Source organism: Diplotaxodon limnothrissa, linkage group LG18 (genome assembly GCF_057381915.1).
Source record: "Diplotaxodon limnothrissa isolate DT_005_m linkage group LG18, D_limnothrissa_male_GT1.1, whole genome shotgun sequence".
Lineage (NCBI taxonomy): Eukaryota > Metazoa > Chordata > Actinopteri > Cichliformes > Cichlidae > Diplotaxodon > Diplotaxodon limnothrissa.
In genome coordinates this window covers 25,927,709-26,216,066 of record NC_140613.1, presented here as the reverse complement: position 1 = coordinate 26,216,066, position 288,358 = coordinate 25,927,709, and the positions used below count along the sequence as shown (strand labels likewise).

The 288,358-nt window shown below is 41.1% G+C and overlaps 15 protein-coding genes across 22 annotated transcripts in view; 6 read left to right on the top strand and 9 right to left on the bottom strand.

Annotated features, from left to right (window-relative positions):
- Positions 1 to 1,688, top strand: part of LOC146613804 (protein zyg-11 homolog) — an 8,755-nt gene extending 7,067 nt beyond the window's left edge. Inside the window, exons 13-14 of the mRNA XM_085378719.1 lie at positions 375 to 472; positions 668 to 1,688. Coding sequence (XP_085234845.1) covers positions 375 to 472; positions 668 to 849 — 280 coding nt within the window. The 3' untranslated portion in view covers positions 850 to 1,688. The remainder of the gene's footprint in view (positions 1 to 374; positions 473 to 667) is intronic.
- An 11,865-nt stretch (positions 1,689 to 13,553) lies between these two features.
- Positions 13,554 to 21,335, bottom strand: LOC146613803 (leucine-rich repeat-containing protein 52-like). Its single transcript, XM_085378729.1, has 2 exons — positions 20,687 to 21,335; positions 13,554 to 13,882 (listed from the first exon to the last, which is right to left on the bottom strand). The coding sequence occupies exons 1-2, from the start codon at positions 21,333 to 21,335 to the stop codon at positions 13,554 to 13,556; spliced, it is 978 nt and encodes a 325-aa protein (XP_085234855.1).
- A 4,349-nt stretch (positions 21,336 to 25,684) lies between these two features.
- On the top strand, positions 25,685 to 27,450 carry mgst3a (microsomal glutathione S-transferase 3a). The gene is made up of 6 exons (XM_085378733.1): positions 25,685 to 25,825; positions 26,131 to 26,257; positions 26,341 to 26,414; positions 26,526 to 26,583; positions 26,743 to 26,815; positions 26,908 to 27,450. The coding sequence occupies exons 2-6, from the start codon at positions 26,141 to 26,143 to the stop codon at positions 27,036 to 27,038; spliced, it is 453 nt and encodes a 150-aa protein (XP_085234859.1). The 5' UTR covers positions 25,685 to 25,825; positions 26,131 to 26,140; the 3' UTR covers positions 27,039 to 27,450.
- Positions 27,276 to 35,752, bottom strand: LOC146613801 (uncharacterized). 2 transcript variants are annotated; one of them, XM_085378731.1, is made up of 6 exons: positions 35,615 to 35,752; positions 35,308 to 35,488; positions 32,491 to 32,781; positions 30,702 to 30,977; positions 30,416 to 30,576; positions 27,276 to 28,785 (listed from the first exon to the last, which is right to left on the bottom strand). In XM_085378731.1, exons 2-6 carry the CDS (start codon positions 35,372 to 35,374, stop codon positions 28,741 to 28,743), a joined length of 840 nt encoding a protein of 279 aa, XP_085234857.1. In that variant the 5' UTR covers positions 35,375 to 35,488; positions 35,615 to 35,752; the 3' UTR covers positions 27,276 to 28,740. The 2 variants fall into 2 exon arrangements, with proteins under 2 accessions (XP_085234857.1, XP_085234856.1); XM_085378730.1 differs by having other exon boundaries at positions 35,308 to 35,752.
- Positions 35,589 to 49,993, top strand: LOC146613800 (importin-13-like). Its single transcript, XM_085378718.1, has 21 exons — positions 35,589 to 36,209; positions 36,687 to 36,812; positions 36,942 to 37,582; positions 37,664 to 37,804; positions 37,919 to 38,060; positions 38,149 to 38,315; positions 38,442 to 38,562; positions 42,603 to 42,750; positions 42,962 to 43,143; positions 43,224 to 43,250; positions 43,397 to 43,531; positions 45,481 to 45,627; positions 45,784 to 45,864; positions 45,948 to 46,085; positions 46,193 to 46,289; positions 46,361 to 46,413; positions 46,495 to 46,561; positions 46,671 to 46,729; positions 46,823 to 46,912; positions 47,037 to 47,218; positions 48,339 to 49,993. The coding sequence occupies exons 1-21, from the start codon at positions 36,141 to 36,143 to the stop codon at positions 48,430 to 48,432; spliced, it is 2,907 nt and encodes a 968-aa protein (XP_085234844.1). The 5' UTR covers positions 35,589 to 36,140; the 3' UTR covers positions 48,433 to 49,993.
- fzr1b (fizzy/cell division cycle 20 related 1b) lies at positions 48,211 to 55,347 on the bottom strand. The gene is made up of 14 exons (XM_085378727.1): positions 55,238 to 55,347; positions 54,706 to 54,886; positions 54,483 to 54,584; positions 54,335 to 54,398; positions 54,091 to 54,218; positions 53,798 to 53,880; positions 53,513 to 53,696; positions 53,364 to 53,429; positions 53,174 to 53,276; positions 52,808 to 52,989; positions 52,169 to 52,402; positions 50,921 to 51,025; positions 49,447 to 49,539; positions 48,211 to 49,340 (listed from the first exon to the last, which is right to left on the bottom strand). The coding sequence occupies exons 2-14, from the start codon at positions 54,781 to 54,783 to the stop codon at positions 49,299 to 49,301; spliced, it is 1,464 nt and encodes a 487-aa protein (XP_085234853.1). The 5' UTR covers positions 54,784 to 54,886; positions 55,238 to 55,347; the 3' UTR covers positions 48,211 to 49,298.
- A 9,324-nt stretch (positions 55,348 to 64,671) lies between these two features.
- Positions 64,672 to 107,133, bottom strand: LOC146613798 (3',5'-cyclic-AMP phosphodiesterase 4B-like). The gene is made up of 18 exons (XM_085378735.1): positions 107,073 to 107,133; positions 105,913 to 105,981; positions 99,120 to 99,261; positions 94,043 to 94,290; positions 89,125 to 89,319; positions 88,987 to 89,023; positions 88,389 to 88,459; positions 87,603 to 87,652; positions 77,000 to 77,112; positions 70,779 to 70,872; positions 69,222 to 69,436; positions 69,032 to 69,130; positions 68,454 to 68,618; positions 68,085 to 68,184; positions 67,793 to 67,947; positions 67,562 to 67,684; positions 67,273 to 67,455; positions 64,672 to 67,178 (listed from the first exon to the last, which is right to left on the bottom strand). The coding sequence occupies exons 3-18, from the start codon at positions 99,159 to 99,161 to the stop codon at positions 66,807 to 66,809; spliced, it is 2,262 nt and encodes a 753-aa protein (XP_085234861.1). The 5' UTR covers positions 99,162 to 99,261; positions 105,913 to 105,981; positions 107,073 to 107,133; the 3' UTR covers positions 64,672 to 66,806.
- A 4,438-nt stretch (positions 107,134 to 111,571) lies between these two features.
- leprot (leptin receptor overlapping transcript) lies at positions 111,572 to 113,058 on the bottom strand. The gene is made up of 4 exons (XM_085378734.1): positions 112,865 to 113,058; positions 112,463 to 112,538; positions 111,841 to 112,024; positions 111,572 to 111,709 (listed from the first exon to the last, which is right to left on the bottom strand). The coding sequence occupies exons 1-4, from the start codon at positions 112,878 to 112,880 to the stop codon at positions 111,593 to 111,595; spliced, it is 393 nt and encodes a 130-aa protein (XP_085234860.1). The 5' UTR covers positions 112,881 to 113,058; the 3' UTR covers positions 111,572 to 111,592.
- Positions 113,059 to 115,924: 2,866 nt separating this feature from the next.
- On the bottom strand, positions 115,925 to 125,579 carry LOC146613796 (phosphoglucomutase-1-like). 6 transcript variants are annotated; one of them, XM_085378720.1, is made up of 14 exons: positions 125,520 to 125,579; positions 124,352 to 124,555; positions 124,095 to 124,226; positions 120,761 to 120,978; positions 119,471 to 119,633; positions 119,040 to 119,186; positions 118,695 to 118,820; positions 118,061 to 118,251; positions 117,767 to 117,921; positions 117,572 to 117,687; positions 117,324 to 117,459; positions 116,667 to 116,850; positions 116,379 to 116,507; positions 115,925 to 116,169 (listed from the first exon to the last, which is right to left on the bottom strand). In XM_085378720.1, the coding sequence occupies exons 2-14, from the start codon at positions 124,437 to 124,439 to the stop codon at positions 116,080 to 116,082; spliced, it is 1,875 nt and encodes a 624-aa protein (XP_085234846.1). In that variant the 5' UTR covers positions 124,440 to 124,555; positions 125,520 to 125,579; the 3' UTR covers positions 115,925 to 116,079. The 6 variants fall into 6 exon arrangements, with proteins under 6 accessions (XP_085234846.1, XP_085234848.1, XP_085234849.1 ...); XM_085378722.1 differs by lacking the exons at positions 124,352 to 124,555; positions 125,520 to 125,579 and adding an exon at positions 123,795 to 123,928 and having other exon boundaries at positions 124,095 to 124,128; XM_085378723.1 differs by lacking the exon at positions 125,520 to 125,579 and having other exon boundaries at positions 124,095 to 124,391.
- A 26-nt stretch (positions 125,580 to 125,605) lies between these two features.
- Positions 125,606 to 127,327, bottom strand: LOC146613795 (angiopoietin-related protein 3-like). The gene is made up of 3 exons (XM_085378732.1): positions 126,790 to 127,327; positions 126,418 to 126,528; positions 125,606 to 125,668 (listed from the first exon to the last, which is right to left on the bottom strand). The coding sequence occupies exons 1-3, from the start codon at positions 127,294 to 127,296 to the stop codon at positions 125,630 to 125,632; spliced, it is 657 nt and encodes a 218-aa protein (XP_085234858.1). The 5' UTR covers positions 127,297 to 127,327; the 3' UTR covers positions 125,606 to 125,629.
- A 14,238-nt stretch (positions 127,328 to 141,565) lies between these two features.
- Positions 141,566 to 159,513, top strand: LOC146613794 (KN motif and ankyrin repeat domain-containing protein 4-like). 2 transcript variants are annotated; one of them, XM_085377606.1, is made up of 10 exons: positions 141,566 to 141,770; positions 146,837 to 146,915; positions 147,003 to 148,466; positions 149,511 to 149,586; positions 151,182 to 151,505; positions 151,682 to 151,766; positions 155,982 to 156,201; positions 156,290 to 156,432; positions 156,954 to 157,154; positions 157,929 to 159,513. In XM_085377606.1, the coding sequence occupies exons 2-10, from the start codon at positions 146,897 to 146,899 to the stop codon at positions 158,019 to 158,021; spliced, it is 2,625 nt and encodes an 874-aa protein (XP_085233732.1). In that variant the 5' UTR covers positions 141,566 to 141,770; positions 146,837 to 146,896; the 3' UTR covers positions 158,022 to 159,513. The 2 variants fall into 2 exon arrangements, with proteins under 2 accessions (XP_085233732.1, XP_085233731.1); XM_085377605.1 differs by lacking the exon at positions 157,929 to 159,513 and having other exon boundaries at positions 156,954 to 157,690.
- Positions 159,514 to 163,908: 4,395 nt separating this feature from the next.
- LOC146613792 (low-density lipoprotein receptor-related protein 8-like) lies at positions 163,909 to 246,996 on the bottom strand. The gene is made up of 18 exons (XM_085378889.1): positions 246,930 to 246,996; positions 246,214 to 246,330; positions 217,553 to 217,675; positions 206,255 to 206,383; positions 197,721 to 198,110; positions 193,791 to 193,913; positions 187,994 to 188,116; positions 181,401 to 181,520; positions 180,751 to 180,876; positions 177,186 to 177,357; positions 175,287 to 175,514; positions 173,454 to 173,572; positions 172,865 to 173,004; positions 170,015 to 170,156; positions 169,111 to 169,263; positions 167,669 to 167,941; positions 166,724 to 166,792; positions 163,909 to 164,249 (listed from the first exon to the last, which is right to left on the bottom strand). The coding sequence occupies exons 1-18, from the start codon at positions 246,994 to 246,996 to the stop codon at positions 163,909 to 163,911; spliced, it is 2,955 nt and encodes a 984-aa protein (XP_085235015.1).
- Positions 189,164 to 191,036, top strand: LOC146613793 (uncharacterized). Its single transcript, XM_085378890.1, has 3 exons — positions 189,164 to 189,384; positions 189,472 to 190,700; positions 190,976 to 191,036. The coding sequence occupies exons 2-3, from the start codon at positions 189,523 to 189,525 to the stop codon at positions 191,034 to 191,036; spliced, it is 1,239 nt and encodes a 412-aa protein (XP_085235016.1). The 5' UTR covers positions 189,164 to 189,384; positions 189,472 to 189,522.
- An 11,764-nt stretch (positions 246,997 to 258,760) lies between the features above and the next one.
- Positions 258,761 to 259,682, top strand: tmem125b (transmembrane protein 125b). Its single transcript, XM_085378770.1, has 2 exons — positions 258,761 to 258,809; positions 258,949 to 259,682. Exons 1-2 carry the CDS (start codon positions 258,761 to 258,763, stop codon positions 259,680 to 259,682), a joined length of 783 nt encoding a protein of 260 aa, XP_085234896.1.
- Positions 259,683 to 270,025: 10,343 nt separating this feature from the next.
- On the bottom strand, positions 270,026 to 271,125 carry LOC146613790 (protein shisa-like-2A). Its single transcript, XM_085378802.1, has 3 exons — positions 270,944 to 271,125; positions 270,382 to 270,521; positions 270,026 to 270,207 (listed from the first exon to the last, which is right to left on the bottom strand). Exons 1-3 carry the CDS (start codon positions 271,123 to 271,125, stop codon positions 270,026 to 270,028), a joined length of 504 nt encoding a protein of 167 aa, XP_085234928.1.
- Between the last annotated feature and the right edge of the window lie 17,233 nt (positions 271,126 to 288,358).

Below are 288,358 nucleotides of genomic sequence, written 5' to 3'. Positions count from 1 at the left end.
TTCATGCATTGTTTTCTCAATGGTGCAGCTATACCAGCGCCACTGTTTCAGCGTTTTAGATAAAATGACTTTTCCCCATTTGGCATTCATTAAATTTTCTTAGTGATAATAACCCTTCTGCTGTAGCTGTATGAATTTTCCAGCCAGGGCACAATTTGATAGCTGAAGTCTTAAAAGATGACCTGGTAATTATGTGTTATAAAACTTGTCTTTCCACTAGAATTCTACCACAATTGCTACAGAAAGCTCAGACATCACAAGAAAACGTCCTAAATGTGATTGAGAATCATTTTCTGCATCACCTTAGCTCACATACTCAGCTGGATTGCATCTGGGACAAACAAAAACTGGGTTATTTGATGTCCATGTTTCAGGTCGTTCCATCCTTTTTGCCCTCTGCTTCAAACTTGTCAGCCCGCAGGCGTGCAGCTGTGGGCAGTCTGGGCCATACATCTGGTCTGCACTCAAAACAGTAAGACACACACACAAACACAGCTGTGGGGATCCAAGGGCGGTTACACTATCGGCGTGATGGGTTGATCTGAAACAATTGTTTTATTCATGCAAAAATATGATCATATTTTATAGGCCGTTTGGTTTATTAATAGTCTTGAGCTCTATCCCTCTTTCATCTTTTTATCGCTTCTCCTCTCCTCAATCCATCCAGCTTCACACTACAGCAGCATGCTGGAGAAGGAAGGCCTGACTGAACTTCTGAAAGCTTTGGCTGCACATCCCAGCACACACAGTGACATTAAAGGACTATCAGACAGCGTCTTGAGCATGGTTGAGCAACATCAGATTCATGCGGGAGCGTTCAACAATCAGACGGCACCTCAACGCTCTTGACAGAAGTGTTAAAAAAAGAATTTTACTTGATTTGCTATCTTTGAGCTATATCTGAAATACGCTAGATATATAGTTGCAGAGAAAGCAGAGGCAGTATCAAGGTGCAGACACTTAATACTAATCATCTGGAAACATATTTAATAGAATAAACCACGTAATGCATAATATTTATTTCATATGGACAGTGTATTTGCTTGATGTAAAAAGTTATTTGTGTTATCTATTTTTTAAACTGTTTACTTACTTTGAAACCAGAGTTGCTGTTTACAGAGCGAATGTTCTACTTTGACATGTGCACTGTTTTTAGTCTACATTGATAATGGGCTGAACAGCATAGAAGCTTAATAAAATGAACTGCAGCTAAAAATGGATTGACTTAAGGTTTTAATTTCAAAACCTGTCACTAGGGGGTGCTTTAGTACTGTATTTTTTGGACTGTTTTGCCCTTAATGTGTATTTGTGTAAATTATTTAGGCACTAAATGTACAGATTCCAGGTCATCGTGTGATAAGTGGCTAGGTACCAGCAGGCTTAACCTGCTGTTTATCTGTTTTTCTCTCCTCTTCTTATTTTTCTGTTCTCTCGCACACTGTCGCTCTCTGGCTCTCTGAATTCATTATGTTTTATGTAATACAGCCGGAAGACAGAACTGCTTGTAGGCATCGAGAGTGTCTATTATAAATTGTTCTATTAATAATTCCTTTTGAGAAGTGAATTTAAAAAGCTCACGTGAATATTTGACTATTACCAGGCTGCTCAACTTTTTAAGTGTCAATTTGCTTCGATTCACCTGTTTAAAAAAGAAAATCCCAGCAGGCATTTAAAAGTATTTATTAAAAAATAAAATAATGTTGCATGTTGTGATTCAGCCAGGTTTCTCATTTCCTTGGAAGTGGTGGGTTATTCTGTACGCTTGAAAACGGGAACCAGATCTGATCCAGAGGCAGCATTTAACACAGACTCGCCTTCTAAACTTTAAACTCACAGTGGCAGCCCTGTGTTAAAAGTTTAAGTGCTAACAGCCAGAGAGGTGTGAAGTTCAAGTCATGAGAAGGGTGGAAAAACAGCACTTCCTTCGAGGGTTTTTATTACAGTTGTGCTGTTACTCGATAGCGTAGAACTCCACTTCCACACAGGAAAAGACGGCGTGTGATGAGTTAAAGTGACTGGAGAGAACCGAGCCAAAGGACAACAGCGCTGTGCACTGTTACAGGTCTAAAGTTTCCTTCTGTTGCTCGAGGAACCTATCAATATTTAAGTGACACGAGGAAGAAGCAGACAGAAGGATATCAAACGGACAAAAGCAAGGGGGAAAACATGGAAATGGTTTGTAAAAAAGAAGAAGAAAAAAAGCTGAGAAAGGGCCAACGAAAGTCTAATTTGGTTAATTAACAAGAAGTCAGTAAGAGGATTATTTATAAAGAGAGCTTCCTAAAGTGACTGATTATCTTTACTATTTGTAAGAAGTAAAGACGGAAAGGGGTTCATGATTCTTTTAAAAAGAAATTAACAGAAGTCAAATCCACAATTGAATGACTGTATTCACTGGGCTGACTGAATTAAAAATGGACGTGATTCTGTCAGGCAAAATTAGTGTATGTGATATATCACTGATGGTAGACTATAGTGTTTGCTAGATGTCAAGTGTTGAAATACAGAAATTCTGGAGTTTCAAAATTGACCCAGGTGTCTCCGAAGATTCGAGCCCAAGATTCTTCATTCAGGTGTCAAAGTTATGGAGCTAATACTGATTCAACTTGAAGACTATTAACTGTTTACTGTGAAAGTACAGGGACACAGTACCTTTTGGGCATGCCAACCTTGACCCTCACTTGATCCCTGAAACTCCTTCCCTGTGTCTCTCAGTTGCTTTCACCTCCAGCCTCATAATGTGCCTGGACTCCTATCCTTGAGTGTAAGGCAAGGCAAGGCAAGGCAAGTTTATTTGTATAGCACAATTCAACAACAAGGTGATTCAAAGTGCTTTACAGAGACATTAGAAACAAAAACAAATAAAAAGCATGATTTAAAATTGATTAAAACAAGCAAACAAACAAACTAATTAACAAACAAACAAAACAGTATATAAAATCAAAACAGATAAAATCAGAACAATAGATAAAATCAGTAGTTAAATGTAAGTTTTGAAATTTAAGCTTAAAAGTGTGGATTTGGTGCTTTATTCAAATGCAGCTGAGAATAGGTGAGTCTTCAACCTGGATTTAAATAAACTGAGTGTTTCAGCTGATCTGAGGCTTTCTGGGAGTTTGTTCCAGATATAAGGAGCATAAAAGCTGAATGCAGCTGTATTGTGCAAAGATGTCCAAGAGGTGTTTTTTGATGTGAAAATGCATACACATACAGTGCAAGCAATCCTGAAGGTCACTACATTATTTCATTTGCTCCAAAAATTGAAGTATTAAAGCAAAAATTTGCAAGACTATCAGTGCTAGAAGCAGTTAATGTACAGCATATGAATTAGATATGAAGCTTTTTTGTATTAAGCTAAGCTTAACTCATTGTTGGTATTTATCAGACAGCAAGAAAGTATTCTGTTCAGAGAAAGAGAGAAGGGTGGAGATTGGCAAAAAGCTAGAAATAGGCACGTCAATAGGGAAAATGGCAGGTGCAGATATTTCTGGCCATATGGCCAAAATATTTAAGAGACAAATACAGCAAGGGAGGGATAAAGTGACATTTAAGAGATAAGAGGAACAGAGCCAGTCAAATGAAAATTAAAGTCCCTTTCATGCCAGTTGTATGTGCAAAAAATACCACAGACCAGTTTGCAAAGTGCCTGTCTCAGTCTGAAATACCATTGTGCTGCTTTTGAGTTGGAGCTTAGTGTGAGTAAGCATCTCGTTATCTCACTTGTGCAGCCAGCTCCGTTGGATTAAAACAACTGTGCACTGGCCTGGGTGCCCAGAATACACTAATGTAAAATGCAACACATCTCCAGCTGCGAATGTCTGTGTGCCTATTAACTTGTGTGCGACGGTCTCTGCAGTGCATATGTGCCTATTGGCTTTACAGGTTTTTGACTTGGAAGCTAATTAGACACCGGCTAGCCTTCTACATACCCACAGAGCAAGAGCGGAAGAAAACACGTTTCAAGAAAAGAAGAGGAGGAGAGGAGACGTCTAAGAAGGCGAAACAAAAAAAAGAAGAAAAAAACACTTCTCCAGGCAGAACTGTGACGCACAAAAGGACACACCATCTCCTCTCCAATGACCTTTTATTGCTGGGGAAGGATACAGAGTTGGCAGGCCCCTGAGCCTGTGTGGAAATACAGTGTGTAACAGCAGCAGGACCATCCTCCTCTTTGCCAAGTGAAGGCAATCAATCAATAGCCTCTTTCCAAGGAAGGGATAAGTAGAAGTTGTCAATATTGAGTCCAATAGAATATATACTGCAATAAAATATATACTATATACTGCATGTGACAGAAATCAAATCAAACAGTAATGTTATTTTGCAACAAATCCCACGACACAAATAATTTGCTTTGAGAATGTACTGAGATCACAATGGAGGAAATGAGGGAAGCAAAACTGGTGGAAAACCAGTGTTTGCAGATCCTGATCCTTCTGTGGTCAGAAAGTAACTCGGAGTATAAAACAAGAACCCTCCTTAGCCTTCGTGTGTTCACAAATGCATGCAAAAGAAATGCATTTCAGTATACGTTAAAGTATTTTCTTTACAGGCGTACAGCATGTATCGCAGATTTGTCTCAGCTAACATTAATTTGGGTCTGATTAATGATGAAATTCTCACATAACAGCTGTAACACTGACACCAGATTTCCACCCTTCCGTGGAAATATCCCCCTCATCTCCAAGTTCAGTTTAAGTCATTCCACTATTCCATGACTAAAGGATTATTTTCCAATTTGATGTGTGTGTGTGCATGACTGTGTGTAAGTGAGCATGTTTGTAAGTAGATGTGTCAGAGGGCTATTACGGTCGGTTAGAGCCAGTCTTACTTCATGTCACATCTCCCATCTGCAGGCATTTTTACATTGGCCCGTTTGCCTCCAGCTCAGTGGGTGCACACAATGGTGCAAAAATATGAGCAGGAAGCAGGGCTGCAGGAGCTTCTGCGTCCAGTAGCTGTGTGCATTTCCTTGTCTATTTACTGAACTGGCTCGCAGTCACAGCTGTAATGTGACCATATCCAGTTGGGCGCATCTCTGTCCTGGAGCACATCCTGACCACTGCCTCAGCTTGGCTTTTGAATGATGGGATATGAAAATGAAAACAAACATCCATTCGCAAGCACCACAGCTGCCTTAAGTACTGCTATTATTTCAAAGCCACAGTTCAACATCTTGGGAAATGTGCTCTTACTACTTGCTAACTTGCCAATGGTCAGATCAAATGATTGTTGCCCCTCAGGTTTGTATGTTAATGTGATGCTGTAGCCAGTTGCTGCTGAACTTAGATTAACGTGGAACCAGAAGGAAACAGCGACCCTAACCCAACCTGCCAAATGAATGTTACGTTTTTGTTTAAAGGAGCACTGCAGTCCTATATAAAATAAAAAATGGCAGCTTTTAAATCCTTTTGTGGTTCTGTGAATAGAAAGAATCGCTTCTCTTACATTACCACTCTGCCCTTTGAACACCTGTTCTGGTGCTATGTAGCTGCAGTTGTAGTTGGTGTGTAACCATCATACACTAAAAAACTGCTGGTCTTCAAAGTTAACTAATCAACTCATCTAGCACTTTTTAAACCCACTTAAATTTTTACCTTTGTGTTATGCCAGCTTAGTTTCCTTCCAAGAGCTAAGCTAGTTGTCTTCCCCTATTTTTATGCTATGTTAATAACCTGCTGGCTTTTCATCAGATAGACAAGAGAAAGCTTTCTACTTTATTTTACCATCAGAAAGAAAGCAAATTATATCAATTTTGTTTGATTTGATTGATTGGTAATTTATTTCAACATGTGAACAATATACAAGTACATTTAGAAAAGAAATGAGAGAAAAAAAATATACTATACAAATTACATACAAAAAAACATTCTGATTAATTTACATGTTGAAAGGGAGTGGGAAGAAGTATACACTTATTTAATCCCACCCCTGTCCCATAAATTATCAGTGAATATTTAGTCAGCTTCCTTACTGATATAATTTGTAATAAAAATAGTGAACAGATTTCTGATATACTATATACTATAATATCACATCATGAATTTTTTGTTTGTTTGTTTTTAAATAGAGACATTCACTTAATTTAAATATTTTCCTTTTCTTTATAGATCGAGAAGATCATATTTTTATAACTCTTTTTGAACAGTTTTATGTTTGGACATTGCTTTAATTCCATATTCAGTTTGTTCCATAGTTTCACTCCTTGAACAGAAACACAAAAGCCTTTTCTTGTAGTACGTACCTTCATTGTTTTGAAGTTACAAAAACCCCTTAAATTATAACTTCCTTCTTTCAAAAAAAACATACTCTGAATATTACCTGGCAGTTCTTTATTTTTTGCTTTGAATAGAATTTGTGCTGTTTGGAATTTCACTATATCGTCAATTTTCAATATTTCAGACTGCAAAAATAGTGAGTTTGTATGTTCCCTATAACCTGCATTGTGGATGATTCGAATTGCTTTCTTTTGAAGAGTAAAAAGTGAATGTAATGTGGTTTTATAGTTATTGCCCCAGACCGCTGCACAATAGCTTAAGTATGGTGAAACCAGTGAACAGTAGAGAATATGAAGTGATGTTCTGTCGAATACCTGTTTTGCCTTGTTTAGTACTGCAATGCTTCGTGATACTTTGGAATGAATATATCTTACGTGAGCTCTCCAGTTAAGTTTTTCATCTATTATTACCCCCAGAAATTTATTTTCACTGACTCTTTCAATATCAACACCATTTATTTGAATCTTTGCATTAGTATTTAAACTACTATTTCCAAATAACATAAGTTTAGATTTATTCAAATTTAATGATAATTTGTTTTTATCAAGCCAGAACTTCACTTTACTTATTTCATTAGTCATATCCTCCAATAAATTCTGCAGATCATCACCAGAGCAAAAAATGTTTGTATCGTCAGCAAAGAGAACCATTTTTAATACTTTGGACACTTTACAGATGTCGTTAATGTACAAGTTGAAGAATTTTGGACCCAAAACTGACCCTTGGGGTACACCACAAGCAATGTCCATACATAAGGAGCAACCACCATTTATTTTCACAAACTGCTTTCTGTCACTTAAATAACTCCGGACCCAATCTAAAACTACCCCTCTGACACCATAACGTTCCAGTTTTCTTATTAATATATCATGATCTATAGTGTCAAATGCCTTTGTCAAGTCTATGAATAACCCAGCCACATATTGCTTTTTGTCTATGGAATTTGTGATGTATTCTATTGAATCTAATAGTGCCGATGATGTTGATCTGCTTGATCTGAATCCGTACTGACTCTCAGTGAGTAGTTTATGTTTATCTATAAATTTTTCCAGTCTGTTTTTAAACAGTTTTTCAAGAACTTTTGAGAATTGAGGTAGTAAAGAGACAGGCCTGTAGTTTGTGAAATGGTGTTTGTTTCCAGATTTGTATAGAGGTATAACTTTTGCTATTTTCATTCTGTCTGGAAATCGACCAGTTTGAAATGATAAATTACAGATGTATGTAAATGGTTTTATAATAGCCTCAATGACTCTTTTAACCACTATCATATCAATATCATTACAATCCAAAGATTTGTGATTTTTACATTTTTTGACAATTTCAAGAACTTCATTTTCATCAACGGCTGTGAGAAACATAGAATATGGATTTCTGTCAATCAGTGTATCGGGTTTTTCCTGTGCTTTCCCAGGATGAGTGATTGTTCTTGCTAAATTTGGTCCAGCAGTTACAAAGAATTCATTGAGACTATTTGCCACAACATCCATATTGTATTCTTCATGGTCATTACAAATGAAATACTTGGGATAGTTCTTTTGTCCAGTCCCACATTTTATAACACTGTTCAGGATTTCCCATAATCTTTTATTATTATTTCTATTTATATCTAATTGCTTCTTATAGTATTCCTTTTTACTAAATCTAAGTATATTAGTTAACCTATTTTTATATCTTTTGTATCTGATTTCAGCATCTTTAGTTCTCGTTCTTAAGAACTCTCTGTATAGAGCATTTTTCTTTATACATGCATTTTGCAGACCTTTTGTTATCCATGGACAGTCCATATATTTCTGTTTCCTACTATATTGCTTTATTGGACAGTTGGTATTGTACAGTAATGTAAATATTCTAAGGAATTTATTATAAGCACTATTAACGTCCTGTTCCTGATATACTTCACCCCAGTTTTCCTTCAATAAATCTTTTTTAAATGCATTCATTCTTTCTTCTGTTCTTACTCGTCTGTACTCTTTTTTACTGTCCATTTTATTGATCTTGTAATTCCTATCATAGATTGTAAAAATTGGAAGATGGTCACTTATGTCGTTAATCAGGAGTCCACTTACAGTCTTATTTTCAATGTCATTTGCAAAAATGTTGAGAGTTGCACAATGTGATGTAATCCTGGTAGGTCTAGTAATTTTAGGGAATAGATTCATACAGTGCATTGTGTTTATAAATTCCTCAGTGGTTTTATGTTTATTTGGGTTTAGCAAATCAATATTGAAGTCTCCACAAATGAAAACTTTTTTGCGAGCTATTTCAATAAATGTTTCTTCTATCCAGTCTTTAAATGTCTCAATACTACTACCTGGAGCTCTGTATATACAGCTAATGATTACATTTTTACTTTTTTCTTTACAAATTTCAACTGTAATACATTCTAGTACATTATCAATCACCATCGTCATCTTTTCCACCACATTAAATTTCAAGGATTTGTCCACATACAAGGCCACTCCTCCTCCTCCTTTGTTTCGCCTAGTTATAAATGTGAATTCATAACCCTCCAGTTCAAAGTCTGTTCCTTTTTCCATATTGATCCAAGTTTCTGATAAGGCAATGACACTAAATGGATGTGAAAACTGGTTAAGATATTCTTTGATATGACTAAAATTAGCATAGAGACTTCTACAGTTAAAGTGGATAATTGATAATTTATTCTCAGTTTTAATCCTCTGATTGTAGTCTTTATTTGTATAGTAGCAGCAATTGTTATTGTTAGATGAGAAAAAGTTGTTGTCTGGATCTATTTCATATTCCAAGTCGTGTGTATTGTGATCCATATAGTTAAATGTTTTCAGTTCCAATTGATCATATTCTGCAACTGTCTGACTGATGCAGCTGATTCTTCCAGATGTATCTGAGTTCTTCCTTCCAGTGTGTGTCATAAGTGAGTGTGTGGTTGTCTGTTACCTTGTTTGCCGTCCAGATCGTGTTGCTCACTGATATTTTTCGAGATCCGCCATATTTTTAATGGTCAGAACTTTGGCTTCCTTTTGTGATGCGAAACAATACTATTGTACTCGCTGTCAGAATCAGTGTTAATAAGAGTCTTTCTACCCCAAGGGGAAATTAGAGGCAGAACCAAGGCTTCTGTCTCTGTGTGTTTAAGCATACGTGTGCCTAAGTATGGGTTGACCATGAAGCACGGGGGTGTAACAAGTGCAAAATGTTCCATTTTACTTCATCCACTTAAATATTGAAATTCAGCTCATTCACGTGCTATGCAACAGGAAGCTGTTATTACTCAAAACCAAGCTTTGCAAACCTTCACCTTGTGTAAACGAACAGAGAGGGAGACGTGGGTTTTCCTTGTCATTTCATGTGTGTCACTGTGCTGACATGAATTGGGGCAATCAGCTATCCTATTTCCAGTCTGCACCCTCACCCTTGCCTGTGGCATCGCATGGCCTAATCAGTAAGCTGCAGCAGAAACTAACACAGGCTCACAGTCAAAATGATCGAGTTTATGTATGTATGTGTATACATGAGAGTTTAGTATGGAGACCTGAATAGACCTGCACATTAAGCAATGCATTACTGACAGAACCCATGCAAATATTCCACCCAAAGCCATAGAAGCAATCAGGAGCACAGGACTGAAGGCATCTCAGCATACTGCTGAAGTAACAGTATATATAATTATGCATGTACCAATCAAAACATCGGTACATGCATAATTATATATACTGTTATGAGTCAGCATTAATTCCAATCATCTCTCTCTCTCTCTCAAGAGAAAACAAGCAACAAAAAATTTGAATTATTTTCTGACTGTCTTATGTTTGTGGTTTATATTTGCTTTCTTCTTTTAATAGCTCTTAAGGATGCAACAAGAAAACCTTTGTACATCAAACGCTGCCATGTGTTTGCCGCGTGAAAGGCCTGTGGTGACCAAAAATAAAATACCTGTGACACCACCTCTGACACATCCATAAATACTGTGTTTATAATATGCTATTATTGTGCATTCATTTCATCACATAAAATATAAAACCCTACCTTTTTTTTTCTTTTTGGACAATTCACAAGAATATGTGACTGGAAGTGCCAGTAAATGTGTGAAGAAAGGTTTCTCACTATTAGATGTAGATCACATTACAGAAAGGCATCAGTTTGTGCAGTTGCAGTTCAAAAAACCTTCACATGTTTCGGCACACAAATCCTGCCACATTCAGTCGACCTTGACATTATCAGAATAGCAAATTAAACCCAAAGCCATGGAAACAAAGTATTGTATAGCTAAATATATTTTGGCTCTCGTTAATTTGATTTAATGTGTGTGTGTCTCAAAATGTCTTCAGTAAAGTATTTCTTTTCTGCTTTGCTTTCAATTCTGCGATATGTTATACTTGGATACATCTAAACATTTGACTTCAAACACAGGAAAAAAGTATCTGATCTAATCCTTCGCATGTCTGTCATAGCTTTTTTTTTTTCTTTAATCAAATGAATAATTCTGAGACAGGAACAGTACACATACAAAAGGCAGACTGATGTCTCGGTTGAAGCAAGTTGATACTAAAGTCAGGGTCAATGGAGAGCAATTCCAGATAAGTATTAAAAGCATGGAAGGTTTGTGACATGGAAACCTGAAGCACAGCAAGTGTTCATGTTTGCTATTTTGGGCATAAATAATGTTTGTCTTTGCACAGTAACTCAGTCACCAAAAAAATACAAAGAATTGTTTTTTTTAAGCATTTTGAAATGATCACAAATAGGATGTTTTCGTATGTTACAGGAAATCCTATTTCATTCTTTAATGAACGTATACACACCTTGTAAGGCTTTTTGGTGCATTAACAGTGCATGCAGAAGTAGATAGGACACTGCACTCCAACCCAACAGAGTAGAAATCACTTATCACATTGTCCTGTTTGCTCGCCATCCAGCAGGGCCCACTGCCAAAACAGATCTCAGCAGCTGGCATTTGTGGGCTCTCTCCACTTCACAACAACTGTAGAACCTTAACACAAATACGGCCACAGCAGTTTGTTTCTGGGCTAATGATTAAGGGAAAGATGGATTACAGTACAAAATCATGCCCCAGCAGTGCACGGACTGACACTCTCACTGTGCAGAGTCACACATAAAGCTACATCGTACACTCTGTCACATACACGGGGATAAATGCACTCCTTAAAAGGAGTTCCTCCTCTCCTTCCTGTCATACCTGTGGGTGGAGCGACAACAAGACATTTATAATGTTACACAGAGGAGCTCGAGCTGTGTCACAATTGTATTGCTTTGGTTAGTGCCATCATGGAGGTCCTTGAGAAAACTGTCAGTGTAAACAAAACAATTCTATATAAGATGGCTGTATGGTTTAACCAAATAGTGTTTGTGCATTTTATAATACTAGGAAAATGTTTTGTATATTTGAACTGGGTCTATAGTTACTACAGAAGATTTGGCAAACATTTCTAGTTTCCTTCTATTGGATTTTTTAGCGAATGCTGTAAACCAGACATGTAAAAAATGATGGTAACACAAGATTAATTCTTTTTTCTTTGAGTGAGAGGCATATTTGTATCCATCCACTAAATATAAAGCCAGTACATGGTTAGCCTAGCTTGGTATTAAGACAATGGAACGCAAACAGCAACATTTTTTCTTTGATGGTTGATTTTACCTCATAGATTTAGAACTAATCTAGCTGTAGGTGCGAATGTGAGCCATTGTCTGTCTCTCTGTGCCAGTCCAACCTCTCACCCTATGACAGCTGGATGCATGGATACATGGATATTTTGACTATGGCTTAGATATAATTGTCCGACTTAGATGTCTAAACTTATCCACACACATTTGTTTAGCTCTTAAATGTCTTAAGTGGGATTATTTTTGCTATAATTTCCTTATAAGTTTAAACCTCTGAATGTATTCAGCATTGCTGCTCAAAGATGGATGTAGCTTCTGTTCCTAAAAGGTGAAGCTAATGTGAAAGTGCCTTAAACCTGATTCTTTCTCGTGGCCAGCAGGGGGCGACTACACGGTTTCCAAACAGGAGTTCAGCAGTTTAATAATTTATGGCAAAAACCGCCCTTCAACTCCCGCTGTCTTTGACTTCATTAAGAGTTTGTTTTTGTTTTTTAAAAATAATAGCTATATGGTCTCAGATGCTAGTTTCAATTCTTACTGAATATAGCATGATGTTTAGTTTGTAAACCATGATCCCCTTTAGAGATGGCTTATGGTTGATAAATCATTACTGTATGAGTGTGCAGTGTCCCTCCATTTCTCACTCAGATCCACCACTTTCTTGTCACATCTGGTTTCAACATCAGCAAATGTCTGTCTTTTAATAAAAAAAAAAAGTCTGTGTTGTTCATTTTTCACAGTGGTCAAGATCTTCTGTGCCCAAAACATATTTTTTCCTATAAACGTTATCAATGAGTTTTATTTTTATGATATCAGTGCAGTGAAACAGCTATGGGCCAATAGCTGTAGACAGTAGGTGAAGGTCTTTTTTGGAGGAAAATACTTTTGTGCTCCTTCACTGAGCTACAAATCCAGTTAGAGCTCTGTTTCTGTCAAGCAAGCCGTCAACATCTTTAGTTCTGGTATCCAGCTTTCCTCAGTACATCCATAAGATAACCATAATAAAGCATCTTAGAGGAATATTCAGTGAAAAATGTACCAATAAAAAAGACAAACTGATCTGGAGAAAAAAAACTACAACTACAGTCACAAAAACACACTTTTCCTACTCAGTGTTAACAATATCATCAGCAAAGCACAAACTGTAAGCCACGTTTTCCGTCTTTATTTCAACTGGTGTTACTATAGTGCAGGTCGCAGTTCACAGGTAACCTGGGGGTAGGTTACTTTTAGCTTAAGATTCTATCTTTGCCTTGTCTTGACTTTTTTTTTTTACTTTTAAACTTTAAAATTTCGAAAAGCTGATTTTAAACTGATGTGAAGATCAGTCAGAAATATCTCTGTGAAAACATATTCAGAGTTTTTCTGAGATATGTTGTTTTTGAGTTTTTTTAATGCTAACTTTGCACATAAAGTAACAAAATATGTGGTCATATATTTGCATACATAGTCTATGTATTACCCAAGGACTGGAGACCTCCACTATGGCGACTACAGTGTGTGTAACAACACCTGGAAGCCCACTAAAAATGATAGAAACACATTCCTTGTTCCATTCATTAACAGATCTGAGCCTGATAAACGGACCCAGTTTCATGAGACTTCTCAGACAGTCGTGGAAGTTGAAAGGAGGCACTGTGGGGAATCCATGGCGAGAGGGGTGGGATTTTTGTTTTAAACAGTATGTGAAGTTTTTAAATTCCCATTGTCATGGCCACTCCTGGTGCTCGCAGCACGGCCTGTCTCAATGCTTTCTTCCTCGTCGTCCATCTCGAGCTGCTCGTCTTTCTTCTTGATGTAGCGCTCATAGAGCACCATGATGACACCCATCACCCAGGCCGACACGGTGCCAGCAGCGAAGATGACAAAGCCGATGACAACAAAGAAAAGGTAGTCCCAGGAGCCGAGTGTTTGATGACATAACGTCCGTAGCTGGATGCCCACCTCCCCCAGTCGACGGCCCTGAGTATCAGCAGGTGAACCGCACACCGTCTGGCCCTCATCTGTCACACAAAAGTACACCAAGGAGGAACGGTGAGGATTAATCATGGGACAAAGTAACATATCAGCATTTTTCTATTGTTAGAACTCAATCCTTTTTTTTCTTCTTTCTTTCATAATATCAAAGAAACGCACCACAGACAGTTCACAGCTGTCCTAGAGTGGCACCGCTCGAGCGATGTTGTTACTGTTAAGTGACATTTTTAAGACACAAGGCAAGTGAAAGTTCATCAGATCTTTTTCTATAAAAATATTGTTTTCTTTATGATTATTAATTTAACTTTTTATTAATACATCATAAGGTGGTTAACTCTCTAAAGCCTGAACCATTAATTTTTTTTGTTTGTTTGTTTTAAACTGGAGAATTCATTACACCTTCTAACAAATTTTAAAAAGTATAATAGTATAATATAAGTTTCAATTTGTATCGCTTTTGATACATCTGGCATTTTTTGTGCAATTTATTGCTCACAGTTCATCTTAAACAAACCACACTGATGACATAGATGTCTGGAAAACACATGTATTAAATATGAGACACTTGGTGTCAGAGGGCTAAAGCTGCTTTAAAATCAAGATTTCTCTATAGGACTAATTACAGCAGAGCTGTTCAAGCTCCTCAGCCTCAGCATCACACGGTCTCCTTCTGTTTTACTTCCAGGCGACTCGCTGACTGTAAACAAACACCTCACAACTTTTATCGTAATAGCTTGAACCATAAACAAATAAACAAACAAAAAAAAAAACCAGGTAAAAATGATCAATAAATCAGTGGTTCAACTTTCTAACAGATCGTACAAGTTCAGAAAAAAAAACTTCACCAAATAATAAAAGCAAAAACTTACAAAATAGTAGAAAATGTGACAGGACACATATAACTCCTGTTATCCCCTCCACTGTACTATATCATTCATCCCTCCGATCTCTTCCAATTATCTTTATCAGAGTCGCAGGGAGGCTGGACCTTATCCCAGCTGCCACAGGGTGAGAGGCGGGTTCCCCCCAGGACAGGTCGCCAGTCTGTCACAGAGCTCTTTCTCTCTCACACGTTCTTCATCCAGTACTTTTACTTATGTACAGCAGATGTGTGTAAAACCTTTGCATCTAATTAGCATATGATCTATGAGATCCTTTGCTGTGAGAGTTGTAACATAATGCAAAGTACGATATCATACATATGGCATTAAAGAGAGCAGCCTTTTGAATAATTCAAGCATGTTTGTACTTGTTTTCCTCAACATTTGTAAATGGCAGCATCCTGAGACGAGGATATCCAAAACTCATTCACATTCATACTTCTAAATAAATAAATAACCAAAAGGCATCAAATTGCATCATAATAATGTTGCTGTTTCTTTCAGAAAACTACAAAAGCTTTAAGAGCTTCCTGCGCTTCACAGTCTGCTGTTGATGCAGCATTATGTTAACAAAAAAGAAAAAATCATGGATGAAATATTCAAATTCCTTTTCCCTGCACAGGATTAGTGAGTGACTTGAGCCTTTGTGTCTGCTTGAAACCACAGATAATAAGGGTTCTCATCATCAGGGACTGGATATGACTTCACTACAGTACTGAGACCTTGCTGAAATCCACATATTCTAACAAAATATTGAGTTCATTCGCTTTCGGAAAACTGCATGAACTATAATTTTAAAGCCCTCTGAATGAAAATTAAACACACCACATTATAGGTGTTGAGCCCTGCAGCAGCTCACCAGAGAGGCCTTTTTTTTAAGATAACAATCCTGAAAGCTGGTTGAGTCTTTTGTTATTGTGAGCAAAAAAGTGCAACACAGCAGAGTGTGGCATCTCCACGCGGCCACTGTTTTTAATTGGCTTCTGTTTTTTCAGAGCTTTTGTGCTAGGAGAAATTCCCACTGGGAGAGATGAAAAGACTTGGAAGTTTCTGCACAGGGAACAGTTTCCTGTAGCCCCATTTTCATACCAGCATGCTTAAAATACCCTGACTCTTTTTGCTGTGAGATGCATGCCATGGAATTGTAACATTCACACAACCCTAACAAACAGAGGAAAACCGAGACATGACCATCAGAGAATAACTGTAAACTTACTGCACAACACTTACATAAACATCTCATTAATATTGAACAGAGTGATCTCGTCGCACAAACCGCTGATAAATAACAAAACATTCATAAATCTTTTTTTTTACTATGAAAAATGACAATGAAAACGTTTACTCATGTATTACCCTATAATTTTGTAGCTTTATGTCGTATGTAGTTGGTCACCCAGCTGCCAATAGTTTGCTGTATTGGACAAATTGATAAGAATTCAAATAGACTGAGAATGATGAATGTGATCTTGCCCAGTTTGGGTGAAGATCCATTAGGTGGTCATTGTGTGCAAATTCAGATCATTGTAGCAGAGATCATTGGTCTTTCAGCAAGGTAAGCTTTGACTTTATGAACATTTTACTGTATTCTGTGTTATTTCAGCTGACAATTTTAGATGACAATAAACAATAATAATAATAATAATGACCGTCAAAACATTTTATATACAGTACTGTGAAAAAGTCCCTCATTTATTTCTGTTTTAATAGAAAAGTAGGAAATAAGTACAGCTTACATTTATGGTATGTTTACACTTATACAGGAATATTAGACATAAGTAAAGTTTGTCTGAGCCAATCCATGACCATCACATTTAACTTTACAATATTTTGGTATACAGACGAGTTCATGGTCGACGCAGTGACTGAAGGTTGCCCTGGTCATCACCCCTCCACCACCGGGCTTTACAGCTTTTGTGCTGATGTGCTGTTTTGGTCCAAATGTGGCACTGTGAATTATCGCCAGATATCGCCATTGTTGCAGAAGTCTTGTAGTTTGTTCGGATGCAGCTTTTTAACCTAAGCTGTCCTGACATGTTCTTTGTAGAGATAATAAACTTTCTCCTGGCAACCTTTCCAAACTGTTTGTCAAATTGTACTGTCATGAACTTTAACATTGAACATGCTAGTTGAGGCCTTCAGAGTCCGAGATCTAGCTCCTGTTTTTTTTACAGGTTCTGTAAACATTGCACAGTTTGAACTTCAGGTAAATATGCTGCGACTTCCACTCCTGGGAACAACTGTCTTGAATGTTTTCCACTTGTGAGTAATTTTTCCCGCTGTAGAATGACGGACTTCGAATGGTTTAGACATGGCTGCACAAACCTTCCCAGACTGCTGGCTGCAGCAGCAATCGCTTCTTTAAGAACTGATGATCAGTGCATTGCAATTAAGTGCATTTCATTATCGGCACCTAGCTGCATTCTGCATTTTAGCTTAATTTTTGTTAAACAAATAATGACATTGTGTAATATGTCACATCCTAATCTGAGGTTATGTTTCCCAAATTTTAATACCTGCTAAGGACCAAATCATTTTTATTATGTCTTGACATGAAAAAAAACCCTAGAATTTAAATCATCTACACTTCCTTTTCCAAGTATTGGCTTTTTATGAAACTACTTTAAGAGACACATACGATTTTGAAATATTGGGCTGATGCCAATCCTGATGTTTGAAGTAACAGTTTGGCTAATAACCAGTTTGGTTTTCTTTAATTCCCAATTTCTGCCAAAAACAAAGAAGAAAGAAAGTTGTTATTATAACAGATAACTGTACTGTTTTCTTTCAGTTCTTTATGTGTTTGTGATTAATGAAGATCGGCCACGTCCATATTCACTGATGACCTCACATGAATCAACAAGGCCATTAAATGCAGGTGTTTAGCCGTTATTGTTGCACCCTTAATTGCTCCAAGTCAACTCCAAGTCAACTCCAAGTCAACAGCATTTTTACTTGCTTATTGTTATAGTTCAGCTGAATTTGTTTACTTCTTTCTGCATTTAACCTGCACATTCAGTCTTTTAGACTAATTCACCTATTTGTTAATCGCTTTTCTTTCATTTTTATATCAACTGTTTAGTTAATATTTTACCTAATTGTTTTCAAATGTTCACACTCAATTACTTTTAGCTGTTTAAACCTATTCCGCTTGCTCACTGGCAACACATATAAAAACAGGCTCAGGTTGGTGGGAGGTGTGATTTGACAGAGGGTGACAGGGATCATACCGTCGCTTTCAATCAAACTACTCGACAATTCCATCTCAATGAAATGTATGCTTCCCCTAATATATTATTCACTGTGCGCTGAAATCTCTGCTTTTATGCTCAGAGAAGCTCTTATGTGTCTCAAAGATTAAAAAATGAGCATGCAGCTGAAGAACACGAGGAGGCTCTGCTCCTCTAAGCTTAATAGCAGGGAAAATTCAAAGTCTGCTCTGATCCTCTCAGAAGCTTCTGCTGCTGCTCACTGTTCACACAATATGCTGCTCAAATTCCGACAGCCCTCCATGCAGACACAAATACGTACAGTGTGCATTCCCACTTAATGCACTGTACATGCATGTGTCTGCATGAGATTTAAGTTTCCAATCTGAATCTGCAAATGGTTGTGGATGCACATGTCCGCGTGTGTGTGTTTGCATATGCAGGTGTGTGTGTGAGGGGAGGCCTGGCAGCTAGGAAGGAAACCCTTATGGCTTCACCCCCTATACCCCTACAGGGACTGACATCAAAGGACAGGGCTTTCCCTCTCTCCTTCCCCCATCCACACTGCTCTATTTCTAGACGCTTTCCTTATATAACAGCTGAGAGAGTGCTAATCTAGCCAGGAAGGCGAGACAGAGGAGAATCTGTTGGTTCCTTCCTGAGGCTTTATTTCTTTCGCTCCCTCTCTCCCTGTCTCTCGCTTGGTCTCGATGCATTTCCTAAACCGAGGAGACAAGGCGAGCCATGTTGCATGAGCCAGGTGAGACCCAGGCAAGCGATAACAAGGCTTGGGAGCCGGAGCTTGCAGCTGAAAAACAACCGTCTCTAAAATGTTTTTCTACGCCCCCCCCCAGAAACCCCCTCCCCACCCCCCAGCTACACAAGTATGCTTTGTCTGTGTTTAAACGTCTCAGTGCACAAATCAGTCAGTGTGTAAAATCTGCGCCTGTGAGGGTGTGTATGTGTGTGAGTTTCTATAGTGTTTACCAAAGGCTGCGTGTAGATGTAGAGAATGTTTGTATCCATGTGTCCGCCTTCTCCCTCGCTGGCAGCTGTCACTGGAAGAGACTCAACTCCAAATTAAGCTAGACAAAAGGCAACGAGAGGCAGGAAAATGGGACAGCTCTTGCAGGACTCCTTTTGGACTCAGTCTGAGCTTCACAGGGAGCATGATGAACTATAGTGTGTGTGTATGTGTGCGTGTGTGTGAGAGGGAAAAGAGCAGGGGATGCCTTTTTAGTGAGCGTGGCAGTTGTATTATAGCTGTGGTGTTAGAATTATGGCTGGCTTCTTGCTCAGTAAATCACACTATAAATAGCAGCTGCCCTTTTGCATAGTGACACATCCACACCATTATCCACGAGCATAATAACTCAAAGTAAGAACGATGATGGAATACCGGACACATTTATCAGCTTGACAGCAACAAAACAAAGGGGATCAATATTTGATGGTGGAGCCATGATCCATTTATCACGCCTGCAACGCAGGAGCCTGATAGCAGATTGATTAGTCATTCTCAGATTTAAAAAACAAAACAAAAAAGAAACGCCTTGTTTCCTTCATCACTGCAGAGAGCAGAACAGAATTTATGAGTAAAGTCGCCAGAAGACAAATCAAGTGGGTCCCTGCCTACGATCTTCTTTCACCCTCTTTGTCATTTGATAGTCTGATTGCTGCCACGCTCCACTGCTGTCACCTGCGTCTCATCCCACTGAAAGATGAGAGAGGAGTGAAGTTACATCAAACTAACAGCACATTGCAGAGTTGTGGTGTACATGGATACCACATGGCATGTGTGTGTGTGTGTGTGTGTGTGTGTGTGTGTGTGTGTGTGTGTGTGTGTGTGTGTGTGTGTGTGTGTGTGTGTGTGTGTGTATTGAGATGCAGACATGACAGGGAGTGACATGGTGTGAGGGAAATCCAGTAGTTAAGCCTCTGCATGTATTCAGAAAGACACAGAGTCATTCTTTCCTTGAGGGAGTCAAAAGGAAGAGCTTTGCTGCCATTTTGCCATCATGTTTGAACATCTTTTCTGTCTTATACGAAGAATTTTAATTATGTAAGGTGTGAAAAAACAAAAAATATCACAGTTAAAGGACTGTCACTTTGTAGGAGGACACCAATCTCGATTACCAACCAACAAGGCAAAAGTTTCAGGGCCCCTGAAGCTCTAATGTATATGTGCATATGACTAAGACCCAGATAAATTAAACGAAATCAAATGACCTTCAAACTATATTCCACAGAAGATGGGACAAAAGGGGTTCAATAGCTGATTTTGAATCAGTGCCTTGTGGTTAAACTGTGCAGACGTGGGGATTTCAATTCAGTGATTTCAAATAATAGCAAAAAAATTCTGCACATTAAACAGAAGTAATTCCAGCTTATAAACAATGACTTAGCCTCTAGATTCACCATAATTTTTTAGCTATTAAAGTAGCCCTTTGTCTGTTTACTTCTAAAGTGCTTCTTCATATAAGTTGTTGCTTATCGACATACAACACAGCTGGATTTATGAAAGGTGCTGCGCGGGCACTTTGTTGATCTTATTAGTGGATGCTGTTCTGTTACTGAAAGAACCTCCATCGGGAGGCCAGTTTATGTAACTGAGAATTATCTAACAATTAAATGGAGTAACAATGTTTGTGTATGACTGGCTCTCTGGGGCCTCTCACCAAAGCAAATGTAAGTGATGTTCTTTGTTGATAGAAAAAATAGAGTAGATAACTGACAAGACCTTGGAACTTGAAGCCCTCCAGATGGACCCACAAGGACAGGTCCTCGTTGTCGCATTCGCAGCTCCACGGGTTCCCGCTGAGCCCCACTGAGCGCAGGGCGGGCAGCGCGATCAGGGAGGTGATGTTGAAGACCGTCAGGTTGTTTCGGCTCACATCGAGTACCTGAAGGGCCGCGTTCTCCACAAAAGCGTCCGGGTGAATTTCGGAGAGCCCCGGATTGTCTGTCATCCTCAGCATCACCAAGCTCGCCAAGGGGCCGAACGTCCTGTCCTCGATCCGGGTCAGAGTGTTGAAGGAGAGGTCCAAGTAGGCCAGCTTGCGTAGATTCCCAAAAGTGGACTCTGAGATCTCCGTCAGAGAGTTGTTGCTGCAGTCCAGGTACACCAGGTCAGAGAGGTAGTTGAGCGCGAGAGGCGGTAGCTCCGCGATACGGTTGTTTGAGATGATGAGCTGCCGCGTGGCCAGCGGAAGGTTGACCGGGAAGGTGGTCAGATGCTGCCCAGCGCACTGGACCACAAGTTGGTCGTCACACACGCACCTGTCCGGGCAGCCAGTGGAGATTACCGGGGATGAGGGGACCGCTTTCGCGAGGAGGAGCAGAACTAGAAGCCGCAGGGGTTGCGCGCTTGGCTGCGGGGCAAGACGCATGACACCGCCGAGGGCTTCATCAACCCTGTTTGGACAGAGTCGGTCGCAGTGACATTCTTCATTGATACATCATCACCGTGCGAGCCGCTTGTCCCAAGAAACGATCTCCGCCGAGGTCAAGCCCAAACGTGCCCGTGGCAACCTCTCGCGCGTAATGTCTCAGTTCATCCTGTCTGTTGGTTCTGGATCCGACGCGCATCCGCTGTGCTGGACTTGACGGTCGGCTGCCTTGGTGCTGTTTCGAATTTCATGAATTTATTGAGTGTATTCTGCTGACAGCTGTTCGCACGTCGTAAAAAAGCCGACGTCCTTTGATGCTTCGCTGCTGCTTGCAGTCAGTTGTTCCGTTACATGTTTGCCATCCTCTCGCTTTCCGAAACTGAATCCAAATAAAGGGGGCGCACTGAAAGGGAGAGGGGGGGGGGGGGGGGGCTGCGGAGTGATCTCACGCTCGGGAGTGAGATGGAGCGTGGGGAGTGGAAGGGTCTGGGCAGTGGAGGTAATGTAAGGCTGACATTAAATATTAAAGCCCGCGCACAGTTGACACCTAGTGTAAGGTGACCTGTGATGCTTTAGCTGCCAGCACGGGCGCTGTGATTACATCTTCAAACACTACTGGAGGGTCTGTGGGTAAAAGCTGCGTGGATGTAAGAATGTGTATGTAAAGATCTGTTTGTGGGGATGATAGCGTGCACACTTTTCATCAGCCTGTCTCAGGAGTAGGATCAGGTGTACCTGGATGTGCATCTCGTGGGTTTTCTCTGTATGTGACTGACTGTCACAGAGGCAGCCAGCCCACCCACTTGAAACTTTCCCTGATGTATACAGCCAGCAGATGATGGGCTGAGATGAGATGGTACTAGGTGGTCTCAGGCTGCAGTTGTTTTTCCTCCTCTTTCCAGTCTCAGTGTGAGCCCTGTCTCTATTCTTGGTTCTCTGTGTAGGTGTTGAAGTGCTGAATCAGACTCGGCGTGATGGAGGAGGAGGAGGAGGAGGAGGAGGACAGATGTGCCGCTGACAGTCCGTGAAAGGCGCTACCCCGAGTCGACAGCCAGCAACCTGCTGAACGCTGACCGCTCGCGCACGTCAACAAAACCAGGCGGAAGCCTTTTACCCTGCGATGGTGTGTCAGAACAGTGGGCCTGTGTATAACCTAATGCTTTTTTCACGCTTTCGATCCATGTGGACTGAACTTAATCCACACAGCTGTTTTGCGTCAAGGATATTTAGTGACTTTATGGGGACATCTAGTGACGAAAACTTGGTAATGTTACACAGAAACAGCAACCATGTAATGGTCTTTGTGTAACTATTTTTATATAGTTTTAAGCTATTGCACAAGGATTTTTTTAAATAGATGTCTAAATTTATCTGCTCTCTTTTTATGATCATACAGGAAGCAAAACTGTATAAACCAAACATAAGCCATAACTCAGCAAGTTCAGTCCAGCATTGTGCAAAGCCAAAGCTGATTTTTTGACAAAATCCCCAAATTTCCAAATATAGATGTTGGGGAATGTGCATAAAATGACAAATGACAAATATGAGGGAATGCTGCAGGCATAAAAACATAAAATCTGGAGGCTTAAATATCTAGATGTGATATTTACAGAAAGGGTAGAAGAAGATACTTTTAAAACATTAAGAACATTGAGAATTTTTTTAAAAAAAAATTTAAAATCTAATCATCTCATATATACTTTGAGGAACCATTATTTTGAAAGCGCATAGCAGGACCAGTTCTTGTTTGATTGGCAAGCAGACTTCAAAATACAGGCTTTGCATTATTCCTGACAACGTCTAACCTCTGCTATTTGTTTTCTTGGAATCTCCAGCAGGTACAGTCATGCACAGGCACATCTGTCTTACTCTCTGTTTTCCCTAAAATATTCATCATTATATTTAACCGTCTAGAATGGCATGGCAGAAAAATGCAAAACACTGGAAGAAAGAGCTGCAGCCGAAAGGTGTTTTTGTAATCCTTTAAATCTAGTGTTGTAAGAAGAATCCCCCTATTTATCCTATTTAATCTGCAGACATACAAATTTCTTCCGTTATAACAGCTGGTGTGAAGGTTATGCTGCTTTGAGTGTTCCTGTATTACAAGTCACACAAAGTAATAAAAAAAAAAGAAATATATTCACGAAAGCATCCAATCACTGTTAAACTGGCAACACATCCTCACATCAGTATCTACAAGGATTTTACAAATTCAGGTCCTTCCCAAATACCAGGCTCTGAGCTGGGACCTTTTCTTTTCACAGTTTGCGTGCCCCTCGTGGTCAGACTATCTGCCACCATGGGCTGAGCTTCCACTGCCATCCTGATGATACACAGCTGTATCTCAGCACCAAACCCTCTAGTCAGTTCACTTCTCTGTCTCTCATTAAGTCCCTGGATGCCATCTAAATCTGGATGTAATCCAGCTTTATCATATTGAAAAACAATACAACTGAACTCTTGTGTCAAGTCACGACTCCTGAAAGGGGCTGACCTTCACCTTAACATGGGTAAAGGTCATTAATTTTCAGGGGTTCTCAATCTGGGTGCCATCCTGGAGCCCAGGCTCTAATTCTCATCATATATCAGATCCATCTCTAGAAGTTCTTTCTACGACCTAAAGAACACCTCTAGAGTCTTACCTCATCTCTCAGAGTCCTCAGCTGAAACCCTCATCCATGCCTTCATCACCTCCTGCCTGGATTATTGCAGTGATATCCCGTTAGCTCTGCACAAGCTCAGAACTCACAGTTCTTACCTGCAACAAGTCCTGGCCTTACATCACCCCCACCTAACCTACAAACCACCACATGCTCTTTCTCTCCTGTACTTGTTCAGTCTTATCCTCCCTTCCCTACACCCCACACTGCATTCCCCAGTTAAAGGCTTACTTGCCATCCCCCTCACCAGGCCAGGGTCTTTTAAAGGACAGAGCCTTCGGTGCTGCAGCCCCCCACTCTCTGGAATGTGCTCTCCTCTAAAACACTCTGTCTTTGAAAATTTTCAAAAAGCAGTTGAAATGTTACTTATTCACAGAGGCCTTTGACCTTTGACTTTTTTGTGTAAAGGTGCTATATAAACTATTAAATGTCACTGAACCAATGACACCTCTAACAGTGGTGCGCATACCTCAACTTGACCTGATATTTGATACAAGAAACCCTGGCATGTCAGATCCCTGTTCCCCTCATCACAGGGCACAATAATGTGGCTGCACTCCAGCCAAGAAAATCTGCGCTCTGCACCAGGTGTTGTGAGCTGGCTCACTGACATGGCTAATATAAGTCACTTCAAAAGAATGGGGCCATCGTTAATGACACTGGGTTCCCACTTTTGTCTGGCACGCCAAGTCAGAAAGGGATTAACTCTGCAGTAAACGTTGCCACATAAATCGTGTCCGGGTAGCGTAAACTCTGATTTTCAAGAGGAGCAGACTACCCTCATGTTATCAAATTATGTTTTGTTTTTTTTTTATTTCAAATGGGCTTTTTTCTTTTCTAAGATTATGTCCTTTAAGAAATCCGTGCTTCTGGGCAGTTAGGCTCGACTTTATGCTGTACCCCAAATATTTTTGGCTTGCGGACAATAACAATAAAAAGAAAAGTGAAAAAAGAAAAACAATGGCTAACAAAATAATAATAATAATAATAATAAAAATAAAAATTCCAGCTTGTGTACACAATCAGTAAATTAATAACCATCATCCAATCATCAAAGGTCAGTTGGAGTACATTCACTTTCAATACTTCAGGGATCCTTTTACTTAAGTAGAAAGATTGTGTTGTTACTTATTTAAAAAGCCCCAAACTATTGTTTTTGACGCTTTGCAAATCACAGCAATCCATTTTAACTTCTGGTTACACATCCTCATTTCCGGCACCTCCTCCCCCTGTGTTGTCCTTTGTTCCTCCTTGCACCGCCCACTTAAAAAATCATGAACTCCCCTACTTCAAAAAATAAAAAACAAATACAAAAACGTACAACTTTAGTAACACCGGAGGTGAAGTTAACTGCAAGTTACTGGTAGCACAGTCCATTCACGCTGGTCAGTCCTGTTGGGGAGCAGGTTTGCATGTAAGATAGGCGGAACTAATCAGGAAATGTGGAGCAGTGCTATGATAAGATAACTTGGATCGCTGACATTTAGCACATATACGCGCACGTATATAATGAGTCGGTGTTAGTATTTGCCTACAGGGTTGTGGTCAATGTGAAGCCTGTGTGGCGTGAGGAGTCTTTACTTCCGCAATGATGTGCTTATTTAAAAAAAAAAAGGCTTCGGTCTATCCTTACGAGTCTTACAGCTAACCTTTAACACGCATTAGCTATAAAACTGAATTGAAACGTAGATATCCCAGTAGTGGGCTGTTAGCCACGCCCCCCCGTGAATGTTACGTAAGCCGCACGCATGCAGATATATTCAGACGGAAACTTCACGGTGGTCGGTGTTTTCCAGGGTTGTATCTGTGAACTTTGGTTGCTTCGTCAAGGTGAGTGTGTTCATGTTTATTGTAATTCGTGCGCTTTCAAAGCAGCCCTGACGAGTCATGGTGCTGCTGGTGTTTCTCGTTTGACCTTTCGTTTGTGAGACGTCCTTTATCTGCGCCGGTAGCTGCACGGCTAATTTTCTCCTCAGGTGTTCGAGGTAATTGTGTTGTTAGAGGGTCCGAAAATGGACACTTTGTTTTATGTGTTAGCCGGGGGAGGAAACGCTTGCGTTGCCTTTCTTACCAAAATAAAAGTGTAATGAGTACTTTCGATATGAGCCACAATATATTTCTAATTCATTTTCCAGGTCTGTCAGGATGGTTGTGCTTTCCAAAGACTATGGATATGTGGTGCTGACTGGCATGGCTAGTATGGTCATGGTTACACATCTGGCCATTAAAGTTGGCAAAGCCAGGAAGAAGTACAATGTGCACGTGAGTATTCAAATATGGAGCACAGTGGAGGCTACCTGTTGAAAGGTGCTGTCCTGTACGAATGAACTTGTCACGCCTTGCAGTATCCTCAGATGTACAGCAACGACCCAGAAACTGGGAACATTTTCAACTGCATCCAGCGGGCACACCAAAACACGTAAGTATAGTAAGGTAATGTAATCCATGTCAGCAGCATTATGTCATGTTCTTTCATCGACAACAAAGAAGCAGGTTGATGTTAACGTCGCTCTTGTGACCTCCTCACCAGCCTGGAATCCTACCCTGCCTTCCTCTTCTGCCTGGCTGTTGGCGGTTTTCATTCACCTGTAAGTTTATTTTCGTTGTATCTGCACCATAATCATACAAATTATTTTTGTCAACTTTGTCACAACGTTTTGGCTAAAAATGTTCACAACTTGTTGCATGCAATGGGTAGCCGTTCTGTCAAGTCCTGTTGCATCTGATTGTTTGTGTGGCTGTTGCAGCGTCTGGTCAGTGGACTTGGAGTCGTGTGGATTATCAGCAGAGAGGTTTATGCACACGGTTACTCTACAGGAGGTAAGAAACCGTTCAGCAGTTCACATCGATTTCTATTCTTCTTATATCATAAAACATGGTCAGAATGTATGTCTGTCTCTCATCTTAATTAGATCCTAAAAAAAGAATGAGGGGAGCTTTTGGAAATCTGGCTTTACTTGGGATGATGCTGGCCACACTGAACTTCGGAGGCTCTCTGCTGGGCTGGAGGGGGAGCTCACGTATGAGCCGTTTTGGTGTTTGATCCAATATGTAATGAAAATTTACGCCTGGGCCAATTCAGTCATCATCGCTATGGTGTAACTCATACACTTGCACTGTGCTCATCTTTAAGTGGTTAAGTCAGGTGTGTTAGCTGATCTGACTAGTTCTTCAAGAACTGTATGGCCTGATTTAGAATAATGCAGACTAGCACTCTTGTAACATACATGAGTTATCAGTTTCTTATAATGTTAACAGCAATCTATGAATTGGGTCTAAACTCTTAATATCATCTACAGTCGTGCATTTATTAATGAATAAAAAGAAGTAATGATGAAGAAATTCCTTGTTTATTGTGCTGAAAAGGAACTTTGTACACTGAGTGACTAAAGATGGTTATTCAACTGTCCTGCTTTTGTAATTAAAATCCTCCATAACTTCTATTCTCCTGTTTGTCATAAAACTGACACCTTCTCATACCAGCTGTTTAATTTCTTTGCCTGAATGTGGTTAACAATGGCCTGTGTGTGGAGGGAGTGGCTCTTTCTGGAGTAATGTTCAAAGTGCACCTACCTTGTCTGGACAGGCAGGAACCAACGCTGCTGAAGTCTTAAGCGAATCATAGTTGACAATAGAAACTGTCGTTCACACAGTGACTCTGCATAATGCCTGAGAGCTTACCCACCTATTATTGCGTTTGCCACACCCCACATAGATTCGATATATTTATTTTCATTAAACAGGAAAGTCATTCTTGCATTTCATCATACATCACTGCAGGCAGTAAAGTAACCAAGTTAAAACATAAGAGCTTCGTTCCACTGTATTTGCAGTGCATTCCAACCAGTCCAGATGGAGGACCCTTAAAATGATTCCAATGCTGCTCTCAAACCTCCACTGTGTGCGAACAACAATTTTACTAAGTGAGTTTTACAATTTACAGATATCTAAGTATTTGGCTTAGCAGGGTATCTCCTCAGTAAACACTGGCAGACAAAACATTTAAAGAAAAGCAATCACTATATTCAAGATTTCCATGACTTTGTGAACATAACTGCATGTTTAACAGCTGCAACAGTAAGTAATCTGCATTTGTAATTCAGGCTAAATTACAATTTGGAAAAATAAAGTGGTTTCCACTGTTGGAGACCTGGCGTGTCTGTGTCCACATCTCCAAAGATGTGGCTTTTCAATTGTAAAATCTGTTTAATTTTTTGTCAACTTTCTGCAAGACCTTAGCTTCACATGATGCAGATTGGGCAATTGGATTTGAAAATGCACTTCACTAACATTTGGTCACCCAAGGGATTGTGATTGTTTTGAGCAGCTTTCCCATGAGCCTTCATTCTGCCTTACTGGCTATTCTTACAATTACGGAGGACTTCATGCGACCTTGATCCACATTACCTCAGATCACCCCTAGAGGGCAGTGTAACCGTTTGTGTCATATTAAAGTGCTGTGCAGGAGTCAGTCAGGGGCGCAGAGTCATCTTAATTTCCATCGGGGTGGGGAGTTCTCAGCACACTGAATGTCTCCAAAACTTTAAAAGGAATGTGGAAGAAACTTCCCGCTTAAAACATTAACAGTCCTTGGTTAAATGTGTTTTAACTTTTTCTTAATCGCTAACAGTAGGTTCTCAGTGCCAAAGAGAGGTTTTGCTCACATCCAAACTGGTCTTCCTTTGGTGTTAGATTTGCTTCGGTCCTCTGAGTGATGGAAGTGACTGACAGAACAGGATCTTCTGTCAGTAGGTGTACCTGGACAGTGGCGTGTCCTCCATCAAATCATCCTAAATAAGGTGATTTTAAAAAACATTATCAGTACTCCACAGAGCATAATTCAAAATATGCGCTCACTTGCCACTTCATTAGGTATACCTCCTGTTGGAGAAATATCTAATGACCTAATCACAGTGCAGAGACTCGGTGCATTTAGGGCAGGGGTGTCGAACTCCAGGCCTCAAGGGCCGGTGTCCTGCAGGTTTTAGATCTCACCCTGGGTCAACACACCTGAATCAAATGATTAGTTCATTACCAGGCCTCTGGAGAACTTCAGGACATGTTGGGGAGGTCATTTAGCCATTTTAATCAGCTGTGTTTGATCAAGGACACATCTAAAACCTGCAGCACACCGGCCCTTGAGGCCTGGAGTTCGACACCTGTGATTTAAGAAACTGTGACTGTGGCATGGTTGTTGGCACCAGATGGGGTGGGCTGACCTTCAGAAACGGCTTATTTACTGAAATTTTCCCACACACGCATCTCTATAGTTCACAGAGAATGGTCCAAAAAGGAAAAAAAAATCCAGTTAGTGGCAGTTCATTGTGTGATATCTTGTTGATGTCAGAGGAGACTGCCCAGGCTGCTTGAGTCATACAGAAGGGCAACATTAACTGTAATAACTCTAATAAAAACTATAATAAACCACTTGTTACAACCCAGGTGTGCAGAAGAGTACCCTGTGGGTTAAGACATGGAAACTGAGGCTACAATTCATACAGGTTTACCAAAGTTGGACAATAGAAAATGTGGAGACATGTTGCCTGGCCTGATAAATCTATATCTGCTGCAACATTTTGGATGGTAGGGTCAGAAATGGTCGAAAACAACACGAGGGATCCATTGTGCGTTATATCAATGTTTCAGGCTGCTGCTGGTGGCGTTATGGTGTTGGGGGTGTTTTCTTGGCACAATGTCACAGACTATCTGAATACTGTTGTTGACCATATCTATCCCTTTATGATCAGAGCATATTCATCTTCTGATGGCTGCTTCACACAACACATCATGTCACAAAGCTCAAATCCTTTCAAACTGGTATCTTGGCAATGAGTTGTCTGTACTCGGATGACCTTTACAGTCATCAGATGTCAGTCCAATCAAGCACCTTTGGGATGTGGTGAAACTGGAGATTCACATCATGGATGCACAGCTGATAAAGCAGCAGGTTTATCAGTTGTCGTGACAATATGGACCAAGATCTCTGAGGCATGTTTCCAGGAATGTTTTGTTGACTCTAGACAACAAAGAATAAAAGCAGTTCTGAAGGCCACAGGGGTCCAGCCAACCACTAGCAAGGTGTAAATAATGAAGTGGCTAGTGAGGATCTAATAAAATATATGAAAATAATTTTCAGTTTCTCTTACCTAAGCTCTCGAATATTTTTAATCAGCTAAACCACATCTCAAGAGTAACCCCTGATCAAGAAATAAGCTAGCGGCCAAGTCACGTTCCAATATGTCATCTCTGCTTGCAGTTAATATTCTAATACCCAAGTTCATCTTGACAGTGAAGGGTGCTTAATAAAAGATGCAGTTATTTGGTATTTGACTTTCATAAAGTTTGGGGACTTCTAAGATGGAGATTGTTTAAAAAAAAGTGGTGAAAATGGTAATGCAAAGGTACTAGACTGTATCTTACCATGGGCAGGTCCTGCAGACGATGGAACTCCGGGTGGTTAGTGCGCTGGCGGAACTTGAGGAAGAGGACGACAAAGACGATAGCTGTGGTGACAATAAACACTGACAGCAGACCAGCCAGCAGAGGGTCTAGAGGGGAGCTGGAACGGTGACCGGACCTCTCTACACGATAAAGAATTTGATATGATATGAAGAAAATAAAATAGGTCATGGTAAAGGCAAAACAACTCAATGGGAGAAGCTTAAGGCAACACCTCATCACACTTAGCACCTGCCAGTCACCTTACCTTCACCGCCAAATTTATTTACAGACTGGACCTCCTTGTACACCGACCCAGCAGGGGCTCCACCTGGAGATGCGGTAGCTGTGTTCAGAGATTCAGAGTGTGGCCATGTGGTGAAGGTGGGTGCTGTGGAGCTTGTGTGGTGCACTGCTGGGGCTGGCTGAGATGAAAAGGTAGAGAGGGAATGGTTGGTCAGAGGGGTTTTGCCTTCTGTAGCTGCAGGGTGCAGAGGGGTGGTGCTCTGAACAGTCGGCGCGGATGAAAGGCTCTCTGCGGCAGCTGAAAGGGGGGATGTGAGCGCAGTGCTGTATCAATTCAAAACAGTACAGATTCTTCAAACGAAATGAAATGCATTCACAACAGCCAGAGGTAACGCTGCACTGCCCTGCTGACGTTAAAGCTGCCGCGATTGTGTTTGTGCAGCATGTGTGGCTCACGCCGTGACAAAAATCTGTGCAAATTACAGAAAACCTTTGTCAGTATATCAGAACGCTGTGAATCCCAATGGCCTGCGCTTTCAAGCATCACTGCTCACACAGAGGTACTCTTGAATCAGATAAATCCACAGTCTTTTCTCCAAGAGCTTTGGACTCTGAGGTCTCAGCTTAAAGCCACAGAACTACATTAAATAAGTAGCTACTGTTTGCTTAAGAATTTAAATATATCCCAGCGATTCCAAACAGTTGCTGCAGATTTGTCACGTGCACACCATTATGTGAATCTCCTGTTCTACCACATCCCAAAGGTGCTCTACTAGACTGAGATCAGGTGTCTGTGGAGGCCTTTTTTCACAACATAGTGGGTACGCACTGCTCATAAAGAGATGGACATGGTCAGCAACAATACTCAGGTAGGCTGTGGTGTACATGGCTCATCTGGTGCTAAAGGCCCAAAGTCTGCCAAGAAATCCGATGCTTGTTTTCACCTTAAGCAGGTCAACTTGACTGTGTCTGCATGCCTAAATCCACTGAGCTGCTGCCATGTGATTGACTGATTAGCTTTAATGAGCAGTTGAACAGGTGTAACGAAATAAAGTGGCTGATGATTGTTTATGCGTAGAACAATAACTTTCTCTCGGTGTGGGTGTATTTCATTTCACCTCATGCGCATGTGCCTGCACTGACAGTTTGGTGGGGGCTGAGAATGTGGTGCACATGGTGTGATTGACAGCCGGACTACATTCCTGCAGCAGAACGGACAGACTGTCAAAGTACTGTGCGGTGTCAACAAAATACACAAACCACAAAAATGTTTGTTTTCTAATTGGATTATAGTGAGAATATTTTCGAGTGAGAATATTTTCAGCTTTCAAAGCGAGAAGCCACACACAGCCTGCACGTTATTCTGCAGGGACGGGGCAACAACAAAGGGTCAAAAAGGGACAAGTGAGAGGGATCTGTCATATTGTTATTTCTGTGCTTCTCAAAGCGGTAACACAGCATCAGCTGAGTGGGTTATATTTATATAATCTATAAAAGGAATCTTTTAAACAAGGTTGCGACACACATTCTTATTCTCAGTCCAGTCAAGCGGGGGTCAGGTCAGGCGAGGAGTGTGTTGCACGAACATTGCTGGCAAAAGGGACTGTGCCCAAGAAGAGCCTGTATTTGCAAACAGGCAGTGTTTAAGTGTGTGGGAAGTTTTATTTTAAAGTTCCAGTCTGGTCAATCTAAACAGACCGGACTTGAAAATTATAGATGGACAATTATAGAATTATGATATAATCACATAATCGCACGTTCCTAATTATAAAGATGCAGCTTTTTAAGACAAGTCATATGAGGCTGATTACCTGAAGGAGTTAGAGTACCGAGGTCTGCGTGCTGAGATGTAAGTGCTGCGGGGATTGCTGTGAACAAGTGGGTTTTAAGTGCTGCATCTGTCAGAGTCTCTGCACGGACTGTTCCTTCTGTCTCGCTGAGGGTTGTGGTTTCACCCGCGGATTCATCCCTGCCTGCAGGAATACGTGCATGCTCTGGGGACTCATTCCCAGGATACTCTGTCAGGTTAGAAGATGCTGAGCTTCCAGGATGATTCAGGAAGACGGCCGGTGTGAAGACATTGGGCAGAGCACTGCTTTGACCTGTAATTTGATAAAGAGAACTCCTGTTAAAGAGACTTTGACTTTAGGACCGTTTTCCAGACTAGTGATGACTTTGTCACGTTTAGATTAACATAAAGGTATTTTAATTACTTATCAAGTGAGTGTTAAAATAGCAAAATAGCAGAGGTGGGACCAAGTCATTGTTTTGCAAGTCTCAAGTAAGTCTCAAGTCTTTATCCTCAAGTCTCAAGTCAAGTCTCAAGTAATGTCAGGCAAGTCAGAGTCGAGTCTCAAGTCACTGGTGTAAAAGTCCGAGTCAAGTCACAAGTCTGAAACTTTGAATTTCAAGTCCTTTCGAGTCTTTAAAAAAAAAAAACGAAAAAAGAATGTTGCAGTTATGCTAAATGTAAATATTAGACCATGTAATTTTAAAATCTGTGTTTTTCTCAACACATGACAAAATAGTGAACTTAGAAAATATACACAAATTGTGAAATTGCACCTCTTTAAAATGCAGCTCAATTAAACTTAGCTCCAAGAATAATTTTCACCGACAGTTCTGAGATAAGCTGCATGTTATTCTTGGATGCGGTTGTAGGACCGGCTTTAAAATCGCATGACAAAAATATCATACATATTAAAAAAAACTGAATCACCAACGTAGCCTGGAAAACATTTGCTAGTTAGATGAAGTCAGCTATCTCATCGTAGCATATTTATATGCATATTTATAATCATACGGTTCTTGGAGTGAGTGCATACACTCATGAAGTTTAGTAACTTCCGGTCACTGCAACAAGCCCAGGTACAGTTTACCGACGGATGGGTACAGGACCTTGAAATGCACCGTGTAGAACGAAAGACCATCGTACGTATCATAAGTTTACCAGTCTCACAAATTGTCGTCATAAATACACATTCGTTAACCGTTTATTAATAGGACCTTTGAGCTCAACGGTAATTAATTAGTAGTGGAAATAATTTCTGGTAGCATCACAGAAATGTAGCAGTGACAATAATATTGTATGCTGTAATCGTACTGGACAATTAGTGATACAAAAAACCTGTTTTATCCTGTGAATAAAAGTATATGTTTTTGTCAGTGTACCATAATAACAGAAGCGAAACGCAATATTGTGTCAGGACAATTCACTATTTATGCACAATAAACAAAGGAGCATAGCGCGACAATTTCTGTTCAGCGCCAGACTTGCTTGTAACCTATATCACCAATTATGTTATGAAAATGACGCATTAACTACAACAGCAGACTGACCTTCGTGTAAATGCTTGGAGCAGACTAACCTGTGAGCTGGAGTGTTCTGGGACGTTATATTTGATCTTTGAATGGCTGCAATCCAGACCATCCTTCGTGTCTTTGTTACTTTGGAAACATGGCTTGAACAATTTCTCTTCAACGACGTAATCCGATAACAACCGATCTCTTTACCCGTCGGCTTCCCGTGGCTATCATGCGACCGGCTATTGCAGTTAATAATACAACGGCTTCTTGACATTTTTGTGTTTCTTTTTATCGCTGTGTGACTGATTTCAATTGAAAGCCTGCGTGCGCTAGTACCGCTTGCCACGAGTTCCCAGAATCCTTTGCGGTTCTACCCGTGAATGACGTCACATTTTCAATCTCTATATAATATGCATGTTAGATTTTATATTTGGGGTAAAATATCAAGTCTTTTCAAGTAAACCGGTTCAAGTCCAATTCAAGTCCCAAGTCATTGGTGTAAAAGTCCAAGTCAAGTCACAAGTCTTACAACATTTTTTCAAGTCAAGTCTAAAGTCATAAAATTAATGACTCGAGTCTGACTCGAGTCCAAGTCATGTGACTCGAGTCCACACCTCTGCAAAATAGTGTAAAAATATAACTTTCAATTTGAAGTTCATTATCAGTCCTGTCTCTTTCCCCTCACCTCCAAACAGTGAGGCTGGATCTGCTGGAGGTCTCTTCCTGTTTAAAGGGAGTTTTTCCTTCCCACTGTCACCAAATGCTTGCTCACTGGGGTCAGCTGACTGTTGGGATTTTTCTCTCTATAATTTTAGGGTCTTTACCTTACAATCTAAGGTGACCTGAGGTGACAGTTGACTGAATTGATTTGTTTGGGTTCCTAAAAAGGAAAGGGTGAAAACTTTTTGCTTTATATTTGCTTTTGCGTGTGTTCTCGAGGTAAACGACTCTAATTTGACATTTCATCGACTAACACATTGACGTCCCCTTCAATTTCAAGTTTTAATCTACTTTAGGTGCTATTTTGCATCATGACAGATTCATTATGGCGAATTACGAGTAAGCCAAGAGAGATGAGAGGAAACTCTAAAAATAAAAAAACAAAACAAAAGGAAAGGAAAGGAAAGTTAACAAACATCGTTTAACGAAGATGAAATGCAACCAAGAACCTGCAGCAACATGATCTCCGTCATCGCCTCAATCACACCAATAAATAGTCGCGTGCGGACTCGATTACGAGCCCGACTCACATCAGCGGGATGTCAGAAGTGTTCGCATCAAACACAAAGACACATAGAGAGAGAGAGAGAATGGCAGCTTACCTCTTGTCCGCGTTGTGCCGGACAGCACAATCAACACGCAAAACACCAAATGAATTTCAGTTTTCATCTCAGCGGCGGCAGGCTTCCCCCTTTAGATTACACAGCAGCTCTCCTCTGTGGCTCTCTGGGGTTGTTTCCGTTACGCGATTTGACAGGGCACATCATGGGCTCTAAAAATATCCTGAGGGAGTCAGGCAGAAGAGAAGTAGGGGTGGGGCTGGATGCGGGCGGTGTTGGTGGGTGGCACCACTAAGAAATAGATTCTAATGAGTAAAACAAGCTTCCCCGATAACCACCGCAAACTCACGCGTGGCCTCTCGTCTCGGTGTTTGTCCTTTCGGAGCCAATCATCTCTACATGGAAGTGTCCACAACGCGTCACTTTGCAGTCGCTGTTGCTCTGCTGCACCAATCACACATCAGTGTGTCAGAGGCGCAGTTGCGTGCGTCAGGAGCGCCCGTTCGAAGCGCCGTGACACCGAAGTGAACGCGCTCTTTGACAAGTTTTACTGCGCTGTTTATCACTGTGAAAACTAGTCTGCAGTATCAAACAGCTGAATGTGTGTCAGTGTCTTGCTGTGGCTCACAGCAAGGTGGTTGGCTCAGCCACCTCTCAGTTCCCACTGAGGTCAGCGTGTCGTCACGGCTGAGCGCACTGCCCACCTGTGTGCCGCACGGACAGCTGAATGACCCGCTGCGTCCTCTCTCGGCGTTGTCTTGACACACTTTAGAAGACGCCGAATTTTCCTTTAATTTTTTTCCTTAAAAAATCAGGCTTTGAGCTGTAAAGGATATCCAGACGCAACAGTAAAAGAAACCTTCACCCTGTCCCAGATGGAGCCTCCAGGCAACCCGGGAGGCACCCCGGTGGAGCTGGAGTTAACGCTGGAGAATGTGGAGTCGGTAAGTTAGGATATTAGTCAAAACTCGTGCATTTAACTGGGAAGTTTGAGTTATGGAATGGAAACAGCAGCATGTTTTCCCAGGAAGAAAAAGAACTGCAGCACATTCTGCTGATATAAATATGATTTCATACCAAATTAGTGAAACGATTTTTTTTATCATGTAAATAACTGTAGTTTGCTCATCATAGAGAGACTGGGCAAAGTGTAGCATTTGTAATATGATGCCAGTTAGAAGCACCTGCTGTACTAATAATAACTAACACATGTGCTTTGGATTAGTTGCTGTGACAACACATTTTTCAGTAAATTCAAACATTTGGCCATCCAGCATTATTAATGATTATTAGTGGTTGTTGTACATGTTGCCCTGCAAATTTAAAGCCAGTTTTATGTGCTAAAATATTCTCGGCATATCCCTTTGACTTCTTACATCGCTTACTTTGTTCTCTGCACTGGTATGTGTTTCTCCATCCAGGCTCTCTACCAGCTGTACTTTGATCCAGACATGGAGCATAAGAATGTAGCCCAGAAGTGGCTGACCCAGGCCCAGGCCTCTGCACAGGCTTGGCACTTCTGCTGGGCCCTGCTCAGCCCTGACAAGGTCTGTAGTTTTTCCCCTCTTTACCCCCACGCTTCACTTTTCTGTAACAAACATTAGGCACCATAACTTAATACAGCCTGGTTGAATGTGAAACTAAGAGCAGCCGTGTGTGAATGTGTCGCTTTGCAGATCCCAGAGGTTCAGTTCTTCGGTGCCAGCACCCTGCACACCAAGATCTCCCGTCACTGGAGTGACCTCGCTGCAGACCAGCACGAGAGCCTGAGGACGCAACTGCTCAGCCATATCTTGCAGTTCTCTTCTGGGCCTAAAATGGTGCTGACTCGTTTGTGTGTAGCACTGGCCTCTTTGGCTCTTAACGTAATTCCCCAGGCCTGGTCTCAGCCGGTGGCGGACATGGTGAGGGCTTTCCAACCGCACAAACCTGATCCTGAAGATGGCTCTGGAGCAAAGGCCTCTCAGGACCCCCACACACATTGTCTCACTCTGCTAGAGCTTCTCACCGTGCTTCCAGAGGAGTTCCAGAGCAGCCGCTTGGCTCAAGCTCGGCGAGGCCAGCTGAGGGAGGCTCTTGCCGGAGAGTGGGCAGTGGTGTGTCCTCTGCTGCGACAGCTCATGCAGAGCCAGGACTCATCGAGTCAGGTGAAAGAGAAGGTGCTCAAATGCTTGTCTAGCTGGGTGGCGCTAGATGTGCCTTTGGGGGAAATCCAGGAACTGCTCCATGACTGCTTCACCGCGTTGTCCGACCCAGAGCTGTTTGACGCAGCTGTGGAGACGGTAGTTAACGCCATCTCACAGCCCGACTGCCAAAGGTGAGAAGCACAGCTGGATGATTAGGTGATGATGAGTGACATGCAGCATATGGGTGGATGACTCCAAACATTTGTGTGCAGGTACATTAATGCTCTACTGAGCCTGATGCCTCTGGTGCTGGGCCTCTATGACCAACTGAAGACAGCAGCTCAGGATGGGGACATGGAAACCTCACATGGTATCTGTCGAATTGCAGTTGCTTTAGGGGAAACACACTCCAGGTACACAGAGTAGCACACACCTACACACACACTCTACCCTGTACCTGGGCTCCACCATTTGTCTTTTATGTCTGAAATGTTCTTTTATTTCTTACATTTCTTTCCCTGTGACAGAGTTCTGTTGGAACAGGTGGACCACTGGCAAGAATACCTAGCTCTGGTTAACATGATTCTCTTCTGCACCGGCATCCCTGGACACTACCCAGTTAATGAGACCACAAGTTCTCTTACGCTCACCTTCTGGTACACTCTGCAGGTATGGAGAGTGAAGTATTAACGTGTTGTCCATTAGGACAAAAGATTTATACTTCCTTTTTACAAAATCAGCTTGTTATCATTTTTAGGATGACATTTTGTCATTTGAGGAGGAGAAGCAGTCTGTTTACCTGCAGGTTTACAGGCCAGTTTACTTCCAACTGGTGGACGTGCTGCTTCATAAATCCCACTATCCCTCCCAGGAAGAGTACACCTCCTGGTCCTCTGATGACAAAGAGCAGTTTCGTATTTACAGGTGGGTCTGGTGTTAATATTTTTTCTGTTTGATTGAAATTTGGAGGCTGACTTTAATAATCTACACTGATAATCTTTCTTCAACGCCCAAGACCAACTTTACAAATATGTTTTCCTGACTTTGTAGGGTCGACATCTCGGACACTTTGATGTACGTGTATGAAATGTTGGGGGCAGAGCTGCTCAGTAACCTCTATGAGAGGCTTGGCAGACTACTGATGGACCCCCAGCAGTCAGCAGTATGGCAGGTAATGCCCTGAATAACTCCTATTCAGCCGCTTAAAATGAAATTGTATTAACTGAATTTTCATACAATGAGCTTTTGATTTACTTGTAAAAACCACACAACCTTAAAAAAGTAAGTAAGCATTACTCAAGTGATTCAGGTGCTTCAGAAAGCCATTGAGATAAATGGCAAAGAGGTTGCATTCCTCTAAAAACATCACATACATACATATAATACATGCGTATAATAAATAAAGGCAAAAATACAGTTCAGATATTCGTACTTTATTTTTCTCCTTCTAAAGCAGCTGAGACTGCTCATCTGAAAAGTTAATTTACACAAGTGGAGGCAGCAGTTTGAGCTTTTTGTATTTTTCCCTAGATTGTGATCTATCTTGTATACAAGGACCGAGGGGCAGAAAACAGGTCACAAAGCATCGCTTAGTTCCACTTGTGATTATATAAAACCATGTGTGCAGAGACTTGTTTAGTTACATTTAAAATCTAAAGGCTTCTTATTCTGAAAGTTTGCAGATTTTTTGGGAGGGTCTTTTTCCTGTTGCATGCAACCCATCGGTCTTTGAAAGATGAATGACTTTGTCATGGCTTTAAAGTAGTCCAGGTGTAAGACATTAACCACCCAAACAAGAGGCAAAGTAATTGAAGTCACTCATAAAAAGAGTAAACTATTATTTTCACAGTGCAATGAACATCTACTTAATAAAAAAAAACGCATAAATAATAAAAGCATAAATTCTTTAATTACATAAATGAGTTACTCATTTGTGTAAGTCAGGAAAGCTACTGGAATTTACAGAGCAGTAATAAACCAGCTTGTCCCAGAGCTGTGCAGGAGAACTGATCAAATCAGCTCAGCTAAACAGCTGCTTCTGTTTTTCCAGCTTCTCACCCTACTCATGAGATTTTATATATTATATATATATATAAATTCCTCGCTTGCCCCTGCAGGCGGTCTATCCTTCAAGCTCGGGTCCTCTACCAGAGGCCTGGGAGCTTGAGGGTCCTGCGCAGCATCTTAGCCGTTCCCAGGACTGCGCTCTTCTGGACAGAGATCTCCGATGTTATTCCCGGGATCTGCTGGAGCCACTTGCCTAGTTTGGGAGTCACCGCACCTAGTGCTCCGATTACCACGGGGACCACCGTTACCTTCACCCTCCACATTTTCTCGAGCTCTTCTCTGAGCCCTTGGTATTTCTGTTCCTTCTTCCTGATGTTGCTGTCATTCGGAACCGCTACATCGATCACTACGGCCGTCTGCTTCTGTTTGTCTACCACCACTATGTCCGGTTGGTTAGCCACCACCATTTTGTCCGTCTGTATCTGGAAGTCCCACAGGATCTTAGCTCGGTCATTCTCCACCACCCTTGGGGGCATCTCCCATTTTGACCTCGGGACTTCCAGGTTATACTCGGCACAGATGTTCCTGTACACTATGCCGGCCACTTGGTTATGGCGTTCCATGTATGCCTTGCCTGCTAGCATCTTGCACCCTGCTGTTATGTGCTGGATTGTCTCTGGGGCATCTTTACACAGCCTGCACCTGGGGTCTTGCCTGGTGTGATAGACCCCAGCCTCTATGGATCTTGTACTCAGAGCTTGTTCTTGTGCTGCCATGATTAGTGCCTCTGTGCTGTCTTTCAGTCCAGCTTTGTCCAGCCACTGGTAGGATTTCTGGATATCAGCCACCTCCTCTATTTGCCGGTGGTACATACCGTGCAGGGGCCTGTCCTTCCATGATGGTTCCTCGTCTCCCTCCTCTTTCTTGGGTTTCTGCTGCCTGAGGTATTCACTGAGCACGCGGTCAGTTGGGGCCATCTTTGTGATGTATTCGTGGATGTTCGTTGTCTCATCCTGGACTGTGGTGCTGACACTCACCAGTCCCCGGCCTCCTTGCTTCCGCTTAGTAAACAGCTTCAGGGTGCTGGACTTGGGGTGAAACCCTCCATGCATGGTAAGGAGTTTTCTTGTCTTTATGTCAGTGGCTTCTATCTCCTCCTTTGGCCAGCCTATTACCCCAGCAGGGTACCTGATCACGGGCAGGGCGTAGGTGTTGATAGCCCGGATCTTGTTCTTACCGTTCAGCTGACTCCTCAGGACTTGCCTGACCCTCTGCAGGTACTTGGTGGTTGCAGCTTTTCTAGCGGCCTCTTCATGGTTCCCATTCGCCTGCGGGATCCCCAGGTACTTGTAACTGTCCTCTATGTCTGCAATGTTGCCTTCTGGTAGTTTGATCCCCTCCGTTCTGACTACCTTCCCTCTCTTTGTTACCATCCGACTACACTTCTCCAGTCCCAATGACATCCCGCTGTCATTGCTGTATAGCCTGGTAGTGTGGATCAGTGAATCGATGTCTCGTTCACTCTTGGCATACAGCTTGATGTCATCCATGTACAGGAGGTGGCTGACAACTGCTCCATTCTGTTGTCGGTATCTTTAGCCAGTCTTGTCAATGATCTCACTGAGGGGGTTCAGGCCTATGCAGAACAGCAGTGGGGACAGAGCATCTCCTTGGTAGATCCCGCACTTGATGGTGACTTGTGCTATGGGCTTGGAGTTGGCCTCTAGTGTTGTACGCCACATCCCCATTGAGTTCCTGATGAAGGCTCTTAGGGTCCTGTTGATCTTCTATAGTTCTAGGCATTCCAGGATCCATGTGTGGGGCATTGAGTCATAGGCCTTCTTGTAATCCATCCATCCATTCATTCACTTCCGCTTATCCTTTTCAGGGTTGCGGGGGGTGCTGGAGCCTATCCCAGCTGTCATAGGGCGAGAGGCGGGGTACACCCTGGACAGGTCGCCAGTCTGTTGCAGGGCTAACACACAGGGACAGGCCCTTCTTGTAATCATTCCAGGCAATACATATATATATATATACACACATATATATTAGGATTATCTATGAACTAAGCTAAAACTGCAAATTAATCTTTGATGACTGATAAGACTGTAAAAGTTGTTTCACCTGTAGTAATGAACCTGCAGTTATTGCATATGTGTGTTAACTAAATTGTAAATTAGTTCACAAATAGATTTGGTTGTTTCAGTCTGTCCTTCTATAAAACTGTGATGACATGGTGCCGGCCGCTTTAGTGACCCATTCTTGGTGCTTGCTTCTTAGAACAAAAAATAAGATCTTCCAGGTGTCCATCAGGGGCCGATATTAGTCTTTCTTTGACTGAACAAAAGATTTGTGCTCAGCTGAGCCACCTATAGAGAAAGTGACTGACACTGAAAGGTAGCATTGTTAATGTTGCAGAAGAAAGGACAGCCTCCTTGCTCTCTCCTAGAGCCCACACTTGTTATCTTGAGTGTTCAAGCACTTCAAAGCAGTATTCAGAGCTAACTATAGCACAATTCACCATGATTCACTCCTACTTCATTAAGCATTAGGAATAGAGAACTGAAGTAAATAGCATGTTTCACTGAGTATTAGGGATATTGTTATTGTTTTAATTATTCAGTTGTACTTATGATTTAGAGGAATAAGTCTGCACCTTTACAACTGCTGTGAGTCAGACCATTCAAAATAATCTCATCTTTTGAGCCTTATAGTCAATAGTTGCTTTTACATAACTTGTTTTAACAGATCTATTAAACATATTACAGCTCCTGAATGTGTGGCTTGTTATCTGACTGTGTGTGTAACAGACTGTTTGTTTCTATCATCTCAGCTTAGTTGTGTTTAAGAGCTTTTACAAACATCGTGTTTTACCAGTTGTTGAAGTAAATTCTTACTTTATTTTCATTTTTTTATTTTGATTGCTGTGTGTCTTTTTTTTTTCAAATTACAAGTTTTATTGTGATATGCACAGTAAAGAGACATCCTTTACTGTCCACAACAGATGCCAAACAGAAAAATCCACATATAAAATAAATGAATACAATAAATTATCATTAAAAAAACAATTATAAAAACAGCAAGAAAGTTTAATTATACAAATAAAATAAAAGAATCTGAGCTGCTAAGCTAGTTCTATATATATGCAATTTGGAATGCTTCATGTCGTCTCTAACACCAGACTTTGTTTATTTCCATCTCCAGGACACTGAGGCGCTGTTGTTTGGCTTCCAGTCCATAGCTGAGACCATAGACGTGAACTACTCTGATGTTATTCCCGGTCTGATTGGTCTGATCCCCAGAATCAACATCAGCAACATTTTGCTAGCCGACACTGTGATGTACACAATAGGTACAGTGTATGTTCAGACACCTGCATGATATTGTCCTTGTTCATAGTAAGAAGTTATGCCTATTTTAAAAGAAAATTCTTATTTTCTCTTTTTCTTGCTTAGTCTGTGGTAACAGATCTTTGGTTGCTCGGCTCTCTTTTACGATCGTAGATTTGTGATTGTGATTTGTGTTTATGCTCAAATGGAAATTTAACATCCCTCGTCGAACAGGCTCACTTGCTGAGTGGCTGGCTGACCACCCGGTGATGCTGGGTGGCATATTGCCTATGGTGCTTCAGGGCCTTGCAAAGCCAGAGCTGTCTGTGTCTAGTGTATCTACACTGAAGAGGATCTGCAGGGAGTGCCGGTATGACCTCGGCCCCTACGCTCAGGACATCCTGACGGTGTCACAGGTCAGACACAGAGAAATACACAGCAACACGTAATCAGGGTTTTTAAACCATGCGGTGATTTGTTTACTGTGTTTTTGTAGGATGTACTGGTTAAAGAAGTCCACAAGGTGAGTTCTTAACCTTAAACAGTCACAGTTACTTTGAAACACAGACCATATCACCTCCCTGTCTGAGGGTGGAATTTATTATGTGTGTGTGTGTGTGTGTGTGTGTGTGTGTGTGTGTGTGTGTGTGTGTGTGTGTGTGTGTGCAGAGCAGCCAGTGCATGTGGCTGATGCAGGGTTTGGGTTTCCTGCTGTCTGCCCTGCCATCAGAGGAGATTTTAGGGAGACTGCACTCACTCATCACGCCTCACATCCAGCAGCTGGATACACTGGCCCAGCAGGAGGTAAATGTAAAAATAATAATAATTATATGCTTTAGTAAATTGATGTTTAAAAAAAATACAGGAAATGCTATAGTTTACAATTCTTTGTAAATCCAGTTGAATATAGAACATCCTGAAGCCTTTGAGAAAAAGTAAGAGCAGCAGTATTTGTATATTTTCTACAGAATATTAGTGTCTGGTTTATTTTGAGTGTGTTTGTATATGTGTAAATGTGGGCGGGTGGGGGTGGGGTAGTATTGTAATAGTCTGTAATGGTTTATTCCAGTGTTTTCTGTATAGGGTGACCAGTCTTAATAACACATAGCAGACAAAACACCATCACTTACCTATTAGTATAAATTCTCAATGTTCAATCCACGTTTCAGCTACAAACCGTCATCAGTGCAATTTGAGTGAAACCATATCGATATGCAGTCATGTGAAAAACTAAGTCCATCCTTAATACAACCACAGGAATTAAAGTGACAGGTACTGCTAAGTGCTGCTAATCACATCATCGTGTGATTAGCTGATCATCAGCAAGTGTGAGCACCTCTATAAAAGCAGCAGGTTTGGCAGTTTGCTGCTCTGAAACATTCAGGTGTGTGCTAACACAACGGCAAACACGAAAGCAGCCAGCAATAATCTTAGAGAAGCAATTATAGCTGCCCATCAAGACTATTTCCAAACAATCTGACGTCCGTCATTAAACAGTGAGAACGATTATTCACAATCTGAAAAAATTGAATTTAACAAACCAATGAAATTCTAGAACAATGTCCTAATTCAAACAAACAATGTTTGGCCATAGAGCACATCATCATGTTTGTCAAAAAACAAACACAGTATATCAGCACAAATACCTCATACCAGCGCTAAAGCACGGTGATGGAGTGATGATTTAGGCATGTTTCACACCTACAGGACCATGCAGAAGTCAATGAGTCGACCATGAACTCGTAGGCATACCAAAGTATTCCAGAGACAAATGTGAGGCCATCTGCCTGACAGCTAAAGCTTGGCCCAACCTGTGTCATGCAACAGGACAATGATCCCAAACACAGCAGCAAATCTAAAACAGATTAACTGCAAAAGGAAAGAATCAAGGTGCTTCAGTGTCTGTGGACACTGAAGCACCTTGATTCTTTCCTTATCTCTGCATTGCACGATAGATACAGATACATACAGTTGTACTGATAATTATACTGGTAAGCTTCTATTATATAAAGCATAGTACTGTATTTTTTTGGCAAGTCTCGTCCTTTATTTTAACAGTGAAAATTCTTACATTGTAACTGATACAAATGTGATACTGAATCAACAATTACAGAAGAGGTGCTGGTGCCTACGAATTGTTTGGGTGACCTTGCTGTTTTTTTAATGCTGGTGACAATTTGGTCTGAAGTAAAAGAGATATTAGTGTGATTAGTTTGATTAGTTCATCATTTACTTCATGAGAGAAAAAAGAAGAACTTTCTGTTTTTCTGAAGCAGCTCTGCGTCTGAGTGTTTTTTTAAATTCAAACTGATGGGGGCAACCCCACAGCTGTCATCACATTTTGATTGCACTGTTGCACAATCCTGCGTGAATGTGACATCAGCGTTTTTCCACTCACGTCCTCCCTCCAGTTTAAAGCACTGACAAACAAGTGAAAACAGCGATGAAAGTGCACAAACAGTCATTTGTTATATAACATATCCACATTTAGAAAGAGTAACAATGCTTCCTTTGCAAATAGAGCACAGCATGTAATCCAGAGTTGTTAGAGTACAGATAAAATGCATTTCGATGCGCAGTTTGTCAGTTAAGATGTTAAAAACATCTTTTCACACTCAGATTCTTAACACAGCTTTTACAGTAACAGCAGCGGCTTCACTCTGACACTTGACAGTTACTTGTCCTTTATTTTTTAAGCTTTTCAAGCTTTGTGCTGTACATATCAGACCCATGTACCTTCTCTCTCCCCACAGCTGAATCCCACTAATAAACAGAGCATCATCCACATTGTGGGGATGCTGGCCAGTCTCTTTACCACTCTGGACATCAATCGGCAGGCAGACTGCTTAGAGGGAGCAGCCAGCTCCAGACTCCCAGTCCCCCAGAGCACGCAAAACCCAGTAAGTTCAGAGGAAAAACAACAGCTTGATTAGCAGAGAACAGTTAGAAAACCCCACTATGCCTGTGGGTACAAAGTGTTAAAGTTCATATATAGAACTTCTTATGCTAATATTTTTTAATTAAAAACTATTCTTTTCTTTTTTTCGTAAACTTAGGTGGTCGTTGTGCTACAACAAGTCTTCACTTTGATCCAGACCATCCTCAGCAAATGGCTCCATGACTCGGAGGTGGTAGAGGTAGGAGGGTTTTCACCTCTTGCATAAACGTGTGTATGTGTGTTTCATGACTCACACATGCCCACTGCGCCCCCCTCTACCAGGCAGTGTGTGGGGTTTTTGATAAATCAGTTCGAACCCTCCTACATGATTTTGGACCCATGGTTCCTCAGCTGGGAGAGATGCTGGGGGAGATCTATAGCGCCTTCCCACAAGCCTCGGCTTTGGACCTGGCTCGGCAGGTACACCTCCGCATACACAGGCCAGAGTTAAAGTATTACTCCTCTGACTCTGACACAGACTCTCGCAGGCTCAGATGTCAGTCTCTTTGTTTCTGTATGTTTTAAAGATGGTTCACATATTTGCTGGAGAGGAGCATCACATCCCTCACATCAGAAGCCTCACTGAAGTGTTAACATCCACCACGCTCACTATATTTCAGCAAGGTAAAAAGAGGCTGCGTGGAAATGCACCTGTTTTGAATCAGGGCTTTTCTTACCGTGTGCTTGCTCGGCAGGTCCGAGAGATCATCCTGACATTGCTGAATCGTTTATGGACCTTCACGCCCAGGTTGGTGGAAGCCGTGCGAGTTTAGGAGCGTCTAAGAAATTCATTGTTTGACTACAACACCCATGTCTTCTCGTCTGTTAGATTCTTAAAAGGAAGCCTGATTTGTATCTGTCTGAGCAGTTCGATGTGAAAGCACTGTTTTACTGTGGTGAGTATCACCGCATGCTCATGAAAAGAAAATTTTACATTGTTTTTACAGTTCCTGCAAAAGTGCCTTTGTGTGAGTCACTCGCTGAATCAGTCATGTTTGTCTGCAGGGATTCTGTCACTCAAGTTTCCAGAGACACCCACAGTAAAAGCTGCCAGCCAGTTCTTTGTAAGCTGAGGCAAAAAATGTGCAGACTTTCATATAACATCATGTTTCTTGTCAGAACTGAATTTCTCACCTTTTCTACCCTATTCCTGGCAGACAGAGTTCCTGAGTCGCTGTAAAGACATGCCCTCATTTGGTGATGTGCTGCAGAGGGATGGAAAGCTCCTGACAGAGACCGTTCTGCAGGTAAACTAGTGACAGTATCGGAGCGTCCACCTCAATTCGTTAAACCCATGGGTTTCTTTTTTCATTCTGGCACTGAATTTGTCTTTTAATGCTAACATATTGTACATTTTTCCTCCTCTCTCAGGCGGTTGGAGGTGAGTCTCCCAGCAGTCTGACGGAGCACTTCTCTGAGGTGCTGCTCAATCTAAGCAGGCACTGCCCGGCCCTGCTGTCTCAGTGGCTCAAAGAAACACTGCAGACCCCAGGGTTCCCCTGTGCCCAGCTCACTGCAGAGCAGAAACACACCTTCAGTCAGCAGCTTCTAAGGTAAAGTACAGCACCAAGTGGTAGAGAAGTATTACCTATTCGATTAATGGACAAGTTGTTTATTGTTTTGTAGTTTTTCCTCTGTTCTCCACCACCGTGGTTTCTAAATCAGTCAAGATATGACTTAAGAGCAGAGGTTCAGCTTTAATTCGAGGGTTTAACACATTTTGAATGTAACCAGTGGTTTGCGCCTTGTTGTAAATCCTCTGCATTTCCACTCATGAAAGTGTGTCTTGATTGTAGACATTGAGAATGCTGTCGAGTCGTTTTTCCTGACCATGAAAGTATTTAGTCATCATGTGGTCTTCTGGTGTCGGTTAGCTGTCCAGTGCATTCCTCTGCTTTTTAAAAATAAACCATACAGTAGATTTTACACCTCTCAAAGTTGTTCTCTCTCTGATAGGTTTATTTAAGCTTTTCAGCCTAATGGTGTCCTCACCAACTTGCACAGACTTCTTGTGCTTCATATTTAAAATTACAGTCAAAAGATATAAAATACAAAGTCAACTTCAGATAATCTGTCTGCTTCACTTGTCATGAAATAACAATGAAACAAGCCTCACCTGACCAGGATACTGCTGTCAGTCAGTTTCCAATCTCTCTTTGAGCCTCTAAAAATGGCTGTAATTAATAAAGAGTGAATGCAAAACGTTTATAAGACCCCTCGAATTAAAGCTGAAAGTCTGCCTTTTAATCACATTTAAAAGGCACATTTAAAATCCACTGTGCTGGCATTCAGAGGCAAAACTGCAAAAGCTGTATCGTCCAAGAGATCATGGACCTAAGTGTAATGTTCATCGATGGCAAAATGGAACAAAACAGACTTGGTGTTTGTATACATTAAAAATAATTGTTAATAACAAAAACTTTTTAAATGTGTTGTCTGTAGTTTTGCTGTGTTACAAACTTGTTTCATTCCACGATAAAGACACAAAAGTATCGGCATGTAATGTGAACGCATTCGAAACATTACTGATGCCAAATTAGGATGTGAGACATGACTTTATGATATTTGGCCCATTTATAAAATGACATTTTATGATCAATGAGCTTTGGAGATGATTTCAAATACAAATCTGTCCAACAGCAAAATCTGTTCTCTTTTTTTTCCCTCTCTAAGGGAACAAACCAACAAGCGTCGCGTTAAGGAGATTGTGAAGGAGTTCGCTTTGCTCTGCCGAGGTCCGCAGGGCTCTGGATACTCAGATTACTAGTCGGAGCTGCCAGCGTTGCATCCGACTTCCTCACCGGGTCTTTGAGAAAGGCCCACGGCTCATCCTCGTTTTCAGAAACGCTTTGGTTCTAAATGAGACTTAAGAAAGCACGACTGGAAAACAAGACGCTCCCACAGACACACTGAGTGGACACTTATAAGATAATCGATTCTCTGTGCGACATATTTTTTAATAAAATATCCAAAGCAGGATAAAATGAGATAAGAGTCAGGGTGGCATTTTCGTATCTATAGGCAGGAATGCGCAAGGTTCCAAACCTGTGCTTCGTGTCTATGAACACTGACAAAACAACAATAAACACATGAAACTCTGCTGCAGCCACCTGAGCAACCGGTCGTGTTTGTTCACTTATTTGTGGTTCCCTCTTCTGTTGCATACTGCTGTAGATCATATTCACACATTATCTAATGAAAGAAAACCACCCAGGTCAGGCTTTATCTTCTCTCTGTTACAAAGGAGCGCCTCTTAAAAACATCTTACATTACATTATTTAGCTTAGAACTCTTGCACAGGTGTACTTCTGCTGATAGATAAGAAAACGACTTGATCACTTTTCACAACGGGAAAAAACAACAACAAAAAAAGAACGAGATCAACTTGATAAGCAGACAACAAATTGTGACAAAAGACTGCTGTTTCTGTGTGTGTGTTATTTTTTTCTGGAATCGGTGACATCACTGTGAGGGATGGCAGTTGTCCGTCGAAGTTTTGCCTCCATCCTTTTGTAGAAAAGGATGAGAGTTTGTGCGGCGAGGCTAGTCTGAGTGTCGTTGTTTGACTCTGTGTATTACAGCCACACCCCGGCAGGCTCCTCCAGAGGACCGTCCCGACCCCCGGGCCGTTTACTATCGTATTCTCGTGAAGAGGTTAAGTACTGACTTTGATTCCTGGGAAGAGAAATGCATCAAAACAGTGTGAAGCACATTGAAATGCATCAAGTTTTACTCATTTTCAGAAATTAAGAATATAAAGTTCTCGGATAATTTACTCTACCTTGGTACAGCGCGTCTTACTGAAGACGTTCCAGAATCGTAGTGTCTCGTCTCCCGCTCCTGTAACGATGGCCTCCCCGTCTGGTGACACAGCCTGAGAGCGCAGAAAAAATGTGGCATGTGAGAGATTTAACAGGACAGTTACAAAGACAGTTTTGAGATCCTTTAATATTCTCAAAATGTTTTTGATTTACATGCACTGAATGCAGTAAGAACAACAGCACAGGCATGAGCTTTAACTGGTGCGAAGACATACTATAAAATCAGCTTCTTTACTTATATAATACCACAAATTACCTCTTTATTACTGTGAAAAATAATGCAACAGTGAAGTGTGGAATTCACTAATGGAAGCAGACCGCAGGATTTAAGTGCATCCCTAGTTTAATGTCCATTAAATGTAACACAGAGTGATTCTTGCACAGTTTTACTTCGGCATGTTGCTACTAGGGATGGGTATCGTTTAGGTTTTATCCGATACCGGTGCCAAACCGGTACTTTTGAAACGGTGCCGGTGCTCAAACGGTGCTCAAACCGGTGCTTAATGAATGGAGAACACAAACTTTGTCCAAAAACCTCTCATGTTCAGCTGTTTTCCACTTTTTCTTTGGTCATTTTAGCCTTTTTGGCCAGGGTGAAGGGAGTATCTGCCATCAAACAAGAAGACAGCCGCATGTAACTACGACGGTGTTTGCTAGTTCACCTTACATGCATTAATGTAATAACGTGGTTAGCCTACTCAACGTAAATTACACTCGAACAACATGAAGTTACTCAAGCAGAGAAGAACGGCTGCTGCCATCATCATCCTCATCATTTCTGCTACACTGGGAGGGCTAGGGGCCAGGACTCTATTCTTCGGGTTTTTGGGGGATGTTGCTCCGGGTCCGATAACAGGCAACCCACCCGCAGTAGATGTGCACGGAGTGAGGTCTCGCAGCAAGCTATCAAATATGGCGCATTTCTCGGCTTTTAAAAACAACGCTATGCGTCGCCAGGTGTTTCATCAGATTCGGGGTGTTACCTCCTTTGACAGTATCACAGTATCAGCTTAAAGCACTTGTTGCAGGCTGTTGAGTTTGCATCTTTTGCTGTGAAGTACAGCCAGACTTTGACCGCTTTGCCTTGGGCATTTTTAATCTGTAGCTCTGTTCTAACAGAACGTACGTACCTGGGCCCGCCTACTATCCTCGGAAATGTAAAATGATTGGCTAGAATCTAAAGTGTATCACAGCACAGGAAAAAAAGCACCGAAATAAAGCACCGAAATGTGCGCTGCTTTTCGGTCTGGTTACTACCGTTTATGTCAGAACCGGTGCCATCATGGCACCGGACACCGGTACCCATCCCTAGTTGCTACACACTGAATTAAAATGTATTCCAACGCTAGAAGTGTGTAAGTTATCAAAGTGCAACTATCTAGTTACATCAGTGCTGAACATGCACAGTGATTCATTTAGAACGTGTAATCATACCAGATACAGGACTCTGTAGGAGTGTCCCGTCAACTTGGCCACCTGTGTCAGCGATGGATACTTCCACACCAGAATCTGGTTCTGAGAGTAGCCGTGTGTGCTCACCTGCAAACAAAGAGCAGCATTGCAGTTACCACTTTGCAGTTGGATGCTTCTGCCAAGCACTCAAGGGGGAGCTTCCAACCATGTCCCATCCTGATTTATTGTATAATAAATATATAAATTGATGATTTTGTAAAAAAAAAAAAATGTAATAAGCAAACAACACAGATCGTCATCAGTTTAGCGTCTGATGCGGTACTGATGTTCCTGAGTGGAACGGTACTTAAACATAAGCAGTGTATGAATTCTTGATTTTTTTTTATGCAGACATAGTGATCTTTGAACAGCAAAAGTAAAAAAGGAAGTTAAACACCACTTTTATTGGAGATTATGTATCGGAATTTCAGGGGCAGGACCACGCCTCCAAACACGAGGTTCCCCTAGTTCTGCAAGCTGATCATTCTCGTTTACGTGCCCCACCCTCCCTCCCTCCTTGTTCTCCATTCTTCAACTTCTTCACTTCTATTTAGTGCATAGGGATCTGCCAGGCCCGGGAGCCATCGCCAGTCCCCTTCGATTCCTTCCCCAAACCGCAGCTCAATTCATGTCAAAGCTTTCACTTTTTCCTGCTAAAACGCTGTCAAACATAAATGAGGACGTGGGCCCAGCTAGTGAAATGAAATTTCAGACCACATTTGGATGGTTATGCTCTTTCCAAGAAAACACCAGTGTAAGACGATAATATTGGAATTTAATAACATACTGCAGAAGTCTTTATTAGTTTGAAACACCTTCAACATACTGCTCACTTCAATTTGCAACCATCTCTGGACGTCGAGCGTAACTAAGCTGTTTTAATTCAGGGTTTTGTCATGTGTGCACAGTAGAAACGCCTTTCAAGTATCATGTAATTCAATACAAAACCAACACCGGCTAGTATGAAAACTGACCATGACTCAGCACATCAGGGGTCGCAGTTCCAGCTAAACCGAACGCTGCATTACACAACACAGGTGCAATGTGCGCATTAGTAACTGGCTCTATATTAAGCTGTCCAAACGGGATCTGTTTTGCTAATTTAATGTTTGAGCTACTGTTTTCACAAAGTGGGTCTAACTAGCTTGATGAAATCATCTATAGCCAGACGCTGCTGTGCTGACGTCACGTCTTAAGAGTGTTGGGCAGTGCGTGTCTGCGTCTCCTCACCAGTTCGTTGGCGTGTTTGGACCAGGCCAGGTTGCAGACCTGGGAGCCGGTGTCTGTGCTCTGCAGAGCCTGACCCGTCAGCGTGTTCCAGAAACGCAGGCAGCGGTCGGCCGTGCCTCCGCCTGACGCCAGCAGCCCGTGTTGGTGCGGAGACCAGGCGATGGCTTTCACTGCTGCCAGGTGGTCACTGTACTGCTGCACAGGGAGAAGGCTGGAGCTGTTCCACACCAGTAACTGTTCAAAAGGCAGGAAGAGGTCAGTAAGGAGAGCTTTGAGTTTAACTCTTTCTTCCATAAAGACCCTTAATGAAAAGTTTTGACACCTCAGTTTATGCCAATAAAAACATGCTGTGACAGCCATTAGAATCATTTCCATGGGTAACTCCATGGGCAGAGACCACCCTCGATATTTTCTAGTGTAAACCCAGTCAATTTGTTTTATAAGGAGGCAGAAATATAAAAGAGACCACTCAGTTCAGAACAAAAATTCAAGGGCTACTCCTAGAAGAGGCTAAAGAGGTACGAACAGCTGCTTTAAAATATATCGATATCAATACAGCTTGAATTTGCTTATTTTGAACCTTTACCTAGATTCTAACCTAAAACTTTCCTTAAGTATGTGCTGTTTTAGTCGCCTCACCTTGTTGTCGTTGCCTCCAGATGCAAGGTGCTGGTGATCGGGGGACCATTTGAGACCGCACACTTCCTGTCTGTGACCTTGCAGCCTTCTCTCAGCAGAAGGCGGCGTTCTGACGTCCCGCTGTAGGATCACTCGGTCTCGACTGCCAGAAGACAACTGCTCCCCATTCCACGCCAGGGCACCTTGGGCACACAGGGTAGGTTCTCTTACTCTCATGCCCCAGATAAAGAGAGCTGAGCATGAGCTTAAAGGCTCAGAGCGACGGTAGTTCCTGAAACCACTACCAGCAGCAGGATAAACGGCTTCTCAGCGAGAGATGCACAAATCACATTTGACTGAATTCACTTCGCTCCTGCTCGGACTGACCTACTCTGGCTGAGTGGCCCTCCAAACTGGTCAGCTTCCTCCCTCCTGCTGCATCCCACACCTGAACGTAACCTTTGTGCGTCCCGACGGCGACCAGGCTCCCCTAAAACACGAGCAACCCAAACATTATTGTTCTCCTGTCTGTACTCTCCTCTCTCATGCCACACACAAGCAGCAGTCGCTTGCTCACCCTCTCGTTCCAGCACACTGACGTAACAGAGTCTCCGTCCACTGAAAGGTCACACAGCCTCGTCACCTGTTTAAACACAAAAATAAGCACTTCCAGAACTCCTTATCTGCAGCGCACCTCTTTAAAATCTAACCCACACCCCCACTTACCTGGCTAGTGCAGGCACTCCACAGGTAGACGCAGGCTCCCAAACCAACACTCAGCAGGTTGCCTGCTGACCAGTCCACCAGGTTGAGGTAGAAGTCATCCTGCAGCTCCGGAGCATCGAGCACTTTGAAGGGGATCTTGGAGATCTTTCGGGCTGGTTTGCGGGGAGAGCGGAGCAGCTTGTGACTACAAGAAACAAAACATGGAGACGTTAAACCCCTCCTCCTGAAAAAAGCACGGCTCAAACACCTGATGAGTGAGCAGCATGTGTGTGAGACATTTCATACCTTTTGTTACTAAGTGGAGAAAGAGAGTATGGTGAGACTTCACTGTCATTATCAAAAGGCACTCTCTTAGTGTGGACAGTGTACTGCAGAGAGGAAACAGAACCACAGTTACAAACTGCCACCCGGTTTTGGTACGGACGTTGTCTCTTATGGCCAACTTGAGTCAAAAATAACAGCATAATACATGCGTGAAATGTTTATGACAGCCGCATGTAAATATCACACTGACAGCCCACGGGAGGAGTCGCTTTAAATTCACTTTAATGGCCACCCACACCCCCGTTGTCATTTACCCTAAAAAGACTGTGAGAGTCCTGCGAGAGGACTGCATGCCGCCGGTCTTCCGTGTGAGGGTCTGGCACCGTCTCGATCCCGGCCCCCAGCAACTCATTCCTCAACAGGGCAGCATAGGCCACAGCATCTGGAGGGGCGGCAGTGAGAGCGGTGATGAAAATGCTCGTGTTAGAGGTGCAGATCTGGACTTTAAATGATTGTTATAACACATTTGCATAACAAATAATAATAAAGACTTCTGACCTTTGCTTGAGTCTGAAGTGGCGTCCTTTGCTTTATGGTTCTGACTGGGAGAGCGACAGTTCTCCTGTCAAGAAAGTGAAAGGTATGTCACCACTGGCCTGGATTACTGAGCTGTCACTGTTAGTTTAACCAAACGAACACCTCTCACATTGGCATAGTGGAAGTTGATGCTCCAGTTGCTTCCAGCTCGAGTAGGGATGAAGCGGTCCCCTGACTTCACACTGACAGGACTGCAGGTAGCACTCAAACACTAGGATGAACGTAAGAGATAAGCAGTCCACTAAAGATCAGTGCTAATAAAAAACAGCACACTCACACGAGAAGACTGCAGCCGTGCTGAAACGTGTTAACTATCGCTCTCTATTCCTCACCTTGGTCAGGCGGGCCTCTGCGGGCAGGTTCTGGTGGTTGATTTGCCTCAGCAGCCGTCTCTCGTACTCTTGGTCCATTTCTTCGGGGATAACGAGCAGCAAGCCCCCTCTGCTGCTCTCCCCGCCCCCCTTTAAACCTCCGCTCCCTCCCGGTAAGGAAATCCGCAGTGTATCCCCATGTCTGTGTAAGAAACGGCTCAGCTTATTTCACAGCAGAACCCATCCAGAACACAATGTGCGCTATCCAAAGACACGCGCACACACGCACACACACAAGTAGCTTATTCGGCTAACAAACCAAACGGCCTGGTTAGCCTGGCGTCATCGTCTAAGCTCAGCTGGTTTAAACATACACGACTGAAAAGCCAATTCCGCTTACGGCGTTCAAAACTAGCTTAAAGCGGGTAGATATGAAGCTAAAATAAAATGCTTCAGGGTGTGCTAATGACAGCCGCACCGTTGTCATGGTATCATGGTCGCGCACACAACAACCAATTTACAAGCAACGCACATCAGCTGACGACTGTCATACCGACTGACACGGCGGCTCAGGTGACCACATCAAACATCATCTCTGTTTGAAAGGATCGGCGCTGAGGCCGGAAGACTTGTTGTTTTCTTCCAAAATCAAAAAAGTAAAAAAAAAAAAAGAAAAAGAAAAATAGCGGTACACCCAAACGCTAACGGGACTCGGTGGTGTTGTTTATGTTCTGGAGCAAGATGGCGACAGCTGTGGAAGAAATTCTTTGGTTGACTTCTGCTGTCTGTGCAGTCAACGCAGTGTGACTCAACAGCGACGCCCGCTGGCGACAGATGTTCACTGCATCGTTGAAGCGTAGCCTGTGATTCCTCGTAAGGACACAAGATGTCGCTGTTGCACTGTAAAATAAAATTACCCGACTCTTTGAATTCCCAATTTCTTTGTTGTTCTGTTGTTGTTGTTATTGTTTGGGGGTTTGTTGTTGTTTTGGTTTTTTTCCTTTTTAAAATAGATTATATGAAAGATTTAAGCGAGAGTAGTAGGGAAAACATAAAAAAAAAGAATATTGATTAAATGAGTAAAACCTAATTCCAAGAGAAACAACACCTTTAACTTTATTTTATGTGTTTTACACATTTAATCATTAGTCATTGTTAATCTGTCTCCCCCTCTTTCACCTGAGCTCGGTTATCCCAGAGGAGTCTTCCTATTCTTCCTGTTTTTTCTTCCCACCGTCACCAAGTGCATCAGTTAAATTTAATTTTAAAAACATTTTCTTTATTCTATTTATATTTGTTTTAACTGTCACTTACTTAAACGTGCACATATTAAGAAGGAAAATGCAAATTCTTATCTCACACTGGTGTGTAGACACCAGAGAGCTATGTATGAGAGTAATTCTACAGATCTCAATTTTAACCAGTTTTTAAAGCATACGTCTCATATTCTCCAGCTGCATGGCCATCAAAAGTTTTTGGGTCAGGCTGTCAGAGTATTGATAGCATATGCTTGGCTAGGGGCCCCTCTGTGAAACTTCAAAGTGAAGTAATCTTACTTTTTCTTTTTTTTTACATCAATGGGGGTGGCCACTTTGCAAACTAAAAAGGCAGACAAAGGTCTATTCTCTGGCCTCTTTCATATAATATTTCTGAGCCAAACTGATAAAACAGAGAAAGGAAAACAGCCTTACTATTATGTTGGGGTTTTAATTAGAGTGACTGACATGGTAGAGTGGAGTCGAGGCATTGGCATCTTTGGTTGCACCCTGAGCTGCACGTAGGCTGTCTGCCAAGCTGTTCTCTGACATACTTCGAGACACTCGGTCTTCATTTACATGTCAGCAGATCTGGTGTGGGCCACACAGGCACTGTTTATAGATTGTGTCTAAGTTCCTTTTTGTGTTTCTCTGAATTCTGAAGGGCTTAAACGTCACTTTCGTGTCTCCTTTTCACTGTACTTTTTGTTTCAAATCTCACACCTCTACGCTGTGTAACAGTCTCAAACACGGAGTAAGAATGATGGTAATAAATTACGTCTTTGTGCTTTGCTTAAAAACTACCCTTATGATCTACAACACTTATTTGACAATGTCCTGTGGACAGAAGAGGCAAAAGTTGACCTTGAGCCAAAGGTGGTGCACAGTAACATCCAAACCTCATCACGGTGTGGACTGATTTGTTACCTTGGTAACACAGTAGGATGTCAGCATGTCTGAATTGGAAAATGCAACATTTCTTTACAACACGTCAATAAACTAACCTGAAAACAAGACAGTCAGGTAAAGTGCAAGAACTTCAAAACTGTAGTTAAACTCATTCTTTGCAGTATTTCAGGAAAGAGCCAGAGCTGGTCGGTGCCTCTACACAGGATTTTTCTCCAGTGAGTGAGAGGGTTGCTTCGCTCCTTGGGTCAAGAACGGGCCCTCACTGTTATTAACATTTATGTGCCAATGGCTCAGAGTACCCGGCCTTCTCAGAGTCCCAGAAAAGGGTGCTGGAAAATCCTTGATCTGAGACCTCGTTGTCCTGCTGGGGCACCTCAGCTGCTCATGAAGGCAATGATAACTGAAACCTGGAAGGGTGTTGATGGGGGAAAGGCCGGCAGAGCTGAACCTGAGTCCTGTTGTGTCAATGGACTTCGGTGATGGTGCATAATGAGTGTGTGTCATCCCTGCTGAAGACTACAAGCTGAAGAGCTTTAAGCTTCTCTGTGCAGCCTGGAAACAGGTGAAGCTGTGCCAGACACCTTGACTATGTTTCTACGATTCCAAAGAGTTCCCAGAGTTTTTTCTTGCAACTGTAAAGATCAGAGTAGCAGTTTAGCCATTGCTTTTAACTATCAGAGCCATTACTTTCCAGTGAAGTGAAAGGAACATTTTAATGGGGAAACTATGGGTCCTAGTTTTGATTGTAGATTTTTAGTTTTGCACATCACGTACCCAAACATTGTTGCAGACTCCCATACACCTATTCACACTATGGCACTGCTCAGCGGCAGCAGTTAAGCAGTTACAATCAGAAAGGCGCTGCACAGACCTTTGGGGAACAGCTAAAGTAACACAAAGCAAAAGCGAAGCTGACTCAGCACAAAGTTCCTACTTTCCGATCTGGCCAAGCGCAGCAAGTTGAACTGGAACAAAACCGATCCGCTGAGGCAGCCATCAAAGCCACAGGAACCAAAAGATCTGCTGCCAATGCAGCACAGAACCTCTGCAATATTAGGCAGGTTTTACTGGGGTGGTTGTTTTATGTATTTCAAGAGTTTATCCATTATTTTAACTTCATATCTTAAGTATTTTATCTGCTGTTTTAAGCTTCTGTCATTTATCTTTATCTTTTAGCATCACTTTTTGGCATTTTATATACTTTTAGGATATATTTGTAAAAAAATCTTTTTAAAAAAAATCTATATTTATTTATTATTTGTAGCTGTTTCACAATTTATTAATTTCTGTAAGCTTCAACCCATGTTTTTTTCCTTGATACCCGTAACACCTTCAGTAGTGGCACTTGGGATAAAGGAAGAACCTGTTTACCTGTCAATCATATCTGATGTCAAATCATTTTGAAATTGAAAGAACATTTTTGTCACGAGGTACAAGCTGAAATCGGTGTTATATATAAAAATGACTTTTATATATTCTTTATTTACCCCGGTAAAAAGTCTCATTATAATTTTCTTTTTTGGAGATCAGGCCAAGAGGGCAGCAAAGATTGCAACAAATGTAACAACAGTTTCATAAAGATATTTTAAGTGTCCATAAAGGACTGGTTGGAGTAGGTACAGCAGTGCAAAGTCACGAGGTCATTTCTGTACTTGATATATGACCGCTTTGGAAATCGTGCAGGCTAGAGCTCATTTACAAGAATAAACAAGGATCTTAGACATAAAAACCACACACAAATAAAAACACCATCAATCATGTTTGGTCATCATTTTCTACTGAATGAGTGTTTTCACTTTTGATGCTTAAAAGAGATTTTGCTGATAATTATATAAAAAAATAAAGATAAAGAAACAGATTTGCACGTGCACATAATGACGTATTTTTGGACCGCTATATTGCTTTGTTTAAATGGAGGATATGAGTACTTTTCCATGATACTCAGTCCATACATGCACACACAAGCAGACACAAAGGGATCCAAACATAGGGGTTACTTGCTAGAACCTATCTACCAATGATCGCATACTGCTTTAAAGGAAACCCAGCCACAACAGTGCGCCTTATCTGCGTGCTCCATCAAGTCCACACAGAGCAACGTGCAGTCAGGCCCGATGCTGACACGGAGGGCCCAGTCTGGGGCTGCAGGGCAGCTGTTTGCCCGAGTCAGGGTGGAGGGGGAAGTGGAAGCCTTATCATTTCTGTTGAGTGCACACAGAGGAAGTTGGGTCAGCGCTTGCAGACGGTGACGCTCTCGGATCCTTACTGGAATTCACAACAAAACAACAATGGGACTGTGACTAATCTCATCTCATCTGCGATGACAAGAAATATAATAGTTTCAGAATGATGAAAAATTAAAAAGGAGAGAGTTTACTTGTCACGGTGTAGGTGTTGAAAGCAGACTCAGCATTATTCCACGCAGAGAGCTTGTAGAGAGAAGCTTGTTGAAAGGTTTGTGCTGATGCACAGTGACTCGAATACAACCTTATCTTCAAATCCTGGTGGCAGCGTCACGTGTTGTTTGATAAGTCAGGTACACAAAAAGCGATATTATTTACTTATCTGAGCTGCGTTTCCAGTGATTTTTCACATGAATTTGAACTGTGCTTTGGTGAAACATTAAAAAGGCAGGAATCACAGGCCAGAGTTAAACCCAAGTCTGGAGCAATGACCTTTAATAGTAGAGGATTATCTCACCTTTATAGATTCAGCTTACGGTATACCTTCAAATAGGGCGCTCACAGCAAACAGTGTGGTATAGACCCCACTATTTTTTCTCTTTTTTCTTTCTCACTTTCTTTTCCCTTCACTGCAGGCTGCCAGGGCAGCTCATGTTGAAAGTTTCCTCCCACGCACTCGCTGACTTTGACACACCAGAGCCACAGATCTGCATGCCCTCCCCCTTCCCTCTGTGTGTGTGTTTAAGTCAAGTAAGGACAGCTATTGATCTGGGTAAAATCAAAAGCAACACATGCAGATTGAACATGATTTGGCTGACAGTTGAGTTTGGTCTTGATAACACCGTAGCCCATAACGGAGGCCCATTTCACAGAGCCAAGCTCATTCGCTAAGAAAGAAAAGACACATGGTTTAGCTCCAGTGGCAGAAAAAATGTTTGGGAATTAAAGACATCTAAGCTGAATTTAAAAGCTTGGAAGGCTTCTGTTGTGTCTCTGTGTCTGGACTGGGATGCTTCCATCTTTCCATCTCTTTCACACTTTTATCCCAGTGTCACAATGTTTTCAGTGTGTCTTTATGTATGCATGTGACCAAATGTGTCATCTCTGAGTATGCGTGCATGTTATTTTTATTTATTTTTCTTCCTCGTCTCACTGTGTACTCTTGTGTGCCTGCTGCCTTCCCACGGGGATGTTCCCTTCCATGTCCGAGCAATTCCCAGGCAAGCTGCATTCTGGGTAAAGAGCCCAGAGGAATCAGCACAAATGTCAGGCCGATGCTTTGTCCTTAAATGCATCAGGGTTAAATGTGATCTGACACAGACAGCTTTATACACAGGCTAATGTCCAAGGGTTGCCTTGAAATCTGGAAAAGCGTCTATCACAGGAGCCTCTTCTTCACAAACAGCTGCCAGCTTGGTCAGTGTAATTCTTCTGCACAGCTGATCGCCGTGTTTTCAGAGGCGACACCTCATTAGTGTTACTCAGAGTTCTCAAAGCCAGCATGCACGTATGGAAAGTTGAGAGAAAGAGTCCTTTAGGGTTCAGATGTGTTGTGACTTTATTTTTTTAAATGGATTTGTGCGTTCTGTGCATTATATAACTGCTTCCATGCACGGTTAATGCTTTCTGTGAGTAGTTGAGGCATTTGCATGCAAAGGCAAAAACCACACTCAGAGAAACAATGGCATATCTACGATGACTGCCGCCATGTTTGATAACTCGATGATTTGTGACATTCTCTGGGAAGGACACATCCTGTTATTGTCCCAATCCTGCATTTTAGAGTCAATGAGACACAACACACACACACACACACACACACACACACACACACACACACACACACACACACACACACACACACACACACACACACACACACACACACACACACAAGGCCTTAGAGGAAGCTTAGCTGCCTCATCTGATCTTTTCCAAATACATCATATTCTGTTGTGGGGAAGAAGTGTCCTTCTGAGCTCACTTCCTTATCCATCTGTCTCAGCCACTCTGAGATGATCTGTGCCATCCACACACAAAGCCTGGAGCGCTGTTGAATTATCCTGGAATGCCCCATTCTCATATTACCCCACATTGCCCCAACACTGAACGCCCAGTTGACTTCACTTCTTACTGTCAACCTGACTAAAAACAAACACCAGCTGGCCAGGAGAAACTCCAGGAAGGCATTTGTTTTTACAAAGTGGATATGTAGAGAGCAGGTTTGTTTTGCTGGAAGTGGTTCTCTTCCTCTCTGCCTTGGCCCTGGGCCGCGGGCCCTTTCGGGTCCTGGCTGGTAAGAGTGGAGAACGGACGCTGAGTGGCTGTCAACTGGATCTGCTGGCAGTAAGAGTGTCCTGCCCAGCCTGAACCCAGACGGTGCTGCTGTCGAAGGCTCGGAGCGGGCTGCCTCCAGCCCAGCTTACGTCAGTCACCAACAAACCGCAAGGTTTGTGTTAGAGTTTCAAACAAACTCCCTGCCTATTGCTATGGCAGTATGGACCACCCCCATGGAAGCCTGTCTGCGCCCGTGTTTACCATAAACAGTCACCTCATTTTCTGCTGAATCTAAAGGAAGACGAGGATGGTTTAGGGTTTCCTGGTGTCATCGAGACATCCAAAAACTCCAAGGAAAATAAATGAAACTGAGCACGGTCAAAATGTAACCGGTGATTCATTAAAGCTGTAAATTTGAAATCAGTGAACAAAGGACCTCTTGACTGGTCTTTCTCAGTTTTGTGCAACCAGGTAATTTTCATAGCTAAGTAATGAGTGCCTTTTAAACCTTGGTCACCGCATAAATGCAATAAAGTAACTATCGGAATTTTTAGGGGAAGCAGAGTCATGTCAGGAACGGAGCTGAGACAGACTGGCACTGTCAGGTTTTAATAAATAAATGTTAGTATTATTATTGCAGATTGTCAGGAGATTATTCTCAGCATGAATCATGAGTAGATCACATCAGCGAATGTCGTTAGTTAAGTCTATGCTGCTTTGTCTTGTGGAGTTTGCCCACAAACTGAAAACTGTCAGAGCCGTCGTTTCATGTTTCTCCTCCTGTTGATCACGTATTCAGATGTTTATCTGTTTGGGTCAAGGTGCTCAAAGCCATGGGAGAGTGAATGCCCTGAGGGCCCAGCGCATAGCATCACTATCTCTACCTTTCCTGTTTACATTGCTGACTTGATGTCCAGCTATGCTGACCTCAGATCAGCAGGAAGAGCAGTCACTGTTGTCAGTGCAGGGAAGTGACATCACTGAGGGCTGAATCCAGTTGTTTGTTTTCCTTCTGTCACTTCTGGCGTTTTCCTCTGAACATACATTTGGTGTGATTCAGATCATTTCCACACCAGATCATGTTTGTGAGTCTAAAAAGAAAGTGTGGCACTCAGTATAGCTCAGTGAAATACAATTGGCTGCCTTTTATCTTTTTATCTTTTTTTTTTTTTTTGGGTGACTGTAATACCGTCACAAAGAAGTTTGACTTGTTCCATATTCAGCACATGTCAACAACCCAAATATTCCACAAAAAGTCATGTTTGGCAACCAACATCAAGAAATGGTATGGCTTCCCCACAGCCAGCAGGTTCCAGTATGACTGGCATTTCATGAGGTGACAGAAGACACTGAAACCAAACCCACAGAAGAATAATAAGATAATTTTCCATTGAAGTTTTCAAGAAACTTGAAACATTCTTTTTGCCGAGTGCTTTAAAAAACTGTGCACAATAATAATACATGGTTATTATTTTAAGGAAAAATGTAGTCACGCTAACAGTGACTACATTTTTCCATTAACAGTGTTATTACCTGATAAATAAAAATCATTCAAGCCATTAGATTTGAGAGCATTCTCACTTTTCTTTGACAAAATGCTTTCATTATTCCTTTTTTTGTACTTTTTATATTTTACATTTATATTTATTATTGAAACTTGCACCAAGGGAGTGGCACTCCAATTTCATTGTACTCTGTACAATGACAATAAAGGCTATTCTATTTTGTCATTGTTGGCAGTTTTTTTCTCCCTTTACTTAAGTGCTTGATTATTGCTGAACTTTCTGTATATAATGTTGTAGAACACTTCCCCCTCTTAGTGAATGAATCACTAATCATTCAAAAACGCACAGAACATTTTTTGTTCTATTAATGTTTGATTTTGAACACTATTGCATGATTTCAAAACAACAATTTCTGGAATATGTCATCATTGGCAGGGAAAGGCCTGACATTGCACACTTGTGCTTTGCAGTTTAATGAAACCAGTCTTGAACTCCTGCGCAGAGTTTTGTACAATCTTGGGACACTGTTTAAATGTGAATAAAAACAGAATGCAATGGTTTGCAAATCTATTAAACTCAGATTTTATTCATAGTAAGTCACAAAATGTTGAATTTGTCATTTTATATTTGATGGCAACAACAAATCTTCACCATCAAAAAGAGGAAATTGCACAGCATCAGTTTTCTTTCTTCTCTTTTTTTTTCATGTGGAGATTTGTGGAGACGTCTGGTAAAAATTTAATCTCTTACAAAATACTTGGTGCTTTTTGTGTTAATGTTACTTTTTGATACCTTTACGTTTTTCTATCAGTTAAACCAGCCAGCTGCTTTAGGGGAGATAGATTTGGCTTTCTTGAGACAGAGCTGCATTAGCGTGTTAGCGCTATTTATGCTGAAAGTTGGTGGCTTTGCTTGACTCATATTTACTGGAAATCTATGAGAGTGGAACCAATCCTGTTGAGGGTTGGGTAGCACTGTGTACTGTGTACAATACATCAGATTATTGAAAATAAAGGTTCTACAGTCTTCCAAAATCACAATGGAGAAAACTTAAAAAATACATTGTCAACATTTACTTAATTAAATTTTTGTTAAATATTTTTTTAAAAGGCAACAATTGTGTCCGTATACATCTGCGAACTAAGGAGACCAGCTCCTGGACTTTGGAGATTTTTTCCTGTTCTTGTCTGATATAGGATTCTAGCTTCTTTGTTGTATTTTCTATGTATTTTAACCAGTTTTCAGCTGGTAGTTCAGCCAGACCCCATGCTGTTCTAATATGTGGTGGTATGTGGTTTAGCAATGTCTTGCTGAAATGTGCAAGGTCTTACTTTAAATACCTCGTCTGGATATGCGCAGAAGATTTGTTTTTGTTTGCAGCGTGGTCAACCGCTGCCTCTCTAACATGCTCTTTTTACCCAGTCATGTTACTGACCTGTTGCTAACAGCAACAGTTACTCTTTTGATGCACCACCCTGAACTGCTTGAAATTTGTTGCTGCCATCAAATTTATTTTGCTCTATTGTGAATGGATTTAGGAGGTTTGCAAATCATTGCAGTGTTTTTATTCACACTTTACATTTTTGGAATTGGAGATTGTGCCTTAAAAATGGGAGAAAATAATGCGCAGTGTCTGTTTCTTCAGGACTTTTCTAGTTTTAACAGACTTTCTCCTGAATGTGCACCTTAAATCGCGTAATGTGCAAATATGTATCTTAGGACAATTTCTAAATAGTTTAATGTGTATAGACAAAAACATTTAAATTGAAACTTAAATCTGTCTCCAAACTGGTTTTAACATCACTGAAACAAACGTCACTGATGTAATCCAATAACATTCGGACCAGAAGAGTCTGTTATACATGCCCGTTTTAATAATCTGATAGAAAACATTTGCTGAGCACAACATACACCGTTTTACAGTATACTGTGAAGAAAACACTGAAAAAATACATTTGAAACAATGGTATAAATTTCAGCAAATATTCTTATAGCTGTACAATGACCTGTCACCGTACACATTATGCTGCAGTAAATATCCAGCCTTCGCCAGGAACAAAAGGACTAAAAAAGCTTCTGCTGCGCCTCGTATGAAGCGCTGCTGGCTCCCACTGCACAAACACTTCTGGCTGGAATTTCAAACGAAACATACTTTTCAAATCGTCAAAACTGACCTGCATAACTTTATGCTATGGCCTCATAGCAAAATACCTTGCTATACACGGATGAACCAACAAACGAGTTCAGTCAAACTGTCATTTGACACGTGGTAGTGCATATAAATAACAAATATACAGCGAATATTATCAATTCAGTATTAACATATACAAGAAAATGTAATAAATACACTGTTACAAACAGCTTAAGGGTCAGCACAACACAGTTGGGTGCAACAGGACTGTGCAACTCTGTGACCACTTAAATACACTCTCGCATCCTCACACACACACACACACACACACACACACACACACACACACACACACACACACACACACACACACACACACACACACACGCACACGCACACACGCACACACACACACACAGGAGAAGAATGACATATCGTGAAACATGAAACCGATCTCCCCGTATTATGACCATACAACGTGGTACCTCTAAGGAAGTGTTTGGACAGATCAGCAACCAGCTGCATAACTGTCGACGTATTCAAAGTGCTGCAATGAAAAACTACAAGATTCAATTATTCCATTACTGACAGGTGTTTCTGAAACTGCGCGTTCAGCCTTGAAGTCATTCAAAGTTCAAAATGAGTCAGCCTATTCATGAGAATACTGCTAACCACAACAGGTGTGTTGTGTGAGGCAATGAAAAGGGGAATTACAGGGCGGAGACGGTTTTTCCACACTGGATGGGGCTTAAACGCAACTGGGTTATGAAATATTTTCTTTTCCACTTTAATCTTGGAAGATTGTAGTGAGAATTTAGTCTGTAACTGGCTTTAAGTGAGAGGGAATCAATCCCGCCGCCGCTCGGAAGTTTGACTTGTCACACCATTTACTCTTTGGAAATGCGATCATTCTTTTGAGGGGTGGCAGTGAATCCAACAAAGTGCTTTCCTTACAGGATCTTTGGAGTTTTGGTTTTTGTTCTACAAAAAAGAAAAAAGAAAGGTTTTTCCTCTTTTACGAAATCTAGCCTATGAGTCATTTAATTGCTTACGCAGTTACTTATTTGGATAAATCAAATTAAATTATTTGGTTTGACATGCTTGCTATGGTCTCTCCTTTAAGTTACAGATGCTGTCTTTGTCTTGGTTTAACTGTGTGTGCCACAAAGTGCAAATCGTGCTGGGAAGTCAGCTGATTTTTTTATAATATACATCCATTAGTGAAGAACAAGCTTATACTATTGCCAGAACATCAGGAAGACTGTGTGAGACAGCTATGTCCGTTTGTAGAAAATCTGACACACAGCTACATGAATGTGTTCAATAAATTATTTAAAAAAAAAAAAAAAAACTTACAAAAACACACACTTGTAAAAAAAGGCACACTACTCTTTTTAGACAAGTGTTAAAAAAACACTACTGGGTTAGAAATAACTCGCTGACCAGTAGCTGTGGTTGGACAATATAGGGTCGTATCCAATCTCGACACGATACAAAGAATCTAAATGAACATTTAAAAAAAATGTCCTGAAGTGCAAGTTTGAAATTCAGACTTGTCCCAGTACACGGATTCATACGTCCACTTCACATTCTCTGCCTGAAAGAACCCAGGTTAGGCTCTGCAGTCCAACAGTAGTCCCTTCTGTAAAGAACAGAGCCTACACTCTTCCAGCTCCCTTCCAGGGGGGCTCAAAGACAAACTACCGCAGGGTTTCCAAGCCTCGTTCGCAGGGGTGCCCCACATTCAGTCAGGACCTCTTTGCCAAGCAGCTCCCGCCAGAGCCAAATTGCAGGATTGCTCCACTGCAATAAAATGAATTCACCAAAAACGTGCTACGCTCCGAGAACACCACCGGTTAAGCTATGTTTCCTCCGGGGAGCCGTCATGTGTTGTCATTTCTGCCCCTTCCTGATCACAGGGAAGATGCTGTAATGTCACATTGTCACAACTGTCAGCCGTGTCCATCATTCCACTGTCTTCACCTTGTCCTTCCTGGTCATCCAGCGTTAGATCGAACTTGAATTTACTCGCTACAGGCCGCCCTTCCACCTCCCCGTGAGGTCCTCCTTCTCCATCACTGGTGTAGAAAGGAGGTGAGGGGCTCTGGGGGATCATGCTTTGGTACCAGTTCCTGTTGTCCTCTAGTGTATCCAGGATGTCCTGGGCATCGGGATGGACCAGGTCAGCCCACGTCTCCCACAGAGGGTGCACTATGTAATCAATGAAGCTAACCTAGAAAAGATAAACAGAGAGGATGTCAGTAAATATGAAAAATAACCACAGTTTTCAGGTTTTATTTTGAGAGCTGGATGCCTGTGTTCTCTACCTGAGTCCTCTCTACTGAAGCTGTGTGTTTGTCACACATTGGGCTGATTTCCATCCCCCTCTCCCTCTCTCTGTCTCCCTGGTGGAAGAACTCATCCATGATCCTGTCAGTCCACTGCCGGTACAGATCCAGAGGTTTGGTGGGGTTGCTCAGATCTGCACAATGAACCATGTTACGGAGAACCTGCAGGAAAAAAAATATCACCGTTTAGTATGTTTTTTTCTTTTCCTCCCTCTGTGGTAAATAGAAAAGTGTTTGCGTCTAATGTGCATACTAGTCTGCCTCTTACCTGCATCCTGTCTGTGTAGTTGTCTAGCATCAGGACACCAGAGCTGGTGACCTTCTTGGTTTCCACCATCGTTTTCAAATCCGCCAGCAGACTCATGTGTTTAGACATGTCGGTTGCCAAAACCTGGAAGACAGCAAGACATGAAAAAATCAATTTAAGAAAAACTGTGAAAACTGCTCAGATCCTGAGACGGGGCTGCTGCCTGAGACAGATGTGCAGACATTTCCTCACCATTTCTATGACCATCCTCCGGAGCGTCTGCCTCTGCTTCTTGGAGAGGTTTTGGAAGATGTCGCAATTTTCTTCCTGCAGCAGTTTGAAGCCCACGGCCAGGTGGTGATTTTCCAGCACTGACTCATCGTTGTACATCAGGGCCAGCTCAGAGTCTAAATGCAAAAGAGGACAAGAAAAGGAAATTAAACATCAAATCAAGCAAATGTTTCTCCCTTTTCTCAAAATGTAGACCAAATAAATAACTCTAGCTGACTTTTTTGATGGATGTTGAATGAAAAGGTGGACCTACTTGTATTGATTAGGAACTGGTTGGAGACTCCTGGGTGGTCCACGTCGTGAATGGCTGCTGCAAAAATGGCTGCCAAGATCTCCAGATCAGTGAAGACCGCCTGTGTTTGAAGAGAAGGAAGTAAAGTAAAAATAAATTAGCAAATTGCTTACCATACAAGGCAAGGTATTAGTTTGAAAAACCAATCCTTCCATGTGTCACCATCTGTGGTATGCTCTTTCTATTGTTGCTATTCATCACAACAATATAAACAGTTCAAGTGAAAGGTGTTTTCTGGGTTGTGACACGCTTCCACGTTTTAAAGGGCAAACTCTGAACACTTAGAAGTACTGAAAGCGAGTGAGGTAAGACAGATTTTACACGACTTACATCTAATGCAGGGGTGGACAGGAGGATGTGTGTGGACTGGGCTACGTCGGCAGCGTGGAGGTTGTTGTGGTACGCCACGTCGGAGTGATAGTGGCTCTCTAGGGTCAGCATGAACGTCACAAAGGTGTCCGTTGGAATCTTGAACGTCCTCATCAGGTCTCGCTCCTGCGTGTGACAGTGTGGATTAGAAAAACAAGACTCCTGGCTAAACGTGCTACAGGATATTATTTTCTCTACGGTCTATCCATCTAGCCACAGTTCAATTCTGAGTCATCAGATGGGTAGTCATAAACTAGGCAGGGCTCCAGACTAACAGGTGCACTGACAGTATCTGCTGCAGCAGTAATACATTTTAAGTTATCTTTTGGCCTCGAAAGAAAGGGGTGCAGCATTTTTCTAGACCAAGTGAAAAAAACAAAAACAAAACATGTGCAGCCAAACTGATTACAGTCTGGAGCTAGCTAACAGAGCATGATGTACACACTGACACGGCTTGTGTGTGTGTTTGTTTGAATGGCTTCACAGTTTTCATGAGCTCTTTCCCGATTAAAGGATGGAAGCTGACGCGGAAAACAAACCTGGAAGATGGTGTACATGACGCATGTGAGAGGTCGATTGTGAGAATGCTCAGCCACTTTGAAAATATTCAGGCCCCATCTGTTGATGTGTTCCAGGTCCTGTTAGAGAGGACACAAATTTAAGTGTTTGAGCACGTGAGACACCAGATATCACGCAAGTTTAAGTTTCTCCAGTCTGTCTGTCACTTACCTTTGACAACAATTCCTCCTGGTCCGTCTTGACCCCAAAACGATTTCCAGTACCTCCCGAGATACTTGATGTATGGCTGACTTTTCTCACCCCACTGATCTGTGTCATCATCCCACCGTGTTGCTGCTGCTGTTGCTGCTGCTGCTGGCCCTGCCTCCTCTTTCTTTCCCTCGGCTTTGGAACTGGACACGGAAGCTCCAACTCATTCTGCTTGTCTGGAGAAAATAGAATTAACATTAAAAAAGGTGGTTTTCAAGACAAAAAAGCTGCAATGGCTGCTATTAAATTAGCAATCAATCCCTCAATGCCTGTCTTCTGCAATAAAAATACACTAGTAACAAAAGCAGGAAAGGCAAAAAAAATAAATGTGTAAAATAGCTGAATACACTGATGAGATGCAAATGTTTTATGAGACAAAGGCTCAGGCTGTGCTAATGAGTTGTTATGATGATCAGAGAAACATGGCAGTATTCCAGGCATTCTGTGAATCTGAGCCATGTGTTGGTAACAACTCAGAGAATCATGGAAAGATGGTTCACGTTAAGCCGAAATGTTTAGGGGAGGGACTTGGAAGTATGCGGGTTCAGTCGGTGCATGTGACTCATGTATTAGCTGAGTGACATTTCTCACTGTGTGTGAGCGTGAGACTCCCTCAGTCTGTACGTGTGCACTGCACACACAGCCGCAGAGCGAGAAAAAAACCCATCTCAGCTGCGTCCTCCACAAAGCACAGGAAAATCATCTCCCTACACCTGACAGGTGCTAGCTGCAATGCAGATAAAACCGCAAAGCTTCAAAGATAAACTGAGCTGAGCTTTCATGTTCGTCTCTATCACCGCGCCACTTCTATTGTTAGCACAAGAGGTAGCTTTTTCTTTTCCTCTTTCCACCATGCATCCAGCATCTTGTCTTTTTTCTGTCATTTTTTTATGTTTTGCTGCTCCGAGGCAGGAAAATAGACACGTGTTCACTAACAAGAGCCACAACATTAGTCTGCAGTGAGCCCTTATAAGCTGGGAGTCTGGCTGTATGTATGCTGGTGGTGAGCTAGATGGGAGGGTAGAAAAACCTGAGGGGCAGAGTGGTTTGCAGGGCTGGCGAGCTGGCTGGCCATTAGACACGAAATGCCGCCAGGCTTTTTTTTTTTTAAAGACAAGCAACCACTGCTGTCCCACTGATGAATAATGCAGCATCTCTCTGAACCTGATGGCACTGTAAGCACACAAACACCCTCTCTCTCTCCGACTCACTGCTCCTAATCTCTCCAGAGGGAAGTCTTCCCTGAGTACAAAGCCCTCCCTCCTCCCTTCACATATCTCTGCAGTCGGAGCGAGGGGACCCTGTCTCCCTTCCAGACCAGATCAGACTGGTGTAAGAACAGCGTTGCAGAGGAACTGTGAGTTTCCCCACTGCTTGGCACATGCTTTGGGTAACCTCGCAACCTCTGTGACATTCCTGAAGGATGCTGGCTCACTGAAGTCATACATACAGCACATTTTGCAATGGCGCAATGTATACTTCAGGAGGTGTGTGGTAAACATGTGCTGCAGTGCTCACCTAGGAAGGTGCTGGAGATGTACTCTGACACTTGGTTGCCTGATCGGCTCATCTCAGACAGGTGGCTTAGCTCCCGGTTCAGCATCCTCTTGAACTGGAAGCAAAGAGATAAAATGTTAAGGAGGTAATGTGATTTATACGCAGAAACACATCCAGCAAATGAGTCTGACTGCTGTTTCTAAGCAGCGGAATAAACCCTTTCCTGTTATTTTCCACTGGAACATGTCCCATGGGACCATGTTCTCTGGATTTAATGAGCCATATTAGGTTTGTGTATTCTTCCCCAGTCTCCTTACCCAGACTGCTTCGTGTTTCAACACAAATATAAACTATGCGTGCTGTGCATAGTTTATATTTCCTTTATGCAAATTTTACAGATAAGCAAAAGATGCCTGTTTTCTCAACACATGCAACCACTGAGCAAGATTAAAAACATGTCGTAATGCATTCAAAGAGAAATTGGGCTCTTCACCAGCAACAGAAAACAGACATGAATGTAGAATATGCACAGAAACAGTCCGATTAATGGAAAACCTCCTCTGGGACACACCTTAATGTATCCCCAGGACACAGAGAACAGGTAGTTGGCCTCAGGCATGGTGCTGAGCAGTGCTGAGCCCCCCAGCAGAAGCAGTAAGTGCTCCTCTCTGAGTGGACCCCCAAGGGTTAGCTCAGCCCTACAGCCTGAAGCTCAAGGCGTCACCAAATCACCGCCTTGCAGCGGCTGACTACGGTAAAAACGCCCCAGCCGAAGTCTCTGGAGAGGGGCTGTGGCGGAGCCCTACATTCCCAGCCAAACGCGCCTCCTCCTAGCTTCCTCCATTGTTATCAAGGATCGCGAGCCACTGTCGTGAGTGATGGAATCCCCCTGGATGCGATCAATATTTCCTTTCCTCTGGCTGTCGCTGCCTCTGTCCCTTTCTTCAAACCTCCATCTCCTTCTGCCACCATCCAAAAATCATACAGGAGAAAATCCAGCCTTTCCAAGCCCAGATTTGGCAAGTCAAGAAAAAAAGGCAGTCTTCACGGCAGAAGGAGGAAAGAAAGAGAGGGACTGAAAAAGGCAGAGAGGAGGAGGAGGAGATGGGGGTGCGTTATAGCTGTAGAGTTCCCTGTGGCACAAATTGCTGGAGCCTCTCTCTCACTTTCTCTGTCTCTCTCTTTGCCTCCCACCCTCGCTAAAAACTGATGCTCATGTACAGCACTGCAGAAAATGAGAGCTTGGAGGATCCCCCACATCTTCCTCCCTATTTCTAGCTATTTCTCTCTCACTCCTGTGTTCTGTGAAACCCCCCTCCCACTGCTGTCTCCCTTCTCTACTTAAAATGCTCCCCCTGCACAGTAATGCAGAACAGATGCAAAGCATACTGCGCAACGTGAGACTTCAAAGCACCAGAGCGTTTATCACACGGATGATGAGACACAGACACAAACTCAGACACAGAACTAAACATATTTTAAAAACAGAAAATGGGGATGTGCAAATAGTTCAGTCCATAATCGTGATGTTTTGCTGTATCAAGCAGACGACAGAGTTTTCAGTCTGCCATCGGTGTACCACCATCTGCATGGCAACCCGAATGCCATGGCAACAGAATCACATGGTCCTGTTCTCATGGTGGTCCCTACTTTAAAAACACAGCACTGCATCGTAAACATAAACAAACCTATCACAAAAACCGCAGCAGCGACGCTCCAGATAGGCATTTTTAAAAAACCCATAGCTTCTGTGCAAAAGGAGATCGATTTTTATCTCTCATGCAAAATGTTCTTTTCGATTTGAATAAGCATATGCAAACATCACACGCCAAACTTGATTATGAAAACTATGTAGTAATGGTGTGTGCAATAAAGGCCATTTCCATAGAAAGTAATTGGGTTTTCCTTTTTTTATAACTCTGTATTCTAACACCGGAAAGAAAATAGAAAACCTGTCATTGTGGTTTCTGCCAGATCTTATATTCTCTCTTATAATGAGTTCTTTTTGCTTCATACTGAACCAGACTCTCTGATCTCAACAGCTGTCTAATAGCTGTCAACCAGACAGCTAACATCTAGTTGACTGTGGAACTTGAATACCACTTTCAAAGCATTGGCTGCACTAAAAACCCAGAAAGATCAAAGAAGCTGGAATCAGTTGGCTTTAGTCTGCTCAAAGAGAGCTTGTAATTGATTCTTTAATGCAGCACAGTGTGGATTTGAGTGACCTCTAGGAAGTGAATTACGCACACAGCTGTATGTCAGTCACCCGGGGTTGTGTAGTTCAGCTGAAACACATCACACACACACACGGCACGATGACAAGACTGCAAGTGTTCTCAGTAACCCAGATTACTCAATGCATGGCGCTAACTCATACATCCTTTTACGTTAGCAAATGATTCTCAGTTTCAGAACAAACTGAGGAAACTGAGAGAAGTTGCGCAAACTCTGACAAAAAAGCAATTTGCTCTCACACAATCATGAGCTGTTGTTTAATAAAGTTTAAATATTTAATGCATAATATAACTGTGTCAAAAAAAACCCAAAAAGCTACTGAAACAACATGCTACAAAAAGTAAAGACCAACATATTTTCAAATATGCAATCATAGAAGGAAAAAAACAATTCAGGAACATTTTGAGTGTAATTACTGACGAGCAAATTTATTTTTTTTATTTGAAACTAGATGTCACTTCAAATCCAGCAATTTATTCTTGAATAAAACACCATCTCCACATGGCACGCTACACTCCTACAACACAAAGTAAGCCTCTATAAAGCTAACTCACCTTTTTCCAACTCGCAAGCATCTCAAAGTTTATCTTCTGCTTTTCAGAGCAGCATAGTCCCATTGTCACTCAACGAAAAAACAAACACAGCACAAAGAAATCCTGTAAAGGTCCAAGTACTTTAACTCGTCTCAGCGTATCTGTGAGCCAGCCGTCTTCCTCTCTCTATTCTCTTTTCTCAACTGGCGTCAGGCAGGAAACTTATAGCAATAAAGCTGACTTAACTGACTGGCCTACAAAGTCTAACAGGAGATTGATGGCTCCTCCCTCCCATACAGGCCTGAGCGTGTGTCTCCACCTACTTCCCTTTTTTTTTTTGCTATAGTAATTCCCTGAGATCATTTACTGGCAGACATCCTTCTTCCTGTAGCCTCAGGCACCAAACTACTAACATACCTGAGCTCATCACAGAAAAGTCCCAGATAACAAGTTTAGGGGTCACGCTAAAGTTCCTGCTATATTAACTGACAAGAGAAATAAAGAAAAAGGAAAAACATAAAACGTAAAGAAATGGGATTTCTCAGGAACAATGTGACCTCATAATGCAACACCATTGCACTGCAATCGAACAAACCCCAGAGTGAGCACACGCCGCCTCTGTCGCATGCATGCGGCTGTTTCGAGTGTCAACACCAAATGAATGATGTCAAATTTACACTGTTTAGTAACACAAGGACAACACATTTCCTCGAAGGCGTTGATCAGAAACAGGTAAGAACAGGGTTACAGTAGAAACATGTTTTCCATTCGCACTCCTTGTGCTGTCTTATTTTCCAAGATGAAGATCAGATGAAGAACAGAAGATTACAGAGGTAAAACTTTTTTTTTTAAAAATTACGATTAAGCACCATAATCACCGCTGGAGCTCGTGTGATCTCCTCACCACCCTTTCAGTCAAATGGAAGCGCAGCACTATAATTTAATGTCCATTACGCCTGGTACAGCTACAGACCCACCGCTGCATCTGTTTCAATAATTTTGTCATTCTTTCCCCAGTGAAGACGGCGGGTGCTTCAAAGCTGAAGTGACCACACATGAGTTAAAGTTTCCTACTCGCTTGTGTTCTCCTCGAGGGGCTTGCCTGCACGCTACCCGCAAAAGCGCTAAACTCCTTTAACTGCATTCAGATGGCAGTGTTTGTCCAAGGCCGTCACCAGCATCGGTGTGGAAGTGTGGCGAGGTTAATGATAGTGAGGGGCAGGGAAGTAGCTCCCCGCTCTGAGGTCACAGCAACCAGGCTGGCGGTCAGCAGAGTGTGTGGTCTTGTAGCCCCGGATACACCTGTGCCCTTGGAAACTGAAAACGGAGACACCCCGGGTTTGATTGTGGCTTCAATTACATCTAGTGGTGAAGAAAAAAAGAAAACCTGACTCTTTGTCAAAACTTGCGTCAAACGCCCACAAAAACTGGGCCGATGGTGTAACAGTATCACTGGACTTGACTCCCAATTTTGCAATAAGAGCTCGATGGACCAATAAACAGCTTCTTTCTATCCCTGTACAATTGCACAACAATGTAGCACACTGTTGAAACTTAACTGTAACATCATAAAGCTGTTGCCCACTACACTTTTAAAAGATCAGCATTGGTCAACATTGGCACTGGCTCGTGTTGTTAGGAATCTGTACCTGGTTTGCCTGAACAAGTTGCTACGCTGCTACGGCCTAGAGGGCCTTTTCTCATTGTCTTGACAGTCCCGGGGATGTAGCTGTCTGTTAGGACTCAACCCCTATTGTCATCGAGTAACAAGTGAGCAGAGGAGAGGAGGCACAGGAAATACAGAGACAGGAAGCTGGTGTCACGGTCAGAGTCACCCATCATGGTCTCACAACACCCCCTCCCCATCCCAATCCTCCCTCAGACCAAAGCTTAGAGCACAGACGGAAATGGACACCAACACCCTGGGTGTTTATAATCTGATGTCGCCGTACAGTCTCCGCTGCCTGAGCAGTAATGTGCCGCATACAGTAAATTTTGAAGTGAAATACGCACAAAGAAAAAAACAGGCTCATGTGCATCAAAGCAAAGGGAAGTAATTAGTTCAAAAATGCTGGTTTAAAAACCACAGTGTGTTTAAATTCAGTAAAACCAAACTGGAAGACTGGCACCTTTAAATGCTTAAAACAACATGCTGCTAAGACCACCGATGAGAACAGACATTTTCTCACCCTTTGGTTACATTTTTTGGGCAGTTATATTAACTATAAACTGAGTTTTACCATTTAATAACTTTCCAGGCAGCGTGAGACACAAGTACAGCTTTTAAACACGCTAAACTAAATGGTTTGGCCCCTTGTAAAGAAGATGCAGTTATAAAATTATCCTGGCATTATTCTATAATAATGGAACATATAGCAGATCTGGTTTTGCCTCTTCCGCAGCAAGCAGAAGAATAAGTTCAGTACTTTCAAACCAGCCTTAAGCAATAAGGGCCCTGCTAAATGAACTCACACAGAGCTACATCTTAGAAACGAGCCAATATCAACACAGCACTAAAATGAATGAAAAAAGCATTTGGTAATGTTTTAATCAGCCCAACCTAGTAGTATAGCAAGCTGTGTGTCTCGGGCAGTTTGATTAAGGTAAGGATATACAAGCAGGACAGCCCTTTCCCTGGAATTCAGGCAATAATGGTGCTCAGATGCAACAGGTAGTTTGCTAAAGTTGTTATGCAGCGAAGCAAACATTAACTTTTTTTTCTCCTTTTTTATCAAGAGATCTATAAAATGATGATGCGTGCTGATATGCTACCACAGAACAGCTGTTGCTTTGCAAATGCGTCAATGTGGCTAAAAGTATTTTACATTTTCCGTAGACTGTGCAAATGCATAACCACACAGAAACAAAGAGCAATTATACACAGATATATGCAGACTGGCAGGTCATCACAGGCCAGTCAAGCCATCATCACAAGTATCATGCCTTCAGTGAGCACGTTACAGAATATGTACCGTGATGGTAATAATTATAATTTTGCATTGCATAGTATGAGATATAGGTTACAATTATAATGTTTAACTTAAATCTTTTTTAATTATGGTTTTGCACACTCTAATGATTGTTATTTCAGTGGGTAAAAAGAGATGTTGGCAAAATGAAGCATGCATGCAAGAGTTTGCTGTGCAATATGATTCTAGATGAAAGCACAGCACAATGTGCATGATAGCTTTTCACACTAATGAACTAATGGTTCTTTTGTGACTTGATAAAATCATCTTAATAACCTACTGTGCCCATGATCAAATACCCAAATAGATTTTTACCCCTGAAGTTAATTATCAAAAATGTGAATGTTTGTAGTGTTTTCAGGTATTTCATCCAGGAGGAGAGGCTAATAGCTTTTTATAAAACCACGGTAATCGATAAATACATGTAGACAGTCCCAGGTAACTTCACACATGCGTTGTTGTCACATTTACATATATTAACATATGGCCCAGATTGTCTTACCTTGTTGGAGGCCATGTCACTGACAGACCGGTAGGTCTGGATGGTCTCCAACTGGTCCAGACACCAGTCCAGCTCCTCCATGGTTTCCATAGCCAGTTTCTGGTAGGACTCATCTGCCAAGAGACACATGGACATGTAATCAGGTCTGAGAGGATCCATGTCCATACTTGATCCTCCAGACACCATGCGTGGCGGTCCAAGTGTCCCAGAGTGGCTTGATCGTAAGGGGCACTGACATGCAGAACCTCCGGAAGACGCAGAGGAAGATGAGGAGGTGTGTACGCAGAGCTCCTTCATCTTGTTCCGCTCCACCACCTCCGAAAGTTCAGGGGAGTTGTTTTCTCAAACAAACAGTGGTTATGGTCACCGTTTGCCGACTCGCTCTGTCTTTCTGTCTCTCTGTAGCCTTATTCTCTGCGTACCCCCTCTTTCCCTCCCTCTTGTGCGTGCTGCAAACCCCCTCCCATTTCGTCTGGTTCCCCCACCCTTGCTCAACTTCTCCCTCTCTCTCATTAAATTATCCCCCTCTCAGTTCCACTCGTTTGAAGAAGTAGCTTGCAGACTAGGCAGTTTGCTGCCTCCTGCTGTTGGTGTGTCTGTGACCCCTGCCCATTTAAATGAATAGAAATGGTGTATACATGCATTTAGAGTAAAAAAAACCACAAAAACCCTAACTGCTTTTGGTGCAGGAGACACAATCATTTTAGCTTTTATTCCTGTCACTGGGATTACATCCAAACAAATGCATCTCTGTGAAATTTCATTAGAACTTTATAGACAATAGGAGCAGGAGGACTTCGTCACTACTGCAAAGACAACTCATTTCCAACGACTTCCTTTCTGACATGCAGACCACTTCAAGGAACCCTGGTGAACTGCATCTACAGCAGCTCACGGCACACCACCATGCTTCACAAACTGGTTCTCTCCTCTCTGAACCTCTCTGAGGGAGGAAAAAAAATTATATCAAACATCAAACTTGTGTTTGCATAAGCAACACGAGAGGCAAATTTTGACTCCCTGAATTGGGGGGAGTCCAGGCTAGGGCCACACTGTGAGCCAAAGAAACCAAAGCACTTCCTCTTTGGCTATGAACTCCCAGAAAACATGGAGTGGAATTAATGAATGGTGGAGTGACTGCTGAAGGCAATCATAGCTGTCGTTTGATGAAATAACTCTGTCGTTAGCAGCTATGACTCACATGTGGTAGGTGCACAGTGTTTAGAAGGAAAAGAGTGGTTTACAAGAAAATCACTGGGAAGCTCAAACATGAGGAAACATATTAAAAAGTATCACTGCTCAATATGCCAATGTTTCAACATATTTCTAGCTGGAGGGAGCGAACGCTAAACATCTGGATCTCCCCACCTTCCTTTTCTATGGAAAAGACTGATCTCTACTTCATAGCACTTCACACATGGAAGAAATTTACCCCATATGCTCAGCACAACAGGACAGCCAGCGTGCTGCTCCCCAATTTACGTCAATATAGTGGATCAAAGCACTTCAAAGCACAGTGATGGCATACAGATTTTGAACCACCAGTGCTGAACAAAGAACTTCAATGCAACCCCAGACAATGTAGCACAGTTAAAGGAAATAGTTCACCTTTGAAAGTAATCAGAACAACACCCGGGATTCTTTTGAATCACAGAAAAGTGAACTTTCAGCTGTTTAAGTTCACTCAAGGAAACTCATGCCACTGGCTCCTCATATTACACAACTGCTACCACTTGTGTCATTTTTCGGGTTAGACTAATTTTTATTTCCTTGAGTTCCTGGTTGGCTGATTCAAAGAAACTTTGGCTTCGATACGACGCATAACTGGATGCCAAGTTTTGCGGACCAGCCTATTCACAGACTCCACTGGCACGCAAGCCATGCAAAAGTCACTGACACAGAGCAGAGGTATAACATCAAAGCAGCTCATGCACAAGGCAGTGAGCTGTTGAATCTTGGTATACATCAGCGTGTGGCTGTCTTGGTCCATAGGGGCAGTAGACGTTGCCAAGAAGGTGTCACCACATCCTGCCCTCATTCCCTTAGAAGAGGGCGCATGCATATGCAGACATTTTAGCTGGGCACCTTGAAACATCAAAGGACTGGCTCATCTGCAAAGTCTGTATGATTGGGATTCGAGTCATTTTGAAGCTGGCAGCTTAATCACTGACAGAGTCCAGAACATATAAGAGTGAAACACTCAGACTACTGTAGAAAAGCTTGCTGGACCTTTGGCTTTTTGGGCTAAAGCAGTGGCTGAAAAGTTACATTTTTTCAAAGTCTGGAGCCAAACTTCCCTTAGTTGGGCTGTATAACAATGACATATGAGTTGAAGTTCTAAATAAAATAAAGTTATGCACATGCACACGGTATGAGTAGAAGGAATGAACCTATCATCACCTTTGGTTGTTCATAAATACAGTGTTAAATGGGATGACATTTCACAGTGTCACCAGTCAAAGGTGGCGTGACGCACATTCAGTCTGAGAAACCTGCTTCCAGACAGAGTGTGAGGTGCTTTTCCAGCCTGTTTTTTCAGTGGATGTCTTTTTCTTTTTTTTCTTGGTGAGTTCTAATGCTTTGGCCATATGCTGGAGGCTGCAAAGAGGACAACAGACCTCAGTGTGCAGAGAGACCTCGTCTGCCTTCCCCTCTCCCCCTTTTTCCCCTCTATCTCTCCTCTGTAGGGCCACAAACCAGCTTCTGTAAGAGCCATCCACCACACTAACGAGCAGGGCTGCTCCCAAACCACCATTTCTGCCAAAACACCTTCCACTTACATCCCCCTCACACTGCACCTCTCTATGTTCTCAACCTACCCCCATAAGCTGTTTTTCCTCAGTGTCTGACTGAAGAATTGCAGTGTCTCAGCTCATACCAACAACTGCCATGGACAGACCAAACACACACTTCAGTAAAAGTAGTACAAAAACAGCAAAATGACCCTATTAGGGTACATTTGTGTATGTATCATTGGGTTAGCATTATTATTGTAAGCGACATCTGGGTAGCATTTAAATGTGACAGCTATACAGAGCAGTTTCTCATTAAGAAGCACAACACTGAAAAACTACACAATATTTTTTATTGTAAATGTTTTTTTTATTTTCTTTTGATTTCTTTTGATTTTGACTTGATTTTCACAATGGCTTTCTGCGTGAGAGTGGATTATAAGTTGGCATTTTTTATGCAGTATTTTGAGTTTTATAGCGAGGCTGACTTTAACACAGTGACTACAATGCCTTTAGTTGTGTTAATGTTCATTGTTAATTCACCAGACATTTGGAAAGTGCGGGAAAAGAAAGTTGATGGTCAACTCAAGACACCAATGGCTGACCTGTAAACAGGCCAAGGCTATCTGCATGTACGCAAACACACATTCCTCATAGTGACCTCACAACATCACAAAAGAGAAATGCACACTTTGACACAGTAACTTGCACGTATTCAGTCGTTTGTTATTGATTTTGCATTGCACGTGGGGCTAAGGCAGGATGCGGGTCAATAATTTACCGTTGTATCACCTCCAATGTACGTCAATTTGTTCAAAAGTCCGAGAGGGGCGGAAGACTTTGCAAATTCATGATTACTCTTGCAAAAGCCTTTGCTCTTCGTGTCAATCATTTGCATTATGCCATCTGCTTTGAACTCTGAACATTTTCTGATTTTAACACAAGGTAGTATATGAATAAAATGCAAAAACAGTGTTGCACATATTATACTCTCACAAATAACGTAATTTATCAGTTTTATTACATTACAAGTATATTTTCAGAATTTTAAAAATTTAATATTTTTAATTTCTATATATCATGCATGCTTTTTAGATTTTAGCCAAGCATATTTAAGTTCATCATTCTGTATTTTATTTTCTTTAAGTTTAATTACTCATTGTGTTTCAAAATAATATATTTCATCATGCTTGTGTATATATAATTTTATCCTATCTATTGTTAAAAACCCTTACGAAAAAAATTGTCATAGCCACAGAAAAATTATATTAGCATACTGTTACAAGTTACAATTCAAATCTATTGTTTCCCTTGCTGTGCTACAGGAATAAGTTGGTGTGCTATATGTGAGACAATTTTGTATAATGCTTTCCCTTTTAAGGTAGCATGAGATTTAAAGTGATATGCGGTGGACAATCAGAGACGGTCCAAGCCCCGAAACCACGCCACTCTTGGTCTTCTCACAAACAAGCCTCAGTAATTGTGTCGCTTCATAGTTTACAGCTGTGAAATAATTTCATCGCCTATGAAAACAAAAGACTTGAAAACACACATGCACATACAAACATCTCATCAAGGCCTGTTTGACGGCTCATTCACAATGCACCATGGAGCTGTGTTGGCACGGGCCAGTTAGAGGGAAGGGCCGCAGGGAGGTTTATGACTGTGCTGACGTCAATGACATAATTCAAATACTTAACCAGGCTGCACGCTTCCAGCCCTCCGGATCCTCTCCCCTGGCTGTGAGCCTGGAAAACCTGAAATGGAATCTTGCTGTGGAGCAGAGTAACTGCTGCACACAAGAGTGAAGCAGACTGACCAGACTGAAAATGACAGGTCAGTTCTTCTGGCTCAGTTTGTGGTGTACTGTCTGATTGTGTGTCCATTCACTGAGTAACGTTTTGCTAATAGGAGGAAATAAATTACATCATATTGATAACAAACATTAGAAATTAAGTTCAACACCATTCCCCAAAAAGTTGTGACAGGTGTTAATAAAAACAGAATGCAACTATATGCAATTCTTTTGAACCCTATAATTAATTGGAAATAGTATGAAGACAGCATTTAGAGATTCTGCAAGTTTTGAAAAATATATTAAAAAACATATGCTCATTTTGAATTTGTTGCAATAAAACATTTCAAAGGTTTTTGGAAATCCTTTGAGAGGGAAAAATTTGGCTGGAAAAATGTGTTGCTGGCATCAACATCGAAATGAACAAACATTTGATATGGTGATATGAATGTTGTTTAAATGACTTGCAAATCACTGTATAAAGTTTTCATTTGCATTTTGCACTGTGCTCAAACCTCTTTGGGAAACAGGTTTGCATGACTCAATCCAATAGCCCATTAGCTAATCTGCCTCCTTAGTCACCAAAGCACCTTTTCAGGACTTGCAGTTGGATTTCCAGGTAGAGGACAATGGATATTGCTTCACATCATCATTACCAGTGCTCCAGAAATGGCAGATGAATACTTTTTTGAAAAAGTATTTGGGGTTTCGGAAATTAAACCCTTTATTTACTTTCCACATGCATGCAACCCAAATCTCTTTAAACATGATTGGTTAACAAAATACAGACTACAAGCAGTCTGCAAACACAACCCAGGAAGCGTCCTGCACCAAAAACCTTCCCCCTTGCCCACAAGTTCTGCATATTCGTACTGATTACGTTTGCTATGATGAAAGTTTAAGTAATCTGATCAATTAGGAGATCTTGGCAACATTGCTAAAATCCTAATATGTTTTCAATTACATTGGGCAAAAGCAAATTTGGTTTGGAACATTAGAAAGAGCTTTGGGCCAATCTTCTTTACAGCACTGCTTCAGTTCACTGCTTGTGCAGGCATTCGTTTATACATAGCTCTCTTAAGGTTCCTCCATGGCATTAGATTGATGCCTGAAATCTGCACCAGTTCAGCACCTTGACTCTTTACATTTTCAACTATTCTGTTGTAGATTTCCTGCTGTGCTTGGGCTCACCATCCCATTACATGACCCAAGCTTTAGTGATAAAGCTTTAGCTATAGACAGATGGCATCACATTTGACTCTAGAATTTATTGGTAACAAAGAGGTCATGTTTGACTTAATGACTACAAGGTACCCAGGTCCTGTGGCTGCAAAGCAAATCCAAATCATCACCCCTCCACCTGCTTGATTGGCAGCTGGTTTGAGGTGTTTGTGCTGGCATGCTGGTATGTTTGACCTTTAACATCTAGCGTGCTAACTGAGGCCTTTAGCATCCGAGATGTTGCTCTTGGGATTTTGCTGTTTCTTTAAGCATTAAACGTCCCAGCAAATTTACCTTAGCATGAATTTCCAGCAAATTCATCCTAAGGTCAGTTTGCTGGGATGTCCACTCTTTTGCACATGTGACCAATCCTTCTCACTGCAGAATGATGGACTTTGATGAACTGCAACAACAGCTTCTCTAAGCTAGTTTCTTTCCTGCTTTCTATTGTGTTAAGAGACCTAGATGCACCAGAGCAGCAAACTACTAAAACTTCTGCTTTGATAGAGGTGCTCACATTTGCTGATGATCCATTAATGAAGTGCATTTTCCATTGTATGACATGCCACACTGTGTTGTTGTTCAAATTGACAGCATAATAAGCTATGAGGAACAGATAAGTTTTCATTATGCCCTGACAGGCAAAAGTGTAGAACTTTTAAAAAAAAACAAAACAACAACAACACATGACTGTACACACAAATGCACGTGTGGACAGCAACTCTCGCCCTGAGGTTTAAAGGGAAATAACAACCTATTCTTCCTTTTTACATTGTCAGAATAACTCGTTTCAGTTAGGTCTGTCATCACTTTTCTTCCACGGCATGTTTACTAAAAGTCACAAAAGAAAAATGAGTAATGCTCATTGTGTTGGACCACACACCCTGTAGGTTACGCACAAAGTCACGTGACCGTTTAGTTCCAAAGTAAAAAATGTGTATGTCTCAGTGCAGCGATCTGCTATGCTGAACTGATTTTCCTGGTTGGAAATGCATCATATTCTTGGAAACAGGTTCACTGAGCCACTGAACTATGCATCTCACAATGAAAGACCATCATTTTCTTACTGGCAATAACACATAAGAGGAAAAACAAGCACTTCAAATAAATGCTACTCTCGACTGCTCCCTTGTCACATGGGGTTGCAACATCGGGTGGCTTTGCATGTTTGATTTGGCAGAATTTTATGCCAGATACGCTTACTGACGCAACTTCAAAAGACAATGACATATTTCACTGATTTAACTCTTGGGTCCAATGGCTCTGTCATGGAATCCTTACACAGTGGTGTTACACTGTTTGCTGTCACTGAATGCAGAAAACACCCTTATTGCAACAGTACAGCTACATACTTCAGATACAGTACTGTATCTTATCCTTGAGCAATAGACTTTCAGCAAGACAATGCTAAACCCCAAATTGCATGTATAAAAAGAGGATTGCTTCATACTTGAAGAATCCAGATGCTGAACTAGCCTGCCTCCAATCCTGTTCAGCAGCTATAATCAGACAAGAATGGGTAAACATTCCCCAACCAAAAGCCCAGAAACTCATCTACTCACTTCCCAGACATTGCTGTTAAAAAGAGAGACGATGCTACACGGTGGTAAAAATTACATTTTTTGTCTATATTCTATTTGAATAAAATAAAATTTGAATAAAATGTGGGTTTATGAGATTTTCAAATCAATGCTTCCTATTTATATTTAAAAATTTACATAGCGCCCCAACTTTTTTGGAAATGGGGCTGTATATTTGGTCAAGCCACATGTTACGTTGTTGTTTAAAAAAAAATTTCTGACAAAATTCTTATATTTAACACAAATAAAATTAAGTAAATGTTGACAGTGTAACTTAAATCTAGTTGCAACTTTTCTCAGCGGTGACTTTGAAGGTCTGAAACTTTTTTTAAATAATGTGATGTATAAAACCTTGATGTAACAGTATAAAGAGCGAAATAGGCGGTATCCACCAATGTGGTTCTCTTTGAAGAAAGCCAAACCTATCTCCCCTAAAGCACCTAGCTGGTTTAAATAATACAAAACACAAAGGTATCAAAAAGCTACAGTAACATTAAAAGCATGATATATTTTATAAGAGATCTTATTTATACCAGGGATCTGTATGAGAAAAGAAAGAAAGAAAGAAAACTGCTAGTGTGTGATTTCCTTTTACTTTAGTTTTAACTTCTTTTTTTTTCTTCTTTCAGTGAAAAGGATAAAAGTGTAACAGAAGATGGAAAATGTAGCACGAAATCTTGGCTACTTTGTTATTCTGCATGTTAATAAGTGTGCTGTGAGCTCTGTGGATTGTCAAACTTTTAGGGGTTTTTTTGGTCTTTTTTCACTAAGCTGACCTGCTGCTCATGCTGGCCTCAAATTTAACATGTAGATATGAAATGGATAGTCGACGTTCTTAGGAAAATAGCAAATGTACTGTTATACAGTAGTTCTTTTTACTACTGTGTGTGCTTCTAGTGTAAACAAGATCACTTTTGATTTGAAAGTGGGAAGTCAAGTAAAAATTGCTAGGTCCAATATTACACTTCATTTAAAAACACACACACATCAAGCAAAACAGTATAATTTCATCACAAATTAAGCGGGAACGCATATATAGTTTTCCCTCTTGGGGCCAAGTCTAAAGCTAACTAGGGGTAGCCTTTTTTGAACAGGGATTTCTTAAAGATTAATTTCTGTGGGCGCTGTGTAATGATTAATATCTGAAAACAGTCTAGCCAGCATTTGCTCATGAGGCCATTGCGAGGTTTTACAGCTCTCTCGGACACATGACTAACCCCAGAGTTCATACCATCTGTGTTTGGCTAATGCCAGTAATAATCGCTGCAGATTAATCATCAGGCCTTGACTGTCAAAGACGTCATAATAAAGCAACTTCTCAAAAGTGCTATTTATCAGGCATGCTATAGAGCAAAGCCTGTAATCTGAATCAGTAGGGGAAGAGTGAGCTCTTTGTTGCTCGCTGAGCTCACGAGACTGTGTGCGATGGGGCCAGTTTGGCTAGCGAACCATAAATTGCAAACTCATAAGGGGGAAAACTTCAATCCCGTCACGTTTCTGGAGTAAGTCGAACAGCGCGAACAGCCTGCAGTAACGCATTTGCAGCTGAGCTGATTTTTAGAATACCCCCTGCTTCTTGTTTTCTTCTCATTATGCCCCTTCACCCACTGGCTGTGGTCACGGTTGTGCTCTTCTTGTTTATTTCACCGAATTTGATATGCTACTCCCATACTGCCAGATGATTATCTCTCTCTCTCTCTCTTTGACCTTTACTGTGTTTTCATTCTTTTGTATCTCACTCCCAGCAATAATCTGGTAGCTCTCTTGATATGTCTTGATGCCAATGTGTGCATGTGTCACCACATCATCTTCTGTCTTGATTTTTATTGTCTTTCCCCGTGTCCGTCTATAATCCCTTTATAGAGCTGTCCAGAGTGTATAAGTGCGCACTCATTTATGCTGAGCTCATGCCCAAAAAGACCTGGTACTCTTTCTTTTCCACTACTGGGGATTTTGCCAGACTAAAAACACAGAGGGAAAACAGGAAAAATCTGTTCTCCTTTTCCGGTCAAAGAGTCAAGGAAAACGGGACAGAAAGCAGCACAAGGGAGGATATGATGACATCTTTCATTGTGATATTGTTAATTGTTGTAGCTGCGTACTGAACAAACTCAACCGTCACCATTATTTAGTGGCAGGTGTACTCCATTTTCTCTATACGCTCAGAGAAAGCTGAGAGCAGCAAGATTCCCTGGTAGGACAAGAAATACAGTATATAAACCTCCGAGCTCTGAGTCTCAGAGGCTTCAAATTTGTTTTTCTTGTTTTATCTTCCTCATGCGTCATAATGGAAGCCAGTGAGATAGTTTCACTCTGCACTGATTACTTGGAGGTCATGGTTTGTGAGAAATGTGGAGGAGGAAGGACAATAAGAGACTCACAGTTGTGTTGTATTTTTCCTGCTGTGGGACACTCCTCGCAGCCCATCTGTGCTGATAGGAAGTCGAGCACCCATGTGTGTAGGCCATGCTGACGTCAATTGGACTTGAAGAACCAGTGCAGCAAGAACCAATATCGACACCTCCCTCCTCTTTTTCTTTCACTTGTTGCCTTCTACCTAATCTGAATCTAAACCAGTAGGTGCTTCTGTTGTTCTCACACTTTGGTTTTTTCTCGGTGCCTCCATAATGACACTTCACGGGAATTTTGCGCCTTACCAAGTCACAGTTTCCTCCTTGAATAACGAAGGCCTGCTGCTTATGTTTGCATTTGTGAAAAGAGTCAAAGATAACATTTTATCCTGGCTGGGAAAACATCTAACTCAGTACTTTTATGGAAATTTAAAAGAGGAACTATATTTCCTTATGTAAATGTGTGTTGTGTGCAAAGGGACAATCTATTTGAACACTGCAGAGGCGTGAAATAAGCAATCCATTGTGTATGCCACTTTCACGTGTTTGAAACCCAAACTATTATTTTTGCTAACAACTGTGCAGACTTCAGTTGCATGCAAGAATCCCCATCTGTGTAAATGCATTACAGCACATGCATTGGAGAACAATTGGACATCACTGGCTGTTCCATTTGTTTTCTTTGCTTTTTTTCAGTTCAGCATCTTTCTTTTTTGGCTCACTCAAAACTTTAACTGAGCATCATTCTGCTCAAGCATCAAAACCTGGAATTTGTAATCTCAGAAATTGCAAAAGCCATATAAACAGCACAGACAGTTAGTAGTATGTGTGTTGCAGGGTGCAACATTTCCCAGAATCATTCATTCTGATAAGGGTGATAATGAACTCCCTTTTCTTTCTTTAACAGAAGGCTTATTCACTCACCTGACAGGCACACTTTGGTGACATGGGGCTGATTTGTAGCGGGAGATCTCCTGCAACAGAGAAATAATTTACAAAGTTTTAAAAATTAGGAGCCTGGAAAAATGCTTCCATCATTTATTTATTTATTTATTTCATTTGGTTCCAGTCGGTCTTTGTTGCCATAAGATAAACACAAAACAACTCCCTTGGTTCTCTGAACAGGTCTCAGGCTTGCGGTGACCCTTTTCTCTGAGGTCAGATTGACTCAGTGTGCACCTCTGGTAAATTTGATGCAACTACAACCACTGACCCAATTCAGTGATCACTGGAAACCTGCGAGCACTTCCATGTAAAAGATGATGTTTGTGCCTCTCAAAACAAAAAACAGAATTGAAATGTCACTGTGTCCAGTTTTGTGTCACCAGCAAAAGGCTCTTGAGATATGTGAATTTATATTTGCGAGACTTCTTCACAAGCCCACAGCATTATAAAAGTTTCTGAAGCTTTGGTGCCCCCAAGTGGAGCATGCTGGCATCTCCAACCATTGTCAAAACAGACACTTATGAGCCACAACATTAAAACTACCGACAGGTAAAGTGACAAACACTGATTATCTTCTTATCTGGTGCCTTCTATAAAACAACACATGGCACAATCAGAAGTCCTAGTCTGATTTTAATGGTGTGGCTTACTGGTGTATCTCCAAAAACTAAGATCCACAGGCAGATTTTTCCTCAATAAAAAATAAATATTAAATTGTGGATCATAAAAACTCTAAGTACAGAAACTAATAATGATCCCACTTACTTATTAGATACACACTGTACATTTGTCAAGGTGGTGAAGTTGTTCCTAACTGTCCGAAGACTTGCCAGAACCTAAAGAGAAGATCAAAAGACTGACGTAAGAGAAAGAATGTGCAAAAAGTAAAAGTGAAATTTAAAACAAGACATTTTGCATGAAAATAAAAAAGTGTGAAAAATGTTTAAGGACTATAACTTACCTCTCACAGGAGAGCATGGAGAATAACCTTTGCTATTGACCATGTGTTTAAAAGAGAGGTGTTTTAAAGAATTGTGATTCTTTTATTTTATGACTAGTTTGGGGCAAATTACTGTTTTTAATAATGTAATTAAATAATATGGCACTAAATATCTCTATATTATTTATAGATTTCTATACTGTTTGTCTGAAAAGGTTTCTGCAATGAAGCTGAAATCCGAGTGTAGAGTTCTTCTGCCATGCCGATGTTGTTATATATCTTCATTGCCAATTGTGGGCAAAGAGTTCAATATGGCGCCATGGGACATTTAGATTAAAAAGTTATTGTGAGAAATTGTGTTTTATATTCTGAGATAATTGATGCTCTTTGTACTTGATCTATGGAGCTATGACAAGCTCTTACCTGGGCAAACGGTGTCACAATCAAGTCTTCTCCATGTCTGAAAAATGAGAGTAATGAAAGGAAAGCCTGTTACACAAACAGACAAACACATAGCTAACTGTAGTGTAATGTGACAATGCTGTGATTAAAACCACTCACAATTCTCCAACGATGGAAGAATTTCGGGATAAGGATTTTGGTGATAGCTCATAGTCGCTGTCAGAGCGGTACAGGAAGGACTCCCGCCGCTGGCCGTAAGCTGCCAAATTGGGATGAAGAACCAGACCTGAACCTGGGGATGCCTGAGGGTCTGATGGGCTGCAGCACACTGATGGGCCATTCTCCCCTTCAAAACTAAAAGAAAGTTAAAAAAAAAAAAAACAATCCAGGGGGAGAGAAGAAAATATCAGGATGTGATTCTTTACAATGCAAAGCAAGTTCTTTAAATCTATTAGTTTTAAAAGCATAAGCCAAAGTCTGATTGATCATCAATCTTGCCATTTAGATTTAACTTTTAAATCATCATCGTCATCTTGAATATACCTTCCGTAATCTACCTGTAAGTACTGGCTTGCAAAACATGTTGACAAATCCTATCCAGGAAGTAGATTATTGCATAAATCCTAAAAAAATTACTCATCCATTCATCCACAGCTGAAAAAAACAACAACTATAACACTCATAAAATAAGTATGCTTCACTGTCTGTACAAGCAGGGCTGGTTTTACTGTAATCTGCCCGTCTGGTTTGTTTCTTACGGGAACACTGTCCATGACAGTTCCATTCAAACTCAGCAGTTAGGAAATGACATACAAAGAGTGACCAGCTGCCTGATGTGTGATTAAAGGCACATTTTTGCTTTTTTACTAACTACGTTTTCTTTTACAGTAACTGATGCACTCACAAGCATCTGCCTACATCTTGATTACCTTCCCTCATTGTTTAAGATGAATGTATTTGAACACTAAAATTGAACTAATGATAATAAAAAAATTTAAAAGGAAGACAATACAATATTGTAGAATTTATGGCTTTTCTTAGCATGTGATGCTTACAACCTTGATGCCATCTAAAAAATTCATATATATTAAAATTGTTTTTAAAATTGACAAGCAGAAATCAGAAAGAGCAACCAGAGAACTCATGCTCAGAGCAAAAATAAACCAACATGCTAACTGCTAAATGCAGCTTTCCTCAATAGTTGTTTGATCAATAAAAACCACCACAGATGCACACAGAGACATAATCTGTTTGTCACCACAGAGTTTATGTAGAGGACCGGGACGAGTTATTGTGTAACCAGATGATTGGGTCAGATGGACAGGAGTTTAGAGGTGCAAGGTCAAACTGTCAGTGCCCAGCAGGAATAGCAGATGCCACAAACCATGAAATGGAAAAATAACTCAGAGTCCTTGGCTTGATTACCATTTACATACTTCATTTTATTAGAAGTGCCACTTCATGTTTTCTCCACGTTAAAGCCCGCCTCTTTAATTTCTCCTACATGTGGGATTAACTAGGCGCGTGTCCCATTGAGACAGTCCCACACCTCTGCCAGAGAAGCTCAGATTAATGTGAGAACTCTGATTACACACATGCAGGAAGACCAGCGTCATCTGTGTTGTGCTTTGCGTCATTCAGTTTCAGCAAACAACATATTTTAACTACAGCGATCTAATCCCACAGTGTGAAACCAATCAAGAACTTTCAGTAAATATGCACTACAGTGGAAATGAAAAGGTTAAAAGAAAAAGAGCATCATGTTAAAATCTACCAGTGAAGTTATTTTTCTAAAATATTGACATGTAGAGTGAAAAAAGGACTCATATGCATATATAAAATACTCAGTGCAATAAAAAAAAGAGAAAACTACTGAAACATCACCTTGGAGCTGAGAGGTGTGCTCTGTTGACAACTTCCTCACTGAAGTCAAAATGTCCAGCTCTGCACCTAGGAGACCTTCGAAACATTTTTCTCCCTCTTCAAGGTCCACATCGAGCAACATAAAACAGTGACACTGTCTGCTCACTCATACATACACACACACTTTTGCAGCCTCCCCTTTCTGTCCAGTAGCAGCCCACGTGCTGGAATAACGTAGGCTTGGCAGATGCTAACATGCAGATCTGGGCTGAAGCGCAGGAAAAACGCACCAGCAGTCGCTCTGTTTATCTGGCCGCCTGTCCTTTATCCCTCTGTATTAAAACACAGCGCCGACAAGACTTTACAGTGGGACGTCGCGATTACGTTGAAAATCCAGATCCTCATTTATTTGCCAACTTTGGAGATTATAGTTAATGTGCATTTAATGTACACTGTACATATTTCCCCAGATGAGAAAAAAACCCATCTGTGTGTTAAGAGACAGTACAGTGACTGTGTGGTGTAAAATAAAGAGGAGAACTAGCAGGAGGTTTCTGATGCCGTGATGTGTTATTAAAGCTGCAATATGGCTAACACTATTACTGTGCTCTTCTTCTGATAGTAGACAATGTATTATTAGAAATTCTCTGGTACTTAGCTACTATTTATAAAACTCAATGTCCATAGCAGTAGTTGATTTCTGTGATTAGGCTGAAGGTCTGTTGACTTGGTTGACATGTGGAAGACTGAGGAGAACCAGAGCTTAAGTAAAAGCCTTCCACATACAGTATATACAGCGGGGTCACAGTTCCACGTAGGCCTGGAAATCGTCAGGAAATCTGATGCTTGGATTAACATTTAAAACCACCAGAGATTATGAGGGGTACAATGAATTTTACAGACTACTAATCAAATCAAAGATAATTTATGATCTGACCACAATGTCAGATTTCAACTTGCATGTCACTGTCTGGTACAGCAAAACATTGCTCACTAAGCAGCCTTGTGGTAGTGGGACTTGGATCATAAGTAGGTGAAAGTGTCAAATTACTTTTCTAGTTGCATGATAACCAGATGTATCTAAAGAACAACCAGACAGGTCAGAAGTAGTCACGCTATCAGCAGATTGATATGTTTTTTCACTTAGACATGAAAGTTACAAATTAATTTGATCAAAGACAGAGGGTCCCAAATAGAAAATAGGAAAAAAAAGTACTGTCAAAAAATGGCCTGACGCTAAATGGCTTCTCAGGAGAAAAAACAAGGCTAAACTCTTTGGACTGGATAAAACCATTACCAATGTTTCACAACTGACGATTGAGGGGAAAAAAAATCCTCTTTCCTGATGAATTCAAGTTTGTGGCATTAACAGAAGGATTTATTTAAGAAGGGAAACAAAGGAGAGAATCGTGCCGTAGTCTATAAAAACAACATGGGCTAGCCACACACATTAATGTAAGTACATCCCAGAGGAGAAAGTCCCAGCACGCTGCTTTGCTCAGCGTGTACTTTTAAAAATATTTTAAGAACTAAAACATTTGTGATGAAATCACGCCCCAAGGGTGAATTTCATCATCTGAGTATTTCAACACTCTGTACGTACAGCACAGGGATGTCTGCCAATCGCTTTGGTCTTGGAATCACAAATGGCTTTCCAGAGATGTCTCACACTTTTATCGTAATAAAGTGTTTGCTGTGTGTTTTATTGCAAGCTTGCAGTGACAACCCCATGATATTGGGCTATATGAATAAACTTTACCTTATGTAAGGTATGACATAAAGGGGACTGTTTCCTGTTAATATATCTTTTTTTTTATGTGTTATTTCAGGGTCTTTTTCCAAGGCATCTTTCCACACCAATGAGTTATTTTTTAAAAATGAGTCCCCTGAGCTCTAACTCATCCTGGAGCAGGGACATTTTTGACAACCTGAAATAAACTACTTCTAAATAAGGGTCCGCCTGAGTTACTAAATAAATCCACAATCACGACTACCTGCTGTAGCTCTTCAAAAACACATTACAGCTGACAAGCAAACCCACTACTTGGGTTTCAATCCTCTATTTTATTTATTTAATTCTCTCTTTAACACCCTCAAAAGAATATCCTTACCATGCGCTGGCTACAGTGAAGCGTCTGTATCGATGTAGACGTCTGATCGTTGCCTGCTTGCCTGAGGATCTTGGTGAGAGTTTCTGGCCAGAATGACTAGAAGTAACACTGCAACAGTCTGCCTGGCCCAACCCGACCCCTTTGAATTCTATACTAGTTTCCATTAAAGAGTCCGCTTTACAACCAAGTCTGATGCCGGACAAGACTGCACTAAAATATTCACTCACAAACTCAAATAAATATGTCTGAACGTATGATTTATTTTTATTGGTTGATATTATCCAGACAATCCTCCACTGCATTATTCATAATGCTAATCAATATGAACAGAAGCCTTTTTAAACAAGCTGACTGGCTACTCAAAAGCAGCTGGAAAACAAAGCAAAAAGTTATGGGGCGTCTCCAGTGTTGTGCAATAAACAGAGCAAAAGTTTCTCTGCTCCTGACCTGTAATCCAGATAAATCCAACCCATGTTTTTCAAAAGCACGAGGACATAGTATAAGCCTTATACAGATGAAAGCAACAAAAAATACAGACACCAGATAAAATAGATTCAAAAGATCTCAAAAAGCGAAAGTAGTTTGGTGGGATGAATTATAATTGCTCAACGAAATAATACATACGGGAAACTGCTATTCAGCAACTTCAAGTGTGTGCATGTTCTTCCCATGTCTGTGTGGGTTTTTCTGGGGAACTCTGGCTTCCTCCCGCATTCAATAGACATGAATCTTAGTTTGACTGGTGATTCTAAATTTGCCGTAACGTGAATGCGTTGTCTACCTCTTTGTGTTGGCACTGCGACAGACACATGAGCTGTCGAGTATGTACCCCGTCTTTCACCCCCAAAAAATTCATAAATGCCAACTTTGTTGCTTGCTTGCAAATCTAATGTCAGATCTAGATGGGAGAAAACACCGGCCTCCCGCTGTTACCCGGTACACAAGCTGTGCTGCTTTTCTCAAATTACTACATTATTACTGCAGCACAACAAAAGCACAAACGCAGAGAAGTACAAGGAAAAAAAATAATGCCCAAACGTGCGCAGCATCGGTGCCGCCTTATAAAGCGTTTGAGCGTGTCAGTGTGTTTATCACAGCCTCACCTGTCAGGGTCAGCCTGTGTGATGTCAATGCGAGGCAGAGAGGCGATGGGCAGGCTCGTGGGTCTGCTATGGGTTACGGGATCTTCTTCTGGTGTTAGCGGCCTTCCCCTTTCCCTCTCCTTCTCTGCCTGTCGCCATGACAACGGAGGCAGCTGCAGATTGCCAGAAAACCGCCTGTGGACTTTGAACACCTCCACCCCGAGAGTGTTGCCTGCAGAAAACTGTCCCACAGGAGGCTCCTTATTTTCCTGACAGAAAGGAGATAATGAATGTTTAGCTTTGATACGAAATTGTCTCAGAAAAAGAAAATCAGTAAGGGAAAATGTTAAAGAAGTAAAAAATGTGCATAGCACATAAGAAATACTATAAATAAGAGGATAAAATGTAAAACCATGGGGGAAAAACGTGATTTAAAAAATAAAAATGGATGGATGAAATTAAAACCTTGAAGTTTTATGCATTCACAGGCCAGTGAAACTACTTTACATCCATGTCTTACCTTTCTATGTAAATGTCCTTCTTATTAGACATTTGTTTGAACTTTTGTCAAAATTTGCACATGTAGTGTGAGTTGTAGCCAAAAATATATTTTGTGACCTCTGACCACTAAATTATAATCGCATCATCCTTCAGCCAACAAACATTTGCACTTAATTCATGTGAATTCAAGCCTTAGGTTTTTTCGGTCAACTGCAAAACCTAAAGCTTCCAGCTATGGTTGGAAATGCAAAAATAAATAAATAATAATAAATAAAAAGTGCCAGCTGATATGTCGATGAAGCTGTGCAGAGTGTAAATATTGTATGTTTAGTGCGCCTTCTTTGGCATGAAGTTTCCAGTATGGATCACAGAGTGATTCATTGAAATGATGGGTTGTAAACAAGTCAGCGTACTGAGGAAACAGAAATGGGCTGCCAGAGCTCATTCTGCATATATCAAACAATTTATGTTCACAGCATGCAAGAAGAAATTAAACACGTCAAAGATTTCATGCAGACAAGCAGCATATGAAGCACAATAACAATGAGAGGGGGAAAGGACGGGGACTGAAGAATTCCTAGAATGGGTCTGAGGCTATCGAGCAATGATTTGGTTTTTTATGTCAATGTGGCCACAGGAGGCTAGACAGACAAGAAGAGTGAGAAATACAGAAGCTGACAGCTAGTGTGAAAAGGAAAGAGCGCGAAGCTACAGTCTAACCTCCCTGTGATCCAGACGGAAAGCTTACCACTGTTTAACAACAACAACAAGGCTCTTTAACCCAGTCAGTATCTGATATCCGAGGCAAATACTCTTATGTTGCCCTGCAGTGTTATTTTCTAATGTAAATATTTCATATACACAACAGTCTTAGTATAGATTTTTTAAGAGAGCTGTGAACACGTGGAACAACTTGAAAAATGAACTTAGTGCTCTCTAGTGGACAAACCATGCAATGATTCATTCAAATAAACCTATTTCACAGACACCATTTAGAAATGAAACTGGGGTTTAAAAAGTAGTGAGGGCCAGAACTGTTTGTTTTAATGTATCACATTTAAATTACAGCACTTCTGATCCAATGACCCAAAGAAAAGGCTACACTTCTGCAGAAACCAAGTCCTAGAGTTGCAATATAATGAAAACCAGAAACTGTAATGAATTTATTCTGTACACTTCCCCATTCTGAAATATAGAAGACGGATGCTGAAATAAAAATAACAAAATACATAATTATTCCTTTGAAATTAAAACAGCACAAAGTAAAAGTCACTTACTCGATTGCTGTGGTTCTGATTCACTACTCATGCCTAAGCCAATCAAATATCATTACACACTGATTCACCTCTCATTTTGAAAAAATAAAATAAAATAAAATAAAATGTAGATCCAGACTTTAGTGATGTTATAGTTGGTTAAGGCCATGTATGAAATTGTAGGCAAACACAACTGTTACTAATGGCATTAATGAAGATTCTTTACATGATATCTCATTAATTACATGGTAACACTGGGAGTTTAATCTTTGTATAGTATCACATTTAAGTCAGTGTAACAAAGAGCCAAAAACACAGGATCAAAATTGGGAAGCACATTTGATGACAACAGTGAGGAATAATTATATGGTAACTTTCAAAAACATAATTATGCTTTCAATATTTGGATTAATAAAAAGTAATACGATAACATTAATATGCTAACTCGATAACAGCAATATTTCAAAAAGTAAGGAAAATTGTGTTTAATCAATTATTTCAACAAATCTGATACCGTTGGACATCCTGTTCATTTCCCCTAAAATGTCCCACATTTGTAAGGAAAATGCATTTGTGGGTGGAGCAGCAGAGTTCAATATGTGGATGGCGCCCATGAAAAACATGACAAATCTTCTCTGTCAAACTCGAAATGACCACTGAGAAAAACATTCCAGGTAATACGGTTATCCAGTTACAGCAGTGATTCTTCACTGGTGTATGGAAAGCACATGGTAAACTCAACTGAGTGTTCAAACGGATAGATGTTTGGACAACATATAGATATTATTTAACTGACAGTGTACACAGCCAGGTGTCTGTCTAATGGGAGAAATGAGAGAAAGATTATGTCATCCCATTTCCTCTTTCCAATCAATGTGACTGACAAGTAATAGCAGGAAAGTACCCTGCAAGACATAAATGAGAGATAACTGCAAAAAAGACGGGAACAGGGAAGGAAAAGACTCCGAATGACAGAGTGAACACGAGATAGTTGAAGAAACCAATGCAGAGATGGGAGTGTGCTGTCCTTTCTGATTGTCAGTAAACCCACTGCGCTTCACTCCCCGGCTCGTTCTGTGCAATTTGCCTGACATATTGCTCCTGTCTTTTTGAAGATATATTCTTCCTCTCCCAGGAAAATGGGTGAAAATTAAATCTGGCAAAACATAAACTGTCCGGAAAACCAATCGAAGTTTGTTTCCATTTACTAAACCACTTGTCAAGCAGAGAACTAAATAGTCTCCTGTCAATATGTCAGTGTTATTGGGTAAATTATTTATTATTTGTTTATTGATTGCAACTGTTGTCTCGCTATGTAATTCTATTTCTCCACTGATCACTTGCCCATGACATCAGGAAGAAAGTATAAGGCCAATTCACCTTGTATATAAAGTATAAGCCAGGGGTCGAAACATTAGTAAACCTGGATTTGTAATGTGTGTCAGAACATGGTCATAAAAGGAAAGGAACTAAGATGAAAGGGAAAACAACAGATCTCAAACGGAGGTAGTGTAGCTGCACAGAGTCAAACAGAGGTGGAGTGGGTGTTTTCTCCAGGAAGATGAAAGGCCTTTCTTGGCTGCAGAGCTGAAACAGCTCCAGTGTTTTGTGGGGCACTTCCAAAAAGCCTTTTTGAGAAAGGCGATCATAAATGAGACAGCTTTAGGAGTGAAGCTCCAACAGCATGGCTTTATGTAGTGACTGAATTATTAAACCTTTCAGCAAAGACGGGAAAAATGACTCTTGCTTTAATTATGTAAGTGCTACAGAATCTAAAAGAAAGGTAGGACACATCAAACACTGTCGCATAGCGAATTCATGCTTAAGGAGCTATTAATCTTCTCTGTGAAGCAAACAAAAACCTCAAGCTTGGAAATGAACAAAATTAACACACACAGTGGATAAAAAGAAATAAACAAATCTCTTTGAATAAAGTAATCTCTGTTACACTTTCAAAACTACCAAACGCCAACATGTGAGTCATTTAGGGAACACTACAGCAGCCCACAGCCACAGCCAAATTCTCACATAGTGGGAAACACTGCAGTGCACAGCTATAAAAAGCAGTGTAAGTAATTACTGAAAAAACAGAACAAGTAGAGAAAAAATATTTAAGGCACACCAACATACTATGTAGTACATCCACTCACCAGCCAGTTTATTAGGTACACCTTACTAGTATCAGTTTGGAACCCCTTTTGTCAGAGGTGCTTTACTTCAAAGAGGTGCCGGACAACACATTACAATACTGGTACCATATGATACTGAAATCAACTTTCTTTTCCATTCAGAGCTTCAGTAGGACGCCTTCACCATGCACCGAATGTATTGAGTTACTGGCTGATTAGATATTTGCCCTAACAAACTTTAGTAAGGGAAAGAAGCAGCCGACATCATAAGGTTCAGAAAAGAGAGCTCTATTATGAAGCTATCAAAAATGTGACCACCATTACCAAAACAAATGTTTGCATTAGAGTAAAAATACAAAAAAAGTAAAAAATGTTATACATCTTGTCATGATTAACCATCATGTTACTTTACACTGGATATTTCCTTCAGCTAAGAAGCAAACACAGCACAGAAATGCTTTGCATTAGGCAGGCAATACATTTAAACAAGAAATACATTTTTGTATAGCGTAATAAATAAGGGGATAGAGGGTGATAAAGGCCAGTCACAGCAGGAAAACTTTCATCATCCAGAATTTTACTTGGCCTCTGTGCTCGTGTTGGACAGTGTCAGTGTAAATGAACTGGCCTGCCTGCCCAGTCATAAACACCACTGACACAGAGGAGAAGCAGATGGGCCTCTCTGTCAGATCCTTGTCCTTCCTCCTCTTATCCATGTTTCCATTCAGTCTATGCCCTGAATGTTTCCTAGTGTGAGCTGTACTTTAACACGTTCATCCTCGGCTCGCTCTGCCTCTTGCTTCTAAAGTCACTCCTCAACTCTCAATCTTCATCTTCTTCACTTTCTCGTACACACACAAATCATGAACACATGCACAAACACACACACACCAGCTCCCTCTCTGCAGTGTATTCTGCCAGATAGCGGTCTGTTGTGTACAGTACAGTCATCTGTTTGTGAGTCACTGACCGCCACACAGACATACTGCAGTGTGTTTTCCTGCTAGAGCTCAATCTACCTTTATTCAGAAGGAAACACAAGGAAGACAAATATTACAAAATATATGGAAATTGCACAAATACGGAACCAGAAACCTTAAAGGTGAGGCACAGAATTTCAGATAAAAGGAAATTACATATTGCAGGCTAATGAATGCATGGACGGACTCATGATTTAGCAGATGGTTGGTGGGGAAAAAAATCAGCACTTACATCACCTGGTGTTACTCCATGCGCACTCCTACTTTTCTTCATCCTGAGGGATGCGCAGCCAGACTCTCCGTCTCTGTGTCAGATCCTCCAAAAATTCAGTTCTTTCCTGCGTCCTGTGCTGTGGGCAGCTTCACCAATATGCCTGCACACGGGAAGCAGGGAGGGTGTGGGAAACAATGTTAAAGTAGCAAATTCCAAAAGTTATTCTGCCTCAATCATAGTAAATCTGTCTGCATTTGATGTCAGACTTGCTTTAGCCTTGCATCAGACTTGAACAGTTTTGACCGGCTATGTGGTGTACATGCAGTGAATAATTTGATACAAAGAAACAACCCTGCATGAGCTGTGATACATTGCTTTTCTATACGCATTTAAAAATCAGTGATTTACCAATTCCATCATTTGGATAAAAAGCATATAAAAGGTAATATAAATTAAAGGCAGTAAAAACCCTTCAGAAAACTGTAAGACACAACTGGAAAGCTTAGCATACTTTCAGTGTTAATGCTAAAGCAACAACAATCACGTTTACAAGCATTCTATCTATGCCAGCAGTGTGGCTTAGAGAGGCAATGCCATTATGTTAGCCTTAGTTAGTCATTGTGAATCAGAATGAAATACATTTATTTGTTACCATCAAATTTTCTACAGACATTCTTGGTCTCAAGAAATAAAGCCTAGGGCCTTTTTTCGAATGGTCATAATGAAAGTGACATTCCTTACTGTAAGTGAAATATCTTTGACAACTATTGGATGGATGGACACAGAATGTGATCATGTCTTTGTTCTGATCGCTTGCTGATCACATATTCTGTATCATGTGCCCCTCTTAGTCTTGTCTTTCTTAAAACCGCACACAAGCCTCTTAAATATTAAGTGTTTAAACAAGCACTACTGTAAAAAAAAGGGTTTGTTAAAAAAAAAAGAACCACGGTTTGTTTTTTTATAGTATGCTAAGAATTACTCATTAGTTAGGGGTGTGATACATACAGTTGTGCCTGAAGGCTTTTTAGTGAGATGCTGCTCACTGCAGAGCCCAGGACTGTTTGTCGGAAAGTCTTTCACGCACAAGCTAATATAGTGAAACGGTATATTTTCCAAATCAACACACAGGATTTGAACCCCAGTTTCTTGGGTGAAGGCACTGATTAAGCCATTCATTTCCCACATCATACCAATAATTTGTACCTTGCCACTTGAAACTACCTCATCTAACTTTCATCTAACTGAAAGCAGAATAAAGGATTTTGAAAATGATCATGGTGTGATCGTATCCAGCATCTATGGAGGTCCGAACATTCTGACCTCAACAACGAACAATATACACTTTTATACCCATTAGGTTAAAGTCCCCAGCTGTCTGATAGAGGACATGCATTGCTGTTAGCAAATGAGTGGCACCCGACTTGGTCTACAGAGCTGGCCTAGGTCAAGTTCCACTCATTTGGCTTTGTAGTGAGTATCACTTTGACTGCTTGCTTTTAACCCAGTTCCAGTTTCTGCCAGCTTCTCTGAATGTAGTGACTGCGCCCTCATCAATTATAGAACAACCACAGCTGGTGGAAAATCACCACAAGGCAGGAATGACTGACAATGTGACAGACATAAATCAATGTTTTCCATGTCATGATTGATTCCCACAGTGTGGCACCCACATTAACCTGATTTTGGCTGGCACTGTGTCCTCGCTGTTTTGTCAAAGTTTGGTTTAGTTTCCGTTTTGGTTCATTATATTTCAGACGATATTTTAAGGAGATCAGTAGATTGACAACTGAGGCTCACTGTCAACAAGGAGCCATTATATAGATGTACTACTGTTAAAAAAAATGTTTGTCACAATCTTACTTTCAAGTCTTGCTCCTTGCCATTTGCCTTAATAAGAATTTCAGGGCTCTGTCAATGCATCTAAGGAAGGGAAAGCCCTTTGAGGCTTGAGCATTTGAGCATGAAAGAACTCTCAATCAAAACATCAGTGGACTTAAGACAGTAGATTACACAGCCTCCACTTACTAGAGAGAGAGAAAAAAAGCTTCCCCTGACCTCCCATTCTCACAGCCTCAGCAAAAGATCACCCCCAGGGGTTGGTCTCTGCCTCTACAAATAATTGATTGTTGATGTGAAGCGGGTACCAGAATGCATGGTCATGAGGCAGCACTCAAGATAGGGATTGTAAGAATTTGGCATGGACTTGAAGAGCACATCAGAGAGCATTGTGCTATATGGATATTATCATTGCATTAAGGGGAAAAAATAACAAAAAATCTTTGCTTAATCTACAACTCGAGAGCAATGCGCGAGTCATGGACAGCCTTGGCTTTACCGTAATCAGTCACTGCACAAAACAAAGCTGCCTAAAAAGCTTCAAAGTACACTATAAGTGTAAAATTTCCTAATCAGATAAACTCCATTAGGGGGGCAAATCAAGATATGTGTAAGACAGCATAACAGTACACTGCCTACAAAACATAATTTACATTCCCTACAAGGTGTGATGATACATGATTTTGAGATACATGATAAAGTGCACCAATTAGATTATTAAAATTGTAGTTAGCGATACTATATTTTGTGTGGGGTCTATGGTTTCCTGTCACAGTCCATGTGAACATCAAATAAAACAAAAGCATTGAATTGGGGAAGCAGGGAAATGCCTTAATGCTGTAAGAGCATGCACAGTAAATGGGAAGTTCACAATATTAACAAAAACTAGCATCTGCAATCAGAGGTCTGCATGGCCGAAAACGAGAAGTGACAAAATTCAGCCATCTGACGAGTTAATCTATGTCACACAGCACCCATGAACAATGGAGAGCTGTGAAGGGTGAGTCATTAATTGAAAATAGCTGGTCACCCACACAAAGGTACCTTTTGTGGTGGTAAAACAAAAAGGGGTAAAGAAAGCATGCGTGGAACTGTGTTAATATTACATTCAGTTACTCTGAAGTCCAACAAGGGGGGCTTTTGAAGCCATCCATGTGTCACAACCCTGAAGGAATAACTTTACATTTATCATTTACTAACACGCAAAGATTTGCTTAGATGACATGTATTTGTTTGGCAAACTGACTTCATTGACCTAGCATTGAACTATTCTGTGTTGAATTAAATTAATGTGTGAATGCCAAATGGAGAAGCTAGCACTGGTCACAGGACAAGACAGCTGTCGACATTAGGTTCCATTTGACTGTTATGCCCACCCACGTTTATTCCATCTAAATCCCACTGAATGCACTTTATTCAGTCCTAAAGAACAGCAATTTAAACATGCAGGCTGTTCACAGATTGTATCTCATCTATATGACCAAATGCAAGAGGCTGAGTGCTCTTGTTTTACTGCGTCAGGAAGATAACAAAGACACAATGTTTTTTTCCTCCTGTCATTTCAAATCATAGGATAAACATGCAAAAAAGGGAACTGAAACTCATCCAAATGAAGACTAAGTCAGAGCCACCTGCAGTTTCATTTAAGCCAAAAGACATCAATATGTTATTGTAGGGTGATTCAAATGAAACAGCTCAATGATCGCACACTGCATTTCAAAAACATTTGCACACTTTATCTGTTGAGTCTAATGTGGCAGATATGTAGCTGAAGGTTTACGGCAATCACTATTTACAACCTTCAAAGAGCAAACAGACGACAAGAAAAATAAATAATCAGGCCTCCTGGAGAACAATATCTCCAGAGTCATTTCTTTAATTTGCACAGTTTTAAGGTTACTTACTTACTTATTTATATTTGCACAAGCCTGAAAAATAGTACATGTTGTTGGGCATAATGCTAAAAAAAAAGCTGTTTTGTAGATGTAACAGCTTGAGAAAAATGACAAGCCAAAGTTAGACCCGTTCCCAAGAGGAGAGACACATATGCATTACAAATGGAATTTCAGTGAAAACTATCTAAGCTAGTGACAAGTACTTGCTTTTTTCCCAGAACTTCTGGAATATCTACTTGCCAACTGGAGTAAATGTATAGACACTATTTATAGGCTTCCTGGCTTCATTAAAAAGACAATCACAGAATGTTATATATGATTGAAGAACATCAGCTTTCACAAAAGCACTCCAGGCACCATTTTAGAAAGATCCATATTAATGTAATTCCTACAGCGCTGAATATGATACCAATCAATATTTGCCAGGCTCCTTCAGCACAGAGTTGATCTGTTAATTTCCTCTGAATGTACAAGGTTAAGAACTGCATGTCAAGAAAAATACTTGTTAGACGGTTGCAGCAAGTTTTAGGCAGTCTTATTTTTCTATTTTTATCCATCCGTCCCACACTGTGTGTGTAGGCTTGTTCTACACACAAAGCAGTTGTTGCACTTCATGCAGGTGTACTTATATTTACAAAGTTAGAGCACACTGAAATAATTATGTCCACAAATATGAATAACCATTTCATAGAAAGATACATTGTTACAGATCAGAAATATGTCAGAGGCAATTTTCTACACAGGCTTAAAATGTTTAGACCAAGGAACTGATTAGCTGAAAGTAATCTGTAACTATTATCTGTAACTACAGTACTATTTAGATAACTCACTTTTTAAGCAAGCTTTCAAGCAAAATGCTGCTTGTCTCTACCAGGGGTGCCACCAAGGAGGGGCTAAGGGGGGCACTGCCATACTTAACTTTAATAGCAGAAAATTAACTAGGCATAACACTCCTTTCTCTTTCTTTTTTGCCATATTTTACAAGGACCTATATTTGGCAACAGCATAATAAAACTAGAAATCTGTTTTGGTGTGCCTTCAATAAACAATTGATTAAGAATGAAACACAACTGAATGAACACAACTACAAGTGTTATAAACATTTATCAAATACGTTATGAAGGAAGAAACCTCTCAAAGAGTAATAGTTTTACATTGTTTTTAAGCTTCAATCAACAACTGAATTTCCTAATGTTAATGAGCATTTCTCATTTTAGACTGCTTGCAGTTGAGAGCTCTAAACTAAGTCACATTTGCATTCAGTGCAAAAGCAGATTCAAGCAGAAATGAGCTTTTCAGACGAGCGAGGACTGAGAGGAGTTTGTTGAGGAGGGAGAGAAACAACACACCAATTTGTGGCAGCTGAAATATGACGTCACTGTGGAGGCCAGGGAACCCACTGCCCTACTGTACAGACACAGAAAGCCAGAGACACAGAGAGAGAGAATGGGTAGGCCAGACTCTCTGAGCCTGTTGGTACTTGTAGATTGTTCTTCTCTCACAGCATGTGCTTGTTATATTGGCACTGTGAATAACAGTAATGGGGGAGGCAGACCGATTTCCAGCTTTGTTGTCTTACAGACTGACTTGATTGGTTTAAAAACATAAATACAAATAAATAAATATTTCATGCAAAAATACCTACCTTAAATAAGATACCTACAATCACCCTCGTGTACTTATCATGTGTAACTAGCAGACTAGCACAAATGACTCATTTATTCATATTCAGCATTCATTAAAAATACTTTTTTTATATTTGGATGAAAGAAATGACAAAAAATGTTTATTTCATCATGAGCCTTAGATGTTGTGGATTCAGACAAAAAGAACAAAATTACACATAATTGATGGGGATTGGACTCTGGACACATGGCAGCAGTGACTCTGGATGAGTCACTCCTAAGAGTTTCTGACAAAACCAGCAATAATTAGAGAGAGTGCCAGCTTTGAAAAAACACTCACGCTGATTACCCCATCATATTCAAGTCGCTTTAATAACATGCACTCAGGTATTGTTACTGAAGTACTGTCGGTGTCAGCTCTTCATCAAGTATCCATTTACAAGAGGAAACTTGGTGTACCAACTACACAGGCTAAAGCTTTTAGAGTGAAAAATAACAGCTGACTTGGGGAGTAAGGCGGTAACAGAAGGCTTGGCATGGTGTGCAGGATTCGGAGGTGGGGGTGGAGATGGTTCACTGATACGGCCTTTGGTGAGCATCATCACTGGCAACATCCATGTAAACATAACCACAAATCCAGAAATGAATCATTGTGAAGCTTTGATATGCCCTCTTGGGACATACTCCTTAAATTGAAGTGCACAAATTCTTTACAAAAAGTTTCACGTTATCTTGGGGAACCATTTTCTCTTTTCCACCAGCACCTATACCAATATCTGTTCTGCAACGAGAACTAACTAGCCAATATTTCCTTCGTTTGTTGTTGTTAGTATATTCAGGGTTTCTTGCTTCAGATCTGGCCTTTAACAGGAATCTATACACAACTATGTCCACATACTTTAAATTCACTGAGCCTGTGTTACCTTACATGACAGATGTCTGATTTTTCTTTTATATATTTTGGACCATTTCATAAACAAAATATATATATTATATTTGAGTAAACAAAAACAAAATTGATTAAAAAAATTATTGAAAATATGGAATTTAAAACCTTATACTGATAAGCAGATGCCTTCAAATTGCTCAATTTGTCAGACCAACATTTTAAAACCACAATTTAAGGCACTTTAAGAAATCATTTAAGAAAAGTGGGAAATCTGAGGGGAGGATTAGTTATGTATTTTTTCTTGAAAAACAATTTCACACATCATATTAATACCTACCGCATATGAATTCTGAAAATGTCACGTAGTACAAATGCCCATAACCCCATCGCACTGAATTATGGACTTGATATAAAATTATACCGAGCAATTTCAACAAGCAACATACTGCAAGCAGAATTCCTCTGCATGGAAACTAATAGAAAAATATATAATACTCTATAATACCTATAAAGTGGATTCTGGCCACAATATTTCCTCTCAGTGACTGTAAAGGTGTACTTACAGAAGGAGCTGTTCTCCTTGAGACCGTGGTGAACGGGCGAGCAGGAATTCACATCAGCAAATTTTCGACCTGAAGGAGAAACAATGTATGGATTATAACTGGACTGATCACATTTCACTGTGAAATCTTTGAGAAGGAAAAATGCTGACTGATCACAGTATTTTGGTCAGTTGAAACTATACAATTGATTGTAGACCAGCACCAATGGTCCATGATATATCTCTTAGGGGAACCATATACCATATTCTGTGCTTGTGCATTCAATCATGCATGCAGGGATTTCCAGTCAGCTGGAGTTTCCACCCAAACATGACAAACACCGGCTGGAAGCCAAACATCACAGTTCAGCGACAAGAAAGGCAGGACAGTAACAACATCATCATTAGTACCACCAATTAGTATCCATAATTGACTGACCTCATCCAACCCTGACTTCACTGCTTAATGGGTTGACAGGTTTTGTTAATGTGGGTCTATCCAAGTTTTCTATCACACCATCTACAGTTCACAAATACTCCCTTTCTCGCCACCCACACAATTGTCACAAACTCAGACATAAATCAAACTCGCTTGTTTAGGAGAGAAATCACTAACTTTGATTTCTTAGGTTAGACTCAGTAAAGTGCGTCTAACCTGAGAATCTAAGAATGTTTTTAGTGTAACGCACACACACACTAAAAAAATTGAACAAGTCGACTGTCAACAGGAAGGGAGATGCCCACAAAGAAAAGTCACCGGAGAGATTAAGGAGCAGTCTGCGCAGAGACACGAAAACTGCGTGATATGACTAAATCAAAAGACCTTTCAGTGCAACTCAAGACATCCGAGTGTCGATCGTGTTCCACCCAGAATAGCCTCGGTACAGCTCAAATTACGGAAACCTGTCATCTGAACGTCCTGAAACTCCTTTTTTCGTAAATATCTGAAATAACTAATTCCATTATCCTTTCCTGTACATATTTTAAAGGGATGCTGCACACATTTATCAAAACTTCAAAAATGTCGCGTGGGCTATTGTTGTGTGCTACAGAGGAAAAACAACATAAAGCTCTGAGTGTACAAATGATAAGCTCGGTAAGTTTTTTTCTTTATTTATTTTCCTGGAAGCTAAAGAAAACGACATTTTGTCTATAAGAAAACGGTTAAACGTGGTCTCTTACCAGTAATAGGCTTTATCCGTTTTCCGACGCGCTCGTGTCTACTGCAACACACTGTACGCACTGTTCCTGTGCTGCGCTCCGAGCACGCGCCCCCTTTTATTAGGTTCCATTTGTGCCATTCGCGCTCGATCCCTTTCACGACCTCGCGAGCGCATCGATTGGCTTTAACATCCACGACGCAAATCCTTCCGCTTACCAATGGCTTTACAGCGCTCACGCCCTCTGTGGCTCCTCACTATTGCTGCCTGTTCGGCATCGTCCATTTGATTTCCTGCCAGCGCAAGATATGGATTACTATTTAATGGCTCTACAAGTCCCTCTGGCCCTCTGGCTTTCATTAACTTCCTCATATGCGGATCGTTTCTGTTAAATAGCGGTCAGGGATACTGAGCTAAACTGAAAGTTATCCACACTATTTATATTTATTTTATTTTTATCAAAAAGGTTAATTATATGTTTCACATACAAAATAATTATCTACATGCAGTGATGTGATGGACCTGTCTATAATCTATTATTCTTGCCCATGCCAGCTGGAACTGACTCAAGTTGAAAAGCTGCTACATAGATAAAACAAGCCAGTGCAGAAGAGCAAAGAACTGAAAGTTCACCAATTCAATCTTGAGACTTGCTCTGAAAGTGAATCAGTCCTCGTAGATTCCGAGGTTAAAATGCCCAACTTCAGCAGATTAGATAGAAATGATGGAAGTTTCCATTCTAATTTTATTTTTATAACACCAAATCACAACAATGGCCTCAAGGCGCTAACATTCAAACTAACCCCCTATGAGCAAGCACTTGGGACAGTGGAAAGGAAAAACTCCCTTTTAGCAGGAAGAAACCAGGCTATGAGAGGGACAGCTATCTGCTGGGACTGGTTTGGGGTGAGGGGAGGGAGACAGTTTTTTTTTTTTTTAATAACTCATTTGTTTGGAGTTTGGTTTCAAGTTAAGGGTGTGAACATTTTGACTGTGTTCACACAGGCAGTGCTAGCCAGCAACTGTCTGCTAGACCTCGCTTTGCTATTTTGAGTCACTCAGCTAGATCTCTTCACTGTGTTTGTGCTGTTGCTCGCATTTAAAGCATTTTCAGTGGATTCATCTGTTTGTGCTCCAGTTTTTTTGTGAATGAAAATCTCATACAGTTTATGAATGCTAACCAAGACTGCTATATAGCTGATCATTTAGCACTGGTGACAACATAAAACAAACAACATAAAATAAATACGGAGGTGGCCAAAATGCTAACTACATAACATGCTAATGTGCATCTTTTATATTCAGTCTATGTAGCCTACAGACGGGTTACAGACCTGTGAAAAGGAACAAAGTTTTCCAAGGGCAACCTCATGATTGTAAACTGATTAAGATCTTACCAACAATTCCAGTATTGGGTGCGATTTGGGGCAATTCTTATCCTAAAACTATTATATAAATACAGTCTCATCAGTTTCATTGGACCATAGACCATATGGAGGACGGTAATGAAAAAAATATTCTTGTTTTGTGGGAATCTTTTTATTTTATTTTGGCAACCACTATTCTACAGGAAAAAGTAGGTATTTAAATATATATCTGCCTGTTCTAGTTAGAATTACCTTCAGCAGTGTTACTGCACTGTTGTTAACATTGTGTTACCTCTTGGTGCAGTGCATTATGCTTTACTCATTTCTTTTTGGTCTTGCATCGTTTAACTGGGTTCTGTTGCGCTGACTGTGTGTCTGCACTGAGCTGTACAGTGTGTTGCCTTTGACACTGCCACCCACCACAGCGGCAGTGTCATGTAGTGTTTATTGCAGCATCACACATTAACAAACACTGTATGCGTGTTGCACAGTGTGTTGCGCTGTTATGTTACTCAAAACTCTGTTGCATTGTGTTGTGTTCAAGGGCATTCTCGGGAGTGTTTTAGAATGATTTTGATGCCTTGGTTGTTGCCAGGCAACAGCTGTCCTGAAAGAGAGATGAATGGGTGTCCCTGGGCATCTTTTTCGTCTTCATCAATCAATCCCCAACTTTTCTTTACAAAATGATTTTTATTTATTTTTTTTATCTACAGCCATGTTAAGGCCTCTGCTTCATTCCTGAGACTAACCCACTAGCATAAATTGACTATAAAAAGTCTTTGCAGGGTGCCTCAGTAGTGCAACTTGCTGCCATTGTTTCACACAGGTGGCTGAATTCATCATGTTAATGCCTTCCAAAACCAGATTTACATTTACTATAATCAGTATCTAGTGTTCAAGTTCTTAAAGTTTGCATAAACATGCAGTGAAGACATTATGCATTGCACATACACAACTTTGCTATTGCGTTTCAGAAGAGACTTTTACGCAGCAGCAATGATACAGCTGCTAAACCTGTTTGTAGAGATGTTAGACTATAAACTATACATGTTGTGCCCACTCTCATATAAAAGGCAATTAGTGGAGGCAGGCAGCATGCTTTACATATAAACAATAACAATTCATATGCAGAGTGCGGGTTCTTTTGTTTTGTGGAGGAAATGCACTCATTTCAGACTGGTGAGGCGGCTTCGGCGCATCCTGACACACATGAACAGAGAATGGAATTAAACCACTCAGGTGGTGTGCAGCTGCGTGGTGGATTTCTGTCACATGCAATTTAACCCTGAATAGGTAATGTTGGGTTTTATCACTCCTTTGTTATGCGGTTTGTTCACAACTGGCATTGTTGCCAGTCTGCATTCATTACTAATGCTTGTGTGTTTGTAAATTGCGGAAAGGGAAAGTAGAAATATGTTTTTCAGTGAGGATTATAAGCTTGTACGCAAACTATGAAGTAGCAAACATAAATAAATAAACAGATAATTACAAATTTAGCAGCTGTTCACACCTGTGTCAAAATCCAACCAGAAGGAAATGATTCCAAAACACTCACCCACACAGCTTCTTTTCCACTTCTTGTCTCATGAGAGGCCCTTTCTGGGGTTTGCTACAACCGCTACTGCTGCTCTGCTGTATAAACAGTGCGCAGGTGTCTGATTGGATGCATCAGCCATCAGGAGCGACAAAGAGGTGAGATGTACAGAAGTCAAATCAAGTTCTCATCAAATCACGATCAGTGAACAGACAGAGCCCGTGCATTTGCTTCACTACACAGAGAGTTTTAATCAGTGTTAGAAAAGTGCAATCAGGAGCTTATAAAAAAACTTACAGAACTCTTAGGCACTCCTTAGTGTCTTTAAAGTGTGAATATAGCAGTCACAACAGAGAACGTACACTTTCTTCCCGTTGATGGACTTGAACATGTCAGTTACATACAAACAATACAACATTTCCCTCTGAAAAGCAACTGTGTAGCAGATGTTTAGGAAATCAGGAATTTTCTGCGAACATTTCTTTCTGTGACAGGTTTCGTTACACATGCTGATCAAACAAAGCTCATCATTAGTTATTGACTGACTATGGGAACATTACATGCAAGGATGCAAATGTTAAATTAAAGTTAAAGATTTCACCAGGCCCTGATGGTGAAAAACAAATTACAACCAGACCCTTTGAAAGGTACATTGTCTAAGGCAGGCGTGTGTGAAGAAGTATGCGAGAGAAGGCACCTACTAGGACAAAAATAGCAAACATGTACAGTATTTACCATTCAACAAGTAAAAAAACAAAACAAAAAATGAATTCATTATGCCATAACATTTTGTCAGGATTATGGATTGCTTTGTAATGTACAGAAGAATAAAGTTTAATGGCTACTTTTTCTGGACTGATCGTACAAAGAGTCATTTTTCAGACGCCTCGGCTGGCTTTTGAGGATCATGTTACTGTGTTACATTTATTTATTTATTTTAAATATAGTTTAGTGGTGAATATGCTCCAGTAGAATTGCAGTCTAGAAATTATCTTTGGTGAAAATGTAAACAATTGCACCAGAACACAAAAAATAAAATGCTTGAGGAATGAAACACACAAACAAAAACAAAAGCAAAACAACATACTTAACACAAATATATATTCACCTGATTAAGAGTCCTATAACTTGCTCTGTACTAGCAAAGAGTGCTCATAATAATAAGCAAGCTATAACTCCTCCCTTAAACAATGAGGCAGATGATGCAGTATAAGCTTTGCAGTATACATTACAATAGTTATTATTTAGGATCCCTTTAGGATATTGATTAACTGAGGCATAATAGCTGCAGTGAGCAGGGTGATTCAGCAACTGAAACAAAGGCAAGACGAAGAAAATAATCATATATGTGTTAATGTGGATATTGATGGCACATAAGAGGGGTACAGACATTCATTTCTCCCTGGTCCCAGACGTAAGGCACATTACAGGGCACACAGTTATCTCCAAACCTAATCCCCACCCCAGTATAAAAATCAGCATGACAACACGCTGGTTTCATTTGACATTTTGCTGCCTACACTATAGCTTCATCCCCCATTGAGTGCAGGACACATGTGCCCCTCAGTCTGCAGTCTGTTCGTTCAACGATCCACCTACCCACCCACCCGCCCATCTGTGTGTCCACTTTCCAACGGCACTTTACCACTGCTCCCAGCTCCAGTCATCCCCGCCTCCAAACACGATAAAAAAGCCTAAGATGGTGAGAAAGATGACGGCGTTTCCGGTCATCACCAATCCACAGGCACCCCACTTGATCTGGACGACAGAAATGGCCCATTAGATTTCCACTGTAATTTTGTTTTCACTGCACATGCACTACTTGTACGCACAGATGAATTTACGCTCATTTAGTATGATCTGAAACTAAATAAGTAAAGAGAACTCACGGTGTTGGTACGGGCCAAAACAATGGGTAGTCCAAACGATGATACCACAATGCCAGTTGTTAAGAAATAGGCCAGCTCTCTGCAGGCATTGCTGGATTCAGAGTCGTCACTGAGGCGTCTGGATATGAAGGTCGGGATGGGACTTAATACGTAGAAAATCAGGACAAACATCGGCCAGTAGACCCTGCAAAAACAGATGAAATTGTCAAAAATATTTACAAAGGGCATGAAACACTCGTCTTCAAAAGAATGGAACATCTTAGCACACCTGAAGTTCAGTTTACTCGTCATTAGGAGTTCTAAAACTGTGAAACCAGTTACAGAAAAATGTTCTGGGGCTCTTAGGGTGATTTCCAGTTTTGAAGTAGTAACTTCAGTCACATCAGAAACTGGCATTCCTGGAGTTTGACCAACAAGAGGACTATAAGGACTATAAATACAGGCCTTGACTGCATTGATCTGGCCTTTTTCTTTTGTCTCCAATCAAAAGTCACACAATGTAACTGCAGAGCGAATGATGTTGTTCAGAGCACAACCAAAACTCAGTTATTTCTGTAATAATGTAAGTCAGTGTCATAAAATAGCACGTATAGCTGCTGATACGTTTACAAGGAGAACTTACCCATACGTTTCTATTGCACAGCCCAGCAGAAGAAATGTCAGTCCAATAGCACCACTAAAGGACAAACCAACCAGTGCTAAAACGAGACATCAATAACTCTACATTAATCACAGAGTTGTTTTTGGCCAAAATATAAAACAAATACACGGTAGGCGTGGAGCACTCGTGGCATAGCTAAGAGTTAGGATACACTAGATAATAGCAACAACTCTAATGCATAAATCAACAGGTTAATAACTTATCTGGCAACAGATCTTAATGACCTGCGACAGAGACGCGAGTTTCGAGATGATACAGCAAACGTTTTGACCAGTATGGAAAACTCAGCTTACAAACTTTTAACTTCAAAAACTTTAACACTCAACTCTCGGCTGACCCAGCAGAGCCAAAATTAAAAAATACCTTTAATGCCTGCCATTGCGGTCAACGTCTGAAAACCCCCTCTTTGTGTTTATTTCTGCTCTTTGTGCACTGTTTACGTGCTCGGGCTCGATGTCGTCGTACAGGAACTTCCTGCTTCCTCGGTCGGGTTTTCCTTTCTTTGCATCAGGTGACCTCCTTAAAGCTACAGTAGCTCTGCGGCTAGCTGGGGCTTGAACTTCTTTACCGATATACTGTAATCTTGACAGGCAAAAAGTTTCACCTCACACCATTCACCAAGGTTGACCCAAACAGTCCTAGCTGGTGACGTAGTCTCTCAATGACGAGCACGAGAGGATTTAGCGCGTGCTTCCAGGGGGCTTTACACGTCTGCGTGTTGTGTTACAATATAAGCTGCTGCAGTAATACAGACTACATTACTTATTCGTTACTCAAGTGTTTTAATTGTTTGTTACCTTAATTTTCCCTACATTTTAAATGTATATCAAGTCTATCATTATTATTATTATTTATGACTATTTATCTTACCCAAGAGATACTTTCTTGTAGTTTTTCCTTATTGAATAACAACTACTATTACTTGAGTAAAAGTCATGACCCTACTTAAGTAATAGAACTAAAGTTTCAGTATTATAAATTAGCTAAACATTATTCAGAATTATATAAAATATATTGCTGGATCGTAACTACTGATTTATTATGGCATATGTCACTATAATCTTACAGCTGGAGCTGGAACAGCAGCTTCTGTACAGCTGGGGAGCTTTATCCACAATAATATAGTATAATACACTGCTTGAAAAAAAAGGGAACATGTGATCATCACAGTACAAGAAATAAAAAGTTAAAAACGTTATAAAGCACTGAGTCCATTCCCCTTTGTTTGTGCAGGTACACTAGTGAGGCAATAAGAAAGCAATCCCAGCAAAAAGGGTCTGGTTTTGCAGGTAGTGGCCAAAGACCGCAGCCCTGCCCTCTTCCCTTCTGACTGATTTTTCTGTAGTTTTGCTTTTTAATCTGTTTTCTTGTCACTGTCTGTAGGTGGTTTCGCAAGTCGGTTTGCTACATCTCCCAACAGAGCGTGTGGATAAGATGCCATGCTGTGACACAAGGAGAGTTGGATAGGCCCGTATAATGGCATAAACCCATCAGCAGGACTGGTTTCTGCTCCTTTGCGTGAGGAAAAACAGCAGGAGCACTGCCAGAGCCTTATAAAATGACCTGCAGCAGGCTACTCATGTGCATGTTTCTGACCAAACTGTCAAAAACAGACTCCATGAGCACGGTATGAGGCCCCAGCATCCTTAGTGGGACCTGTGTTCACAGCTCAGCACCATGCAGCCGGTCTTTGCCTGAGAACAACAGATCTGCCAGGTCCATCACTGTCACCCAAATGAGAGCAGGTTCATGCTGAGCACATGTGACAGGTGTGAAAGAGTCTGGAGATGGCAGGACAAACCTTGTGATGCTTGTAACATCATCTGTGAAGCAAACAGGGCACCAGTGGCAGACCAGTCAGTTCTGGTGTTCTCTGGGGGCATGCCAATCAAGCTGCCCAGTACTGTTACCCCAATGGAGTCCAGTTCAGCATATATTAGATTCATACTTTAAAATCTGCAAGAACAATATGAAACTATGAAGGCACTATATTTACAAATAATATATCCGGGTACAGGTTCTGTACTCTGGCCCTATACATGCTCACATCCAACAATGTTGGGCATTACTAGATTTGCAGATTACAATAGCATTGGTGTGGAGACACCAGAGGAGCCAATATATTTAGACCCCAGACACACCCTTGAATATAATACCATGTTATGGATTTACTTATCTACAAAAGGCATGAAAATACCTTTTAGTGCTTCTTAGGCACCTTTATACTATGCATGTAAATAGGTTTTGATTTTGTTTACTGACATTAGGTTTATCATTCATAAATACTTGACTTTTGTGTCCTCCTTAGTTAAGTTCCTCCTCCATTTGCAGTCTGTAATATAATATTGTGTTATTGACGGACAGATCCTGATCACAGAGTAACTATGCATGTAAACTTGTGCAATCTTAGACTGAAATTTTTAGTGGAACCAAAACTCACACCACGACGGGCCTGAGATGAACCACAGCTGGCCTTCCCCTTGTTGTGTTGTTGTTCCCCTTCAGGTTCAGTGCATTATGGAGATGAAACCAGACAGAAAGGGACAGTACTTCAAAGGGCATGAGTGATCACAGAGCTGGGGCAGATGTTTGTGGACTTGTGCTGTTGCCGTCCAGATGGAAATTATGTGGTGCACTCACCAGATATGGATAAGCTATTTGAAAAAATATTTTCTTGCAGTTTAAAAGTTTCCTTTGTTGTTTTTGCTTTGTTGGTGTGCTAAAAAGGTATCAGCATAAGTTGTACTTACAGATAGTGAAGTAAAAGAAGAAAAAAAGAAAAAAAAGAGGACCCTTGTCACAGTGAAACTAAAAGATCTTTAGAAGATGTTTTCTTGGGAGCAGTCTTTAAATGCTGACTTGTTGCTTTTTGTCATTTTCAGACTCAACAGAGTCAAACGAGCTGGAAAGCCGTCACTCACTCTCAAGCACCCACCCACGCACTCAACTTCAATTTCAGGTTATTATTCCCCTAAATTAAGGGGTACGCATGATCCAAATGACGGTTTTAGAGGATTAACGACAGGAAACAGCCTGTTCCTTCTTTTTAAACTCAGCACCTGCTGCTGTCATGTTCTAAGTTTCTCAACTGCACATGTCAAGTAGTCTTCAGTAATAACTGGTACAAAAAGAAAAAGATTTTTTAAAAAGAGACAGTGCTGATGCTGTTTTTTAAAGAGTTTCACTGAGGAAGTGAAAGTGCTACTTTATGAAAACATTATGCTCAAATAGGTTCAATTTTTTTTTACTAAAAACGCTGACCTTTCTGTAATCTTGCAGATTTTAGCCAGGGCCTCACTGGTGAGAATGAAAATGACAGTTAACAAAAGCAAAATTGAAACAAAGTAAAGTAGATGTAATATCATCTGCCATAAAAAAGCACCAAAGCATGCCACAACCGAACCAAAAACAAAAACGCTGTTTAATATATCACATTTAATTTCATTCAACTGCACACTTTTGCATCATATGTAGCTACAACTGGATTTGAGACTTCCTTTATAAAAAACAAACACAAACACAAAAAAACAGGATGGAAAAACTTACAAAAGAGCGTTATTTTGTCAATTAATAAGGAATCATATAATGACAGACGGACCAGTTCGACCGGTCCTGTGATGAAGCTGAGAAATCTTTAGAGCGATAGTGGCAAGGGGTGCCAGCATCACCTGTCCAAAACAAGGATGGCACAATTAGAGACTCATGCACCTTGCTGCCATATGTAAAATCATCCAAACAACCACAGAGCAGTAACACTGTTCCTTTTCACCACACAGCGCTACATTTCATTTAAAAAGAGTTTCTGCTTAGTGATTCAAAGGTTTGTCTTTTTTGCCTGTTCTGGTCAAAATGCAGTTTTCACTTTTAGATACTCCACCTGTGCATCCCCAAAAACGTGTTCTTTCTCGTAGCTGTCGAGATAGATTTGAACTGTTGCCCCATCAAAACTGGTCCCACTGAGTCTGTAGATGATTCGAGAACCATCAGAGAAGATTATCCGCAGCCCCTGCAGTGAAGACAGCCCAGCGCAGACTGAGATACATTTTTTTAGGGTTTGCAAACACAGCTGAGAGGCTCTGATGCTGACAAATCGCATACATTATGCATCTGTGTATACCGCAAGACTATCATTACAGAAAAATGCACCACAGTGTTTTTCATGTACCTGGTTCCTGGAAATGGTGCCGTCTACCGGGTCTGCATACTCAAAGCTGTCTGCTTTCTCCACCTGGTAGATTTTGTCTTCCACAGCAAATCTTTGCCTCACAAAGGTCTTGTCGGTGATTGTGATCTCCAAATCCTCCATCATTTCACATGCTGCATCTATGTCTACATTCTCGTAGTCATACCTGGGCAAAATGTAAAGAGTAGAAACAAAAATCTAACGAGAAAAAAAAGGCTACATAAATAAATAAATAATAAACTAACAGGTACTTATTATTGATTATTGATGCCTTATTTTACATATGTTTTGTGATGTGGCTTAATTTGTGTTGATAATGAATATTTTGTAATCAAAAGTGAGTCAGTACAGACAATACTAATACTAATATTACTACTAATAATATTCTCATGTTAAATGTTCTGTCATACAGTGCAATGCCACATATGTTCCACTAGGTGTCAGTAATGTTTTACATGTGTCTTCACATGTCTCGTCGACCCACCTGTTACAGCTTCATCTGTATCAGTGACACAATTTCTGCTTAACTATATTTCAGCCTCTTAGAACAAACAAATAAGCAAACAAATAAAATAAAAAAAACTTTATCACATAACCTCAGTAATAATACGGTGTTTTTTTAGTGTGTCCACATCTCACCTGGTGAAGTAGTTTCTTCCATATTTTAGCCAGTGGTCCTTAACTAAATCTTCCACACTCTTCTTTCTGGTGGCCAGGATAGACAGCCATGCCAGCACAGCCCAAAGCCCATCCTTCTCACGAATATGGTCTCCTCCTGAAGCGTGAAGTGGAATTAGGTTGACAGTGTTGAGAAAACATAAAACAAAAGCCCAGAATCAGAATCCTCGTCTTCTTCGATTTAGTTACTTGGCACGGACACGCAGTACCTGTACCAAAGCTTTCCTCTCCACACAAAGACAGCATGCCTGCATCCATGAGGTTCCCAAAGAACTTCCAGGCAGTGGGAGTTTCATATAGCTCGATTTTCGTTGCCTTGGCTACTCTGAAGGAAATACAATGAAAGAGTATTCTAAGGCAGTTTGTTTTGATGGTGATATTTGAAAAGCAGGCCACACGTTTACCTGTCTAATGCCGCACTTGTGGGCATAGTACGAGCAAAACCTCTCACCCCTGCATGCTGAAAGTACGGGATGCAAAAAATGTTGTCAGCAATCACAGCCACGGAGTCAGATGGGGTGACGAAGAAGCCATGTTTACCAAGGATCATGTTCTGGTCCTAGAAAGCAGAAAGAGGTTTCTCAGGCCCAAGGAAATGTCTTTTGAAGCTGCATTTTTATATTACATATATTCTTGTAATGTTTGAAAAAAACCAAACAAACAAGTAAAAAGCAGAAATAATAACTCGGTAAGCCCACCCCATCGGCATCAAATGCTGCACCAAAATCATACTGTCCGTCTCGCATGCTGTCAACCAGATCTGTAGCGTATATGGGGTTAGGGTCTGGGTGTTGACCTCCAAAATCCTCCTTAGGGACACAGTTAATGGCAGAACTGGCAGGACAACCCAACTCAACACACAGTATTCTCCTCACGTAGGGTCCTACCGCTGCAGAGCGGACAGGTGAGAGAGGACAAAGATGAACTAGGCAGATCTGGTGTTGCACAAAGTATTTTAAAACAACAACAAGGAGAAAACTGAGGCTCACAGTGCTTCAGCCCTGACGTTTTGTTTCAGTGTTTGGGGACGCTCAAAATAGATTTAGTAATCTAATGAGAGTAAAGTCACAGATCTGACAACCCAATGTTACCTCTCCCAGAATAGAACAGAGCCTCAAACATTTATCTCATTATTATCTCCATTTTTCTGTAATATTGTTAAGCTTCTCTTTTACGTTGCTGACATGAATGTGAGAAATATGGAAATCATATAGATTTGAATAGCATCATGCTTCATAAGCAAATGAGTTAAAGAACTTGCTGGAGTTGCGTACAAATATAACTATGACATTATACGATAAATGAGTTAGTTATGAGAGCATTTTCTCTGACCTCCGTGCAAGGCATCCAGTCTTATCTTGAAGTGGTTCTTGCCAGACAGAAGCTCCTTCAGAGCAGCAAAGTCAAAGATGTTCCTCAGCATGTTAGCGTAGGACTCCACAGAGTCTACGATTTCCACTGCACAAATCAGAAACAAAACTCTATCCATCATCAGGGAAAGAGATACATAAATACACTTACAATACGCCTTTCACAAAGAAAAAAGACAATATGTGTAATTGTACCTGCAAAGAATATATCTGGTCAGTCATATAACTAGCCTCATATCCCTTTTCCCCCCGCATGCTCATTAATTTCGATGATGAATGAGAGACTAACATTAATGCTCTAGTTCACCTGTGAATGGCTTGAACTTGTTCTCCAGGTCAAAGGTCTGTTTTCCCATAGTTGTCAGATCCACTTGTAGTCCAGGGCAGGTGGCAAACTCCTCAATGGTCCTGCTGATCTGAAAGATCTTGTTTGTGACTGCTTCGTTGGCTGGGCCTGGATGAGGCAGAAGAAGCCTGGTTTTATGATGACAGTGTAAAATTACAGTATTGTAACAGTAGAAAAATCTTCTATTGACAGGAATAGCGATACTGAATATTGTGTGTTGTTTTGATGTGTTTGAACTTTGTCCCAGATTTGTGCCAATACAAGCATCACATTTTCTCTGTGTCTGAGCCACATATCCGAATGAGGCCTTATTAAATGCCTGACTTCTCCTGTATCACTATTTTGCACTTGGCCATTGCGACTGCATGCTTTCTTCTCTCAAGTTACCATACCTCCATTTGCAGTATTAAACTTAATGCCAAAGTCTCCATCAGGTCCACCGGGGTTGTGGCTGGCAGTGAGAACGATGCCTCCGATGGCTTTGCATTTCCTGATCATACAGGAGACGGCTGGCGTGGACATTATCCCGTGGTGTCCAATGATCAGACGACCCACCTGGGGAAAAGTCACATAGGCGTTTTTTACTTGGGTGAGAAAATTACGTATCTTGATATATCAGCGTGAGGCAGGGGTGGGAATAGCAGTAAATATCAGGTTTGTCACAGGTCTTGTCAGAAGTAAATAGGATATTTTATTTCACAAACGGCACTTGCGGCACACCAAGAGCAAGTTCTATCATGTGTACGTGTATTTTAAATCCCTCTAATTATATCATTTACCCGGCCCAATTAGCAGACAAATTTGGATCTAATCTGGAACACTTGTGTAGGCCATATGTGTTCCAAACACCTGACGTGTGCTGCGTTTAAAGTGTCAGGTGTTTATGTCGGCAGAGAAAATAAAAAGCAACTGGTTAGGTTAAGTGGCTAAGTGGTTAGGTAGTATTTCATGCAAACCAGTGCTAATGTGGTATAGAATAAACATCAGGTGACCTTTCAGCCCACAAATTAAAATGCAAGTTATTTGCTTTGAAAGATCAGTAAATGGTGACTGAATGTAATGGTGGCGGATGTTTCTCTGCCAATAAGACTTAAGCCTTGCTTTCATTAATCTCCCAGGAAAAGGATCAGTTATGCTACTAAAACAAGGGGATACCCTCCCCACCCCCACCTCCCCGACCCCAGGTAGCTCAGATTATGTTTGCGGGAAGGGTCCTATTATTAGAGGAGGAGAAAAAAAGGTCATAGAGGGAGTGATGGAGAGCATTCCCTCGACACGGAGAACTCTGGGACTTGGAAGTGTTTCAAAGTGACATTTCCGATATTTATTATTAGATCGGATATTAGATACTGAACAGAGATTAGTGTAATATCTAGTCAGTATCTTATATCCATATGCAATTTATCATTTAATTTAAAAGTTACAATTATTTTTTTAAAAATATAATTACATCAAAAATTATGTTTTTTTGTTTTTTTCTACTTTTTGATTATAGTTTGGACAGTAAAAGCAAAAGTCACAGGTTGCAGTTGACATGAAGGTACAATTGCTGACAAAGAGATAATAAGTTACTGGGGCAGGTGACACTGACACACATGCAGTTATCTGCTCATGTGCACACTCACCTGCCAGCATGCACACACAAACAAGGTAAGCAAGCCCTTACACATGGTGACACTGACCCCATTGGCAGCTGCCATCTGCACAATGACCTGAGTAGCTGTTCGATTGAAGAAGCGTCCGTCTCCCCCCACCACCATGGTTGAACCCTGGCGATCGCGCAGGTCAATGGAAGAGAAGACACTCTGGATGAAGTTGTGAAGGTAGTTCCTTCTGGACTGGAACACATAGACCTTTTTCCTCAGGCCGTTGGTGCTGGGTCGCTGGTCTGGGTAGGGGGCTGTAGGGACAGTCAAGACCTGCAGAGGGCTGTTGTCCATTGTTTCAAAATAAAGGTCTAACTTAATGCTGCAGCACAGACAGCGAAGGGGAACTTGTTATTTAGAGGGATATCCCCTGTCAGCTGACATGAGGAATGGTACGAAGGAGCAGAATGGAAAGGCAAGAGTTTGACTCCTCCTATTATTTCACTGGAAGCAGAGGGTGCTTGTGCAGCCTAAAATAACCTTCCAAACTAATGTGTGTGCAGAGGCAGGCAGAGTAACTGAAGAAGCTGCTTCACACATGTGCAGGGAGATCACTGTCAAGTCTGCATGGCAAAACACAAAGAAGTGTGTGTGTGTGTGTGTGTGTTTAGGTGTGGTTGTCGTGTGAATGGTTTGTCTATTTGTTTAGTCCTGCAGCTGTGATTAGACTCATTATGCATAAAAGAAGTATGACCTCTGTCATCAAAGTCATGTCTCACACTATCTCAGGGGAGGATATTTCTCGTTTTTAATGCTGTTTGTGGAAGCAAACCGTGGGACAAGCAGTCAGAGTGTAATCGGGAACACACATGTGAGTTTTTAAGGAAGTATCAGTTTTCACATTAGACATACTTCATGGTGCAATCAAATCTCAGTGAAGTCATCTGCACGCGATGGAACAAGACTGCCCTCTGGAGTTTACTGAGCCCTCCTAACCAATCAGTAGAAAAAAAGTTCAGCCTTTTGAAATATTTGTTCAAAAGTCAGTGTGCCATGTAAAATAAATAAATAAATAAACATTTATGGTGGCATTTGGTGGCAGCACGGTGGCACGGTGGTTAGCACTGTTGCCGCACAGCAAGAAGGTCCTGAGTTCGATTCCACCATCAGGTCGGGGTCTTTCTGTGTGGAGTTTGCATGTTCTCCCCGTGTTTGCGTGGGTTCTCTCCGGGTACTCCGGCTTCCTCCCACCGTCCAAAGACATGCAGCTTGTGGGGATAGGTTAATTGATTAATCCAAATTGTCACTAGGTGTGAATGTGCGAGTGAGTGTGAATGGTTGTCTGTCCCTGTGTGTTAGCCCTGCGACAGACTGGCGACCTGTCCAGGGTGTACCCCGCCTTTCACCCTATGACAGCTGGGATAGGCTCCAGCGACCCTGAAAAGGATAAGCGGAAGCGGATGGATGGATGGATGGACGGACATTTATTTGTTTTGTCTGCATAAATTTGGGTTCTGTTTTATTTTTTTGTTACTGAAAAAATGTGAAAATCCAACTAAAATGTATTTATTTTGAAGTTATTTAAAATGTACTTACTTAAAACAATGCAAAAAAATACATTAAATATTAAAACCACTACAGCATGGATTTAATTATTTATTTGTTTAATGGGAGACATAAAAAATTCACCTTACTTTATGGGAGCTTGAGGTCTTTGTTGATATATCAAACAAATTGGCCCCTCCTCCCACCCCTTACCAGAAATTAGTTTGTTGCGTCAGGGTAACAGTGTGCTATAAAGGTACCAAAATGTTACCGTTTTCTCAGACTCATGCAACAAAATCAGGCAATCATATGGTTAAGAGTTTCAGTGTGTGTGACACTGAATGTCCTGTATGAGAAGCTTATGAAACAGAGTTGGATATGATATTTATATTATTTGACTTTTAGAGTATCATTGCATCCTGGTACCTTACATCTCACTGCATAACATCCTCTCCAAGCACCTGAACACACTTCATTTACTACACACGCACATTATATATGTATGACCCTCAGCTAACCTCGGATCTCCTCATTTGTCCTCAGACCTGATTCCAGGATACTCTTACTCATGCTCACTCTCATCCAGTTCATTGTTCTCACTGTAATGTGTCACATGTAAACACATTCTTTCCTTCCATAAAAGCTTCGTGTACCCATTTCCTGTAAGTTGATACAAATTCATGTTAGTGTTTGGTTTGCCTGTTTATATTTATATATCCCACCAGTCAAAATGTCAGAACAACTTTTCTTCCTTACAACTCCACAAAATGATGCCTGTTGTTAAATTATATGGATTTCCTCCAACAATTCTACTTCATCTGTAACGACTCTTATATATAAAGCAAAATTAAGCTCTCAATTTTTCTCCAACACAGTTTTAATCCATTACAATTCTGACAACAGCAGTGACAAAAATTTATGCGTTTAGCATTTCAGAAGTGAATAAATTCCAGTTTTTAAAGTCTTCTATAACAGTTATTTGATTTTTGTGATAATAACAAATATATCAAACAAGGAACCTATTAATCACAACAAAAGCTGACACTTTTAGATGCTGCTCTTGTTACATAAAAAAGGTCAGCATGAAAAACATATAGAAACAATTCAAGAAGAGATTGTGGAGCCTCATATATGCATCCAACTTTTTCCTTTCTATGTCATGATCCAGTCAAGGGATCCTTCCCAAATTGTCAGGGGTCAGTGAGTAAATGTGACCCAATATAAAAACTGTTCATATGTGACTGTTTCTTCTCTATGATCTGATCCTTGTAACATATAAATAAAAACAGAATGTAATTATTTGCAAATCTCTTAAACCCCATTTTATTCACAAATAAAATCATATCAAGTATGCATATGGAGTAAATGTATAATTTTAAGTAATACATGAGCTCATTTTGAATTTAATGGAAGCAACATTTCTAAAAAAGTTGGGAACGGGGCAGGAAAAAGCTGTAAGCATATGTGGTATCGGAAAGAAACAGCTGGAGGAACATTTTGCAACTAATTATGTTAATTAGTGACAGGTCAGTAACACACTGGGTAAAACTCTGTGACAAATTGTGGAAACTGTGAAGACTCTCACCATCTGCAGTAAATGAGAAAATCAAGAGATTTGGGGAAACCTGGAGGAATCGCTGCTGCCAATGACAAAAATCAGTATTGGATGCCGTGATTGTCAGCACCTCAGATGGCACTGAATTAAGAACAGACATGACCCTGTTATAGAAATGGATCAGATCAGAGAAGTTCAAGTTCAGTTCAAGTTCAAGGTTCTTTATTTGTCACATGCAGGAAGGACGTCTGATTCAGGGGAAGTCAATTTTTGGGAGGTGCCACATGATAGATGGAGATCTGGGTCAATTTGAAAGAAGACGCCTCTTACCTGACATCCCCTGGATCCCTCTCCTACATTCAGTCCACTCCTTTAGTTTCATGTGAAGATATCTCACATTCAGGTTAGTGTCTCCACAGGTGCTGAACCAGCATCCACTTAGAAAATGATAGAAAGCGCATACTGTGAAGACAATAGTAGACAACAAGCATTCATTATTCCTATTATCTCATTCAGTTTATTCACATGGGATGCAAATCCCATGGGAATAAAACATGGGTATTACATGTGCATCTGCTGTAACCAACTGGTTTTCTGGTGGGCACAGCTGGTGTCCTGATGGTTGTTATGGTTCCTATACTTTGTGGAAAACATCACGCCTGTGAGGTTGTTCATGGGTCAGGCAGATTTCCAGACACGTGCGTGAGGTGAATGGTGTAGTTGCTTTTTGGCCCATCAAGGTAAAAATCTGTATTCGATGAAGCATCTGTTCTGTCTCAAGTCCTCCAGATCTATGTGAAGGAAAGAGTTGCCTGAAGAGGATAGAGACTGAATCCTCCTGAGACAAAGCCAGAACTCCTCTGTGTGCACGAGAGAGAGATTTGGAGGCTCAGAGCCAACATGGTTTAACAAGTAAACATGAAAAGTGACGCAGACAAAGATGCTCACAGGGGTGCAGGCACCCTGTGTTAGTCACAGAGATTATAAAATTACATGATAATGATAGTAATGATGATAAGAATCAAATGTGGAATTTGAGAATTTATTTTCTCTGTAAAATCTCACCTCCATAATCTCCAAAACCATTTTCATACTTTTACTGATCAAAATTTACTGAACCATCCTTTCTCTTGCTCCATGGTCTAAGTTGAAAACATAGAGAAGAGGGGATTTAAATTTATAGCTTTTATATTTGCACGGTTTTTAAAACCTTTTTTGGCTGGTCACCACTCATTAATAAATGAGTAATGATCCTTCGGTAATGACGGAGCGCTATTTTGTTTTTCTGAAGTAGAGCTCCCCTGATTCATCGAGTACTTCATCAAACAATAATTAGTTTGCACTACTTAATGCCTCACACCTCCCAGACAGGATTTTTGGCTTTTCTTTGCCTTGTATACAGTATTACACAAATTTGGGATGTACAAATCAAACAATGTGGTGATATTGTGACTGGTGACAATTTCATACTGTATGTGTTAAATTAACCAATAACCCGTTACTGATAAATAACTATCTTTAGAGGTCTTATTCTTTTTTGTAATTGTTAGTAGCGGAGTCTATATTTATCAATCGCATTCATTTAGCCCTTATTTGCACAGTTCTCTCATGAAACTGTATTAATGACATGCTGAAAACCACAGGAAATATCCTGGACACGCTTGTAAATGATGAGCATTCGAGGTCTGATTGAATATTTCAGGTTTTTAATAACACATTACAGATATCAAACCATTAAGTCGCTCACAACATCACCTTAAGCTTCATTATCCATATTATTGGTTGTTTTGGTCCTGCTGGTAGAGCCTGAGGTCAGGTAAGGGGTGAGTGTTGGAGCTTCAGCGCTGAAGGTTTCTGGCATCTTCTCAATGGTCTCCTGGGCTAGCTAACATGTTGGCTGTCAGCTGTGGAAAATTGTCAGAAAAACCTTTGGCTTGCAGAAAAAAATCTTCTCACTGACTCTATGTAGAAATCTTCAAAAGCTTTTTCAGTGAAATGTATAAAGCACTACAGCACTGGCTCAGATGATCAGCATCTCAGTAAGATTTAGATTTGGAGACTGGAGGCTGCACATGCTTGTATGTGCGCACATATCACAGTATAATTCATGGACATGGTCAGAAACAATACTTAGGCTGTGACAGTCAAACAATGCTCAGTCAGTACAAAACACCCCAAGTGTGCCAAGAAAACATCCCCCACATCATTACACCACCACCATATCTAACCATTAACCCAAGGCAGGATGGATCCATGCTCTCATGAGCTTCACGCTGCTTTCAGCAGCTGAAATCGAGACTCATCAGAACTGGCAACCTTTTTCTGATCTTCTATTGTCCAATTTTGGTGAGTTTGTTGAATTGTAGACTCCATTTCCTGTTCTTAGCTAACAGGGTAGACCCCCCAGTGTGATCTTCTGCTGCTTTAGAGATGCTTTTGCCAGGTACTTGGAGATGATTACAACTAAAGTTGCGTTTGAGTGGAATGTATTCACTCTGACTGAAGTGACGACAGGAGGTGAATCATGCATTTTATTTTCTTAGTTAGCTAAACCCTTCCCAGCGTTATGCACATTTGTTATGGATGAAGAGTCACCACCAAACAAAACAATCATAAGATGCCATTCATTTTTACTGAGGTCTCTATTATTTACCTTTTCCTCTAGAATATTGATCTTTGTCCTCTGGTAGATGAGCTGGTCACTCAGTTCCCTCACAGCCTTCAGCAGCTGTGTAATGCTTTGCTCCTGGCTCTGGATCACCTCCTGATCAGGGATGAATGTTGAAAAAAAATAATGATTGTTAATAATAATATAGTATTGTGAGCTTGTATAACAGCATTCAAACACTGAGAGAATAGATGGAAAACAAAGATTATTGTAGTAGCCAAAAAGCATAAAGGTTGTCTGATTTATTTTAGAGTTTATTGTTGCACAATACTGTTGCAGTGATCTTTTTTTTTTTTTACCTCAGCAAAGGACAGAAACATCAAGTGCAGGTTTTCTTTCTAACAACGGGTTACTCACCCTAAGGCTATTGATCTCTGCTGCTCGTTCACTCGGCACAAGGCCAAGTGACAGACTGCTCAGCTTCTCCTCGAGGCCCTCCACTTTATTCTGCAGTTGACTTTTCTCTTGCAGGATGCTGTTCATCTTGGAGCTGATCTCTTCAGAAAAGCCCCTGAGTTCTTCATTGTTGGCCATTAACACAGTAGCAGTACTCTTCAGTTCTTCTTCTGTCACCTTGATTTCGCTGGCCAGCACTGACAGCTGGCTGAAAGAGCGATTGAAGATGTTGAGTTTTTGGAAGATATCATTTATCTGTCCCTTTGTTTTCTGCGCAAACTGCCGCAGGCTCTGACCCATTTGGAGGAGGCCATTTGCCGGGAGATACACGTCATCCAAAGCAACAAAGCGGGACTGACTTTCAGCAGGAGCCTCGAGGTGGAGGACCGGAGGTTCCTCTTCGCCACAGAGGGCAGGAACACAAGCAGCAGCCAGGGCAAACACGAAAACAATTCGTGTTATTCTCATACCTCGCTCTGTGACGGGATGAAGAGTTCCTGAGTGAAGATCCAGAGCTTTATACTCTGTCTGATATCAGATTAATGATTACCACGTTAGCTGAATCAACATCTTTCTACAGAATGTAGTTTTCTCCTCTCAGGGACTGTTGAAAGTCTGTTTGGAACTTATGCTTTATTCAAATTTTAAAGATTAGTATGTAAGTGTTATCGTCACTTGGGATGATACAACAGCATTCATTCACAGAATAACACAAAAATCATAATTGTTGCTAAATCTATATATAATACATCTATAAATTATATAGATGTGATGTTTGAAGCTAGCGTACAGGACTGTGAAAACCTGTGCAAACGGGAAAATACAGAGATTTTACAATTCTAACAAAGTTGAATGAAATGACTGCCTTTATTCATCAGCACAGTCTGAAATCCCCAAACAATTCTTTAAGTAGTCTTCAGCAATAGTTCTCCCAGCTTCTTGAAGAACATTCAAAGATCTTTGGATTTATTTGGTTCTTAGTCACCAATCCTCGACTGATACCTTTCTATTATGTGTTTTTCTATCCAGGTATGTTTTTAAGCTTCTTCACAGACACCCTTTCACTGAGACCATTTCTGAGGCTTCAGTGAACAGTAAATAGATCATCTGAAAGTCCAGATCCATCTGTCAGATGCTGTGTCAGGTCTTTGATGGATTTTTTCCTATTTCTTAAGGGCATTAATCTGCTGTAGATAGTTTGTTAGGCCTGTCACTTCTTCTTTTGTCTTCCACTTGTCCAGTTTAAAATTTTAAAGGACAGCCTGCACACCATGCTGAGATCTGCTAAGCTTTCAGCTAATAGCTCTTTGAAAATCACCTTGCTGGTACATAAAACACCATTATATGCCTCTCATTTTAAGAAGAAAATGCAAAAGAAAATTTTGGAATACTAAAGAAATGTAAATAAATGTCTTTTCACTGGAAACTATTAGCAAAGTGCCTAAAGATATAATTTGGTGTATTTTTTGTCTGTGCTTGAAAGATTTATAAGTCAGTGTTAAGTGACTTAAACAAACAAACAAACAAACAGACACAAAGAAAAACTTTGAAAGACTTTCAGAAAACGTGAACTGTTGCTCAAGACCAGCATAGGAAATGGCAAGAAAGTCGGGCTCCTTGGAAACAAAGTATAAAAAAAATCGTTTGAACAGAAATCCAGAAATGTTACAGAAATGTTAATGCCTCTTAAAAGTCGTTATTTCATTTAATCTTTCTAAAGATGTTTTCCTCTGAGCCAGGACAGTGTGAGAATGCCTTGAACTAACCTTTAAATAAGGTCGTGGCTGGTCCCCTCTTGTTGTTGCAGTAGTATGGTGGGTCTATTTGTAATTTGTTTTTTAAAAGATGACCCAAATTACACAGGATCAATTAATAACAACTCTGTGGTTTTGAAAGGCCGTATAGATGTGTAACATCACCGAAGATCAAACACCTGTTCCACCAATTCTTTACTCTACACGTCCCCCCAAAAGAAGAAATGTCCCCGTAAGAGATTTAGGTCCCCGACATCAATAATACATGAAAAACACACACACACACACACACACACACACACACACACACACACACACACACACACACACACACACACACACAAGAACGTACGAAAATAACACTCTCAATTGTGGTGGTGCCTGTCAGTTAAATGTTAACTATGACGGTTGTATGGGGGCCACAGTGTGTACACAATAAACTTAGTCCTCAGCCCAGACTTCCACCAAAGGCTCTGCTGTCTGAAAGGTCGATTGTATGTGGGTGTCTGAAACAAAAAAAGAAACTAAACCACTCACAGCCTTTTACATTATGTGTGTATTTGTTTTTTTTGGCTGCCTGTAGCCGAGAAAAAAATGCTATGAAATGTGCCAAACTGAAAGAAACTATATAATGTTGCACACTTGGACAAATGACACTTCCAGGCGTGCATGAGTTCAGAATCGTTCTCTTTACTTGCTCTTTTGCAACTGCAAATACAAAACACAAGCACTTCAGTTCAGCGTAGCTGCGCTCTGCAGGCTATCTGTGCAGTAGAACACACAGGACCCCAAGGCTGCCCGATTCAGTGCCTGCGTGAGCCCGAAGCTGCCCGTTTCAGTGCCTGCGTGAGCACCACCCGTGGGAATCATCATTGATCAGAGTATCCTAGCTATATTGCCAGTTATCACAGTATGTGTCAGAAATAGTAATACAGAACTGAACGCATAACATAACAATGATAAGAATGCATGAGATTATGGAGGGGGGGCAATATCTATTACAATACTTCCATCTGTGCCCACCCATTACATGAGTCCCACACTCTCCCCTCCAAAAATGAATGTCATCCTGACATTAGAGATTTTTTCCAGAATGCATGTCTTCAACAGAAGGTTACAGCAGTAGCTTCACTGGGAGTCAGCCTCTCAAGATACGTTCTGTCCGGTAACAGTCTTTGGCATGACATACATCTCCCCCTTCATGTCATGTACCAGCAACAGACACTACTGGCCAGGCAATGTCTGTAAAGTCTCTCCGCCACTCAGGCGTGCTCTGTATCCGGCTGAAGGTGTAGACCTATCACTCTACCATGTAACCTTTTACACAGACACACATTTACTGCTGTATATCTCACATACAAGCCAGTATCTCTCTATGTGTAGCTAGTCTGGTTCTGGTATTCCCTGTTTAACTCATGTGAACTATTAAACAAATACATGCAGTTGTTGCTCTGTCAAATTTGCTCTTTTTAACATTTGCTACTGTGAACACTTCCCTTTCTGTTTAAACTGTCACCACAGTAAACTCAACATGTGACAATGAACTTAGTTTTTTCCTCTTAGCTGTGGACATCACTTGTGTCTGTTTATGACTGATGGCTGACCTAAGGTGTCATACGTGAATGTCTTGGGTGGATTTCTGCATCGGAAAGGATACTTTCTTGTGGGAACTGGCTGTGAGTTGGGCTCTCCCTCGTCTTCTTCATCAGATGACGACACCTGTCCTTGACTTCTTCTGTTCTCCTCCCCAGACAGCTCACTTCGCCCTGCCTCTTCCTCCTCTGCACTTGACTCCAGTCCACCTTTTCCACCCTCGTCTAGGCACTCGCTGCTGACACCACCACTTGACAGTTCTCCGTTAGCTTCTTCTGGCTGGAACTCCTCTGCCTCTGCCCTCAGCTGACTCCTGATCTGGGTGGGTGATTCCGCAGCTTGTGTGGTGATAATTCCCCAGTCACCCTCATCCTCTGAACCGCTGTCGTGGTCACTCTCCTGCTGCTTTTCTTGGGTCTTTCCTTTTCTTTGTTGTTTGGCATCCTCCTTCCCATTCTTGTTTTTCTCCAGCTTCTCCTCCTGGACGGGGAGAAAGTCACAGGGCAGTAGGAGGTTCCTGTGCAGAACTCTCACTTTCCCTGGTCCTCTCTCTGGCTGTACGGCATAGACAGGGCTATCTTTGTGCTTTCTTTCTAACACGACATGTACTCGCTCCTCCCAGTAAGACCTTAGCTTTCCAGGCCCACCCCGATCTCTGAAGTTCCGTACTAGCACCCGACATCCCGGTTGCAGTTCCACTCCATGAGCCTTCCGATCATACTGCTTTTTCGCTCTGTTCCTCTCTTTCTGGGCTGTTTCTGATGCCAGTCTGTATGCCTCTTGCATCCTACTTCTCCACTTACGGACGTAATCACTGTGAGAAGTACTCTGGTCACCTGGAACCAGGCCAAACATGATGTCCACTGGTAGGCGGGGGTTTCTGCCATAGAGAAGATAATATGGGGCATATCCTGTTGCTTCACTGCGTGTGCAGTTATACGCATGCACCACTTTGCTCAAGGAGTTTTTCCAGTCCGCCTTGGCTTCCTCTGTCAGGCTCCTCAACATGGAAAGGAGTGTCCGATTAAATCTCTCCACCTGGCCGTTCCCCGCTGCATGGTAAGGTGTTGTGCGTGACCCCTGGATTCCACAGTACTTTTCCAGGGTGGCAAACAGCTGGTTCTCAAACTCCCTTCCCTGATCATGGTGTAACTGGGCAGGGAATCCAAATTTGAGCACAAAATCTCCAAAGATCTTTTCTGCCGCTGTTCTTGCTGACTTGTTGGTGCATGCATATGCCTGTGCAAACCGGGTGAAATGATCCATCACGACTAGGATGTACTCATATCCTCCTTTACAACTCTCCAGATGCAGGAAGTCTATTGAGACCATCTCAAAAGGGTATGTGGTGACAATGTTGACCAGCGGTGCTCTGTCTGGTTTGCCGGGACGTTTCCGTTTCAAGCAACTGCACACCTTAGTCACATAATGTTCCACATGTCTTTGCATATGTGGCCAATAGAATCGATCACGGACCAAGGCGAGTGTCCGCTCCACTCCGAGATGTCCCATTTCCTCATGGAGCTCCTTGTACACCAGTTGATGGAATTTTGTGGGTAACACTAGCTGAGCTCGAGCAGCTGATTTCCTGTACAGGATGTCATCTTTGTCGAGGTACAGCTTACTCTTTTCCCGGCTTAGAACGGAAGTGTCTTCCCCCCTGTCTCTTCCTCTCCAAGGGGGCCATTTTCCTGTCATAACACATTCTCGCACCCTGCCAATGACTGGATCATCCTCCTGTGCTTTCTTTAGTGTCTCTTTGGAGATCTGTGTCACTGGGGCCATTACTCGTTCAAGCTCTACATCAGCACATGCTGTGGTTATGGTAGCTGGACACATCCATGGCTCATCTTCATGGGCTTTCAACTGAAGCACCTCTGTCGCAGGGGTGATTACCTCTGGTTTCATTTCCTGCGAGCATGTGCGCATGTACTCCTCCATGTCTAGCGGCATTCGTGATAAACCATCAGCATCGCCATTAGCCCTTCCCGGCCGATACTTGATTGAGAAGTTAAAATCGGCTAGCTCAGCAACCCACCGGTGTGTTGTAGCATTTAGCTTCGCTGTAGTCAGGACATAGGTCAACGGATTGTTATCTGTATACACTGTGAACGAAGGTGCGTAGTACAGATACTCCCGAAACCTCTCACAGATTGCCCACTTCATTGCTAGAAACTCTAGCTTTCCAGAGTGGAGGTGGTAGTTGGTTTCTGGAGCTGTTAGAGTTCTCGACCCATACCCAATGACAACCAGTTGGCCCTGCTGTCTCTGGTACAGGACTGCACCAAGCCCTTCTTGAGAGGCATCACAGTGCAGCACAAATGGCCTTTCGAAGTCAGGGTATGCCAGGAGTGGTGGACTCAGCAGGTGTTCTATCAGTTGGCATAGCACTGCCTGGTGTTGTTCTGTCCATGTGATTGGCTGGCTTGAGTGGCGTTGGTCTGCTTTTTTCCGCTGTCCTTTGTGCTTTGTTACCGTTGATCTTCTGTCAGTAATCACTTGACTCTTTCCGATCGATAGCAGCTGGTATAGTGGCTTGGCAGTGCGTGAGAAGTTTGGAATGTAGGGGCGGTAGTATGACAGGAAACCTAGCATTTTCCTTAGGTCTCCCACAGTCTCAGGTTTGCGGTTTTTTAGTGCTTGCACTGGTGCCAATTCAGCAGGGTCCATGCAGTAGCCATCTTTGGATACAATTTTTCCCAAGAATTTCACCTTGTCCTTGAACACTTCACACTTTTTGGGGGTTAGCTTCACCCCGTGCTCTTGGTAGCGGCGCAGGACCTCCCTCAGATCACGCAGGTGGTCCTCAAATGATCTGCTGTGGACCAAATTGTCATCCAGATATGGCTGAGATATTTCATCCCTCAAGCCTGCCAGGCACTCTTCCATACTGCGCTGGAACTCTGCTGGAGCCGAGGACAAACCAAAGGGAATCCTTACCCACTCATATAAGCCCCAAGGTGTGATGAAGGCTGTGAGGGGTCTGCTACTCTCCTCCAGGAAACCCTGGTGGTACGCCTTGCCCTGGTCCAACACTGAGAACCATGCACTCCCAGTCAGGCTGTTTAGCATGTCTTGAACACGAGGGATGGGGTGACGGTCAGGAATGGATTTCCGGTTTAACTCACGGTAATCCACGCAGAGACGCAGACTTCCATCCTTCTTGCGCACACAGACGATGGGCGATGAGTAGGGGGAACGGGATTTCTGAATCCATCCTCTATTCAACAGGTCCTCCAAATACTCCTTCACCTCCTTGTGGAGTGGCTTGGGGACTGAGATGTATGTGCGTCTTACTGGGGTTGTGTCATTCAATCTGATCTTTAACTGCAGGGAGGGGATGCATCCCACATCGCTCTCATCTTTTGAAAATGCAGCACACTCATCACGCAGGACTTTTCTCACCTGCTCCTGCTGGTCTGGGGTCAGGTGATCAACTGACACCGGTGGGTCCCATAAATCTTGGCTGCATCTGCCCACCTCTTCATACTCCCCTTTGTGCTGTTCTGGGGCGCTGATGGTGCTCCCTGTATTTTCACTAGCACACGTCAACTTGCCCATGTTTTCAGCACTTACTGGTCTTACGTCTACTGGGTAAATAGCCTTCACTTGCTGTAGCCGTCCCAACACTGCATGAGGGAGGAGGGTGATGTCATGGCTGCTGCCATTCGTGACTGGAATAACCACCCTGGACCGGGTTCCCCTCTGCAGTCCAATGACAGTTTCATTCAGGTTAACCCCCTCTGGTAGTTTTGAAATGTCCTCTGGTTCAAAAAGAACCTCCTGTTTCAGGCGAAGGGGACCTGTCCTCACACTGCACTTAACCTCCCTGCTTTGTCCCGCTGGAATCACTATCTTTTGCCTCCCAACTTTCACCACACCCTCCTCGTCGCTTTTGTGGCAGCGCTGCACGATGTTAATTAGCACTTCCGCTTTCTTACAATCAATCGAGAAGGCTTCCCTTACCACCGCAGGTGTAACGTCTGGATGCTGCTCCATTCCATCCTTCACAAAATGCTCAATCACATTATAGCCAATGATGGGTGGCTCTGCTACTCCTGGTTCTTTTGAGACAAGCACGGGGACAACTAGCTCTGGCTGTGGATCTCTAGTTGACCCCAGTCTAAACTTTAGCTCAACCCAACCTGCGAAGGGTATGGGTGTTTGGTTCGCTGCTTTGCCCACCAGAGCCTCATCCTCACCCAGGAGTTCACTTGTGCTTCTCAGTTGGATATGTGGAAAGCAGGACTTCCTCCAGTTCTCATTAATGATAGTCACCTGTGAGCCTGTATCCCACAATGCTTGTGTTTCTACACCTTCAAAGAAACAATCCACCATACACTTCTTCCCGATCAGGGCTCTCAGCTTAGCCTGACAGCGTAGTGAGAGATGACTGGCATACGTGGCACCCACAGTCTCTTTAGCCTTGCCACTCTGCTCTAATTCTGCCTCCAGCTGTCTTATCCGATTCCAAAGCAGTTCATGCAACTTGTCATCTGCTTCAGCATGGATGGGAATTAATGATTTGGAAGGGGCGATGGTCTGGATTCCCACTTGAGTGCTCTCCGATCTTTCTGCTGCCCCCCTTCGCCCTCTACAGCCTCTGGAGAGGTGTCCTGGCTGGCCACACTTGAAGCAGTGTTCACACCCTTCATTGGTTCCCTGCTCCTGGCATGCCTTACATCCCCTCCTCCCACTGGTTCTTAGTGGGCGAGTGGGGCCTTGAGGGGTGGTGATGCTCCTCCTTAATTCAGCCATCTCCTCTCTCAGCAGCCTGACCGCTTCATGCAGCTCTGACTCTCGGGAAGCAGCTACAACAGGTGTTCTGCGGTTCTTGGGTTTCACCACTTCAGCTGATTGCTCTTGAGTCCCCAACCTAGTTTCGGCTACACCCAGACCCAATTGACTGGCTGGCCTTTCCGTCTGGAGTTCATTTACTTTCACAGATTTGCTGCCTGTAGTTTTCTTTTGCTTCAATTGTCTTTCTGATTCAACACTAGCTGCTTCATTCATCTTATCAATGAGGATTTCATCTGTCACCCGAGGGTCATCCAGATAGGGCTTGAGCTGAAACTTGATAGGGTCACTCAGTAGCCCAGTACTGACCGACCTCAAGAATTTCTTCTGGATGAGCTCAGGGCTGTATTGTTCATCGGACCCCGTGTCTTCCGATGCAAGCAGCAGCCTCTCTTTTAACTCAATTGCTCTGAAGAGGAAGTTTTGGGGAGACTCACGGCTGTCTTGTGTGACGTTCACTAGTCTGTGATACAAATCTGTGGTGCTATCTTCTTTAAAATGCCCCTTTAATATGGCCTTCAATTGGGGGAGGGTGAGGTCACGTTTTATCTCAAGCATGTCTCTAAGACTCAAACCTGGGCTGACAGACTTCACCACCGCCTCTATAACCTCCGCTTCACTGTGTCCTTTGTTCAGACCTCTGTCAATCTGATGCATCAGGTTGGTGTATGAGAGTCTGTCCTTTTGGCCCTTCTCCCCAATTTGACCACAGATTTTGAATTCCCTCCTTATCGTCACTTCCGAAAGGCGGTTGGCTGCGACAGGAAACACATTTTGTGGGGTGGTTGGTTGATTTGGTGGTGTCCTCTCCACCCTTCCACTCAGCCTCCTAATTTCTTCCTGCAGTGCTTCGCTGTTTCTCTGGAGCTGTGCGTATCTCTCTGCTAAATCAACTTCTTCCCTTATTTCCTGAGCCCCCTGTGGCGAGCTCGTTGGATTTGATCCACTTTCTGTGCTTCTGGAGCTCCCTATCGCTGGGTCGACACTTTCTAACATTTTCTTTAGATAGCAGAGCGCAACATCCTGCTCTTCATCATTAATAACCTTGTCCATCGATTCTGTAATTAATCTTATTAACGCTCGTCTTGTTGTGACATTTCCACTAGGGATTTTAGCTTCAGCACATACCCCTTTGAGTTGGTCGAGTTGTAGGTTCCAGAGTGTCTGGGACACAGTCTCTGCCAGCTCCTCGAGGTCCATCGTGGTTGCTGTAGCCACGCCCCTTCCTTATTTTCATCACGCTGGACACGGCGTTAATAATCCCAGCGGTGCCTCCAATATTTGTTGCACACTTGGACAAATGACACTTCCAGGCGTGCATGAGTTCAGAATCGTTCTCTTTACTTGCTCTTTTGCAACTGCAAATACAAAACACAAGCACTTCAGTTCAGCGTAGCTGCGCTCTGCAGGCTATCTGTGCAGTAGAACACACAGGACCCCAAGGCTGCCCGATTCAGTGCCTGCGTGAGCCCGAAGCTGCCCGTTTCAGTGCCTGCGTGAGCACCACCCGTGGGAATCATCATTGATCAGAGTATCCTAGCTATATTGCCAGTTATCACAGTATGTGTCAGAAATAGTAATACAGAACTGAACGCATAACATAACAATGATAAGAATGCATGAGATTATGGAGGGGGGGCAATATCTATTACAATACTTCCATCTGTGCCCACCCATTACATGAGTCCCACAATAACATCATATCAGAGGGACTTTACCTAAAAGTATAAAGCATCATGCTAGCACCATGCTAGTTCACAACAACAGCTGTTTGTGTTTAAAGGTTCAAATAACACAGTGTATTTTAAAATTGAACATGTTACACATTAAGTGTTTTTCTTCTTTCACCCCAAATAGAGAATAGAGTTTAGTTATTATAGTAACTGTTACTGCTGCCTGTGTTTTGCCTCTGAAAACAAGATAAAGTGCAAACTAATGCTTGTTGTCTAATGCTCATCCACACTATTTATTTCTTTCTACTGCTTAAAAATACCAAGGCCAGCTATCAAATAGATGTAAACTGATTCTATTAGACTAATCTGCTATTGTATTACTGAATAACTTTGTCATGCGCCGTGGTGCGCGGGCACGAAAGGATCCAGGCGCAGACTCCGAGCTAACAAAAAGACACTTTATTAAAACAACGAAAGGCGACCCGGGGAAAGTAGAGAGCAAAACAGAAACTAAAAATCCGGGGAAACAATGACACGAGGAAGCCGGGATCGGGACGGCGGGGGGCTGCAATAGAAAGGGGAGATGATTACTAGGGAGCCAGGAAGCGGGGAGAACATATCAGGACTGAGTTAGAGTAGGGGCTTACGATAGAACGGAACCGTGGGAGCTCGGGAGGGAAGTGTGGCAGTCCGTGGGGGCAGGAAGTCCGTGGAATGGCGAGTGGGCCAGGTGAGCGCCGCGAGATCCAGTTGAGCCGGAGGACAGGCAGGTAGCAGACGCCGAGTAGAAATCTGGACAGAAGTAGGCAGGTTAAACAAAGTTCCAAGCAGAAGAGAATGCACACTTTTCGTGGAAGTCTGGTTACCACTGTGGGGATGACTACGGACTGGCGTGGAGCATCCGTCAGCGCCGGATTAAGTGGATCTCCGTGTAATCACCGGGATGGAGAGCAGGTGTGCTAGTGATGGCCCAGCCCGGGGGTGTGGCTACCCGAGCATCACGCATTCCACAGACACAGGACCACGGACCATGACAAACTTAGGTTATCAAGAGCCTGTGGGCATCTGGATTGACTGGTCTCAATTCATACGCTCATAGGTTACTGTTTCATGACTATACTGTTTTAATTGGCCAGTGCAGCCTCAGCTTACCTTGCAGCTCCCCTCACCACAAACCGCAGTTACATAATGGATATAATTTGGGGAAGGATGCCAGCTGTATGAGACCTTTAGGTCAACTAACCCACTTTAAACACTTCCATCTGCTTTGTGTTATTTCAGTTGTTCTTTAACTGACAAAGTCCACATTGTAAAATCTATGTGTTTGAAGTGTAAAAAGCCAAAGGATAATGATTTTGGCTGGTTAAGATTGCGGACCAGACTGGGAAAATACAGATTATTTCATCAGAATGAAACTTCAGAGAACACGTTACACTTTTTCTTTAGCACGATTCTTGCTTGAAGGAGAACCTGCCTCTCGGCAAAAAACCTCAAGCTGTACTTTCCAGCAGAAAGCAGCTTCATCTAAATGGGAGGAAAATTAATACCCTGCGGCAGGCAAGCCCGAATGGTCTATTTGTGTGAGCTAATGATTAACTACTCATTTTCTTTTTAACAAAATATTTGAAGTAAATTACAAACTTATTTTACAAGCCATATTTCTCTTTATATATGATGCAACAGTAAATCTTTCTCTGAAACTGCCTTTGAGGACATTTGGCCAAGTTCTCTGCAGTATGTGGTCTGTCCGTCAGCAGTCATTTGCTCCAATAAAGACTTGTTTTTTTTCCCTCTTTTCCCTCAGTTCAAACCACAATCCCTCTCGGAGTCAGTTGTCTGCTTGGGTAATGGAAAGGGGAGTATATCTTGCTAATTCTCGCTAATTCATTTTCCATCCATGGCAGAGCTAACCCTGCAGGGCACAAGGCAGTGGTTACAGCTTGTTGAGCAGCATCGTGTCATAGACTTACACACATACTGTGAACTGTGTGATTGTAGTTTTTCATTCTGAAATGTAGTTCTTGTGGCCTGAGGACACAGATTTACTTTACTTTGCTCTTCCTTTGCCTATAGGCTCCTTCTTTGCAACAAATTTAACAAATTTTGCTCAGGACTAATAATCTCAGCATAATCTCACTGACTGACAGACAAAGAGCCAACTCTTAAAGCTTATAACTTCATAACGGAATAAACTGAATGAGAGGCAAAGAAAGAAGACCAGTCTACATCAATGCTAGCAGCACTGTTAGGCTTTATTTCAACACGTTCTCACTCCCTAAGCATAATATTTTACGCTAGGTGACAAATCGTCAACATTTTATGTCTGTGAAGGTTCTCAGTCATCCAGGTCATCGTAGTCAAAGGAGCTTGCAAAGAAAAGCGTCTGGACTTCTTTAACGTCTTCAAGCAACTTAAAGAAGTCCAGACGCTTTTCTTTGCAAGCTCCTTTGACGTCAACATTTTACGCTTTCGGGTACCCAACACGTTCCTAAATGACGAGATCGGAAAAATGACAAAACATGAGAACCCTTTCGACTCAATCTACACATTTTCGTTCATTTTCTTAAAATCGCTTTGGAAAACACTATTTTACGAAAAAAATAAGCAAATCATTATTTTTAGATTAGATTAAATTAAATTACAAATACAAATTGCAGTTGTTTCCTTTCTATAACAGAAAAATTAGTTTTAGTGGTTGAATGTTATGGGTGATTCATTTCACTTTTCAGTAGCCTGGCTCAAATTTGGATTTCAAAATGGGAATTCGTTTTTTTATTTGCCTAATGAATAACAACATAATTTTTTAGTTTTAAATAAGTTTATTTTTTTAAAGATTTTCAAAAATATTTGTGTTTTGACAGTTTCTAGTGTATTTCCTGGGTTTACCATCAGTATATTAGCCGAAATTTGTATTAACACCAATCAGAGAAATCACTGTTTCAATTTGGGATTGTGGGTCAAGGATCCTTTTCTGCAACATTGTGAACAAAACACATTTTTGTTTAATCAAGGTTGATATCATACAGGCAGGTGCAAATACTATCTCAGTGTTGTAGCTCCAAGTAAGTCTGCTTTGGATGGTTACAGCTTTCTAGCTCATAATAAAAATACCTATGGCGAATATGAATGCATTGTAACTAGAGATGGACCGATCCGATATTACCTATCGGTATCGGTCGGATACTGACGTAAATTACTGGATCGGATATCAGAGAAAAATAAAAAAAAAATCTGATCCATTAAATATCAAAAAAGCACCTCACAAAACTTGCAACACGGAGTAACTCCCAACTCGGCTCATAACCGTAGCACGTGGGAGCAGTAGGCATCATGTGATAGAGCGGCTGTGTGTATTTGTAGCCTCGCTAGAAAATTAAAGCAAGTGTGTAAGTTCATCTCTGGATGTTTATAAAGCATTCCCGCGTTAAGCTTGACAACCGATATATTGAGCGACTGCCTCTTCTCTCTCCCTCTTTCTCCTGTTGCTACTTCAATCATGAAACTGATCAATGATCAGCTGATCGGCTTTTCTGTCACGAGTCCGTCTCTCTTGTTTGTTTATTGCTCACTTCGCGCCAGAAAGAGGAAACCAGCGGCTGAACAACAGCAGCACGTTTAAGCTTGATAAGCTGTTGTTAGAATTTATTTACTTTCTAGACCAGGATCCTTTTCTAAGTAGCTGACGGCTGGTAACTGTGCAGGGGTTGATCTAGCAAAGTTTAGCCAGGGGGTCCGATAGGGCATTAACAGGGAAAAGGGGGCACAGAGACATACTTTTCTTTCTTATTCTCATTTAAAATGTCGAGCTTTTAATAAATAATTATCCAAATCTTACACCCAAGTTTTAATCTGATGTAAAATGTATAGAAGTCCATTACTGTATATAGTAACTATTAAGTCTAATATACCCTAGTAAGCTATAGTACTTTTTCCTTTGGGAAGGTACAATCTGTGCAGTCTGCAATTCTGTTGAAGAAAGATGTTGAATCTATTTAATTATTCTTGGAAAATGATTTCTGTGCATTTTTTTTACACTGCATCAAATTAAAGTTAATTACGTCAATTAAGCATCATGAGGTGGAGGGTGCATGGTTCCCTTTTTTTTTTTTTTATTAGATTGATCAGTATTGCTGAACTATGAAATATTTTGGGTGCAGTGTATTTTTTTACATACAGGTAAAACAGAATAGCTTTAGTGGTGTTGGGTTTTTTTTAACTTGAGTATGAACTTATACAAAAAGCAGCAAGATATTAAAAAACTGTTTTTTTGATTAAAACACACACTATATCGGATTCATATCGATATCGGCAGATATCCAATTTTATGATATCGGACATAAAGAAGTGGTATTGTGCCATCTCTAATTATAACCCTGTTAACACTTTAGAATGCATCTTCTCAGAACTACAAGTGGATACCTATAAAATAGTTATAGAGGTCATGGATACCATATGAATTTAGAAAATGTTGTGATATTTCTCAGAAAGAATTCATTCTTGGAGCATCTGTGGTCCTAGTTTTTATTCTCTGATGACTATGAAAGTTAAGCAGTCACTGAGATGTTGGTATTTCTCTCTTAACTAAAATAAAGGGATGAAAAAGGGCTCTGCTGGGCCACTCTGTGTAGAAAGTGTTGTACAAATACCTGCCTGTTTACCATTTTCGCAATGTGATGGTGATTCTCAGAGGAAGATGCTAGTAACAGGCTGAAAGAGGATCCCTACAGAACGAGAGGTATGCGCTGAGAGACTTAACCCCGGTGAATGCCACCAAGCCCTGTGCACCTCTGAACTTCTATTGGCTGCTGTCTGGAGGAGTGGGTGTGATCGTCTATGTCTAGCCTCCCACTTGTCAGTCTAGTTGGACAGGAGGCATGTTCACAAGCTCCTCCTTGCTCATTGCTCCCTTTTACACACAAGTAAACCCAGCTTCTGTTATGGCAAGGGCTGCACGTTGGCATTTACCAAATAGCCGCGGCATGCCACTCTCCCTGACAGCACCTCCCTGCCTTCTCAGGAGACAGACAGGCTGAACTAGCTGAGAGCAGACGGTAGTGGACTATCTGGCAATCACTCCCACAGTTCAGCGGTACAGAGTGGGGGAAACTGCTCAACATGCCACAAGGTAAGCTCAGATATAATATTCATCCCATATTTGCAGGCATTTGAGGACTGTTGGATCAGACAGTTAATCAAAGCCGAGATGCAGAAAGATGACCTTGAATGTCTTCGATCAGGGACTGGCTGATTTAAATTCAGGGTCAGAAAAGCTTTTGACTCTAAATGGATTTAACAAATGGTGTGGAGTGGACTTCTGGGTCAAGTAAGAATACTAAACAGCTCTTCAGGACAACATCTTTGCATTCAAAAGATTAAATGTCGCTTTTATTTTATTACACTTTTACTTATGCAATGAAGACACAAACTCATTGCCCGCATTGCCCATGTTTCTATTTTAACCTTCTTATGTTAGCATATCATTGTTTTTTCCTTGCGTGAGGCTCCAGGCAACTGTTTTATCCAATGTGCTTTGGCTCCACATACCATCCAGTGAGGCTTTGAATGCCACATTGCAACTCATTGCAACCCTGACCCTGGTGCTGTTGGAATGGGAACAGGGCAAGTCCAGCAGTTCAAAAGCACCAAAACAAAACATATGGGAGGGGATATCACAGAACCTGAAAAACTTCTAGGAACACTTTGAGGAGACAGTGAAATATGTTTTAAAGAAACAGGGAAAACAGAGCAATAGGGAGACATAGGATGGGGAGGGGGATTCAGGGGGTTGAGCCCAAACACTTGGCTTTGCTTCCTAAATCAGCTCCAAAGAGAAGATGAGGGTTAGAGTTATGAGTTGGAAAAACCACAGGCTGTACAGCCAAAAAACTAGAGGAGAGGAAGGACTTTTTCCGGGAACACAGCATAGACAGTAAAACATGTGGACACATATATACAGACACAGTAAAGAAGCAAAGAGACACAGGTTATAGGTTCAGTGCACGGAGAAAGCTGTGGTTTGAAGTTATTTAATCTCACTATTAACAGGTAAGGAAACACCTAAATCTTCACAAATATTCATATCCTGGTATGCAGTACAATTGTGTCAAAATGTGTGCAATACAGTGTTGTCGGTGGCAATGTGACTACGAGGTCCCCACTCCTGTAATATTCAGTAACCCAAGAAAACATAAATGCATGGACTGATTCCATAAGTAATAGATGGACTCCATTGCAGCAGCTCAGCAGCTTGTAGGCGGAGCATTGTCTGAACCAGATGCTAACAAGCTAACAGTTGTTATCACCTTGATCATATTGCACTATATTACAAAAAACACAGGACACTTCCTCTGGGGATATAACAATCCACCAAAACGTTGCCTCAATATTTCTGAAGAGAAACAGTAACCATCCTTAGAGAGTCACATGATTAACATGGCTAAAGATGAGCCTGGTGAAATGTTTTGCTATCATCTATGACAACCGCAAATCTTGACCTGTTACTTTCAACAATAAATTAGCTTTTAGTCCAGTTTACTGCTGCTACATAGGGAGGCTGCAGCCATTTGACATCATGAGTGAACACTGAACTTGTGGTTTTGGTAAAGAATGCTGTGGACAGACATGTTGTGATTATGAGGTTTATGCTGATGCAGGGAGAGCCTTAAGGTCTGTATGAGAGAGGACACACTCACCCAGAGGAGGGGAGCAGCTGTTGTGGGCACACAAGGATAAAAAGAAACTGAAGTAAAAGGAAAATAGCTGTGCGAGAAGAATGTGGCGTTCCTCCAGCCGAAAAACAACAAGAGCTGAACATAAAGGAGGCCTTGATTTTTTATTTTATTTTTAAGAAAATTTGAGCCCATTGCAATGCTTGACTTTGGACTGAATTCATTATGTGCGGAGGTAGCAGGACTGCTGTGCACTGCTGTTCGGCTGGGGCCTGTTTGGGGTAAAGCAAATATTTTACATTTCATTTCGTGGGTTTCCTGTGAGGTGGGCCTACTCCTCCAGGCGCAGACAATTAAAACCTATGCCACAGAAATGTGGAGAGAGTTGGGCAGTGGCTCCTGGGAAATGCCTAACCCTAACTTTGCTATATTGTTTCCTCTGTGGTAACCTGGTGAGGAAGAAATGTTCGGGTCTATATTTATGCGTAAAAATGGACGGCTTGCGGGCAACAACAAGCAGTGTGAAGCTCCTTTGTTTGCTCGAAAACTGAAAATAAAGCATCTAAAACTGGCATTCCTATTGCTTAATATTCTACATGCAGTTTTTAAAAGTTTGACATTTTTGGAGATAATTACTTTACTACGGAGCCCGCAAGGGACATGGGAGAAAAAAAAAGTACGATGAACTTTTGTGAGATCTCGCAAAACTAACTAGGGATCTCGCAAAAGTTTTGCGAGATCTCGCAAAAGTCCGTCTTAATTTTTTTTTTCTCCCATGTCCCTTGCGGGGTTCCGTACTTTACAGTTACAAGTCTCATTTAAATGTTCAACTACAGCTAGCCTTGACTGGTAGGTGGGAGGGAAAGAGCTAGCGTGGCTCCAGGTTAAAAAGGTTTTAACTGTACAGTTATGAAAAGGAACGTTTTCACAGGACGGGATAGTATAGAGTCCTGTGAAAACTTTAGTATCCTTGCTCCTTGTAGAATCACCTTTAGCACCAGTAACTTCCAGTTATGACGTTCTGTGTGACTCTAAAATCTCTCACATCACTGGAGAGGTACTGCACAGAATCCTGCATAAATCATTCTTTCTTGCGCCTGTATACCTTGTTTATTGAACGTATACCATATTTAGCTGCTTCCAACCACTGTAATAACCTATTTTAAGTCTCTCCATTTTTTCATGTTTTTCTCCAATATTTCAAATCACAACAACAGCTACCTCTTGGTGTTTTATATTGTCAGGTAAAGACCCTACAATAATAGAAAGAAAACCCCAACAATCAGACAACCCCCCCATGACCAAGCACTTGGCGACAGTGGGAAAGAAAAACTGCCTTTCCCCAGGAAGAAACCTCTAGCAGAACCATCTACCATGACAAGTTGGGAAGAGAGTCCAAGAATAATAATAACTAATGATTAAATGCAGAGTGGTCTATAAACACAGTGCGTGCAAAAGGGTAACTGAAGCTTAAAAAAAAGTGCATCATGGGAAACCCCCAGCAGTCTAGGCCTACTGCAGCGTAACTATGGGGGCATTCAGGGTCACTTGATCCAGCTCTGGCTTTAAGTTAAATACAGCGCTGCTATGTCCGCCTACTCATAAGAAATCAAAAAGTGCATTTTAGCCCCACCAATTTCTTTCTGTGCAGGTACTAAACGCTTATATTTTTCTTAAAGTAAGCCAGACATTTCTTATTGAGAACCTAAAACTTCTTTACTTGTAAAAGAATTTTTTGTTGTCATTGGGTTGAAGTCGAGCCAGCAGCTTATATTTTGAACTGAGTCAACAGAGAGATCGGGATGTCTGCAGTAACAGGTGCTCTGTGCTTCAGCGCTGATTGACAGAGACAATAGCGAAGTCTCTGCTTGCAATCAGCACGCTCTTTTTCTATTATTCATGCTACACTAGCTTTATGGAAATATTTCTTGTGTACCTCTTGATTTTTCTGTATATCTGGAGCACCAGAATGGTCTTCAATTAGCCTTTAAAATGAAGACATATCTGGGTCTCACTGCCTGACATGTGCTTTAGCTTTACGCCCACATGTACGAGCTAAACTTAGACTTGTCAGACGGAGGCCTAAAAGAGTCCTCTCAACATCATGGAAGCCACAAGAAAATAACAGTAAATAATGTAGTTTTAGTATCTAATACAGTGGTTAGACATATGCAAGGGTAACAGAACTGAATATGATGGAAAAAAAGGAATAGTTTATATTATTCTGTTCGTGCAAGAGATTTTGGCTATTAAAGTCGGAGAAACGAAGCTCAAAACAGTTTAAACTTTAGTACCAAACACTGATAGGGGACCTTCCCTGAATGTTGCTTGTCATCTCTCTCTGCACCCTGCACTGTTAATACTCGTCAAGTAATTTCTTTTTTTAAAAATAACACTGCTTTTTTAATTTGTTTCATGTCATCTTTGATTTATCCGTTATTCATGGCACAATACTGAGCAGACTTTATTCTGCAAAATTGCTGTCTGCAATTTGCACATTTCTTTGCCGTTTACTGCCGGCCACCAACGAGTGTGTGAATGATAGAGGTGAAAATTCCCAGCAGGGACATTCGGTGGTGTTTGTCTGTTTACTGCATAGCTGACATTGTTTGGGGCTGTGGCTTGGTGGCCGCCGTGCCTCAAGAGGACAGCAAGCAGCCGCAGAGGCTGGTGGTCAGGAGAGAGGAGGGGAAACGTGGGAGGCGGGAAGAGGTAAAGATTTAAGAGGGGGAGATGCTGAGAGAGGGAGGCGGGGGAGGAGTGATATAAAAGAGGAGAAGGGCACGCCAGTATATTAAAAAGGCAGTAGAGCGTTGCACTGTAAAAATACATCACTTTCCAAGGTGAACGATGAAGTTCTAGATAGTTCGGTGATAGAAAAACAAACTCTCTGAAAGAAAACTGTAGAACTAGTAGGAGGCACAGGGAGAGAAGGAAGGCTGGAAAGTATTGAGTCAGAACAATGACTGTCTGTATTTATGTCTGTAGGAGTTTATTTTGCACTGCTGGCCATAGCTGCTGGGCTAAACAGTCTCAAGCTATTTTCAGCTCTCGTCCTGGATGGCAGGGCTGTAATCAAGTGAAGATCAGGCCTGCCACTGTTGAATAATAGCTGCCTGGTGGACGGAAGAAATGAAGCAGCAAGAGTGTGAGAAAAAATAGAAAACTTTGGGAAGAGAAGAGAATAAGAGAGGGGGAGAGAGAAAAAGTACTTCGGCGTAATTGAATGTTTGTGTTTTGTTATCCACTCACTACATGTGGGTGAATGAATGAGCATATTGTGTGTGGAGCACAAACAAGGATGATTGCTATTCCGTCTGGTCGCAAAACTTGGACTGAGTCTGCCACCAAACGCACCACAAATAAACCTCAAGTCAATGTCAGAGCCAAAATGTTGAAATCTGCAATATGCTCATTACATTATTATATAACCACACAATAATCACTTCGACCACTTGTAAAAATGCAGAAACAGGTTTCTCATATGTTGTTGGCTTAATTTAGTCCTCCTTTTTCTTGTCAGATGCCCGAGGTCCAATCAGATAATGTGTCAACACATTTTTTGGAGAACTAAGGAGAACAAATGATGGCAACACAAAATGGTAGAAAAAGGTTTTTTGCTTCAGAAGTTCACTGAATCTGATATTTATTTGAAATGCATGCTCACTTACTGTTTGTAATTTTTGCAGGGAATTTTGCACCTTGTAAAACAGCACAGAACGGAATCAAGGAGAAGCCCCCATATTCAGTGGAAACCCCTTATGGCTTCCGACTTGACCTGGATTTTCTGAAATATGTAGACGACATAGAGAAAGGGAACACCATCAAAAGGATTCCCATTCAGCGCAGAAGCAAGGAAGTGCGCGCAAGCACTTTACCAAGGCACCTCAATACTTCTGGGTGTGGCTACCGCCCGAGCCCCTGGGGATCTACCGGAGCTCTTGGCCCCAGGTCTCGATTGTCAGACGCCCATCATCATCATGGCTATACTTCCTGGGCATATGATCACAGGCCACCTGTTTCCCCCACAGGGTTTAAATCTTTGGCAGAGATGGAAGCCAGAATCAAGGAGTTTGATGAGCAACCTCTAGGGGAACATATCAGACCCCATCTCCTCCGTGCCTCCAGTCTGCCACTTACGGTTTTACTGAGACAAGGGTCAGAGTCTACAGATGACCACAGCAGCGTCTGGAGTTCAAAGGATCACCTTGGGGGAAGAAACATCTCATATGAAGATGTGTTCCACTCTTCGGACAGCCCTCGGCCACAGGACTGCTCAGGTCTGCTGAGGCGCCTCACTGAAGCCCTCGAACGAGTGGGGGACCTTGAGATGGAAGTGAGGGTCATTCCTGAGCTCAGAGCGCAGATCTGCATCCTCCAGGAGGAAAGAGAAAGACTTCGTCTGGGACTGAGTCCACGTGACCATCCCTCCACAATGAACGGCACCACAGATCCTGGTACATCCTCTCACAATAGCAAAGTATTGAGAGGACTTCAGCATGAAAGTCACAGTATATTTCCTAGAAATTACAGTGTCAGCCAAGATGACTCCAATCCTACGCATGAGTGGAGGACTAGTACAGATCTGGATGAGCTGCTGACAGTGACCTCCCTGCAAGCCAAAGTAGCTGTGTTGGAGCAGAAGCTCCACGAGACTAGCCTGGAGCTCCAGAGAGTGTCAGGGCTGCTGAAGGAGCAGCAAAAGGAAAGCAAAAGGAAAGACGAGAAGATAGAACACCTCATTAAGAATCCTGCGGTGTGGGTCCGTGCAGAGAGGGTGGTGGTAGATCAGGATGGAGATGAGACGGTAGTGAGATCAGAGTATGATAAAGCACCTTGCTTTAGTAGTAAAAGAGCGGTTAATGCAAACGATCAAACAAGGCAGCAACACAAGTCTGCGGTCAGTTCAACATTGTCTGAAAGACGTCCACTGGTTTCTGAAGGTACAGACACAGCTGAGGTGATCCATCACATAAAGAAGATAAAGAGTCTGCTGGAGCAGCAGTGGAAGTGTTTGTGCACAGAGAGTGAATCAGGAAAAGAGGGCAAGCATCTAAAGCACCCAGATCCCAAAGTCAACTCTCTGCAGCAGGAGATGATGGGACTTGTCGACATCCTCATGTCCTGCCACAAACAACATGGAGACAGTGACGGTAAGAAGATTCAGCAGGTAGCTATACAGTTGAAGATAACAGAAGCCACATTTCAGAGTTAATAATAGTAACACTGAAGTCAAAGTGAGCCAGGATCAGTGTTATTGTTTTTGTATAAGAAATCCCACTGGGTTTAATAGGGTCAGCCAAATCTGAAAGTTGGAAGTGAGTCGGCAGAGCTTTGTGTAGTGCAAAGAATAAGAATAATTTTCATCTAATAATTGTTAACAACAACAGCATTTCATTAGCTGTATGAACCTTTGTATCATGTATCATGGAATGAGGTTAGTTTTTTTGTGAACCCAAATGTAGCACACAGGAGATGGAGGTGAGATAAGGCCAGCATTTAATGCTGACTAGTCTAAAGGTTTGCACGGTACAAAAACAGAAAGCAAAGCTAAGGAAAGCAAATTACCAGGAGGCATGAGGAATTATTATTCAGGGAACGATACGGGGAGACTAAGTAAAAAAAACAAAAGGTAATAAGGTAATCAGGGAGGACGAGACAAGGACAAGAACTCAATATAAAGCACAAGCGAGAAAGGAATTGAACAGAGATGATAGACTTAAACATGCAAACTTGACAAAGAGGGGAAGACAAAATAAACCAAAGGCAGAATACTCGAAAATCACCAGAAACTGAAACAAAGAACTAAGACTGAATGTGTCAAACAAGAATAAAGAGAAATGATCAAACTGAGAACCAAAAGAAGGTTAAATAAGAAGAAGAATTCCAAGACCATAACAAAAATTTTAAAACCCAGGACGATGACAAATTGAGTAAGAGGAAGCTGATAAGCGAAAGGTTTGCTTGTAGTCAGTTTTGAAGCTCAAACTGAGTCACCATTTACTTTAAAAGACATTGCATCATAAAACTGAGACAGATGGATTAGAAGGAAACTGCTCTTGGATTTACAGGCAGCATTACAATTAGCTTTAGCAGTGATGAAATGGTTTATGCAAACATAAACAGGCCATTGAATCTAATGAGGAGCATGTAATGCTGACATTTCATCATATCCTTTGTGTTTGTCTTCTGTGTAGCCTCTAAATCCATCCTGCAGACAGAAGGATGTGCCCAGACGTCGAAAAACCTACATTCTGGGGGTGTTAAAGAAGGGTTAGTAAATAACTCCCTGACTTTAGCAACCCTAAATGTTATGATTGTCGGTTATTTGATTTGAGGTTCTGTACAGTCCCGACACAGAAAAACATCATGATTTAAGTCTGAAATATGAGTACCACTCCCTGTTGTCAGTTAAGGGGAGGAAAGAGGCAGCTCCTGTATTGTAAAATGACACAGTGATCATAAACCATATTTCAAAGCCTCACAAGTATGTTTATTTCATTCATCTACAATAAAATAGCCATATAGGAATGTGTTTTCTGGTTCAGCATTACAATTCAAGTAAAATATCTCCTTGACTGTACAAGCAGGAAAGTATTCACAGCCTTTGCTCAATATTTCTTGAAGCACCAACCACTTTGGCAGCAACTACATGCTGAAGTCTTTTTGAGTATGATGCCTCAGGCTTGGCACGCCTATTTTGGGGCAGTTTCTCCCATTCTTCTTTGAACAACCTTTCAAGCTCCATCAGGTTGGAAGGCAACATTGTTCACATCCATTTTCAGATCTCTCCAGCAATATTCAATTAGGTTCAAGTCGGTCACAGACGGGTCCTGATGCCACGCCTTTGTTATGTTGGCTGTGGGCTTAGGGTAGTTGTCCTGTTGGAAGATGAACCTTCGCCCCAGTCCAAGGTCCAGAGCACTCTGAAGCAGGTTATCATCAAGGATGTCTCTGCACAATGCTGCATTTATCTTTCCCTCAACCCTGACCAGTCTCCCAGTTCCTGCTGCTGAAAGGCACCCCCACAGCATGATGCTACCACCACCATGTTTCACTGTAGGGATGGTATTAGCCAGGTCATGAGCGATGCCTGGTTTCCTCCAGACATGACAATTGGCTTTCGGGCCAAAAAGTTTAATGTGTGAACCAGAGAATTTCGTTTCTTGTGGTCTGAGAGCCCTTCAGATGTTTTTTGGTAAACTCCAGGTGGGCTTTCATGTGACTTTTACTGCGGATTGACTTTAGACTGGTTGCTCTACCCAACAGGTCTCATTGGTGGAGTGGTGCGGAAATGGTTGTCCTTCTGGAAGGTTTTCCTCTCTCCACAGAGCAACGCTGGTGCTCTGTGGAGAGTGACAATCAGGTTTTTGGTCAGAGAGGTGACCTTTCTACCCCATTGGCCTCTATGAAGACTCCTGTGGTTTCAAAGGCCACTGTGCTCATTGGGAACTTTAATGGTCCGGAAATGTATCTGGACCCTTCCTTAGATCTTTATATAATTACAATCTTTATGTTCATGTTATATATTTGGTTTTTATTTTTAATAAATGTTAAAAAAATTTAAGCACACTTTTTCACTTTGCCATTATGGAGTATTATGTGTTGAATTTTGACCAATGGACGAGTGAAGTGCTGTGAATACTTTCTGTATGCACTGTATAAGGGTTCTCAGCCTCTGACTCCCCTAAACATACATAAGACATTCAGACTAGTCATTGGTTTGAGATAATTAAGCAAATTCACAAGATTTACTATGTATAAGTTCACCAACCTCTGTCACCGAAATAAAAAAACAAACCAAAAGTGTAGAAGCAGTTGTAACATTTAACATGTACCTCTTTTTTTTTTCTTTCATTTTTCTATAGAAGCAATGAGACTGCCACTAAAAATCAGGCCTGTATGAGCCAAAGTGTCCATGATGATTTGGAGCAGAGGAACAGTAGCACAGTTCCTAGGGAGGTGGCTCCTGCCCAGCTGGATGCAGACACAGAGAAGAGAAGAATGGAAGAAGAGAAGCAAATTGACCCAGGCAGACAGATGAAACTGGAAGGAACAGGTTTTGGGGGGACAGATGGAGGTGATGTATCTCTAGTAGCTAGGGCTACAGAGAAAACGGCCAAGATGAAAACACAGCCCTCAGGAGAACAGATGGAGGGAAACTCTGGCTCGGAAACAACCACCAAAGGCAGGTGAGAGGACCTCAACAAACACCCAATCGGTGTCTGTTTGGAAGATGTAATTGCACTCCGCAGGAAGCTAATTTCATCTGATCATAATATAATATGTTCCTCATGTTTTAAAGTGAACTGTTGCTCTATTATGACCTTCCTTGAGCATACATATACACATTTTTTTCCTCTTCCAGAGAAGCAGTGAATGCAGATTTTATTTCTGCCTGTCATTTCCTTAATAATCACATGGACAACATGGACAACCCCAATGATGACATGGTAAGCAGTCAAGACTAGAGATTAAATTTAAAAAGATATGAAATTTTTCTTTCATTTACTGCGTTAAAAATATGTCTGTGCACTACATAGACACTACTGTGTGATCACACCAGCAGAGACACAAATGAGTTCTCAGAACCCAGCCAAATAAACATCTTGGACGGTTGTCATCCTATCATGCTGACAAAAATCTGTCCACATAGAGACATGCAGTATAAATGCCTGCTGAACAGTTTGCAGTACCAGGTTGGGAACTGAGGTATCTGCAGAACCCTTTACGCCAGAACGAACAGACACTAAACAGAGTTTAATAAGGTTAAAAAAAAATAGGCACAGAGCTGGCAACACCATTTTTTCCTTCTTTGTGGTTCTATTTGTTACTTCATTGCCTTGTTTTGAAGTGGATTGCAATCACCGCGCCCGTGAACTTGCTTCTATTGGGACATGTTGCATTTCAAAAGTTGAATCTTGCTACAATGATGTAAATCATTTGATTGTTGACTATCATTTTGGATTTTTGAGTTTGGCAGCTGAACAATACCAAATTAAGACACGAGGGTAGCTCGGAGGAGTTATCATGCAATGCTAACACCAGCTAGCTAGCATTGCTAACAAGGCTAAACCATAATTCATTGCATTCGTAAACGGACCAGGTTGTTAACATGTTTTGTTTTCTGATCTAGAGTCAGATATTTTAACATAGACATCTAAGGGATTTGTCATGAGCAATGTTCCCTCTAATTTTTCACGTGTCTGAGCGAACACACAAACTCCCTGAGCGACCCCTTGGACCACTGTGAGCAACAGCAGACGTGTGCACTGTGGTCACGCCAGCATCGAATCCATCCAAGTTACAGTGGGGCAAAAAAGTATTTAGTCAGCCACCGATTGTGCAAGTTCCCCCACTTAAAATGATGACAGAGGTCAGTAATTTGCACCAGAGGTACACTTCAACTGTGAGAGACAGAATGTGAAAAAAAATATCCATGAATTCACATGGTAGGATTTGTAAAGAATTTATTCGGAAATTAGGGTGGAAAATAAGTATTTGGTCACCTCAAACAAGGAAAATCTCTGGCTCTCACAGACCTGTAACGTCTTCTGTAAGAAGCTTTTCTGTCCCCCACTCGTTACCTGTATGAATGGCACCTGTTTGGACTCATCATCTGTATAAAAGACACCTGTCCACAGCCTCAAACAGTCAGACTCCAAACTCCGCCATGGCCAAGACCAAAGAGCTTTCGAAGGACACCAGGAAAAGTATTGTAGACCTGCACCAGACTGGGAAGAGTGAATCTACAATAGGCAAGCAGCTTGGTGTGAAAAAATCAACTGTGGGAGCAATCATCAGAAAATGGAAGACATACAAGACCACTGATAATCTCCCTCGATCTGGGGCTCCACGCAAGATCTCATCCCGTGGGGTCAAAATGATCATGAGAACGGTGAGCAAAGATCCCAGAACCACACGGGGGGACCTGGTGAATGACCTGCAGAGAGCTGGGACCAAAGTAACAAAGGTCACCATCAGTAACACACTACAACGGCAGGGAATCAAATCCCGCAGTGCCAGACGTGTTCCGCTGCTGAAGCCAGTGCATGTCCAGGCCCGTCTGAAGTTTGCCAGAGAGCACATGGATGATACAGCAGAGGATTGGGAGAATGTCATGTGGTCAGATGAAGCCAAAGTAGAACTTTTTGGTATAAACTCAACTCGTTGTGTTTGGAGGAAGAAGAATACTGAGTTGCATCCCAAGAACACCATACCTACTGTGAAGCATGGGGGTGGAAACATCATGCTATGGGGCTGTTTTTCTGCCAAGGGGACAGGACGACTGATCCGTGTTAAGGACAGAATGAATGGGGCCATGTATCGTAAGATTTTGAGCCAAAACCTCCTTCCATCAGTGAGAACTTTGAAGATGAAACGAGGCTGGGTCTTCCAACATGACAATGATCCAAAACACACCGCCCGGGCAACAAAGGAGTGGCTCCGTAAGAAGCATTTGAAAGTCCTGGAGTGGCCTAGCCAGTCTCCAGACCTCAACCCCATAGAAAATCTGTGGCGGGAGTTGAAAGTCCGTGTTGCTCGGCGACAGCCCCAAAACATCACTGCTCTCGAGAAGATCTGCATGGAGGAATGGGCCAAAATACCAGCTACTGTGTGTGCAAACCTGGTAAAGACCTATAGTAAACGTTTGACCTCTGTTATTGCCAACAAAGGTTATGTTACAAAGTATTGAGTTGTATTTTTGTTATTGACCAAATACTTATTTTCCACCCTGATTTACGAATAAATTCTTTAAAAATCCTACCATGTGGATTCATGGATTTTTTTTTCACATTCTGTCTCTCACAGTTGAAGTGTACCTCTGGTGCAAATTACTGACCTCTGTCATCATTTTAGGTGGGGGAACTTGCACAATCGGTGGCTGACTAAATACTTTTTTGCCCCACTGTACATGGTTTATTAAAATAATCAAATTACAGCATTTACATTTATGTTAGACTACTTTTAATTAACTGCTTTAGCCCATTTAAAAAAAAATCTTGTTCATGACCTGTCTAGTATGTTAACACTATTGGAAGTAAAAATAACTTGAACTCCAATTTTGAAAACAAAACTTTATTTCTTTTTTTCTTCCTTTTTATATAAAGCTCTAAATTGTTTTATGAGTATGAGTCTGTGGTCTGGGAGAGAGTCCTGTAACTCTCTGTCTGCAAAATACAGTATATAATGACCAATGTTGGGCAATTAATTATATAGTTACTTCTTCAAAAAAGTAAATGAGTTATGCAAACAACAAAGTTTTTTGCAGCTGTTTACCTAAAAATGCAGCCAAGGTGTTTTTTTTTTAAAATAAACATTTCAAACTATTTACAGAACAATCAGGTGTTCTGCATCAAATCTGATGCCACACAAATTATTTGTGCCACTCCAGAAAATAATTTCTGTCCACTATGAGATAAAGGAGAACAACAGCCTGATACCTGCAGGCCTGACAACAGGAGATGTATCACTCCTGTAACACCTGTGACATTCAGCAGTCGCCTCATTGTTCTGACACACACAACAAAACTATTGACTACACTACACACTAACTACACACTAACTAAACAAGATTTGCGCTAAACGTCTCAAATCTCTCACATCTCAAAACATCGCCGTCACTCCAAAACTTCCCCCTTCCTAAACAACTAAATGCCATGCTGCCATATCATTTTTTTGATTGGTCGACATGGTACATTTTTCAACCAATAGGAAAGGGTGGGGTTTTTTGGGTTTTGTTTTTGCTCACAGGCGGAGAGCGCTTTCAAGCGCTTTCCTTATAAAACGCCGTTTTTACCGTTTCTTCCCGCAGCAAATATAAACAATGACAGTATTCAGGAAGAAAACCAAACACTGCAGATATTTTTATCATAACTCTGGTTTTACGTGGCCGATCAACACAATTTAAAAACTGGTATAAAGTCCACACTTTTTTTCCGTCAATTGTTCCGTCTGTCCTGCTCACATCTCCAATGGTTCTACATGTTGTCATTAACGTGGCTTCACTCCACATCAGCCACGCCGCTTTGCTAGCTAAAACACCGGTGTCGGCACATAAGGACGCTGTCATAGCTTGTCGACGACGTTGATTAACCGCGTATGTGCGAATGTGAATCGCATTCTTGGTTGGACTATGGGATAAAGTGGCATCGTTCTAATCCCATACTGGAGCAGCCAGTCACTCACTGACTAACACTGCAAAACAGAATTGTTAAAGTATTGATTTTAATTTCAATTCAGGTTAGATTTTTTTTGTATGCAACGCAGATTTTCTGACCGTGCCAGCAGTGCGCAATTGCGCACACGCGCAGCTTAGAGGGAACATTGGTCATGAGGTGCCATTTAAGGAGCTGCAGTTTGCAGCACTGCTATATTGGCTTTTCCCAGCCCCACAGAGGGGCTTCAAAGAGAGAATGTTTTATATTTTATATTCTACAGGTGGGCAGAAAAGCAACTACTCAGCCACAGAGCAGCATTAACGCTACTGGATATGATGTCTTTATCAGATAAACTTTAAACAATAAAAATGCAAAACTTGTCCTCAGAAAGAGGACATGTGTACCACATATTTCTTTAAAGCAGGACTGCTAAATGTTCTAAACATGTAATATATGTTATTAAATTCATGCTTCACCAGGAATCGTTCTTATTCATATATTTTCCAGAGGAAGGCCCTGGTTGTGTTGTTCCAGCACTGGTTCAGTGCAGCAGCAGAGGAGGCCTCTGAGGCCAGCAGGGTGGCTGCATACCTGAAACACATAAAGAAGGAAACACCCTCCCTGCTGGCCTTTCTAGTCAATCTGGCGGACGACAACGGGAACACAGTGCTTCATTACAGCGTCTCCCACTGCAACTACAGCATTGTCACCCTGATCCTGGATACAGGTAACATATAGGTAACCGTGTTGTCGAAGCTATTGTAATATAACATTTGTTAGTACTAAAAACGTCTGACATCTTCCCTGTGCCACAGGTGTCAGCGATGTGAACGTTCAGAACAATTCTGGCTACACGGCTGTGATGCTGGCCTCGCTGACAGCCCCTGATGGACCCGGCGGAATGGAAGTTGTCCGCAAACTAATGGAGCAGGGCAACATTAACATTCGCTCCAGCAAGGTACCACAAGCAATAAGAACAAATGTAATAGGGATGAGGAGGGGAGGAGGGGGATATCAGTGTGAGATGGCAGCGCAGCTCCCTCCTATAGCACCCTGTGCTGGTTTGTACTATTTTCTAGGCAGTGAACGGAAAGCTATACCTAACCACATCCATTATTAATGAATCACTTGGTAGATTTTACACAAGAAAAAATGATCAGTGACAGAGTTCATACTGAGACTTCTGTATGATGTCTTCTGTGGCTCTGGGAGGAGATTTTCAAATTCAGAGAAAGCAGATGATGTCATCAGGAATATCTTAAACTGGGGTAAAGGGTTTGCACATTCAGCTTTGTTATGAACAGTTTGAAAGACCTGGGTATGCATGTATACCTATCTTTGGAGTTGCTGGCTTGTCCCTATAAAACTGAGGTTAGTAAGACACTGACTACTAAAAGATAAAGAATGAAAGCTGAAGAAGAAAGAGGAGATTTGAACAATTCTTGGTCTGGGCCTCACACTCTCTCCCTCTCCACACAGACGGGCCAAACAGCTCTGCACTTGGCAGTGAGACATGGCCGAGTTGTGATGGTTCGCCTGCTGCTTAGCTGTGGGGCAGACGCTAACATCCAGGACAGCCAGGGAACCACAGCGCTGATGTTCGCATCTGAGAGGGGCCACACGCACATCGCAAGGCTCCTGCTGGAGAGAAGCCAGTGTGATCTCACTCTGACTGACAAGGTAAGACCACATCAAACAAATCATCATGTAACCTGGGAAACAATGCTGGCAAACTCTTTTCTGTGGTCATTTTCAGGGATCACAGTGAACTGGATCATAATGTTGTGATGCAACAATAGTCTGGGCATCATACCCATTAAAATTCAATTTTAGGACACTGAATTCATGTGATGATTCACCTCCATTTGTTAACAAAATGGCACATCTATCTTAGCATTCACATCACTGAATGCAAAGAAAAGCAGCTTAGATGCGTGAAAGCTTGAATGTGTTGACACACACTGTGGATGTGAGTGGACTGACAGTCTGGATGTAGCAGAATAGAGCTTCCCCAGGATTAATCAAGGCTACAGTAAGACAAATCTCCCTGGGCTGAGAGGAGCTAATCCGCTAACAGTACAATATCTGTGCCATGCGGAGCAAGTGGAGGCAGGGAAAGAGCAACGGGGGCAAATCTCTCTTCTGCTTGTGACAGTCTACCTTTAAAGTACACTTAAGAGTGTACTTTAAAGGTAGACTGTGAGAGAATGTCTCACCTAAACCCACACTAATTAGACTGATTAAACTGTGGAAAAATGAATTTATATGGCCTACAGAAACGCCAACAGTTTTGTGCGGTAACACAAATAATGTTAACTTAACAATCAGATGATAACAAAGTCAGGAAATCACCAAATTCTTCAAGGGTTCACCATCTGGGGACCCAGAATCAGTCACATTAATGTTGCACTCTAAGCTGAAATGTTGTTTTTTTCTTTGTTTCCTGTTTGCCAGCGAGGTCAAACTGCGCTTTCCATCGCCATGCAAGGTTCCCACGCCGATACAGCTGCCCTGCTGCAGGCCCATGCTAAAGCTCGAGCTCTGTAGAAGTGGATCTGTTCACATGTCAGATCCTCTCACTGAGTAGCGCTTCAAACGCGGGCTTTTTTTTCTGAAATCTGGACTAGTGACAGCTGGTGCGCTGAATGGGATGATATTACAATGAGGCTGTACTGCATGAGTAAGTGAGGCAGATGATGGTTGCTAGGGCAGCATGCAATGATCTGGTGTTTTTATTTTGTCTTTACCATAGATGTTTAAGATTATCGCTGATCTTTGCACATCCGTGCAGCAGCTTCGCTCTGCAAACTATGCAATGGAAAGAATATTTATTATGTTTGTTGTATCTAAAAATTGGTTTGTAAGAAGATTCTACCTGTATGTTTCCAAGGGGAATTCTCAGCATTTCTAAGCACCATTTCAATAAAATACTTTCAAAATACTGCATGCCAACGAAACAGAAACAAATCCCTGGAGCCGATCGACCAGTTTGTTTATTTCACACGTTGGTAAAAACTACACTGATGTATGCAACGCCTGTTTTTAATAAAATAACAGAAAAGCGATGATATTTCATTGTTTGAAACGAGCAACATGCAGTGGCAAAGTCGCCCAGGAGGTGGCGCAGCTCATCCATTTCAGCATCACCGCCAACATCCAGCCAACTCAAACATAATAAGAATCCCCCCTACAGAAAGCTACAGCGGAGGCGAACCTAAAAACGCTCACGTACAAGGAAGTAGATATAATCTCTTTCAAGTGTGACAGACGGAACATGGTGTGTGAGAGGACAACGTGTGAGATTCACCTGCACTCCAGCTGTATGTCACCTAGGAATGCTCAGTCAGTTGTGAAATCAGATTTGTTTGAATGGCCTTTGTTTCCTCGAGCCCCCTGGGAAACAGCAAGGGGCACTGTGTTGTTTTTTTGTGCACAGAGCTGAGATTATGTTTGTGAGATAAGACAAAAAAGGGATTGCATAGATGGCGAAGGCGTTGGATTTCTGTGTGACAGGGCACGGGTTCTTCATTTCCCCTGAGGATTTCTTCCATTCTAGCTGACTGGCTGTCCTGCTGTAATGACCACGAGCAACTATAAATCGTCAGAAAGCGAGAAAGATGTGGCAGACTGAGATGGAATGGGCATCTTTTCTATTAGTGAAATGTATCCGTATGTAGAAATAACAAAAAAGGAGGCCGGTATGGAAATGCTCTGTCAGAATAAAGTGTTTCAAAGAGATGATAACATGTAACTGTGGATACACACACACATACGCATGTCACATGACTGCATAGGTGCGCGTCCCCCATCCCCCACTCAAAGAAGCGGGTTACAGCAAGTAACAGTGCTCATTTCAGCCTTTGTGCAGGGATAAAAATGTCTGTGACACCTCTTTTTGTCTGCAGGGAACAGTGGACTAATAAAACATACCTATTCCATAACACCCTGAGGGGGTGTGATACAACAATGGAGGGGGGCGTCTGTGCAGTCTGAAAGCATTTGCTGGCTTCAGTTTAATAATGATAATGGACTGGATTTATCTGCTACAGTTTCTCTGTCTGCTGATGAATCACTGAATACAGAGTGATTGTCAGCATGGCTTCATTTGGTACAGTCTGTAGAGTATTTCAGCTAATAAGAACTAATAATGTTATCCAACTTAATGCTGATATTTCTGCAGCTTCCACAGACAACACTTGTGCTCCGTGTGGTTCACATAAAAGGTAAAATGAAAAGCACTTATTAGCAGACACTGTTTGTGGTTTCCCTGCTTGTTAGCTTGTGCTGCTAGTTCGCCAAATATAATGCGGTAGGGCTAAACTTAGCATTTGCATTTGTTTCAGAAATGATTGCAACTCCTCCATGTTTTGCACACTTTCCTACATTATGGATTTAGCTTGGTTGGAACTGCCAAAAAGACTGGACAGTCAAGATCCAGGTTTTTAAAACTTGTGGAGACATGCCAAAAGTACTGACTCAAGGCTTGGAATCCTTTTGTGCTGAGAAACCTCTGATTTTGATTTTAATTACATTTGCAACTTAGTATAATTTGACTTTTAGAAAAATTCCAGTTTTATTTAAAAAATCAAAAGTGTGCAAAATGTGAATGGGGTTTGAATACATGTATGACACATATTGATGTATACAAGGGATAGAACTAGTAGCAGAAGTGCAGCGACAGCATTAGCACTGATTTAGGGTCTTTCTGAGGACTTGATGAAAGCTTAATATAAATACACACCTCTAGCTCTGTTTTTGATCTCAACTAAATCCCAGAAAAAATATCAGAGTCCTCAGGTGCCGCATACTAAGCTAAACTCACGTCTACCATCTGTTTGCAGCATCTGGAAAAGGGTAGCGAGAGACTGAAACAAACAATAAATGTGGATCAGAAAACCAAAATGAGGTAAAAAAAAAAAGTGTTTAATGTTTCTGAGAGTTATACCTCATTCATTTTAATGGAGAGAGACAGAATACTTAAAGTTATGAATTGATTTGCATGTCACTGAGTGAAATAAGTAATTGATCTTCAAGCAAAACGTGACTAAGTACCTGGTGGGGGTAACATGTTTGTTGCAGGTCAACAGGTTTGCACACATCTCAGGAGCGATTTTGGCTAACTCCTGGGCGGGGTGGCTGTAGTTCATGAGCTTAATAGCTCTTTCTTTAGTCACGCCTTTGTTGCCTTGTTGATATGTTTTGGGTTATCGTCATGCTAGAAAGCCCAACCACAAATTATCTTCAGTGTTCTGGCTGAGGGAAGGAAGTTCTCGTTTTCACAGTGCATGGCCCCATCCATTGGCCCCTTAATGCTGTGAAGTCGTCCTGTAACCTTAGCAGAAAAACAGCCCCAAAGCAGAATTTTTCCACTTCTGTGCTTGACTGTGAACATGGTGTTCTTTCAACCATACTCAGTATTTTTATTCCTCCAGACATGGTGGCCAAATTGTGGGACACAGAATTCACACAGGTTGCAGGGGATCAAATACTTATTTCACTCAATGACATGGAAACCAATTACTACTGTTTATGTAAGGTGTTTTTTCTGGATTTTCTTTTTCTCTTAAACCTGCCTTGTCTGTTAGCTTTTGTAATCAAAACACTGTTGTTCCAAACATATTTGCTTTAAGACTCCTCTTGCTAGTGTTTTTATTTTTATTTTCTTTTATTTATTTTTTGAAATATTTGTTTGACATTGTGTCTTTAAAATATTATAAAACTTAGAGACCGCAAACTTCAAATTCACCTGGGGATTAAGTAATCATTTCCACCACTGTAATTGAAATGACTGCTCCCAGCTTCCAGAGATTGCTAGAGAACTGAAGTGCTTGCTAATCTAGCTAAAGCTAAAATGTTCAATCAGAGCTATTTAACTCAATGCATTAAAGATTCAACTGAAAAACCTGTTTTGTAAATGTAGGGCAGTTAATGCAAAATCAATTAAAACTGGCATAATTAAAACTACATCACATGAATTTATACATTAATATATTCTTCAAAGCAGGGACCTACTGGCTTATGGAATAGACTTGTTGTGTCACTTTTTGGATCACATGCATTTGAACTATTGTTGGTATAAAAGCATCACACTGTGCAGCTCTAAAGCAACTCATTTTGCAACTCACCTTGTTTGAAAACTCCTTAATGGTAAAAACGTGTTGCAAAAGGAAATAATAAATACAACAGCACAGGCTGTTTTCAATCATATTTTATATATCAATATATAGAGATATTCAAAAGTAATCCAGTACAGGAAATCAAAAAAGTGGAATCAGTTTGGTCTTAACACAGTTCATCATTGCATGTACAGTAGATGGCTGATCCCTATCTATTTCATGGAAACGCAAGAAGTAAAACAACAACAACAACAACAAAAAAAAAGGCACAAATAAACAAAACTCAATCATCTCATTGACACTGAGGTTGGGAAATGTTGCAAAGATGCGGGTGGTTTGGGGGAAGGGTCTCCACATTTTGTGAGGGTTAACAACAAAAGAAATTTTGCACAGAAAAAAGAGGATGCGAAATGATGCACAGCAAGAAACAACACAAACCACTTTGGTGGATCATTTGGATTTTTTTTACAACCAGGGAATGCAGTGCTCTCCTTTATACAAATAAATTAATATACCTGTCAACACTTTATCTAAAATCTTATGTACAGCTTCTCTTTTACATAAGTATATAATACATTATCAAAAACTTTATGAAAACATATTTACAAACCAATGAATCAAAAAGCACCCTCGCAGCTTTTCCACGGTCACACTCGCTCACACACTCACTAACACACCTGTTTCCACGCACTGTTTTCTTCCATGCAGTACACAATACAGAAGGCATTCTAAGAGGATTGTGCAACAAAGAGCATACAAAACAGTTCAGATATGGCTGTGGGATGAACGTTAGCACACATGCATATTAATGAACACACACACACACATACACACAACTAGACTTTTAAGGTTTGTAAGTGGCGTATATGTGTTAAAGATGTGGGAGGGGGACCAGTATGAAGCATGTTTACTGACACAACAAGTTGGTATCACCCTCATTACATCACCCCCTGACTTTCGGTTTCTTCGGTTACATCACATGACAGGCCTTTCTAGACATGCAGCCACCGGCCGGGCCCTCCCACATGGCGCTATCCAAAACTGTCCACTCAGATATCGGCCATCGCAGAAAGTGGAGACTGTGTGCGTGCGTGCAAGTGTGCGCGTGTGTGTATCTTGCCTGAAACAATGAATGGCTGCATTGTCAGTTGGTGAAAATGCATGCTGTTTGTGTTTACGCTCGGCAAGTGCACACTGTCTCCGTCCTCTGGAGAACAGCGTGAATTTGCTATCACTGCACCCCATGTGTATTTCTGTGCACATTTGTCACAGTCAAAAGCAGGTGATCAAATAAAATTATTAACACTCGAGGAATTTTGTCAACCACATAACGCTGCAGCTGCCTAAAGCGGCCGCCTATTGCTTTTCTCAAACCATTTAACATCTAAACAAGCCACAATAATGAAGACAGAACTTCTGTGTAAAACCCACTCCCCTCTAACTCTCCCTGCTCTAAGAAAACAAGCTGAATACTCTTTGTCTCATTTTTTACTTCGCTCAGTCTGCAAACCTGCTGCTCTTTAACTAAACCTCAGGGGTGTTGAAGGTCAGATAAATACATAACCTCTCAAATCAACTGTGTTCAACTACACCTTGAAATGTTAGACAACTCACCCTGAAAGGCCTTCCTCTGAACCAGAGAGAAAGCACGAAATGTAGTTAGTAACCTTTAAAAATCAATCGCAAAATGGGGAAAAAAATCTTCAAAGAAACCCACACAAATGTTACTTACACAAGACGAGTCCAGCAACAACAATGTGATTGGCTCTAACATGAATCTGTACAGATTGTCCCATCAACGCACAGGCTGTCCCAGTTCCACAGCTCCTCCTTCGCTAATAGCGTTCCCAGGGCACTGCGGGCCCACCGGGAATAACACCAAGCCCAAATTAATACATCAAGGATGACAAAGAGTCTCTCACTAGCCCCTGTCACAAAATATAAGACACACAGCACAAGCCTCACTCAATGCAAAAGAGGAACCACTCTAACTCCATTATTCCAGCTGAGGTCAAAGTCAGAAACACGTTAGCACACATTTATAATTCAGTGATTAATTCTCAGCATTGACTGAAGAAAAATGAGACTCATCTCACAGAAAAAAGGTATGAAACTATTTTTTTAAGAGTCCTGTTTGTCTTACTGGTGGTTTTCAAATGGGAACTGGCATAGGATATGGCTGGGAATGACTGCATGTAACACTTGATGATACGTTGTTCATTCCTTCAGCAAACTCAGTCCAAGTCACCTCAGACCTCACTGTGTGTGCGTGTGCCTTGAGCGGCCATCTTTTCCAGGAGTTGCCTCCTGTTTGCAGGTCACTTTGCAGTGGAGAGCATGGGCTGCTCTGCGTACCAGTGAGTCCCGGGATCTGGCATGCTGCCCCCGAGAGGCAGGGCAATGAACTGCGGGCAGGTGCCCCCTCCCGCCGCCACGACTCCCATGCTGACGCCCTGAGGGTACGGGTGGTGGTGCGCATGGTGTCCCATGGCGTCCGTCCGCCCGATGTGGATCTCGTCCTCCTCGCCCTCGCCGGTGGTTTTGCGGTAGACGGGGTTGTCGAAGTTCATGCTCTTGGTGGAGTTGCGCCGCCAGTTGCGCCACACCAGGTAGACCGCGGTGCAGACCAGGCCGAACACCACTGTGGCAACGATAGGAACTGCATGCGTTTAACACACAGCGGCAGGGACATGGGAAGGGGGGGGCAGCGTTAACGAGGCATAACGAGTCCATGGCATGAAATGACAGGCACAGAGGGGAGCAGAACAGGCATGCGGGGGGACAGAGGGGGCAGGGGGCTGCGGTGCAGAGGTTGTGTGTGGGAGGCTGGGCTAAACGCTGGGTCAAACTTGGGTCATACACCAACCAACATGTTTTCTTTATCAAACTCTAAATCAGCAACACAGAGCACCATTAAGGGCCAAAATGGAGTAATTTCACTTTAAACTGTCCTCAGGGAGCACAAATTTGAACTCATTACTGCACAATCTCCTGGCAACTCATCACAGCATATCTGTCCTTGAGTAAGCATTTTAATTTAATATTGTTTCATTAAATTACACCAATAAAGCTTTCGTGCTTTACTGGCATCATATTTTTGGGGCCCTTTACAGAATGTTCCTCTTATTAAGTATATAATGAGAACAGTCCATCTGATCTAACGGGCTCACTCATTTTTGTTCAGCTTCATTTAATTCAGCATTATGTATTAGTGTCGCACCTTTTGTAGATGCACAGTGTACAATAACATTTCTCACATAGACAGCGTGCTCATTTTCCTGCAGCCTTTAGATTTATCTAAAGGTGATGTCTTGTTTTTCTTGCCTTTAAAAAACAAAAATCTTAAGAAGACCAGCACATCATTACACAGCTACACTCAAGATCAAGCTCTAAAAAGGCCTGTTTACAACTATTACATAAACTAATATTTCCCAGTGCATCGACCAAAACAACTGAGATAATCTTGGATTTACCAAAAATATCAGTACGAATCCTAAAAGCACTCTAAATTCTATATGAATATAAAGATATCTTTCAAATATAAAGATAGTGAGTCAAGCAGTGACGTAAGGCTGTTATAAAGTAGGTCTGTTTAAATATTGTCTCTGTGCTTCAATATAAGACTTATTCTCTTTAATCCCTGTTTTCTAAATGAATCATCAGGTCATTAACCATTGATGAACGCCTCCCCGTATTTAGTTCTCGAAGTCTCGCCCTCTCTGGGATGTTTACTTTTTTAAGCCAGACATGTTAATAACCTGTTAGCAGTTAACTTTATCAACTTTTTCTACAGCTTTTTCACTCTTTTGTTGTCCCTGTACCACTTTTAAAATGTGTTGCTGGCATCCTTTCTCATCATTTCAACATTTGTCACTTCTCATCATTTGTATGCTTTCCTTTATACTAAAACTGCATTTTAATGATCGGAAAATCACAGCATTGCATTTTTAATTATATTTTACTCAGCTTACCACCTTTTATGTGGTATAATTATCACCTCTTCTTCCTCTAATATCTGTGAACACGCTGGTTGATTACAGTGTCTGAGTCAAACTCGTGGAGCAAATGGGTGTTTTTTTGTGTTTAATTAAGCAGTGAAACCTGGCAACAGCAGATTATTGTGCACTAGGCAAGTTCGCCAGTCTTTGCCTAGAAATGAGAACGATTTTATCTACAACACCAACTCCAAAAATGGTAAATAAAAGCCGATTGCATGTGTGTGTTAATCTCATGAACTCATATTTTATTCACAAGAGGACACTAAAAAAATGTGTTTAAACGTTTAAATGTCTAAACTGAGATTTTTCACTATGTTAGAAAAAATAATTGAATTTGATGTGCCAATAAAAGTTAGGATGGAGACAACAAAAAAGGAAAAGCAACATTTTGCAACTAATTAGGTTAGAAAAAAGAAAACTACAACAAAGAAGATCCTGGACTGTTGAACAGCTAGAATCCTATAACAAACAAGAATGGGACAAAATTCCTCTCCCAAAAGTCAAACAGCTGGTCTCCTTAGTTCCCAGTTGTTTACGGGCTAGTTAAAAGAAAAGGGGATGCTACACCGTGGTAAACTTGACCCTGTCCTAACTTTTTTGAGAAAATGTTTAATATTTTTCTTAAAATTTTATATTTTCTCTTTTTAAACGTTTAATATGTTTTCTATGTTCAACTGAAAATAAAATAAAGGTTTGTAAGATTCCCATCACTGTTTTTATTTACATTTTACTGATCATCTCAATGTTTTTTGAAATTGGGTTTGTCTGAAATCAGACTGTGAGACTCAAATTCTCCATCAAACAACCTGCTGTGAATGAAAAAAAAAAGGATTGTGTTCATTTAGATTAATAAACTACTTTCACTGAAAGTAAAGTACTCGAACTTCAGACAAAAGATCTGAACCCAACACAACATGGTGTGAAGTGAATAATGCAGTGTGGCAGCAATGTCAGACACACAGAAAATGACTCCTGAGAAACCTCAGTGGGGGAGACCTGTAGGCCAGGCTTCTCTCGCCTTGCCACAGCAAGGTCAGTGTGGATGGGCTACAAACATTGGCCATAGGCAGCACTGAGACAGCAGCCTTTATCATGGACAGACAAAAACAGACAAGGGGAGCTGCAGCTAACTTACCGATGGGGATGACCACTCCCAAAACAGCCACAGTGAGGTTCTCACCCAGGAGGAAATGCTCACTTCCAGCTGCAGGGAGAGATGAAGCAAGTGAGAGGTGTTAGAGCGACAGGAGGAAAAGATGGAGGAGCAAGAAAGGATAAAAGTGAGAAAGCGTGCACGAGGAAAAAAAAAGTGTGAGAAATAGAGTGAAAGATAAGCGGTGCAGTCAGGAAGGACGAGGTGGCGGAAAAAGAGGGGCAATAAAGACCACGAGGTGGGGAATGAGTGATCATGCGTGCACAGATGTGAGTGTGTTGCAAAGAGAAATGAGGGGAAAGAAGATGGAAAAAGTTCAAATTTTCCCTCAATGCAACCTTGACCTTCTACACTCCATCCATCTGGGCTCCATTAGACACCATTGTGACTCTATCGTTCATTTTCATGCAACATAGTTACTAATACGCTTATTAATGCACACTTTCATGGTTGCATATATTCCCTTAAAGAGACCCAATACACTACCGCCTACGCAGAGCTCAATTTATGGCGGGAACAATGACAGTTTCAAGGTGAGAAACAGCCATCCATTACTGCTCTTAAAGCCAGATGACTGGCTGCTGGGGCTTGTAGATACGTCACTTTAATGCCATCATTACAGCGAGGGTGAGATTGTTAGCTACATTATGAGCATGAATGAAACCATCAGATGTGGTATTTGGTAGGAGATGAGGCCGCTCAGGTGAAAGTGGCGCTTTGTCAGAGGACTGTGCCTGATTTTTTTCCAAATCATGCAGAGGACCCTCGGTGGACATGTGAGAGATGTTAATTACAAAGGTTTGGAGCACCTGACATATCCTCAATTCTGAATGTAAGACTAATGGTTTCTGTCACATATCATCATATATCTTTTTTTCTTCAGACTCAGAACTGATAAACACAATTTACAATTCACAGCCCACTTACAGTGTTGTGAGACGCTGCTGTCTCCTGCAGGTGTGGTGGAGAGAATCATAGTAGTGGCAGTGGAGTGGGAGCCCAACGCCTTCGATTCCTGCGAGGACATAGGCTTGAGTGTGCTGAGGGGTGTGAGAGGCTCAGGGGAGCCAGATGGAGCTGTGGTCAAGCGAGGGATTGCATCCGCCTGTGACACTCCTCCTGTTCCCTCTGTCGCTCCAGTGCCCGGAGTAAATTCAGTGGGGGGTGAAGATGTTGCTGTCATGTCATCTCTTGGCGCTGCTGCAGGCAAAGTCATAGCAGAGCGAAAGCTTTCAGCTCAAGAAATGAGTGTAAATGTCTTAAAGTGTTTGAAAAAGACAGGAAGGACCACAACAGTCATCACTTTATGATTAAAATCTTCATAGAATGATGCTGCAAGATCCCTTATAGAACATATTCAATCATTAAGCAAACTAAAAATCAACATTTACCTAACATAAATTCAACAAAAATACAATCAGCCAAATAGATACTGTGTTACTATTAACACAGTATATGTGACATATATCAATTTACATTAGGAGAATTCAAACATAAGGTCCGCAGGCCAGAATTGGCCCAGAAAAGACCACAATCGGGTCGAGTGGATGGCTTTGGAAAATGTTAAAGGGGCATAAATTTTGCACTTTTACCTTTATTTTCATACTTTTTACAGCATTTCCTACTAATAAAGACCTGCCATACACACTACACTAACATAACTACAGTATGTAACTAACTTTGTGTTAAACAGTTAACAGACAGAAAAGTTCCATTTTTTTTCAATATCCAATATAAGAAGAATGTACTATAAATTTACAAAATTCGGTGAATTAACAAGTAAAGTACAAGTAACTTGTACAAGTACAAGTAAAAGTAATTTTACAGATTTATTGCTTACATTTAAATATTTAGGTTATTTATTTATTTGCACTTTTTTCTAAAGCAGAACCTTAATATCGCTGTAGCTCATTAGGCTCACGATCCATAACAATTCACGGATGTTGGACGTAAAACTACAAATATGACCTTGAACTTTAAGTCTTCACCTTCACACTGTGTGTAAGTTTTGATGAAATTCTGACCAAAATGTGGCAAGAGCTGTGATTCTTGTGATTTGTGGAAGGAAGGACAGATAAACAACAGCAAAAGAGCATTGGTTTTATGCTTAACAGATTGTTTGGATGTGGGTGTACGATGTACAATAAGAAAAGCTGTTTTTGGTTTGTTTTATTTTAATTTGTTGTATTGTTGATGTTTTTTAAAATGTTAATAAAGATATAGGTGCATATAAAAATTTTCTGATAAAAACATACTGGTGCATTCCTCATGAGAAGCAGGATCCAATTATCTCCACAGTAAACACAGCATACAAAAAGCCCCCTTAGGTGTTATTGATCATTAAACACTCCATTACCACCCAGCCTCACCTGGCACACAGCCTCTCATCTCAGGCCCCAGGTCCTGTCCATCGGGGCAGGCGCAGGTGTATTTGGGGGAGTGTTCAGTGATCTGTGGAGCCTTAAGACACAAATACTCACAACCTCCATTGGCTACGCTGCCCAGATTACAGCTGTCTGGGCCTGGAGACAGTAAGAGAAAGAAAGACGGAGACAGGGAGAATTACACGGCTGTGGTTATATAAATAAGATTAACATTAATGCAATGTGAGGAGATAACACAGCCGGGAAGGCACAGTGGTCGTACTTTATTGTTCCCCACTGTGGGCACTGCTGAATTCCCTTTAAACAAAGTTAATTACTTTATGTAAACAAAGGCTCCAGAAACATGCAAAGAATAAAATCTGGTAACATACAGAAATGTGACCAGTTGTGCTACTCTGTCAGGTACATGTCCACTGTGTTCATCCCAGAGTCTCATTTCTTAACAAAAACAATGACAAAGGTGTACGAAGATCAAACTGGAAAAAATGGTGATGAAATTCAGTGAAAGATAAAATATAAATGGGCACAGACAATGCACTGGGAAGTAAGAGAGAATGACAGAGACAGATATGGAAAGTGACATGCAAGGAAAAAACACACACATATCACATTCATGATTAAGTGCTCTGTTCAGTTCAGTTTGGATCTGGATTGTCCCATTAGAGGAAACTGAGTTGAAGGCAGAGTTTGAACACAGCGTGAATGTACGGCTGCTTTACTCGCTCTACTACAATCACAGGGCTCACTATTACTTATACATGCGCCTAGGATGATATGGACATGCAGAAGAGGTGAAACTCAGCTCACATAATCAAAGGCAGGGGATGAAACTGTTGTTGGAAATGCCTAAGGACACATGCAAGTGCCTCAATCACACAAACACACACACCTTGTGGCTGTCGAAGCTGGTGGAAGACCACAATGTCATGGGGGTCATTAAGGTTTTCAGCAAGGGCATGGATGTCTTCCCCGGTCAGCCTGTTGGCCATGAAGACTGCTGCTTTGTCTCTGTCTGTCCAGTAAATACGATCCTAAGACACAGGAGAAAAACATGACAGGTCAGAACTAGTTTGTTAGAGTCTTGTAAAGTTTGACTCATATATTTAAAAGCTGTCTTATATTGTAAAAAGTATTGTTGAATTTTATTTTATCCTCAGAGTGAAGAACGCAGTTTGTTATTTTAACAGTGGTATCTGATTGGTGAACCGTGTCATCAGATCCCTGAAGTCAGAGTGTTGTATCAGAAATAAACTGCAGAATCTGCGCTGCAGTTAAATCACCGTCCTGCAACAACTACATGCAGCAACAATTCTGTTTAAAATCTGTGAGGTTTTCCTTGGACTCTGAATGTAAACAGTTAAAGTGATTTCTGTTTGATGTTCATTGGATAGAGATGGAACGGATTTCCAACAGACACCAACAGATTTGGGACTTCTACCAATTTACAAATAGACTGAATGTAATCAGTGGTGTTTCTAGAGTCTGTTGGAGCCGAAGGCAACAATTCAAAAGGGGCCCCTTTAAGCTACGTCAACAAGTCGACTGTTGCTGTCACGGTTTTGACAGTCAGCATGCTAACATCACAGCTAGCAGAGCTGGACACACCAGGCAACTAATGTTAAACATGAACGTAAACAAAAGAAACAATGTGACACTAGTGGAAATTCAGTGACCAAAGTGTTTCTCTTCCACAGTTCAGGTTAGACTAACAGCGTTAATTATTTAACATTATGTTTAATTGTTTAGGCTTTTCTCTCTTCCACTTGATTTTCAGTGTGTAGCTTTCGTTGTCGTCATTAGGTTTATGCAAACAGAGTCAGATGTCTCCTACTGTTGCAGACTTTTCACGTTGCAATTGGCTCCAGACCTGGTCCCTGTCTTCGAAGCAAGCATTTCGTTTAGTAATAGTTTTGGTTGTACAGTTGTTCCCAACCACTGTTTTCCTTAGTGTGACTATATCATGAAAAGGGGTCTGAAAAGAAAAAGTGACCAAGAAAAAGGACACAAGCTGCCCTTAGCTTGTCACTCTGGACGGCTAAATGCTGTCAGTACTTGTCTGATGATACCAGTCCAACTTATTTCAGAAGAAGAAATAAAGAGAAAATTAGGGAAAGGGAAATATGCACTTGGAAGTATTTGTTGACAGACATCGTCTAACCCATTAGCTTCTGCAGTAGAGCGAGCATGTTTAATTGGCTTTTAATGTGATCATTAAGATGATGGAGGAAATGCAAAGGAGTTTAATTGTAAATAGGAGGTTGCTATTCATGGAGCAGCAGTGCAACAATAAACAATGATGTCTTTTTATATAAGAAAATCAAATCAATTATTTGATTTTTAAAATGTTGCAACATTCTGGGATGTATTTTCAGCAGCACGAGGCTTTAAATAATTAAAACCCATTTAATATAGATCACAAAACAGCAGCACAGGCTGAAGTTTTAACCCTGCTGGTTTTTTATTAATAAACTTTTTGCTTTCTTTCCCTAGTTAACCTCATCAACAGTTTTAAAAAAAAGAGTCTTAGATAGGAAGTGACATGTTTTTTACAGTTGCCTTAGAAACCACAGGCTAATCCTCAGCGAGTGCCGAGACAACAGGCCTCGCTACACTCGAGTGTGTACGTGTGTGCTTGCGTTGAGTCAGTCACTGAGTCAGAAAGAGATGGTACTGTAATGTGATGTACAATACAACAAGACCCACTCAATAACACTGAACTGGTGTATGTCCAATTTGCTGAACAAGAAGGTCACCTTGTAGTCACAACAGGGCAGAGAGCAGAGACGTCCCGATCGATTATGTGTTACAGCAGAGGGAATTTATCATCATTTCTCTGAGCGCTCTCTACAGCGCTGGCACAGGCCGGACTTACAGCACAGAATGCAGTAGAAAATCCTCAAAGTTATGCTACACTTATTAAATGGTAAACTGTGCGAACATGTAGAGGAATTTAACATTTTTAAAAATATTATAAAAATATTTATTACATAGAAGTGGCAGAATGTAGTCATAATCCAATTTAGTAAATGACTGAACTTTACAAGCTTCATTATACTTTTATACTGAACTTATTTTACATTTAGGACAACTTCAGGCACATTTTAAAAATAACACCTCTATTTGCTCTCTAGGTCACAAATATAATTATATTATATACACCAAAGCGGATAGTTTCAAAGATCCACGCCTGTAAGTTTGGTCTGCTTCTGAAGGAAACCTCTGCCTGTGGTCTCCCCTAGGGAGGCTGATTTTAAAGGATGTTCCTGTAACAGGAGTTTGCAAGCAAAAGCACGTTTGCACACTGGCACGGATGTGTAGGACTGCTTGGCACCAGTCCAGACTGAAGGTTTCTAAAGGCCCTGACATAACATGCACAGAGGGAAACTGGCTGACAACCAAAAGCTCAAGTGTGTGTCTGTATGTGTGTGTTGCTTTTGACTGCTCCCTTCTCTTAGCTGTTTCTGTTTAGTATGCTCAACCAATCAGTCCCATGAGGGAAAAACAAACAGAACACACACAAGGACACCCACCGACTGAGCATGAAATAAATTGAATTCAACAGTCATTACGTTTGGGCTCCCTGTGCCTCTGCAGGCCCCCATTGAGGCTAATGAGAGAGATGTAGATATGATGAGATGTGGGAGGCTGAGTGATATCATGGACAACTGCCCAAAATCCCTGAAAATCTATGCTGAGTTCTACAAAATGAGGCAATGGAATAAAAGGAGTAAACACAAACCTCAAAAACAGCCAGGGCGTAAGGGTGCCCCAGTCTCTCCACGGACGACATATGCGTCCTGCGGTGAGCTCCGTTCAGGTCCACGCTGGCTATGAGGTGTAGTTTGGAATCCACCCAGTACAGACGGCGGTTGGCCACATCTGCGGAGTGCAAACATGCACACAGACAAACACACAAACATGTAGATAGGAATTTCCCGAGCTGAGTGGAAATTGATTGTCCTTGCGGTAAGCACTCTCGCACTCTGACCAGCAAATCCCTTTAGGTGATATCGATTACTTTAGAAATGTCAGATTCTCACCATTACACAACAGCAAGTTTTACTGTGTTGATCTATAACACCTGAAACATTTTCAATATCATTCCGAAGCGGCCATGATAACTTTGTAAAACTACTTCTTTCCATTATCGTTAAACATTAACTTGTGCTATTTCAATTACTTTTGACCTTTTATCAAAAATGAGCTGATTGAATGCATCGGCTCCTTTCAGGTCTGCGCTTCAGGCACATTCACAACAGCTGTTGAGGAAAAAGAGTAAAATATAGCACTGTGCACGATATAATGAAGAACAGCTGTTCTCCCCTCACCCAGTGTGATGCCGTTGGGCCACTCAATGTTATCAGCCACCAGCACCTGTCGGTCCACTCCATTCATACCAGCCTTCTCTATTTTGGCTCGCGTGCCCCAGTCTGACCAGTACATAAAGCTGGAACAAAGACACCAAAGTCATTGTGTTATTATCCAGTTAGGGTTTTAGCAGTTATTAGTCCCACGGCATTGTTCTGCTAAGTGGTTCGGCAGTAAGCCATCACTGTCACTGTCCACTACTTTAATTTAGCTCTCCTCTTTTGCTTTTTTTTTACTTTGCTGTTTCAGTTCTACCCAGCATAAGTAGGCTCCTTTACTAACCGAATAATAAGAATAGTAATAATAATAACAATATGAGAGCTGCACCAAAATATTTGTCCTGGAAAGATGAAAAAAAAGCTGCCTAAAGTTGCATAAGCAATATGCAGCCTAAAACAATCAGATATACATAAGACTGCAAAACTAGGGCACACAAATGTCTTTTTCCCCCACTACAGGCTATGCAAAAGCAAAGGTAATGCCATCCAAGATTTGTGGAAGTGATTTTTTGGAAGAGAAGGGCAGAGAAAGGGAGACATTTCTACAACAAAGAGTGCTGTAGGGAATTCTTGTAAAAGATCTCTGACAAGTGCACATTTCGGAGCTGTCCTTTCAGCACCACAAAACTACAATACAAGTCAAAAGACCACCAATATTAGTGTTACGTCTCGTACAAATATTTCACTATCTCCCATCTGCTCTAATACCAGCTTACAGTGTAAGTGTAATTGTAAACGTACATGTAACAGCATATTAGGATTGGAGCAGCTACAGCATGGGCCTCTGACACAGAGGACAAGTTTGACAAGTTGACAGCATTACTGTTTGCAGCCTTTGTCCTCGCTGATGGAGTATGTGATTGCGGTTTGAAAATATGGTTATTAGATCCCTCACCTTGGTATGCAGGACAAACAGGACCATTTTGTCATGACTAGAAGCTGAGCAGTGGTTGTAATCGCTTACACCATTAACGTCTGTGAGCACTCTGCTTTCATTTGGATTGCCATGGCTGTGATTTACATTGAGCCAAATCCCAACATTGTTAACCACCAAATTTAAAAACTGTTATCTGGTATGACTTCAGCACACTTTGAATGGTTATTTGGCGATATGAGCGAGCAATCAAAGCAGTGAAGACACAGTAATTTACATTCACTTCTATGTAAATGTTTATTACTGGCATTAAGACAATTTTGTCCAAACTGTTATTCAGTGTAAAGCATTTCTGTGGTGTGTGTGTGCCTGCCTCACCAAAGCACCTTTGTGTGTCTATTTATGTTTACTTTGTGGCTGATTTTTTTTTTTTAATCTGCATTTGTATAACCAAAACACAAAAGCTGCAGAATCACAGCCTGGCACCATTTCATAAAGCTCCTCAGGCTGTCAAAAACTATCAGGATGTTAAATGGGTCAGAGTCTCGATACTCTGGATTCTCATATACAACAAGTGTTCTCATACTGAATATTTATCATTAGACGTGGACCCAGAAGAAATTGCTAAACATATCTCTGTTTAAGGTTAACGCCACCATCATGTTTAAAATTATGAAAGAGGACAAAAAGTATAGTATAGAACTAGATGGGAGGGCATCCTATGTGAACTCAGTTCGACCTTATTATGTGCTGATATGCTAAGTGTTATGTAAATTCACAGCATGAAGCTCAGCAATTAGCATACTTTTTTAAAATGCATAAACCGTGATAATTATGGATCTTGTCTTTCAGTTTCTTTAATACTTGGTACTAACAGTGCAGATGTCTGGTGTTGTATGCATACATCTCCACTTCCTTACCCATGGTGCGGATCCAGTGCTATGGCTCGGGGTTCGCTCAGGTCAGTGCTGATGAGGACACGTCTTTTGGTGCCGTCCACCGAGGCCACGGAGATGGATTTGTCCCCTGAGTCGGTCCAGTACAGGTTGTGTTGGAGCCAGTCCACAGCCAGTCCTACAGGGGTCTGCAGAGATGATTCTACCAGTGGCACCTGCTGGGAGGGGTCACTGGCCTCGTGGATGAAGGCACTGCGGGTGGAGCAGGAGGCGGGAATGCGGAAGGAGAGAATGAGGGAGAGTTTTGAGGGGATGAGAATATGTAAGGGATAATCTACATCAAGCCAGCCATTATTACAAAATCGATGTACAGAAAGATTGTGAGGCAGAGCCTGGTTGGCTGCCTGCAGGGCACTATTTTGTGATAATGAGGATGTATACACAATCCGTCTTATCATGTGGCGCCCTACCAGAAGATTTATTACTATAAAATATTGATTTTTAGTGACTGCACTCAGAGCCAAAGAATTTTACCTGCTTGTTTAAAAAATAATTTAGTACTGATTAAACTCCAACTGAAGAAGAAAAACTCCAATCACAAGAGTAAATCTAGCATTAGCAATCAATCAATCAATCAATAAGTGAATGACACAGTTATATAGCTGGCATGTTCTTCTTTGTTATGCAAGTTAAGTCTTTTGGCACATTCATTTGACAAAATATAAGCGGACATAAAGTGATAATAACACAAACGGGACACACCCCAACAGATAATATATGACGAAGAGCAATTCTCCATTCTTCCTCTGAAGTGAAGAGACTGCAGAACAAAGAATGGGGCTGATATGGGAGCTACAGCCTTGGGCAGTGTTCAGGTTCATCCTGGGGTTAGCATCCTTCTTAGATGGACCACTTATCAGAATAGACAAGGCCTCACTCAGGGTTTGCCCTGCTCACTAATGATTTGACCCCCAGCAGAGGTGTGAGGCGAGGGCAAGGGAGCTGTGCTCCCAAACAGGAATTTCAATTTTAGTTTCCCCAGAGATTTTTTTCCTCTTAACATCAATTTTATAAAGAGAACACAGTGCTCCAATTAGAAGACACTCTGGGGAGAAAACGTAGTTGGGATAACAAAAGGAAGGGTGAAATTCATCTAAAATAATAGCAGGTCTGAGCCATCGGCTAAGCTGATTGAACCCAAAAAACATCAAAAGCATAAAGGAGAAGATCTAACTACATCACATACAGGGAAATTTCATCAGTGTGCATCGGTGCAAGATTTATGAAATCGTGTTTCAAAATATAATTAAAGCACAGTTCTTTTAAAAATCAGACATTTGAAAACCACAGGTGGATTGCAAATAGATGAAAGTAAAACATCTTTGAGTGGTTCATATTTAGAAATATTGATGATTTTTAGCAGAAAAAAAACAAGTCAAAATCCTTCCAGAAGCAAGCGAGGCATTCTGAAGAAGCTGTTTTTAGGCAGTCAGTTCAAAGCTTGATTACCTTTCATTTCAAAGGTTGTGCAGACATATAAATTGCATGTAAAGAATTCCCAGTCAAATCTGACAAAAACCTTATAAAGACTTTGCCACAAAACTTTGTCAAAAAGTTCTTCTCCCCCGAAAATGTTCCTTGCATCACTGGCTTTGTTCAGCGTCGTGTCTCTTTCTTATAATGCCTCTGGTACGTCTTCATATTTCAAATATATTTGTCTAGTCGCTGACAATGCAGGCGTTTTGATTAAATGAGGCATAGTGAAAAATGTAAAAATTGCTTAGAAGATAAATAAACATTTGTCCAAGCTGTGAGGAATCTATTGTTTATGCTGCAGTTTGTCAGCAGTGTTATGTAAATCCTAAATACAATTGTTTTCACAAATTATTTAAAGATTTAGAAACTCAAAAACTATTTTTTTACCTGTAGATTTTCCGGTGAAATCGATCACACCAGAAAACACGGTTGTTTGCCACATCCAGGTCCAGAGCCACAGCGTTCTTCTGTGTGGATACCACCTGACTGTAGTCCCTCTTCACTAAGTCAATGCGTCGGATCTCATGTCGGTTGGTGAACAGTAGGTAAGGGCTTTTACCTGCACGCGAAGAAACGAACATTTCAGGGTGTGTTTTTGTGCAAGCAGGCACAAACAACACAGGCCCGGAGTCAGGGTCAGAATATGGATCAGCAAAATAAAGCAAAAAAAAGCAAAAAAAAGTTCAACTTCTCAATAGGAGGCAATTTCTAAAATGGGCTTATGAGGATGAATACATTGTAGGTGTGAGGAATACATTAGAGTTGGGATTTGCTTGAGTAATGCTCAAGCGAATCAGCTTTGATTCGCTTGAGTAATGCTCAAGCGAATCAGCTTTGACAGTTTAGGCGAGAAGAGGGGCCAAAGCGGGTATATCTTATTAGAAAACTGCTCTCGTCCTGGTGCTCCACAGATCATCTATGCACACATCAACATTAATATGCTTCAGATTAGACAGCAAGTGCACTGCTTTAAATCAACTTAACCTTTATCCAGTGGGAAAAGTATATCGTCTGGACTGGAAGAAGCAGTGGCTGTGCTCTTGTGTCAATAATTTAACCCACAAAGGGGAAAGATGTGAAGAAGAAGAAGAAGACAACAATAAAACAACAATAAGCTGGACAGTGTGTTCAGCACAGCATCAAAATGCACTTGGACTTGAGAACTGCTGACCCAGATGGGAAATGCTGCATGTCAGGGAATGATTTAGACATTGCTCTACAGTAATAACAATCCGGCTTCACCGCAGTGTTAAAAGCACTGGAACATAATGTGATGCTGGAGAGACTAAAGTCAATACTCTAAATATAATCTTTTTTCACAAAGATAAACAGCATCAAGTTTGCACGATACTACTCAATATTCTCTTCTAACAAGAGTGAAGGCACAATAATTGTTCATTAAAAACAGCTGAATAGTTGGTGTATTGATCAGTGTGTTGTACATCATTAAGTTGTACGCTCCTTATTATCTTCGCCTTGCAAATATAAATATATATCAGAGTTACCTTTGCATCTGGCTGCACCTCTTTAAACAGCAAGCTGACGGCTTTTGCACCGGCAATGCAACAAAACAGACATAGGCAAACATACACTAATTTGAATAAGATATATTCTTACCCTTTTCCAGGCTTGCAAATATAGAAAAATAACAATCTGCCACTCAGTGAATTTTACTCATATGCAACAGAATAATGATAGGCTTCACTTCCAAATACCTTGCCATGTACACCTGCATTTTATATAAATATTAATTACATGCACAGCTGAGAGATGCAGATCTTATCTGGAATGCATCTCAAAGCATTTAACGTAATCACTAGTTATTACATTTTCTATTCCCAGGGTTATTTGATTTCATCAGCACAGAAAGTGTGACTGCTACTAACAAGACAAAAAATGTCTACAGAGATGTCAGCAGTTGGTCAGGCTTCAAGCTGGATGTTAATTTCATCAAGGTTGCTCAGAATGGGCCTTTGAGGTTTGGCTATTCGTGTAAGCACAACTAGTAAGCACAACAAAAGCAATGAGTCCATTAGGTAAATGCAAAATGTTTGTAATTTAATATATATGTTTGAGTGGTTGGAGGGTGCAATATTTAATGCTCACATCTTAGTGTACCCTGCTACCATGCTAATCAGGACCAAACACAAATCACAGCTGAGCCTGATTAGTCGAATCTTTAGTCAGAAAGCAAATTCCTAGAACAAGATGTGCTGGTGAAAATGTGTGACCTCATGGCTCGCATCACACATTTCATGTTAACCTGGATATGGTGCTATAGAAAGCTCCAGATCATTTACAATTCACCTGTCCTCTGGAATGTATTAATGTAGCCCGCTATGTGGATAACTCTTGCAGGACGCTATGAAATAATTTTGTTATTCAAGGAGATAAAAGATTTCTTGCTTTCATCTGAAGTACACACTGTGATTGGTAAATTTGTTATTAGCTATTATCATGCACTGGTTTTCGCACTTCCTCTGAGAGTGTCCTTGTTTATTTTCACACCTATTTTTCGAGCTGTCTGTTTTGGATAAGGTCACCCAGGATGCACTTAAATCAGAACCATATATAAACAGAGGTCTTAAACTATTTCCTCATAATTCTGGCCAGGAAAAGTCGAGTGGGTAAAAAAGACTAACAAAACGCGCCTGTAGGGACGGTTTTATCTGCCTGGCTATAACTAAAGCCCACCTTTTGTCTAGTAACATCTATACTGAGCCAATCTCTTTGTGACACTGCATGGTAATAGGATGGCAGCTGCAGGCAATTATCTCTTGGGGCAGATATGAAATTCTCTCATTAATGGCTCGCTTGCCTCAGTTTCCCTTTTGACAGTCTGTGTTGTAGCCTCATTGTAGTATCGCAGTCCCGCACGTCTTCTCTTTTTGCCCTTTCCTCCGTCTTCCAGCCTAAACTCTGAATCATGACAGTGACGTTTAGGACCAAGCGTTCTCAAAAAAATAGCGATTACAATGACAGCATTTCCAACCCCTCTAAAGGGGAAAATTCTCCCCTGCTGGGTTCATGGGCTGTCACAGCCAGACGTCATTTTCATTGCCTCAAAACCAAGTGACTCAACTGCTGCATTTGCTGCAATTTGGCTTCTGACACACAGCCAGAAACACTTCTCTCATGGCAATGATAAACTGATAGCTAACGCACTGGGCAGCCATGCAGAGAAAAGTACACAAGCGTTAACAGAGGCAAGTGGGCAGACACGACACACACGCAAACACACACATGCAAATGCTGAGCTTTGATATTAGCTTAGCTTAATTGAGGAAAACTAAATAGCAGCATTTGACAGCCACAGGGACAGAACCAACACATTTCATTTGACTGGCTCTTTCCTGCCAATTAAATAATAAAACTCTGCAGGGAAATGAAGTGTAAACATAAAATGGCCTCTGCATGCAATCCTCTTGCTAACAGCTTTGAGCCATAGTTGGAGGTCAAAAGACATCAGCTGACTTTGTTCTCCACTAGTCAAACAACTGTTATCAACAAGCTGAGCGGGAGGCTGGATTAAATTGGTGTAATTAGCCTCCACCGTGACTCAGCCAGGTACCCCTGAAGAGTTGCTATACCTAATTATAAGTGTTCAGCATCACTAAACATCAGTCTGTCACTCGTGAAGCGGTCTAATGGGACAGGACCCAGAGGACAAATTCGGTCTGAGAAAAACAGAGCGGTTGCCTTGGTGATGTGATTTTTGTTTTATGTGTACTGTTATGTCAAGTGCACAAACACCTGCAGAGAAATAATAAGAATATAACAGTTAAAAGATGTTTCCTGGTTATGACAAGAGGAGGGGTTAACAATGTAGTACAGAAGAGAGTGCGGTGCAGTGTTGACGCATTTCAGTATCTGAGAAAATGTGCTGTTTACCTGAGGCACAGGTTCAAATAGACAGGGTTAACTTAATTCCTCTTTTCTTACTGTAACTCACCTTCTGCTTTGCAGGTCTTAGTGACCGGGTCCATCTCGTATCCTTCGTAGCACTCGCATTTAAAATCCCCTTTGTAGTTTATGCAGATCTGGCTACAGGCATCCGGGTTCTCACACTCATCGATATCTATAGGGATGAGAGGATTATCAATCAGCTGAGAGACAAAAACAGTCAGACAGTGACAGCAAATCACTAATAATCCCTTGTGAGCTGTGACAGATGAGAGTGGAAACTAAATTCAGGAAATGTAAATATAGAAATTCTTTTCAATGACATGACTACAACAGGGAGGTAAAAATGTACATTTTATGGCTGGAATTTTTGCAGTTTTAGGGAAGAAAGGAGTCAACAGGGAGGCAGGGTGGATCCCTGCTGACGTCTTTTGACCTGATTCTTCTCTGGGTGTGATGGCGAGCTGCTAAAATGATAGGAAGGGTGTGAAGGACATACTATAAGCATGTGTGACAGGAGTAAGACTGCACAACCTCCCCTGTGGGAGCGATGGGCAGGGAACAGAGATGGACAGCATGAGAGCTGCAAGCTGCCCAAAGCGGTACACTACACAAATGCACAAACAGATTTATACTGGCTTGGTCAGCAGCCAGCCTGCCACTCTGTTTCTGAAAAACACTTTATATTTCTCTATTTACCTCCACAAGTCTTTTTGTCTAGCAGCCGGTAGCCGGTAGGGCACCGACACTCAAAGCCAATTGGTCGGTCCACGCAGACATGGGAGCACCCGCCATTATTGATCATACACTCATTCAGTCCTAGAAGACAAAGAAAAGGAGACAGGTGTCAAAAGCAGCCGTTCATTTAAGAGGAAGGTCAGGCAGTAGGTCATAGTTTCTCATCTCATTTAGGAAAGGACTTTTCCTGCTCAACTATTACCCTGTAGCATAATGACTTGTCATGTTTTTAAAAGATAAATAAGTATGTGTGGCACACGGGTGGCAGTAATCTCTATGATATCTCAGCTTCTGTACTCGACTCTTTTCCATCTTTTTTGAATTCTTATCAGATGTTCTCAAAAGCAGAAGAGGAATCAAAGCGACACGCAGGCATCACACACGGCAGGCTTATAAAGCTTGAGAATCAGGTCCATCTGCAGGGATGTGAAATATGTGTGAAGAGGGGATTAAAGCTGTGAACTGGGATTTTAAGACGTCCCACAAGGGTCTATCACAGGAGGGAGGGAGCACATCTAAATTAAACAGGTGCGCTGCCTGCATCGGCAGGATCCTAAAAATGACAGAAGCTGAAAAATAAAATGTGAAAACACAACAAACAACACGCTCTCTTTTAAAACTAGGTCAAAGCAGCTGGCACAGACAAGGTGGGCACACAGTAAATTAGACAGAAGTAGTTAGACGTAATTGTGAAGCATAAAATATTTTAACCTCATAGCAAGAAGAAAGCAAACATCACTGACTGACACTTCAGGTTCAGGTACTTAACCTCGTCTAGAAATTTATTGAATAAATCTGCAGGTAGCAGTTTTGTATCATTTGACTGCTGAACATACATTAATTATTTATATAGCTCTTTTATTCATGCTAGATTTGATAAAAATCTGTTAACTGAGCGCATCTTAAATGGAAGCTTAACTCAGTAAAAGCTAAGATAAAAGAAAAACATTTAAACAGTGCAGAGTTTTTCAGAATAAAGTGAGGCTCCACAATCTACAAAGGAAAACTACAATCTTAAATCTGCCAACAGTTTGTTGCCCAGTCTACACATTTCACTCCAGCCAGGTAGCTTTATGTCATGAGTCAGTGAAAGAAGAGCCACAGCAAACTCCCCACATAGACAATCACTGGTTTCAAAATGAAGCCGTAGTGCTTTCCTTTGAGTGAGCCAGTGTGATTAGCGTGTATGTTATTGTGCAAAAAAACGTAATGTAATGTTTTGTGTTCAGTTTTATAATGACACACTCAGTGTTGAGCCTCCCTAGCAGTGCAGAGGAATCTACCTGGCTGCAAGCATTTTCCATCCCCTAAAAACGACCCTGAAAGAACTCCTACAGGGACAGTTCCTGCAGCACACACACAACACACACAAAGGCCTGAGCTGCCCTAAAACAGCCCTCGAGTTCCTGGAATATTGCCTAGTCTTATAATCCAGTATGTGGGCTTTGCAAAGAATTTCATTGTGAGAGGGCACTTGCAGTGTTAAATTGCATACTTTTCTATTGCTAATGTATTTCATATGTGAGTGAATGTTTTCATGCAAACTTCATGGTGTTTTTTGTTTGGTTTTTTAATGTGCTGTGAATGAATACAGTTTTGGCCTGGGTCTTGTGTGTGTTTTGAGATTTTGTTCTGGACTCTTTTCATTCCTTTGGATTTAAGAAATATTCACAATCAAGCTCTGTATTGGTTAGTCTCGAGTTTAGTATTCTCTAGTGTCTCTGAGGGTTTTTTTTTAATTTCTGGTTCTTGTTTGATTATGTTAGTTCGCTTTCGTGTCCAATACATCCAAGTCTCATCTCTGTGTTGTCATCAGCGTCTCGTATGGAAGTCAGTCTTTTCTCTGTGTTTCATTACCCTTTTTGTCTCCCCAGTCGTGTCACGGTGTCTGGTCTCTCCATGCTTGTCTGCTTTCACTGTCATAGGAAGTTCATTTGTCTTCAGTCCTGTTTCCTGTGTTTCAACATGTGTCACCGTGTCGTTTTAGCTCCCGTTCCTGTGTCCACGCGCCTTAATGTGGGTCTCAATGTAGGTGTGTTAGGTCCTGTTTAATCTTGACAGTCATGGTCGCGTGTGTGTATGTGTGTATGTTCAGTTTTGCTTTCCATGTTTCATTACTTAAGATTCTGTTCAACTGTGCTCTCAGGTGTGTCCACTCTGCTCTCTACTCCTATATAAATACTGTCTGCATCACCCTCTTGGTATATGCGTCTGTCAGTCTGTTGACTTGTTCATAATCTTCATAATCTGTTCAGCAGCTAGCCATGATTGCCATCTCTCTGGTATTTGTTTTTGGACAGATAGTGTAGGTCGTGTTTGGTTTGGTTTTTAGATACATTGTGGCTGAAAACAGCTGTATGCAGCAGCCAAAAATCGTATGTGAGCAGTGAGAATGAACCAAAACACGGAAGCTACAGGAAAACATCAAAATAAAGAGCTAAAACACTTTGAAATGCTCTTTAGTGCTGAGTGGAGCAGGGCGATATGACCAAAAATATTTATCACGATATACATTTGAAAATTTGCGATAACGATATAACTGACAATATAATTGACACTAGACAAAAAACGTTACGACTCCACAACTTTATTAGTGCAAAACAAACCATCAACGTATTTTCACTTAAACAAGCAGCTGTTTTTTATGTGCATTAAAGTTATATAAAAATTTAACAGTGCAAATGCAAATTATTTGCTGACAGTTTAACCAAAAGGCGTTTCCAGTGGAAATTGGCCGACATATCCTCAGCATAACCATGTATAATATCCACAAAACTTAAAAAGAGGATATACACACACAATACAGTAATATTATGTTGAGGCACAGCACGTATCACCCCGCGAGGCTCCTGCCTACAATAGCCGTAATGCTCCGACAATCCATCAAGCGGTGCGGGTTCGTAGCTTAGCAAAGTCGTACTGAAACATTTGACAGATTTTCAAGCGCCGTGTACGACATAAAATCGTTTCGAGGTCAGTAAACACCAGAATTCATACGTAAGGCACACGGGATTATAAGGGGCACTGTCGATTTTCAGAAAAATCAAAGGATTGATTTTAAGTGTGCAGTATTTCCAAAAAACACGGTAATAACGACGGCCTGCTAGCATACTCTACCAAAAATAGGGCTTTGTTGTGTATCTGACGGACGAAAGCTAAACCAGTTCCACACCACTGAAGTTGCAGCATTTTTACACACCAGTTCTGGTTCATCGTTTCATTCAACGATCCGCTTTCGCCCTTCTCATTCTCTGTCGCTGCCATGCTTTTTCCACCATGTGCGTATGAAAACAAAGGCACTGCGCATGCGCGTTTTACCCATATTCTATCGCGATATTTCATTTTCTTATCGTTGCCCAACATTATACCGGTATTACCATGAATGGTATGATATGGCCCAGCCCTAGTGCTGAGTTGCTTGAAAAATTTATCACTGCAAGCATCACCCTGACTTGCAATAAAATATCTGAAAGTGATGTCTGGGAGCTGTAGTGATTATCTATACAACACAGGGGTATCAAGTTGTGTAAGACCTTTGTACACTGTCAAGTCGAAATTTTTCTGTTGTAATAAAAGTCAGAAATGGTTATCTATTCAAAGACTGACTGAAGGTAAACTTTGTGGAGAAATGCTCTCTTTGTGTGACTGCCAGCAGACTTTAAGAACTGCAACCGGCTGCATTCAATTCCCCTCTCTAACTCAGCTGGATGGGTGACAGCAATCTGCCACTCACAGTGGCAACTACTCTCATTCTGTCACTTCTGAATTGCCAGCAGACAGAGGAAAAGACCAAATGAAGCTGCATTTGAGGTCTCACCCATTCCTGTTTCTTTGAGAGGGGCAGGGTGGGTAACAAAGAAGAGAGAGGCCCTGTCAGCTTTTCTCTGACCATCTCAGGCAGAATTTAGAGGTCACTTTTTCCAGAAGACAAACATGACGTCTTTCCTTTCCCCCACCTTGTTTCTCTTCTCACTCGCTCTCCCTGGTAGCTCAGTTTGTACTCCCTATTTTCAGCCATTCCTCTAAGAGAATGTGATGGAGCAGTGTTAGGAGATGAATGTGTGCTGAGTAATGGGTCAGTAATGTGGTAATATGTCATTATTTCTAATGAGTTGGGGAAGATGCGGAATAGATTTGATTGAGCGTGGAAATGTATTGTCTTTATTCTCCCCGAAGTAAGGCTGATCCGGCAAATGCAATCGCTCTGAACATCGATTAATAACGTGTGTTTGAGTGCAGCGGGGTGTATCTCTATTTGTTTTCTGTCTGTGCCAGTTGGCCTACATGTTGGGAGTAAATGGTCGAGAGCGCGGAGTGATGAAGTAGGTATGTGTGGACATGCTTTTAATGAGCTGACAACAAGACCTCAGTTGAAGGAGAGAGGGAGAAAGGTGGAGGTAGATAAGGAAGAGGAGAGAGAAAAGTGAGGACACAACTCTCTGGAATATTTGCTTCACTCGTGTAATTTCCGTCTGTGGCAAAGGTCAGTCTGTTCGGTCAGCTGTCACTCTTCAGTCTAAAGTTTAAGTTTCTCGGAGGAAATATAATTTCATGAGAGTAAATCTGCCTTTAACTCTCTCATGTCAAAAAAAAGAAGAAAAATAACTACTTTTTTATTTTAATTCAAGCATCACCTTCAGTTCTTATAGTCTCTAGTTTAAGTCCAAGGGAACGGGAAGTAAAGAGGGGCAAAGGACCACTGGCCACCCAGCTATCCCAGTGTTCCACATTATTTTTAAACAACAGATCACAATATTCCTATATTAATCATTTGCCTTGACTCTAAAGCCATTTTCACTTCATGCAGTTGGATCAGACATTTACTGATCTTTACCCTCCCAGCTGCCCAAACCAAATTACACTATAACTGCACTAATGTGTGAATAGCATAGCTAATGGACAGGTGCATTCACTTCTAGGCAGCTCTATTAATACAAATGAACTGGGAATGGCTTTGTCTCCAGAAGCAGAGAGGGTTGTCTAGGGTCAGGGGTTTAATCTCTGGCCCTATTCATGTTGAAGTGACATTGGTAAGATACTAGACCCCACGCTGCCCCTGATCCATCCATTGGTGTGTGAGCATGGGTGTGACAGATACAAGTCTTTAAAGGCATAGGCGTAAAGAGTGTGATTGGGTAAATGGCAGTAACAGCCAATTTAGGTCAAAAGGACTATTTCCTGCTGTATGCTACAGTCATGTGAAAAGTTTTCACCAAAGCCAATGTAATCTAAGTTCCCCTATTAACTCCCCCTTTACAAAACATCTGGAACAATATCCTATGGTCAGATGAGACCAAAGTGGAGATGTTTGGCCATAATACACAGCACCATGTTTGCAGAAAACCAATCACAGAATATCAGCACAAACACAGAACCTGGGCATCTTAAAGTCATTTAGTCAACCATGAACTTCTCTCCTCTGCCAAATTTGTCGGCGATGATGTGAGAGACTTGAAAATCACACAGAAAACGATTACTTCCAGTTATTGGTGCTGAAGGTGGTTCTACAAGCTACTGAATTTTCTTATGTTTTCACAAGAATGCAAGACAATGTGAGACAGGACTACTGTGGAAAATATACAAGAAAATTCAGGCTAAATAAAACAAGTTCATATTAAAAACAGGAACAGCCTTCTCTTTATGAGAGAGGATGGCTGACACGCTGCTACCATTTTCAGGGTTTGCATTACTGACATTACATAGCAGCTGGATAGTGTAGTGGTAAGACTACACACCTCTGGAGCGAGTAGCAGCGCACCTGCCCAGTATCTAGTAAGGTTCCTGGCTAGCCCCCCCCTTGCTAAAAACCAGCCCTAGAGTGGCGCGGCCACGTCTGCAGCCTGTCTGCAGTTCAGGACACAAGCATTTCACTGCATGTTCACTATGTGTTGTATGTCACAAAGAAAATTTGTATTTATTTGACCAGAGATTGTGTTACTGTATCGTTAAGCAACAAAACCAACCAAGACATTTCATGACTCGTTTTTATACTCCTTTGTCTTTTGAGATTAACTTAAAACATACGCAGGACAGTGGCCCAGGAGGTAAAATCAGACTGTATCAGCACTTCCAATCCCTACCTCTCCAAACACTGCTTTTTATTTATTCATTGCAATTACACCTTTGGTTAAGAGATGAAGGTAGAGAAAGGAAGAGAGATTACCATAAAGCAGATGGACTTTCTGCAGTTTGATGGTAATTAGTACATGCAGGCTCTTGTTCTGATCATCGAAGGCTGCCTCTAATTTGACTGTGCTTCTGCATGCTTTGAAATGCAAGGTAATAGGAGGGAGGTAGTTGCACTTTGTTATGGCAAACATGATTATGCAGCTAGATTAACTGCTTGAATCCATTTACAACAGATATGTACATGCTCTGTCACTGCACGGGGCTCAAACGATGGCACACAAACGGTAACAGACAGCTCTGTTATTTTGGGAGCTGAATGTTCCCTCATTTGATACTGCTAGTAATCAAAGAAAACCATTTCATATTCAAGCAGAGAGAAGTAATAAATTCAATTTTTCTAAGCAAGCTCGTCGTAGCCATCTTACCGCATTCTTTTTTGGGCTCGTCTGATCGGTCCTTGCAGTCCTTCACTGAGTCACACACCTTGGAGCTGTCAATACATTCTCCATTCTTACATAGAAACTTGAGGGGTCCTTCACATTTCGTGGCTGGAACAGGAAAAAACCAAAAACAGATCACAATCCACACTAGACACTTCATGAAACTTTATTTCATTTGCATACTCATTCAGAGCCTTGTGCATCAACAAGTGTGAAGTCAAATTAAATATTTCCAGTCGCTGAATTACTGAAGACTCATTTGAAACCAGACGCAGCAAATATTCATATTATGCCCCACATAAAAAAAGTTTAAAAAAAAATATAATACCTACATTTTAAATTTGGTCCTGTTTCACAGTGCCAGAGTTTAATTTCCTGCAGTTTAATTTTGCACTACGTTTTTAAATTATGCAACACAGTCAGATGAGGGAGCGGTAAAGAAATTCGTCCACAATAAGCACTGGGTTGGATCCACACAATGTAACACCAGCTGCCATTATAGCAAATGATTCATACTCATGCAAGTTTCTTTGAAGGATATTTCTTTCCATGAAATGACAGCCAATTTTTCACACTGTGGTCTGCATATGGAGGAAAAGCTGCTGAATAGCCAAATACTGTACCTTTCCTCACTGTGTTGTTCTCTGTTTTCTAGTCAGAATGATTTATGTGCAGAGTTCAAGGTTACAAGGCCAGAGGAAATTTGCTCTTAGCTCATCTCCAAAATTTGAAGCCAGTCACAGAAGTCTGATATGGAAAGGAACAACTTGGAATGGACTTCATAGTGAAATGAAGGAAAAAAATGAAATAGAAAAGTGAGTAAAAGTTGATGTGCTGTGAGCAAACAGTGACCTGGAGGGCTGAAAAATGAAGAAAAAGTGGAAGTACCAAAAACTGCAGTTCCTCAAATCCCCACTTATGGTTGGTTCCATAAGTATGGCAAGCTAGGAAAACATGCTAATTGTATTAGTGTATGTCTATAAATTAGATCTGTATTCATTACATATGAAGTGAATTATTTTAAGACTTTGTTTAAATGTTGATGATTACTGTCAGGGTCCTGGGACTGGGCGACCCAGGATCCCTGAGCAGTTATGTATTATATTATTATTATTATTATTATTATTATTATTATATGTATTTTGGTATTGCTGCTGCTCTCCTCCATGATTGTAGATGTGAGTGTGTGTGTTTATGTCTGCGGGGATGCTTGGAGGATGGAGCTCAGCCACCTGCAGGCCTGAGGGGTGTGGCCCTGCGGAAGGACTGGCCACACCCGAAGCCACACACCTGCCGCTGATCAGGGCTCGTCGGGGGAGCTACTTAGGAGAGTCTTGGAGCTCCCACCGACGCGGGATCATTGCTTGGGACTCCACGTTAGTTACCCAGTTTAGGTTTTGGTCGTGTAGTGTATGCCTGCCATTGTTCAGTGTCCTGACTGCTGCCGCTATTGTTTCCCGCAGGAGGAGCGTGGAGGGCTTAAGGAGCTCACCTCAACTGTTTACTCTGGGGCTATGTTTATACGGTCAGCTGCCCAGCCGGTAGCCAAAGCGCAGCCCGCGGCCCAGCTGGTCGCTGTACCTCAGCCTATCGCCCGGCTAGTGATCCAGCCGTCACCTGCTGAATCATCCCCCGCGACATCTACCTCACCGCTTACCGTTTCATCCTGTTCACCATCCACATCACACGCTCAGCCATCTTCTCCACCAGCAGCAGCCTCCATTCCACTGCCCACTCCAGCGGCCTTGTCCGGAGAGAGCGACCTCACCCGCGTCCAACGCCTGATGGACTGGGTAACTCACACCACCAACGCAAGGGCAGGAGTGGTGGGGTTAAACGCCATCGAGGCAATCCTGGAGGGAAACCCCTACCTCGGCCAGCTCAAGGGAGTTTCCGCCTGCCTTTGCACCCTGCGTAAAGCCCGGGGGGTAGTGCAAGCTCGGGAAACCTCAGACTTCGTCCAGCTGCAGCAGGAGCTCAGCATGCCCGAGCAGGAGCAGCTCAGCGAGCAGGAGCAGCTCAGCGAGCCGGAGGAGCTCAGCATGCCCGAGCAGGAGCTCAGCGAGCGGGAGGAGCCCGCGTCGCCAGCTGTGGAGCTCAGCATGCCCGAGCAGGAGCAGCTCAGCGAGCCGGAGCAGCTCAGCGAGCCGGAGGAGCTCAGCGAGCGGGAGGAGCCCGCGTCGCCAGCTGTGGAGCTCAGCGAGCCGGAGCAGCTCAGCGAGCCGGAGGAGCTCAGCGAGCGGGAGGAGCCCGCGTCGCCAGCTGTGGAGCTCAGCGAGCAGGAGCAGCTCAGCGAGCCGGAGGAGCACTGTGAGCCGGAGGAGCTCAGCGGGCTAATGCCGGAGGAGCTCAGCGAGCCGGAGGAGCTCAGCATGCCCGAGCAGGAGCTCAGCGAGCCGGAGGAGCCCGCACCGCCAGCTGAGGAGCTCAGCGAGCCGGAGGAGCTCGGCATGCCCGAGCAGGAGCTCAGTGAGCCGGAGGAGCCCGCATCGCCAGCTGTGGAGCTCAGCATGCCCGAGCAGGAGCTCGGCGAGCCGGAGGAGCCCGCTCTGCCAGCTGAGGAGCTCAGCGAGCCGGAGGAGGAGCTCTTGCTGCCGGCCGAGGAGGAGCTCTCGCTGCCGGCCGAGGAGGTCAGCGGACCGGAGGGACCTCCACGTCTAGCGCGGCCTCCTCGCCGTCCACGTCCGGTGCGTCCACGTCAGCGATCGGCGCGTCATGGACCTGTTGCCACGCCTCGCTGTTGCTCACCGGAGCAGCGACGTTGCCATCGGACCCGTGGCAGGCCGCCGGAGGAGCAGCGCCGCCGCCACCGGACCCGTGGCAGGCCACCAGAACCGTTCCGCCGCCACCGGACCCGTGGCAGGCCACCAGAACCGTTCTGCCGCCACCGGACCCGTGGCTGGCCGCCGGAGGAGCAGCGCTGCCGCCACCGGACCCGTGGCAGGCCCCCTGAACTGTTTTGCTGCTGCCGCCGGACCCGGGGCCGTCCGCCGGAGCTGCTACGTCGCCGCCGTTGGGCTCGAGGTAGGCCCCCTGAACTCTCTTGTTGTGTTGATGGGCCGCCTGTGACTGTTTGTGGCGTCTTTTCGTTTTCTTTTTGCACCGCTGCGGGATGCGCGGTCTGACTCTGAGACTGTGGACTGGGTCGGTTTGTTGTTTTGTTGTTTTTGCTTGTTTTGGTTCTGGCCCTCCGTCCTGGTTCCCCCAGCCGCCCGCCCTGGGTTGGTTGTGCTGTTTTTTGTTTTGGTTTTGGGGTCGTCGGGAGCCGACCCTTAGAGGGGGGGTACTGTCAGGGTCCTGGGACTGGGCGACCCAGGATCCCTGAGCAGTTATGTATTATATTATTATTATTATTATATGTATTTTGGTATTGCTGCTGCTCTCCTCCATGATTGTAGATGTGAGTGTGTGTGTTTATGTCTGCGGGGATGCTTGGAGGATGGAGCTCAGCCACCTGCAGGCCTGAGGGGTGTGGCCCTGCGGAAGGACTGGCCACACCCGAAGCCACACACCTGCCGCTGATCAGGGCTCGTCGGGGGAGCTACTTAGGAGAGTCTTGGAGCTCCCACCGACGCGGGATCATTGCTTGGGACTCCACGTTAGTTACCCAGTTTAGGTTTTGGTCGTGTAGTGTATGCCTGCCATTGTTCAGTGTCCTGACTGCTGCCGCTATTGTTTCCCGCAGGAGGAGCGTGGAGGGCTTAAGGAGCAGCGAGCACCGGGAGTGCAGACACGGGAGCAGAGAGCACTTGGAGGACACGACACGGGAGTCTGGGGAGAAACACGGGGATTTATTGTTGTTTGATATCACCCTCTGTAAATAAACACTGTCTATACGTAGAGCACCGCGCCTGGGTCCTCCTTCCCCACTCCTTCCACGGTGTGCCATGCCACACCGTGACAATTATGGCTTAAAGCCGGAGATGTGAAGTAAAGTTAAAGTACTTTTTGAATTTTTCTGCAACTGTACTTCTGTATCTGAGTATTTGGGGGGAGGGGTTATTTATATTTTTACTTGTTACATTTTTTTGACAAATATTTCTAAAACAGATTTGTTACTCTAGGTTTAAAACATTTGGGGGGAAAATAATCTCTAACATGCTCCCCTCACCAGTCCATGAAATGTAAAATACTGGCGACCGCCTTGTTCTTTAATGATCGTGCTCACAAACTTGGGTGGACACCAGCTTTTTTATTGCTGAGGGGCAAAATTTTACTTTTTTAATTTCACCCCATCAAAACTTTTTATTAATGAGTAAATAACAGCCTTATAACAATGCCAATTTGGACTGTAAAAATTAACAGCAGCCTCATTTGATCCAGACTAAGCATAAGATTTACGAAGAATTACATTTTTACTTATTTCACCACTATAGCCTTCAAAAAATGACAAAGGATAGCGTTTTAATAATAGATACAGACTGGTCTAGAAACAGGAAGTTCCAGGATGGAAAGTGTTATGATCCAGTGAATTTTATTATAAAAGTATAGGGGAGGGGGGGAGTGCAAAAGCTGTAAAATGAAATCAACAATAAGTAAGAAACTGAAGAAAGAAGGCAGCAGCAGCAAAGGACAGAGAAGAGAAGCTCAAAATCCTCAACAAGCAGCTTCAGGTATGCGCCCTCATTTTACGTCACAATAAACCATGTTTGATCCTAACAGCTTGTTTCAGACTGTTTTGCAGTTTAGTAGAATGTAATTTATAGTGTTTCCTTTTCTACATTTACAAAGAGTCAGAAGAAGAGGGCAAAGACAATCAAAGAAAGGAGGATAAAGAACAGATAACAATAAAGGGTGAAGACAAGGTAAAGGACAATGCAGGGAGACAATGTCTGAGAAACTGAAAAGATGGCACAATTAAAGAGGGGCAAAAAAGAATGGGTTAGGTTTCATCCTAAATCCTTACCACCTTTCCCCCTTCCTACCTTACCCACTCCCTCCTCATTCTGCCACTTGTTTCCCAGCCCTAACCCTTACCCCACCTCCGTTACTTTCCCTCTATAAAAATACTGTAAATAGTTCAATAGCATTCTGGTGAAATACGTTTAATTTGCTTTTGTGTTCATTTTTGTAAATCTTATTTATGCAAGCAGGAGTCTCATGAAATCAGTCCAAATAGTTTACATGTCTGTATAAACATTGTGCCTTTTAAGGGGATGTTTAGAGTGTCAGTCTTTGTTTTTGAAGGGTTCTGATGTTTCTAGGAGTGAGTTTTATAAAGTTTCACCTGCCTCTGTCTGCCCAGTGTCTATCTGACTGTTTAATCAGGAAAGTCAGTCAAGTTAACTTATCAAAGCAAAGCACAGCGTTAGCACAAAAGCTAATGCCAAACTGTAGTCCACATGTCCATCTTTCTAATCATCTTTGAATTGGACTTTTTTGAACACAATTTCTTTTTTAAAAAGTACTTTTATATGACATTAATAGTTGTGATTCTTAAGGATTAGACTATTGGCTGTGATTCAGGCTTCACTGGCTTCAATGTAATCAGATTACTAATGATACTTGAGAATGAGGTGAAAAATATTTACAGCATTATTACAGAATAAATAATTTACAGTAGAAGCAAGTCTTGACTCAGTAAAACTACACAAATATTGCAGGTCTTTTAGCCAAAAAAAATCCTGGTGGGCTTATAAAACTGCTCGTGTTGAAAGGTATTTCACATAGGCAGACGTGCAAAAGGCAGAGACTGAGACAGATGCATGAGGGAAGAAGACGGAGGAGCAGACATGGAGGAGGACAGACACTCACTGCCAAACACAGTGACAGGTGAACCCACCGTTAACGCATCCAGATTCATCGCTGTGGTCAGGACAGTCGTGGACCTTGTTACACTGCTTGGTGCCGTGTATGCAGGAACCATCACCGCACTGGAATTCATCAGGACGACACGTCAACAGAGCTGTAACAGGCAAGAGATCGAAATTTTAAATTTGATTTTAATGACTTCAAGAGGAGCATAAAATCATGTGGTCGAATCCAATCCAAGACCAGCTGTGGCATTTTAATCACTCAGTTTCTCTCCACATTTGTGTCCCATAAAGAAGAGGAATTGCTTTAAAAACTTTTCTTGAAACACTGAAAAATATTGAGAAATGGCATATACTGCACTTCTATTAATTCACAGTGTGTGTAAGGCACTGCCGAGGACAGAGACAGTCAACCTGAGGGCGTGTGATGAATGATTTTCAATATAGTAACACAAAGATGGAGGCTCCAAGAAGCCACACCAAATTTTATTAATATCCCAAGCACAGACAAGCTTTTCATCAACAGTGCCCGGTATGCTCATATAACTCCCTCTAAACCGCACTAAAAAGCAATATATGTGACAGAGGGATATGATTAAGTGTTATCACAAGACGAACAGGACACAACGAGCCTAATGGAGCCAGGGATGCTGTAGTCTGGACACGCATGTCCAGACATGTATGCACATAGATATGATCATCCATGTTTCTGTGCATCTCTCAGGCAAATCTAGAGATTTGAGTGAGCAATAAACTGGTGGTGCATACTGGTATAGATACATGTGCATGTATATTCATAAGAGAGCAGAAGCAACAGTGTAAAACTGATGAATCACAGCAGGAGCATTTGTCCTCTGCTGACAAGCTGGAAGAAAATTCCATTTTTTAGGCAAAGAAATCCTCGTACAGACATAAGGGTGTGCGAATACACCAAAGGTGGTGAACATATGAGTTTAAATGTGTAGCACGGGAACTTGTGGACAAAGATGAGGTTGTGTCCCTAACCACCCCCAGCCTTCCTCCCCTCTAATGCAGATATTCTGTTGGCTAATAAAACATCAATCTCCTGTAAGTGCAGCTTATATGACAGACCACAGAGTGAGAGCTGTGCGTTTGATGTGTGCACCGCACATCTTGATAATGAATAGTGGGACTATCTGGGCTTCACACTCTGGCTTAGTGAGACAGGAGCTTCAGGGCTCCCCCATCCATGACCAGCTAATAGGAAAACCTGTCTTATCACAAGGCCCCATCTTCACACAGTGTTTATCAACAGAAACACATTCTTTACCTGACACATTTAGGAGGAAAAAACTCAATATCAACTCCCAGCAGAGAAGAAATCTGCTAAATGATAGAGCGTCACCTCAGAGGAGAGAAGAAATATTGCTGTTGAAGATTATCTATTCCACCATCTCAAAGCAAATAAACAAAAACAAAATATAACGTTAATTTAACAACTTCACAGTTTCTGGATTCATCTGAAGACGTGCAACATGTTTAATAAAAAGTGCCCACCTAGTGAATAGAATATTTGCAAAACTACTAGAGTTTATTCAGAATCAACCAAACTTAAAAAATAATCAAATCCATCCATAACCTCTGAGAATATATATGAAAACTGAATAGCAATTGGAAAGGCTGCAGTTGTACCCAAGATTCTAACGGTTGCCTTAAGCTGGATAAAATACTTCTGCTTATACAGACTTTGATAATGTAGTATTATTTTGTAATGTATAGCACTGCTTTACCACTGATTTAATAGTATACAATAAACCTATATACTTTAATATTGTGTATTAACATAAAATGAGGTAATTCAAGAAATCAAGAAATGGGTAGAGGCTGGCAATTACAATTTCCCGAAGTGGAAACATCATGCTTGTTCTGAGTTATTTTATGTTTTAATGGGTTTTTAGAGTTCCTCACCGCTCTCTCAGATTGTGTCTCATTCACTAATGTGGGTGTAGAAATGCTATTACCGTGTACCCCAGATAGGTCCACATTCAATATTACTGCTGGATTCATCATCATTAACTATACCAGCAGGAGTATGTTAGTGAATCAGAGTCATTTAAAATTGCTCGGTATGTGCTTTCTGTTTTCTGCAAACTGGAATGCCCTTATTTCCTTATTAGCTAGCAAATGCACCTTGAGATGTATCATGGAGTGAAACGTCTGAAGTTAAAGCTGTGAAAGTACAAAAGCCTAAAGCAAAAAAAGAATAATTTCATGAGAAAATAAAGCGAAGCAATCATGTTTGGGAAAGAAGACAGAAAAAGTACTGCTTTCAATTTTCTTTACTTAGAAGCGACAACAGCTGGACACAAGTAAGATTTGGGCTGCAGTAACTGAGGTGGATGCTGCATGAGCTGTGAAACAGCCAGTGACCTGATGACCACCAGGTTTCCTTTTTCTACAGAAAGCAGAAAAAGGTTGACATCAAGGTTAATGGAAAAGGAAGGAAGCAGGTGCAGGACAAGGACCGACTAAACTGTCAGTCCCAAGATAAGAAACTTACTACAATTATTGAAAAGACATGCATAAATGGGACATGTTTCATCCAACAAGGATGAAAGCATTTGTAATGAATGCGGTTTTGATATGCTAAGTATTTAAGCCTGAGGTACAATCCCAACTGTGTGCAAAATTAACTTTGTTTCTTCTTCTGTTTTGGCCTTTGAATTGGTGAAAACTAGTAGAGAAACAGGCTGCTTATTAAAATATGTAAAACTGTATGTACAGCGCTGATTGCTTTATTAGAGCACTTGTCAAAAAAACCCAGAAAACACAAATATTTAAAAAATCTGTGAAAAACTCGCTAGAAACATAAGAATTACTGAATTCACTAATCTATGAGTTTCTGGCTAGACTGACACATGTAAGTAGCTAAAGTGAATTTCTGTGTATAAGATGACAACAGATCTGGAACAGACGGCAGCAGATTTGCAATTTATCCCACACAGATTGTATGTAATTGCCAACTTGACCCTATTCAATCACAAACTGATAGCAGATTGACTCCATCTTATTACTGTCTTGATCCAGCAAGACAGCAATAAGATGGAGTCAGTCTTCAAAGTTGCTTTGAAGATGACGGCTGATTATAAGTGGCCGTTATTTATGTAAACATGTGATTCTGAAAGAGAGATTTCTGCATGAACACTTTTTGAATTAGACCTTTTGAGTGTCTATTCCTCTATGTTACACAGCATGGGACATTCACATTATCAAATTTAATGTGGCTGCTCTTGTCCAGTGGTCTTTCTGCATGTGTTCTCCAAGCCAATCAGCTGCTAGGCCCTGTTTTTTAATTCACTCTCATCTCTCACTCTCCCCATCTCTTGGCGCTCGATCTCATCCGGGTTCTCCAACGTGTCTCAACTAATGTCTCCATCAGCCATCTGCTAACTCTGCTTCACCACCAGATTCTGCACTCCAGGGGTTCGGCCACTATCTCCAACTTTCATCTGGAATTCAGCACTATTATGTCACTTCTCATCTGAGAATAAGCGCAAAATATGCTTCCATTTTGCATGCTTATATTTCTGCAATAGATGTAGCTCTTTTTTCTCCTTAATTATCTGTAATTAACAAACTATGAATATGAATGTATATTGCATTGTGGGTTTAACAGTGAACATCAAAGGCGCACATAAGCATTTCTGTATGCTAGCTGGGATGTTATACGTAGTTTATTCCTTTCACCCTTACATGTAATCTCTCTCAACCTTGCTACATATTTTATATGTGCCAAAAGATTTTCAGACAGTGCAGCGTTTTCTGTTATCACTGTAAGCTGAGAAGACAGCCTTGAATCGACATAGTTATACGCAGCAGAGAACATATATAAGCTACTGCAACATTAAAAAGAGAAAAAGGTTACATATGTAGGAGATTACAGTTGTTGGGAGACAAGCAAACACATAGAAAGAAAGGAAGCAGAACAAGACACTCACGGCAGTCTGACTCATCAGATTTGTCTTTGCAGTCAGGATCTCCATCGCACTTCCAGGTCAGTCGCACACACTCGCCATTGGCACAGCGAAACTCCCCACTGGTGCAGTTAGCTCTGCGGTTGGGCAGGTATGGGGCTCCATCACCTCCGCAGCGCTCAGGCCCCTCGTCTGAACTGTCGGAGCAGTCGGGGTCGCCGTCACAGCTCCACATGAGCGGCACGCACTCGGAGGTGTTACAGCGGAGGTGGTTGGGCCCACAAGTCAGAGGGGAGGTGCACTTCAGCTCATCGCTGCCATCGCCGCAGTCATCATCACCATCGCACACGTAGACGGTGGCTAAACATTTGCGGTTGGCACACATGAACTCACCGCTGGGACAGGCCTTGGCATCTGAGGACCAACAGAGACAGCAAAACTCACACGAGGGACTGCACGCTTGGTTCTCATGACAGTGAAGCAGGGACGGTGTAGCATTTATTATCAGATTGCAGTTTGTGCAGCAGAAACCGTTACCCTGTCTTCTCTAGCTGCTGAAAAGGAAATCTGAGGAATCTGTTTGAAGGCCGTTGCTTTTAATCTTTTGCAGACTGCCTTCACACAACATAAAACTACACTAAAATGCAATGCTTTCATAACCAGAGAACTGTACACTTTTAGTCAAATAAGTAAATATAAACGTTTCAGGTCTTGCTACAGCTGCAGAGCATTGAGAGCAAGTAAGACCGAAGACTTATTGGCTTAAAGTCATTTCAAGCAGATGGGCACAGACACAGAAATAGTTTCCCAGACTGGCTAAAAGTCAATAACATAACAGAGACAAAGAGAAAGCTGGGAAGGATAACGGTGATTAGGAAAATGGTGAGAGGCTTTCTCTCCTACCTTTTCCAGGGTATTTTTTCTGTATCTAGTCATGTCTAACTGAAAGCACTCTGGATGCGAAGAAAGCCAGGGAACCCGCTGTTCGCCCATAGGTGCTCAGAGGCCAGCACGGGGAGAGGAAGGATTTGATATTTACACAAACCACAGGGAGTTCAGCTTTAACGCCAGTGCCTTTGGCTGCTGCAGCTGGTTACTGGAAAGGATTGCTGTTTTGCTACATTTTACACAGAATCAGCAAATTGTAAAGCTGTAGCATATTGTCACTGACCTGCAGCAGACACCGTGTATTTTTTGAGTATCAAGCATACATGCTATTTTAAACTATTGCTGATCAAAGCAGGGGGAAGTTTTTAAATAGCTTCAGATTAAACTGCAGCATTTCTGCATCAAAAGTATCACTGCTGTGAAAGGTAGTGATCAGCTGAACAGTTAAACAATGCAATAAAACAGCATGAAAAGAAGCTTATAGCATAAAAGAGCAGAAATTAAACATCTTAATATACATCATGAAACATCATGAAACCACTGCTTCTCAGTTAAACTGGGTGAACACATCTTAAGCTAGCAAAAACACTGGATGCAAGACAGTGTCTTACTTACTATCCTACGTAATCACACCATATGTTACAATTACTATCTCTTCTTTTCTCTGCTAACATCACTGTTAATTAATTCACTGATATGAACACGACTGCCTCAGAAGCTTGGGAAAAAGCAACTGATGTGAACATAAGTGTCATGGATTCAGTTCAGCGACAGGGTTTATAGTTATTAATATTAAAGACTCTGCATCTGATTCTCATGTGTCTGCTTTCCCCGGTATGCCTCTGCCCACACTCTATACTAATTTGGCACTAAATAATTAAAGAGATTCAATGAACAAGTGCGTTATTACACAGGGGGAAGGCCATTAGCACTTTACATCAGTGCCCTGGTTGAATTCCAGTTGGGACAGAATTTCAAGATTTCTGAGCAACTTTGAGCCCACAGACCATCTGCTGATGATGTTGTACAAGGCAGTGGGTTTTAAATGATAAATAAATCACAGAGGGAACAAGCACTTCACCCAGTGGATGTTTAGTAAGATTTATTATACGATTTTCTTTTTATACAAGTAAAAGCAGAAAAGATCATTAAAAAATGAATTTGCAGCATTTTGTTTGGTTATACATCTCATGGTAAGGTCATTTAAATGACAGGCCAAGTACAACTAGTACTTATAGCACATTTCTACTCAACTATAGCACTCAAAATGCTTTCTACACACACACACACACACACACACACACACACACACACACACACACACACACACACACACACACACACACACACACACACAAACAGGATCAATACACCAAATAGATCCATCGGGTGTCAGGACATTTCAGAGTTTAATATCTTGCCCAACGATACTTTGGCAGGTGGACTGGGGCAGCCAGGGATGGATCCAGATTGGTGGATGACCTGCTCTGCTACATTAGAGCAAAATAAATAGAACTGTCCTTTGACAATGCTGTCAAAGTGGTGCCTCCAGGTATACAATATTAACTGCATTCACTTCAAGGAGCTTTATCTCAGCTTTTTTGCAAGTTGAATTGTTTTGTTCTCCTAATTAGAATATTGAGGCATTGATGAGGCTAACAATAAAATATTGGCTTGGCATAGAGTTTTATACCAGACTCCCTCTATGATGCAACCCTCCCATTTAGCTAGGCTTGGAACCAGCAGTGGGAGCACACTAGCCTTTTTTGTTTACTTGACACAAACACGACGTTCTTGTTACGCATAGATGAACAGTGGCACCGTTTTGGGTGCATTTCAGTGAAATTGCTCTCTTTTTTAAGCACCCGGGTCAGACGCTTCTTGAAAGAGGCATCACTGCTGAGTGATGCAGATATGTTTACCTCACTTTAGTACTACAAAGCATGTTTGATTTTGCTCTATTACATTGAAGGGAAAGCAAACACATTTACAGACTATATCTCCAAAAGTGTACAAACTCACACCAAAACAATTTAGATGGATAAACAGCACTACAGGCCAGAGACAAAATATATATACGTTTGATTTGGGGGTGAAATGTCCCTGAACCCTTTGAGGTCTAAACGTATCCTGTTCTATCAGACTGAGATTTTTTGTTTTTATTTTTTATTGTTTCGGAGTCATCAAGTCACTGAGGACTTTATACTATACTGGTGGCACTCAGCTACATGCTACCACTACTTTTTAATTCCTTTGCTGGGAGAAGCTTTCCTCTGACTACCATTCTGGTAGTCAGAGGCTGGCAGCATAACCCACTTAACTTCTTCTGGCAGCTTTGATGATGGGAGATTGTTGCCAGCGGCAACCAACGGCTCAGATGTAGTGGGAAGAAATGACTGGTCGCTCTACTCATGTTAGCATTACAACTGATAAGTGTGGACCGCATGTGTGTGTGTGCGTGCATGCGTGTAAGTGTGTGTGAGATGAGTCTGAGTGTGTTGGAGGAAAAAGGTGAAATGAAGTGTGAAAGGTAAGGAAATTATTTTGAGTGTAGGAAAAAAAAAAGGGAAAAAATAAGAAAAGAGATGAGAATAAAGTCTTCCAGGTTTTATGTTAGCATGCAAAAGCTTTATATATTTTTATCTGTTGACACAAATACCTGTGACCGTGTCCATCACTTTCTATACAGCTTAATGTCCTCTTAGCTTTCTCATAGATATTCATAACTTTAAACTTAAGAGATGACTCAAACCTGTCAGCTCTGCTTAGAGAATTAAGGTTCACTGCAGCAAGGTGACTCAAAGACACACACATACACAAACTCACACTGCTGGCTAGTTCACATGGGTCACAGTGGCTCACCAGGGAAATATCTCAGTGACTGCCCTTTCCTGTAATGCCACACACATAATAACTGAACAACCACAGTTTTAACAACGATGGGGCAACCCTCTCATCCGGAGAAACAATCAGGACATGATATAGGGTACAAGATGGGAGTCAAAGTGTCCGTGTTATCGTTACTGCCTGAAAACGTAGGTTGACTGAGGGCCAATAGGTGAGGACAAAAGAGACACACAATGAGCACTGATACGAGACAAAATAGCCGCCGTTTGGCCAAATTGAAAACCTGTCTAGATTCCGATTAACAGAACGTAATTGTGAAGAAACTTTGTCAGTACAAGCCCCTTTAGATGTGTTAAATGGTCTTTTGTGAAGGCTTTATCTCAGTGTTACCCAGTTCAGTTTCACTCCAGGGACAGTGAGACGGCTGTGAGGAATGCAGGATTTGTCTGTTTGCTTCATACTGTCCAAGAAATGTTGAATTTAAATAAAGACATCAAGCGGAAAGATAACTGTAAAATAAAAAAAAATCATATTCATGCACCAGGCAGGCTACCCAAGCTGACATTTAGCACAACTGCAAACACACAGAAGATGAAAACACAGAACTCCAGACTGGTTCCAGTGCCTTGCAGTAGATCCCAGTTGACAGACATACTCAGAAAAATGCTTGGGGAGTAAATGCACATAAATCTTCACATGCTGAGAGTTGAGGCTACAGTCCAGCTTTCTTGCGGAGCCTCTCCAGAGTTACTGCTTAATGTAATGTTGATCAGGGAAAGCTTTCTCTGGTGAGGGCTAGATTCTACTTAATACATAATTCAGCATGTGGATGACTCAATTAGTAGGATGCCTCTGCAAGATTTACTTTTTCCAGTCAGCGGCACGCTATGCACTTCGTAAATTTCTACTAATAGCGGAACATGCGGGAGCTGACTGAGGAGGTTCCAGCTTAGTCTGTTTTGGAGGTACAATTTGCCTGCTTATAGCTCAGTAAATACAAGAGTTGGAAAAGAAGAAGCGTGTTCCTTGTGAGCATGCTCAAAAGTATAACATAACAATCACAAAATGGAAGTTTGTGTCGAAAGTATTTCTCACAACTTACACAGAATATCCAATCAAATGTGAGTTTGCCCCTCAAAGCATCTATTTTCCGAGTCATAGTGTGGCACAAGACAAACCTCACATGCTCTCTGCTTTTCAGATATTTGATCACACTATTAGATGCAGCTCCATGTGATTAATACTTTCTTTGTGAACCTTTTGGACAACCAAATAGGATGCTACAAGTGCAGTGAAGTTAATATGAGTTGATATGTGAGTACTAGAATGAGCTATTTTTAATTTTCTCCCAGTGGGGTCCAGACAGGGCTGCAGTATCCCAGCTCACTAAGTTTCTATTAAATGATTCACCAGTTAGTCCATGTAGGTTCATGTCAATAATTCAATAATAATGCAGTCTAAACAGAAACCAGAGCCTTTAAACGTAAACCGTTAAGAGTCAGGTTAAGTAAGCTTCACATCAGGTGCTTAGCTAGGTAAGTTTAGCAGGCTATGTGGCTTAGCCCCTGTGGTTGTCGCGCAAAATAGATGAACTCAATAAACTAACAGCAATTGTTTAAATTCGATCCAATTCAGTTCAATCAGACGCCAACAATCAGACGACCCCTGATGAGCAAGCACTTGGCGACAATGGGAAGGAAGATCTCTCTATTAACAGGAAGAAACCTCCAGCAAACCAGGGTCAGTGAGAGCGAGCTATCTGCCTGGTTGGGGGTGAGGGAAGTGAGACAGAACAAAAGACAAGCAGTGGAAGAGAGCCAGAGATTAATAATAACTAATTATGAGAAATAAAGATCCTGGACCTGGTGAAAGGGGATTTTTGGGCACTCAAACAGTGTAAGAACAGCTCTAAAGCAGCACCTAAACACATTTTGGTTTTGTTCAGAATCCGCTTAATCGGCTCCGAAAGTCTAATATGATCAGTGATGGTAGCAGAATTTGTTTGCACTTGGTGAATCTGTTTAACTTTGGATGCTCAGTGGTGCTGAAGGGGTTTCAAATCTTCAATTTATCGTTTAAAATATCCAATTATCGCATGTGCACTGAGAGATTTAGAAATATATTTGCAGCCCTGCTTGCTGAGCTGTTGGGAGCAAAATGTAACTGAAAATACATAGTGCTGATTAAAAACTTTTACTTTTAAATCTTTGAAAGGTCATGAAAAAGTAGGTCTTGACTGACACAGATTTAATACAAAAAACTAAAACTGTAAAACAAACTAAACGATCTTGATCTTCTGTATTAATATTCCAATATTATGCATGTTCTATTGTCTTTATTATCATGGTCATAGCGTATTTATGTATATACGTCTTTATGAATACTTCTTCCTTAACAAACTGGCCAATCTGAATAAAATTTTGTATGAACGTTATCACACATACAGTGATTATTAAAATCTATATGTAAAAAAAAAACAAAAAACATCTATTTTACATCCAAATTGTTTTGACTTTGTTGTTTTGATATCAGTTGGAGGACAATGTTGGAGCGGACTATAATCTTTTGTGGAGTGGAGATGAGAACATTACTTTTACTTTTATTGCATTTTATTTTTTTTGAGCATGATGGTAAAGTGTAAACTGCGCTAGATAAACAACTGCATTATGCTACAAACACAATTTCAGCTCTTCACAGACATCTACACAAACAGCATGCTAACACAAAGCTAGTGAAGAATCCAGAGTGACATTAAAGCTCAGTCTATTCTTACAGCAGCCCAGCAGCCAAAGCTCTTTAACAGGTAAGAAAGGCAGTGATGAGCCGTCAGGCTTGAATCCTCCTTTTCTGTTTCTACAGTAGAATCACAGTGGAGATCGTTTTGAAGTCTCTTTGGGCTGGTTTTTGTTGTTGGCTTTGTGTTCAAATCTAAATACCAAGAGAAAGCTGGTATGTACGCTCTCATTAGGCTAGGTACAGGGATTTGTGGTGTTGTCAATAAAAACTTCTATTGTTAACTTGTAAATATGTAACAATGCATTTCAGTCTTGTTATGGAGTAATGTGAAAGTATGCAATACGTAATCTAATGAACTGCTTTCTCACAGGAGTAGTTGAGTAATGTAAAGCAGTACTTTAAGAAAAAAGTAAATATCCCTTATTGAGAATCCCTGCAGTAATAAGAGCAGGATAAACACTATTTACTAATGAAAACTGCCAAGCAAACCTCAAAGGTGAATGTGTTAAACTGTTTTGTGAACATCACACTACTATTAGTGTTGTTACTCCACATCAATCAGGTATAGCCCAACACTGGAATCACTGTGCAGCTCACTGAGATGGACTAAAGACATAACACTGCAAAATCAATGGATAGTACCTCTAGAGCAGATCAGCTGCAAGGTTACATTTAAAAGCCTCGTGTCCTTGATTTAAACATCATCTTTCAGGTTGGCATTGGGCCCAATCATCAGATAAACTGGCCCGAGCAGCATTTAATAGGCCTAATTTGTGATGCTATCTAGCACTGTGCTCTGCTTGTACTGGAGAGAGCTTATTCTAAGTGGTCATACTGAGAGGAGTTTCCCTCTAGAGGTATTCTGGCCTCTGCCTGGGTGGGCGACAGCCTGCTGCCTGCCCTCGTGTCACTACTGAGAGGCTTAAGACTGCCACATCAATACAGACATTAGAATGAAAGAAGGATTAGCCCAGGCTAGACCGGGCCTCAATGGACAGTGCTATGAAAAGCCATCTAAGAAGGCATTAGATCTAAAGTCGATGCAGTGAGTGTGTGGGGCCTCTTTGAAACCTTGAGTCCATAACAAGCTACTCACAAGCTGATCATTGAAGAATAAGTCAAAGCCATAAGGAGCTGAGTATTAATACATATGCAACAGTTTCTATTTATGCATTAATTTTATGCCAGATTGATAAGGCTTCCTTTCCAAATAAAAACTCAAAATTGGCTGTGTTCTTAACAAATAAACATGAATGGCTTATATGCCAGGCAGACGTGATCTCAACACCCACACACACCCAAACAACCGAGGAGTTAAAGATGCCAGAAAAAGAGGAACATCGTCATTAATATAGGATAATAAGGAGATGGCTTATTTCTCTCCCTCTGCGCATTTGCTACCACGTGCCATCTTCAAAGTCTAAACATCACACCCCCCACGGCTCTGCTGCCTCAATCATTTCTTCTTGACGTGAAGAGGCAGAGGAGAGAGAAAGAAGGAGAAGAAGCCAATTCTTCATGGCTCCTCAGAAATAGGGCAAGGATAGTCCCTGCAGGGGACTGGGGGTGGGGGTAGTCGCACGATTGAGTTGCCTGATTGGCTGGGCATGAGGTGATGTCATTTTTTAAGGTTGTGAGGGCCCTGCAGTGGAAAGACTGAAGACTTGAGGTTTGGAAAGGACAGAAACGTCCAAAGATCACCGGAAAGCTGCGAATATCTGATGGTTTCACACCAAAGATCATTCCACATCAAAGGGAACGGTTGTCAAGTGCAGCTGGCTTTAATTCAAAACTCACTTCAAATCCATCTAATTATAATGAGTGTTCCCCACTGCGCTTTGATGTCACATGCCTTTGGATGATAAGTGAGATCAGAAAAGATAAAACCCTATGAAATACAAAACGGGAATCTGGGTTCTCGTTATTCGGCTGCTTGTCGAGTCATTCGCTTCTGCACATCCATCACTGGTGAAATCTGGACCAAAATGTCCTCTACAAATGCACTCAGCGGTTAAACGCGGAAGTAAAACCATCTGATCGGGGTATTTATTTCATTATGGTAAGTGAACTGACTCGGATAAACTCACCAGACGCACAGTCCTCCTCGTCAGCGCCATTCTCGCAGTCTTTCTCCCCATCACATCTCCATGACAACGAGACACACTTGTTAGTTGATCCCCCACAGTCAAATTTCTCTGGAGGGCACGTCTGTTTGCCTGTGGGCAGAGATAAAAGAGATAGGGAGATTACTGTAGTTTTATGGTCCATAAAGGCAACAACAACAACTACTAGGAGACACAGCTGGACTTGATTTTTATCACCCCCACAATGCTCTTAAAAAAATTATCCAAAACTCCACCACCCTGGCCAATTGATTTTACTGCGTGGGCTGCCTCTCAAGAAACATGTAGGAAGATCATGAAATACAGCAAATGCACGGCTGGCTATAAAGCAAAAGCTCAACCCAGCCCCTCCTCCTTTTCCTGCCAATCTGCTCTAGTTGGCACAGGGTCGGTTTGATCCAGATTACAGTGCGTTTAATATGAAGCATGTTGTTAATTATACATGTTTGCTTACAGTGCAGCCTTAAGCCTTCCAGAAAGAAATCAGACGCACGTGCAAATTATCGATCTTTTGGAGTGTTTTTATTATATTTAAAATGCCAATTAAAAGCCTTTTTGACACAGGGTACGATATGATGTTACCCTGCATCAGCTTCACTCATTAAACACACAGATATTGGTACAACTGTGCTTTAGTTGCTGGACATAGTGTGACAGAAGCTGTTTTAACCGTTTATCCACTTTTTTAAGTAAACTATTTATCCTCATTACCTTTTTAGCTAATTGTATTTTAATTCAATTAAGCATAATTCTTTCCACATATTCTGTCAACTCCATTAGCAATACAAGGTGTAATTTTCCAGCTACACATCATAGTTGGTATTTATATTCTTGCTGTACACAAACTGACAAACAATGGTATAACAGGATCCTGTGTGGTGTGATAAGTGAGAACAACATCCTTAACGAATACCAATTTAAGAAGCTAAAAAGAATCTCTGGTGCTGTCACCAGCAATGTTAGGTGTGAATTGCATTGTGGGTAATTGAACCAGAAAGTGAGAAAGTCTCCCAAGATTTTCAAACCAGGTCCATATAGTTAATCTCGTATTGTCAGAAAGCCGCCTTTATGATCAAATTGAATTCTTTTTATTTGATGGGGCGATCGTGGCTCAAGAGTTGGGAGTTCGCCTTGTAATCGAAGGTTGCCGGTTCGAGCCCCGGCTTGGACAGTCTCGGTCATTGTGTCCTTGGGCAAGACACTTCACCCGTTGCCTACTGGTGGCGCCAGTGTCCGGCAGCCTCGCCTCTGTTAGTGTGCCCCAGGGTGGCTGTGGTTACAACGTAGCTTGCCATCACCAGTGTGTGAATGTGTGTGTGAATGACTGGATGTGCAAAGAGCTATACAAATACAGGCCCTTTAATGTCAATTCAATATCCATCCATGCACTCACCTATTCATCCATCCATTTTCTTCTGCTTATCTAATTCAAGGTTGAAGCCTATCCCAGCTGTCATAGGGTGAGAGGCAGGGTATACCCTGGACATGTCCCTAGTCTGTCACAGTGCTAACACATAGACAGACAACCATTCACATTTAAACTCACATAGATGGGCAATTTAGAATCACCAATTAACCTAACCCCACTACCTGCATGTCTTTGAACTGTGGGAAGAAGTACCTGGAGAGAGCCCACACAGACACCGCCGGAACATGCAAACTTCACACAGAAAGGCCGCGGCCAGACGGGGGACTACAACCCAGGACCTTCCTGCTTTGAAGCAACAGTGCTAACTACCGCACCACCATGCTGTCCTACGAATCCAATAATCAGAAGATTTTAACTATGACAATTGCATGTTAGTCCTTTTTTTAGTACAGTATATGTATTGCAGTGCCAGTATCACTATCATTTCAGCAACACAAATAAAATATAAAGCAGTTATAATTGTATTCAGTCACCCTGTATTGTGTTGAACACTTCAAAGTCACAGCAATACGGGTTATCAGAAACACAAATTTACTTACAAGGATCTCTAAAAAAATGGTCTTTAAATAATAAATATTATTATGCAGTTTGGCCACTGTGACTTCAACAGGAAGAAATGCAATAAAGGTCACATGAATCAAACTTTGGAAGCTACATATTCCCTGCAGCTAAATCTTTTGGGGCAAAAGGAGCAGACTACCTAACACTGGACACTACATTTTAAACTGAGTGAACATTGAACTATATAAATTACAAATAACAATAAGGTGTCACAACTAATGTCAATATGCTGATCCTGTTTGAAGCTATTTTTCCTCCAGAATGAGGAACTCCTCCTCATTGCAGTCTGCAGGGTTTCATTATCTCAGTTATTGCAACACGTCCAACTTCAGCAGGAGCTGAACTTTAATTTATTGGCTCCAACAGTTTTCCCTCTGAGTTTATTACACACCAGCAGCCTCAATTTACAGTAAAGTGAATGATCGTCTCCGAGGTGAGTTGTGCTCATTTGTATATAAACAACAATAGTCACTTCATTAATTACTCAGAATGATCTATTATCCCAGACATGGAGACAGGACCTGTAAGGATCGTTAACGATAACTGATGTGTGTGTTCTTTGTCAACTACACAGAAGATTACACTGAGGTACCGCCAGAAGCTTTCTTGATCCATCCATCCATCCATTCGCTTCCGTTTATCCTTTTCAGGGTCGCGGGGGGCGCTGGAGCCTATCCCAGCTTTCTTGATCATTTCTTACAATATAATGTCAGCATTTAAAACTATTTGTTTATTCTTACAGATTCCTTCCCTCTGAAAATACAGAAATGACCATGGTGCGTCACGTATTCATCTATTTTATTTGTAAAAATGCTGATATTTTTGTTGATATTATTTTTTAATGTGATGACAGGCGGGTCTCAACATTTGCCGCTCTCTCCTGACAGCTGGTGGCGGGGAGAGTGAGCAGGGAGGATGGCTGACACAGCAAGGTCCTCACCCCAGATGGAGAAAAAAAGTTTGCAGTCCAGTATTTTTAGGCTGTTTCTAAAGAGTGGAGCAATGACATTTACCTGCAATTGTTTTTCAGTCCACAGACAGTGCAGTGTGAGGTAAGTGGATAAAAAAGCTTACTTTGTCACTCGTCACTCAGCAACACAGACATGTAATAAACTAAAAATATCCTAGATAAAGCCATGCTATTAGACTGGAATAAGTAAAAAATAAAAGGAGTAATCAGATATGGCCTCTTCTACCTCACAGCTCTGCTGTGCAAGAAGTCTGAAGGTGTACGAGCTGTGCAAAGCTTTTCATTCAATCATTATGTTCTGTGATATGTTTAATGAATCACACACTGTATGTGTTTCTTTTCACAGCCACCTGTCAAGGACTGATCACTGAAACAATTATAGCGGAGTAAAGTGAAAGAGCGAAAGGCTGGATCATAAAGAAATACATGAAACATGAAAAGATGAAAAAGCAGACAAGGTGGAATTTTTGGCAGAGGAAATAACATCCTGTATGAGGGAGCTGGACGAATGTCAGTCAAACAGAGAACATTTTTGAAAATGTTTTTTAAAAGTTAGCAGAGAGCAGCAAAAAAGTAGAGAGAGACGAAAGCGTCAGAGCATGAAAGAATCTATAAGAAGGGAGCTGTGCATAGAGCAAGACACTGTATATAAGGAAGAAGGGAGAGACAAACTGCTGCATGACCTTTCAGATTTTTATCCTGAAGCTAAATCAAAGCCATCCATACAAAGTAAGTGGAAGGAGATGAAGGAGGACAGGCAGGCAGAGCACAGTGTCGAGCAGAATGTGAATCCACCAAGCGGAGGGCGAGCTGTCCTGTCCTCTTAACTGATGACTCTTTAATGAAGTGTGAGCTCCACTCCTCCCAAATCCAAACAAAGAAACCAGACTTCACTACAACAAAGCAGTGGTACCTCACTGCTCATTGTGACAGCTACAGATTAGCGATTTTATAAAGACGCGTAATGAGATTTTTTTTTTTGCTTGTAAAAGAGGCAACTTAATAAAAGCCAATTACTCACAGACAAGCTGAGAATCAGACTGTTGTTTACCATCTGAGTGAAAAATGAGGTTTCGTCTGCACTGTGTCATCTTGGCAGAAGATGCGTTTAGAATTTATCACCTTTTACAAGACCCAAAGGCTGCATTCACTTCAACCCTTCAATGGTGTAATAGCTTTATTTTTCCTTTTGATCGTCATAACTGACCTTGTTATTACTGACAGCTTTTTACCTGAAACTTGGCTTCGAATGGAGAAAGTGCAGAAGCTCTTCAATTTGTCAGCTGTCAGTGGGAACGATACTGTGATAAAAAAGGACTGAAAATGTATTCACCTGATTTGATATACTGAACTGCACCATCATAATGTTACATTACACAACAGCGTGCCATGCAAGTAATCATTTGTAGCACATTTGTATACACGGATGTCTCTTTTGCATATATGATAGCAGATAATGTATAGCATCGATTCATCCTGCAGCCAGCTCATGACAGCTTTGTAAATATGCACTCAGCTTATTGTGAAAGCATGTCTACCTAATATAGATGGTTGCTGTTTGTAACGTGTTCCAATTAAACCCTAGAAATCATCATTCAAAATGTAGAGATTTTTCAGAAGCCTGTTTCTAGCCCTCTACTCCAAATGTCAGTGCTAAAAAGGCTTTGATGTGTGCATCCATTTGGCTCTATGTGCTTCAGGTGAGGTCTCAGGCATTAGCACCTGTGTATGTCAGTGTTGGGGGCTCTGATGGTGAGGAAGATAACGCAGTCATTCTGGCTCAGAGCTAAAAAAGACAGCAAAAAAAGCTCAGATACCGTGAGTCATTCTCAGATTCACTGCTTCATTAAACTGGGTTAGCATGGCCGTGTGAACTTGAATTATAGATTTGGTACAGCAGAGAACATGCTTGCTTCTGGCCGACTACAAGATGGGAAACTGTTATTTTCAGTAACGTACATTAGCAAGTAATGAGCTGTGGCATGCACTATTGCTTTATATTAAGTGCTGCTGTGCTCCCTGACTGTTACCTCATCAGTTAAATAAAGCCAGAATAATACGGTAAAATTAAATAATAATAAATATTGGTACTTTATTTTATTTTTGGTATTTTAATATTTTGGTGTCAAATCCCAGCAGATAGTGGATGGTGGGTAGAGGGTGAACTAGTTTGGATGCCATCATAGAGCTAGCACGTACAAAAGACCATTTACAGCAAGCCAGATTAAAAAAAAAAAAAACTACATGAGTGGATTTATAAACTTGGTATATTTGTCCTTCAAATGGGATTACTGCCAATATTGCACATCTTCACCTTGTTCATATTTCTCAAGGACTTAAACTGTGACTTAGTGAGATTTTGGGAAACTGTGATAGACCTTTCTCTTTTCATTTTGACACACTAAAGAAAAATAGAGTAGAACTACTGAGCTCGTTTCAGTTCTAAAATTATATTCTTGCATTTACAAATAAACCACGATGCTGGAACTTGGTGCAGCCTTAGTTCATCCACTGTCTAAAAAATGGTCATTTTGCTTCTCTCCCTTCAAGCAGCTAAAATGGCTTAAGCCGACTTCTTCCGACTGGTTGCTCCTTGTAAACAGAAGGTTTACACAGCAGGTGAGTGAGGCTGCTGTGCTCACAGCGAGAGCTGTGTGCCTGACACGACCATGTTACGGATATCCTTGATAAACCTAAAACCTAAGCTTTCTGCTCATAGGGATTACTTGCACACATGCTCATGATAAGCATCCAGTCAAACCACAACTGTTTGAGTCTAACTAAGGTGAAGTGCAACTGTTTCCTCTTATTAAGTCTTGGGACTGTGTAATACAGAAAGTAACTGCAACATGGATAAAAATATAATTCTTTAAATCCTGGAATTATCAGACTCTGTTAAGAGTTAAACCTCACAGCAGCTTGCAAATGAAGCAGCTATGACAACAAACCCACTTTTAAAACTGGCAAATCGCTAACAAAGTATAAAAAAGGCAAAGGGATCAACAGAGCAAAACAACACACAAATACGTACATACTCAGCATTTATGAAGTCCTTTCTAAACAGCCTAAAGTAAATCTACCAGCAAGTACTTTTTCTTCATAACTAACGATACAAGGCAATTTAAATGATTCAATTAATAGCACGCAGTATAAGTAATTCCAGTTTCCCTACTATAAAGTCAATAAATAAGCCATGCACTGTTATTAACTCCCACAGAAAAAGCTCAATATCTACAAAGTGGTTTGTAGAAGAAAGTTTTCATCAAAACCTCCTTCAGAAAAATATCTATAATCCACTCAGAATACTAAATTAAGAACACAATATTGTGGGTTTAAAGGGGAGAGTTCTACCTGTCTGAACAATCCACATTGTTAAATATGCAGCATTTCAAGGTTCTGTCACCTCATATTCAAAGAATCCCAAAGGAAGAGGAAACACTGTGAATGCCTGTCAGTTTTCAGAAATTTAAAAGCAGAGAGGACAAACAGACATGCAGAATCAAGTTGGTCTCAGCAATATTGCCAGAAATCACCAAGAAGCAAGCATTTCCTTCCTCCCCTTATATCCTAAAAAAGTGTCTCTGGTGGCTGAGAGTGCATAAAATGTCACTGCACTGGTGAGGAAGCAGAGAAGCAGCTGCACATCTGCAGGGGCCAACTTCCATTTTGACTACACATTAATCTAATACAAAAACTGTGAGCCCTGATGCTTCACGTGCTCCTCCAAAGAGTCATGATTCTTTTTTCAGGGCTTGCAAGTAACTAACTCTGTGTGGCCCAAATTTGAATTCTTAATACAGCAGTGTAAACGCTACTCCAGCGTGTAATTGGGAATCCAGTCAGTGAGCCAGAATGATTCTGGCACAGATGTCCGCAGCACGGATGAAAAAATGTCTTAGTTATATACATCTGCAAAGTTGACTGTACATCTGCGAGCACATGAAACTGAAACAGAACATACAGGAGAACTGGGCAGGAGATCTGAATGAAAAACAAGACGAAGGCTTTCTGTGAGTATAACTTGCCTGACTCATCAGGCAAGAGAATAACCGAAGCATGATGTTTTAAGCTGTATGCCGTGCTATGTGTAAGGAAACTGTGTAAAAACTGCAATGCTGTGACTGCTCTCTGCTGTTTATATAATGGTAAATTGTATATCTCTGTCACATCGAAGATTGAATGCAGTCTGTGTGAAATTGCAAGCTTCTGTTTGTTGTTAGACTTTAGTGCAGCCTAATTGACTGATACATGTGACGCTTCTGATTTCAAAGTATAACATGGAAAAGGAATGTTGATCAAAACACGGATGTGATGAGTTTGTTTTTTCATCTTTACCCTATTCAGGAAAAAGAAAAAACACGCTGACTGTTTTTTTCATTGGTTTTTTTGCCAACTGATGTAAATTTCTCATTATAGGGTTGTAACTGTATCAAGTGAATGGCACAGATAAGTACTTTACCAGTGAAACAAGGTTAATGTGACACCTGATACGGCAGCCACTCAAGAGCGGGTTGTTTGCTGTTGGTTAAGATGCTCCATGCATTTTTGAACAATGTCCATCCTTGAGTCTTTCTTCGTTCCGTTTTCAGAGTGATAATGACACAGCTGGATTTACTCAAGCAGAAAAACAGCTGTGATGAAGAGGCTCTCATTAGCAATCCTTCTGTTCAGGATGTAGGCCTGATCTGACGCTTCTCTTCTGAACATATAATCAGCAGGGCTGCGGGCTGCAGGGTAAGCACGACCTGAAATGCAGGAAGAAGGATGTTTCCCTCTTCCTGCACATGAAGTATCAGTCTAGACTGGCAAAAATAATATATTACAAAGAAATAACCTTTTTTTTTTTGGAACAGGTTTTTGTTTGTAGAGAAAAGCAAAAAAAATGCAACAGCTGATTTTTTTTTCTATTACATAATCTGAATCCATATGGGATTTCCATATAAATGGCTTTCTTCTCAACCCAGATCCTTATCTCTTTATTCTGCAGCCAAGAGATGAATCCTTCCTTCATTTATCTTTAATTGGATTTCCAATATAAACTTGTTATCCATCAGAGATCCCTTCGTGCCTCCCTCCTCGCATTCAACTTTTCAGCAAGTGACATTAGATGCTCTGCTAGGCTGCTTCATTATTCATCAAACCGACTCACAGCCAAAGAAAAATGTAACAAAACTAGAATGAACGTCCTCTGAAAGATTCCTTTGGCTTTTTCTTTCATTTATTCCACACTCATTTGGATTCACTTTAACACCATCCCTGTCAGGCTCAGGAGGGACTCGGAGTCAGACCGTCACTAAAGTTCACGTTTTATTTACACACACAGACACCAGGTGCGAATATATACAGGTGAGGGGGCACAGGAAGAGGGTCTCCGGGAAGCACAGGCACGGGAAGAAGAGGGCTATGTACAAAATCCACTGAAGCTCAGGTAGCTCGGACTCCGGCTTTAGCTCACCAACGGCGGTCCTCAGGCTGGCGAGAATCGAGTGTTACACAATAATCCAGCGAGGAAGCACTCTCAGCAGCCGCCTTAAGAAGTGAGTGAGATGATTGCTTGCAGGTGTCCGAGCCAGGGGCTGGAGCCGTCATGACTCCGCCCCGGTAGAGCGCAGTGCAGGGGAGAGAGAGAGATGCAGCACAACAAAAACACTTGTAGCCATACAGAGTCAGCCGAGAAGGCACAGGGTCATGACAATCCCACTGTAAATTTAAGGCAGAGTTTAAAGACATAATGCTTGATAAAGGTGGGTAGAATCAAAGTAACACCCTCAGACATCACATCATTATCAGCTTGAACCAATACCAGCCTGCCCCAGTATGTCTGAAAGCTCAGAACATTGTTATTAAAGGCATTGTATATATACAACCCCCATTCTAATAAACTCGGGACATTTGTGAAATGTAAATAAAAACTAAACCATTTGCAAATCTCATAAGCCCATATTTTATTCATGGTAGAAGACAGAAAACATCAGATCTTTAAAATGAGAAAATGTACAATTTCAAGAAAAATAAAAGCTTATTTATAGCCACAAAGTTTTTGTACACTAGAACACAACAAAAAGAAAAAATCCATCTAACATCATTAGCCAACACTAGCATTATAAAATACACTGAATGACCCTGATATGTTACAGTAGAACAACTGATACTGAGCTCATGATCATGAAAACTGCTGCTGCAGTTTGCTCGCCTCTGCTCAAAACCTTGAATAATGAAGCTCAGATTACAGCAAACACAGAAGTGTGATGAAACAAATCTTACTTATAGAACCTTTAAACCCCTCATGGAAAAACGAACCACAAAATTGAATGCATGAAGGCCACGAAAGAAAACACAATGTTTGCCAACGTGAATTGGCCAACACCAACTCAGATGTTTAAATAATCCAACCAGCTCATAAAGACAAAGTGAAATCATCAGTGCACTCCCCAAAAATATGTTCAATGAATACAGTAAGTAACTGAGGTTTCAGGAAAATAGTCACCTTACTTGGAGGAAAGATTATCCCCTTGCTCGGTTATTTCTCCAAAGTGGCAATACTGTATGCAAAACGAGGGCTGTTGAGGACTTTGTTTTATTCACATCTATCATGCAGGTACAATGAAAGAGAAATTTTTTATATGTAGCTTGTAGGAGATGTACTTAGGCCACATGAATAAACACCTTATTTAATAAAAGAACTTTTCATTAACTGGCACGTACCACAATGTAAAAGTGAACACAGTTCCCCATTGATTTATTTTATGCTAATTTATATATTTTTTTATTGTTCTTCTAAGACCTGCACTTTATGTAGGTAAAAAAGAGGGACCATTTTTTAATGCAAAGATCTAACACAAACTTAAAATGAATGTGAATGTGTTATGTTTACATGAAAGTTCAAATAAACTCAAATCAATGATTAATTGTGACAAATAACTGTGATCTCAATATAATTGTTATTATCATTTTGATCATAATCATACATATAAACATATTATGTGCTGATTCTGTAATGTTTAAACTCTAATACAGTTTTATTATTAATGTAATATTACTGAGGATATCATTTGCCCAATGAACAGATTTTTGAAGCTATATTCCGTTGTGCATTTATTCTCTACCTCTTCTTAAGAGCTTATTATGTATGAGTGAGGTTATTTCTGTGCTTTGTCTGATGTTTGACCCCAAGAGAGTCTCAAGCAGCAAGGGGAGAAAGAGAAAATTATCAGTCAAAGACGGAAAACAATTAACGGGCTCAAGCCTCCCACACTTGAGTCCCTGCTTGGATATCGAGTCAACTCACCTTACGCTGTCAGTATCCACGGGTGGGAGAGTGAGACTGGCAGGGTCTACAAGTGAGCCAGCCAGATGTCACAGGTTCTAACAGCTTGGCAGAAAACGAATCAAGGCCTTTATTGCACTCAGCATCAGACACTGCTGAATACTGAAGTGCGTGGGCGAGTGGAGGCAGGGGGGATAACTTAACTGCCATCACAGCCATGATAACGAAGGAAATTAAAAACTTGAGTACAGGTTTAACAGGAGGCAACACCACAAAGAAGAAGGTGTGATTTAAATGCAGCACACAAAATACCCCCAAAACCCCACTAGCAATACACTTTGCTAGCCACGCCTTCTTTTTTGCACAGTGCCAATGAGTCTGACTGACGTTACAAGTCGCTGGAGAAGTTTAAGTTAATATTAAAAACAGTGAACTGTTTTTTGTAGTTTTGATGCAATTTTCGCATTGACATAATTAAAGTCCAATATGGCACAAACACAAACTACACCCAAAGTATCCAGAACTATTTCTTCCTCCCAGGAACTCCAAAGAACTAAAAGCTTCCTTCGGGCCACTGACTGCAGTCCCAAACTGCGACATGGAAATTTAGACAAATCAGTCCACTGATGGTAGAATTTTACAAAAACATATAGTCAGAACTTGACTTTCTTTATCTCTTTTTTGTGTCTGTATGAAAGATTGTACCACACATTCTTAGTGACAGGGTGATGGTGGCCCTCTGACAAAACTTTGACAGTCTGGCACCTTCCTTCCAGGCTGTTTGGATGCATTTATTAGCCTTTTAGAACACTACCACTGTGAAACAACCTCTAGTTCTGTGCATTAATTGACTAAACTTGGCTTGACTTGGTGTGTACAACGTTCATAAAGTGACCATGAAACCAGCTGTGCTATAAAACTAAGTTGAAACCAAATTTCAAATTGATCTTGATGGTGAATGCTAAATGGTCTGGTTCTTGAATTCAAAGTGCTTTATACTACAAGTAATGTGATCAGCTGAATGATGTCACTTACTGCAAGTCTCCTCTGCCTCATCGGACCCATCCGGACACTCTGGTTCCCCGTCACAGCGCCAGCGTCCTGGGACACACTGCCCATTCAAACAAGCAAACTCTGCTGGGGCACATGTTTTCCTGGCTGCTCAGACAGAGAAGCACAGACAGAGCAGAAAAGAATCAAGACAGGATGTTAGAAAAATAGTTAAAGCCATATATAGTCTGCAGCAGAACTTGATTTCTGTCATGAAATTGGTAGAGTTATCATAATCCCTGCAATTATTCCCTTCATCAGAGATCAGTCTCATCATTTCTTACATTATTCCTGTGCAGTTCTCTATAGTGCATGCTCTCCTTCCAGATATCCTCCACTAATTATCTACACTTTCCCCATTTTCTTGACTTTTATTCATTGCACTGCCTCTCCCTCCGCGTTCTTCCTCCCCCTCCCTCAATCTGCTGATCTCCAAAAACAGTCTAATCTCTCCTTCAGGTTTTCCATCACAGAGCAGTGAAATGGATGTTGATTGCCGAACACTACAAGCTCAGGGAGGTTAAACCTTTTACCTCGCAAACCTGTTTATGATGGAAAGTTACATGCCAGCAAGGCCACGGGCTGATAAACATGTCAGGCGTGCTGAGAATTGGAAATCAAAAATAAACACGAGTCAGGAAAAAAGGCCTGTTTAAGCAAGAAGAAGAAAACTTTCACCAACAGCCGAGAGCTTTTCACTGTTACCATCCAAAAAATTCTCATCAACTTTGTTTAAAGTGTAACGTAAAACATGAACTCTTGACACAGATACACACACACACACACACATAAAATAACATTTTTAAAAAGTACTCTCCACTCGTAGCACCTAAGCTGCTAGTATTGCAAGAGAGTCGGATACAGGCAGAGGGCAGAGCCATTCAATTTCCTCAGCTGGACCTGTGCTACAGTCTAATAAATCACTGGCTAAAAGCCCTCAGCTGCGATCTGTGGTGCTGTTACACTGCCACGACTGTTTCAAAGCTGGCTCCAATGTTGGCACTGATGTTTCAAATTAGATATAGCATTTAGAGTTGTCCTGGGAGCTTAAATCTAGCTGAGGGGCTGTAAAGAAATAGAGAAAGATATTTCAAAAGGCTTTCCTAGCAGTGCTCCTACTACTGCAGCTTCTTTCTTGACCTTGGTTTTATTTGCTGTCGTCAAACATTGGGCAAAAAAGGTTTCTCTTGATGTCCGACATTTCCTTCTCTATGCCACAGCTATAACAAACCTTTAGGTCAAACACTGTGAAGGACTTCAACTTCAGCTCCTGCACCACGAGCAATATGCCTGTAGTTCCAATTAAGAGGTAAGATGAGTCTTTAAATTTAAACCTCTCTTTGAGCATGTGTAAATAATATCCTGCTGTTTCCTGGCAAAATGAAATTCCCAAATTGTTGGGGAGCAATGGTAGAGGAGCAAGAGTAACATTTAAACTGCAAGCACATTCCTGGGACACACTGCATTACTTTACAATGTATTGCATCATGTACTGTAACGTAGCATCATGCATTGTATACTGAGCAGTGTGCAATTTGCATGCTCGGTCCTGTGTGTGCACTTTTATGGATGACAACCTGTGAAGTATTATATTATTTAAATTTACCACCAGATGCTGTCTGTGTCCTTTACAAATTCACTTTGGGAGAAAAGGTGGATTTTATCTTAGTGCTGACACTGATATGCACACTTACCGTTGTGCTGAAGAGTGTATGTTACTCAGGATAAACTATGGCAGCGCCTGAATATTTCATAGTATTCATTTGTGGGGTAGGTGTTCAATGTTGTTTTTCACAATCCATCAGAGCAGCGTGCAGCAGGTTGACTGCACACCCACCTCAAAGCAGTCAGCTGTCACCAAGAAGCACTTAAATAGGAACCTGCTGTTAAGTCTAATTGTTGAATGTTGCCATTGTGTTTCTTAAATTTGTACAGTCTTAGTTTAAGCAGTAGGATCAAAGCCATTCCTTTGATCCTGACCACCTTTCCAGCCACTCTGTGCTGGGGGAGGTTTTATTGTAGATACATCCTATCTGAAAGATCTGTTTCTTTTGATGTAAACTTCCTGGGTTTATGACCCTTTGGTCAGCAGGAGGTAACACACACACACACACACACACACACACACACACACACACACACACACACACACACACACACACACACACACTTACATACAGTGCCTTGTCTATGTAACCAAAGGGGGGTTGCAAGGGGAGGTGCTTTGTAAACTATTGTTTGAGGATTGTCAATAAAAGGCAGCGAGAGGAGGCCACCATTGGGGTCATTGTCGTGCTGGACACAGACGAGGCCTCCCTTGCGCAAGTAATGGATCGATCGACTGTCTTGTTTTCTTCATGATGAATAAGTCTCTAGAATTAGCGGGGTTTGTGGAAACACAGACCCAACACCTGCTTGTCTCTAATGTATTGTAATTGTAAAACCTGTTAATTACCCCGTTCTCCAATTTCTCCTGCGCCTATAGTCGGCGTCAAACCAGTAACAACTCAACCCTGCTGACGTTATTAGAGGAAATTATTAAGTGTGTAACAGGGTCGCTCCAATAAACATGCATTTCAGCAGTGAGTGTGTTTATCACAGACCGCTGTCTCATTAACTTGAAAAAATTCTAAATTAACATTCGTTCTCGCCTTTTCTTGCAAAACGTTATGAGCTGACCTTATTACATTACTGAGAGAAACACTCCCCTTTCTCCATGACTCCCCCTCTCTACTGCTTTTGTTCTTTCAACCCTAGGTCATTCCTTCCTTTTTTCTCAGCCTGTGTAAATCCCAGGCCTCTAAGTTTACCACAAAACAAAGCAAAAACCCTTTGATGGTTATTTTTCTTGAGTCGCTTAAAGTGTGCTGGTTTTCCAGAGCGGTGCTTAAGTAGCTTAAGTGACACACGAGTCCTCATTAGTAATGTGGGCTTTCACTAAAGGTGAAGACAGACAATATGTGGCAAACAGGGGATTGTGATATCCTTTTAACCCATCTTCCCCTCAAGTGTATAAACTCATTAGCAGTGTGCGCACATCACTTTTAAAGATGCAAACTGTGTGCTTCCTGCAACACACATGCATATTTCTAAAATATATCATCACTCATGTAGGTTTGGCAGGGTAAAGAAGGAAAAGGAACACACAGGGTACCCACGGGCACAATACAAGCTTTAAAGGTACCACACCTCCTGCGACAGAATAATTAGACTCATAAGATCTTCCCTACAAATCCTCGAAAAAGCCACAGTACAGTGAATGTTTTATTCAGTACCAAGTTGAACATTTTTAACTTCCCAAACAAACCTTTCATTCCTCTGCATTCAAATCTCTGGATGGGTATTAATACCGTGTTAATTAGTCTGACTCCCATGAGATGAACGAAAAGAAAGATGGGGCAGGATGAGAGCGTAAGGTTCTGTGGTATGCTGGTTAAGGGTGTACTTAAGACTGTTTTTGATCGCATGACAAAGTCTTTGAAAATCTCACACTGATCCAGTATGTGGCCCCTCCAGGTCAAGCGTGCCCATGTCATGCAGTTTCTTGCTGAGATGCTGAGCTTCTTACTCAGTACAACTGAGCCTGCGACTCATTTCAGTCAAGGTCTACAGGGGCCATGGTTCACTTGGCAATAATTACTTAGGCCAGCTCATGCCATCTGCTTGGAATGACTTTCTGCTTTAATTAGGAAACATTTTAAAATGTTAGGCTCGTGGGGCGTGGGGACCATGAGGGTGGGCTGAAGGGGAAAGTGACAAGGGAATCAGGAGGTAGGCCATTAGATGGAAAGCTGAGAAATAACAAGTGAATAATAGCGACAAAGACTAATGGTGACAAACAATAATAATACTTTATGGATCCCTAATGGACACTGTTTACTGTATAGGAACAGGCAATATTACTGTACTGCATTTGCCAAAGAAAGCACTTACTGAACTTAAATCCCCTTGACATGAATTACACACAACTACTCACATGCATTGCAGAGCTACACGCTGAAAACAGTACATCTCTTTGTTTAAGTATAAATGGCAGACAATTACACAGAGGCACGCCTCTCGTGCATCTGAGAAAATTCAAAAACAAAAGCAATCCAGTGTCGTTTGATTCTCGTGTCGTGAGCATTACAAATGGGACGTGACACAGGGAGAATGAAGGTGCTGTACAGGGGAGTTCACCCAGCCATGTTATGTCTCCTAGAGGAGGTACAGTGGGAAGGAGCTCTATGCTCTGGCAAACCCACCTGGAACCTCCTCCTCTGAGGCTGATGTTGTCAACATTTCACTGCTCCAGTTCCTTTTCATCTTTCTTAAAAACCATTCAAGTGGATGTGTTTGGCAGGCCTCTATGAAGTATTGGTTTTGCTGTTACATTTGGCTGATGCTGAGCCTTATATGAATAAGATATGTCAGTTTGGCTCACTGCTGATGTGACTGATATATGATTTTCCTCAGCGGTGGGGGTGTTAGTGTATAAATTGCAATGAAATATGCTCTATCATGCCTTGAGGAGCTTCTAACAAGCTTTAAACTTTTTATTTTTTTTTTGCTTTTAATGTAAGATAGCTACATGGCTAAAAAGATAGAAACGACATGGTTGGTCACTCAACTGGCCCAACATGTTGGCCTGGAAAGGATTTCCCCCCTCTTTGTGTTCCTATTTCAATTTTAAATTTTAAATTCCATCTCCAGGCAACATCTTTTACCTGCAAAACTAATAGTATTTTTGTTACCCGAGTGTCATGTCAGTGCTGTCATGTTAGCATCTCAGTTTAACAAGCTAAAAGTTCGCATAGCTGGATAAATAAGCATTTAGATTTTAGATTCTGAAATTACAAGGCTCATGAGCACTGTTGGCTAATGGCTAACTAAGCTTCATGCAGTTGCTAGCATAGTAATAAACTCTTTCTATTCTCCCTTTAACTCTTCTTATTGTCAATTTCACAAATGAACGGCATGACTATATTGTCAGAATCAGGCCAGATCTATAGATTATCTAGATTAATATGGCATTTGAGACTTCATCTCGTGGACGGCACATTTAGCCACCACCATGTTGTATTTTTTAGAACGACATGTGACAATATTTGGTTGAGCGGGCGCTTCCCAACTTGGCTACCAAGCTGCATCTAGAAGCTGTACAGGTGCAGAGATGCACATATTGGCTAACTAATGCTAAAATACTAACAAAACACTAGAATTTCACTCACAGAACTCACAAAACTGAGTCACAAACTATACCACACAAGCCATGTTATTAGTCAAATCTGCTGGAAAAGCTACAAAATTTAATTCAAGTATCCACATATATGATTTTTAAAGGGCTCCATAGAGGTTAAAACAATTTTAACATGGAAGTCTATGGGGATTGACCACCTTTCGGGGCCAGCCTCAAGTGGCACGTAGAGGAACTGAAGTGTTTGGCGCTTCTGCACTGGCTTCTATTTCAGCCCTATAAGCAGCCCACTGGTCAGAAGATGTTTCACTGAGGCTTGTTGTCATGTAGCAAACATGAGACAATCATCACCAGACAGTCTCATTACTAAAAACACTTGGCTGGTAAAGAAGCTAATCTTTCTTCAGCAAAATCGAGCATGGCAGAGACTTTGTGTTAGAGACCTGACAGGTTCAAAACTGTTTAATATCTGATCTTACTGTGTAAGCGATTTGTATTTTCACATGTACCTCTGTTGGGAAATTGGGAAGAAAAGTGTAGCTTCAGCAGATATGTGATAACATCTTATAACCCCAATTCAAAAAAAGACCAGACACTATATGAAAAAATTTAAATAAATACAGAACTCAAAGATCTGCAAATCTCATGAGCCCATATTTTATTCACAATAAAATATAAAAACACCAAATGTTTAAACTGAGACATTTTACTTTTTCATTGAAATATTAGCTAATTTTGAATTTGATGTCTGCAATATATTTAAAAAAAAATGAGACATGGCAACAAAAGACTGGAAAAGTAAGTGGTAATTTAAAAAAATAAACAGCTGGGCAAACATCTTGCAACTAATTAGGTTAATTAGTAACAGGTCAGTAACATGACTGGGTATAAAAAGAACATCTTAGAAAGGACAAGCTTCAAAGATCCAGTTTACAAAAAGCTGGATGTCCTTGGTCTTCATGCCCCCAGGATGGTTTTATGGTCCTGCAAACGCATCTGTTCACATATACTTTTCAGCCAGACAGAGTGGGGAGATGAGTTTTCAACCACCCGAGACTCTCCGGTGCAATTCTCCAAGATCCTGACTGCACGTTGTCGGATGCAGGTGACTTGAGCGACTGCTGAATGTTGACTGATTGACAAGTGGGCTGGAACAGAAAGGGGGGCGACAGCGGAGTTCACCAGAGCGCCACCAAAAAAACTTCAGAAGAAATACAGTATGAAAAACACAGACAGTGGCTGCAGTGCACACTTTTAATAGCTTTTAACACTCGGTTTCACTTCAGCTCTTTATATGTTATAACTTTGCTTTCCATCGCAACTGACTGACGTACCAACAACAGCAGTAACATCAATGGCCCAAAGACCGGTTGTAACACATACTTTTTACACTGCTTCCAACTGACAAAAGAGCTCAGTGCAGGCAGACGGGCAGTCCCTGGAGTGGAGCGGACAGCGAACGCAGTACCTTTGCTCGACCATATAATCGGCTTCAGGAAGCTCAGCGCTAACAATAAGGCTGATTTTGCCATGGAAATTACTGCATGTGCTCAGGAACCGTTTGTTTGTGAAACACAGCTCACTGTGACATCTACAAATGCAGTTTATGCAAATGCAGGCTCTAACGTGTAAAGAAGAAGCCATATGTGAACATGATCCAGAAATGCTGCTGTCTTCTCTGGGCCAAAGCTAATTTAAAATAGACTGAGGCAAAGTTTCATCATCCAAAGTTGAAATTCTATAAATTTCAGAGAAGAGAAACAGGATGCATATTTCAGCAAGTCAGTGCTAAGCCACATGCAGCTGTGTCCTTCCTGCAGTCCAGACCTTTCACCATGAAATGATACAGGACTGCTGAGAAGCTACAATCCTGTATCACAGAAGAATCGGGCAACATTCCTCTCCCAAAAGACCAACAGCTGTTCTCCTCAGTTCCCAGATGTTTATGGATTGTTGTTAAAAGAAGAGAGGATGCAACACCGTGCTAAACATGGCCTGGCCCAAATCTTTTTTGCAACATGTTGCTGCCATCAAATTCAAAATGAGCTTACATTTTTTAAAAATTGTACTTCTGCTCAGTTTAAAAAATGGATATGCTTTAAGTTTTAAATAAAATGTGCATGAGATTTGCATATTATTGCACTCTGTTTTAATTTAAATTTATGCCATGTCACAAGCTTTTTTTGGTACAGGGGTTGTGCATCTTTAAATACTGGTTCAGATGATTTTTCATTTCAAATATTCACGACCTAAATTTGATCAATTTTGACTATTTTTATTAACATGCATTTATTTGTATGTATTTTGGGATGTTTGAAATAGTAACAATTCAAAATACCAAGTATGAAGTTTCAAAATGTAAACCTTTCTGTGGGGACACGTGGTCGTGTGACTGAGTGAACATATTAATGTGCCGAGTCAAGAGCAGAGCACACTCAATCACTCAGTGATGCTCTGGAGCAGAAAAGCAGACAGCTTTCAATCACCTGACATTCACATGCATAAAAACACACACACACCCGGCCCCTTGGAGAAGAATTATTTTCTTCCTTCTGATTTTTTTTCACCGTGAAGGATATTAATGACAGCACTTTCATTTTGGGGGCCATGAGAAGCTTAATAGGTAATGCAGTGATAAGCACATTCTCCTGTGGATCAGAAGACAAATGGCCTCATTAGCTCAGAGTGAAGTAGGGGAGTGTTGTCGAAGCAGGAAACATTATGTATCCCGTTAGCTTAAACCAGCATGCAAATGACTAACCCTGCTAAAATTAATGGGATATCATGATAGCATACAAAATACAGCGTAGCATCGACAACACTTGGGACAAGCTGTTCCTGAAATTGTTTTTTCGCAAATAATTTCAGGATTTAATTAGATTAATTCTGGCATTTACATTACCTTTAACTAAGATACATGCCTGTGCAGAGAAACCTCATGTAGCTTGGCTAAGTCTCCTCAGAGCAGCAAACAATTTCTCTTGTTGATTCGATTTATCTGTTGTTATCTGTCAATAGAGGATGTCATTACGTATTTTCTCCTGTCACTCAGGTCTGTGTGGTCAGTGGTGAGCCACTGGAACCAACAGGAAGATGAAAAGCCACACAGGACTAAGCTCTAGCTCAGCACTGGTTGATAGAGTATTGATCCAAAAAAACACAGAGCCAAGTAGTGGCATCTACAGATGAAATCTCCCCTTTTCCCTCTTGTGTGCTGTGCATTTCATCCTTTTGGACAAACTGACCAAATGAAATAAGATAAAGCCAGGAGAATGGATTGATTACCCCTACCATGACCTACATTTCTGGGCTGCAATTAAAATAGCATGTGATAAATGATGGTTGTTACTATTCAAAGTTATGGTGATTTAAAGCTTCATTATTTGGGTCTAATTGGCCAGAAGATGGGCCTTGAGTTTTTGATTACTGATATGACATTACAACCTGTGACAGAGGTGTGGTCCCTCACTCAGCTGCAGGGGAGGGGTGGTGCAGTGAGCTCAAGGGGTGGTGCCAGGCAGGTGAGCGGACAGGTGATGGTGATGGCACTGACGAGCTCTCTACTGCTTTTAGTGACACTGGAGTGGAGAGGAAGCAGGCTTCGTCAGGAGGTGTGCGCAATCTGGGAGAGCTGCAGTGCAAGTGTGTGTGCCAATCCAGAAAGTACACGGCTGTACACGCTGTGTGTGTGTGTGTGTGTGTGGGTCCTTCTACACAGCCTTTATACCATTCTAAATATTAAGACAGAAGCTGTGATATCTAAACCAACAACAAACATTTTCTTTAAATTTGTAAGGGAATGCCGATCCCCGGGAGAGGAGGCTACAAACACAGGGCGCAGAAAAAGATCCCACAGTATCCTCACAAAATCGCAAACTTTAACTGAAAGCTTAGCGTAATACACAGGAAGGCACCTGGCTGGGCAAACAAAACAACAGCAACAAAATATATATAAAAAATAATAATAGAAGATATATATAGTGAAAAACGTGAATGATTTCAAAATAAAACAGGAAATGGTTAAAAACTAAGGGGTGAAAAGAGTTCAGGATTTTTATACAAGAGACACTGAACTCATTAAAAGAAGATAAGCATACAGGCCAATAAGAACCACTTTGTCTGTTTCTAGGCAACTGCTTGTATCTGTGTTGGTTCAGTAATACTGAGAAAATAGTCACATGAAAATAAAGTTTCAGCAAAGCACTTCTATTTTAAGAATGCAGTCTATATTTAATAGATGATCCAATACTTTTATTTAATCTCTGGCAAATTACATTTAATGTTCAATACTCATCACGTCAGTGAAGTAGCACACAAGTGCAATCACACTTGCCTAAAAATTGCACACTGACGGACGAAGTATTGTGAAAAGCGTGAACTCATTTCAGTGCTCAGTTTTAATCGGCAACATTAAAAAAATCAATAAAACTTTGATTGTAGGTGAAATAGCCATGTAAAAATAATATGGCAAGAAAAAGTCATGTCCGATCATGTAAAGACTACCACACATCTATAATTACTAAACTCACAATGCTGTAATGCAGAATGCCGGAGGTAAGGGAGGCTACTTATTGCTGTTCACTGCCCAGCTTTTCTTCTGACCTTGTGTACTGGCCAAAGACTTACACTGTGCTAATTATAGCCCACAGCCTCCAAAAAGACATATTTTCTCTCCCTCCCTGTCAGGTCACATTGACACAAAAACCACCTTTATAAGCAAAAGACTGGGCAGCCTCAGCTTAAAAAGCTCCTTAGTCACCTTTAGGAAGCCCGGGAGTGATATTTTTTAGTGAAGACTTTTTAGGTCCAGCTTAGCTAAATCCCTAGAGATTTACCTTGAAGCCAATAGTATCATGGAGCAACATCACACTGAAGTATAGTGGATTGTGCACAAGCATCTGTAAGAAAGCAACAGGACACATCTGTATCTCAGTTTCTCAAGAGGTTTTCAAGCCTTTTTGGAGCTTTTTTTCACGCTCCTGCGACAGTCTGCTGCCTTTTGATCTTCAAGCTCATATATGAAGTATACACGTGGGTGGACAGGCACACTCCCGTGTACACCCTACCACAGAGCTGACACACTGACAAATGTTGCAGATATAACGCATACATTGGTGCTTACAAGACAAGCTTGCCAAGAGAAGCAAACACACAAATATAGGACGACACACATACACACGTACACCAGCGTTCACTGCGTGACGCCTTCTCCATGTGTCTGACCTTCTGTTAAAATCCTTTCTTCCTGTGTGTTTTTCCTGGTTTAGAGACACAAAATATTGTTGATCTACAGCCATATGTCAACAGTTTCATCCTATAACCTGGCACTGTCACTGGAATACACTGTGCCTTTATACAAACTAAAGGCAAGTCCAATTTTGCAGAGGACTCAGCATGTTATTCAGTGAAGCATGAAAAAGTGACATGAGCCGGTAAGATCTTACTGCATTTTAGAAAGCAACTAATTTCTACAATTTGTTTGCAGACACGCAAACAGCACCTACAGGCTCTATTTACACTACATTTATGAATTTATGGGATTTAAATTTTATGTATAAGTTGTAATTTAGAAAAAAAAGATAAGAAAAGAGATCATATCAGACACCAGAAGGTGAATCTAAGAATACAGTTTACACCTTATTTCAGGCTGCACTCTACCTTCTTTGAAAATGGTGTTTTAGTGCTCATCTCATTATGGAGTTAAAACCATTTCTGTACAAGTGGTTCTGCACACAAGAAGAGGGTGTAACGGAGGGAATGAAATGAGTCTGCACCGAGTAGAGAGGAGTACATCTTTGATGAACTACCTTGTTTCATGTGTTGAATGTGGTTTGTGTTACATCAACGTGACACGAATGTCCTGCAGGCAAAGTTTAAATAGGAACCAGCCCCTACTGCTGTCTCTAAGTCCACAGCAAGGGTCAGATTATGCACACTTTTCCACAGTTAGAGCTAGTGAATGCAGCCCCAAATCCTACTTTTATCAGAAATGAGCAGAAAAACAGGAGCCTTCAGAATAAATCTAATCCTACTAGACAGATGGAGTGGCCTCTTGTGTTAAGATAAAACGGTGAAGGCTTAACTTTTGATAAATGGCTGATTCTCTGACCGTTCACACACAGAAACAACAACCTTCGCAAACCATTTAAAAACATTACATAAGCAACCACTGCAGATAACAGTGCAATGTCAAAGAAATGCGGTAAAGCACCTGCTTATTGCGGTAAACTATCTAAATAAGGTGCCCTCCAAATGAACGAAGACAAGCTGGTTGCTGTAGTCTGTCACCTGCCCCAGAGTTTTTGGTTAATAAAGTCTCCCTGGCAGGGAAACACACACAGACACACACAGTTTTAGGACAGGTCCCTCAGCCAAACAGCTGACACCGTCACTGCTGCTCTTCCCCCAGAGCCTCTCCTGCATGCTTCGATAGAAATCAGCACAGCAGCCAGATGCTCCTTCCTCATAGCCTGAAAGAACACAGTCTGCGTAGAGTTCAAACCAAGACCCCGATGAACATAACGTATATAATCTGTAACGGTCATAACCTTTGGTACTGTGTTGAGTCCCTGGCCTTGCATTCCCCATCACAGCCTTATAACAGTCTACAAAGAACTTTTCCTCAGATATGTATTGATCACTCAGCAAACCTCGACTGCACACATAAAATCTTTCTTTGCAATTTTTTGCTTCAAATTAAAACTGTCCACACACCTTAACCTTGCAGGTATTCAGCAAAGGCACAGTACTTTACTATCAGTTGCTAATGGCACAGCAGGGGATTCAGAGGCTTGCTTGAAGGAGATATTCAAGGATATCCCTGCATAGAAAAGGACAGCATTTCATACTCTCCAGTGTAGAGCGAAAATCTCTTATCTTGGAAGTCCACATCTATAAAAACGCAGTCGATCCAGATTTCAAAACTATAACATGAGCCTAAAAAAAGAAGCAGGAAGATTGAGGAAAGTTAGCACAGTGAAAGCAGTTCACTTAGGAACATCAGCACTGCGAGTTTAGTGCTGTAGTTGGATGAGATGAAGAAATAAAAATATATATATTTATCTTCGCCTGAAAATGCGGTAGCAAGCTCACAACAGCCCCCCTGTTGACCCCCTGTCGCTCAATGACTGCGACAGTGCACACGCAACAGCATCATAGTGTTTAAACATCTGAGCTTTAACAAATACCACCAATACAATGCCTATAGTCCAGCACACAGTAACAACAGTACTTCAGCCTTTAAATGCACATCAGAATCACTGTAGTCAGTGTTATCATCAGTGTAAGTAGATACAGTGGCTTTTAGAAATCTGAGAAAAAAGCTGTGATTCAAAAATGAGAGTCTGACCTGCTGAGCAACAATCTGAATGCAGGGTTTTCTTTGTCTTCTTCTTCTTCTTCTGTCTTTCTTTCTCTTGGCAGGTGACAACACAGTATGATCGCTCTATGTACACTAACAAAAAGTCTACGTTGTCTTATTGGAGAAAATCTATGCCCTGACCTGTTATTTTTGTATTCTTGGGTATTTTAAAGCCAAATTAACAATTTTTATCATATTGCTGATAATCTTCCTTCAGCTCTGACTAAATCCTCTTTGGGGGGGGGGGCTATTCCTTTATGAAGTAAAAAAATAATCATGGAATGGAAATTAATTAAGTCAATCCCAAAGCAATTTTGCCCTTCACTTGAAGATTCTCCTCTGAGTTTCAATGTGGCTGAAACACAGGAGACATTCCTCTTGACAATCAAAAGTAATTATAACTCCAGGACCAAATGCTATCATTCACTATTAAGATCTGACTGCCACAATTCATAAAGTGGACCTATTGTTCTCAGGCAGATTTGGTAATGGGAAATATTTGCAACCATAACATGCAGCCATGTTAGCCTGTCTGTCAGGCTGTAATTTGGCAAACCAGTACTTTGATGTAAATACTAACCATAGACTAGTATTAAAGATGGCTAAAAAATAAAACAAGAACTTGAATTCAAGTCCCTGCAATAGCCTTTCTGCATATGGGAGTGTGATACCTGCTGTCGTAAAACACCTTCTAGTCCTATAGGACGCTATGGGAAAACAGCCCTGGGCACTGAGCTAAGTAAACACCTGTCTCCAGACTTGTGATTTACTCGCTGTTATCCACCGAGTATGCAGTTCCACAGTCAGCCCTGCTTCACGCTCATCAAATCGCGATGGCGTAGGCTCAAGAGTTCAAAATAGTCCTTCAAAAAAATCAGCGTGTGGCCATGTCTAACTATGATACTGTACCAGTGGTACAGTACAGTATTGTAGTAAGAATTTGGCACATCAACAGAGATCTGAAAATTTTATAGCACTTAAATTCATATCAGTATCCTTGCAGACAATATGATACGGCACAGCCCTAATGCTAGCATGCTAACAATTGTGGCCAATTTTTATAGCAGTCCATGTGTGAGCTGTTCAAGGATTTAAAGTCACAGGATTATCATTTGGATTCATTATTTGGGACAAAATTTCAGGACAATGTATCCAACGAAAATATAGACCAACAGAGCTAAACCATAACTAAAAAAGCTGAAGTGAAAAGAATTTTTGGCCAGATTCAAGTAGTATGATTTTATCCAACACACCAACATTTGTATAAGATCTTACTCTTTTTTTAATGTAACAAGGTAAGTAAGTGATAAGTAAAATAAAGAGCTCCCTTGGAAATATGTCGCCACAATCATACGTAATATTTAAAGTACAGTTACTCATTGTGTATAGTGTTTCTGAATATAAGAAGTGTATGAATAATCTGAGTAAAACAACACTTTAACTTACAGTCAAACGTGTTTATGTGTCTTTTTCAACAGCTCTTAGCTACAAAACTAAAATGCTTTGTTAATAGACCTCTAAGCTTGACTTTTTAGTCTTTTGAGTGATTTAGTGAGATGTTATGCCAAAGCCTGCAGCATGTTTCTCAGAGCAGCACCCATCATTGCAGGAATAAACTCTCTTATTATGTTAAGCATAGCTTCAAGGACACCTTCAGGTTAGGTTTCAGCTATGAGGAGGAGAAAACATTAATTGAGAGCAAAATGATAGGCAGACTAAAGCAGGTGCAATCAAGATTGTAATTTTTCTAAATGACCTATTTCACAGCAGCCAATTTGATAAGAAATGGGGAACACTGGGTAACATTAATCCAGCTTCTGCTTCAATTAGATACAGAACCTTAATGCAGAGTTTGGTAACGTTTGTGATTGCCCAGTATTTCACTTTGAAAGGGAATGCTGGGAAATCTGTCTATAACATGAAAAGTTGCATCTGGGTTTTACATCAATACAGGATCCAAGTGTAAATAAGCCCCAGAGCTATTTGTTACGGGCATTTGAGTCTCTGATGATTCTCTCATTTAGAATGCGGATCTTGTACTTTATAAATTAATCTACAAAAGCACTTGCGGGCAATCTATATTATTACATTCCTGTTTCCGTATGTCTTTAAAAGCCTTTAGAAGGGATGATGTCTGGTCTCATTAGTCTACTTTCCAGTGGCCTTCCATTAAGCATCTTGAGTTTATAATACTGGATTTAAGAGTAAGTCAAAGAGTGACTTGTCACTCTCGGTTACACAGCAACCAAACGTATGAAGCGAGCCTACACCATAGTCAGTCCCGTATAAGGAAAAGTGTGCCACACTGGATTTTAATTTCTATACTAACCAGGGGGCTGTAATGAGAAATGGGAGATTAGCCATTTACCCTATGCAGAGAATGAGCCACATCTCTTTTTCTTCTTCTCTCCTTCCTTTCTCTTGCAAAGACCTGATTCCAATAGCACAAAACACAAAGGCATCTGCAGACCAAATTTTCAGAAACACCCTCACTGGCCTGCAGACTAAGCCACTGAAATTGCTGTGACAAGGCACTGAGAGCAGATTTTACATTTCCCACTGCAGACGAAAATTAACATAACTGTAATACTGCCCGAGGTCAAATTTCTTGTTCTAGAAAGTCTGCCCCTAGCAACAAGAAAGTGTAATTAAGACATGCTCAGACTTTAATCCTAGCTGCTGTTTGAACATCACCCGACAGTTACATGCAAACATAACACGCGCTCACGCATATTCGCCCACTTCTGCACGTCTGAGTAGGCCGTCTGTTTCTCTGTTTCTAAATGCATGCATTTTTTTCTTTCTTCTTCTTCTCACACACTGCACACTGGAGTCAGGCAGGAAGAACAAAGTCACAGACACCTATTGATGGACCCTGTGAGAGCTGATATTCTTAAGTGTGGACCCACCAAATACCCACTGTCCAATCAAAGAATCCTGAACCAACCCACCACAGAAACAGATTACTCAGACTGTGACTAAAGGCTTCCCCCCTCACCGCCAAAGCTTCTCTGTGTTAGCAAAGTGGCACAAAGCAACTTCTCCTCATGCCATGCGCATGATATAAGCTGTGAAATGCTTTAAACGTAATAATTATTAAGAGATTGAATACACCTCGAAGCACAGAGGATCACAAGGTTAGATGTGGTCTGGATGTTTGCTACCAAGCATAGAAAATCATCTGGAGTTGTAAGTACACTGGGTAAATAATTCATAGATAAATCCAAACACCTCACATTACTCTCAAAAGATGCAACGCTACCTCAATGCTCTGCTCTGTTTCTCTTTGCAGTAAAAGACTATAATATATATGCATCAGCATGAGCAAACTACGTCTTCAACTGAGTGTCTTTGGAAAAGCTGAAAGTGACAAAGCAGCTAGGCTCTTTACCACAGCTTCTTTCATGCATGCAAAGCTCAGATGGTTCCATTAAAAGCACGGTACACTTGTTACAGATCAGAGATGTAGCATTTCGGTTGGCCTCATTTAAACTAATAGTAGAGAAATGAAATGATTCATTAGCTGTTTTCATGATTCTTTCTTAAGCCGTACTGAGCAGAGGAATATTACAGCAGACTTGGTCTGAATTCCTAAAGACTAAAATGTCACAACACTGATTTCATGCCAAACTGGGCAGATTAAACAAGTAACCACACTCCATCACCCTTAAGGCCTATGGGAACATGCCAAGACTGTCAGTATAACATTGGTAATAGTTTAATTTGGGACACTCATCGGAAAACATGTAAGTCTTATACGCAACCCGGATTGGTTAGTCTTTGCATTTACAAAGCCAATTTTACAAGCCCGTAGAATAAAGCAAATGCAAGCTTGCACATTTCCTTAAACACCATGACATCATTTCCAGTGGGCTGTGTTAAATGTGTTGCAGCTTTACGATGCAATAGCATCCTCATGTTGCATGAGGCAATTTAATGAAGGTTTTTTCTGGGACATTTTCACTCCTATTTCTACCCTGTAAGAATATATGTGGAGTGGATATTCAAAGTAGGCCAGGGTACTGTACTATATGCAAAAGTGTGACTTCTGCTGTGTGGATAGAAAAAAGTAATAGTTCTCTGCACCAGACTTTGCAGATTAGTGAGTAAAAAAGCACTGTAAATTATTGATGTCATGGTTTAGGAGGAGTCACATACAAAATGGGTACAAAACAAAAGCGATAGATGTGCACACTGTAATAATCCTGTAAGAAATACTGTTTCTTAGAGGTCAATATTTTATTTTTTAAGCTTGAGCTCACCAAACTGTATGCAGTTAATGGGTTTCCTGCTAGGCTTATAACTAACAATAAACTACAATTTGCTAATAAAAAAAACTAAATTTTTTGGTGGAAGCCACTTATTTGTTTCTATAAAACCAATGTTGCAACATAATCTAACACACATACATGCATTTTGGCTTTAGCACTTGAACCATATAGACAGTACTCTCTTCAATCAGTTCGCAGATCCAGTGCCCCGCTTGTACTGTTTGAGAGAGTTTGGAGGGAGAATTCAGAGATGACAGGTGGACTGGTAACATAAAAAAGAAAGGGGGGGGTTTACCTATATTAATATCAGCAAGGCAAAGCATCAAGAGGAAAGGTTTTATTGCCTAAAATGAAAAGAGTGGGTTGTCTGGACTGATTGCAAACAGGCTGATGGAAGCACACAGTGCCTCCATCAACCTTCATGTGCAATCAACAAATGGACCAGGCTAGCATTTTTAAGACACAGGCTACACATCACTATTGGTAAGCTACAATGTAATCAGGGCTGGAAGAAGTAGTCTTGTCCAAGCAAAAATACTAGCACAACAATCCAGATTTGATTGCTTTTTGTGTATCTAATATTGTAATCACCATCTTACACATCATCTTACAAGACACAAAATTGCTTCTTCAGAAATGTTCCCTATATGTTCCATATAAGTGAAAAGTGATAGAGTAATATTTTGAATAGAGTATCCCTGTTGATTTTGTAAAACAGAGATATAATAGCATGAATGAAATATAAATAAATAGCACAATGACTTTATATATTTATATATTTGAACCCCCAGTGTAAGCTGCTTTGCCACTCCTTGACTTAAAGTTAAACACAGAAAATCTGATTCACACAGCCGTGTTAGAAGAGCAGGAAAGCTGCATTAATGCCAGGTGTTTCCAGCAGCCTGGCTGCCTGAGCCTGAGCAGATGTTCTGCAGTGAGTGGCTCTTCTTTCAAACCAATTGGCATTGCTTTTAGTTTTGTACTCATGCTTGAGTAAGAGCTTTGTCTCTGTTAACTTAGCGATTTAGTTGTCTTCTTTCTGTGCAGAGTGCAACAGAAAACTCAACCTCAACTCTCACCTCTCTAAAGGAGAGACTACAGCTGATTTCTAATTGGCTGTGTGTCTTATCGGCTACACTTTATCTGATCTGCATCTGAACAATAACACAGCAAAACAACCACTCTAAAATCAATGACACTGCAGCACTCTTTATCCCTGCCCCCATGCCTTGCCCCGCTCCGCAACGACACCCTCCTTGGCTCTGCCTCCTCTTTCACTCCTTTTATTTCTCTAAACTCGGCATCAGTGTGGTTCTTCTTTTTCTGGTGATCCATGTCACAAGAGATTACATCATTACCCATTCACAAAGGGTATGCACAAACCAATAAAATAGAACACGTTTTCATTTCATGTGAACTCAATGCCTTTCAGTGTGCAGCCAGGGTGTGTCTTGTGCATCCATACTATGTGCGTACGTGTGATGGGCCAATGGCTATGCATTTAAAACATATCTATCTCTAGGCAGAGCTTAGCCGCTCAGCTTTGATCGCAATATTCCTACCGGAAGCACACGGGGTCAAGTGCGGCTCAGACAAACCATCTGCTAGCTAACGTTTCCCACTTTTCTGCTTGCATTTCCAACTACTTCCAAGAAAACTTTTGCTCGAATACTAAGCCACAACTTTTGTGTTAACACACACAGACAGGGTGAATAATGAATAAGCATTATGTCATTATATATGATTAAATTAGAAAGCTTATATTTAAATCATATCTATGATTTAAATATAAGCTTTATAAATTAAACAGGCATGACTGACCTTTTCTGAAATGAGATGTACTTTCTCCTTCTGCCTGCAGAAATCTATTAAAACCTCCACACAGCAGTGTGATTAAACATGAAAATAATGGTAAAATAAGTTTCATTACAAATTCAAAACCAAGTTATAGCTACAAGATTTTGGTAAGATTTTTCACTGTGTGTTTTTGCGCATTCATAGTTAATATCTAAATCAAAACACACCCAAGCAGGTTTACACAGCCCATTTTTTTGTGTGCAGACAGAATATTTCAAGGAAAACTAAATAATCTAATTGGGTCTGCTGCTGCTGTTTTCAAATGCAGATTTCACATGAGCGAAAGCATCTTTCTGAAAATCTTTGATGTAAGAAAGGCCTGCAGGGGACAGCAAAACAAGTTACTCTGAACGGATGGTTATGTTACATTCCTCTAGTCAAAAAATGGCAAATCTTTCTTTGTTCAGATCTACAGTACAGATCTAGCAGTCTAGACATTTGATTAGCCCATGTAAAACCATTTTCCTGCTAATTGGAAGGTCATTGTTGAAGAGAAATCATTTGATAGTCCACGTCTGTACAGATTCAAGGCTTCTCTTGCTTAAATCTCTACTGCTGAGAAAATTAGTTCAAGTCTCATTCTAATTTGTTATGACTGTTCAGGTAATGCAATGCCTGACACAATAAAACCCTCATTTAACTTAGGCTTAGCTCACACATTCTGCATTTCTGCAGAAATTTAATTATATGTCATTCCTTAAGAGGAAAGGGAAGCTAAGAGCATTTCCTCAGGCGATGGGAAATTAAATATAACTGAGTGATAGTATTTAGGCAAAACTAGAAATTTCAGAACCTTACTCTGATATTTGAGGCTTTTTTTTACAGCAATTTACTTACATTTTGTAAACTTACTTTAAAAAAAACATGATGTATGTATGATATATGTTCCAACACATTTCAATAGCAAAATTCTGAAAATGTAATAGTACTTGTTTTCTTTGTTAGGACAGGTATTGTAGGCAGCATATGTCCTAAGACTGCAATTCTTACGGCACTGGCAGGGCAGCATACACCTACAAGTGTTCATGTCTGTCCTTGTATGCTGAAGAAGAAGAAAGAAACCCAGAAGCACAGGAAAACTACCATATAGTGTAAATTGTGCCATGATAGCTCCAGCCTGACTTTGAATCAGCTATGTTCCACAGGGTAAAATGTTAGCAATGGCTAACGTTGCATAAATGCAAAAGCTAACTTAAAATGACTTACATTATCTCAAATAGTAAAGTCAGTATGCCACTTATCAGCCTTTCATTGCGTGTCCACAAATTGTAATGTTAACATTTTTAATAAAGTTACTTTTTAATAAGGGAGTTTATGTTTGCTCAATTCTGCAGTTGACAACCATGCAATAGGATATTGCTTGTTATAAGGATAACCACTGTTTGCGCCCTTTGTCTGGAGATTTGAATGGCTCTTTAGGCCAGCTGGATTGTCCACAGTTCATTTCAAGCTACGCGCACTGTTCTGATGGTTGCTGTAAAGGTGGAGACATGTAGGCAGGTGGTATGATTCAACGCAGTGACAGCCCGCATGCAAAGCTTCAACACTGTGATGGTGGCGATGTAATGAGTCAGTATGTAGCTGGGCAAAAGGAAGCGAATATGGCCTGTGTGAGCAGAGGTGACACTCATACTTTATCCGGCTACATTGAATCATCAATAAAACGAAAGAGTCCGAGGGCTATGGTTGCTGTGTCATAGCTATTTGCTCATCATTCCAATTCACTACCGCACACAGTGCTGACGCTCTGTGTTGCCCTGGCCTGACTTCAGAGATGCATAATATCCTCAGTAGTTCTGTGATGAATATGTTTACTCATCCAAAAAAAAAGATAAATCAAAATAAAGTAATACTCACAGCCACAATCATCCAATCCCAACATTGTCGCAGCTGTCAGAAGAGATTCATGAGCACGGCTGTTGTGTCACATGAAGTCGCATTTTTCACCAAAATGAGTCACAAGTTGCTAAGTGCCACAGCTCTTGGAGTGTGTGCCAACATCATCCCTTGTGGGTCTGGTTTTTTTTGTTTTTTTTTTCCTGACAGTGATTCTGGATGAAAGGCGCTGTCTGCCTGGATGCCAGCGGCCCCAAGGCCTGGGTTCACAGAGCAGGCAGCCGCTCTCGAACATCCAGCATGTGTCTTATCGATTTTCAAAGTGACCTGGGTTCATTTCACTGCCACTGAATCACTTTTACAAAAAACTACAGGGATGTGTAACAGAATCACTTTATCAGTTAAAACAAGCAGCCCAGATCTCAAACACAAAGTGCCCTACCTCACCACCATATGTAACTTCCAGTACTTTAAGAACACTGCTCTAGAGTTTACAGGATACATTTTACACCATTAACTCACAGAAAAGCTCTAAATATGAGCTAAATATCTAAATATTTTGGGTTAATGACGGCCTTTAAACGATATGATTAAAATTCCAGCCCTGTAAAGTTTTCATTGATTTTAAAACAGTTAAATATTGAAACCAGAACCCAGTGTTAACTCCATAATAAAGATTCTCTGCACAGACTTTAGCTGATGAAGTTATTTTAGTGCCTCAGCAGTATTTCGGTAGTTCAACAGAATTGAAACAGTAAGTTTCATGAGGCGAGACACACTGCTAAGAGTGTCCTCGGAGAAATATCTGCTTTTTATCCCTTGAAATAAACACAGATTTCTGGGAGGTGTAATCTTTAAAATGATGCATACAAATGGTTTTCACTGAGGTGAAGGCACTAAAAAGACAAGTGGAAAAAGGGATAAATATGTGGCAGATGATGGGAAGAGGCTGAGGCTGAGTGATGTTTTATACCCCCACATTAATCCCCTCTCTCTCGCTCTGCAACGTTGTGTAACGACACACACTAATCTGAGATAATAGCTCAATTGGAGCTGCAGACTTCTTAATGATCACTTAGGGCAAGCTGGCTTGGAGACATGCAGATACAGGGCAGTAGGCCAGTAGGACCAGCAAACAAGCAAATAGTAATACACAAACACACACACGCACACACGTCGATAAGTTAGCATAATGTGGAAGAAAATATCTGGTTAATCTGTAAAACCAGAGACATTATAACAGAACGACACATGAGCTTATCGTGTTCTGACGCTTATGAGCAGTCGAGGTTCACAACAATTATAACTATATAGCAGCACGTACATTTAGTTCTTATCGTAATAAAGATGTAGGTAAATATACGCTTCTCTTTTTTTGCCACACTGTAGTCTTGGAAGTAATTAGTGTTGCATTTGTTCCAAGTGTGCTGTTGGGTTGAACCGGAACTGTTGAGTTAGTCCTTTCTATTGGTGTCTACACATGCAGAGGAGAACTTGGGGGGGGGGGTTAAACACCTATTATTTTCAGTAAATTCATCAAATTTGCAAATCAGATTTTTACTGGTGAGCTCCTTTTTTTAATTCCGTTATCCACTGAAATTAAACCACGTTCATTTAAAAAGGGGTTCTAAGATAACAGGATTGTAACAAGCTGTTTCCAGAAGGACTGTGGTTTGACTGAAGGCTGATTTAAAAACATTTTATAGCATTTTAATTGCTCAAGATCGCTGTGAATGAATGGCCTGGCCTGTATCTATATAGCGCTTTACATACAGTCATCCACCCATTCACACACTGGTGATGGCAAGCTACATTGTAGCCACAGCCACCCTGGGGCGCACTGACAGAGGCGAGGCTGCCGGACACTGGCGCCACCGGGCCCTCTGACCACCACCAGTAGGCAACGGGTGAAGTGTCTTGCCCAAGGACACAACGACCGAGACTGTCCGAGCCGGGGCTTGAACCGGCAACCTTCCGATTACAAGGCGAACTCCCAACTCTTGAGCCACGATCGCCCCGTAAATGAAGGTTGGACCTGATTTTTTTAGACTACATAAATAAATTACATAATGAGGAAAACTTTTTGCTTCTAAGGAGCTTGCTTTCGCAAACATTATCCAGGCTTTCTGAAGGTCTTTCAAAGTTCTTCTTTGAACATTGGCTGCTTTTTTACTCATTTTAACTCCAGTCCCTGTACCTAAACAAATTTACAGGAATGTTTTTCTTTGTCAAATCACTTAAAACGTACCTATGAATCAGTCAAGCATAGAAAAGACAACTCAAGCGATGTACCAGTGAGTCTCTACACATAACAGACAACTTAGAACCAATTTTTTTTTTGTATCTTTAGGCACTTTGCTACTAGTAGCCTATCACAAAACACCAATTTTTTTCCAATTTCTTTAGTTGATTTGGTGATTCCCAAACAGCTAAGATGTGCAGTTTATGTTTTGTTTAGGAACCTGGATAAGTAGAGGACAACAGAAGAACTGCCAGGCCTAAAAAAAAACTATATAAAGAAGATGAACAGTATCTGAAAATCAGTTCCTTGAGAAACAGGAAAAAATCCATCAAAGGTCTGACACAGGACCTGAGAGATGCATCTGGCCTTTCAGTTGATCCATCTACTGTTCACTGAAGCCTCATCAGAAATGGTCTCAGTAGACGTGTGGCTGTCAAGAAGCCATTCTTAATCAACGGAAACAAGGAGAAAAGGCTGAGGTATATTCAGAGGGTGGGAGAGAGGTGCAACACTGTGTGTCCACAGCCATCTGTAAAACACAGTGGGGGCTCAGTCACAGTTTGTGAGACTGCATTTCAGCCAGTGTTGTTGTAGATCTGAAAAAATTGATGATGAAGTAACTTGCATATTGGGACAGTAGGAATCTCATTCATCCATTCATGTCCTTTACTTATTTGATCATGAGGCATTTGGCTACTTTAAGAGAATTCTAGCTACTACCATCATCTTCATTAGCTACAGCTAAGTTTCTCACTTTGACATAAACACAGAAAAGTACCATCAGATTTTGATCCAGCATGCAATACCATGTGGAAAGCATTTCATAATTTAATATATTCCCAAACACACTGCCAATGCAGTAAAAGCATATCTAGATAGAAAAACATTCAGTGGAACGCTATAAGCAACGATTGTCCTCCCCAGAGCCCAGACCTCAACTTTATTGAAGCAATGTGGGATCATCTTGACAGAGAACTGAACAAAAGGCAGCCAACATCCAAAGAAGAGCTTTGAGTGTCTCTAGAATAAATAACTATTCCTGGAGACTACTTAAAGAAATGTGTTGAAGAATAAAGGTAGTTATACCTTCATACTTTCAAGCTCATAAGAATTATACAAACTCTGTTTTTGTAAACAAGAATAAAGCTCTTAAATGCTCTAGTAAGGTGCATCAGGGGACTTGTTGACATGTTTTTCAACATAACAGGAAATAGAACACTACTGCTGTTATTCTCCTTAAAAATGGGAAAACACTTGCTATTGCAGTAATACAAACATTATTTTGTTTTTCTTCTTTAGGCAGAAGTTTTCAACTTCCACAACTGCTTAATAATCTCAAAGATCTTCCACAGACTTTGTTTCTTGAGGAAAAGATCAAGTGGACAGATCAGAAAGATCAGAAGATCAGTTTGTTTACCGAACTGACATGTTTTAAAAGCCATACATTTTTGCAATAAAAACATTTGCTTTATCGTAGCTTTTCAAATTGGTGACTAATTGAGGCATTATCACATCTTTGTGAATTAACATAACATAAATTGACCACAGACCCGACAGAAAAAATGCCTCATAGCTTGGAGAGATAAAGGCGTAATCCTTTCCACGCTGTGTCTGTTGACAACAGCCGTGGAGATTATGGGGAGAATTTGATAGGAACACAAAACAACCTCCCAGACTCACACTGTAGGGTCATAATAATTTCTTTTCCCACTTTCTATCACTTCAACTTCACTCAATCACTCAAGCTTCAAAGAACACAGACAAAAAAGATTCAGACACTGTGGGGTGAAACACACTCACTCAAGAAATGTTTTTAACTCTGATAAGCCAAAAATACAAGGCATCTTTTTTTTTTCTGAAACCTCAGCGACACAAAGCAGAACCTCACACAGAATGGTATTATTTTTCTGAATTTACAAGTAGATCTCAGCAGGTGGCAAAACTGTTTCCTCGTGTCTGATCAGTCGGCATTACTTTGTGAAATATTGCTGTCAACTAGCCTGGGTGGGTGATGTCAACACAGCTAGGAGAAAAATAACCTGTCAGAGCAATAAAAACAGCCGGAAATACCCAAAAAGTAGAGCTGGCGGGAAGCGTGTTCGACCAGCCGTCAGTGCCAACAGAAACAGAGAGTCATGAGGCTGTAGAGAGTTTTAAAGTGGAGTCCATTTAGCTTTCTGTGGGAATCTGCTGCGTGAGTGCAGAAAAAGAAGTGAAGATGTTGTAGATAGGCCAAAGTTGTTCCAAAAAGTATGTAAAAATAGTTCGCCAAGTGAGCATTCAGAGATGTGGATATTTATGATAACAAAGGACTTTTCCCTTTTTGAAAGAGGAAAGCCTTGAAAAATAAAATGCAGAGGATAAGCGGAAGATGACTTACTGCTTAACAGATAGTTTTATTTGCAGCCAAAGAAATACCATAAGCATAATAAAGCAAAGAAAAAGAAGGAAGGATTTCAAAACAAAATCCAGTGAGCTATTTTGAATTGATGACAAAAAATACTCTGTCAGCAGGGGAGGCACTGTCTGCCTTCAAGAACTTAGCAAGCAGCCAAATAAAAAAACAATAATATTGACTGACATAATCTTACCTATTCTCATATCATAAAACCAATTTACAGATCATGCACGAAGTAGACCATATTAAAAAATATTGACCGATTTCTTCGCACTCAAGCTATTAAAAGGACCTCAGTGTGCCTCAGATGTGTGAGTTCTAAGGACTCTTAATAGAGCTTTAAACAAGCATTTATCAAGCATTGAACAGAGGCTTCTTAATTTCCTGAAACTTGGTGTGTTAGCAGGCCTGTGGTTTCGACACTATAGCAGAGAATCTGCATCCACCGAAAGGCTTTAGAACAAAGAAATAAAAAAATGACTACGGGAGGTTTGGAGGAGTGCCGGCAGATTCAAAAGTGAGTGTGGCAATGAGGGAGTGGTGGAGGTTTATTAACTAAGAGAAGACAAAGAGAGGAGGCATGCAGCCTGTTGCTGACTCTGCATCGCGGTGTAAAACAACAGAAGACTTTGAGCACTACGTGGCGATGTGAAATGCCTCCCTGCAGGTGTGAATGTTAAATTCATGAATGCAAATGAAATAGATTCCTATCACATCCGAGGATGAGAGGAGAGTCAAGCGGACACTCTGGACTTTGAAGGTAGCGCAGATAGATGGCAAGTGGGCGATATGCTGCTATAATCAGGACGAGGATTAAACGCCGACTTCGCATCTGAGTCGGCACAAATTGGACTTTAAGAATTCAAGGAGGAATTCTTTTGTTGCCTCCACTGCTGTCAACTCCAGATGCAGCGAGAGGGAGGGAGGATTTGCGTCTCATCCTCACCCAGGAACTTATGCAACCAGTAAACAAAATGTACAGTTTCTTATATATGGACTGAACTTCTCTGCTGCAAAAATACAGTGTGCACATGCATTAGTACTCATGTGATTCTGTTTATTCTAACATGTGTCTGGCCCATACATGTGTCTGTACATAGTTAGGGACTGCAATTATGCATGTATGAATGTATGGGTCCCCGCAGTGAGTGAACGGTCAGTGGGGAATAGTTTGATAATGGGGGGATGGTAGGGGTGTACTGAGTGATAGGGATTGCAGTCTCGGGGGTGAACTAGTGGGGGATGGTGTTAACAAAAACAGGGTAAAGGATGGAGAAGCACCATGGTGCATAAAGATTACTGGTATGAGAAATTCTGGTGTGTTTTAGACACCTGTTCTGCCAGCGACAGTCAGGTTAGAAAGAAAGTGACACTGGCATGACAAATAAGGAGCTGCAGCTCCTTCCTGTCAGCATATTTCATAACCATGGTCTGTTGCACACATTCAGTCACTGAAATATCTGGCTTGGCATTGTGTTATGAAATATTATATTTTCAGCAAAAAAAAAAAGTGAGACAATCCACTCAGCCATTCAGAAACTTAATTTAAAAAATGCTACCGCTTCACAGCCAACGAGAACCAACGTTGTCATTTCTGAACAGGATTTGCTGTATTTACAAGCTAAATCCTCAGCACCTTCTCCCCCCAACGCAGCATATGTTGTACAGGTTTTCACCTCACCGCCTAACACCGGCTGACTTCTGTCTTTTCACATGGAGAAAGAGAAAAACGGCTTACAGAGGCAACCTGTGAGAATGACTCAAAGATAAGTAAATCATTCTTTAACAATTGCCAGAGTACAGAGGAGTACAATTTTAACAGCCAACATCCTTAGCATCTCTCTGATCACACACTACAGAGAAGCGGGTACAGAAACCCTGCATCTCTGCTCAGGGAAACAAGCGCCTGCCCACGCAGATACAACAGACCACACAGGAAAAGGAGATGGACACAGAGTGAAGGCCACACATGTACCGCTCTCTAATAAAACAACATGTAATGCTTTACAGTCATAATCATCAAATGGTGGGCTGACAGTAAGTCTCAGCTTAAAAGGCTTTCAGAGGGAGTGTTTTCACTCAAACCCTAAATGTGTCAGAAGCTCCTCCTTATGGAAAACACACGAGGGGGTAATAAACCCACAAGCAATTTCCTATGAAAGAAATACAGAGGAAATAAAGCCTGGCAGAGCAATCACTTTTCTCCAAACGTCAGAATTCGTGTGCGTGTCTGAAACAGTGACACATGAATGTTTTAGGAGCAAACACACTGCAAAAACTCAAAATCTTACCAAGTATATTTGTCTTATTTCTAGTCAAAAGAGTTTTTGCAGTGCAGGCTCCAAATGACCTGCTTTTCTGCGTGCCTGAGGACACGTCCTGCTGGGACGGAGACGAGAAGCAAGGAAAGAACAGGGAAACACCTCCATACACGCATAGGAAGTATAAGGTGGTTGTATACAACAGGTCTGTGTGGGGGATGGAGTTTTGTGGAAGAGAAAGGGAGAGAGAGAGAAAAAACATAAAAACAGAGAGATGCATGAGAAGAAAGAGAGAGTGTATGCATTATGAGATCGCGTGGGGAGGTGTAGAATTTTCTCCCGAGCCACAATTAACCCAGACACAAAAGAAGCTGCACTGCAAACACGCAAATCTCGGCTTCAGCTTTGGCACAATTTCACTGGTTTCAGCACGAGCATTCTTTCAAAATATAGGCCACTGGTTTGCTGTCAAAAAGGAAAGCAGAATTCTATTATTTCCACCCAGAACAACACATCCAAGATACCTGTCAGAGCTTTGTGCACTGGAGCGATGCACCACGTCTGTCCCTCACCTGGACAGCTTTTCATTTGAAGATGATTGGAAAATGGTTCCACCCAATCAACCCGCATTTTAGGAAAACACGCTTGTTGAGTGCTCTATTTATAGGAGAAGGGATGAAATCACCTGCACGCGCTCTTAGCCTGAGGCGAACGCACACATCCTCACTCAAAGCATGATTGCATTTGTGCGTCTTTGTAAACTCTGCTGGCTTTTATGGAATCAGGGCCGTTGTGAACAATGCGTGAGTAGAAAGAAAATTGATAAAATCCTAATAAGATAGCAAAGCCAGCAAAAAAAAATCTAAAGCTATGAAAGGGCAGAAACCTGGTTCATGACTTTTAACACAATAAGAAAACACAACTTAAAATACACAGGCTGAAGCACACACTCGAATTGTGATCAAAATTGAAAGACTAGCTCTAATGAATACTCAGAGCTAAACTTTTTCTAGTACTATTGATGGTTAGGATCACACTGACTGGACTAATCCTCATGATAATACGGTGGGATGTTTTTATGATTAAGCAGGGATGGAGGGGTTGCACTGTTATAATCATTAATATAGTTAATGTCTATTTTCATCATGCTTTAACATGTTATTGTGTAATAACGCCTTAGTCGTGGCAGGTCCACAGTCAACATATTTAATCTGTGTTTATTTCTCCTTTAATTTTAACACTTACGACAGTTTTCTTCATCACTGTTGTCTGAGCAGTCGTCATCATCGTCACACCTCCAGATGGTCGGTATACACCTTTTGTTGCTGCACTGAAACTGTCCATCCTCACACTCATCCGTGGCTGCAAGAAACAAAAACAAAAACAAAAACAAACGCAGAGATAAGAGTCCAGATGGATGAGCAACAATTGGATATAACAGTAATCTCTTGTAGGCTAGTTCAACTGTCATTTGCAAATGAATGCCTAATTGATATTCAGTCTTCATTCAGGTCAATTGGGTGAAGGGCTAGAGGCGTCATGGTGCATGCTTTCTTTCAGATAGCGGTCTCCTTTTTCCCAGGATATTTAACAGTTCAAAGACAGAAGGGCTCAGAAGAGGCCCAGGGTCTGCACGACTCAATTCTTCCAAACGTAAAGACAAAGATTCATTCAGTCAGTCAGTCTGTGCTACTACAGCTACTACCTCTGATGCAGTATGGATGACAGATGCATGACAGACACGCAGAGGCTTTTTCCTATCCTGAAACCTCACCTATTACATTTTTAATTTGTTTTTAGAAAGTAGTCCCTTTTAGCCTTTTTGCTCTCTTGGTATCACACGGACGCTCGCGCGCGCCGAGTAGAGAGCGCTTCCAGTCAGCTCAGCATCACACACCAGCCTTTATCTACTATTTCAATAGCGTTTCGCGCGCAGAGGGGGGCAACGATTTTCAACTGACCTTTTGTGAAATGAAGCCTGAGGACGAACAAATTAAAAAGTAGCAATATCCTTAAATCCGTCAACATTTCTGGAGAAGGTGATGGAGCTCATTCACATCCACGAAACAAAGCCCAAAAGCCGCTCTTGTTGTAGCGCTGCGACGCCGCTGCCTGCCTCTCCGCCGTGTGAAACTCCCCCTCCCTCCGCCTCAATGGCTACCCGGCGCGTGACGACAGCGCGCGGGGCGGGGACAGTTACGCTACACAATGCGATACAGTAGGACAGTGACCAAAGGCATGAAATAATACAAACTATTAAGGCAAATTTCTTGAACTAGCTTACTTTAAAAATAAATGCATTTATTTATCTTTTGCTTGTGTTTTGTGGTATCTTCATTTTTATGTGTGGTTGTTTATTTTGCGATTGCGGCGAAATAAAAACTGTAACTAAAAACTTTTTTTGCCTCTCTAGATCACAATGTCATACAATAATGAAATCTTTGAAGGCAGATTTTCTAAAAAAAAAAAAAAAGTTGAGTAGAATAGAAATAAACGGCAGTTCTTTTTTTGTTTTTTGTTTTTTGTCTTTGCAATGGTGCTTTCTTATCCCATACAGTTTTAAATTGTATTTGTGACATTAGGCAGAAAAATCAATTTTTTAACATTATTTGGACAAATAACAATAATAATACAATACAATTTGCCGCTTGCCTTACATGTTAAAGAACCCCGCTTCAACCTGGGAGGAGATACAACCCCATGTCTGAAGGGGTCACAAGCTATTTTACTCCTGATGCAACTCCCGAACCTGGATAAACAGGAGGGTTATCTCAGCTATCATATCTGGTGTAAAAATTGTGCCATACCAAACTTACAGATACTAACTGTGCAGCTTTTAGAGTAGGGAAAAAACATTGGCCTACAGGGGACAGACCAAAATAAGTGTTGGGCTATTATGACTAGGTGATGGGACAAGTCCAACGCTGGTGTGATTCTGGTGTGATTAGCTCAAAATAACACCATAAACCTAAGCTCATAACAAATGTTAAATACAAATATGCAATTTTTTTATTTCAGTATTGAGCATTCCTGGGTTTAAAATAGGTTGAAAAAATAGTTGGTCTTTTTTGGGGAATATAATTACATGTTTGCATATATAAATTCAGGCCAAACTGGGGGGGTTTCTCCATATTGCTCCATAGTAAGAGTCTAATCTGGCTGATGCGATCAGTATATTGAGTCCTGGTGATTCCTGGTTCTCTCCTTCATGGTTATGCTAAATGCAGTGCTTATTATGTGTGTATTATTATTATTATTATTATTATTATTATTATTATTATTATTATTATTATTATTATTATTATTATGTCTTGAAAATATATGTTGCTCAAAGAAAGCGTCTCTAAGAAAGCATTTTTATTGTTTTGAGTCTTTCATTCAGATCCCTCATTATTTTCTGGCTTTTCTGGACATTTTTCTGGCTATGTGAAGTATTGGTAAGTTATGGAACTTACCTGCTGGGAACAAAGACGCTGCAACCAGGGGGAGGGATGAACCAAATGATCTTTCCTGTTGAAATGTGTAACAGATTTTGATGTAGCACATTTATCAAAGCCTTTTTTTTTCTCTGAGTGTTCTAGTTTTGCTAATCAAGGGCATGTATGAGTGAGAAAGAGAGTGAAAGTAGTCTGAGAGCTGCCCATGTCATACCCACTGAGCCAGTGAAATCAATTTTGGAGCATGACAGACAGGTAATAGTGGTACACTGCTGGGGACTAGCAGGAGCAGATTGGTAGGGATCAAGAGGTCAAGCAATTTTGCATCCCTGTGGTGTATTTGTGTTCACTTTGAAACAGTTTTGGGTATAATTTCAAAATCCTCCACAATGCAGCCAGAGCTCCACACATGTAACAAATCCTTAAATCCGTCAAAGTTTAAACAATAGAAAGGGGGGAAACAGTTTATGGCTGATGGAAAGCAAAGGGAGGTGAAACATGTGAAACATTGTGGTCCTAGTGAGGCAGATTTCAATGTTTTAGAGCTCACTTGTTTCAACATCTTTAACACACTATTGTACAGTACACCATCCTATTCAACATCACCATTATTAATACTCCCCCTGAGCAATAATTTGATATGAGTATCATCTATATGCAAATTGCAAATGCTAAGGTGAACTGCAGGCTATGGAGTTTCTAAAAGTAGCACCAAGAGAAATAGGCTCCTGTACCACTTATTACTCTTACTAAACACAATGAGGTAATATTTGTGACAGATAAAAGTGCATTGGTAGTATTTACAAGGTCTAGTGGCTCCCAGCCAGAGAGAAAAAAAAGGCTGTCTTTCAAATCTAGGCCATGGCCATTACTGACAGCATAATCACTCATTTTAAATGGAGATAAGCTCAAGGATAACTTAATCCCTCCTATTCTCAGTTTACACACTGAGATACATGCACACACATAAACAGTCGTGTAGCTGCACAAGCAGTTGTGTTCACAGTCAAAAAGTCGCGGCACTGAAAAGAAAAATGTAGCAGTTAAGACTTGTTGTCATGGTTTCACAGCAATTGTCCAGCCAGAGCAAGACAGCAGGAGCATATTGAAAGGAAATAACACAGATGTTGCTGAACAGCTGTTTGAAGCAACAAAAGTGAATATGATATTAGTTTACTCCTGACCTGACCAAATTCAGAGTTTTATCTGCGACTAGTGATGCAGAAAAGCAAGTCGATACAATTTCCTGATTTTTTGAGTAGCTAGGATTCATTATAACCATCCTGCAATAATGGTTCATTATGTACAGTAACACACTGTGGAGTTCATAAACTGTGGATTTGCACTTTGACACAAACCTACCATACTTAAAGAACAGTATGTGTTCTCATTCATGGCTTCTTCAAAATGAAATGAAAGCAATGGGTATTGCTGTAGTACAACAAACAGACTTTTGATGTAGTTACAAATTTGATTCTCATGCATCAGAGACAGCTCCAAGTAAATTGAGTTTACAGTCAATTTGCTGTGAGGGGTGAGTCATGACTAAATGAAAATGCTTTTAGCAAACTGGGGATTAGGAAAGAGGCAGGGCATATCAGAGTGAGTGTGAGAGTGAGAGATTGTCAATCAGCACTAATATAAGAACAGATTTTGCATATCTTAATATGTGCAATGCTTTTTTACTGCTTTGACCTCCTTTTCAAATGTCTATGACTATAAGCCATAGTATAAACACTTAGTTGCTCTAAAGACAAGAGTTCACAAAGGTCCTCAGTAACCTTTTGTGTGGGCTGTTGGCTTAGTTTAGTTTAGTTTGTGCTCAATGTTGGTTTAACTTAATGTAACATTTGTTTAAAAAAAATTAATCCAGTTTTACTGGTTTCTTCTGTTATCTGTCTGGCAAAAACGTCTACTCCTCCATAGCCCTGTATGAAATTGCTCTTTTAATTGCTATGGCTAATAAAAATGGTCCTCCTGTAACCTGTCTGGTGGTATATTCATGTCTATCTAGACTGAAATACAAATGTTTGGAATCTTTGTAACAATAACAGTTCTGATGAAGAATAAAGTAATATATGTTTTATAGCTAACCAGACATTTATACATTGTTACAATATTTGTTCTTTTGTTGTTTCTTAATTTGAGCCAATATACCACCAAATCATACTAATAAGTGATGACCACGTAACTGCCTGATCAATTTTAGTGTACAAAAATCTTCATATCTTTTCATTACTGAGATACAATTTCCCATTTTAACAACCTTTTTATTCATATGTTCTGTCCAGGATAGTTTAATGTCTAAGACTACACACAGGGCTTGGTCTCATGGACTTGATCAACACTCCATTAATGGAACCTATTAATAGTGGCATGACAAGGAAAGAATTTACTGTACACGTCCTTCATCCATTTCATGTAACATAACAATATGGCAACTTTTATTTTAGAATCACAAGCTACCCACCCTAAAGCTTAAGGTGCTTTAATTACCCATAATTAACTAAATGAATGTTATGCAGTATTACATAAGACCTGTTACTAGAGACTGTGCACTTAAATCCAAGAGGAAAGTGTTTACTGAGGTCATAAATGAAGGGCACATTAGGGTCTTTTTCTCACAGGCTTACAGTCAGCTACTGGAGTTGCCCTCTGCTCACCATTAGGCGGAATACAGTGTAGAATGCTCATACACTGACTTCACTTTTCAAATCTGGGAGCGAAATCTACCTATTTTAAACAATTTTTAGAGTATTCCATCCAACAATTGTTGAGATATCAGCTAATATCATACATATATCAACTTGCTGGTTGTATGGGAGGAATATCCAGAAACGTCATAAAAGGATGCATCATGTTGTGAGACCTGGTCAACTTACTTGGAGTAAAAAACACTACTGGATGCCTGAACTTCTTTGACTTGCTGGTAGCACTAGATGAAATATCAGGGTATATTCAAAGTATCTTGTCTGTAAACAATTTCATGTCAGATCAAACTGCATCCCCATCAGTCATGCCTCGTGACAGATAATTATCGGTTATTTGAATCTCCTCACTGTCAGGGTGCATAATTTTGGAAACTTTATAAGCAGCATCAAAATACTCAGTATGCTTAAGGTTTGTGCGAGCCTCGTTGTGTCATGAGTTGTCAAGAAATTGGCCCTTTTATTTGTCACAGCAGCCAGTTTGGAGGATTTGCTACATTCTGGAGAAGCCGCCATCATCCTCTCGCACAGTCAAGGAATTAAGAAATCCACAGCTTGTCGTGTGAGCAGCATTTCAGTAAGTAGTGTGGTTCTTGTTGCATTTCTTATTTAATTAACCTTTAGGGGACATTTGCTGAGCAGGCATACGTTTTCCTTTTTCAGTTTTCTGCTCCACATTCACTCAGCTGTAGCATCTTGCATTGACAGGCTTCATGGTTCGGTTACAGTGTAACTATCTACTGATTGGCCTCTGAGCACTCAAGCAATTAAATATAAGTACCTTACTCAAGAACACCTTAGCAGCTGCTGTTGAGAGATGAGAGAGTCAAGTTTGTTCTTGTTTTCGCCTACCGCTCACCAGCCTATAAGGGAGAGTGCAACAGTGATGCTGTTTGTCTAACCCAGCGGTCTGCAACTGTGAGATTAGTTCATCCTCACTGGTTGATGCTGTCCCTGTCAGCAAAGTGAGTCCATGAACGAGAAACTGTTTGCAGGGTTTTGCACAGCCCCCTCACCATAATCTTAACCATACACTGAGATCCCTTTTTAAGTCTCTGAGCTAAATTCTTCCCTCTTCCGCACTCAGAGTAAATCTTCCTACTTTAAAGAGTAAATGTGTAAAACCTGGGTCTCTGTATAATTGCTCCAATGAAACACACTTTCAAGCATTTTTTGCAATAGCCAATTGTTATCTATTGCACACTATCATCAGGGTAATGTCCAGAACTATACTTGAATACGCCAAAGGCCTCAAACATGCAACCAGAGTCATAACGAAGCATCTTCCACAATAACATGAAGGAGGAGCTATGACCCGTGACATGATGACTGACTGTATTCATCCTTTATTTGAAAAGCAGATGAGATGGTGGAGCAATTCTATTTATCAGTTTGTCACTCTGTAGGTTTTAGGTGTCAGAAATGAAAAAGCATTTTAAAAAGACAGTTTATTGCATCTGTGTTGATAAACTATAACTACAATAATGCTACATCCACAGAGGCTGGCTTTCTTCACAGTCCCTACATTTATTTTTAATGTTGTTAGTACATTTATATGCTTATGCCTGCGTATCTATTAAGTAAGTAAGGCTGTATTTTATTTGGGAATTTTTCCCATTACAGTGTCAATAATTTTTGCTAAATGTAGAGATTTGAGTGCTTATGTTGCATTTAAATACAGGTGACAAACCCGCTGCCTTGGGCACAAAAAAAGCCTGCAAGGTTTTGGTGGCCTATTAACAACAAAGAGTTAGACATCCCTAATCTAACCCCATATGCAGCCTTCTAATGTGGGCACCCTCAGACTGCTTCCAAACCTGGAGGCTGCTGCCACCTGCAGGATGATCTTTGTCCACAACAACGTTGCATACTCTTTTATCAAACACATATATTAAACATGACTGTCCTGTTGTGGTATCATTAGAGCAAAACGCACATGTTGTGTTTATTAGATTGACAAAAGCAAAATTTAAGCCTTAACTAGAAGCCTGTTGAGTTTTTCTTAAAATGTATGAAATATGGTGGAGTCTTAAGCATACTGCATATTATTTGAAGTATATTTACAACCTTTGACATTCTTGTCATTTTAAAGTTTTCCTCTACTTTATTGTATTAGCATGATTTGGCTTTTTTTTTTTTTTTTTTTTTTTTTACATACGTAGCTTTGATCTTTCAGATTTTCTAATAATTGCCCAAATGATAATTGTAGAGAGACACTTAATACAAAAATGTGCCTGGATGACATCCTAGGTTCCTTCAGTAAAGCATGAAAAGCAAACTCAGACAGTATCAACCTCAATATTAACCCCACAGACACGTGAAGTGAATAATGTTACCACATTATAATGCAACGTCCTGCTTGCTGCTGATGTGAATGCTGCTTTGTATATGTCACTAATGTTGTAAACCAGTAACACTCACCCATGGCACCCTCTGACATCAGTGGCCAGGTTACTGTGCTCTGTCACACCATAAAAACTGCTCTGAAACAGACCGAGCACCAGCATCCAAACCACTGTGTGTGATCAAGCGATACACTGGAACAAGTTCAATCCAGTGAGGCCCATTAAAGGTCACGGCTGCTTTGGTAGCATGAGGATGGCCCACACAATCTTAAACAAGTGGTTTGGTTGTTGCTGTTGTTGTGGTTCATCTGTGTATTTTATGCAGAAGAATTTATAATGCAGCCTTTTTTTTTCATACATCTGTTCATCGATTTGTCCGTTAGTTCACAACATTCAGTTTTTTTCTCTCTGAGCCTGATGAATTTTGGAGTCACTCCCAGAACAGCAGGCAAATGACTGTCGAGGCTATTCTGTCACAAGGCAGAACAGACAGTAAACAAGCACATACAAATACACATTCACCAGCTGTACAGGAGCATGCCAAATACATATCAACCTGTCACAATGATTAGTGCAAATATTTTCATGCTTTGCCTGATTGCTGGCTTAATTGATAATTTTGGCGTTCTTTGGTGGAGGTTATTTTAAAATAAATAGACACTGATTTCTCTATCATATTAAAGTAAACAAATAAATAAAAATGAAATTAAAGCCCTACCGTTGGCAACGAACAACTATGACTACATGATGTTTCATCAAATCTACAAGAGTAATTAACAGTGAGGGTAATTATTGCGAATCAATATGTCCCGCCTAGTGGCTGTATTTAAATCGCTGTACAAGTGCATTAATTGCCAGCTTGCGGTTGAATCACATTGAGTGGGGACAGACTGGTAAATCACCTCTATTGACATCAGAATGGGTTTTTTTATACTAACTGTAGCTTCATTAATAAATACGAATCTGAGAGGCGTAAAATCAAGCTTTTACAATAAAATATAAAGGTTTCTTACAGATACATTCATGGCAAAACGAAAGTAAACTCTCATCTTGTCCTTATCTGGGTTTAAAGTTAGGTCGATATACCTGAGATGAATTACAAAACATGCCATATTGCACATATTATTGATTTTGCAAAAACTGAACTAAAATGCAGAAGCTGTGTGTGGAAAACCAAGTATGTACTTACTACTTAAGAGGGTAAGTAGCACCCAGATGCTGTTCATCAAATACACTTCACTGATCTTCACAACATGTAAGCAGAAAAACGTGTACTACGGGCAAATGTAGATGTACTGATGTATACAGATAAGGGTAGTATGAAAGTTCTGCAACAATGAACTTTCTACAGATGAGTCCAAAGTAGATATGTTGGCCACAAAAAACACCAAGTTCGGAAAACAACAAAACAAAACAAACACAGCGTGTCAGCACAAACACCTCATACCAACTGTCAAGCACGGTGGTGGAGGGATGATGAGCTGGAGTCACAGCACCTGGGAATCTTACAGTCATTGAGTCAACTTCTCTGCATATGTTGCGGAGTATAGCATGGTGGAAAAGAATGGAGAGAATCCCCCACTAAACTTTTGGGTTGGCATTACTCCGGGGGGGGGGGTGTTGTATTAATCACATACTTTGGTGGGGGTTTTTTGTGTTTGGTGTGAGGAGTGGAGATTCTACTCTAGTCCAGCTGCCAGCTATTTGGATTTGAGTACAGGGAGCAGCTGATTGGGAAGGATGGGAGCCATTCTCTATAAAGGGGAGAGGAAACTGGAAGGCTTTTACACTGGTGCAGCAGGGAAGCCTCTGAGACTCCAGGGTGAAGTGTGCACATTCTAAGGCATAGGTGTCAAACTCTGGCCCGCGGGCCAAATTGGGCCCGCAGCCTAATTACATTTGGCCCGCGAAGCCATACCAAATTACTATTACCCATATGGAAAACAAATAGTAAAAACTTATATGTGATTACTCATGAAAGTGGCCACTTTCTCATTACTTTCATACATTGTTTTAATAAGTATCCAAAACATACAAGTTTCATTATATAATTTTTCAAGGGATCTTATATCTGTTTTCACTCTTATATGCTTTTCATACAAGTTTCACACAAGACAGATACAAACTTTATAAGATTTATATATATCTTTTCCATATAGAGCTGGCCTACTGGTATTATACAGCTAATATATATATCGTTTAGTATTAAGCTTTGCTTGTTCCATATTCAGTTTTTCAGCAAAACTTGTTTGAGTCCATAAGAAAAGATTCATTCTTATATCTGGAGGAAGATTTTGTTTTTCAATAAATATTAATGTTAGCCCGCGACTTTGTTCCAGTTTTGAATTTTGGCCCACTGTGTATTTGAGTTTGAAACCCCTGTTCTAAGGGAAAGGATTTTTAACCTGGCCTGGTTTTGCTTTTAAAACAATCTGAGGATGTTGGAGGGAGGACTCATTTTAATTAGGATTTGTGTGGATCTGCTGGGAGGAAAAACACTGGATTGGAGACTGTCCGTGCCCATGGAAAGGAAACTGGCCAAGTTTAGGGAAGCTTCAGCTTGAGAGTGGAAGCCCCAGGATTTAATGTGGAGAGCCACCCTTGAACGACACCAGGCTTGAAAAGGTGGGTGGCAAACCTTTCTGAGGAAGATGCAAGATTGATATGTTTTTGGCTGCTTGTTCTTCCAAGTGACCACCTTCCCCTGTTTGTAACCAGGCTAACAACCCTGACCGTGGTGGCTTTGGGCCTTGGACTCCTGGCCAGAGTTGTGTCTTCAGCCAGTAGTTTGACTCTGAGGAAAAAAATAAACCTTGTGTACCCCATTGCAGTGTGGGGGTTCCTTAGAGCTTACTACTTTCTTGTACGGAGGCCATTTTGGGCCATACGTAACATATACACAAGTATCCTTGAGTTAAATATAAGACCATCTGACCAACATCTAGAGCTTGGCCCAAACTGTGTCATGCAACAGAACAATGATCCCAAGCGCAGCAGCAAATCTACAACAGAATGACAAAAAAACAGAGAATCAAGTTGTTGCAATGGCCCAGTAAAAGTCCAGACCTCACCCTGATCGGAGGGACTTTCATAGCTGTGTATAAACAAATACCCACATATCTCAACAAACTGAAACAATGTTGTAAAGGATGACTGATGACTACAGAAAATGATTACTTAAAGTTAATGTTGCTGAAGGTGGTTGTACAAGCTACTGAATCATAGGTTACACTTATTTTTGGTAAATAAATAATGGTATGGTGCCCTGTGTTGTTATTAATCTGAGGTTGTATTTACCTAATTTTAAGAGTTGGTAAGGACCAGATAATTTTTTAAAAATAATTTTTGATGTGTAAAACCTCAGAATTGAAATAGGGTCTACTTTATTACCTTATTACTCCACTAGGGGGAGAAAGTGGCATTTATGTACTGGTCTCAGTACTTTGGTCATGAGAACGACTGGTCCATCAGGGGTTTCCAGACAGCTGCATGGGTATATCTGAGTAAATATGCTGACTTCTCTGGATGGAGAAGTTGAACAAGCAGATGCATTTATAAATGCAACCAGTGTCACCCAGCCTTCACCATTGTGACTGGAATTACACTGAAAAGCTTCCAAAAGTGCATAAAATATACACTGCTGCTAAGAGTTTATATTTCTGTGAAGAAATTAATATCTAAATCTAAATAAAAGTTCATCCATCTTTCCCAACAGCTGATTTATTTATATTTTATTGCTCATATAGAATAAAAATGACTCAAGATGAATTTTAGTAAATCAAAGGTCACCATGCTAACACCAGCAAACTCGTTTGTTTATTTTTCCCTTCATAACTCATATTGATTCAACTTTGTTTCAATCTATACTTCCTCTCTTGTTGTTAGCGCCCCTGCAGTGACTCCATTATAGCCTCAGCCACTTGTCACTGAGTCAACACACATGAAAGCAAGATCATTACACTGGAACAATTGGGGGTGGGGGCATCTTTAATTATGTTAGATGTAACTGCATCAGAATACACCGCTGCACTACACTGCATTAGCCATAAGCCAAACCTAGCTAGTGGATGCTATTAGCTTCTCCTATGCCGTATATCTGAAAGATAAATGTATAAGTTTGCCTGTTTGGCTATTAAATAAACATTTACATGCTTTTGTCAAGCGTTAGATGAGAATATTGTTACAACTTTAACAGTTTTACATCTTAAATGGGAAACAACAACTATAAGACAGCTAAGCAAAGACTGTAAAAACCTAGCTAGCCAAGCTCTGTCCAAAGGTCAAAACCTACCTACAGTAAGAGCACCAAGCCCAGTAATTAATATGCAGACTATTCCTTTAAGCACACACAGCCACCTAAATAGTAATAAAACCACACCTTGTATCTTTTTTTTTTAACATTTTATTTTGAGCTTTAGAGGTGGCAGAGCAGGAAAGCAAAGAAATATACCTTTTTTTTCTTTTTTAAAAGAAAAGAAATATACCTGTGAAATGGTTTTATGGATAATGTTCAGTATTGCCAGGTGTGTAAGAAATAGATGAGATGCCCAGGTTAGTTAGCACCTCAGTGAGGAGATACACTATTCACTGAGACCTATCCAGCCCAGTGTCTGAGTGACGCTATCCTTGGGATCACAGAAACACCATTATCAGTGCACACTGACATCACTCAGCCCTCCAAAGGAGCAACGCAACACCCATCCACGTCCCCCACACACCATCACCCACCCTCTGCAGCACAGTCATTGTGTTCATCGGTCAGCCCATTGTCTGTGATGGAGCGTGGTGGACAGTGTCGCCAATCTCTGTCCAAACCATGATCCAACACTACTATTGTGACCAGTCTTTTTTCCTGCTTAACTTGACAAGATGCTGGTCCCGTGTGATGAGAAGAGAAGTTGGTGTCTGTTCTGCCTGGCACAGGGCTCTAAAGAGGACACAGATTATTGATCTGTGACATGAGTACAGTCGCTGTGGTGATGAAGCCTTGATGAAACAACACATGCACAAGCTACGTAACTGCCATTACCTCTCTGCTTGCAGGAGTTTCACACTGTGGGAGCCCCTGCTTCTGTCTCCAGTTTGACTCAGGACACTTTTGGCATCTACATCCACTTTCATCTCTGAAACCAACTTCAAAAAATGAAGCAAAGTACCTGAAATACTGGAAGTTTTCCTCATAGCAGTTTTTTTTTCTTTTTTTTCTTATTTGCTCAAGGCAGAGATCACTTTCTTTACAGAATGAAACAACGAAACCAAACAACTGTGGGATCTTTCACACTGACTTCTCTGAGGTTTTCAGATGGGATGCAGATGGATGGACAGCAATACAAGACACTCATCTAGCACAAGTGAGTAAGTGTTTACAGGAGGTGAAGCACAGCGTGTTCTCTGTACAGTCATGGGACATAGAAAAGTTACTTGTGCTTTTGGAAATCTGTGTCCTCTAATATTCTGACAATCAACCCATGTTCTCCACACTAATTTAAGGTGTCGTCTTTGATTTTGGCTGTCTGAGCTGTGCCATACCTGACATGGAGACCTTTTACTACCCCATACGTCGGTCCTCAAGCCTCTACCTGGACCCTAGGCTTATACAGCGACGTATCCTGGAAGATCAAGTGGAATTATGGTGGTCCAGAGACCCACAACGCTCCTTGTTGTGTTACTGTGCCTCTGTTGCCCTCATACTCGGACTGGGCCTTGGTGGTGTGGGGCTCCTCTCCACCACCACAAGCCTATCTGGGGAATGGCGCCTAGGGGTGGGCACCACCCTCTGCCTCTTGGCACTTGCTGTCCTGCTCAAGCAGCTTCTCAGCTCTGCCATCCAGGACATGAACTGCGTGCGCAGCAGGCGTCGGATCGACCAGCTGAAAAGTGGTGGGAGGGCCGACCCCGCGCTGATTTTAGCTGTAGGGCTGGCAGTCATGCTGTGTGGGACGGTGCTAATCTTTGTGGCCACCATCGGCAGCCAAGGTCACGACAGCAGGGAAATGTTGGTTTCTGGTCTGGTGTTGATGGCTGCAGGGATGGGCATGTCTCTAGCTGTAGCGGGCTATAGTGTGCTGGCATACATCAAAAGAAGAAGGGAGCAGAGGAGGAGGATGAGAATGAGGAGAATGAGGAGGACAGGGAATCAAGCTGTCTGTGTGTTCAGTGTTTCTGGAGGACAAATGAGTCAAGCCAGGAGAGAGACCTCGTCGAGCAGGACCAGCCTGATCTGAAAGGACTTAAAATATCTGAGACTGGATGAAGTGGTTTAAAGCTAAAGGAACTAATAGTAGAACCGAGAAGGTTGTGTCAATATCCAAATCAAGTCTTCACAAATTTTCTTTCCACTCTCTTTATTGTTTTCCATTACCATAAAAACTGACTGCTGAGCTCTAAACACCATCACTGCAGTGCAGTCACATCATTTCTACAAGAACAATAGGCTGCTGTCAACAATGGCTCTGTAATTTGATAAGCGAATATTTCCCTCCTTTGTACTGTCTGAAGGCTCATTTATGCTGTGTCTGACTGATTATAGTTGTAAATAAAGAGCAGATGTCACATCAGATCAAAACATCGCTGTGTTGTAATTTCAATAAGAACGACTTTATTAAAGACGTGAATGTTCAAAAAAGTAATTTCATACAAACAAACATTCAGACTACAACAAAGATGTGTGAGTGTGAAGTTGTTTAACTCTTTGATGTTCACTGTCAGCAGAAATGTAATAAAAAAAACAAAAAACTTAAAGGTAACTTAAAGGTGAATAATTGAATGGCATGTGTGAAAACAAATAGCATTTAGCAGGATATAAACATTAACATCATTATTAGCAAATAAACTGAATGTTGTAATTTTAAATATTTTCCATGTAGAGTTACATACACAGCATATGTAATATGTGAATCCATATCGATATATAGTACATTTGAGCTTTAAGAACAATTTCTACACAGCATAAAAGAAAAAAATCAAAGGTATTCTGATTGCACAACGAGTCAACATTACAGAGGTCAATGCAGCACTTTAAATGTGTTTTGTATTAATTTTGGCCCCTCTTAAGGTCGGTTATCTAATAATAACGGATAATTTGGTCAAAACATTTGCGTGGCTCAGAAGTTTCTGCAGTCAAAAAAACTTTACTGTTCAGTAAGTAGGTTGGGGCCCATGTTGGGGGTCATATAATAAATTTAAGGGTTTCAAAATGAGCAATATGAGCAGGCCAAAAAAGAAAGAAATTCTGATTTACTATTTCTTGTCAAGTTTATAATCCTGTCTTCTTTAAGGGCTCATGAGGCACAAAAGTTTTAAACTTTAATTATGGAAACGCTGCGTCCTGATGAACAGAATCAACTTTTGGAGTCTCATTATTTTTGTTGTAAACCGGTCACTTTGGAAAAATTTATTTAATCACCCTATAGTGAACTGAAGATCGTCGTCACTGTCATCTGTCCCCTCTACCTCGTCATCCTCCCTTTGTCCCTCTGGCATGTGCTTCTCACCGGGCTGGATGTAGTTGTCCTCAATGAAGCCATCGTCGTCATCATCCAACCCGGGCTGAGTCCCTCTGACTACTCCCATCCTACCGGACACATTGTTAGGGAAAGACATGTCCTCTTGACCGTACTGGCTCGCCCCATCCGACTCCTGGAGCAGGGAGTGTCTGTAGCTGGCCAGAAAGCGATGTAAAACGCGAAACTTAACAACCAACACGATGAAGAGTGAAAGGGTGATGACTGTGCCCAACGCTATAGCCAGATAGGAGAATTCCACCTTTGGGCTCTCAAATGAGCTGTTTGTCTCTGCAGGAAAAAATTTGGTTCATCAAAATCTAACAAGACAGAACCCAAAACATTTCCTATGGATTAGGTATAGTAGAATATTAAACCCCTCAAACAAGAATAACACTGAAATAAAAGGTTACTGTTTACTTTGTTACTTACTTGGTTTGCCAGTGCTATTAGTGTTGTCTTCGAGCTCAATCAGAAGATGTTTCTGGGTGCCTTTTTCTCCGACAGCGTCTGATATAGAAGCAGTATATGCAACGTCACAGAGAAAAAGCACCACACTGATGCCACAGCTCCACAGACCCATCTCGCTGTACAAGATCTACAAAAATAAATACAGTAGTAACCAGGATTGTGATCCAAACAAGAGAGGAAATTTGGAGTCAAAAGAACAGAACTTTGGCGAATACCTTGAATAAGACTTGACTTGATTAAACTCAAATGTCAGCGGGACTGAATGCAGTATTACAAGGCAGACGATTTTGCTAAAAATTGCATTTGAAAGGATGATTGCACAGGCAGTAAGAAAAAAAAAAAAAAGACCTGCTAAAGTAAAGTAAAGTTTCACAGGCCTGTAGTTACAAAGTGCTGCACAAAATATAAAAGAAAATGAAACTACTGTTAACAGTGATACAAAGCCAAGTTAAATTTTGGGCCATATTTTTTTTTAAAAGCCTTTGTCCCCCTCAATCGGTCCCAGACTCGTACGAGGAACAACCAACAAATACCACGTCAGTGATCGAGGAGTGCAGGAGCACCCTGAGGAGCTGCAGGGTGCTCAATAGGAAGCAAAGAGAAATCGTCTGGAGCTTGTCCATTTCCAAAAGATGCGTTTTTCACTAAATGATTTCGTTTTATGACACCAAAGCAAGGCATCTTGTGAAACATAGAGCAGTGAGAGTGACATGAATAAAGTGATAACAATATAACATCATTTTACAGTTTTAAGATGTTAAGCTTCCATTTGACAAACTGGACACCTGTTCTTACTCTTAACTATCTTACCTATCTTATCTATGTTACTCGTTCTTCCCGTTTCATGGAGTACCATACATTTACACTGTCTGGTTGGGACGAAACATAAATTGTCAGTCATCATCATTATTATCGTAGCACGGAAGCATCAGAGATAGTATGAGTATAGTATCTGAAGCCTGCTCAGATTGTATAAGATAAAAGATCACAAATGATTTGACCTTAATCACAACATTAAGATAAAAATATTTAAGTTCTCTTCACATAGACAGTCACATGATGTTGTCAGGCCTTTAGTAACGTCCAGAGGAATTTTAAAAGACCTTAATTTCTTACTAATTACCTTCAATCTTAAAATAAAAGCACTCTCTTTATCACCCAACAGCAGATGTGTGTATACCGACTGTAATGTTCTTTACATTGTGTCACTAGCCTGTTTTCTTTCCAAATATAAACTCGGTTTACCTTCTAATGCTGGCCAGAGCACAGTAGCTGGTTCACTGAAGTCATATGACCACAACATACCTATGTTCACTCAGTAGTGTCACTTAATATTATCATTAACACAAATGTCATGTTACGCACACTGCAAAGCACACAAAAATCTATGTAAAAGTCCTTACCTGTGCCAAAACTGATAGAGAAGGTGTATTTTGGTCTTCTTAGCTTAAGATTTTGTTTTCCCCTTCCGTTGCTTCAAAAACAATAAAAGGCCTGTCTGGGCAAAGGTTACAAGACACGCCATAATGTCTCCCTTCTTGCACCATATCCTCAAGACAGATGTTAATGATTAACTTGCCCTGTGTAACTACTTTCTTATATATTCAATCAATTCAATGTTATTTATATAGCACCAGCTCACAATACCAGTTGCATCAAGGTGCTTTATATTGTAAGGAAAAGACCCTACAGCAACACAGAGAAAACCCCAACAATCAAACAACCCCCCATGAAGAAGCAGTGGGTGTTTTTGTTCAGAATATAAAATAATTTCAAAAGTCAAAAACTCTACTGCTGTTGGAAGTAATGAAAAGCCTGCTGGCAGGAAACAAAGAGAGTTAATGAGTAAAAGGACAGTTACACTGATGCATCTGTGCTCTTGGGCCAAACAGTGGCACTGTAATCACATCAGACATAAAACAAAGACACTCCACAGAGCCTCCACAGCTCTGTGTGGAGGGGGCAGCTGTGTTAGCTCACAATCGCTTTTGTAATGTTAAAAATCATGAAAATAACAACAACATGCACTTAAAATATCTCCTTATACAAAAGAGAAAATAATACTTAATATTTCCTCTTATTTAATGTATAACGGTGTGTTATTGTGAGCTCCTCATGACTTAATCTATGTATCTTGAATTACTGTGATGCATAACAGACGTCGGTGCTGGATCATCAGGCAGTGAGGTGCCTGATGATAACTTAACTAATGTGATTAACTTGAACTGAACGTGAGCAAAACCAAAGAGATGGTGGTGACCTTCTCCAGTTGGCAGAGGGATCTGGCTGCTTCAGTCACCACCACCATCCACGGGAAGCCAGTGGAGGTAGTTGAGGAGTACAAATACCTGGGAACCATCTTTGACAACCTCCTGAAATTCTCTGCCAACACAGAGGAGATTCTCAGGAGGTGCCACCAACGGCTATACCTCCTTAGGAAACTCAACTCCTTTGGAGTCAGCACACCCATCATGATGACTTTTTACTATGCCTTCCTGGAAAGCATCCTGACCTGCTCCATTACCTGCTGGTTCCACTCCCTCAGCCAGGAACAGAAACAGGAACAGGAACAGACTGCAGCACACTGCATCAGTGTCTGCCTGTCAGAACTCTGCCACAGGTTTTCAGTCAACAGGCCCTTAGACAGGCAGCCAAAATCATCCACGACCCCTCTCACATTCTTCACCCCGCATTTCAATGGCTCCCCTCTGGGCGACGCCTCCGCTGCATTTCCTGCAGGACTGAGAGGAGGAGACCCACCTTTGTCCCCAATGCCACTCTGCTTTTTTAACTCCAGCAGACCATTTCCCACACCAGAAACATAAACTACCCCACATTCTTTTTATACTACCGACACTTTATTCACTCTTAGTCACTGACAATTATTTATTCACCTTTCAGTCACTTTAATGTTAAACTGTGTAATTTTAAAACTGTACATACTGTATATTCTGTTTATTAAAATGTATTATACTAAAATTCTATCTCTTATAAACAACAACAAAAAGTTTAATCCAATTCAACTGAGTTTTATAAAGCACCAATTCGCAATACCTCAAGGTGACATTATGACACATGAACTACACCCTTCAAAGACAAATTCTAAAAAGACAGGTTTCAGTACAGAAGTAGCTTCTTGAAAGTATGGAAATTGACACAAGACCCCTTTAGGTGCTGCTTCAAAGTGACATACTCAAAGCGCTCAGTGGTTCTTAAGCAGCGCTGGTTTCTTTGCTTATATCAGCTTTATGTAAGGAGTTCTTTCATCTTTGATGAATGTTACTTTTCTTCACTGATTTTTTTCTTTTCTTTTTAATCAACTCCAGACAAATTTTTTCACTTTCATCTTAGGACTTTATGAAAATTATGTCCTTGTGGAGCAGGTGGTTAGTTTGTAAATTTCAGGTTTTATTGGAAGATCTTGCCAAGCACGATTATTATTTTATTTGGATCCTACCCGAGGCTTAGCAGATGTGCTCTTTCCTCAACAGAGCTGGATTCATATAAAAACTGATCGGCATTAACAAACACCTGTTTATTTAACACCATTTAATTGCATTTTGTTTTAAACGTTAACATAACAAATGTGCATGGGCAGCTCGTTTTCTCAATTTCCACCAAAGTGCATATTTAACCTCCTAGGACCTGGCATCCACATATGTGGACATCACATTTTGGGTTATTTAGAATAAAATACTCAATTTTGCTCTACAAGGGATGGATGGATGGATGGATGGATGGGCCCCAATATGCCCAAATACCAAAGAGAAATTAAAAATGCATGCCGTGGAAGAGTTCGGGTCTTAGGAGGTTAAGGTTTATCTAGGAATACCGAGACATATAGTAATTATAACAATATTTCCATTCATGAAGGCGTCTCTTTCAGTTGTAGACTTTATTGATACATCTAGCTTTTCTTGACTTGGTTACATGTTGTCAAGTTGGTTTTCTTAACCCCTGAAATAATTCTGTCATCATTCACTTGTCATCTGTTGCTAAGCTGGCCAGTGCGTGCTTTATTTTTAAAAATATACCAAATTGTTGATTTGACCACTCCTATTGCTCCTTCACTCACATCGATATTGAGAGTTCCAGTGAATCACTACCAAATTTAAGTTCAACACTCGGGTTTAACTCACATCTCTTGATTTGCCATGAAATATAATTAATACTATACCAACAGTCAATTATCCAATTATATTTGAGCCTCTAAAAACTGTATATGAAAATGTCTGTAATTCTTAGACTCATAGACAGATTTTGTAATGTAATGTATTCATGTTTAAATAGTTTTTTCTAGTCTTACCAACAGCTTATATTGGAGGAAAGTGGCCATAAATAATATAGATACTAATGGTCTATTTTAAAGACGGTTCATATTCTCAGATGAGGATACACTAACAAGAACATAATAAAAATAATACATATATAATTATGAATATCATATTCTGTTAATAGGTCTATCTGAATCCTAAGCACTAAAGTGGAAAATGACTGCAAAGCACACAATTTAAGAGAGTAATGACTCAGGCAATTGATTATACACGGTCATGCCTTCCCTTCAAAAACTCAGATCCCGAGGCTTTAGCAGGGATTTGAGCAGATTTCATGGAGCCCAATGACTTCTGTGTTGGTCTTCTGATGCCTTCAGATCTTTAGATGTTCACACAGTCTTTAGGCGTGCACAGTGTTGTTCCTGTTTGAAAATTCTTTCAAACAGAAAAAGTTCATAATTTCTGTGAAACTTTTTTAGTTTTAGTTTAGTAGTTAGTTTATTCAATAAAAAAAAAAGCTTTTTTATATTACCCATCCATCCTCTTCCACTTGTCCAATTTAGGGTTGCTGGGAGTTTCTTTCTCCTGTGATTCCCCACAGCCAAATCTACAGAAGAGCTATTAGAGCAGATTATGAAATGATTTTTACACAGTGCAGCACTTAGATGTGAGCTACAAATGAAGTCCTCCAAATACATAAAGTATGATTTTTACAGTAGGTTTGCATTCATTTAAACCAGCAGGTTTAATTGGTTTGCTGTCACTTGTACCATTATGACAAACATCTACAAAATGCTTTTACAGTTGTCCATTTGCCATCTAACAGGTCTTGCAGATCAGCCCTCCCAGGCAAAAGCAATCGGTTTGAATACATGAATCTTTGCAGTGTGAAGCAAGTAGATGCTAATGAAGGTCCTAAAAGTCAGCTTGTTCTCTATTACAGGAATACATTACTCACTCAGATTTGTGTGCAATTAGACTGTAAAAAGAATCTAAAATATAAGCCATTTATATTCTTTGTCATTATACTCAGAGTGAGCAAAATGCCTTTGGTGCTTTCTACACATACAGATTGCTGTACCTGTAATTGATGGCTGTTATGGAAGTATAGTTTTATTTACAACCCAAATAAGGTTAATAACCAGCATACCTAACTCTTTGAACTGCAGTGCACGATGATCAAAGAGGGCTTGTTGTCACTCCTGCTGGCTTTCAGAGACTCTGCCTCTCTGCAGAGAAATGATTAGAAGAACTGAGAGCCAGTAACAAATCTGTCTAACTCGGAGTCTCACTGACCGTTCTAATCTGTGTCTCTTAATTTCAACCACCAAAGCAGCCTGCAATATAGAAAGTGAGCCAGACAAAGGCTTCATCATCATCAGTCGCTCAGCTGAACACATTTAATAGAAAAACAACAAACATTAACTTTAAGTATTTCTTTGAAAAGCATGTTTGTGCAGAGAAACCTTATGATCACCCAAAGAAAATGAAAAGAGAATAAGAGCGCAAGGAGTGGTGTTATTTTTAAGATAAATAATTTCCATGTTGTGCACTTAAATAGTATTCACATTGCAGTTGATCAGGCACCACGTCTGCATGACATATGATGTGATGTACTTTCATTCAGGTTTTACTGATGCTCTTTGAAGAATAGTGTGAATGTGTACATTCAAGTGAAGCATTTGAAAGCCATTCTAGTCAAACAAATATGGATGAAACTTAGTAAACATCTCGTTTTCCTCTTTCATCAAATGTAAATTAATGTTAAATAACAGAGCTCACACTTACATGCTAGCAAAACACAAAAATTCTTAAAGGAGGCTTTTTAAATTCTTTTTTACGTTTAGACCACGTTTTAACAGAGAAAATGGCACAGTGTTGAAACAGGAATTTTAATTTGGTTACGGAGCTCGGTAACCAAATTAAAACATGAACAATCAAAGCACAGATATCGGACGTTTTGCATTCATTTCGCATCAACATTCAGATCATCAACAAAAAAACAAAAAACAAAAAGCAAGTGCACTTGAAAGGTTTGATTATCCAGAACATACTAAGAACAGCCTTCTAGTGAGTTCACAAAACAGCAGCTTCTACAATAACAGTGAAAACCGATCAGAACTCATCACACAAAAGCTTGAAAGCCAACATGATAAGCGAAGCTGAAACTCATCAAAGCTGACTGTGTTTGTATAGGGCTTGCTGTCTGCACCATCTTGCTTGAGATGTCCTAACAATAAAAGCTTTGTATACATAAAAAAAGACTAACAAATTGTTCTTGACTAAATGACACGGTGGTCAGAAAGCTTTGATTTTGTCCTGGAAAAACTTCCACCTTTGATCACAGATGTTTTTCACCTCGGTTTGGTTAGATTTAGGCACGAAAAAAACTTGGTAAGGTGTATGAGGGAAAAATGGCATTAGGTTAAAGCAGACCTCTTCCATTGTAGCATGTTACTGTAATCACATTGAATTTTTCAGTTTCACAGTTTTTGTTTTTTGGGGGGGTTTTTGTACAAAGGGACAAGAGTGCGATGGTAAAGTGCAAACTGCATCCATAACAGTTGCTAACACAGCTTCGGCTCTTTGTAGGCATCTGCACGGACAGCATGTTAACACAAAGCTAGCCAAGAACCCAGAATGCTACTAAAGTGTAGCCTCAGGTTTATGTTGTTATATTGTTGGTGATTATGTGACAGTGTGTTTCAGGTCACGTTACAATGTGACAAGAAAGTAATATAACAAGTAGTGTAGTTAATTACTTTTTCTGACGAGTAATTGAGTAACATACTGCATTACTTTTAAGAAAAGTAACGACTAATGTGTAATACATTCTTTTCTTTTTTTCTCTTTTTTAAATGCATAACAACCCCAACACTGCTTAGGACCATTTGAAAGTACAGCATTATAGCAACCCATCCATCCACCCTGACCTCCTCCTCTTCTTAGTCATTATTACTATGGCCACTAGAGGACACTCTTACAATAAAATGCATGCTTCTTTCCAGAAACACCTATCTATTCATCCTATATTTTAGGTTTCCGAACCACGGCTTAATGTCATCCATTAAATACAGCTGCAAAGTGCCATTTCAGTAGCAGATGCATGAATTTGAAGGCTTTTAATGTGCCAAAACACTGGACAGCGCTTAACAGTACTCAGACAAAATTTTACATTCTAAGCATTTGTTGCCATCACCAGTTAATAGATCTTATGCCATAATGATCACAGTTTATTAGTGGAAATGTACTCCCCCAGGAATGTGTGCTTGCATGTGATTCACTGATGTAGCACCTCACTATTCCATTCAGGTTCAGCTTTTTTAATCAGAGTACCGTCTGTGTTAGATCCTCTTCTGCCTCCCAGATTTTATGCAATAGAAGAGGTTTTGTTTATGTGAGACTGTACAGCGCACAGCATACGTTGACTGGTTCATTCTTCACAATAATAATGAATAACAATGGTATCCTTTAAAAGTGATTCAGGTATACAGTGATGCGATTTTAACTCTAAAATCTGTGAGAATTACGCTGCCATCAGACTCCTTCATGTTAACTGATTCAGCAGAATCCTTGTTGGTTATGTTAGAGAAACATGATGACTGTGGTTATAAGAAACCTGTACCGGACTGCCAGCAGGACACAGAATATAAACCACAAACTCCAGTGTCAGAATAAGAGATACCCAACAATTCAAGCCCGCCTCCAGCCATCACAAAGGGTTTTACTTGAGGTTGCTTGTCCAGAGAATGTAAACATAAGCCACTTTAAAGATCTGAAAAGTCAACTGATGGTGCAGTTCTGTGTTGTGCTGGGAACGTTTCACTCCCACAAATCCTTCAGTCCCTGAGTAAAATGTAGAAGATTCAAATCAGAGTGCCTCCCGACTTAAAACACTAGCTTGGCTTTCTCTTACCCAAATGCAACATCTTCAGCACATAAATGTGCTTAAAACTGTATGTCCTCACTGTAAACTGCATATGACTCAATGATTCATGTGTTCAAATGAATCTTTGGCTTTCAGAAAGCCAAATTTATGCATTAGTTTCCAAAAAGATGGAGGATAAGTAATTTCCACCCGTGAGGAGGCCACGAGGAAAGACGACTTTAATGCATGAAAAATGTCAACAAGGCAAGAAACGTCACAGCCTTCTGAGCGTGTGCTTCTTACTACTGGTCTAAAGTTGTGTTACTCAGTATATACTCCTTTCAGCCACCGCTCACACTGTATCAGTTACTTTCCTCTCATTCATAGTTGTCCACTTGTACCACAAGGCTGTTTCCTCGTTGATTTGCCTTATTGACAGAGTGCTGCTGTCCTTATGAAGGACTTTCCACTTTCACTCCAGTGACTGTGGGTGTAAAACACCTCTGGAAAAGGTGCTCTGGGTCTGGCGACTGATTGTCACAATCCACCTTCCTGTTCACAAAGGGATTTTTGAATCTTTGTGGAGCAGCGGCGCAGGGCACCCTCACATGACTCGGCCCCTCACTGGGATCTCCTGCCAAGAAGCCACAGACAGTTGCACAGAATAAAATGATTTATTACGAGCTCTCTGTAAAAGACTTCAATATTGATAAAAATAAAAAGTAAAAGTGTTGAGATTTTGTCAGAAATTACACAAACAAACAAATTCCTATCATCAGAGGGAATTCAGGGGAGGATTCATACTAACCTGGCGCTCTTAGGGGTAGGCCGTTGTCAAGACGACGAGTGGGTTTGGTGACGATAAAGAGGTAGCAGAGGACACACACAGTGATGAGGAAAGCAAGGAGGACGACCGCTGCTATAGACAGACCGACCAGAGCACCGATACTGAGAGGAGAAGAGAGAAAAACATCTTTTTAACCTGATCCCTTAATGAACAGAGAGGAGAGGACACTGACTGATGTGAGGATTTAAAAAACACAATGAACGTGAAAAACAACTTTTTTATCTGCTAAATGTTTTAAGTGCATTCCTTAGATGGGTCTTACTCGCAGAATTAAAACGAAAACGAGTTCTTTATGCAGTGAATGGATGAACTGAAGTCTTCAAGGAACAGCAGGAACAGAGGCAATTGGATTTCTCAAAGATTAAGGGTTCAATAATGTCAGTTAAGTGAGGCTTTTATTGCGCAAAAAAGTAAACATTAAAAATGAAGAAAATATTGTGATTATTAGTGATTAGCTCATCCACTGATAACAAGCACATTATTTTATTTTTTAAGGCAGAAAATAAAATAAAATTGCACTTGCCTGAGCCACCACATGTACCCGTACTCATACGGGAAAAAACTGTTTGCATCATCACAGCAATATTTAATATCGTTAAATCCACAACAGTAGATGGCAGCGGCAGCATTCCCTGGTTTAGGACAGGAGAACGAGTCCACGAACACCCCGTCAGCGCTGTAGTAACTGCTGCATTCAGCGCTCATGTTGCAACAGAAAGAGGGGGGGAAAAGAAAATGAAAAAAAGAAAAAAACACTTAATGAGCGGCTGGAGGAATAGAAGAGGAAGGTTCCTGCGTGGGAGCACGCCCCGTGGTTAGACCAGTGGAGCAGCGCGTTGTTTTTCATCGGCAGCGTGTTTCTCAGTGAGTGAACGCGCAGAGAGATGGAGGTGAAAAACTTTGAATTTGAAGAAAACTGCAGCGCCCACCAACCTCCTACCTGTCTCTCTCTCTCTCTCTCTCTCTCTCTCTCTCTTCAGTCACACACGCAAACATGAGAATGCATATCCTTGACTTCGTGACTTTCGAGTTGCCTGACCATAACCTTACTTTAATACAGTGTTTCATTCATTGCATTTACAATTTATGACGTGTGCTATAATGTGATAGTGGACTCTCCCAGCTGTGATTTAGCAGATTTTGCACCCTGGACGGTTCACAAGCTAAAATTGAACTGAACATTAGGCTGGAGATCACTGAAGTCAGAGAGTCCTTTTCAGGAGCTAATACGGGGATGGGAACGCTAATGAGATGTGTCAGCACTGCCTTTAGTTCTTCAGTTCACAGCAGATGAAGTGTTTACTTCTTACACCTAACCCAGCCTCAACCATACAACATTACCGAATAACATCAAAGGGACTTGCTTTTGGTTCCCATAAAGAAACATGTCCCCATTATGTGACAAGTTCAGGGCCCCACAACATGAGAAAGACCTGAACACACACACACACACACACACACACACACACACACACACACACACACACACACACACACACTGGCTCACTCCACTTACTCTGAGGTTTTAAATAGTATGATTATTGTTGGAATATTTAATTTAAGATACAGCAATGCAGTGGAGAGCATGACAGAGCTCTGTGCCCATCTGATCATTTTAGCTTCACAACGCTGAACAGCTGGTGGGCAGAATATTATCTGTAAGTTATGGCAGCAATCAAGCAGTGCTGTGATAATTAAAGCAGGCTACTCCACTGACTTTTAATTCTAAGTGATGTTCCAGAGGTGTTGCTTCTACACTGTGGGAATAAAAATATAAATAGGGTGCAAATACAAAAACATTTTGTTCCCAACTCCATATATGCTCAACCAGGGAGCAGCTGCACAGAGAGAGTTTGATGCATATAGCTTTTTCCTCGAGCCTTATGCAGGTACGTGCAGCAAATACCTAACCATTTCTTGAAGCACACACACACACACAGATATATATACACCTGGCGACACCTGTGTTGTCAGTTTGGCTACATGGAATTGCACGGGTCTTCGACTGATCTCAACAGCTAAGATATTATCAAGGGTTTGAGAAGAAGAAAGGTTTAAGACATAGATTTTGGAAATGTCTAATAAAAGCAATTAAATCCTTCAAAATATCTGAGAAAATGCTCATCAGCACATCTAGTGACCGAAGTGATCTCAATCTTAGTCAACTAAGAGACTGATGGTGATAAAAAGAACATTCCAGTATGCATATTAGAGATGTTTCATTCATGCTATGTTTTTCAAGTCACCAAATGACCAAAGCCAGAAGCTAACTGTGTCTGTTACCTTATTGCACAGACTAAATTACAGAAAATTGTTAGCTAAATGTAATTATAGACATTGATTGCTATGTTAATTTTTGTATTTTAACATTTTTCTAGTTTTTGCTTCATAGAGACAATCCTGGGCATAATGGCAGAAAAGGAGGAAAAAGCTTTTGTACACATGATCTTTTAATGGCCCCCTGTCAAATGTTTCCATGATTTCAAAAAGATATAAATGGTTCATCTGTTTGAATCATTTCTTTCTTGAATAGACCCTCAGACTCTGTATGACTCATTTAGAGTGATCACAATTCTATGTCATACATCTCAAGCTTTTGAGGATATTTAGTTCATATTAGAAAGTCATTATTGAAAAGAGACTGCAATAGAACATGTTCACAACTATCCTGTCTTTGTCTTAATGACAAATTATTCTCATTGCAAAGAAACTTTTTAAATTGTAGCCTAAGTTAGTTAGGTACGCAATTTGAGACTTAAATGTACTTCCTGAGTCATCATCAAGAGATATGACATAAAGAACTGTAAACCTGACCACATTTCTAATCAATAGTACTGAATACTATTTTTTTTTTTTGGCGTGTCTGCTATTGATTGTACTGTAAAAAGGTCAACAGAAGCACAGCGGCTGTATGAAAAGGCTCATTACTGGTGCAAAGTCTTCTGTATCTGCTTCTCAGTAAGACTGCTTGCATTGAGTGTCAACCTTGGCTAAAAATGAAGCCAGTGCACAGCTGCCAAATTTGTTGTATGACTTTCCACATAAGGCTGTTTAAATGTCAAGGTTTTTTTTATTTATTTATTTTTTAAACCAGAAATAGGCATTAATTGCCTGGCTTATAAACTATGTTAGCCATTAGATCATGACAACTAAAGTCCCCTGCAGTATTCTTGAGTTCCTTATTTTTTATATTTTGTTAGGAAATTGGAAAATTGATGCAGTGATTTATTAAAGTGTGCAAACATACATAGAAATGCCAACCACTATGACAAAGACTCCACAAGGTTTTACAGATGACTGTAGACACTCACTGTTGTACCTCTCTTCAGACCTCCTCCTACATACTTATTGATAACAATTTGAACCAAGTATTGCAAATTTAGATACATCTATAACTCCACAAACTCCCTGTTGCCACAGATTTTCAGTCATTTTTTGTGTAATTTGGCACAGCTCAGCCTTTATTTCCCGTTTCCCTTTCTTAAGAATGTTTTTGACAGACTCCCTTTTGTTGCAAATGTTTTTTTAGGCTTGCCATTTCTTCTTTCATCCTCCACTTTTCCAGGTTCCTCAGATTTATTTTTAATGATGAAGTGCACATTATGCTGAGATATGATATTTTAAAGACAAAGTATTTGGTAAACAACTTTTTAGGAATGACTTAAATTACTTAAAAATTCTATTCCATGCCTGTCAGACTGTGTTTTCTTTGGTATTTTTCATAGATGGAAACAAACTAAGCACCTAAAGATACAATTAAATATTACTTCTTTACTGGTTATTGGTTCTATGTGTAGTGGGAATGCTGAAAAGCACTCGCATGGGCTGATTTTCTTTCCACCCGATCTCTTCCTGCCCGCATGATGAGTTTTTGGCAGAATTAAAATAAAATTTCTCTCACCTCACTCTGAGAGCAGCACAGCTAAGAAACTACAAAATATACAGCAGGGGAAGCGTAGTGTTGTGGAGTTTGTGACTGACTTTCGTACACAGCAGACGCCTCGTCTGTGTCTGCTGCCTGGAGAAAAACTCCCTGGAAGGCATAATCGGAGTAGCCAGAGGCTGGCTAGTTTTTCTCCAGGCCCTCAATGATCAGGTGAGGGATCATGTAGCCTCCCATGATGACCTTTCCTCTTTCAAGGATTTGATCTCTCTCCCTCTCAGGACAGATAATCGCTTGAAGGAAAGAGAGGCCAGAAAGAACTGTAAGTCCCACCGTGCTTTCTTCTGTTTGTCTCCAATTTCCATCTCCGCACCGCCGCTTCAGCCCACATAGCAGACAGATCTGGTCCGGATCTGGTGTCAAGCCGGCACTGCTGGCTGACTTCTGGCATGGTAACTGGTATGTCATCCAGATATGGGCCAGGCCTGGCGTAGATGGCCCTGTTTATGGCATGCCATATCTGGCCGGATTGTGGTTTGGTTTATGTGGCCCAGGCTCATAGAAAACAGGTCTGGCCCGGATCCGGCATCAAGCTGGCACTTCTGACTGACTGGTGACATGGCAGGGTATATGTCAACCAGATGTGGGCCAGGTTGGCAATGATGGCACTGTTTATGTTCCTATTTTCCTATTTTAGTTAGAAGACCCAAATGCCATGTTGCTATACTATACTACTATGGTAGCCAACGATTCAAATGCAGGTTTGACAGGTTTGTGAGTGTTCACTTTATCCAAAACCTAGTGAGGGTTTACTCATGTTTACCAGTGGGTGGCTGTAGCTCAGGAGGTAGAGCAGGTCACCTACTAATCAGAAGGTTAGTGGTTTGATCCCTGGCTCCTAAAGTCTGTATTTCAGGACTGTGAATGTGTATGAATATAGCTAGGAAGCATTCAGTTTAGAGAAAGTGGGTGAATGTGGTATGTTTTATAGAGCACTTGAGTAATCTGGGAGAGTAGAAAAGCGCTATATAAGAATCAGTCCATTCACTGTCTGAACAGAGCTTCGTCATGTTACTATTATGTTCCAGTATTATTTGATATATTGTTAATTTTGAATTATATAAATTATTCCATTCAAAATAAATTTGCTGCATTACCTTTGTTGAGACATTTTTAATCTGTGCTAAATACGGCACATGTTGTTATTACCTGGCTTGATTAAGGTACACATTAGGCTGACATCTGGGGCCAGAGCTGAAACTGTTCTGGGCCAGCATAGGGCCAGCAGTGTGTCTGCAACTGGCCTTGTGCTGGCCCATGTGTTGGCCACCTCTGGTAAACCAGATCTGGGCCACCAAAGGGCCATCATTCTTTGCGGTAGGTGGGCCATGTGTACGCACATTGTATGGGCCCGATCCGAGCCATACTAATTTTGCTGTGGGAGGTGTCAACTTCCGCTCTGTCACCTCCTCTCTCCCTCTCAATTGAACCGCATCCCGAGCCCATCCCAATAGGTAGTTCGTGGCTAACTGCAGAAGAGAAATGCTTGTATTGCAGGCCGCCTTCATCACCTCTTGCCCAGTTCATCCAAAAGGCTCCTCCTGCCAGTAAGTTCAAGGCAGATCCCTGACATCTACTAAACCCCAGTTATTGCTACCTGTAACTCCTATCCTAAACCATGTCACTCGGACACTACAGCCTCTTGTAGATTCTAGGGTAGAGCAAAATCTTATACATATTGAACTAGCTAACCAGTTGTGTCTCCCTTTTGTTCCTTTAAATCCCACCAATTCCTGCTACCACTCTAAACAATCAAGGATTCGCAACTATAATCCACCAAACTGAACCTGTCAGTCCAATCATGTCCTGCAACCACCGGGAGACTCTCACGTTCTTTACATTCACCTCCCAGACATTCCCGTGATCCTCAGCTACCTCTGGCTTCAAAAGCACAACCCTCACATTGACTTGCCTGATCATAGGATCTGAAGTTGGTGTCCTTTCTGTTTGGCTAACTGCGCTAGCTGCACTCACTTCTGCACTACCCACCGTGACCTGGAACTCCTGTGTTGCTGCCTCTTCCCCAACAAATCTCTCCACCATTAAATACCATGACCTCCATGAAATATTCAGTCAGGCCAAAGCATTGTCTCTTTCACCGAATCGCCACGGTGATTGTACTATAGAGCCCCTCTATCATCCAGCTGGCTCTGCAATCTGTTTCGACACAAGAGAGAGGCCATAGAAAAATATATCCGAAATCTCTGGCAGCTGGTAACATCCGTCCATCTTCATCTCTGGTATTTGTTAGTTTTTTCTTTATGTCTAAGAAAGATAGGACCCTCCATATTGATTTCCGGGGGCTGAACGAAATTACAATTAAAAACAAATACCCTCTCTCACTTATTAATCCCACATTTTTGAGCCCATCCATGGTGCCACAGTTTTCACTAAACCTGACTTACGTAATGCTTATCACCTGGTTCACTTCCATGAAGGGAATGAATGGAAGGCAGCCTTCAACACCCTGTTAGGTTATTTCAAGTATTTCGTTATGCCATTCAGTCTCACTAACTCCCCAGCAGTCTTCCTGGTCCTTGTCAGCGATGTTCTAAGGGATTTTCTAAATGTTTTTGTGCTTGTCTACCTTGACGACATTTTGACTTTTTCCAAGACCCCAAAAGAGCACAGAGTACACGTCCCTGAAGTTCTACAGTGGCTGTTGGAAAACCATCTGTACATCAAGGCTGAAAAATTTGAGTTCCACTCTTCGTCAGTCACCTTCCTGGGCAATATTTTGGCAGGGGGACAGTTGAAGATGGACCCCACTAAGATCCTAGCATTCACCGGCCCGCTCCCACTACTCGCAGACATGCATAACAGTTCCTCGGCTTAGCTAACTTATATCAGCACTTCATCCATAACTACAGTCAGGTAGCCACACCCCTAACTCACCTCACCTCCACAGATTCCTTTCATCTGGTCCACTGAAGCAAAGTCCGTCTTTTCCTTACTGAAGCAATTATTCACTTCCACTCCCATTCTTGCTTTGGACAAACCATGGCCACTTCCACTCACCTGTCTCCCATCGACATCAGCATTTCTCTTTCACCAGTCCGTCAGCTACCTATAGTGGTAACCCTGCCTTTAGCTCCTTGTGATTCTCTCTTTTTCAGCTGTGTACTTACCTCCTGTCCTTGTGCCAGCAGCTCTTACCATATCAACACTCAACTTGCCAAGTTTGCAGTCTCGCGCCAGCTCCTCACCCACAATCTCCCCGCTTCGCTGTTCCACCACTGGAAATTGGATATTCACCTTCTCACCTGCTTGTCCTTCTGCCCACTGCCCATCCTGGAGTTTCCACAAACTCAGATTGGAAAAACACAAACTATCATTCACCACCCTGCTGCTCACTCAGCCCGCTTCCCCTGGAAGACTTAAACTGCTCCAGCTTCTAGTAAACTCATGCCTCAGTCTATCTCCCTCCTTCAGATGCTCTGTTCTCTTTTCCTCTACTAATCTCTCCCCTTCTGTGTTGGAGAGCCTTTCGTCTCAGTGAACTCCCGTTCCGAGCCCCAGCGTCGTTCCACACTATTCTCACCAGTAAATTGTCTTCAGTGTCTCCCGAGCCCCTATGTCATTCCACGCCATTCTTACTAGTTAATCGTTTACTGCACCTGTGTAAATAAAACCCATGAAACTGATCACTGTTTCAGTCTGGTATCAGCTATGTCTGGTACTGGCCTCCGGGCCCTGTGACAGGCTGGACTAAAAATGGCGTGATAAGCAGTCGGTGTCCAAAGAAAAACTTTGAAAGACCTTCAGCAAACTATTCGAGGGCTATAATTTTTGAAAATTATTGCCTAAGTTCACTTCAAAAAATGTCTGTACTCTGGGAGTATTAAAGGCTGAAAAGAACAGAGCAAAAGGGGAGAAAGTATTGAATTTATAAAAATAAAATCAACCACTCTGGTTCGGTTTTTCTGTGTAAATGATAATAATCGCAAATCTTGAGCTTTACAAACAAAAGACATAAACTAAAAAGTGGCAGAGAAAAAGAGAATTTAGAAGGACATTTGAGGAAGACGGATTAGATTATTGAAAAGTAATTTTATAATTATTTAATATCCTTCATTGGTTACTCCTCCACAGCTTCTGGTTTGGTATGCAAAGCACCTGAATCTGCTAAATTTTGCTGATATGTCATTTGTAATGGAGTACACTGAAGCTCACAGCAAATGATGACCTGTAGATGCCGAACATGTCCGCCTAGTCTAAATGAATGAGAAACACACCAGGCCTGACTGCTCGCTGTAATCCCAGATTATCTCTGGCAGACCAATCCAGAAACAGGGAAAAATTGGCAGAAGAAAAGGGATTATTTGACAGTGGTTGGGGATTGTGGAGCAGTGTGGCAGCTCAAACACACATCTACATGTTCATCAAACTACTCACACATCTTCACAAACACAAAATGGACATATAACAGAATATTACATATTACAAGATTATGAACATACACAGCTGCATGTTCGCGACTGAAGCCCATTCTGCTCTCATTTCAGATGAGTTTGTGAGCATATCCCCGTGAGAGACAAATGATCGCAGCGATGCACTGACCTCTGCCACCAACACATCACCCTCATGCACAACTGGAATTCCATCCATCTGCTCCTTTTTCTTCTGCTTCTTTCTCCCATCCATCTCCCTTACCCTATTAGTTCAGCTTTCTTTACTTGCTTGGTAAACATCCTCCATCACTGCACTGTGCCACATGACTGATGATACTGACCAACTCTGTGCACACTGTGGGCTGCATAATAGTGACACAGTGCCACATGGCTTTGAACTTAACAAATGTATTCATATATACCTCTGTGTTTTCTAAAAACCCACAATTGGTCAGAGAAGTATTTTCTCAATCAACATCTACACACCTGCAAGTTGTTGGCATGAGCTGACTGAGCTGTTTGAATGTTACTTGATTTAAAAAAAAAACAATTTTACTCATCTTTCAGTATCAAAGACATGCCTGAAGTGCCTGGCTATTCTGCATGTCTTCTTTGGGCACATTCATCAGAAACATTCCCAAACCAATTATTTTAGCTTAGCTGAAGACTACTGTGCTGATTAAAAGAGCAATGCATTTTGGATGGCAAAAACATTTTAGCCTTTGATTATATTCTCAATGAACACTGTGTAATACTCTCATTACAGACCTATCAGAATAGAAAGAAAAGTGAGAGGCTTCAGTGCATAACGGAGCAAGACAACAATTAGATCCAATTCTCTTGTTTAAGGCACAATGTCGACTGTCAAGACTTCAGAGCCAACTCCAGGATGCTGTTGGAAAGAAAACATTATCTGAAACTGGCAGCTAGATGGAAGAGGTTATTATCATTATTATTATTATTATTATTATTCCAGCTGTCACAGGGGTACACCAAGACAGATAACCATATTATATATAATATTTTATATAAAAATATTCATTTATTTTAATAGGTCAGTATCTCTTTTTCAAGAGAGACCCGTGTCTCAAACACATGTGAAGCTTAAGAGACAAACACCTTCACAACACATGATACAAAGACACATTATAGATGTTCACAAATTTAAAAACAAGCATGTCCACGAGTTATTGCAGATACATACAGTGGGGCAAAAAAGTATTTAGTCAGCCACCGATTGTGCAAGTTCCCCCACCTAAAATGATGACAGAGGTCAGTAATTTGCACCAGAGGTACACTTCAACTGTGAGAGACAGAATGTGAAAAAAAAATCCATGAATCCACATGGTAGGATTTGTAAAGAATTTATTCGTAAATCAGGGTGGAAAATAAGTATTTGGTCAATAACAAAAATACAACTCAATACTTTGTAACATAACCTTTGTTGGCAATAACAGAGGTCAAACGTTTACTATAGGTCTTTACCAGGTTTGCACACACAGTAGCTGGTATTTTGGCCCATTCCTCCATGCAGATCTTCTCGAGAGCAGTGATGTTTTGGGGCTGTCGCCGAGCAACACGGACTTTCAACTCCCGCCACAGATTTTCTATGGGGTTGAGGTCTGGAGACTGGCTAGGCCACTCCAGGACTTTCAAATGCTTCTTACGGAGCCACTCCTTTGTTGCCCGGGCGGTGTGTTGTGGATCATTGTCATATTGGAAGACCCAGCCTCGTTTCATCTTCAAAGCTCTCACTGATGGAAGGAGGTTTTGGCTCAAAATCTCACGATACATGGCCCCATTCATTCTGTCCTTAACACGGATCAGTCGTCCTGTCCCCTTGGCAGAAAAACAGCCCCATAGCATGATGTTTCCACCCCCATGCTTCACAGTAGGTATGGTGTTCTTGGGATGCAACTCAGTATTCTTCTTCCTCCAAACACGACGAGTTGAGTTTATACCAAAAAGTTCTACTTTGGTTTCATCTGACCACATGACATTCCCCCAATCCTCTGCAATCATCCATGTGCTCTCTGGCAAACTTCAGACGGGCCTGGACATGCACTGGCTTCAGCAGCGGAACACGTCTGGCACTGCGGGATTTGATTCCCTGCCGTTGTAGTGTGTTACTGATGGTGACCTTTGTTACTTTGGTCCCAGCTCTCTGCAGGTCATTCACCAGGTCCCCCTGTGTGGTTCTGGGATCTTTGCTCACCGTTCTCATGATCATTTTGACCCCACGGGATGAGATCTTGCGTGGAGCCCCAGATCGAGGGAGATTATCAGTGGTCTTATATGTCTTCCATTTTCTGATGATTGCTCCCACAGTTGATTTTTTCACACCAAGCTGCTTGCCTATTGTAGATTCACTCTTCCCAGTCTGGTGCAGGTCTACAATACTTTTCCTGGTGTCCTTCGAAAGCTCTTTGGTCTTGGCCATGGCGGAGTTTGGAGTCTGACTGTTTGAGGCTGTGGACAGGTGTCTTTTATACAGATGATGAGTTCAAACAGGTGCCATTCATACAGGTAACGAGTGGGGGACAGAAAAGCTTCTTACAGAAGACGTTACAGGTCTGTGAGAGCCAGAGATTTTCCTTGTTTGAGGTGACCAAATACTTATTTTCCACCCTAATTTACGAATAAATTCTTTACAAATCCTACCATGTGGATTCATGGATTTTGTTTTCACATTCTGTCTCTCACAGTTGAAGTGTACCTCTGGTGCAAATTACTGACCTCTGTCATCATTTTAAGTGGGGGAACTTGCACAATCGGTGGCTGACTAAATACTTTTTTGCCCCACTGTATAAACATCATTTTTAACTGTGGCATTGAAATAAGAAAATGTAGCTGCAACGGTGTACTTAAATCAAGTCTTTCCGAATCCACTGTGACTAAGAGGAACATCTGATGTCAACTGATGTCGTGATCCTAAAGAGGATCATCAGGGGGTCCTTTTGTCCCTCTTTGGGGGGTTTCTCCCACTAGGTTTAAATCTGGGACTCCCCACCATTTGACCTTAGAACTGAAGAAGCTTCTCGGATGAGAGGTGAAACGTCTTCAAGCAACTTAAAGAAGTCCAGACACTTTTCTTTGTAAGCTCCTTTGACTACTATGACCTGGATGACTGAGAACCTTCACAGACATTTCTAATGCTGTTATTGCCGCAAAAGGAAGAAGCAATATTTGAAGTGAAAAATTAATATTTTAGTGAAAAGCAACAATTTCTACCCTAATCGATGCTTTTGCTCATATATTCTGTTTCCTTTATAACTCATTAATGGAATAAAAGTCATCTCAGAGGAAAATGTGAAACATTCTGGGTAATTTTTGATTAGTGGCATTCATTTATGTATAAGGATGGTAGTGATTTTCCTACCAAACTCACAACAAGAAAGTAATTAGGAAAATCTCTATTTCTTTACCCGAACACTTTAAAGAGTCTTGCTTGTGAACGTTCTCTGAGTTTTAAAATCCTGAAACGGGTGAATGAAATTCAGTTGCTTTTTAATGAGGTTCCATTTTCTGGCATGAAGTGAAAGGACAAGAAAACACACGGGATCCATCCATCAATATCCATCTCACTATCCTTTGTGCCTGTTTGTGCTTTGCAAGCTCTTCCTACAGCATTTTGATTTAGAGCAAGGTCTCTGCTTGGATTATCGCTGCTGTGTTAATGGTCAGAAAGTATTAGCTAGAAAGGCATTTTCCTCAGGGAGAAAAGCTGAAAGCAGGGCTCTTGAATAGTCTTTGTCCCAATCAGAGTCAAGTAGCCGGTGGCTTTTTTAAATTGCATTTTTTGCAGGTTACACAGAGACAGCAGCACATTTGTCATGCAGGTGCCTGTTTACATCCAAGTCTGCATACAGTGGGGCAAAAAAGTATTTAGTCAGCCACCGATTGTGCAAGTTCCCCCACCTAAAATGATGACAGAGGTCAGTAATTTGCACCAGAGGTACACTTCAACTGTGAGAGACAGAATGTGGGAAAAAAAAAAAATCCATGAATCCACATGGTAGGATTTGTAAAGAATTTATTCGTAAATCAGGGTGGAAAATAAGTATTTGGTCAATAACAAAAATACAACTCAATACTTTGTAACATAACCTTTGTTGGCAATAACAGAGGTCAAACGTTTACTATAGGTCTTTACCAGGTTTGCACACACAGTAGCTGGTATTTTGGCCCATTCCTCCATGCAGATCTTCTCGAGAGCAGTGATGTTTTGGGGCTGTCGCCGAGCAACACGGACTTTCAACTCCCGCCACAGATTTTCTATGGGGTTGAGGTCTGGAGACTGGCTAGGCCACTCCAGGACTTTCAAATGCTTCTTACGGAGCCACTCCTTTGTTGCCCGGGCGGTGTGTTTTGGATCATTGTCATGTTGGAAGACCCAGCCTCGTTTCATCTTCAAAGCTCTCACTGATGGAAGGAGGTTTTGGCTCAAAATCTCACGATACATGGCCCCATTCATTCTGTCCTTAACACGGATCAGTCGTCCTGTCCCCTTGGCAGAAAAACAGCCCCATAGCTTGATGTTTCCACCCCCATGCTTCACAGTAGGTATGGTGTTCTTGGGATGCAACTCAGTATTCTTCTTCCTCCAAACACGACGAGTTGAGTTTATACCAAAAAGTTCTACTTTGGTTTCATCTGACCACATGACATTCTCCCAATCCTCTGCTGTATCATCCATGTGCTCTCTGGCAAACTTCAGACAGGCCTGGACATGCACTGGCTTCAGCAGCGGAACACGTCTGGCACTGCGGGATTAGATTCCCTGCCGTTGTAGTGTGTTACTGATGGTGACCTTTGTTACTTTGGTCCCAGCTCTCTGCAGGTCATTCACCAGGTCCCCCCGTGTGGTTCTGGGATCTTTGCTCACCGTTCTCATGATCATTTTTGACCCCACGGGATGAGATCTTGCGTGGAGCCCCAGATCGAGGGAGATTATCAGTGGTCTTGTATGTCTTCCATTTTCTGATGATTGCTCCCACAGTTGATTTTTTCACACCAAGCTGCTTGCCTATTGTAGATTCACTCTTCCCAGTCTGGTGCAGGTCTACAATACTTTTCCTGGTGTCCTTCGAAAGCTCTTTGGTCTTGGCCATGGCGGAGTTTGGAGTCTGACTGTTTGTGGCTGTGGACAGGTGTCTTTTATACAGATGATGAGTTCAAACAGGTGCCATTCATACAGGTAACGAGTGGGGGACAGAAAAGCTTCTTACAGAAGACGTTACAGGTCTGTGAGAGCCAGAGATTTTCCTTGTTTGAGGTGACCAAATACTTATTTTCCACCCTAATTTACGAATAAATTCTTTACAAATCCTACCATGTGGATTCATGGATTTTTTTTTTTTTCCCACATTCTGTCTCTCACAGTTGAAGTGTACCTCTGGTGCAAATTACTGACCTCTGTCATCATTTTAGGTGGGGAACTTGCACAATCGGTGGCTGACTAAATACTTTTTTGCCCCACTGTATTTGGCCGCAGACAGCAGCACATCGCAGAGCTCAGCCACAGATTACACCGCAAACCCACAGCAGATGTGGCTTCTGGGATTACAATTAGAGTAATATCACCCATCATTTAAAAGGTTGTTGCGTTAATGAGAGAGCGTCTGGTTTTCCACATGTGCAACACATGGGGCATTGTTCGTGGAACTGAAATGAAGCATATCCGTTGCGCAGGACTGTAATCGTTGTGACAGAGACATGAGGTGGAGATGCACGGGCTTATGTCAGAAGTATGGGTGAGCTCTGAGACCTAGACATGGAGAAATCAGTGAAAATGTTTGCAGGTCTCTACATCCCTACAGATTCCTGAACACTGTGAAATTTCATAGTTTATTGGAAGGCAGATTTTCTGCTACATGAATCTAGTAACTGTGGTCATGTTAATACCCACGAAAATCACAGGCTATGACGTATTGCAGCTATTGCTTTCCACTCTATACCTGCCTTGTTAAAGTCATGAAAAAAGCTGGAGGAGACAGCACACAAACAAGGCTTGGTATTGATTTTCTTCTTTGCCAGAATTCAAAAGTTTCATTTTAAATATATTACCTTCTCTCACATTGCGAGAGTAAGCAACACTGTGAGACGGCCATCTGAAATTTCTGACACCTCTGAATTTAGTCCCAGGCTATCTTGCATGATGCAAATCCAATAAACCCATATTTTATTCAGAATAAACATCAGAAAGCATCAAATCTTTAAGCTGAGACTTTTGACAATGTCATGAATAAAATGAGTAAAGTTCAAAGAGTTTCTCAGACGTAAAAATGGGCAGCGGCTTATTAATCTGCAAAAAAAACAACAACAGATGAATTTCAGAATAATACTCCTCGATTTAAATTTGCAAAGCCTTTGAATATTCCATTGTATACGCTACATACTATAATATGTTTTTATTTACATTTTGCACAACACCCCAACTCTTTTGGAATGGTGGTTTTAAAAGAGCGATACAAGCAGATTTTTATCTTCAGTACTGCGGCAATGAAAAAACTTCCCCCTCAGTACAGTCTGACAGTGAATTGTAGATTCATTATCTCAAACTGACACTGACCAACCATCTTCCTATTAATGATACACTAATGCATATGATAATGATAATCGACCCTCTTTGATAACAGACCTCACTGGATTCAGTCACACCATTTAATTGAGCCTCTGACTTCCAGCTTCAGCAGCTTCATATAATTTTCCATCGAGTAAGAGACACAGCACAGCAGTGTCAGTAGGCAGGAGATGATTGATGGTGTGTGTGTGTGTGTGTGTGTGTGTGTGTGTGTGTGTGTGTGTGTGTGTGTGTGTGTGTGTGTGTGTGTGTGTGCGTGTGTGTGTGCGTGCGTGTGTGTGTGTAGGTGTAGGTTTTTTGTGTGTGTGTGTAGGTGTCTGTATGTCCATGTGCTTTTTAGTGCACATGTGGAGATGTGATGTTGAGAGGACAGTTGACTGTGAATCCCTGTTAAAAATCTTACTATAATCATCACTGCAACATGCACCTAATAATAATAATAATAATAATAATAATAATAATAATGAGGATGATGATAATAATGTTGCCTTAATAAGGTAACGCTATCCACGCAACATAAAAAGATTCAGAGATGTCAGAGAATCTCTGTTTGCAAAGGACAAACTGTTGACAAATGTTGAATGGTCTTGATGTTCTCCTGAAAAGGCATTGCGTATACAATTTGCCTTGGGTGGGCCCAAGCTCATTAACCTGGACTGAGCTACACAAGGAAAACTGCCTGTTGTCTGACCAATCAAATATTTTAATTCTTTCTCTGGCTGTACAATGTTACTGTAGTGCTTGTTGGACAGCTCTCACACTTCAGTCGCCGGCCACGTCTTCCTTCTCTGTGCACACACACACACCTACATCCCAGCATGTTACTGAGTAAATCTAGGAGAGACCTAGTTAATGATGGCTGCCAACTATGCCAGCTAGCTGCCCCTGACACTACTCCGTGAACCCACTGCACCACCTCTCACTTGCGGCTGAGCCCCAAACCACACAATGCCACCACAGGTGTCTTATGGTACTGTAGTGGCTGCTTTGATTGACAAATTGCGGTCTATAAGATACAGACTCAAACACATCACTGAAAGGCAAACAACATAGTTACTGAGGTAATCAAGGGAAATGGAGACAGGAGGGTAACAAGACAGAACTGAAATTAATCAAGACAATTACATAGGAAATAAAACTAAAAGCCAAGTACAAGAGACAAAAGGACTCAAATAACAACACTGGAATTGAGTAATACCTAAAACAAAAACGGAGACTTGAAACAAGACACAAAAGAACACAGAAGTGGCAGGAATCAACTAAAAAAACTCAAGAAATCAAAGATAGTGATAAAAACTAAAATAAAAGCTCAAATAAACACATTGTTCAAAATGCATAAAAGTCCTAGCTGCAATTACAAAAATACAGAAAATTTCACAGCTGAAAAATATAAACTGTAGCCTGAGAACAACCAATGAAAAGGAAAAATATCCATAGAAGTCAAAACTGCATTTTGTATCAGGGTGTGAATGTAATTTAACGCTGTCAAATCGGGCATTTCAACATGAGAGTCAGTGAGAATTAACTCCTTTTTGTAACCAGCCTCATGTGTGACACCTACATGAAATGCTGTTTCTGCAGCCTCCACACTGGCTTCATTATTTTAGCTTTCACTGTTGCCCTTTGGTTCTTATGTATTGTATCCATACATTTTAGGATGTAAGCCTGACACTGTTAGCTGTTTGCTTAGCATCCTACAAACTGGTCTAAATATGGTCACATTGGGCTCAGAAAGCTCAAGATGGCAATGCACATAAAGCTGAAATGGTGGTTTTGAAAAAAATCCAGAAACCGGTGACTGATGTTAGGGTGGCTAATTCCATCTTTTATTGTATGGGAACCACTGTGTACATGGTATGGGTACAGTCCACAGTTATAGCATACATATACATGGCGTGAAAGCAACATATACTACCGTACTGATATTATGTTCTTCAGATAAAGACTTTTTTATTTAGCAAGAAATTCCAGAATTCATTAAATTCATAACATTTTAGCTCAGTTACACCATTAAATATATTCTTTTTGCGGTGTTTTAAACAAAATCTAGGATTTTTATTGTTCATTGCTTAAATCCCACCATTCAATCCACTCATAGTGTTTCACAAAACACTATAACCACGTTTTCAGCGAGTGCTATGATCCCATTACAGCAAAAAATGATGACTAACTTTGACTAACATCCCCTAGCTGATGTCTATTTTCTTATCTTTACACCAAATGGTTCAACTCACTTTTAGGACTCATGTTTCTGAAGGGAAAAGTTAAGTTAAGGTACGTATTATGATATGCTATTTTTCCCAGTATCAAGTTATTTCATGCTATTTTATGATCGTTTTTCAAGTAACTAAGAGAACAGGTCATAAATAGATCATGTTTGTGCTATGTGGAAAGCTATAATCAGCAACAGTAATGACTGAAGTTCTTCTTTCCTGTTCCCCTGTCCTCATCCCCAATCGCTTGGGCAGATGCTTCCTCCAGTCTAAGACTGCTGGAGGCTTCTTCCTGTTAAAACGACGTTTTTCCTTCCCACTGTCGATAAGTGCTTGCTTATTCGGGGTTGTTTGATAGTTGGGAATGTACAAAGTATTTTCCTTATTTTAGTCTTTTTTGGCACTGTTGAGTTTTATAACTGTGAACTGTTACTCGAGATCAGTCTCAAATTCTGGATAGTGTACCAAGCAAGACTTACTGAGTAACTTTACATGCCCAGCTGTCCATATTTAATCTTTTTAAATCATATTTAATCAAGTCTATAAACTTGATCGGATCTTCAGAGAGAAAATATAAATATTTTTAAATATATTTCTAAATACCTTACCTTATTTACCTTATGCAGGTGTATTTGGATTGTTTTTTTCTTTTTCTTTTTCCTGGTCTGGGAAAATCTGCTGTGCAATTGTTCAGAGAGCTCTCTAATCCAGCCTTTGATCTGAGTTGTGCAGTGAAGCCTAATAGGATCGTAGTATTAACCCCGATGACAATACCACCAGCTGTCGCAGAGCCCCCTGTTGGTTACCA

Coding starts and splice junctions, on each gene's coding strand:
- LOC146613803 (XM_085378729.1), bottom strand. CDS start 21,335: ATGCGTCTTGCCCCGCAGCCAAGCGCGCAACCCCTGCGGCTTCTAGTT. Junction 13,883..20,686: donor GGAGGGCTTCAAGTTCCAAG/GTCTTGTCAGTT, acceptor TTTGTGTGACAG/ATGAGGGCCAGACGGTGTGC.
- mgst3a (XM_085378733.1), top strand. CDS start 26,141: ATGGTTGTGCTTTCCAAAGACTATGGATATGTGGTGCTGACTGGCATG. Junction 26,415..26,525: donor CAGCGGGCACACCAAAACAC/GTAAGTATAGTA, acceptor CCTCCTCACCAG/CCTGGAATCCTACCCTGCCT. Junction 26,816..26,907: donor ACACGGTTACTCTACAGGAG/GTAAGAAACCGT, acceptor CATCTTAATTAG/ATCCTAAAAAAAGAATGAGG.
- LOC146613801 (XM_085378730.1), bottom strand. CDS start 35,374: ATGAAAACTGAAATTCATTTGGTGTTTTGCGTGTTGATTGTGCTGTCC. Junction 30,577..30,701: donor AAATAAATTTGGCGGTGAAG/GTAAGGTGACTG, acceptor TTTATCGTGTAG/AGAGGTCCGGTCACCGTTCC. Junction 28,786..30,415: donor GTCTGCAGGACCTGCCCATG/GTAAGATACAGT, acceptor CACCTTATTTAG/GATGATTTGATGGAGGACAC.
- LOC146613800 (XM_085378718.1), top strand. CDS start 36,141: ATGGAGCCTCCAGGCAACCCGGGAGGCACCCCGGTGGAGCTGGAGTTA. Junction 45,628..45,783: donor CCCAGAGCACGCAAAACCCA/GTAAGTTCAGAG, acceptor TCGTAAACTTAG/GTGGTCGTTGTGCTACAACA. Junction 46,414..46,494: donor TTATGGACCTTCACGCCCAG/GTTGGTGGAAGC, acceptor CTCGTCTGTTAG/ATTCTTAAAAGGAAGCCTGA.
- fzr1b (XM_085378727.1), bottom strand. CDS start 54,783: ATGGACCAAGAGTACGAGAGACGGCTGCTGAGGCAAATCAACCACCAG. Junction 52,403..52,807: donor CTGGAGGCAACGACAACAAG/GTGAGGCGACTA, acceptor CCTTTTGAACAG/TTACTGGTGTGGAACAGCTC. Junction 51,026..52,168: donor CCAAACACGCCAACGAACTG/GTGAGGAGACGC, acceptor CTTTGTTTGCAG/GTGAGCACACACGGCTACTC.
- LOC146613798 (XM_085378735.1), bottom strand. CDS start 99,161: ATGAAGAAAAGTAGGAGTGCGCATGGAGTAACACCAGGTGAT. Junction 77,113..87,602: donor CACCAAAGTGTGCCTGTCAG/GTGAGTGAATAA, acceptor GTCTCTTGGCAG/ATGAGTCCTACCAGAAACTG. Junction 68,619..69,031: donor TCATGTACACCATCTTCCAG/GTTTGTTTTCCG, acceptor TGTCACACGCAG/GAGCGAGACCTGATGAGGAC.
- leprot (XM_085378734.1), bottom strand. Junction 112,025..112,462: donor TGTGCAATAGAAACGTATGG/GTAAGTTCTCCT, acceptor CTGTTTTTGCAG/GGTCTACTGGCCGATGTTTG. Junction 111,710..111,840: donor TTTTGGCCCGTACCAACACC/GTGAGTTCTCTT, acceptor TCTGTCGTCCAG/ATCAAGTGGGGTGCCTGTGG.
- LOC146613796 (XM_085378720.1), bottom strand. CDS start 124,439: ATGAACAACCTCACAGGCGTGATGTTTTCCACAAAGTATAGGAACCAT. Junction 116,508..116,666: donor GCACCATTTCCAGGAACCAG/GTACATGAAAAA, acceptor TCTTCACTGCAG/GGGCTGCGGATAATCTTCTC. Junction 116,170..116,378: donor ACGTTTTTGGGGATGCACAG/GTGGAGTATCTA, acceptor TGTTTTGGACAG/GTGATGCTGGCACCCCTTGC.
- LOC146613795 (XM_085378732.1), bottom strand. CDS start 127,296: ATGAGAATAACACGAATTGTTTTCGTGTTTGCCCTGGCTGCTGCTTGT. Junction 126,529..126,789: donor CAGAGATCAATAGCCTTAGG/GTGAGTAACCCG, acceptor ATCCCTGATCAG/GAGGTGATCCAGAGCCAGGA. Junction 125,669..126,417: donor TCAATATTCTAGAGGAAAAG/GTAAATAATAGA, acceptor AATTTTCCACAG/CTGACAGCCAACATGTTAGC.
- LOC146613794 (XM_085377605.1), top strand. Junction 149,587..151,181: donor TCTGGGGGTGTTAAAGAAGG/GTTAGTAAATAA, acceptor ATTTTTCTATAG/AAGCAATGAGACTGCCACTA. Junction 156,433..156,953: donor TTAACATTCGCTCCAGCAAG/GTACCACAAGCA, acceptor CTCTCCACACAG/ACGGGCCAAACAGCTCTGCA.
- LOC146613793 (XM_085378890.1), top strand. CDS start 189,523: ATGTTTATACGGTCAGCTGCCCAGCCGGTAGCCAAAGCGCAGCCCGCG. Junction 190,701..190,975: donor CGCCGTCCACGTCCGGTGCG/TCCACGTCAGCG, acceptor TGTTTTGCTGCT/GCCGCCGGACCCGGGGCCGT.
- LOC146613792 (XM_085378889.1), bottom strand. CDS start 246,996: ATGTTGACGGATTTAAGGATATTGCTACTTTTTAATTTGTTCGTCCTC. Junction 217,676..246,213: donor CAGTGATGAAGAAAACTGTC/GTAAGTGTTAAA, acceptor CTGTCTGAGCAG/CCAGGAAAACATGTGCCCCA. Junction 181,521..187,993: donor CGAGCCCAAAAAAGAATGCG/GTAAGATGGCTA, acceptor TTTGTCTTCTAG/GACTGAATGAGTGTATGATC.
- tmem125b (XM_085378770.1), top strand. CDS start 258,761: ATGGGATGCAGATGGATGGACAGCAATACAAGACACTCATCTAGCACA. Junction 258,810..258,948: donor AAGACACTCATCTAGCACAA/GTGAGTAAGTGT, acceptor CACTAATTTAAG/GTGTCGTCTTTGATTTTGGC.
- LOC146613790 (XM_085378802.1), bottom strand. CDS start 271,125: ATGAGCGCTGAATGCAGCAGTTACTACAGCGCTGACGGGGTGTTCGTG. Junction 270,522..270,943: donor GGGTACATGTGGTGGCTCAG/GCAAGTGCAATT, acceptor TTCTCCTCTCAG/TATCGGTGCTCTGGTCGGTC. Junction 270,208..270,381: donor CCTACCCCTAAGAGCGCCAG/GTTAGTATGAAT, acceptor GCTTCTTGGCAG/GAGATCCCAGTGAGGGGCCG.